Source organism: Phacochoerus africanus, chromosome 2, assembly GCF_016906955.1.
Source record: "Phacochoerus africanus isolate WHEZ1 chromosome 2, ROS_Pafr_v1, whole genome shotgun sequence".
In the NCBI taxonomy this organism is placed as follows: domain Eukaryota; kingdom Metazoa; phylum Chordata; class Mammalia; order Artiodactyla; family Suidae; genus Phacochoerus; species Phacochoerus africanus.
The window spans coordinates 165,912,917-166,149,434 of NC_062545.1; the positions used below are offsets into that span (position 1 = coordinate 165,912,917).

Below are 236,518 nucleotides of genomic sequence, written 5' to 3' on the forward strand. Positions count from 1 at the left end.
AAAGGCCTCTAGAAGCCTTATGCCTTTACCTGAATTTCTTTTGGTTAGTGGGTTGAGGTGAGGTACGGGGCCAGTTAAGCAGGGAGGATGCTTTGAATCATGAAACTGAGGCTGTCTGACTTTTCACAGCTTGTTCTGTGGGAGAGCTTGGGCTCCAGTTCCTTGTAGTTCTTTCCTGTCACATCCTTGTATCAGGTGGCAGAGGAAGGCACATCAGTCCCTGGGAATGTCCCTGCAAGCATCAGAGCCCAGGGCCTGGCAGACTGCCCTGTTTGCTTCAGAACTTCTCAACTTGGAATTCTCGTCGTGGTGCAACGGAAACGAATCCGACTAGGAACCTTGAGGTTGTGGGTTCGATCCCTGGCCTTGCTCAGTGGGTTAAGGATCTGGGCTGCCATGAGCTGTGGTGTAGGTCGCAGTCCTGGCTCGGATCCCACATAGCTGCTGTGGGCGGCTGTGGTGTAGGCTGGTGGCTACAGCTCTGAGGACCCCTAGCCTGGGAACCTGTATATGCCATGGGTGCGACCCTGGAAAGACAAAAGATACAAGAAGAAAAAAAAAAAACTTCTCAACTTGGCTGGTCTCACCATCTCAAGACCTTGTTATGCATGAGCAGGCAAAGGGATCTAGGTAGGTAAAGCTGCAGCCTAATTACTTAGTTCTAATTTTTAATTCTCTCCCTCATGGAGGGATGCGGCCATGAATGTGTGGGGAAAGGAGTTGTTGAGCTACCCCTAATGTGATGACTCAGCCCTGTGGTCACCCTTCTCCTGGTAGTTCCAGCTTAGTTCCATTAAGATTCATCACCTTACCCGGTTCTACAGATTAAGTTTATTAGTTTGCTGATGGCTGATTAGGTCTTGGTTACCTAGTTCTTCTGATTACAGACCAGGAAAGTGAAGGGAATTTGTGCAGATTGACCATAAAATGTGTAAATATCAAGAGGACCATAACACTTAGGGCAGCTGGTAAGTCCTTTCATTTTTGTTTTTTAATTCTTAGTAGGATCCCATTAAAAATCAAAGGTTGTTAAGTGAATACAAAATCAGTGAATATTAGCACAAAGAGAATATCTTAAAGGAGATGTCTTTCAAGCCATAGCTGATGAATGAGTTTCTTTTTCCCACTTGGGAGACCTAGGATTTTTGTGTTTCTATACATACATTAAAGGAAATCAATAAACAGATTTCTTTGCATCATCTATCATCCTCTTTATTTTGTCCTGCTTTGAAGCAGTGAACCGCTGTCAGAGATGCTTTGAAAGGCAGGGTGATTTGGTCTCCAGACTGAGAGTAAAGGTTAATGACAGAAATAGCAAGCCTCTCACAGAAGCCAGGTACTGGGGTTCAAGGGAGATTCATCTGCCCATCTAATTCTCCTATAGAACGTGTTGAAAATATAGATTACAAGGCCATGCCAACTCAATTAGAGATTCATGGGTTGGTGCCTGGAATCTTTTATAGAGACAAAGGGCAAGGAGTGAGTGAGTGAGGAAATGGGGAAGGGAGAGAGCAGGGGGAAAGCAGTGAATTCTTTCCTCTCTTTCTCTCTGTTGCTGTCCTTTGCTGCTGTCCTTACCTTCTCCTGTATGGACCTTGTGCACTTGCAAATCATACTTCCAAGCTCCAGGCTATCTGCTTTCCTTCATCACCCAACTCCATACTGCTATTTTCACCAAAGTGAAAGTCCAAAGAAATTGTAGACATGACCCTTTTGAAAATTTTCAAACATATTTCCCCTATTTCAAAGAAAGGGGAAATGGCATAATAAATCCCCATGTATCATTCACACTATTTCTATCAATTCTTTTTTTTTTTTTTTGCCTTTTTAGGGCTGCTCCTGTGGCATATGGAGATTCCCAGGCTAGGGGTTGAATTGGAGCTGCAGCTGCCCATCTACACCACAGCCACAGCAAAGCAGGATCCGAGCCTTGTCTGCGACCTACACCACAGCTCACAGCAACATCGATCCTTAACCCACTGACTGAAGTCAGGGATCACATATGCATCCTCGTGGATTCTAGTCATGCTCCTTACCTCTAAGTCACGACGGGAACTCCTCAACTCAATTCTTAATCTTGTTTCATTTACACCCTTTCCCACTTCTCTCCAATGTACTATTATTATTATTATTAATTTTCTGTTTTTCTCCAACATATTATTTTGATGCAGATCACAGATAGCATAACATCTGTCCATAAATATTTCAGTATGTTATCTCTAAAAGAGAAGGACTTTTTTTAATTAATAAATTTTGTTTCAGAGCACTTTTAGGTTCAGAGCAAAACGGAGTATAAAGTACAGAGTTCCAATATATTCTGTCCACAGACACACAGCCTCCCTCACTATCAACATCGTAGCACCAGAATGATACATTTGCTATAATCTGTGTACCTCCATTGACATACCATTATCACCTAAAGTCCATAGTTTATTTAAGGTTCACTCTAAGTGTTGTACATTCTGTGGGTTTTGATGGATGTATAATAACATGCATATACCCTTGTAGAATCATACTGAATAGTTTCGCTACCCTAAAATGACTTTGTGCTCTGCCTTTTTATCTCTCACTCTCACATGACTCCCTGGAACCACTGATGCTCTTACTGTATCCATGGTTTCGCCTTTCTCAGAATATCATAAGTTAGAATCATATATAGTAAGTAGTCTTTTCAGATTGGCTTCTTTTGCATTTAAGTTTCCTTCTTGTCTGTTTATGGCTTGGTAGCTCATTTCTTTTTAATACCATGTAATAGTCCAATGCCTGGATGCAACATAGTTTACTGAAGAATATCTTGGTTGCTTCCAAATTTTGGCAGTTATCCAAAAGGCTGCCGTAAACATCCTTGTGCAAGTTTTCTGTGGGTATAGGTTTTCGGTTCAGTTTAATAAATACCTTGGAGAGAAATTGATGGCTCATATGGTTAGAGTATGTTTAGTTTTGTAAAAAACTGTCAAACTGTCTTTTAAAGTGGCTGTACCATTACGTATTCCCATCAGCAATGAATGAGAGTTCCTGATTCTCTAAATCCTCAGCAGCATTTGATGTTGTCAGTGTTCTGGATTTTGACTGTTGTAATACTTGTATAGTGGTATCTCATTGTTTTAATTTGCAGTTCCCTCCTGACATGATTTTGAACATCTTTTAATATGCTCACTTGCCATCTATATTTCTTCTTTGGTAAAGTGGCAGTTCAGATCTTTTGCCCATTTTTTAATCAGGTTGTTAATTTTCTTGTTGTTGAATTTTAAGTGTTGTTTGTTTATTTTGGATAACAGTCCTTATCAGATATGTGCCTTGCAAATATGTTCTCCCAGTGTGGCTTGTCTTCTCAGTCTCTTGACAGAGAGGGACTTAAAAACCAAAACAAACAAAAAACAAAAACCTGCAACAAGTATAATACCATTATCACATTAGAATAATTAATAACAAATCCCTAATGTCATCAACTACCCAGTCAGCTTTCACATATCCGGTTTCCTCATAAATAGCATAATTTTTTTTTTTTTGGTCTTTTTAGGTCTGCACCATGGCATATGGAAGTTTCCAGCCTAGGGGTCCAATTGAAGCTGTAGCTGCTGGCTTATACCACAACCACAGCAACATCAGCTCCAAGCTGCATCACCAACCTACACCACATGGCAATGTGGGATCCTTAACTCACTGAGCGAGGCCAGGGATCAAACCCACATTGGAATCCATGAGGGCACGTGTTCGATCCCTGGCCTTGGTCAATGGGTTAAGGATCCAGTGGTGCTGAGAGCTGAGCCATGACGGGAACTCCAGATTTTATTTTTTTTTTTACACTTTGGTTGTGTAAGATCTAACATCAGTCTCTTGGTATATCTCTAAATTCTCTTTTAATCTATAGGTTTCTTCCTCACATCTTTTGACCTCCTTCTTTGCTCTCAATCCTCCTTTAGTCTTTTCCACAGCATTTGAGAAAACTGCAAAGCTTCTCCATTCTGAAATAATGGAAGAGGAGTTCCCGTCATGGCTCAGTGGTTAACGAATCCGACTAGGAACCATGAGGTTGCGGGTTCGGTCCCTGCCCTTGCTCAGTGGGTTGACGATCCAGCGTTGGTTGCCATTAGCTGTGGTGTGGGTCGCAGACATGGCTTGGATCCCACGTTGCTGTGGCTCTGGCGTAGGCTGGCGGCTGCAGCTCCAATTGGACCCCTGGCCTGGGAACCTCCATATGCCGCGGGAGCAGCCCAAGAAATAGCAAAAAGACATAATAATAATAATAATAATAATAATAATAATAGAAGAGTTCCTGCTGTGGTACAACAGGATTGGTGGAGTCTCTGCAGTGTCAGAACGAAGGTTGGATCCCTGGCTCCGCACAGTGGGTTAAAAGTTTGGGCATTGCTGCAGCTTTGGTAGCATCTGCAGCTGGGATCTGATCCCTGGCCAGGGAATTCCATATGCCACAGGGCAGCCAAAAAGTAAAAAATAAAGATAAAGGAAACACTTACTGAACAAAGCAACAATTGGGTACAATTCCACTTGGTTGTGGTGTATGATCTTTTTATATGTTTTGGATTTGGCTGGCTAAAATTTGTTGAGAATTTTTACATCTATGCCCATCAACGATATTGGCCTATAATTTTCTTTTTTTGGTAGTATCTTTGTCTGGTTTTGGTATTAGGGTGATGGTGACTTCACGGAATGTCTTTCAGATTATTCCTTCTTCTTCAACCTTTTGGAGAAGTTTAAGAAGGATGGGTATAATTTCTTTTTTGTATGTTTGATAAGATTCATCTGTGAAGCCATCTGGTCCTGGACTTTTGTTTGTAGGGAGTGTTTTTAATATGTATTCAATTTTATTTCTAGTGATTGGTGTGTTCAGTTGACCTATTTCTTCTTGATTCAGGTTTTCTGGGCTGTAAGTCTCTAGAAAGTTGTCCATTTATTCAAGGTTGTCAAATTTGTTAGCATATAATTGTTCATAGTATTTTCTTACTTTTTTGTGTGTATGTATTTCTGCAGTATCCATTGAAATTTCTCCTTTTCATGTCTTATTTTCTTTATTTGGGTTTTTTTCTCTCCTCTTCTTGGTGATTCTGGCCAGAGGTTTTTCAATTTTGGTTTACTTTTCAAAGAACCAACTCTTGGTTTTATTGATTTTTTTCTATTGTTTTTTGAATCTCTATTTTATTGATTTCCTCTCTAATCTTGGAGGTTTCCTGCTCACATGGTAGGAAGAAAGAGTGAGACAGCAAGTTCTCTGCATCTCTTAATAGAAGGGCACTTATCCCATCATGAGGGCCCCACAATCAAAACCTCACCTAGGAAACGGGATTAAAACGGCAGAATAAAAGGATGGGAGCTCAACTTTTCTCCTAAAAACAACAAAATTCACAACTAAAGGCTGAGCAATCCTCAACAATGGACCGGAAACCTTAAAAAAGATAACCTACTCCAGAAGACAAAGAGGAGGATACATCAAGAGGTAGGAGGGGCGATTATGTGATATAAGCAACCCCATACCTCCTGGGTGGGAAGCCCCACAGACTGGAAAAGTAGCTGGTTCACAGAGACTCACCTATAGGAGTGAGAGTTCTGAGCCCCTCATCAAACTCTCACGTGTGGGGATCTGGCACTGGGAGAAAATGCCCCTGGAGCATCTAGCATTTAAGGCCAGTGGGGCTTGTGTGCAGGAGCTCCATGGGACTGGGGGAAGCGGAGACCCCATTCTTAAAAGGTGCACACAGACTTTCACGTGCGCTGGGTCCCAGGGCAAAGCAGTCTCCATAGGAATCTGGGTCAAACCTGACAGCAGTTCTTGGAGGACATCTTGGGAAAACAGTAGTGAATGTGGCTTGTTGTGAGGGAAGGACATTGGAAGCAAAGCTCTTGGGAATATTCATCAGCATGCCTTTCTCTGGAGGTGACCATTTTGGGAAAATCTGGCCCCCCCCATCAGTGCTGAGAAGCCCCAGGGCAAACAACAATCCAGGTGGGGTCACAGCACCACCCCTCAGTAAACAGTCTGCCTAAAGACCCCAGCAGGAACACAGCCACCTCTAATCCCATCCAGAGACAAAGCCCCACCCACCAGAGGGATAGGGAATCAGCTCCACCTACCAGCAGGGAAGGCATCAGTCCCTCCCATCAGAAAGTCTACAGCAAGCCCCTGTACCAACTTCAGCCACAAGGGGGGCAGCCACCAGAAGTAAGAGGCTACAACCCTATTATCTGTAAAAAGATCACCACACCAAAAACCTGTAAAAGTGAAAAGACAGAGAACTCTAACTCAGATGAGGGAGAAAGGAAAAACCCCAGAAAATCAGCTAAGTGATCAGGAGATTCTCAGCTTCCAGGAAAAAAACTTTAGACTATTGATGCTGAAGATGATGCAGGACATTGGAAATAAACTGGAGGCAAAGATGGATACCTTACAGGAAACACTGAGCAAAGAGATACAAGATATAAAATTTAAACAAGAAGAGGTGCAAAATACAATGACTGAAATAAAAAATTCACTAGAAGCAGTTAACAGCAGAATACAGGAGGCAGAAGAATGAATAAGCGAAGTGGAGGATAGATTAGTAGAAATTATGGATGTGGAACGGAAAAGAGAAAAAAGATTGAAAACAAGTGAAGAGAGTCTCAGAGAACTCTGGGACAATGTTAAACACACCAACATCTGTATTATAGGGGTTCCAGAAGGAGAAGAGAAAGAGAAGGGGACAGAAAAAACATTCCAAGAGATGATAGCCAAAAACTCCCATAACATAAGAAAGGAACCACTCACTCAAATCCAGGAAGCACAATGAGTACCATATAAAATAAACCCAAGGAGGAACACCCAAAGATGCATATTAATCAAACTGACCAAAATTAAAGACAAAGAGAAAATCTTGAACACAGCTAGGGAAAAGGAACAACACACAAGGGAACCTCAATAAGGTTATCAGCAGGTTTTTCAGCTGAAACTCTGCAGGCCAGAAGGGAGTGGCATGATATACTTAACGTGATGAAAGGAAAAAACCTCCAACCAAGATTACTTTACCCAGCAAGGCTCTCATTCAGATTTGAAGGAGAAATCAAAACCTTCACAGATAAGCAAAAGCTAAGAGAATTCAGCAACACTAAACCAGCCTTACAACAAATACTAAAGGAGCTTTCCATAGTCAGAAAAGAAAAGACAGCAACAGGAAGCAAAAATGCCACAAATGACAAGGCTCACCAGTAAAGGTATATATACAGTAAAGATACAAAGTCATCCATGCACAATTATGCCACCAAAATCAGAAATCATGAAAAGAGGTGGGTACAAATGCAAGACACCAGAGATGAACTTGCAATTAAGAGACCAACAACTTAAAACATTCTTATATATATATATATATATATATAACATTCTTATATATATATATAGGGAGAGAGAGAGAGAGAGGCTCTTACATCAAAACTTCAGAATAACTGCAAACCAAAAATCTACAATTGATGCACAAATAAGAAAAATCAACTCAGGAGTTCCCGTCGTGGTGCAGTGGTTAACGAATCTGACTAGGAACTATGAGGTTGTGGGTTCGGTCCCTGCCCTTGCTCAGTGGGTTAACGATCCGGCGTTGCCGTGAGCTGTGGTGTAGATTGCAGACGCGGCTCGGATCCGGTGTTGCTGTGGCTCTGGCGTGGGCCAGTGGCTACATCTCCGATTTGACCCCTAGCCTGGGAACCTCCATATGCCGTGGGAGCAGCCCAAAGAAATAGCAAAAAAAAAAAAAAAAAAGGAAGAAAAATCAACTCAAATACAATGCTAAATGTAGTCATCAAACCAGAAGAGGACAGAACAAGAGAAGAAGGGAAGAAAAAAGAGCAACAAAAACAAATCCAAAGCAATTAATAAAATGACAATAAGAACATACCTACCAATAAGTACCTTAAACGTTAATAAACTAAACGCCCCAACCAAAAGACATAGACTGGCTGAATGGATACAAAAACAAGATTCATACATATGCTGTCTTCAAGTGACCCACTTCACTTCTAGGGACACATAAAAATTGAAAGTGAGAGGATGGAAGAAAATATTTCATGCAAACGGGAATCAAAAGAAAGCTGGAGCAGTAATACTCATATCAGACAAAATGACTTTAAAATGAAAAATATTTTATGGGACACTACATAATGATCAAAGGATCAATTCAAGAAGAAGATATAAATATTTTAAATATCTACACACCCAACATAGGTTCACCACAATATATAAGGCAACTGCTAACAACCTTAAAAGGACAAATTGACAAATTATTTTCCTTCCCCACATTTTATGATTTTGATGTCCTTTTTTAACATCTCCGTATTTATCCTTTTGCTATTTCTTGTGTTTATCATCACTTTTCAAATAGATTTTTTTTTAAATTTGTATACTGGCTTATTTGTGATTACTTTCCAATTATGATTTCCTCCATCCTATTTCTTCTTACTCCTTTTTTATTTAGAGGAGCCCTTTCAGTATTTCTTTTAGAATGGGTTTAGTGTTGCTGTACTCTTTTAGATTTTGTTTGTTGCAGAAATTCTTTATTTTTCCTTCTGTTGTAAGTGATATTCTTTCTGGGTAGAATATTTAGGCTGCAAATTTTTCCCTGTTAGAAATTTGAATATATCTTGACACTCTTTTCTGGCCTGTAGTATTTCTGTAGAGAAATCAGCTGATAGCCTTATGAGGGTTCTTTATAATTAGCTCTTTGTTTTTCTCTTGCAGCCTTTAGAATCCTCTCTTCATCTTTAACTTTTGCCATTTTTATTATAATATGTTTTGGGTTCAACTTATTTGGGGGCCCTCTATGCTTCCAGTATCTTGATGTCTGTTTTCTTTAGATTTGGAAAGTTTTAGCTGTAATTTCTTCAAATATATATACATTTTTTTCCTTTTTTTTTAGGGTGACACCCATAGCATATGTAAGTTCCCAGACTAGGGGTCAAATTGGAGCTGTAGCTGCTGGCTTACACCATGGCCACAGCAACACAGACTCCAAGCCACATCTGCAACCTACACCATAGCTCACAGCAATGCTGGACCCTTAACCCCCTAAGCAAAGCCAAGAATCAAACCTGCATCCTCATGGATACTAGTTGGGTTCATTACCATGATGGGATCCCCTAAAGTGAACTTTTAAAATTTTCTTTTAATTTAAGGTTGAAGTATAATTGATTTACAGTGTTGTGTTAGTTTCAGATGTAAGCAAAGTGATTTGTTACACATGTACATACATTCTTTTTCAGGTCTTTTTTAATATTTACTTTTTATAGAAGTATGGTTAATTTACAATGTTGGCTAATTCTGCTGTACCACAAAGTGACACAGTTTTTTATATATATGAAATATATATATATATATATATATATTTCCTTTCTTCTATTATCTTCCATCTTGGCTTATCCCAAGAGACTGGATATAGTTCCCTATGCTATACAGTAGGACCTCATTGCTTATCCATTCTAAATGTAATAGTTTGCCTCTACTAATTCCAAACTCCAGTCCATCCCACTCTCTCCCCTCTCCACCTTGGTGAGCACAAGTCTCTTCTTTTTGCCCATGAGTTTGTTTCTCTTCTGTAGATAGGTTCATTTGCTTTGTATTTTTATTTATTCATTCATTCATTCATTCATTCCTCTGTACAGCATGGGGACCAAGTTACACATACATGTATACATACTTTTTCCTCCCATTTGCTTCACATTTTAGATTCCACAAAGAAGTGATGTCATATGATGTTTGTCTTTCTTTTTTTTGTTTTTGTTTTTTGTTTTTGTATTTTCTAGAGCCTCACCCATGGCATATAGAGGTTCCCAGGCTAGGGGTCTAATCGGAGCTGTAGCCACTGGCCTACACCAGAGCCACAGCAACACTGGATCCCTAACCCACTGAGCGAGGCCAGGGATCAAACCCGCAGCCTCATGGTTCCTAGTCGGATTCGTTAACGATTGAGCCATGACGGGAACTCCTGTCTTTCTCTTTCTGATTTACTTAATTTACTATGATAATCTCTAGTGTCCTACATGTTGCTGCAAATGGCATTATTTCATTCTTTTTTATGACTGAGTAGTATTCCATTGCATGTATGTACCACCTTTTCTTAATCCATTCATCTGTTGATGGACATTTGGTTTGTTTCCATGTCTTACCTATTGTCTGCTGTGCTGCAGTGAACATAGGGGTGCATATATCTTTTTCAGTGAAAGTTTTGTTGGGATATGTGCCCAGGATTGGGACTGCTTGATCATATGGTCGTTCCATATTGAGTTTTCTGAGGGGTCTCCATACTGTTTTCCATAGTGGCTGTAGCAATTTATATTCCCATCAACAGTGCAGTTCCCTTTTCTCCACACCCTCTCTTGCATTTGTTCTTTGTCATCTGGCCATTCTGACCAGTATGAGGTGGTACCTCATTGTAGTTTTGATTTGTATTTCTCTAATAATTGGTGATGTTGAACATTATTTTATGCACCTCCAGGCCCTCCTTTTTTCTTCTTTGGAGAAGTGTCTATTTAGATCTGCCCATTTGTTGATTGGGTTGTTTGTTTTTTTGGTAGAGAGCCACATAAGGTGTTTGTATATTTTGGAGCTTAATCCCTTGTCCATCACATTGTTTGCAATTTTTTTTTTCCATTCTGTGACTTGTCTTTTCGTTTTGATTATGGTTTCCTTTGCTGTGCAAAATAATTTAAGTTTAATTAGGTCCCATTTGTTTATTTTTGTTTTTATTTTCAGCATAAATAAAAGGTGGATCAATAAATATATTCCTGAGATTTATGTCAGAGTGTTCTGCCTATGTTTTCCTTTAAGAGTTTTACAGTATTTGGCTTTACATTTAGGTCTTTAATCCATTTTGAGTTTATTTTTGTGTTGAGTGTTAGAGAATGCACCAATTTCATTCTTTTACATATAGTTGTTCAATTTTCCTGTTCTATTGATCTATTTTTCTGGATTTTTTTTGTGTGTGCCAGCACTGTACAGTTTTGATTACTGTAGTTATATAGTTTAGCCTGAAGACAAGGAGCCTGACTCCTCCAGTTACATTTTCACCCCCCCTCAGGGTTGATTTGGCTATTCAGGGTCTTTTGTGTTTCCATACAAATTAAAAAATTTTTGGATCTATTTCTGTGAAAAATGCCATTGGTATTTTGTTAAGGATTGCACTGAATCTGTAGCTTGCTTTGGAAAATACTGTCAATTTTGACAATATTGATTCTTCCAATCTAAGATTATAGTATATTTTTCCATCTGTTTGTGTCATCTTCAGTTTCCTTCATTAGCATCTTATAGTTTTCAGAGTACAGATCTTTTGCCTCCTTAGATAGGTTTATTCCTAGGTATTTTATTTTCTTTGATGCAATGGTAAGTAGGATCATCCTTAATTTCTGTTTCTGAGCTTTCATTATTAGTGTGTAGGAATGCAAGAGATTTCTCTGTATTAATTTTGTATCCTGCAACTTTACCAAATTCGTTGATGAGCTCTATCAGTTTTCTCATAGCATTTTTAGGATTTTCTATGTATAGTATAATGTCACATGCAACAGTGGTGGTTTTCCTTTTTCTTTTCCAATTTGGATTCCTTTTATTTCTTTTTCTTCTCTGATTGCCTTGGCTGGGACTTCCAAAACTATGTTTGAATTGAAGTGGTGAGGGTGGACATCCTTGTCTTCTTCCCAATGGTAAAGGAAATGCTTTTAGCTTTTCACTGTTGAGAATGATGTTAGCTGTGGGTTTGACATATTTGGCCTTTATTATGTTGAGGTAGGCTCCTTCTAAGTCTACTTTCAGAAATGGGCATTGCTTTTTGTCAAAAGCTTTTCTGGAATCTATTGAAATGATCATATAGCTTTTATTCTTTTTGTTGTTGTTGTTGTTTTTCTTTTTAGAGCTGCACCTGTGGCATATGGAGTGTATCAGAGCTATGCTGCCAGCTTACACTACAGCCACAGCAATGCCAGATCCAAGCCACATCTGTGACCTACACCACAGCCCAAGGCTACGCAGGATCTGTAACCCACTGAGTGAGGCCAGGGATCGAACCCACATCCCCATGGATCCCAGTCAGGTTCTTAACCCACTGAGCCACAACAGGAACTCCCAGTTTTTATTCTTCATTTTGTTAGTGTATATCACACTGATTGATTTGTGGATATTGAAGTATAAATCCCTGATATAAATCCAACTTGATCATAGTATATGCTCCTTTTAATGTATTGTTGGTTTCAGTTTGCTAGTATTTTGTTGAGAATTTTTTTTCATTTATTTTCATCAATGATAGTTTTCTTTTTTTGTGGTATTTTTGTCTGGTTTTGGTATCAGGGTGATGGTGGTCTCATAGAATGAGTTCAGGAGTGTTCCTTCCTTTGCAGTTTTTTGGAATAGTTTCAGAAGGGTGGGTGTTAACTCTTCTCTGCATGTTTGATAGAATTCACTTGTGAAGCCATCAGGTCCTGGACTTTTGTTTGTTGGAATTTTTTTAAATCAGAGTTTCAATTTTAATACTTGTGATTGGTCTGCTCTTCTTTTCTATTTCTTCCCGTTTCACTCTTGGAAGATTGTACCTTTGTAAGAATCTGTCCATTTCTTCTAGGTTGTCCATTTTATTGGCATATAATTGCTTGTGGTAGTCTCTTATGATTTTTTGTATTTCTGTGATGTCCATTGCAAATTCTCTTTTTCCATTTATAATTTTATTGATTTGCCATCTCTTTTTTTTTTGAGGAGTCTGGCTAAAAGCTTATTAATTTTGTTGATTTTTTTTTTTAAGAACCAACTTTTGGTTCCATTGATCTTCCCTATTTTCTACATCTCTATTTCATTTATTTCTGCTCTGATCTTTATGGTTTCTTTCCTTTTAATAATTTTGGGCTTTGTCACTTCTTCTCTAATTGCTTTAGGCTAGGTTGGTAAAGTTAGGTTGTTTATTTGCTATTTTTCTTGTTTCTTGAGATAAGGTTGTATTGCTATAAACTTCCCTCTTAGAACTGCTTTTGCTGGGTCCCCTAGGTTTTGGGTTGTCATATCTTCATTGTCACTTATCTCTAAGTATCTTTTGATTTCTACTTTGATTTCTTCAGTGGTTCATTGATTGTTTAGTAACATAATTGTCTAGTCTCACATGTTCGTGTTTTTTATAGTTTTTTTTTTCATGTAAGTGATTTCTAATCTTGTACTGTTGTGCTTGGAAAAGATGCTTGATATGATTTCAGTTTTCTTAAATTTATCAAGGCTTGCTTTGTGGCTCAGGAAATGATCTATCCTGGATAATATTCCATGTGTACTTGAGAAGAAAGTGTATTCTTATGCTTTCAGATGGAATATCATATAAATGTCATTTAAATCCATCTGGTCTAATGTGTTATTTAAAGCCTGTGTTTCCTTATTGATACTCTGTCTGGGTGATCTGTCCATTGATATAAGTGTGGTGTTAAAGTCCCTTACTATTGCTTTGTTATCATCAGTTTCTCCTTTTATTGCTATTAGCTTTGGCTTTGTATGTTGAGGTGTTCCTATATTAGGTGCATATATATTTACAACTCTTAGATCTTCCTCTGGGATTGATCTCTTAATCATTATGTGCTGTCCTTCTTTGTCTCTTATAACAATCTTTAAAGTCTATTTTTTCTGATATGAAAATTGCTTTTCCAGTTTTCTTTTGATTTCCATTTGCACAGAATACTTTTTCCATCTCCTCACTTGTAGTCTGTATGTGTTCTGAGATCTGACGTTGGTCTCTTATAGACAGTATATATACAGGTCTTATTTTTGTATCCATTAAGCCAGTATATGTCATTTGATTGTAGTGTTTAATCTATTTACATTTAATGTAATTATTTTTATGCATGTTCTCATTGCTCTTTTGTTAATTAGTTTTTGTAGGTCTTTTTTTCTTCCCTTCCTCTCTTGTTCTCTTGTGATTTGATGATTATATTTAGTGTTGTGTTGAACTGCTTTTTCTTTGTGTGTGTGTGTGTGTGTGTGTGTCTATTGTAAGATTTTTGGTTTGCAGTTCCCATGAGGTTTTGATATAGCAGTTTATATATGTACAAGATTGTTTTAAATTGCTGGTCCTTTAATTTCAAATGTGTTTCCTATATCCTGCATTTGTATTTATTTTTATACTTATATTTATTTTTAAAATTTGTATTGTCTTCTTAGGGCTGCACCTGTGGCATAGGGAAGCTCCCAGGCTAGGGCTCGAATCAGAGCTTAGCTGTCGGCCTCTGCCTCAGCAACACTGGGTCTGAGCCGCATCTGTGACCTACACCACAGCTCATGACAAACCCGGATCTTTAACCCACTGAGTGAGGCCAGGGCTTGAGCCTGCATTCTCATGGATACTAGCTGGGTTCTTTACCACTGAGCCACAATGGGAACTCCCTTTTTTTTTTTTTTTTTTTAATGGTAGTACCCATGGCTTATGGAAGTTCCCAGGCCAGGGGTTGAATCCGAGGTGCATCTACGACCTACATCACAGCTGCGGCAATGCCAGATCCTTTAACTCACTGCACCAAACCCAGCACTGAACCTGCACTTACACAGCAATTCAAGCTGCTGCAGTCAGATTCTTAATACATTGTGCTACAGTGGGAACTCCCAGTTGCTGGTTTTGACATCATATTTGTGTGTGGATGATTTCTTACCTTACTGGAGGTATGGCTTTACCAGTGAGCTTTCTCATTTGTAATTTTTTCCCTCAATTTTTAAAGTTTTAGTGGAGTATAGTTAATTTACAATGTTGTAATGAATTCTGCTGCACAACAAAGTAATTCAGTTATACATATACACTCATCAATTCTTTTCCCATGTAGACTATCACAGAATATTGAGTAGAGTTCCCTGTGCTGTATAGCAGGTCCCTGTTGGCCAGTCATTCCTTATACCACAGTGTACATATGCTACTCTCAAACCCCAGTCCATCCCTCCCCCCAACCATGTCCCCTTTGGTATCCTTAAATTTGTTTTCAAATTCTTTGAGTCTGTTCTTTAGATAAGTTAATTTGTATCCTTTTTTAGATTCCACATGTAAGTGATATCATATATTTGTCTTTCATTATCTGAGTAACATTGCTTGATATGATCATTTCTAGGTTCATCCATGTTTCTGCAAGTGGCATTATTTCATTTTTTTGTGGCTGAGTATACATGTACCACATCTTTACCCATTCGTCTGTCAATGGACATTTAGGTTGCTTCCATGTCTTGGCTATTGTAAATAGTGTTGCAGTGAACATTGGAGTGCATGCATCTTTTTTGTTTGTTTGTTTTTGGCTGCTCTGCCCTGCAGCATATGGAGCTCCCAGGCCAGGGATCAGGCCCATGCTGCAGTTGCGGCCTAAGCCATAACTACGGCAACCCCAGATCTTTAACCCACTATGCTGAGCCAGGGAATGAATCCACGTCCCAGTGCTCCCAAGATGCTGCTGATCCTATTGTGCCACAGTGAAAGCTACACATATATCTTTTTGAATGATGGTTTTCTCTGGCTAAATCCCCAGGAGTGGGAATGCTGTATCATATAGTAGTTCTGTGGAAAGCCCATACTCTTTTTCATAGCGATTGTACCAGTTCTCATCCCACCAACAGTGTAAGAGAGTTCCCTTTTCTCTGCACCCTCTCCAGCATTTATTGTTTGTAGATTTATTATGATGGCCATTGTTGCTTGTATAAGGTGATACCTCATAGCAGTTTTGATTTGCATTCTTCTAAAAATTAGTGATGTTGAGCACCTTTTCATGTGTTTTTTGGCCATCTGTCTTTTTAGAGTAATGTCTTTTTAGATCTTCTGCCTATTTTTTTGATTGGATTGTTAGTTTTTTTGATATTGAGCTGAATAAGTTGTATATTTTGGAAATTAATCCCTTGTCAGTCACATTGTTTGCAAATATTTTCTCCCATTCCATGGGTTATAATTTTATTGTTTGTGGTTTACTATAGTATGCAAAACCTTTTAAGTTTAATTAGGTCCCATTTGTTTATTTTTGTTTTTATTTTTATTACTCTGGATCTGAAAAGATACTGCTGCAGTTTATGTCAGAGAGTGTTCTGCCTATGTTTTCCCTCTAAGAGTTTTTTTGTTTTATAGTATCCAGTCTTATATTTAGGTCTTTAATCCATTTTGAGTTTATTTTTGTGTTTGGTGTTAGAGAATGTTGCAGTTTCATTCTTGCACATGTAGCCATCTAGTTTTCCCAGCACCACTTGTTGAAGAGACTTTCTTTTCTTCATTGTATATTCTCACCTCCTTTGTTGTAGATTAGTTAGCCATAGGTGCTTGGGTTTATTTCTGGTCCTTGTATCCTGTTCCATTGATCTATATTTCTGTTGTTATGCTAGAACCATACTGCCTTCATAACTATAGCTTTGTAGTATAGTCTGAAGTCAAGGAGCCTGATTGCTCTAGCTTCATTTTTCTTTCTCAGGAGAGCTTTGGATGTTTGAGGTCTTTTGTGTTTCTATACAAATTAAAAATTTTTTCTTCTAGTTCTGTGAAAAATGTGATTGGTAATTTGATAGGGATTGCAGTGAATCTGTAAATTGCCTTGAGCAGTATAGTAATTTTGACAATATTTATTCTTCCAGTCCAAAAAATGGTATACCTTTCTGCCTGTTTGTGCATCTTATAGTTTTCAGAGTAGAAGTCTTTTGGCTCCTTGGATAGGTATAAACTTAGATGTTTTATTCTTTTTTATGTGATGGAGAATAAGATTGTTTCTTTCGTTTCTCTTTCTGATCTTTCATTGTTAGTGTGTAGAAATGTGAAAGATTTCTGTGTGTTGATTTTGTGTCCTGCAACTTTACCAGATTCATTGATGAGCTCTAGTAATTTTCAGTAACATTTTTAGGATTTTCTGTGTACAGTATTATCATTTGTAAATGGCAATATTCTTACTTCTTCATTTCCATTTTGGATTCCCTTTATTTCTTTTTCTCTGATTGCTGTGGCCAGGACTTCCAAAACTGTGTTGAATTAAAGTGGCAAGTGTGGACATTCTTGTCTTGTTCCTGATCTTAGTGGAAATTCTTTCAGCTTTTCACCATTGAGAATGATATTAGCAGTGGGTTTATCATATGTGGGCATTTTGGGGAATGGGTGCACACTCATGGCACATAGAAGTTCCCAGGCTTGGGTTTGAATGGGAGATGCAGCTGCTGGCCTATGCCACAACTACAGCAACACCAGATCCAAGCCGCATCTGCAGCCTACACTGCAGCTCATGGCAACACTGGATTCTTAACCCACTGAGCAAGGCCAGGGATCAAACCCGCTTCTTCATAGAGATATTATTGGGTCCTTAATCCGCTGAGCCACAAAAGAAATCCCATATATGGCCATTATTAATTGCAAATGCATTTCCAGTATCCTGCACTTGTATTCTCCCCTTCTCACAATTGCTGGTTTTGATAGCATATTTGTGTGTAGATGATTTTGTATAGATGATTTCTTACCTTTACTATATGTTTGCCTTTACTGGTAAACCTTCTCATTTGTAATTTTCTTGTTTCTCATTGTGGTTTTTTCTTGTCTTACTTTTTGCTTGTCTTAGTTTGATTTCTCTATCGAATCTGACTGAGAGCCTTGCTGGGTAGAGTATTCTTGGTTGCAGGTTTTCCCTTTTTGTCACTTTAAATATGTGATGCATCAGTCCCTTCTGGCCTGCAGAGTTTCTGCTGAGAAATCAGGAGCTAATAACCTTATGAGGATTCCCTTGTATATTATTTATTGTTTTTCTCTTGTCACTTTAAGTATTTTTTTGTGTGTCTTTAATTCTTGTCATTTTGATTAGTATGTATTCATGTTCCTCCTAGAGTTTATCTTGTATGGGATTCTTGGAATTCCTCTTGTGGCTTAGGGGATTAAGACTCCAACTAATATCCATGAGGATGTGAGTTCGATCCCTGGCCTTGCTCAGTGGGTTAAGGATCTGGCATTGCTGCAAGCTGTGGTTGCAGATGTGGCTTGGATCTGGCGTTGCTGTGGCTGTGGTGTAGGCCAGCAACTGCAGCTCCATTTTGACCCCTAGCTTGGGAACTTCCATACGCCACAGGTGCAGCATTAAAAAGAAAAAAAAAGTTCCTTATGGGATTCTCTGTGCTTCCTTGACTTGAGTGTTTGCTTTGCCGTGTTAGGGAAGTTTTTGGTTATGAGCTCTTTACATATTTTCTCTGGCCCTTGCTCTCTTTCCTTGTTCTGGGCATCCTCTAATGCAAATGTTGGTGTTTTTATTGTTGTCCCAGCAGTCTCTGAGACTATCCACATTTTTTTTTTTTTTGGCCACACCCACAGCATATGGGAGTTCCTGGCTCAGGGATCGAATCTAAGCCACAGATACAACCTGTGCCACAGCTGTGGCAATTTTGGGTCCTTAACCCATTATACCAGGCTGGGGATTGGACCTGCACCTTAGTAGCGACCTGAGCTGCTGTAGTCAGATCCTTAACCCACTGTGCCACAGCAGGAACTCCTCGCCTCATTTTTTTTCATTCTTTTTTTCTTCATTCTCTTCCACTGCAGTTATTGCTACCACTCTGTCTTCTTGCCCACTTATTTGTTCTTCCTTATTTATTCTTCTATTGATTCCCTGTAGTGTATTTTTCATTTCAGTTGTTGTATTGCTCATTTCTATTTGTTCTTTAAATCTTCTAGCTCTTTGTTAAACATTTTTAAATGTCTTCTTTATCTGTGCCTCCATTCTTTTTCAGAGATCTTGGATCATCTTTACTGTCATTACTCTGTAGAGTAGAGGTATATAGTCTATCTCTACTTTACCTTGTTGTACTTCTGGGTTTTTATCTTGTTTCCCTCATCTGGAACATATTTCTCTGCAGTCTCATCTTCTTTAACTTTTTATGTTTCTGGTGTCCTTTCTTCAGGCTGCAGTATCATAGTGTTTTTCTTCTTCTTCTTCTTTTGCTTCTGGTGTCTGTCCCCCCATGGGTGAGGCTGATCCAGCAGCTTGTGCAAGCTTCCTGGTTGGAGTGCCTTCCCTCTGGTGGGTGGAGCTGGGTCTCCCTTTGGTGGGCGGTGTCGAGTCAAGGTATATGTTTAGAGGTGGTTGTGAGCTTAGTACCACTTTAGACAGTCTGTTTGCTCATGAATGGGTCTGTGTTCCTACATTCTGGTTGTTTGGCCTGAAGTGTCCTAGAACCACAGTCTGTAGGTTCTTGTGTTGGGCCAGGTCTTGATTCCAAAATGGCAACCTCTGGGAGTGCTTCACCAACCAATATTCCCTGGGGCCTCCACTACCAGTGTCCTTACCTCCACAGTGAGCTACAGCTGACCCCACCTCCTCAGAAGACCCTCCAGGATCCACAAGTAGGTCCAGCCCAGTCTTCTGTCGATTCACTGCTTTGTGCTGGGTCCTAGTGTACATGAAACCTTGTGTGCACCATCCAAGAGTAGGGTCTCTTTCCTCCAATCCTGTGGAGCTCCTGAACTCAAGTGCCACTGACCTTAAAAGCCAAATGCTTGGGTGGCTTCTTCTGATGCCAGTCTGGAGAGCCTGGTATGGGTCTTAGAACTCTCACTCCTGTGGAGAACCTCTGCGATTTATCCACCCAGCAGGTATGGGATTTGTTTATATTACACAGGCACCTCTCCTACGATCTTCTTGTGGCTGCTTCTTTGCCTCTGGAGGTAAAGTATCTTTTTTTGGTAGGTTCCAGTCTTTTTTGTTAATGCTTGTTTAGCTGGCAGTTGTGATTTTGGTAGGGACAGAATTTGGTGCCTGCTTGTGGGTCCATAGTGGCAGCAGTGGCCCAAGCCCACCTCCGGAGTCCATGATGGTGGCGATGGTTTATGCCAACTCCCAGAACTCCAGCAGGCAGTAGAATCCTGTTGCCTGAGAGTGTTCAGAGGGAAAGAAGCTCTTTTGACAGTCCTACCTCCTCATCTCCCATGCTGCCTTGCAGTGACACTTTGCTTCTCTGGTGTGCCTATGCGTCTTCTAAGTACACCTTCAGTTCCCATAGTCCAGCCTCTTTAGTGTATCTCCACACAGCGAATCCTGGTCGTCTCCCTAGGTCTGATCAGCCCCCAGCCCCTATTTGCATCACTGAATGAGTGTCTCAGACTGGGGAGTGCAGGTTTTTGGTGCCAGTCTTCTATGCAGGTCACACTTTGTTTTGCCTTCCAGAAAACAGTTACTGTGCTCTCCTTCTAGGCTCCGAAGCTCCCCCTCCATACAGGCTGATCTCTCCTCTTGTGAGGGGACTTGCCAGGGTACAGGAAATTTTCCTCCTTTCTAGCTCCCAGACCCATCCTGAATGCTTTATCTCTCTCTCTCTCTTTTTTTCCCCCTTTTCCCGCTATACAGTTATGTGGAGGTTTTCTTGCCCTTTTGGAAGTCTGAGGTCCTCTGCCTGCATTTAGAGATGTTCATTTTGGATCGTCCCATTGGCAGGTATATTTTTAATGTATTGTGGGAGGAGGTGAGCTCCATGTCCTACTCCTCTTCCATCTTCATTGCTCCCCTCAGGTGCAGTCTTTAGGTATAATTGTGCTTTGGGTTGATCTGTCTAAAATAGTTTCTCCAGGTTTTCGGTAACTTAAAATGTTAGAGTTTTTGTAAATTAAGTTGAATGATGGGAATTAATTGAATATCCAGGTCATTTCAAATAAGATTAAATACTGGAACATTAATTGCTAAACAGGTCTAAGTATAGCTACTTCTATCTTTTTATTATAAGAAAACTAAAGATATTTGGAATTTATTAGACATATGTCTTGTACTACTTTGAGAAAAGAAATAATGCTGTGAGAAGATGTTTGTTTCTAGAAGTTACATAATATTCCTATATATGCCAACCAGGAAATGATAAACAGTTCACAATTACTTGCTGTTTGTTTTTGCCAGAGATCAAAGTTTTTAAGGTTTAAAAATTATAATATGTAATTAAAGTTTCTTGAAATAATAAAGGATATACCTCAATATGCAAGGAAAATAGAATGTGTGTTTTCAGCAAAAGAAGGTATGAGCAATGGAAATGCATTTTGTGAAGGGGAAAAAGTGATTTTTGTCCTAAAGCTAGTCATTTCTAAATGGAAAAAAAATAAGAGATAAAATAACATAGATACAAAGTTATGAAAGGTTTGTGGGAAAAAAACGGGAGATAAAATAATATAGATACAAAGTTATGGAAGGTCCTGAGAAGAAAGTTTTGCAACATAGTAGACTGGGATTGGATTACATTTAATTAGGTAAATGAATTTTTTTATTGAGGGAGGGATAGTGCAGGACTGGAGTTTTAGAGTTCTTTCTCTGTTAAGAAAATAAAGTTTCTCAGAATATTGAGCTACTTTTGGTAGTAGACTATGAGTTTCTTTGCCTTCTGATCTGAATTTGCCTTTAAAACCTTTTATTGTTACTTTGGTTGAATACATAAGTATTGTTTCACAGTGACCTATGGTCCTATTTGACCAAGTGTTTTAAAACTTTTTAGGAGTTCCTGTTGTGGCGCAGTGGTTAACGAATCCAACTAGGAACCATGAGGTTGCAGGTTCGGTCCCTGCCCTTGCTCAGTGGGTTAAGGATCCGGCATTGCCGTGAACTGTGGTGTAGGTTGCAGACGTGGCTCGGATCCCGAGTTGCTGTGGCTCTGGCGTAGGCCAGTGGCTACAGCTCCTATTCGACCCCTAGCCTGGGAACCTCCATATGCTACGGGAGTGGCCCAAGAAATGGCAAACACACACACACACACAAAAGCTTTTTAATATCTTTGCCACAGTTCCCCTAGTCAAATTCTAAATAAAATTTCCTTTGACCTCCAGCTAACTTTGGGATGCTTCAAAGGTCCTCTGAAATATCTCAAAGAAGAAATATTAAACTAATTAGGCTTATTTGGTATGTTTAATTACTTGAGAATCATTGTCAAGTGATTAGAGATAAACCTCTTTGGTTATATTGTATGGGTAAATTTCATTAATATAGATATTTCAAAATTTACATGGAATTCCTAAAAGTCTGACATGTCTTGGTATAATGTTATCAGTCATAATTCTAGTTACTACCTTAAAATGTTGTATGTCAGAAATATCCAAATTGTTCGTCAGTTCCATTGTAATTAGATCTTTAACCATGTCATTACAAGTCTTTTGTCACTTTTTAGATAACCATTGTTTTACCTCTGATGCTTTTAGAAAATGAGGATTCATAAAATGGACTTTCTGGCAAATAGAAGTTTCTGATGACTTTTGGATTATACAGCTGAACTAATGTAGTATGAAATTAACAAAACTCTAATGGAAAACCTGATGACTTCATCCAGATAAATAGAAGTTAATTACATGGGACTGAATGAGCCTATAAATATGATTTATAATTTTATATGTTTTTTTCTGAAACTTATGGTGGCTTTTAATCATCCGTTTTCCAGAGACTTTTATATACTAACTGACCTACATGTTGATAAATTATACCTTTGTGAACCAAATCTTTACCTGATCCCCAGAATTTGGCTTCTCCAGCTGGCTCCCCTGTGGACTTGATAGCTTTTTGTGACCAGATTACAACTAGTTATACTGATCATTGTTTTAATATGTTCACTCTTGTTGTTTTCAAATTATTTATGCCTCATGCCTCTCTCTGCTATACTATGACTTTATTAACATTACTAGCTATAGTACTTATATCCTTTCTCTTGCATTACCCCATATGTAACCTAGAACTACAACAAAATTATGATGACTACATGTCTTGAGGCACTTGATCATATATGTAACTCTACATAGAATAATTATAGTACAAGTAAGTCTACATATGGGAAGAAGCAACAAGGGAAAACATTTCCTGGATCACAGTAGACCAGTAAGACAGGCAGTTCAGACTATTTTAGAGTATTAACAGGGTCTGATCCAAAAATTAGCACATTGAACGGCCTATCAACAGAATCTTTGCCTGATCTAGGAACGAGCCTTCCTAGTGCCACGGGACAAAATTGGTTATGAATGCCTCTTAAATGTTGATTAAATTTATGACCAAGAGGGGGTGCTGTGGACAAAGAATATCACTTGCCTTATCAGTAAACACAGAACGTTTAGACCATCAGCCCCTGCAGATGGTCCTCCTTCCATGGTACACCCTGAGGGGAACTCAGAATGGAGATAAGCAGGCTATTGGCTCTAGATAGTTAAGATGAACATTAAAGGAATAATTTCATAAGTCCAAACTCTTGTATATTCACATACATAGAAAAGCACTAAACTTGTTAACTTGAGATGTCTGGTTTTTCCTTAACCAGCAGTAATCTTTTGATGTTCGACTCCCTGGTTATCTTTTGCAAAAGCTTGTGTATATCCTGGTTCTCCCCTTACCTCTTTGTTTTTTTTTTTTTTTGTCTTTTGTCTTTTGTCTTTGTTGTTGTTGTTGTTGTTGTTGCTATTTCTTGGGCCGCTCCCGCGGCATATGGAGGTTCCCAGGCTAGGGGTTGAATCGGAGCTGTAGCCACCGGCCTACGCCAGAGCCACAGCAACGCGGGATCCGAGCCGCGTCTGCAACCTACACCACAGCTCACGGCAATGCCGGATCCTTAACCCACTGAGCAAGGGCAGGGACTGAACCCTCAACCTCATGGTTCCTAGTCGGATTCGTTAACCACTGCGCCACGACGGGAACTCCCCCTTACCTCTTTGGATCAGTCCTTCAGAGGTATCTGAGAGACTGTATCTTGGGCTTAAGTCCTCAGTAATACCCCAAGTAAAACCTAATTCTTAACTTTGAGGTTGTGAGGTTTTGTTTTTTCTAGTCAACAGGATGTCCCAGCCTGTGCCCTATCCCCCAGGGATTTCCCTTAGGCCTAAAATATTTTTCATGTGTGAAATGCTTTAAAGTTTGTAAAGTGTTTCCCCCATATTTTTTCATTTTAAAAAACAGACTTTATTTCTTAGAAGCAGTTTTAGATTCACAGCAAATTTGAGTAAATATTCTCTCATTTTTTAACTTTGGTTCTCACATCCACCCTACAAATAGGTAGGACAGTTGTTATTATCTCCACATTTACATTTAAATTACTTTTAGAATCACACAGTAGCAAATAGAGCCTAGTGCTAACTGAGGTTTTCTGATCTTTTGAGCCCCAGGCACTTTCTCTTGGTTCCCACAGAGTGCCTCTGAATCTTTCCAAATCTTTCCTTCCCCAAGCATGGGAACTGCGGACCTCCTGTCCTTCTCAGGGCTTAGAAATAAGTTTGGAACGTTCCTCTAGCTTCCTCTTTGAATACAGGGGCCCATGGAGATCCTATCTGTGTCCTTAGTGAAAGGCCCACTGTCTCAGGCTCTGGCAGAGGCAGTGGGACCCAGAACTTGTACAATGCCCTGATAAGCTTCTTAGAGGTGGGTATTAGCAGGGATTGGATATCTTTCCCCTGATATGCCCTTCACACCTGACCCTGCCTTTAATTAGGATTCCATAGGGGAGCTGAGGGTGGGAGAATGGGGTGTTCCTTGCTATCCAGCTTCAGACCTACTCTCTGAGACCCTGGATTCTGATGACTTTTCAGAACTGAGAGGACACCCAGATGTCCAGATTTTAAGGTAAATTATGTGGTTAGGTAGGAGGGATCAGCTGGGGTGGTGGCATAGCTCTATTACATAACACAGGCACACTAGAACTCTGTGAAGTTTCTTTAGGAAATTCAAAGTGATGAGTTTATGGCAAGGGACAGGGTGGACAGAGAGATGGTGAAAACATAATTATAGGAATCAAGGACAAAGAAAGAAGTTAACTTATCCATACTTCTTTTGCTTGTCCCTCTTTTGCTTTTTAAGACAATTGTATTTGCATTGCTAATTAATGTGGTATGCTAGAAAGATTGGGGCATTAGAAACTTACATGCAGTGATACTCACTTGCTATGTGACATTGAGCAAGTTACATCTCCTTTCTGGAATTCAATTTCTTCTTGTCTCAAGTGGGAAGTTGCACTAAACATAGTTCCTCCTGCTTTTAACAACCTAAGATTCTATGGGATATTCATTTTGTTTATAATGTACTTCTTCATATGCAAAACTGATCATTTCTAGTTACTATCTTGTAATACTCTGTGGACATTGATTAGAGATTTAATAAATATTTATTTGGGCTGGGCTTCTATGGCCTTCCTTATAAATTGAGGATTCTTTTTTTTTTTTTTTTTGTCTTTTTGCCTTTTCTAAGGGCCGCTTCCCACGGCATATGGAGGTTTCCATGCTAGGGGTCTAATCGGAGCTATAGCTACCGGCCTATGCCAGAGCCACAGCAATGTGGGATCTAAGCTGCGTCTGTGACCTACACCACAGCTCACGGCAACGCCAGAACCTTAGCCCACTGAGCAAGGCCAGGGATCGAACTGCAACCTCACGGTTCCCAGTTGGATTTGGTAACCACTGTGCCAGGACGGGAACTCTGAGGATTCTTTAAGGGCCTTAAATATTTTTTCCTCTTGAGTCCATATGTAAAATTAACCCCTATGGGGAATTGATTCTGTACAATGCTTTTTGCAGACCTTATATGTTTTAACAATAGGTATTGTTATTACTATTTACATAGTAAGGTGCTGTTATAACATGTGCATGATGAAAAGGTTAAACAGTTAAACTGAACAATAGGATATACTGAAAATAAGTCTTCCTCTGATCCCTGACTCTTAGTTCCCCTTTTCCAGGTGTCTTTTCAGAGATAATCTTTGCATGATCAATGCATATATTATTATTATGCCCATTTCACAGATGAGGCACTGAGGTTCAGACTCTCCAGGGTAGACATATTTAGTAAGTAACGCAGCTGGCAACCCAGCCTTTGACTCTATTCCCCAGGTTCCTCCCATGAGGAAGCTTTAAGTTTGTCCTCCATGGATGATGGTGGTGTCATTTTAAGTCAGTCCAGTAAAAACATAGAGCCTTGATGTCACTGGCACTGCCTTCCACTGTTGCCTCTTTTTTTTTTTTTTTTGGTCTTGTAGGGATGCACCTGTGGCATATGGAGGTTCCCAGGCTAGGGGTCAAATTGGAGCTATAGTTGCTGGCCTACGCCACAGCCACAGCAACACCATGATCCTGAACCCACTGAGCGAGGCCAGGGATCAAATCCGACACCTCATGGTTCCTAGTTGGTTGATTTAGTTTCTGCTGCGCCACGATAGGAACTCCCACTGCTGCCTCTTTTTTGCCTAAAGCTTAAAATCATGTCTCCTTACTTTTTGCCTTTGTTAAGGTGAGATTTGTGGCCTGGGGCATCAGCTACAGATGATTGAGCTCCCAGAAACTCAGGTTGAACCCCAGGAGTGCTGGCAGACTTGTTGCAAGGATCTCAGGGAGGACTGAGTGGACCCAGCTCAGGAACTTGGGCTGCTGGCTTACCTACACAGCAGAGGACCCCAAGATGCTTTTTTCCCATGAGCAAGCGTTGACTCCTGGAACAAGGGGCAGTGGTTGTCTTCTGAGTAAAGGTTTGGTGGATCCTAGCTTTCCTATTAGGAGCAAATAACCTCTTTTTTTTTTCCTATTCTTTTTTCTTTCTAGGTTTGTGGTTATCCCCAGCTGGGGTTCATGGAGAAATCTCTGATTACTAATTTGAATCCCAGAGAAGGCCCCATCTTTCAGTGGACAAAATGAGAGGCTTTGTGTAACCAGGCATAACAGCCCATCATGAGGAAATTGATCAGGATTGGGGTGCAGGAGAGGCGGTTACTCTGGCCAAAGCGGCTTCATTGGAGTCGCCTCCTCTTCCTATTGGGAATATTGATCATCGGCTCCACCTACCAGCACCTAAGGAGCCCCCGGGACCTCCCCTCACTGTGGGCAGCAGTCTCTTCACAGCACCCTACTGTAAAACTAGCCAACCGAGACCTCCCCAACAATGCGATGATGATGGTGAGCAGTGACACTCCAAAATCTAGCTCTGAAATGGAGAGTGAGACACTGGCACCCCAAGTCACAGTGGGCAGAGATGAAACAACACCTGGCATAACGGAGAACACCCCTGGTACACCCAGAAGAGTAGCCAGAATCATTCCAACAATACCCAAGAGTGACTATAGCCAGACAGCAGCAGGCATGGAAAAAGTGAAGGAACACACCCCAGTCACACCCAGTGGAGCACTGAATCACTACACTCCAACTTTGAGCAGACCAGCAGTAAAGAATTACACCCCAACAATACCCGGAGCAGAAGTGAAGAGCTACCGCCCAAGTCTAGCCAGGGGAAAGGTGAAGAAATACACCCCAACACCACTTGGTAGAATGGTAAACAGTTATGCCCCATTCACAGTCATGACAAGGACAGGGAGCCATGAGATCACCCCCAGAACAACAGTGAAAGAGAGTGAAATAATGGCAACCAACAAAATATTGGAAACCAACCCCTCCAAGAGACTAGTGGAGGAAACCACTCCACCTCCTTTCAAGGGAATGACTGCTAACACCCCAACTTTACTGACAAATGACTTTGAAGCAGACATCATGACTTCTCCAAGGAATGTGGTGGAAAAGAACACCCTAACTACCCCCAGAAGAGTGGACAATGACAGCTCAACCAGCCGCTGGGGGTTAGTGGAAAAAAACAAGATGACAACACCCCAAGAAATGGTCCTGGAGCATACCACAGCCATCTCTGAAGGGCAAATGACAATAACCACCACAATAGGCAGCAGCCCAGCAGAAACAAAAGGCTCTACTGCTGCTTGGAAAGCTAGGCATCCCTTATACAGAACCAGTACACCCATCTTCAGAATATCCTCAGCCACTTTCTGGGGGCTGGCGAAAAACCCGTCCACAGCTGCCAGCACCCCAGTAACTCCCAGGGTCAGGGTAAATCCGACCACTCAGGTCCGTCACTGTGTGGTTGTAGAGCCAGTTGCAGCCGTGCCCACTGCCTCCTCCCCGAGTCTGACAACAGCCATTATCCCAGAGGCACCCAGTCTCAGTCCCTCACTGCTGCCTACCAGCCAGCCAGACCTCCACCCCAAGGCAGAATATCCCCAAGACCTGTTCAGTGTAGAGGAGCGAAGGCAGGGCTGGGTGGTCCTGCACATTTTTGGCATGATGTATGTGTTTGTAGCCCTGGCCATCGTGTGTGACGAGTACTTTGTCCCAGCCCTAGGTGTCATCACAGACAAGCTGCAGATCTCTGAGGATGTGGCAGGGGCCACATTCATGGCTGCTGGAGGCTCTGCCCCCGAGCTCTTTACCTCCCTCATCGGCGTCTTCATCTCCCACAGCAATGTGGGCATCGGCACCATAGTGGGCTCTGCAGTGTTCAACATCCTGTTTGTCATTGGCACTTGTGCCCTTTTCTCCCGGGAGATCCTCAACCTCACTTGGTGGCCCTTGTTCCGTGACATCTCTTTCTACATCCTTGACCTAATGATGCTGATCTTCTTCTTCCTGGATAGCCTCATTGCCTGGTGGGAGAGCCTGCTGCTGCTGCTGGCCTATGCTCTCTATGTGTTCACCATGAAGTGGAACAAACAGCTTGGGCTCTGGGTGAAGGAGCAACTCAACAAGAGGCCAGTGGCCAAGGTCATGGCCCTAGGGGACCTCAGCAAGGTAAGGACAGACTGGCTTAGGCTTCTCTAACCCCTTTTGGGCAAAAAGGTGGGGAAGGCCAGGGACCGAAGAAAGGAAAGTGCTGGGTCAGACCTCAAGAGATGAGTGTTCTGGTTCCCCTTGCTGTTCACTCAGTATTTATAGAATCCTGTACTTTGCCAGGCACTGTGCTCAAGCTTTTGAAGAGTGACCTTGGCTCAACCCCCAATCACCCTATAAAATGGTTATTACTATGATCCTCCCATTGGCAGAGGAAGAAACTGAGGCCAAATGAAGTCAAACGATTTGCTCAAGGTCACACAGCATACAGATGGTGGAGCCAGGATAAACTGGGGGTGGTCTGATTGGGTCTTTGGAAGTGACATTTGAGCTGGACTTTGAAGAATGTCCAAGGAAATATCAGGCTGGGGGCGGGGCGGGGGAATGATAATCTCTTCCATGTGCATGGTGTTTAGGGTTTTTCTAGCATGCTCATTTTCATTTAATCCTGTTTGTTCACATTCCAGACCTAGAGGGGCTGGTGGCCTGGGTGGGGTCTGAGAAGGGGAGGCTCTTTGAGTTTTGTTTTGTTTCTAAAATATTGGAGAAGATGGGAACTCCATCCGCTGAAGAGCCAGCCCTGGGAACTGAGCCCCTCTCTCTGTGCTGACTATACACCAGATACTGAGAGCTGCAACTCTGGGGCTTTCTTCTGGCTCCAAAGTTCCTTTCTAAGAATTTCTCTGCCCCTGTGAGGAACCTTCCTGCTAAATTCATTGAACAATTCAATAATCTGGGCAATGAAATAAATTGGGGAAGTGATCTCTAAAACTTCATCTCAAAAGTGTCTTGTTCCTTCAGACTCCAAAGTGAGGATACCCTAGGGAACACAGACCCCATTTCTCTACTTCTTCTTAAGGGTGAGTTTGTGCAAAGTTGGCTCATAGCCTGCCCTTTCAGATCTCAGAAAAGCCACTAATGTGAGTAGAATTTTGCGTGCAAAGAGTGGAAGGACTTAGCTGCTTAATCCAGAGCAGTTTTGATGAGTGAGCAGGATAGAGACCAAACTCAACAACGTGTCTCAGAGATACATGATACAAAGGAAATGAAATGTACTTCCTTTAGGATTTTTGTGATATGTGTGGTGTTCAGAGCAGGGAATTGAGAGTCAGGAAACCTGGTTGTAATCTGATTCTGCCTCTACCTGTGTGACCTTGGACAGATCCTTTTCCATCTCTAGGAGAATGCAGAGCCCAACTAATCACCAAATGTTCTGTCTAGCTCTAACATTCATCGATAAAGTCTTGTGTCTAGTGAGTTCAGTTCTGGCAGGCCCAGCACGGTGGTTATTTGTCTGATATGGTCAGTCAAGCTCCAATTAGTATGTATTTGCAGATGGCCCACAGAGGAGAAATATCCTGTCCCATGTTGGAAAGCCAGAAGGTATCTGAACAGGAATGGGAACCCAGTATCCTGACTCCCCATTCAGTGCTATTTGCCTCCAGATCATTGCTCTAAAAACCTAAAGGCTTAAAAAAGAAAGGGAAGCTCAGAGCATTACATCATTTAATATGAGAAAACAGGGCCTTCTTCCTAATGAAATTCTCAGGACAGGCTTTGCTGAGGTGGCCATGAAGCCTGGTACTCTTCTGTGAGAAAGCATCTTATGCCTTGATATACAAGGGCCAGCAGTTTTCAAATCCCTCCTCACCCTCCTCCTGCTCCTCCTCCTCCTTTGTTTTGGCTGTACCCACAGCACATGAAAGTTCTCTGGGCCAGGGATTGAACCAGCATCACGGCAGCGACCCAAGCCGCTGCAGTGACAACACCAGATCCTTCACCTGCGATGCTGCAGGGGAACTTCCACAAACTTTTATTTTTAAGCACTTAAAGGCGATGTGGGAAATAGAAAAGACTGTGCCCCCTCTAGTAGAAGGTACAGGCATAGACAAGAGTAACCATGATAAAGGGAACATTGCAAAGTGCTATAAAGTCACTTTGTTTTTCATCCAGGTCTCAGATTGCTCATCTGTAAAGTGAATAGGATGAATAAGTGCGGAGGTTGGCAGACTTTTACTGTAAAGGGCCAGGCAGTAAATATTATAGGTTTTGCAGGCCATCTGGTCTCTATTACGACTGCTCAAACTTGTTATTGTAGCGTGACAGCAGCCACGGATAATAAGGAAATGAGTAGGGATGTCCATGTAGTGTTTCACTAAGAAAACATGCTCACAGGTGTTGTCCTTCCTGAACAATCTGGAAACCTAAAATCAGCAGAGAATGATTCGCTTCTTCACCCAGCTACTACCTGTGGAGTTTCTTAGCTAGGGACCTTTTACTTTACTTTTTATTCTGCTCTGATAAGTTAGAAGCAAGATAAAGTCTTGGGGGAAATGATTCTAATCATAATTTACTTAAGAGTATTTCCAGGAAAAATAAATGATGTAGCATCGAACACAGACATACAGGAACTATTTTAGTCTTTCTTTTGACACTGGCTGCAAAAGAAAAAAAAATTAAAGCTAAAAATATTTCAGACAACATTATCAAGGTGACATGTATTTCTTTGAGGATGCCTTTTATGAACTCAATGGAGAAATGATAAATGTTTGTGTAGTTATCAACACAGTCTGACTTAGCTTGTTCTGAGACTTTATACCAGGTTTTGAAGCTCTCAGTGTATTTGTTTGGGCCATATATGTTAAATATCTGACTTGCCTTGACCTCATATAGCAGCAGGAGGCCAAAGTTAAGGCTCTAGACTGATTGAAAAGCCTTGTTTGTATTTGAAGGATGACAGGCCCTTCTTTTTAGAGAGAACACAAGCTTAGCTAGAAAGGATGAGCCATCCGCATGAGATTCTGTTGGACAAGATAGCTCTGTGGGACACACCAGTGGTGAATAGATATGCAAGGTGGGAATAAGCCTGGTCCCTGCTCCTTACAAAACGGCAGACCCACATTCTGCCCCCAGGAATACTTCAGGGCGTGAAACTCCAGGAAAAATCTGCCACTCTTTCTTAAGTGCATTGCAGGCTATTTTCTTCCTGGCATTTTTTTTTTTTTTTAATTAAACCAACCAGCAGGAAACTCAACTAGACAAACCTGGTGCCTCCTTTGGAGCCAGTTCAACCCTTTCTTGTGCCAGGGTTAACATTTGCCCCAAGGGTTCCCGTCAGTGGGCTGTACTGCCAGCTGTCTGCTCTGGAGACAGAGTGCTGGGCCTCTTTGGGCCTGCCTCTGCTTGCTTGTAAGCAATCCACTGTGCTCCCAAAGAACCCATCCTAGCTAGGCTGAGGGGTTCCTTCCTTTCACTCCTTCAGTAACAGCTTCCCCCCCAAGTTATCAGGAAAATATGGTAAGAATCACATTCTCAATTTTAAGGCTTCTTTTCCTCATAAAATTTTCTTAAGCTTTCAGCATGCATCTGCTGATGGGTGCCAGCAGATGACAAAATAAATACATAAGAAACAAACAAATATTAACTCAATATTGAATAACTCAACAACCGACCATGCCTGGTAAGATAGCTTGTTTCCATGGATGTGTGCATGCTTGTAGAAGATTTTACATGTATTAATGCAACAGAGTAATCTCTTCTTCTGGTGTATGTTACAGGATTAAATATGAAATTAGATATTCATGGTGTTCTACATGGAATGGCATGATATCTGGGTGCTCTGTCACCTGAATAAATTGGAAATATAAAACTAACAGAAAATGTTCTAGTGTGGAGGAGTGGCCATATGGATGATAAATAAGTTAACAAGATTTTTCTGAGTATGGGAAGTGCTGTGAAGTAAATAAGCAGTGATGGAGAGTGACTGGAGGTGGTGGGCCCCCGTTAGCGAGGGAGAGCAGGAGCGTGAAGGAGGCGAAGTCCACACAGACATCTGTACATGAGAAGGGAAGCCAGGCCATAGGGAAGAATTCCAGAAGAGGAAACAGCATTGGCAAAAGCTCAGAGCAGGGCAAGAGCTTGATGCATTAGAAGAAAGAATTGGAGGCCAGTATGGTTAGTGAGTCAGGGGAGAGTGGTACAGAATAACGCTAGAGGGGGAGTGGGAGCTGCTTCATGCAAGGTCTTGTGGATCAGATTCAGAGTCTGGGTTTTATCTGAAGTTCAGTGGGACTGATGTAATGAGTCATGCTGAACCCCAAACCTCGTGGTTCCTAGACGGATTCGTTTCCTCTGCGCCACAACAGGAACTCCTAATGAGTCGTATTTAGAAGGTTACTCTAACAGCTGTGCACAAAATGAATTGTAGATGTATAAGAGTGGAAGCAGGGAGTCCAGTTAGAAGGCTGTTGTGAACATCCATCGTGTGTGTGTGTATCTTTGAGAGATGACTTGAAGACAAAATAATCTGGACTCAGTGATGATGTGGATGTCAAGGGTGAGTGAGCCCAAGTCAAGGTTTTGGCTTGAGCAGCAGAGTGGATGGTGGCGCCATCTAGTGAGAAACGGCAGACTACAGGAAGAACAGATTCCAAAAGCTCCCACTTGGAATGGTGAGTTTGAGTGTTTATATCACCTCCAAGTGGGTATGTATAAGAGGCAGGTGCACAAATGGCCTTAAAGCTTATATACAAGGTCAGGGCTAGAAATATAAATTTGTGAATCACCAACAAATGTATGATTATTACAATCAAGGACCAACTGATGCTGCTCTGAAAGAGAGAGTGGCGGGGGTGGGGTGGGGGCTATGGGAAGAGGGAGAGAAAGGGAGAGAGAAAGAGATAGTTTAGAATTAAACCCTAAAGAGCTCTGATGTTCATTCATTTGACAGACATTTATGGAATATCTTCATATGAGGCCTGTTTAGGGTCTGGGGATACAGTGAGAAAGAAGGCACAGTCCCAGCCCTCAAGGAGGTCAACCTAGCTGACTAGCTAGGAGTTGATTCAGGTTTTGTGGGGCCTGACACTTTTTAAAAAAAGGAATATAAAACATTGCTGCTAAATTAAATACAAGGCCTTGGAAAGGTTTTGTGTAGGGTAGAGATGGGCCCTGAAGTTTAATATTCATCAGCTCTGCAATAAATCCTCCTTTATGGGGATGACAGAAAAGCAAAACTAATATTTACCATATCATGTGTATGATATGGTAAGTACTGAGGGATTTAGCACTGGGAGTGGACATCTCAACAGACCAGAAAGTCAGGGAAGACTTCCTAGGGGAGGTGATGCTTAGCTGAATCTTGAAGGACAAGCAGGAGTTGGCTGACTGAAAAAGGGGTAGGTGTCTGCCAGGCATGTGTAAAAGCCAGGGGAGTGAGAAAGCATGAAGAGACTATAGATGCACACCAATATAACAGCCGCTAGCTACATGCACCTACTGAGCTCTTGAAATGGAGCTAGTCTGAACTGATATGTGCTATAAGTATGAAATAGACATTGGGTTTCAAAAGATTAATATTAAAAAAGTAAAATAGCTCATTAATATTTTTATATTAATTACATGTTAAATCATATTTTTGATATATTGGGTTAAGTACATTATTATTTTCACATTTCTTTTACTTTTTAAAAATGTGGCTACTAACAAATTAAAAATTAGGTATATGGCTTGTCTTCTATTGGTATTAGACAACACTGGACTAGAGGTAAGCAAGAGATTAGTGTGTGCTCAGCTAAGGAGTGTGGACTCCTTCTTGAGAACGCTGAGCCCACAGAACATGGGGGAGGAACATGACATGCTTGGCTCAGAAAATCACTCTGGCTGAGGGGTGAACAGTGAACCAGGAGAGGAACAGATCAGGAGTCAGAAGGCTGTTGCAGGGTCGTAGGCAGGAGAATGGAGAGACGAGGCCAAATTTGAGGACTTTTAGGAACTAGGTCTGATAGCTAATTGAACATGAACTATGAAGGAATAGGGAGGGATTTGGGTAGACTTGGGTTTCTAACCAAGACAGATGAGTGGATCAGGGTGCAAGATTACTCGGGTGGGTTAAGGTAGGACTCATATCAGGGATTCATTAAATCTTTGTTAAATGTATGTTTAAAAAAAAAAAAAATCACAGGAGTTCCTGTCATGGCACAACAGAAACATCCATTTAGTAACAATGAGGTTGCGGGTTCGATCCCTGGCCTCGCTCAGTGGGTTAAGGATCTGGTGTTGCCATGAGCAACACCAGTGGTGTAGGTCACAGATGTCGCTGGGATCTGGCGTTGCTGCGGCTGCGGTGTAGACCGGCAGCTGTAGCTCTGATTAGACCCCTAGCCTGGGAACCTCCATATGCCCCGAGTGTGGCCCTGAAAAAACAAAAAAAAATCACAGACTTGGGAGTTCCCTGGTGGTCTACTAGTTAGGACCTGGCATGTTTACCTCTGCAGTCTGGATTCAATCCCTAATCTGGGAACTGAGATCCCACATCAAGCTGCTGAATGCCATAGCCAAAAACAAACAAACAAAAACACAGACTGAAATATGTGGTGCAGGAAATGAATCATGGATGGTCTAGAAGAGGAGAGGTCAGTGATTAGCTGCTACCTCAGTGGGAGACAGGTGTTGGAGGTCAGGGGAACAAGCCCCAGAGAGGCTGCCACGTTTGCCACCCCAGGTCTCCATGAATGGCTGTAAGAGATCCTGTTGTTTATTTTCATTAAGTTGTGTCACAGGTGTTGGGGGCTTGGCTGGCACATCTTCTTTTTCCTTAGCTCCTTGGCTAATTTTAATGAGGAGAAGGAGAAGGTGGGATGGTGGGGCTAAAGAAAGAGGAGGATGATTGGTTTGATGTAAGAGGTGGATATGCGAATGTGTTTACAATAAGGGCATATTCTGAAAGCACCTACTTGCCGGTACAGCTACCCATAAATGGATCTTTCAGTCACACTCAAATGCGGACAAACATTTGCATCCATTTATTTGAAATGTCATTAATTTGAAACAGAGCCATTAGGAAATGTAAACCTGACTTCCTTATTTATGCTTGGGAAAAGAAATGTGATTTAGTAAAAACCACAAAACAAACCTCTGAATAGAGTTTAGGAGATCGGGGTTCTGTCTCTATCATGCTGTCACTGTCATCAAGTCAGAATCTTTCTGTATATCAGTGTTGTCATCTGCCAGAATAGCTATAATAGTACTTATTCTTGTCTATTTCACAGAGTTAGTTGTATTGAATGAGAAAACGTGAAGGGCTTCAGAAAATTAGAAGCGCATACTAAGGTTAGGAGATATTCATATGTGCAGTGAACAGTGAACAGGAAAAGTATTTTGATTTAAATAAATCTGAATGGTAGAGAAATCATTAGACATGTGCTTTATGGGGCACAGGTCTCTCCTGCCCCTTTGTGGACAGAACCAGCCATTGCAAAGAGTAGCCTGGCCTCATGTAGTTCCTTGCCTCCAACAACTCATTGGGTGAGAGGTGGGCATGATAAATAGTGAGGTGGCTGGGCAGTGGGGTTTGGTGCTATAGCCTCCAGGATCCCAGCAAACTTAGAGGTGCATCATGAGGGAGTCAGGGGATCTGTTCAGAATATCCACAGTGCCTGCCCCCCATATTCAGATTGGTTATTTCTGCTTTAATTCATTTGTATGTTTGTTTGTTCGTTAGTTCATTCATTCAACAGTGTGTATCCAAGCATTCAGACCTCTCCCATCCTTCAAAGATGACCCAAATCTTACCTACTTTCAGAAGGCTTCCCTGTCCATCCCAGAACAGAAGCTTCATCTGTGCCTCTCATCTCTTCAGGCATATTCTGCTTTGTCATGTATTGGCATTATCATTGGTCTCACTTCCTTTCTGTAATTAGAATCCATGTCCTAAACATCTCTGTATCCCTACAGCACTAGTACAGTGCCAGGTAAACAACAGGTGCTTGGGAAATAACTGAATGAATGAAGAAATTGGATGGATTAGTAGGTGGGTGGCCCTGGATCAGGCAGTATTTTCTATATTTTCTGATTAGGCAGAGAAGGGAGTGTAGCAAGTCCAGTTCTGGCTGTCGAGGTTGGTGGAGTGGGAGAGGCAATGGGAAGGTAAAGACAATTATGAGGGGCAGCCATTAGTGACCCTGCTGCCTGAAGATGGCGCTGGAGGTCACTTGGGCGTATCTTCTCATTCAGCTCTCCTTTACTGAGCTTGTACTCTGTGCTAGACACTATGCCACAGCTCAGGGGAACAGAGGTGACTATATCATAGTTCAAAAAAACATGGAGTCTAACTGGGTAGTCAATATATATGAACAGTTGTTTATTTTTATTTTTTTTTAAAGTTTGAATGGTATTACAAGACAGTAAATGTGAAGTGGCAAACTCATGGTCCATTTAGAAAGTACTGTGGACTTAATGATTCTTTATCTTGGATTTTCTAGGGCTTGCTCCTTCCCCAGCTAGCTGCCCTACAGCTTCCCCAGAACACTAGCACTTATTTAATTATGGAGCTACATTTTGGTACCACAAAATGTGTCACTGTCATTATACAACTTTGAGGAGAGAAGTATTGTACAGAACTGGAGTGAGGGTTGGGGTAGTGGCGACAGGGACCATTCTGGAGGGCTTTATTAAGAATTCACCCTGAATTTTCTGAAAAATTGGTAGGCATAGGGGAATGAAGAAGGCATTTAGGCAGAGGGGAAAAGCATGAACAAGGGACCAGGAGTTGCAATCAATCAGGTATATATAGGAGACCATTCATTCATTCATTCAACCAATGTTTATTGAACCCTTGCTAAGTGCTGGGCAGTGTTCTCATGCTTGACATACAAGCCTGTGTCATGAATGAAATGAACAGTCTGCCTTCAAGAATTTAGTGGGGAAGTCAATTTATTTGTGTTTGTCAACCTAAAAATAATGTACTAATAAATTGGGGAAAGTGCTATGAAGGAAAAGAACAGGAGTCCAAAAAAGAGAATTAGATGGATGGGTGCCTTAGCTTCCCAGAGGAAGGTGACATGTAAATAGAGCCCTGGAACATGGGGAGTGGAGAAAAGAGGGTTCAAAACAGAGGAGGAGGGACCATGTGATGAGGGTTTTAAGGTGGGTAAAGAGGATGGCACATTTGAGGGACTGAAAGACAACTGTAGTTGGTGTTACTGGACCTTAGTGAGTGGACATATTTGGGAATACTGCATGCAGGCTGAAGCCAGATTGCATAAGGCCAGGTTGGGGGTTTAGACATGTGAAGACATTTCCTGAGACCAGGTTATCTCTGGGTGTGTTTCTGTGTTCCAACATAAGGGCTCCCTGGAAAGAGAGGGAAGTGAGGCGGAAGGGTGAGGGTCTCTCTAAACATCTTGTGATTCCTGTCCATGTTGCAGCTGGGCGATGGGGCAGTTGTGGTGGATGAGCAGCAGAATAACAAGAAGCTAAAGGTGGGTGTCATGTGGAGTTGACCCAGTGGGGGCATTGGAGGATCTCAGAGGATGACCACAGACCTGGGGTACTGTGGCCCTGATGCTGGGAATCCTGGGCTGGGCTCAGGCCTAGGAAGCTCCTGGAAGTGCTGCTAGAGTGAGCCAGGGAAGGCACCAGCTCTTTTGTCAGAGGGACTGTCACCTCCAGGTGGCCTTGGAGGAGATGCTAGTTTGGGAGCTAAGTAAGTCCAGAATGTCACTGCTCACTCTGTCACGGGCTTGCTGTGTGAGCTTGGGCCTCAGATTCTGCGTAAGTAAAATGACTGATCAAGTCTCACTTCATAGCCCCAGCATTCTGTGATTGATCTAAAAGCCCAATTACCTGTGGCTTTGGAATGCCCTCAGAACTAAGAGAAACAGATGAGGGGTGTTGTGGGAGTGGGGCATCTGAGGTTTCTGAAAAATGTGTTAGCTGCTTTGGACCTATGGGAGGCATTTGGGAAGAAGTATGCAGACCTTAGAAGAAGCTGGGGCCTGAATGAAACCCCACTCCAATGAAAATCCCTGCCTGTTGTGAACTGTTATATCACCATAGCCACTAGATGGCAGAAGAGTTCAGATCCAGAGGGTTGTTGGGGAAGGAGGGAGGAGGGACCCAGCCAGCAGTTTGTCTATCTTTGGACGTTCCCTTGTAAATCAGATGCTGTTTCTATGTGTGTTACTATTGTTTAAAAAAAAAATTAGGGTAAATTTAAAGATAAAATTGGCTTTATTCAATGATTCGTGAGTTGGGCAGCATCCCATTTGGCAAATAGAAAAGAGCTCCAGATTGTGTCAGGCAAGGTCACCTTCCTTTAGTGGCCAGCAGGGGTGTAATTGGGTAGATTACTCACTGGTGTGTTTACGTGTAATCACTGGAGAGGCTGAAACTGCAGTTAGGTCAGGTATTTTACATCTCAGTTTGGTGATGTGGGCAGAGCACAAGTGACTCTACTTGGGGGCCTCTTGTCTCTTTTTGTAATACTGTGAATGAGTGTGTGTCACATCTGTGTGTCTGCCCATATAGATGCGTGTATGTATGTGCCTTTGAAGGTCTCTTGAGCACGTGGGAAGAAAAGAAAGGGCTGTAATCAGAAGACCTCGGTGCTGGTCTTGACTCATTCATTTATGCCTTACATGACCTTTGATAAGCCACCCAGCCTTGTAGGGTTGTCATTGCTTTTTCTATAGATGGGAATTATAGCCTTGCTTCTCTCTGGGGGTGGGACAGTGATAAAGCACCATGACGATTTTTGTGGACTGTGAGGGGCCGTGTCCACTCACAGCGGGTCTTTTTTTGAGGTGTGTGGCGAGGTGTGGGCTTTGAGGGTGTACTCACAGGGGAGGACAGACCTTGGTACTGTGGTGATCTTGGTGCACCTTGTCTGTTCCCTATTAAGAGCTCGTGAGATTACTTGGTATGTAGAATTAGCCAGTCATGGCAGAGTTGAGGGAAGGCTGAGAAAGAAAGCACTGTTGAGGTGAAAGGAGAGGGGGCCAGGCTAAGACTAAGGCCTGATCTCTACGGGATGAGGCAGGGTTAGTGAGGCCCTTGTGTGGCTCCTCCCCTGGCTGGGGCAGGGCCCCACTGAGGCCTGCGTGGCTCTCTCCTGCTCAGCTTCCATCTGTGCTGACCCGAGGGAGCAGCTCGGCCTCTCTGCACAACAGCACCATCCGAAGCACCATCTACCAGCTTATGCTCCACAGCCTGGACCCTCTGGGGGAAGGTAAGCAAGGCTTCCCCAGACCTGGGTGGTCTCCCTGTCCATGCCTTCCCTCCTGCAGCTGGACAGAAACTGGGGCCTGCAGAACTGAGAGGCTGTGGGTGAACTGAGGGTGAGAGTGGGAAGAGGATTAGAAGAGGAGAGTGGTTGGTAACGGTATAGACAATCTGGGAATACTCACGGGAGAAGGCCCTGAGGAGCCAAGGTCCTGAGGCATCCATGTCTCTCTATCTCCCTGTCTCTGTGCCCCTCCTGTAAAACGAAAGAGTTTGTCGGCAGTGAGTGAGGCCGAGAGTGCCCCGTGCCCTGCACTGGTCTCTGTTGGGGCTGCCTAAAGTGACTTCCTGATAAAGCCCATTCCCATGAGTCAGTCCCAGCGTCTCACAGAATCTCCAGCCAGATGCTGTGGCTCAGGCTGACTGGTCAGGCCCACACCTGGGGGACCTTCCATAAGGCCCTGTAGTTGGAAGCTCTGAGTGGTACTTCCCTTTGCTCTGTGTTCAGCTCTGGATTCCTAGGAAGCCTGCTGACCCCTCCCTGAGCCAGGAATCCCAAAGGACACCCTGGGGAGCTGCCAGGACCACTTCTGGGAGCAGTGAGGGTCCAAAGTGCAATGGGAGCTGATGTCCAACTTGACAAATGGATGGAGGTAGCTGAGATTCTCACCATCCACCTTACCAAGTCCTGCCTTCTACCCTGCTTCCCCAGAGAGCTGCCCCCAACTTGCTTTGCAGGCTCTTAAAGAGCATCCTCAGGTACGCTTCTGTTCTCCTTGGGCACCTCTGTCTCTGGGACTGTGATGCGGAACTGGGAACCCAGGCAGGAGGCCCATCAAAGAAAGGTTGGCCTTTGGGCGGAAGCCAAGGAGTTAGAGTGCAGTTGGGCGGGAGGCTGAGAATTGAGCCAAATGTGACACAGAGACTGACCATGAGTCCCAGGGACAAATTTTAGGGGCCTCAGAATTTCAGGCCCTGAAGTGTCTCCTTCACATACAGTAGTGAGTTGTTGGTTGTTTAAAACAGGCATATTGTACTACGAAAAGCAGAGTCAAAGACAAGGTGATCAAACTCTCCCTAGAAAATCCTTAAGAGGCCACCCCCAAGTGTCAGCTCCAAAAAAATAGTACCCTGGGTTAGAGTCTACAGCACTGGGCAGCCTGTGGGTGATCAGTGCTGGGGACATGTTTGGCTTGGGCACAGGAAGCTGTATCCCAGGGTTAGGCGTGGCCCTCCTTGTGGAATCACCGACTCTAGCACAGTCCTAAAGATAAAGACCCTCTCTGGAATGGCACGGCAGGGCCCCCTGCCTGGACCACGAATATGACCAGCAGCCGTCTGTTGGCCTACTTGTTGTAACAGGATTATGTGATGGCCAGGCCAGGCTGAGGTCAGAGGAGATTGATACCAAGGAGATGATCCGGCTGCCCTGAGAGTTGAGAGGCCACGTGAGGAAACAAGTGCTGGGGGAGCCAGTGACATTCATCCCTAGGAAAACAAGTGTGCTTGGCACCTTGCATGGGTGTGTGGTGGGCATGAAAGGGCGCTCCTGAGGAATGACTGCTGGTGTACCTGGGATGCAGACCTGCTCAGAGAAGGCAGCTCTGATTCTGCATTCCAAGATTCCACCCAGTAGGGGCTGGGACCACACACAGCTTGGATGAAGGCCTTTGTTCCCAGCACTTTCCAGATACATGTTTGTGTTTCCATATGCTGTTTCCAGATGGCTGTCCAGATGTTTCCACGCTTTCCAGGTGTTCCAACTCTTTTCACAGAGCTGATCTGTGGTCTGAACTCTTCATTTGGCAAGGGGCTTTGCCCCTCTAGAATTCCATGTGATTTCACTCAAGACGTGTGTGTGTGTGTGTGTGTGTGTGTGTGTGTGTGACAGAGACAAAGATAGAAACAGAGAGAGGCCCTGCAGCTGACCTGCTTTCCTCTGTGGCATGGGAAATGAAAGTTCGGGGCATGTGATGAGGGAGGAGAAAGAAAGGGGGGGGTGATTTTCTTGCCAGCTCCTCTAGCCAACAGTCAGCAGATATTTTCAGCACCAGGACCGGAACCAGGGAGCCCTCCTTTGGTAAGTTATGTGTTGTTCAACAGAAGTCCGCAGTGCCTGGTCAGTGCCAAGGGGGCACTGGAGCTGTCTGGATGAGGGAGGCAGTGGTGTGCCTGCCTCCTGACACATTGGTTCTGACAAGGACTTGCTGAGCAGGCCCACTGGGATGCTTCGAGCGACCACACATGCCAGAGTGATGGCTCTGCAGAATGGAACCTTTTGCCAGAGGTGGCTGCAGCTGAACCAAGCTGATTGTTTAGGAGACAGGTTGACAGGAGGAAATTCCAGACCTGCTAATGTGTCCTGCCCAGCCTGGACCCAGGCAGAGTTTGGTCTGCTTAGCTTCCCAGATTAGCAGACCTTTGCAGTTTGCCTGTGTTATGGACTAGAGGCTCTTGAGGGTCCTTTCTAACTCACAGTCTCTGGAACGCTGGGCCTCAGCAGTGCAGAGTTGCTTCCTGGGTGGGACAGCTGCTATCAGCTACTATTGTTGTCAGCTCATCATTGTTGTCATAGTAAAACTTACGTAGTGCTTTCTAGGTATCAGGCACTGGTTTAATTAGGCATGTTCATATGTAAATTCATGTACTCCTTCAGGAATTCTGTAAGATACTGCCGGTGAAGAGTTTGACGTACCACAGATCACCCAGCCAGGCCCACAGCTAGCGAGTGGCATGACTGGGAGTCAGACCCAGGCTGGCTGGCTCCAGAATCCAAGCTAACATAACAATACAGCAGTTAAAGTGTTTTTACTTATTTCGTCTCATGGACCCCCATATCAGTGCTTTGAGTATATCGTTGCCTTTTTAGAGAGGGGACACTGAGGCTTAGAGAGGCCACACAGGCTTCCCAAGGTCACCCAGCACTCACAGGGCAGAGCCAGCCTGGAATTCGGAATAGACCCCACAGTGCTACTTTGTTCTATCCCTCGTGCCGTTGTCCTCACCTTCACGGAGTACACAGGTATGACGAGGACCCTCGTGAGCCCCTGCACCTCAGTCTCTGTGCCTCTCACCTTGAAATTATGCATGTAAAGCTTTTGGCATGTTGTCTAGAACTTAGTCATGTTGAAAGAGAATTGCTTTTCCCACTTTTCTTGTCTGAAAATCAGGGCAGCATTACTCTGTGCATGATGCCCTGTGGACCGCCAGGCACAGAGGCACAGAGTGTGCACAGGGACCAGAAGGAGGTGTTGCTTGGGTCCCAGGTGTCCGGGGTCAGATGGAGTGTGGCAGAGAGCTTGGTGATCAGCTATTTCCCCTTTCCCACTGGAGAGGAAGGGCTCATGAACATGACCACCAGTAGTGCTTGGAACCACAGCAGTGCTTCTAGTAAATTCATACAAAGTAAGCTACAAGGGACCTTACAGACAGTCTAGTCCAAGGACAGCAAAAATATCTCCCTGCCATTATTTCTCCATTCCCCGCCCATTGTAGACATCACCAATGAATCATGGTACTCTCCTACCAAGCAGAGATCTGAATTCTCAATTCAGATGCCGTTACCTGTGTTCATAAAGGAAATAAATCCTATTTGTTGCCCCCAAGTCCAACCATGTCATTTTATCAGGAAAGAAATAGGCCTAGAGAGGGGAGGTGACTAGCCTGAGGTTGCAGCCAGTTAGTGACAGTGTAGGGAGTTTAAGGCAGGAATTGGGCACCATGAACAAACCTCATAGACTTGCAGCTTCCAGGCCAGTCTTTTCCATCCACTTCAGTGGCTCTGGCCATCAGCTGACCAGCCTGACCTGAAGGGTATAGCAGGTTACTGTAGTCTTGGATAAGATGTGTTTCCTTTTTCATTCACAGCCCAGCTCTCCAAGGACAAGGAGGTGGAGAGCTTGAATCAGGAGGCCAAAGCCAAGTTTCAGGCCAAAGCAGAGCGCAGACCAGAAGGTGAGGGGATGCTGAGACCAGTGGATTGTTCTCCTGCCGCCTTCCTCCCTCCTGTCAGCCAGGGGCTGACACACCTCTTGGCCTCTCTGAGCCAGTCAGCTGGCGTGATGAGCTGATGCTGCCCTGCACTCCATTGTACTCCAGCCGCCTCCTTCCAGGGTGCTCCCTTCCTGACATGGCTACGGCCCAAGGGTGGCCCTGGACAGCTCCCTCTGCATTCTCCTCACATGGGGGAGGCAAGGCCTAGATGGGAATTGTTGAACTTCCACTTCTTTTTTGCTAAGTCTTGTCCCAAATGAGATTCTACTGGACTCTGTTTCTTCTTCCTGTCACTTATACATAAAGGATAGTGCAGCTAGGGAATTGGTCTGAGACCATCCCCAGTGAGGGAAGGCCATCAGGAGTCTGGTGACACAGATGTCCAGCATCCATGTGGCAACTGGGATGGGAGAGTGAGAAAGCTGCAGCCCTGGGGGCTCTGCACAGCACACCAGGCCTGCCTCATGCACCCAGCAACTGTTGCGGGGAGGGAGGTAGAGTAGCTTTCATTGTTCCCATTCTATGGACAAGGAAACTGAGGCTCGGCGAGGTCAAGTGACTTGTCCAAAGTAATATAGCCAATGGAGTTCCTGTCGTGGTGCAGTGGTTAATGAATCCGACTAGGAACCATGAGGTTGGGGGTTCGATCCCTGGCCTTGCTCAGTGGGTTAAGGATCCGGTGTTGCCGTGAGCTGTGGTGTGGGTCACAGACACGGCTCGGATCCCACGTTGCTGTGGTGTAGGCCGGCGGTAACAGCTCCAATTAGACCCCTAGGCTTGGAACCTCCTTATGCCACAGGAGTGGCCCTAGAAAAGGCAAAAAGACAAAAAACCCCACAACAACACAAAGTAATATAGCCAAGAAGTAAGAAAGCCTGTACCTAAACCTAGATCTCCAGACTTTCCAAGTCTCCCTTCCCCACAGTCCTATTCCAAGGCTCCCTTGCTGCCGCCTTTGAAATCATTGGGTTCCTCTCCATGCAATTGGTGGAGGTCAGGTCCTGAGGCCTGGGGCTTGTCCTTTTTCTCAAGCTGTTCACAGCATCCTTTGCTACGTTGCCAGGATGGAAATGTCTGTGAATCCAGGGGAAGCAAGGAGAGCCACTTCTCAGCTATCCTCTCATCTGCAGAGATCTCTGTGGACTGTGCAGTCACAATTCCCAGCACATCCTTTCACTTTTCTTATTAACAAACTCCCCAGACAAACCTTCTGAGACCATGAAGTGGACAAGTGCAGTAGCCCTGTCGCCATTCACACCAGTCTCTCTGCCAGCTGTGCTCAGAACCTGGCCCACTCTTCTGACCTATCCCCTGTTTTTCCTTTAAAGAGGAGGAGCCAGCCAAGCTCCCTGCGGTCCGGGTCACACCAGCCCCTGCTCCAGACGTCAAGGGAGATCAGGAGGAGGATCCTGGCAGTCAGGTAGGCACAAACCTCTTCTTAGGATGTGGAATTGAAGAGGCCCAGGGAAGGACTTGCTGACCAAAAATCAGTCCTTCCTGAAAGTTGGAAATGCTTTTTGAGGTTCATTCCTCTGGGGTGAGCACTGCCCTTTCTCTGAAAATCAGATACCTCATGGGGCCAGTTAACTCACTGTAGCATCTTAGTGCGAGTGAGATAATACATATGAGAATGGGCTGCCAGCTATTGCTTGCCATAAAAGTATAAGGATAACTGTTAGGGGGCTGTCAGCAGCTAGGGGCAAGTGAGACTGGGCTGCTCAAAACATGGGGAGGATTGCTGGGCAAAGGCCTTGGGACCTTCCAAGGCACCTCAGCCTTGTTCACAGGGCTTCCTCAGTCCTGACATTGCTGCCTTTATAGCCTCACAGCCTCTCCTTCCACCTTGCTCCAGCCATACTGGATTTTCTGCCTCTGTGCTTTTCTATTTCCAGGCCTTGGCTCACATGGCCTCCTCCCTCTAGAATGCCTTTTTCCATTCTGTCTTTGTATATCCTAATCTCACCCACCCTCCAAGCTAGTGTAAATATCTCTTTGGCCATGGAGCTTCCCTGACCACCCTTCCCCCAGTATGCCCATGGAGGGTACTTTGTCCCTCTCCTAGGGCTCTAATCACTGCCTCCCTTGTACTCTTATTTATGAGTCTGTTTTTGTTCCCCTGCTAGATGGTGAGCTTTCTGAAGGCAGACCCCATGCCTGAGTCATCTGTCTCCCCGCTAGATGCACTATGCCCTGCATGTGGTTATGCTCAGTAAGGGTTGAGTGACTGACAGTAAATAAGCATTTAATTTGCTAGTTCCATCCTTGCTTGTTTTCTCTTCGACACCCAGAAGCACTCAGTTATATCTTGGCTTTAAGTCAGCAACTTTGGTTTCAGTGTCTAAGACATGTTCATTGGTAGCATGAGTGTCCTGAGTAGGCCACTGACAGCCAGCTTAAGTAAAAGGGATTAAGAGGATACAGAGGTATTATCTCTTGGAATCCCAGGGCAGAAAGTGAAACTTGGTCCCACAAGGAGTTGGACCTAGGCCTGAGAAGGCATCTGTGACCCTGGTGGCCTCTCACTCTATGTCCTGCCCTCCCTCATGTCCCCTTCTCCATGTTCAGGCTCTATCTCAGTCTCTTCTGGCAGCTGGGCTCTTTTGCTTCCTTATTAGCACACATTGACCTAAACCACTACCCCAGTCCTCTAGTCCACAGGGGGATCAACCAGTGACTGGCTCCCTGTCTCAGAAGAGAGGGAATCTGTTCAAACCAGGTCATGGGTCAAGGATACAACCTATGTCCAATGAGCTGTGGCAAGGAGATATGGGGTGTTTTGATTCCAACATGGGAGAAGGGAGCCACCCATTCAGGGGCTATAGGAGGTGACATTTGTCAGAGAAGAGGGTGCAGACTGGGCAAACACTCCCATACCTATTGATTTAAACAACTTTTCATTTCCTCCAGGAAGCCTTCTCTCCTGATGGGTGTGGGGGAGGGAGGGAGGGCAGGAATTACTTCAGACTTTATCTCACTCTTCATTCCCAACTGAAAGCACAGGCCTCATTGATATTGATGTTTGACTTCTTCATTGGGTGCTCTGAACCCTGGTTGCCTATTAGAATAATTTGGGGAAGCTTTAAAAACTGCCCAGACCTTACTTTCAACCAGTTAAGTCAGGATATCTAGGGTGGATCCTTGGGCATGAATGTTCCTAAACCCTCTAGGTGACTTTAATATATAGCAGAGTTGAGAATTACTGAGCATCCCATGAAGGCTGGCAGTGTCATGAAATTTGTTATGGACGATATAGTCCATGAGCATACAGCCCAGGTCATTTGCTCAAGGGATTGGACCAGCACATTGTTATAGGTGATTTTCTTTGTTTCTGTTTTTGGCCATGCCTATGGCATTCAGAAGTTCCTGGGCCATATATCGAACCTGCACCACAGCAGTGACAATGCCGGATCCCCAACCTACTGAGCCCCCTGGGAACTCCTGTTATAGGTTATTTAAGAGCCTAATCTGAGGACCCTTAGAATCAATGGCTTTTAGAATACATGGAGTCAGTCCAGGGTTCCCAAACACTGGCCTACAGATGCATTTATTAGAAACACTTGTGAGCATATTAAAATAGATGCCTGGCTTCCAATCCTAGAGATTCTACTTCATTTGGTCCAGATGGGGCAAAGAAATCTATATTTCTAATAAGCTTCTAGGTTACCAGGTTTGGGAACCAAAGATTTTATTCGGCCCTGATATTTGCAGAGTAGTTTGGTGGTTCACAGGGCAAGAGTTGGACTGTCCATATTCACTTCCCAGTTTCATCATCTACAAACAGTGTGGACATAGGCAAGTTATTTAACTACTCTGTATCCTGGTGTCTTCATTTGTCAGATGGGTTTAGTTCTGTCTGTCTCATACATGAATTGACTCATGAAACAAAGTAAGTGCTAGGGGTTGTTGTTATTACACCATTTAGCATGCTGCCTGGCACATAAAACCCCTCAATAAATAGGTATCATGATCGTTTTACACATGTAAGATAACAGAGCAGTTTAATAGTTTTAGTGGACTCAGCAGTGTGATGTAACAACCAGAAGATACTGAGCTGTACCAGGCAACAAGGAGGGTAATGATCCTGTTCGACTCTGTGAGATGTTCTGTTTTATTTTAGAAGCCTCCTCATGGGGCGTAAGCTAACTCGAATGAGTTCACCAAGAAGAGGAGGAGGCTCTAGGCCATAGTATGGGGGAACGATAGAAGGAGTGGGAATCTTTCACCCAGAGAAGAGAGCTGTTTCATGGAAGAGGATTAGCCTTGTTCTGTGTGGCTCCAAAGAGCAAACCTGTGAATAGGGGGTAGAACCTTGATATGAATATGTACTTCAAACCAGAGTTTTTGAGACGACTGAAACTGCTTTAGTTGGTGATAATCCATCCTCAGAAAGGATCAAATAAAGACCAGACCACCACTGGATGGGAGTGTTGTGAAGGGAATTTTGCTGAATGATTGTGCCAGCTCTTTCCTCATACTCAAGATTTTAGATTCATTCTGAGAACAACAACAACAACAACAAAAAAGGATGGGGAGAAGTTGGAACAGAAACAGAGCAGTTATTACACATCAACCTGTTGGCTTTGGATTGCAGGGAGATGTGGCTGGAGCTGAGAGCACAGGTGAAAGGACAGGTGATGAGGGTGACACTCCTGCCAAAGGAGAGCCAAATGGAGGTGAAGCTCAACTAAAAGGTGAAAGTGAAGAAAAAGAAGAGAATGAAAGTGAAGGTGACATCCAGGTAGAAAGGAAAGATGATGAAATCGGAGGTGAAGTCCAAGCAGAAGAAGACCGTGAAATAAAAGATGAAGAAGGTGAAATTGGAGAGCAGGAATCCAATGCTGAAAATCAAGGTGAAGCCAAAGATGATGAGAAAGGTATGGATGGTGAAGGGGGAGGTGATGGAGATGACAGTGAAGATGAGGAAGAGGAAGAAGAGGAGGAGGAGGAAGAGGAGGAGGAAGGGGAGGAGGAGGAAGAGGAGGAAAATGAGGAGCCTTTGTCCCTGGAATGGCCTGAGACCAGGCGGAAGCAGGCCATTTACCTCTTTCTCCTGCCCATCGTGTTCCCGCTGTGGCTGACGGTACCTGATGTCCGGAGGCTGGTGAGTTTGCCCAGCTGTCCCAGGCTGTCTCTCCCCAGGGAGGCTGTGGGGTTGCTGGCACTAGTGCTCAAGAGGAAGCAAGGGACAGGGAAAACCGGCGTGGCAGGGCTCAACCACCGAGAGGCTCTGGGATGGAATCTGCAGCTCTCAAGGGGACAGTGCACATAAGTGGACCACTGATGGGCTTGGGAGGCCCTCGAATGTGCTTATTTCCATCACTAAAGCAATGTGAACTAGTGCCTCCTAGAGTCCTACCTGTTTCTTGATTTTAATATGGGAATGGTGCCACTGCACACCCTCTGTATTTCACAGGGATATTGTGCAAACCCACGATGATAAGTGCTATTTCTATCTAGCATTCCTATTTATAGGGAAAGGTCTGACTAACATATTCCACCATATTTCTGTCTCTGGATCTAGAGAGGGTCGGGTGGGGAGAGGTCATGGAAGCCAAACCAAATACCTATATTGGTCTGGTTCTAGGGCAAGTAAATAGCTCTCTTCAGTTTGGCAGTCCTACTGTCTGGACTTCCCTATGGGCCACCAACCCCATCCTCTTCCAGACATCTCAGGATCCTCACCGGAGACCGAGGTCTCGCCTCAAACATTCCCACATCCTTTCCATTGCTCCTCCAGCAGATCACGTCACTGATTCTGTGGTTCCCTCAGAAGAGCCAACCACCATTCGCCTCTGCAACTTATTTCTCTTCCTTTTCAAACAGGAGGCTAGGAAGTTTTTTGTTATCACCTTCCTGGGATCCATCGTGTGGATAGCCATGTTCTCATACCTCATGGTGTGGTGGGCTCACCAGGTAAGTGTGCAGCAGGAACTAAAGCCTCATCAGCGGGGTCACAAGGATTCTTTTCCATCAGGAAAAGAATTGCCAGTGCCCAGGGAATGGTGAGGACCAAGGGAATTTGTGGTTAATACATTGTTTGTAAAGGCTTAAGGGTAGACTTTATATTCCGGGCAGTGTAGTCACAATGTCACGTGACTCTTCTCTCTTGTAAAGTATGTGTATCACTGTCATTGTAACGTGACAGAAGGCCCTTCACAACCTGATCCAGCGGACCGTTCCTTATTAGCCTTACTCCCTATTTTCTCTGTTATGCAACCCCCCCGGCCCCCATTTTTATCCACCTGGTAAAATCATACACACTTATGAGAGCAAGCTCAGTTTTGCCTTCCCTCTGGCACTTAACGTCTTCCTCTGAGGGCCCATGGCTTTTTCTTCTACCTGGAATAGTGCACTTAGCACAGAGCTATATTGTTGTTTACATGCTTTTCTCTTTCAAGCTAAGAGTCGAGTCAGGGTAGTCCTGCTCAAACTTCTACTTCTAAGCTTCTAAAAAGTTCCTGGCACATAGCAAGTGTCTGTGGTTCTGGAAATGGAAACGTGACCTGACAGGTGTTTGGAGGGGCAGTTCTTTTGGGAAGGTAGAGGTGTTGTAGTTGGAATGACATTAAGTGGCATCACAGATGGACTTTTAATCCAATTTAGAAAAGAAACAGCATCATTCCCTGATGCCTTGAGCAGAGGCCCCATTCTTTCTCTCCTTGGCCCATCTCCCCATTGCCCTACCACACAAGGGAATGTGGCCAAGGGAATGTGAACTCTGTGGAAGGTGTTGGTCTTGCACAAAATAGTATATGGCTGGTGCTTTGAAGAGCCTCAGATTTTTCAGCTGCTGTTGCCATGGTTTCTCATTAATGTTACTATTTACCAGGTTGGTGAAACAATAGGGATTTCTGAAGAGATTATGGGTTTGACAATCCTAGCAGCAGGCACGTCAATTCCTGACCTTATCACCAGTGTGATTGTCGCTCGGAAAGGCCTGGGAGACATGGCCGTGTCAAGCTCTGTGGGCAGTAACATATTTGATATCACTGTGGGGTGAGTGGCAAAGTTGCTTTTTAAGGTATATTGAGTATTACTAGAAAACACTGTATTGGCTTTCTGCTGGTTTCCTGCTCCATGCCTTAGATACGGAATAAAAGGGCATTTGTTAGTCGTTTCCGCAAGGCAACAAGGTATCCTCCCTTCATTCATCACAGCCAGATAGGCTAATACAACTAAACTGCTGCCTGAAGTATAACTGACTGGAATTTATAAATGAACTAAAAAATGAAGTCCCTTAAACTCTATTACCAAATACAGTCAAATGCTCTGCTTACTGACCTCCAAGGTGGTGGAGGTGGGCTTGGAGGGAGCAATGACTTGGTCTAACTTCCGGGTATTCCCGCTCCTTTGCATTTGCACTCCTGCAGCTCAGAGGCTCTAAAAGCCTTTTGTATAAATAAGCAAATGCCACATATTCCTGTACGGGTTCCCTTACCCCCTCCTCCCAACTGTGTCAGAGCACAGCACCTGCACTATTTTAATTTCCCCATCATGTCCTGGATTTGGGTGGGGGCTTTGGTTTCTTTAATTTGAATGTGTATATGTGTGTGTTTGCAGGGTGGAGCAGGTGAAAGGGAATAGGAGAGCCCTGCTCACTAAAGGATACAAAGAAGTGTTATCCTGAGCTAGGCCTTGATGATTTAGATATTGGAGTCACATATCTACTGACCTGGGTTAGTTACAGAAGTCACGAAGGATGAAGAAAACAAACTCAGACCCAGAAAATCCATTTTAATCTAGGCTCTGCCATGTATTAGCTGTGAGTCCTGAGGCATATAAATTTAGTTTCCGTGAACCTTAGTTTCTTCATCTGCGAAATGGAGCTAACATTTTCTGCCCTATTTCATAGGCTTGTGTGTATGTGTAAACGTAAGTGCTGAGTTGTAAAATCCTTTTAAGTGTATGGGATTATTATAAACATTAAGACTATCACATTGTTCCTTCTATTTGCAGGCTGCCCCTTCCCTGGATGCTTTTCTCTCTTATCAATGGATTACAGCCTGTTCCTGTCAGTAGCAACGGCTTGTTCTGTGCAATTGTCTTGCTTTTTCTCATGCTGCTGTTTGTGATCTCTTCCATTGCATTATGCAAATGGAGAATGAACAAGATCCTGGGCTTCACCATGTTCCTCCTGTACTTTATATTCCTGATAATCAGTGTGCTGTTAGAAGATCGAATCATATCCTGTCCTGTATCTGTCTGAGTCAGAGTCAGAGTTGCTGAAAATGGACATGGATCAGAAAACCATGCCAGAAGTTTTTGTACCTCTTGTTAAATTAAAGAAAGAATGAACATGATCCAGGAGAGTGAGCTGAGTGGCCCAGAGCGATGTGGATGTGCTCTGGGACTGAAATTTACAAGCCATCCCGTGGAGGCCAGTGCAAGGACCCGAGACAGAGGATTTTCTAAATGAGACAGTTCGGGGTGAGGGATGGGGCAGGTACTAGAGCAGTAAGACAAGCACTCATGTTCATAGTTCCCTGATTATTTCTAAAGGGCTGCTGAGCAAAAAAATGCAGGTGTGGTCTACATCTCACCCTCCTGGCCCCTGCCCCCAGCACATGCTGCAATTTGCTGTCTCCTCTTTTTCTGTTCAGAACATGTGGTTTGATCAGGTTTGTATTCACTATAGGTTCACTTATTGGTGAGTTTAAAGGAGCAAAGGCTACATGAAGAAAAAGTGTAGCAGGAATCCATCGTCAGTATAATGGTGGTTCAGTAAAATGTGTACCAGTAGTTTATAGCTTCAGAGGAGGGCTACATGTGCGCTCACTGTTGCATTTCTGAAGAGTAAAATAAAATAAGCAGCCCCAGAAATTAAAATTTATAATCTTCCCTTGAATTGGAAGATGTGGGTAATAGGGAATGAAAACTACTCTGAGGGCTATTTAAAAATATGTATTATTAGGAAATCCAAGTTAGTGGTGTTTCTATCAGTTGGTCACCTTGAGGGATTAGACATTCTAACAAAGCTGTCCTGGCTCTGTGCCCTTGTCCCTCATATCCTCACCCAACAGTGAGAGCTGCTACCAGTGAGGGAAAAGGAGTTTAAAAAAGAGAGTCTAAAGTCACTAGAGCCCAATCTGGTTTATAAAGTAGGAGATCCAGTGGGGCAATGCTATTTTTGTATGTCATCCCAGATGGGATTATAAAGCAAGAAGATTGATTTCCTGTGTGGCTTACAAGTGGATATTAGGCAATTAATTACAAAGGAGAAATTCCAAAAATGCTCAACACAATGACAAGGTGGTGAAGAAGAGTATCACTACTTACAGGGTAGCTGGTGTGTAAAGGTTACCAGTGTTTTTAAAAATTGTGTGGTTCAACATTTCGTGTGGAAGTTGAAGTGCTTATATATGAAATACTACTGCATGCTGCTTTTACTGGCATCAAGTTAAGAGGCACATTAAAAATGAAACAGTCCTATATCACTGGTTATGGAACAAAAGGAACTCAGGTGAATGTGGTTTACGACGGCAAATGTGGCTTTAATTATGAACATGAGAGAGGATGCACTGAAGACCAGAAGATGGCAGGACAGGTGTGGTGTGGAAAAAACCGAATATTTTGATGTTGGAAGGGCTGTATGTCAGTCCATAATCCATCTTTTAAAGCGGGCTGGTTAATTCAATTCATGGCCTCACCACTCCAGGAGTCATTATTTGGAAATCACTTTTACTAAATTTCAATAAATCATGAGTCCCAATGGTATTTTCTTTTACAAAAATGGACATGCATTCATCCCTATCTTTAGGTCACTTGGTCAGAATGCTCGGGAGAAGACCGATAAAGAGTATGGGATCATGTTCTAATTACATATTCTTAAATTAGTTATCCTCATTCCTGATGCTGCCTCACTGCCTGGTTACCACATGCTGTGGCCTAAGGACAGAGGAGAAAGCAGTGCCTGTGGAAGGGAGATCCCAACACCAACACTCTGGGCGCCAGCCTGGAATCTGCCACCCATCTCAGCTGGCCTTGAGGACGTCATCTCCTCACCGATTGCTTGGAAGCTCTTCTGCAGAACAACTGTGTGAGGAATGATGGACGGCGAAGCGTTCTGTAATGATAGAGTGCTGGACCGCCACTTAATGATTAAAATCAACTCTAATGATCGAACATCCTTTTTCTCATCAGTTTGGTGAATTTCTGGCATTTCTCTTTGCCTAGAAAAGCAGTTCCAACTTCACAATGTGACAGAAAAGGGGCAAATACATACGATGTTGAAAGCTGGATTTTGATGGATGAGCAGCTCGTGGGGAGAAAGGAGATTTCAAGGAGATGGAAAACTTATGTAACTTCTAAAAGATCAACTTGTTATGCTTGGAAATTAAAACGTTGTCATACATTATAAATTATAATTTATTAAAATTGTGCTGTTTTAAAGGTAAAGTACCATGTTAACATGTCAAGATAATGGTTAGACGGTCCGCTTATTTGATGATCAAAATGATTTGTGTGGTTAGTTACATGGGACAAATTCTTGGTCATTCATTCAGCCTAAAAAGTCTGGCTGTCTTACGTGAGTATCTAAGTTGGAAGAAAGCAGCTGCAAGGATAACTTCTCTTTGATCCTTCTTGAGGCTGCATTTCCTTGATGGCCCTGGTAAGAAATTTGGTTTGGGCCAAATTATAAAAACGTAAAACTCTGCCTAACTTAATGGGTTAAGATTCTATATAGTACCAAAATAAAAGGATATATTCCAAAAATTTAAAAACTAGTGTATGTTTAGGAGTTCCCATTGTGGCTCAGTGGTAATGAACCCGACCAGTATCCATGAGGATGTGGGTTTGATCCCTGGCCTCACTTAGTGGGTTAAGGATCTGGCGTTGCCATGAGCTGTGGTGTAGGTTGCAGATGCGGCTCGGATCCCATGTTGCTGGGCTATGGCATAGGCCAGCAGCTGCAGTTCCCATTTGACCCCTAGCCTAGGAATTTCCATATGCCACACCTGTGGCCCTAAAAGGCAAAAACAAACAACAAAAAACACTAGTGTATGTTTAAATGATTACCATACATTTTGACCATTATACTATAGTCTCATCAACAGATCTGAAAATGTTTTCATCAAGTTATAGGCTTGGCCTTTTATGATACTATAAGTATCCTAATTATCATGTAAAGATTGAGCACCAAAAAGGGCCAAGAATTTGAATTTAATATTTAAGACACAGCCTGGCAGATAAATCTGAAAAACTGGTTGCCTTTATGTGTCACAGAATACCTTTGGTTCTGGCCCCTCTGAGTGGGAGGGTCCCCTTGCAGGTGCAGCTTGCCATGTATTTTTGGACTGGTTGCTACAAAAGGTACAAAGAGAGAGTTGATGATCAGGGCTGTCTATCCTGGGGTGCAGGCTCGGGGGAAAGTGTCACTAAGGCCATGCAGGAAATCCTGGCCTAAGGCTGTCCACACAACCAAAGCCCACTTCTGGTCCTCAGGCCCTTCACTGTGATGAGCTGGCAAATCCGGAGAATTTACAGAAAATTCCATCAGTTGCTTCAATGGTTTTATCACAGTACTATGTTTAAAAAGAAAATCTTTAAATACAAAAGGAGGGAGCCATGCAAATAAACAGCAACTGTGGAAAGACTGCAGTAACTTTATCAGAAGAGTCTGTTACCATCTCACGCATGCACAGAGACTTTTTGAATCAGAGTCAGAAATTCCTATATTGTGTAATACTAATTTTGTGAACAAAAATAATTAAGCCAGCAAATGAACTTACTCTGGAGTCAGAGGAAGAAGACAGCATGAAGGGATAATAAGATACAAGATACTGAGGATACTAGGATAAGCTGGTACGCAGCTACCATATAATTCAGTTCTGAAATAAAACCCAGTCTTATATCCAAACAGGAAGGACAGCGCATGCTAAGGCTAACACAAAGGCTAGTCCAAGGGCCCTCTCAAGGAGGCAGCCTACTCTTTTCCTTCCTGCTCTGAGTTAAAGTGCCTAATAGCAGCTTTCAAGTTCTAGCGGGAGAGATAAAAATAAAGCGAGGCTACTGCACATTACCATACAAATAGGTATTTTCTTACCATATGCTTACAAACTATGTAGAAGTACAACAACATCTATACACAGCAGACTAACACTTGTGAGTCGCACTAAAGTATCGTAGTAATTACTAGCATAAAATAAATACCACCTAAAATGCTGAACCAACATTTTCAGGGGCTGTTTCTTTACATACAAAAATTGAAAGACATTTTAGAAAACCGTAAAATAAGCTGGTAACTTTAGGGTTTTAAGGCAAAAAACCTCTCCCAAAATCAGAAAAATAAAGACAAAAATCAGAAATATGAACAGGCTGCATAACTCCTTGACAGGAAGATAAAAATTAAATATTGAAATATAAAATACAAATTATGACATTCAAAACACAATGGAAGGAAGGAGTAAACAAGTTCTATTAGGACATGGCATGGTTTATTTTCAACTAGTAAACATAAATAAAACCAAGAGTAAGAAAATAAAAGATAATGTAGCAAAAGGGTATTTCTGTCCAACATGATTGGCCATGATTCTCTAAAATGAATGGTCAGCAGAGATAAAACTGAAGAAAAGTTTGTATGGAGTTATTTTAAAGGATGATCTACATTTTACTTTTTTTTTGATCAGGGTTTGCCACTTCCTATCCGTGTTCTAGGTTTTATTTTTAAAGAGTGAATCTGTGCAAATAATATTCTCTGTGGATTAAAAATAGAGGAAATAAAACTCAAACCAAAAGAAGAAACAAAAATTGGTGTCAGAGAGAGGAGATAAAAATTATATTCGCTTTTCCAGATAAGTCTGAACCATAAAGAATGGACTTTACCTACCCTTTTTTGGGGTCAGATACTTGAAGTCAATGAACTAGCATTATCGTGAAAGCTGTTTTCCTAAGGGGAAAAAAAACCAAACAGTAACAAAAAGCCAGAAGAGACCCCCCCAGAATTCACTTTGGAGGGATGTTTATCCCTAACGCAAAATCAAACATTTCTTTCATTTGACAGCTTTCAAATGATTATGATTTAGAGAATGTAAAGCTGAATTAGAATGTGAAGCTTGCATCTCAACAGTCAAGAAAGGATAAGACAGGAGTGGTATTTACAGATTCACGGGCATAGCACCAGATTTTTCAAGTTGAGTTCAGCCCCCAACTAACTGAAGTGAAATTTTACATTTAAAAATTTTCCCCAGTATTTCCCAGAGGTGAAAGCTGTGAAATGTTTCAGCTGTTCACTGACAGTATGAACTCAACAGTGCTTCTTCTCCAGCGGAATTGCTTCTAAGTTTCAGGACTTTAAGATATATCTTCAGTGCAAGCGTCCTGAACTCTACAGGCTTTTACACACCTAATTTAGGACCATTCTTTTTTTTTCCTTTCTTTCTTTGAAGTTGGCTAGAGAATTCCTTCATGACAATGTGTGCAAACGCACATCACACAAACACCCTGAAAATCTAAATAATTCTAACAGCCAAAGGAAATTTTTTTTAATCAGAAATTACCCAAAGAAAGTGATATTAAAAATAATGGGACTACAAATATTTTTTAAGACTCTATTTAATACCCATAGTACTTAAACATTCACTTTAATTGTCTGAGTTCTGGATATTTCTGGATGTTAGATTCCATAAAGCAGATTCTGAAGGCTTGTTGAAAAAGCCAAGTTCCTCAATATGGGAAATTCTACCTGGCTGTACTTTTAAGAGTTAATATTCTACTTTTGAAAAAATATTTTGAATATTTATATATAATATATATATAATATTAACAGAATACTCCAGTAGGTCATATTCCAGATAAATAGAGTACAATTTGAATCATACCCAATATTTTAGATATTAAAATAAAAGTAAAATTTGGGATAAACTCTGACATATTTCCCAACATGTTCACATAGAATATTAAAATTTAAACTGATATTTGGCTTTGTAAGTTAATTTCCCTGTGTACTGTTTGTATCTACTAGCAATAGAGAATGGTGTATTGAGCCTGATTTTGGAGAAGCAGACTCGGAACCCCTGTGGCTCTCCTTCCACAAGGCTCGATGAGTCAGTCTGGGCAGTGCATACCCCTGCCATGACTGACACACTGCAGTCAGGCTTAGGAGTACCAACTTGTGATCCAAGGACAACACTGACATGAGCACTGACATTTCTGAATCATTCTCCCAAGTAGTAAAAAAACAAAACAAAACAGATATACATACAGAGATCTGCAGCTGTACTAATGACTTCAAATAGCAGCAGACAAGGGAAATAAGCACTTAACTGCCTGGATTCATAAGTTTAAGTTCATTGTTTGCTATATTGTTTAAAAATTAAAAAAATATCAACTTACTATAAACAATTTAAAATATGTATACTCTAACTTCATGGTCAGAACATTTGAATAGTCTATGGAAACAGGAGATACTTTGATCTTACATTTGTTTACGTTCCATATATGATTTTTCAATCTGTTTCTTCCAAGAGAAACCATAAAACAGTTGTCTTTGTTTTATAGGAACTGATTTTGTTCAGGGATTTCTTCATCACAAAAATACTTAATTATCTGTTAGTACAGAAGAAAAAAAGAAAGAAATGGGAAACAGTGGCTTTCTCCCACTTGTCACTATTTTCTTAAGACATTCTGTACATAAACTGGACTTTGAGCCATTTACAAATGCATTTTCAAAAATCGAAGAAAAAAGTTTAGCGTCTAAAAGTGTTATTTTATATACACTGACTATACAACACATAGTGAAAGTATAGACACACATCTTAAAGATAAGGTTCTCCAAAGGTTTTTCGACATTCCATCACCCCTGTACTTGGTGGTCTATCACAGTTGTGGGTACTCTTGACTTGATTGGGTGTGAGACGATCGTATGCCATCTTGTATTCTTTATCAAATGCATCTGCAAAAATTCATAGAGAAATAAAGACATAAAGCAATGTATATTTGATATCTCAGAAATCAAGTTTTTGTAATACTACAGAACCACAAAATAAAAGCCAAGAAGGAACCTCTAGGCCATTTCTATTAACTGAAGGACCACAGAATTTCAGAGCTGGAGTGGGGACCTTAGAGTCCCATAGCACTTTTGAGCTAGATCACACTGAGCAATGAAATGTGAAGTTCTAGGACATCGACTGTTTTCTTCTTTCCCAAATTAGAAAAATTTTATAAAATACATCTAAAATTTACTGTCTTAATCATTTTAAAGTGCACAGTACAATGGTGTTGCATACATTCATACTGTCATGCAATCATCACCACTGTCCATTTCTATACTCTTTTCATCTTATGAAACTGAAACTCTATACCCATTAACTAATAACACTCCTTCTCTCCTCTCCCCACTGCACCTCTTTTCAACTATCATTCTTCTTCTGTGCCTATGATTTTGACTACTTAAGTGGAATAGTACAGTATCTGTCTTTTTGTGACTGGTGTATTTCACTTAATATAATGATTTCAAGGTTCACCTGTGTTGTGGCATGTGTCAAAATTTCCTTCCTTTTTAAGGCTGAATAATATTCCATTGTATGTATATATCACATTTTGCTTATTCACTCATCTCTCAATAGACACTTGGGTTGCTCCCACATTTCAGCTATTATGAATAATACTGCTATAAACATGCATGTACTAATATCTCTTTGCGACTCTGCTTTCGATTCTTCAGGGTATGTACCCAGAAGGGCAATTGTTGGATAATGTAGAAATTTTCATTTTCAGTTTTTTTTTTGTCTTTTTGCCATTTCTTGGGCCGCTCCCCAGGCTAGGGGTCTAATCAGAGCTGTAGCTGCCGGCCTACGCCACAGCCACAGCAATGTGGGATCTGAGCCACGTCTGTGACCTACACCAGAGCTCACGGCAGCACTAGATCCTTAACCCACTGAGTGAGGCGAGGGATCGCACCTGGTCGGATTCGTTTCCGCTGCGCCACAATGGACACTCCCTGCAATGGCTTTTTTCATTGTTGCTGAATTTTAGGAATTCTTCATATATTCTGGATATTAATCGCTTATCAGATATTTGATTTATAAATATTTTCTCCCATTCCGTGGGATGCCTTTTCACACTGTTGATATCACCTTTGGATGTACAATTTTTTTTTTTTGGCTGCTCCATGGCATATGGAGCTCCTGGGTCAGGGATCAGATCCGAGCCACAGCCGTGAAATAAGCTGCAGCAACGGCTGGATCCGCTGTGCCAGGCCAGGGAATGAAGCTGTGTCCCATCACTCCCAAGCTGCTGCCAATCCTGTTGCGCTAGAGTGGGAGCTCCCCCAATTTTTAATTTTCATGATACTCAATTTGTCTATTTTTTTCTTCTATTGCCTGTTCCTTCAATGTCATATCTAAGAAATCACTGACAAATTCAATGTCATGAAGCTTTTCTCTCATGTTTTCTTCTCATAGTTTTATAGTTTTAGGGCTTACATTTAGGTATTCAATCAATTTTGAGTTAATTTTTGTATAAAGGTCCAACTTCATTCTTTTGCAAGTGAATATCTCATTTTCCCAGCACAATTTCTTAAAAAGACAGTCTTTCCCTCACAGAATAGTCTTGGCACCCTTGTCCAAGATAATTTTACCACAAATGCGACCTTTTATGTCTGGGCTGTCTATTCCATTGGTCTCTATGTCTGTCTGTAGGCCAGTACCATGCTGTTTTGCTTATTGTAGCTTTGCTGTAAAATTTGAAACCAGTTAGTATGAGTCCTATAAATTTATTCTTTTTTGTGATTGTTCTGGCTACTTGGGGTCCCTTGAGATTCCATAAATTTTAGCATGATCCTTTCTATTTCTGCAAAAAATGTCATTGGGATTTTGATAGCAATTGCACTGAATCTGTAGATTGCTTTGAGTAGTACTGATATTTAAGAATATTGGTCCTGTATGAGCATGGGGTTTATTTCCTTTCATTTATGTGATCTTTAATTTCTTTGAGCAATGTAATTTTTTTTTTGCTTTTTTTTTAGGGCTGCACCCATGGCATATGGAGGTTCCCAGGTTAGGGGTTGAATTGGAGCTACAGCTTCTGGCCTACACCACAGCCACAGCAACGTGGGATCCAAGCTGCATCTGTGCCTTACACCACAGCTCACAGCAACGCTGGATCCTTAACCCCCTGAGCGAGGCCAGGCATCAAACTCTCATCATCATGGATCCTAGTTGGGTTTGTTAACTGCTGAGCCATGAAGGGAACTCCTGTTTATAATTTTTATTGTACAAATCTTTCACTTCCTTGGTAAAACAAATTCCTAAGTATTCTATTCTTTTTGATGCTATTGTAAATGGTATTGCTTTCTTAATTTCATTTTTGGATTATTCATTGCTAGTTACACAAATGTAACTGATTTTTGTTATCTTGATCTTATGGCCTATAATCTTTCTTAATTCATTTATTAACTAATATTTTGGGTTTTTTTGTTTTGTTCTGTTTTGTTTTGATGTGGACTCTCTAAGGTTTTTTGTTATAAGATCATGTTGTCTATAAATATAGGGGCCCAAACAGGCAGTCCATAACAAGCGGTGTTAGTCCTTCTTTAAACATTAACTTCTTCCTTTCCAATCTGGATGCCTTTTATTTCTTTTTCTTGCCTACTTGCTCTGGCTAGAACCATACTGTACTGTGTTGGTACAATGCTGAATAGAAGTGGTGAAAGCAGGCATCATTTCCTTGTTCTAGATCTTAAAGGGAAGACCTTCTGTTTTTCACCATTGAGTATGGTGTTAACTGTGGGTTTTTCAAAAATGCCTTTATAGCATTCAGGATGTTCCCTTCCATTCCTGGTTTGTTGAATTTTGTCAAATGCTTTTTCTGTGTCTACCGAGCTATCATGGGGTTCTTTTATTCTATTAATATGGTATATTACATTAATGGAGTTTTTAAAATGTTGATCCAACACTGCATCCCTGGGATAGATGCCGCTTCGTCATGGCACATAATCCTTTCTGTATGTTGCTGGATTTGGTTTATTAGTATTTTGTTGAAGATTTCTACATCTACATTAATAAGGGATACTGCTCCTTAGTTTCCTGTGATGTCTTTTTCTGGGCTTGGTCAGGGTAATAATATTGGCCAACACACAGGATGGGTTAGGAAGCACTCCTTCTTCTTCTTTTTTGTTTTTTTTTGGTCAGAGTTTGTGAAGGATTAGTGTCTTAGTTCAGGCTGCTATACCAGAACACCGTAGCCTGCGTGGCTTAAATGATGACATTTTTCCCCCCACACTCTGGCGGCTGGGAAGTCCAACATCTAGGTGCTAGCAGATCTGGTGTCTGGTAAGAGAAGTTCCTGGTTTGCAGACAGCTATCTTCTCTTTGTATCCTCAAGCGGCTGAGAGAGAGAGGGACACCTCTCTTCTTTTTCTTATAAGAAATCCCCTCCTAGGGGCTCCAACTTCATGATGTAATTACTTTCCAAAGGCCCTACTTCTAAATACCATCACATTAGGGCTTCAATATATGTATGAATTTGGGGTGAGGGGCCCAAACAGGCACTCCATAACAAGCAGTGTTAGTCCTTCTTTAAACATTTGGTAGAATTTACCATTTGGTCCCAGGCTTTTCTTTATGGGAAGATTTTTGATTACTAACTCAATCTCCTTACTAGTTATAGGTCTATTAAGATTTTCTGTTTTTTGTTTGTTTGTTTGTTTGTTTGTTTGGTTTTTTTTTTTTTTTTTGTCTTTTGCCTTTATAGGGCCCATGGCATATGGAGGTTCCCAGGCTAGGGGTCTCATCGGAGCTGCAGCTGCCAGCCTACACCAGAACCACAGCAACGCAGGATCCGAGCCGAGTCTGCAACCTACACCTCAGCTCATGGCAATGCCGGATTCTTAACCCACTGAGCAAGGCCAGGGATTGAACCTCATGGTTCCTAGTCGGATGTGCTAACCACTGAGCCACGACAGGAATTCCCGATTCTGTTCTTGAATCAGTTTTAGAGTTTATGTTTTTCTAGAAATTTGCCTCTCTTTTAAGTTAATCTAATTTGTTGACATATAATCATTTATTGTGTCCCCTCAAAATTCTTTTTATTTCTGTAAGGTCTGTAGGAATATCCCTTTTTTTGGTTCGTGATTTTAGTAATTTGAATCTTCTCTCTTTATCTCTCAGTCTAGCTTACAGGTCTATGAATTTTGTTGATCTTTTCAAAGAACAAACTCTTTTTCAATGAGTTTCTCTATTTTAAAAACATTTCCCCCTTTCTTCTCTGTTTTACTTATTTCTGTGCTAGTACTTACTATTTCCTTCCTCTGCTTGCTTTGGGCTTAGTTTGCTCTTCTTTTTCTAGTTTCTTAAGATAGGGACTGCTTTTCCTGCATCTCAAAGTTTTTTATTTTCATTTATCACAAAGTAATGTTATGAGTTTTTGACACATTTGCTATTTAGGAGTGTGATACTTACTGTCTATATACTTGCGAATTTCTTATTTTCCTTCTATTATTGATTTCTCATATAATTCTACTATAGTTAAAAAACATACTTTGTATGATTTCAAAACTTTCAAATTTATTGAGACATGCTGTATAGCTTTACATTGGTTTATCCTGGGCAATATTCCATATACAGTGAAGAAGAATATGTGTTTTGTTGTTGGATGGAGTGATGCTCTGCAGATGCTTCTAGGTCTAGTTGGTTTACAGTGCTGCTCAAGTCTTTTATTTCCTTGCTGCTATCTAGTTGTTCTATCTATTACTGAAATATCCAACTACTATGGTTGACTGTCTATTTCTCCCTCCAATTCTGTTAGATTTTTCTTGGTGGGTTTTTTCGGCTCTGTTGTTAGTTGCATAGATGTTACAATTGTCATACCCAATAATTCTTGGATTGATTATTTCATCATTATAAATGTGCTTCTTTGCCTCCAAAGTCTGTTTTGTCTGATATGAAGATAATCTAGTCTTCTTTTTAGTACTACTTCCCAAAATATATGTTTAGTTAGCTTACATCTTTTCTAAAACAAGCTTAATGTCATTAGTGATATGACATAATAGTTAAAAGCATGGGATTGGAAATTAAGACTACTTGGTTCAAATATGGCTCTGTTATTACTGTGAAACCCAAGTTTAAGTTACTTAACCTCTTGGAGCCTCAGCTGCCTCAATAATATGGAAATGATAATAGTACCTATCTCATAGGGCTTTTGATAATTATATGAAATAAAACATAGAAAGTACTTGCTACAATGTAAGGCATCTAGTAAGCCCTCAAAAATACTAGCTTTCAGGAGTTCCTGTTGTGGTGTGGTGGGAATGAATATGACTAGGAACCATGGCTTGCAGGTTCGATCCCTGGCCTTGCTCAGTGGGTTAAGGATCCGGCATTGCCATGAGCTGTGGTGTAGTTCACAGACGTGGCTCAGATCTGGCGTGGCTGTGGCTGTGGCGTAGGCCAGTGGCTACAGCTCCTACTGGACCCCTGACCCGGGAACCTCCATATGCTGCGGGTACAGCCCTAAAAAAAAAATTAGCTTTCAAAAAAAAAAAAAAAAGAGTTAGCTTTCATTATGTATATTATCACCACCATGACCAAAATATCAAAGTATCTTTTACACTATATCAAAACAAAACAACACTAAACAAGAGTTCCTGTGGTGGCTCAGTGGTAACAAACCCAACTAGTAACCATGAGGATGCAGGTCCAATCCCTGGCCTCGATCAGTGGGTTAAGGACCCAGCGTTGCCGTGAGCTGTGGTGTGGGTCGCAGACACGGCTTGGATCTGGCATTGCTGTGGCAGCTGCAGCTCCAATTTGACCCCTAGCCTGGGAACTTCCATATGCCATGGGTATGGCCCTGAAAACAAAAAACAAAAAAACCTCACAAAGAAACAATTCTAATATATTAATTTCACATTAAATTAATTAAGACCACTACTATAAAACACTCTGAAAACTATCCCATGATATATCAATATTACATGTTATATATTATGCTGAATTACCTATATCAATGTTTTCTCTTCCCAGTGCCACAAGTGAGAGAAACAGTATTTCTCTATACAGACTCCTAGGAGGAGAAAGGAGTGGAGAAGGTATTACTATCCACATAGTTTACATATATCTACAAAAGTTTTTATGTTAATATAAGCATGCGATATTCTAACAAATTACTAAGCAAACAATGTGGATCTGCTTAGAGAAACTATATATTCATTTAAGAGAATGACTTACCTCTGTCTTTTAAAATGAGGACATTTATTCAGTGTTTCTAAAATCTGACTCATTGGTCCATAGACATCATTCATTTTAATGCTTTTTACCATATTTTTCAATAGTTCCTGGTTAAATGAATTATCACCTTTTTGCAATAAATGGACCATAGGATACTTTTGGGCTGTAAAAGAACAGAAGATCAGATGAAGAAAAATGTTTTGTGTAGAAAGGAGAATCTAATTAAGCAACAACTGACAGCTCTTAAAAAAACCGCAAAGCATAAAAATCAATAGAGGGCAATAGATAAAAGAATTGAAATCTAAGAATGAAGAAAGGAAAAAAAGGAAGAGATGAGACAAATAATGATTAAAAATAAGCTTAAAGGCCTTTTGTGGCCTCAAATGCACAATAACTAAAAATACTATTTTCTTAAAAACAGCCCCTGGAAGAAATTCTAAATCGGCAGCCTGGGATGGAGACAAATGAAAATATAAGTAAAAAAAGAAATAAGTACAAGCAATGTGCTAAAATGGAACTCTGCAAAACATAACCCCTCTGGCACATACAAGGCACAACTCAAAAAAATTAAAAACCAAAAAAAACCCCCCACTCCCCAAAACCCCTCCAATCCCTGACTTCCAAAGAAGATAGCACTAAAAAAACATCAAACTTAACACTCACTCTCAAATAAAAGAGTACGATTTTGACCTGTAAGACAAAAAGTAGTATAGTAAAATACAAGTCAGTTACACATTAGTTTAGGCTACTTAAAGCAAGTAATTACTCTCCTCTCATAAGAAGGAAGTCTGCATTCTATGACAGAACTTACTGTGGGCATTCCAGAGGATGTACAAGGGCTGTCCTGGATCCTGATGTAATTTCATATTGTCCCACAACATTTGTATTAAAACGTATTTACTATCTTCAGACATACAGTGGCGAGGAATCTGTGTTGAAGAATAAATAAACATTCATTAATGATCCTTATATGACAATGTTTTTGTTAATATTTTATAAAGACCCTTATCTTTATGTGTGCAAGAAAGAAAGAGAATAGAAAAGGGCTGATTTGTATGCATTTTATAACCTACTGAAGGAAGATAGCCTGAGTTGAGAAGCCAATGATCCCTAAAGTAACAGACTTAAAAAATACTGAGATCAGTGAGAAAGGGTATAGGAAGGGCTAATCTTGACTAGTTTATGACTGAAGCTCCAAAGAAAGATGAAGCCAAGAGCCCCATTCTACATCAGCTCAAGACCCCAAGCCCAGATAACTGAATGAGTTAACTTCTTAGTCTTGCACTCATCATGTACTGAAAATCCAAGCACACTCACCATCACAGACATGAAGTACAAGAAGGGAGAAGAGGAGTTCCCGTTGTGGCTCAGTGGTTAACAAATCCGACTAGGAACCATGAGGTTGCGGGTTCGATCCATGGCCTTGCTCAGTGGGTTAAGGGTCTGACGTTGCCATGAGCTGTGGTATAGGTCATAGACGCGGATCGGATCCCATGTTGCTGTGGCTCTGGTGTAAGCGGCTATAGCTCCGAATAGACCCCTAGCCAGGGAACTTCCGTATGCCACAGAAGCGGCTCTAGAAATGGCAAAAAGACAAAAAAAAAAAAAAAAAAGGGAGAAGACAAGATGCCATTTAGTGACAGAGATGACATGTGAAAAAGAAAAAAATGCTTTTTTTTTTTTTTTTTTTGCTTTTCGGGCTCCACCCATGGCCTATGGAGGTTCTCAGGCTAGGGGTCAAATTGGAGCTGCTGGCCTATGCCCCAGCCACAGCAATGCTGGATCCAAGCCGGATATTGGACCTACACCACAGCTCAGGGTAACACCAGATTCTTAACCCACTGAGCAAGGCCAGGGATGGAACCCAAAAACTCATGAATCCTAGTCGGGTTCGTTAACCACTGAGCCATGACGGGAACTCCAGGGTTGTTTTTGCAGGAGCTATGACACATGAGTGGGCCAACTCACAAACTCTTCTCCTAAGAGTCATTTACAGTTTATTCTTGAGGCTGTAACAAAAATTCAAGCCTGCTTTGTGTGACTTTTACAAGAAGTCTAAAAAATATGACTGTCTTAGTGCTGCTAGAATGCAGGAAGAAAAATTATTTGCAGTTAAAACAATTTTATTGATTCAGCTGATTATTAAAAATAGCATAAAAATAACTTTTTTGTTATCAGGAGTACGGAAACATTACAATGGTGAGAGTAGCACTAGCTTTTAGTTAATTTTTATTCTCATACCTTTGAATACTTGTTACAATGCTCCGAAGAAAGGATCAATCCAGGTAAATTACTGGGTAAGTCAAGACGTCTAAAATACCACACCAGGTTCCAAAAAACAATTGGATGATGGTCCACAAAGTCTGCCACTGTTATTGCATGATCACCTTCATTTTCCAATAAGCTTTCAAGTTCCTTCCATACCACCAAAGGACTAAGATATGGAACAGTGATAGGATCGGGACTCGGGAGGTGCCATTCTAATCCTAAAGCATCCTGTTGAATAAATACAAAACCATAAATGGCAATTACAAGATTTTATGATACTAAATCACTTAAAAAATTTCCTGTCAGTGATTTCCATGTGAGTAGAAAAGTAAGCGTATCATGCAACAAGAGACTCTTCTGAGCAATAATAAAATTGAAGCTTTAATAGATGCAGACTATTGCCTTTGGAATGGATAAGCAATGAGATCCTGCTGTGTAGCACTGGGAACTACGTCTGGTCACTTATGCTGGAGCATGATAATGTGAGAAAAAAGAATCTATACATGTATGTGGAACTGGGTCACCATGCTGTACAGTAGAAAATTGACAGAACACTGTAAACCAGCTATAAGGAAAGAAATAAAAATCATTATATAAAAAATAAGTAAATATAAATGTCATAGAAAATAAAATCGAAGCTAATAAAGCAGTTTAGCACATGGGAAACATAATTATACCTAAATTGTAAAAAAAAAAAAACAAAAAAAAACCCAAAATACATACTGTAGCTCCTTGTAAAGTAGCTGGCAGGCTGCCTGTAGGAATAAGCTTCTGCCCTCCAGTGTCTTCCTTATCCAAGGGGCCATAAGTACCGACACTCCTGGCCATTGGAAATATTGGACATTTTGACATAGATGTTTTTGATTTATCAGTAGGAATCTGAATACTTCGGGCACATGTATTTTCCAGTTTAGATTTGCTTGGGCATTGAAAAAAGAAAAAAACCCCATATCATTGTCTAGATTTACTTTATTTCCCCTAGAATGACCATGTTCTCTTTAGAATCAGAACTGGACACAGCAAAGTAAAATAATGGAAAAATATTATTTAGGCTTTGGCTGGGAAACAGGATAGATCCAGTTTAAAGTAGCCTTGTCATGTTAAATTTCCTTTTTATCCAGGGACCTTTAAAACTCTAAGAGTCATTCACTTATTCAAAACATTTAATGGACAGCTTGTTTTTTAAAAATTTTTATGGCTACACCTACAGCATATGGAAGTTCCTGGACCAGCAGTCAAATCAACATAGCTGCAGCCTAGACCACAGCCATGGCAACACCAGATCCAAGCCCTGCCTGTGACCTACACGGCAGCTTGTGCCATTGCTGGATCCTTAACCCACTGAGTGAGGCCGGGGATCAAACCTGCATCCTTACAGAGACAATGTTGGTTCCTTAACCTGCTGAGCCCCAACAGGAACTCCAAGTAGACTACTTTTAAATTAAACTTTTTAAATTGTATCCAGTAGGGCAGAGGATACAAAACAGAAAAAATAGACACCTGTTCCTTGAGGAATCAGAACTAGTAGGAGAAAAGGGCTACAAGAGACCTATGATGAAAGAAGGTGCACACACAGATTTGCAGTTTTGCAGTCTAAGCATTCAGCATCAAACAGGTCACGTTAGCCTGCTAGAAGTATGCAGGCATTTTCTTTTCTCATGCAGTTACCAATATAACTTCACCTGCCCAAATTATATACCGTGTATTTGGCATGTCTCCAAAATGCAATCAATTTTTGAACTTGTTTTAAGCATAGATTTACTTATAATAGGCTTAGTGTTTAAGTCTTATTAGTTTAATTTTACAGTTCCTCAACTAGCTGCAAATGTTTCTTAGATGATTAAATATTCCTAAGTAGAAAATGAAGTAGGGAGTTCCCATTGTGGCACAGCGGAAATGAATCCAGCTAGTATCCATGAGGATGCAGGTTCGATCCCTGGCCTTGCCCAGTGGGTCAGGGATCTAGAATTGTGGTGAGCTGTGGTGTAGTTCATAGATGCAGCTCGGATCCTGCATTGCTGTGGCTGTGGCAGAGTCTAACAACTATAGCTCTGATTAGACCCCTAGCCTGAGAACTTCCATATACTGCGAGTATGGTCCCAAAAAGCAAAAAAAGAAAGAAAACTATTAACTCTTTAAATATTTAGGTTATTAGAGATTTTTAATATTCTTTTAATTAGGAACAAGAATTTAAGATTATGAATGTACTACACATACGAATTTAAGCCTTAAAATGGTCAGCTAATTTTTCTGTCATTACTGGAAACACATGTAATAAATATCATTGAAATACAGTTCCACATAATTATAATTACCTATTTAGATCAAAATTCCCTTGAACAGAGATCACAGATGTGTCAAGACCAGAGGCTGATGTTGAGATACAAGACTGCCTTGTCTGACTTGAAAAGGAAGATGGAAAATGCATATTTTCTGTAGATGGGCTTGACTTCAAAAAGTATCTGTAATGTGAATCCAGGGAGATTTTTTTCTGAGAAAACACATTCTAGGAAACATGATCCTTAAACATGAAGAAAAAAAAAGCATAAATCATTACCTTCCAGGTCGTCTTAAATCTCTTATTTCTATATTCAAAAAGGGCAAGAAAAGATTGCCACAAAATGGGCATGTAGTATTGAGATTTGAATCATCTGCTGTCCAGCCAGCCATGATTTCCTCATCATGGACAAGACAATCACAGGTTCTACACCGAGAGCAGCTGGAGATGAGAACCTATGGGAGAAAATAGCACTTTATAAGGTAAGCCAGTTAGTACACATTGTGAACTAAAAGGCTTTTTTTTTTTTTTGATCTTTTTGTCTTTTTTTTTAGGGCCACACTCACAGCACATGGAGGTTCCCAGGCTAGGGGTCTAATCGGAGCTGTAGCCACCAGTCTACGCTAGAGCCATGGCAATGTGGTGGGCTCCGAGCCACGTCTGCGACCTACACCACAGCTCACAGCAACGCCAGATCCTTAACCCACTGAGCGAGGCCAGGGATCGAACCCGCAACCTCATGGTTCCTAGTCGGATTCATTAACCACTGAGCCACCATGGGAACTCCTAAGAGCCATTTTAATTCATAAATCTATTGTAAAATTAAAACGCAGGCTTTAGAAGTTGTAAACAAAAAATGGACTATATTCAGTACATGATGTAATATACTCATCTTTGATTATTTCAGCCAAGTCTACTGTAACATTTTTGCCAGAAAGGTCAACTGGCATTTAGGTGAACATTTTTTTTTAACCATTATAATTACCATAAAATCTGCCATGATTTTATGGAAAAGTAAACCAGAGCATTCATTTATTAATACACAAATTACCAAAGGTGTTGGCAATTGCATGTTACAGATCCGTGCTACTCAAGGTGTGGTCACCAGACAGGAGCTGGTCCACAGACTCTTCCTGGGTTGTGATGAGCAAAGTAAAGCAACTTCGAAGAGTATTTAGAGAGAGACCTTTAAAGTAATTTGTCCTTGCTGTGACAGGTAAGTTGGTGATCAATACATTTTACAAGAGTACCAGCCATGACATGTTGGAAATTAAAAACAATAACAACAATAAAACCCTGGTCTGTCACTACAGACAGTTAAGCATTGCTGGGCATAAATGTAAAGGTTGTCATTACATTAATACAGAAATTTCTGAGACCCTCAGAAACTTTGTAAATGGCAACAACAGAGCTCATCATTTCTTTTTCAGCTGCATGCAAATTTATTTTCCAAATTCATGCAAATTTGTGTGATATAGCAATATTCACAGATGTATTTGGAAGCAATTTTTTTTTTGTCTTTTTGCTATTTCTTTGGGCCGCTCCCGCGGCATATGGAGGTTCCCAGGCTAGAGGTCGAATTGGAGCTGTAGCTGCCAAGCCTACACCAGAGCCACAGCAACGCTGGATCTGAGCCGGGTCTGCAACCTACACCACAGCTCACGGCAATGCCGGATCATTAACCCACTGAGCAAGGGCAGGGACCAAACCCGCAACCTCATGGTTCCTAGTCGGATTCGTTAACCACTGCGCCACGACGGGAACTCCTGGAAGCAATTTTTACACCAAAATTAGGGAAAATTTTAAAGAGTAAAAGTATAACGTTTTCATTGTAACAAACTGGGACGCGGCAGCACACCCAGCCCATATATATCAAACTGATATAAGGAATGAAAAACAAGCTTGAAAAACATTAAACAAATGCCAAAACTGCTCCCTGTATCCTCATCCAAAAAGCGTGCCTGCATAGCAAAATTGTTTATAGGGGTTAAGAGGACATATATAAAACAAGGGGCAAATATAAATGCCAACAATGAAAAAAATGTTTTTGTATGTTGACAAATAGCAAAAGGAGCATAAGACTTTCCTAAACAGAAAAAGTAGTATGACTTCAATAATCTGAAATACTGTTTAGTTTAAGTTTATTCAGGTGCAATATACATTCTGAACTTTTCATATGTCGTATATTTAACTTTTTATCTCTCTACTAGAGACCATTGATACTTAAGAAATGTAAATTTTAAGTGGTACATGAAGATGTTCTTTTGATTAAAACTGTACCTCCATTGCATAGTTCTGGAAGATATTTGCATTACTTGTGTTGCAGGAAGATGCCACTTCTGATTTCCCAGGTATGGCAAACTTGGACAAGGATCCTGTTCATTAATATAAAACAGAGAAAAACTATTAAAATTAATGAAAAAGGATATGAGAGTCTTTCATCTTCACACATTCTCTGATTAAAAAAAAAAGGTAGAGAGTTCTTGCTGTTGACACGGTGGGTTAAGAATCTGACTGCAGTGGCTCTGGTCAGTGCAGAGGCCCGAGTTCGATCCCTAGTCTGGAATAGTATGTTAAAGGATCTTGCCACAGCTGCGGCTCAGATTCAATCCCTGGCCTGGAAACTTCCATATGCTGCAGGTGCGGCCACTAAAAAATAGTAACAAAAATTTTTAAAAAGGTAATTTAAGAAAAAACAAATAATGAAAAATGCTTACAACACACGCATTTATTTTGAGTATACCCTTTACTTCAAGAAATGTGCTTTAATTTATTACTCACTGATTAATCACTTCATGTGTACAGGCTAGAAGGCATTCCAGTTGTTTGTAATGACCATTTTGCCATTTCTATTTGGACATGTTTAAGACACCAGAAAGTATTTAGTTCTAAAGTCTACAAAGTATAAAATAGTTGATCTTATTTCAGATCATGAAAAGAATTATTAACAATTCTCTGCCTTTTAAGGATCTTTTAAAATCTGGAACAGAGAGTTTCCTGGTGGCTCTGAGGGTTAAGAACATGATATTACTGCAGTGGCAGAAGAATTTCTACCTGCCCTAGGCAGAGGCAAAAAATTAAAAAAAAAAAATTAAAAAAACTCCGGGACAGTAATCTTGTTCTTAAACACCAGGGAAGAGTGCCATGTATATTCTTAAGAGGAATGGGCTATTAGTAGGTAATAAAATGACAACAACAAAAAGTAAGGGCAGTTCTGTGGTCAAATCAATTGCTGACACTAGCTACAGCTGGTTAGGAAAACTGGAGGTAATTCTACCTTTCCTACACTCTCCCCCCGACCCCAGTAGTTACTGCATTTTATGAACACCTTCATAAATATAAAGGTTAAAAAAAGTAATGGTATAAACTATGAGTTCCAAGAAATAGAGGGGATAAGAGAACATGTTAAACACCGCCATGGGGATGCAATCAGCATAATCCAGATGAATGACCTGATTGCTTCAGTAAATAAATGACAAGGGGAAAAAAGCGGATAGCTCTAGAGCTTCTGCTGGAGCTAGGCCCTCCCGCAGAGAGATGGAGAGAGAGAGAGAGAGAGCAGAAACCTCACATCACCCTTCTTTTTATTTTATTTTTTATACCATCCTTTAAGATGCTTAGAACTGGTGGCCCCCAATCATCTTCTGTAATTCCTCTATGCTGAAGTTAGTTCCAAATTGCTATCTAGGAGTTCCTGCTATGGCACAATGGGATCAGTAGCATCTTAGGAGCTCTGGGACACAGGTTTGATCCCTGACCCAACACAGTGGGTTAAAGATCCAGAATTGCCACAGCTGAGGCTTAGGGCACGATTGAGGCTTGTATCTTATCCCTGGCCCGGGAACTCTGTATGCCGTGGGGCAGCAAAAAACCCCAAACAAATAAACCAAATTTGCTATCTGTTAGCCTTGACTAACTCAATCATTTATGTGGGCAGCCTGCCTTTTGCATCTAATCAATGTACAACACAGAATAAATATTATTTTTAGCAAATATAAATCAGGTTGTGAGGTAAGTCTTATTAGGCTCAATAAACAGTTCTTGAATGTTAAAAAAATTAAGGGAGGGCGGGAAGCTAATCACCTGATTTCTTCCTGAATATGAGACGAGGGGGAAAAGAAGAGGAACAAAGATGAGACGAAGTTAATAGACACAGGAAACAAATGCAACAAGTACACCTTGTCTGGGTCCCAATATGAACAAACCACCTATAAAAAGTTTTATGAGATAGCTGTGAACATTTAAACTAAGTAAATATTTTATATAAGCTATTATATTATATATACTGTCACATTTAAAAAATGATTATGGCAGTTCCCATCGTGGCTCGGCAGTTAACGAATCCGACTGGCATCCACGAGGATGCAGGTTCGATACCTGGCCTTGAGCAGTGGGTTAGGGATCTGGCATTGCCATGAGCTGTGGTGTAGGTCACAGAAGTGGCTCAGATTCTGTGTTGCTGTGGCTGTGGTATAGGTCAGCAGCTGTAGCTCTGATGAGACCCCTAGCCTGGGAACCTCCATATGCTACAGGTGTGGCCCTGAAAAGCAAAAAGTAAATAAATAAAAAATGATAACGATATTACAATTTTGTTTTTAGAAAAATGAATGCTTCACAAAAGACACATACTGTATTGAGTCCATAAAATAGTCAAAAATGGCCAGGCTGACACAGCATTAGAAGATAATGTCCATCTGTGAAAGGAGTGGTGACTAGATGTCAGCATGAAAGAGGATTCTGGGTGCTGTTAATGTTCTGTTTCTTGATCTGATACTGGTTTTTTGTTGGCCTCAGTTTGCGAAATATACAGTATTTATATACATGACAATATACACATTATACATATAAAATAAATAATATACTAAGTAACATTAATAAAAAGTTTAAAATATAACATTAAAATATGTATGTTTTAGAAATACATTTTAAAATATTTATGAATGAAATTATATATTGTCTGGGATTTAATTTTATTTTGAATTTTTAGGGCCACACGCATGGCATATGGAGGTTCCCAGGCCAGGGGTCACATCAGAGCTGTAGCTGCTGGCCTATGCCACGGCCCCAGCAACGCAGGATCCAAGCCATGTCTGTGACCTACACCACAGCTCACGGCAATGCCAGATCCTTAACCCACTGAGCGGGGCCAGGAATGGAACCTGCGTCCTCATGGATACTAGTTGGGTTCATGACTGCTGAGCCACAACAGGAACTCCTGGGATTTACTTTAAAATAATCCAGTGGGGAAGGAAAGAATGTTGGCAGCAGAAGAGAGAGAGGGGAAAAGATAAAACAAGATTGGCCTTTGTTGATAATTGAAGTTGCATGAAGGTACATGGGGACACATTGTGCTGTTCCTTATATATATTTTTTTGTCTTTTTGCTATTTCTTGGGCCGCTCCCTTGGCATATGGAGGGTCCCAGGCTAGGGGTCAGATCGGAGCCACAGCAACTCAGGATCCGAGCTGTGTCTGCGACCTACACCACAGCTCACGGCAACGCCGGATCGTCAACCCACTGAGCAAGGAAAGGGACAGAACCCACAACCTCATGGTTCCTGGTCAGACTCATTAACCACTGCGCCACGACAGGAACTCCTATTCCTTATATTTTTGTGACTGCTTGAATATTTCCATAATAACAGCCTCTTAAGCAAAGATGCAAATTTTAAAAATGTTATAATGCATTCATTCCTCATATCACATACCAGGATAAATTTCTAATGATTAAATATCTAAATCGGGGTCAAATCTACTTCTGTATGATCACGAGCTAAGAATGATTTTTATATTTAAAGCAGTTAAAAAAGTTAAGGAGTTCCCTTCATGGTGCAGTAGTTTACGAATCCGATTAGGAACCATGAGGTTGCGGGTTCAATCCCTAGCTTTGCTCAGTGGTTTAAGGATCCGGCGTTGCCGTGAGCTACGGTGTAGGTCACAGGCGCGCCTCGGATCTGGCATTACTGTGGCTGTGGTGTGGTATAGGCCGGTGGCTACAGCTCCTATTAGACCCCTAGCCTGGGAACCTCCATATGCTGCAGGAAGTGGCCCTAGAAAAGGAAAAAAGACAAAATGATAACAATAATAGTAGTAATAATAATAATGATAAAGAAAAAGGTAAAAAAAGTGACAGATGTATATGGCCCACAAAACCTAAAATATTTACAATATAGCCCTTTACAGAAAAAGTCTACTGACTCCAGAAAATGTTGAAAAGGAAATCAGAGCAATACCAGAAGAAAATAGTGATGAACCTAAGGAAGGAGAAATCTTTCCTAATGACACAAAATCCAGAAGCAAGATAAATTTGATGATATAAAATTAAAATTTTTATGTTGGGGAAAAAAATGAACTTGACATATTTGCAAAAAGTATCTGCCACTTATATAAGAGACAACAGGTTAATTCCCTAATACAAAAAAGAGCTATTAAAAATTTAGGAGTTCCCAGAGTTCCTGTGGTGGCACAGAGCAAACGAATCTGACTAGGAACCATGGGGTTCTGGGTTCGATCCCTGGTCTCGCTCAGTGGGTTAGGGATCCGGTGTTGCCATAAGCTGTGGTGTAGGTCAAAGACGCGGGTAGGATCTGGTGTTACTGTGGCTCTGGCCTAGGCTGGCAGCTGTAGCTCTGATTAGACCCCTAGCTTGGGAACCTCCATATGCTGCAGGTGCGGCCCTAAAAAGGCAAAAGACAAAAAAACAAAACAAAACAAAACAACAACAACAACAAAAACCTTAGGACTTCCCATTGTGGCTCAGCAGTAACAAAACTACTAGTATCCATGAGGACATGGGTTCTATCCCTAGCCCCACTTAGTGGAGTAAGTATCTAGTGTTGCCGTGAGCTGTGGTATAGCTCGCAGACGTGGCTTGAATTCCATGTTGCTGTGGCTGTGGCGCAGGCAGCAGCTGTGGGTCGGCTTCGACCCCTAAGCTTGGGAACTTCCATATGCCATGGGTACAGCCCAAAAAAGTGAAGAAGGAAAAAAAAAAAAAGAGCTATTAAAATTTTTAAAAAAGGGACCAACAAGTGAAAGTGAAATGTAGGCAAAGAAAAAGAAATACAAATAGTCCTTAAATATATAAACATAGTTTATAAGATAAATACAAATGAAAACTAAAATAAAATGAAATACATTCTTCACCTATCAGATGGCAAAAATCCCAACTTTACTAATATATTTTCTTCACAAGGCTGTGGGGAAATAGATACTCTCATATATTACCTGCAGGAATACAAACAGTATACCCCTGAGGAAGGAACTTGGCAATATCGCTTCAAGGAAGAAGTTGGAAGTATATGCCAAAGATACCCTGGCAAAAATATAATATGATGTACATGCATTATAGCATTATTTATAACAGTTAAAGATTGGGAACTTAAAGTCCATCAACAGGAAAATAGTCAACATAAACTGTGATACATCCACACATGAGGAATTATGCAACTGTAAAAATGAATGAGTTTATGTGATGATATAGAATGTTCTTCGGGATATAGTGCTAAGTGAAAAAAGCAAGAAGCAAGTTAAGGACAGTAGGTTACCTTTTGAGTAGGAAGACTAGGAAGTATTAACACATACCACACACACAATAGACAACATATATATGCATGCATTTTTAAAAAAGCTACAATGAAGGATAAATCAAAATGAATACAGTAACTGGTACAAAAATGGACATATGATTCAATGGAACAGAATAGAGAGCCCAGAAATAAGCCTAGACACCTATGGTCACTTGATCTTCGACAAAGGAGGCAAGACTATATAACGGGGAAAAGACAGTCTGAAGAGGAAGTGGTGCTGGGAAAACTGGATAGCTACATGTCAATCAATGAAACTAGAACACGCCCTCATACCACACACAAAAATAAACTCGAATTGGCTCAAAGACTTAAACATAAGACACGATACCATAGGGAGTTCCCGTCGTGGCACAGCAGAAATGAATCCGACTAGTATCCATGAGGATATGGGTTCAATCCCTGGCTTTGCTAAGTGGATAGGCGATCTGGCATTGTTATAAGCTGTGGTATAGGCTGCAGATGTGGCTTGGATCCCACGTTGCTGAGGCTGTGGTGTAGGCAGGCAGCTGCAGCTGATTTGACCCCTAGCCTGGGAACTTCCATATGCCACAGGGGCAGCCCTAAAGAGAAAAAAAAAAAAGAAGAAAAAAAAAAGAAAAAAAAAAGACATGACACCATAAAACTCCTAGATGAGAACATAGGCAAAACATGCTCTGACATATACCATACAAATGTTTTCTTAGGTCAGTCTCCCAAGGCAATAGAAATAAAAACAAAAAATAAACAAATGGGACCTAATCAAACTTAAAAGATTTTGCACAGCAAAGGAAACCATAAAAAAAACAACAAAAAGGGAGTTCCTGTTGTGGCTTAACAGTAATGAACCCGACTTCTATCCATGAGGATGTGGCTTCCATCCCTGGCCTTGCTCAGTGGGTTAAGGATCCAGCACTGTCATGAGCTATGGTATAGGTCGCAGATGCAGCTCAGATCTCGTGTTGCCCTGGCTGTGGTGTGTACTGGCAGCTACAGCTCTGATTGGACCCTAGCCTGGGAACTTCCATATGCCACAGGTGTAGCCCTAAAGAGACAAACAACAACAACAACAATAAAAACAAACTGAAAAGAATAAGCAACGAGGTCCTGTTGTATAGCATAGGGAGATATAGCCAATCACTTGTGATAGAACATGATAGATAATATGAGAAAAAGACTGTGTCTATACATATGTATGACTGGGTCAATTTGCTGCAGAGCAGAAATTGATAGAACACTGTAAATCAACTATAACTTAAAAAAAAGAAAAGACAATCTATGGACTGAAAAGGGCCTAATCCTCAAAATATACAAACAACTCACACAACTCAACAACCCAAAAACCAAACAACACAATTGAAAAATAGGCAGAAGATCTAAATAGACATTTCTCCAAAGAAGACATACAGATGGCCAGTAGGCACATGAAACAATGATAAACATCATTAATTATTACAGAAATACAAGTCAAAATAATATAATTCAAAAAGATACATGCACCCCTATATTCATAGCAGCACTAATAATAGCCAAGACATGGAAACTTAAATGTCTATCAGCAGATGAATGGATTAAGATGTGATACATATATATACAGTGAAATACTACTCAGCTATAAAAAAGAACAAACTAATGCCATTTGCAGCAACACAGCTGCAACTAGAGATCCTCATAATGAGTGAAATAAGTCAGAAAAGGACAAATATCATATGATATCTTATATGTGGAATCTAAAATATGGCACAAGTGAACCTATCTACAAAACAGAAACAGACTTTCAGACATGGAGAACAGACGTGTAGTTGCCAAAGGGGTGGAGGTTGGGCTTGCGATGAACTGGGAGTTTGGGGTTAGTAGATGCAAACTATTACATTTAGAATGGATAGTCAATAAGGTCCTACTGTATAGCAAAGGAACTATACCCAATCTCCTGGGATAGACCATGATGGAAAAGAATATAGAAAAAGAATGTATATATACATATGACTGAGTCACTTTGCTATACAGCAAAAATTGGCACAACATTGTAAATCAACTGTACTTTAGTAAAAAATAAAATTAAAAAAACAAAAATAAAAAAACAAGAGTAGGAAAGAGAAAAAATAATGAATCCAAATGGTTACCTCTAAGAACAGGAGAAAACAAGATGTAGGGGTGAGGATGGAAGCTAGATATCTCTGAAAAGTGCCTTGGTTCACTAATGTTTTGACTTTGGAGCCATGCAAATCTTTTACAAAATTAAAACATAAAGAAAAAAGTAAAGGTACCACATATCAAATGGAGTATGACAGAACTGTTTTGAGCAAACCTTCTAAGGAGGCAGAACTCTCCAGGCTTGTTCTGCTGAAATCAACTCCCTTGGTCCCTGAAGTGGCACTGCTCTCTTGAGAAGTGGCTCCTTCCACCTCGTGGCAGACATCTTCATCTGTTAAAGAAGTAGATTCAGAATCCTGGGCTCCCACTGAAGAAAGACTGGTACGATCAGAACTTTGATCCTAAGGACATAATTATAACCTTAATTTCTTTCATATTTAAAGTTAGTTATTTAAAAAGTCACTTCTAAGGTAAGGGAAATGCCTAATTACTCAGATGATCAGTTAATCAACATTACAACTTCTAGAGGAAAAAAACAACCAATTTTACAAGGGCATACTAATTTAGATAAACATAAGCTGGAGATCTGTTTCTAAAACTGCATTTTTTAGTTGGAGTAAAGCAGATACCTGTTAATTAGATAACTACTGACTTTATAAACTTTCTTTACTGTTAATTTTCTTCCCTGAAATCCCAGCCCAGGATGATATATTTTATATCTATATATTTTATCTATAATGTAGAATAATACATTATTCGCTTTTAATTTGTTTACATCATTTTATTCTTTTCCACAATACAAGTTTCAAAGACATAGTTCTAGTTTTATTTCTCTCTTTTTTTTTTTGGCTGTACCCATGGCATGCAGAAGTTCCCAGGCCAGGGACTGAACCCTTGCCACAGCAGCAACCCAGCTACTGTTGTGACAATGCTGGATACTTAACCTGCTGAACCACAAGAAAACTCCTCTAGTTTTCATTTTTGAGAACACCAAAGTATAAGTATTTTTTCTGATTATATCTAAAAAGATTTTTGTATGAATAAAAAGTTTTTAAAAATAGCTGTAATTCCACTGCCCAGATAAAATATTTTTTTTTTTCTAGCCGTGCGCATGTTACTTAGTTTTAAGATGGCTTTTTACTGGCTTTTTGGCCATGTCTCATTGCATTTTTTAAGTGGGTGCTCTAGAGATTACAATACATATACCTAATCATTTATACTGACTTAAAATTAGCATTATACCACTTCATATATAATGACTATAATGAATGTCAGTGAGTCCCTTAATCACTATAAAACATCTAATATATTGAAAAATCCCATGAGATAATGTTCTAAACTTTGTTTTGGACAATTATAAGTATTTTAAGGTATTTAAGAGGTAAAAAAACCCCAATGGTCTTTTTATTAACCACCTATTTACCATCTATTTTTCACTTTCTTCATTTTTGAACACCCAGGTTACTTTGTGATATCATTTATCTTTAGCCTGAAGAACTTACTTTTGCATACTTGATATGGCAGGTCTGCTGGACATGAATTCTTTTCCTTTATCTGAAAATATTTTTATTTCACTTTCACCCCTAAAGATTATTTTCACTGGATATAGAATTCTGGGTTGACAGGCCTTTTCTTCAGTGGGTTAAAGGTATTGTTCCACTGCATTCTTCCTTCCACAGATTATGATGGAAACACATGGTCATTCAAATCCTTATTCCTCTATAGGTAATGTGTCATTTTTTTCAATAACATTAAAGATAATTTTTATTCTTATTTTTTCCAGCATTCATTTTCTTATGAACAAATGGATGTCTTGGGTTTTTATGTATGTTAGGTGTGGTTTTCTTTTTTATCCTGTCTATAGTTTACTGAGTATCTGTAAATCTAAATCTTTTACCAAATTTGGGAAACATCATCCATTATTTCTTCAAATATCTTTTCTACCATAATCTTTCTCCAATTCTTCTGGAATTCTAATTATATGTTATACCTTTGGATACTGTCCCACAACTTTCTGAGGCTCTGTTCATTTTCATAAAGTCTCTGTTTTTCAGACTGAGTAATTTCTATTACTCAATCTTCAAGTTCACAGACTTTCCTCTATCAGCTTCATTCTGCTACTGAACCCATCCAATGAGTTTATTTCAGAGTGTATTTTTATTACAAAACTAAAGAGGTTATTTCTATTTCTGGCTAAGAATTCCTTTCTTTTATTTCAAATGCGTCTTTCTTTTCTTTACTTCTGGGAGTCTAGTTATAACAGCTGCTTTAAAATTTCTGCCTGATAATTCTAATATCTGGGTTACCTTAGGGTTGCCTTTCCCTTGAGAACTGGGCACATTTTCCTGGTTCAAGTAATTCTGGCTTTTATTTTGAACACCATGAATGCTACACTATTTTATTAGGCAGTCAACTGAGTTACATTCAGATTGTAATTTGTGTTTTGATTTTTGCAGGTGGTGATTTAATTCTCAGCTTAATTCTCTAAGATTTGTCCATGCTGGTCTGCATCTATTCCATATGTATATAGCTCAAGGATGAGGCTGAGACTTGTGTGGGCCATACACAGAATTCAGAATCCTTCTTTCAGATTCCCCTCAGACTCTCTGGCCTGCAGAAGCCCTCTTCCCTGTTTCCAGGAAATAAGGCTTTCTCTTTAAGTTTTAGCTGCCAGGAATGTCATGCCACACTGTGACTGCGACTTGCTCTTGGAGTAGAGATGCATGAGAAAGAAAATAGGAAATTCACCTCTGGGTGGGTCCCTCTGGTGGGTCCCTCTCCACAATCTGCTTTTATTTTTCAGAATTCTTGTACGGTTGTTTTTTGCATTTTGTCTAGAGTTTTTAGTTGCAATTAGTGGGAGGGATAGGCTTTAGTGGCCTGATGTTACCACAGTGGAACTAGAACTAAAAGCAGACATCTTTGCAAGTAAGGGACTTTTGGTGGTAGAAGAGGATAAACGGAAAAGTAGAAAATACTAGTAAAACTTACCTTAGATGATGTGGTATACATGGTGAATCTTGAATACCATTTGCTTGCTTTCTCTGCAACTCCTTTTCCAGCAGTGAACATGCTGTTTCTTAGAACATCTAGTTTAGGTACTAGTAGTGTATCTAAATTAAATGAAGGTGATGAATGGGTCAATGCAGCTTGAGATTCTTCCCTAAATGGACAAGTAGGTGAGAAAGCTGGAGAAGACCAGAGTCTATCCCTTGGTCTGTCCTCGTTTTTTGAATAACTTTTAGATTTCGTAAGTCTCACTGGCCTAGGAGAATTAGGAGGCAGGCTAGATCTTCTGCACGCCTTGACCAATGTTGGGCTTTTCTTAGTGGTTGCTTTATCATCACATGCCCGCTGTAAATCAATGCTTGGTGTACGACTTGTCAAAGGACTGCTCATGTTGTTCATATACATCACAATTTCTTCAGCTAAATCCCGCCTAGCAGATGGTGTTGAAACGCTTTTACTATCATCTTCCTCCTCCTCCTCCTCCTCTTTTTGCTGCTGTTCAGTCTCAGCAACCAATAGAGAGAGGGGATCAAATCCTGTTGCAACATCAGTTTTTTCAAAAGGTTTTACTGAAAAGCTGCTGTTCAAGCACTGACTCCTCTTGGGATTCTGTGGAGCAACATCAGCCACTTTTGAGCCATCTGTTTCACCGTCTAAGTCTTCTAAGTCAAAAATGACAGGAGAATCCACTTTATCCACCAAACAGTTAGAACCATCGAAAGGGGTATCATCATCACTAGATTCCTTTTCAAGACTGTCTCTTTTTGATCTTAAAGACGGCTTTCCAATATCAAGACTATTTGGTCTTGTGCTTTTTGAGATAACACTTGAAAGAATTTTTGCATCAGCTCCTAATTTTTCGACCATATCTCCCGGGTTTGCTTCCTGGTTAACTCTGTTGAGCATAAGTCCCATCAGTACTCCTCCACTAAGATTGCGGTTTCTATTTCCCCAGGACATTTGCTGTTGTAAATTAGGCTCATTGTCACTTTTATGTCTTTTCCTAAAGCATCGACTTTGAATGTTTCCTGTATCATTTGTATCCTCAAAAGATGATATTAAGGGTGGCTCAGATGTGCTTTCTGAAAAACAAGGAAAGTGTTTTTAGCCATGAAACATGTAATGTGCAAATATAAATTGTCTTAAATACTTAAGATACTGGTAATGAAAATGATAATAGCAAGCACTCATCAAGTGCTTGCTATTTATTTCATAGACGCTGTACTAGGCACTTTACTTACATCATCTACCATAACCTCTCCAACATCCTTATGGGTGGAGATACTCAGGGAGATTAACTATCTAGCTCAAAGTTACCCAGTCCTTAATTCAAATCCAGATCTGACTAGCTATAAGGGGAATGCTCCTAGATATAAGAATGTACTGCTTTCCAAATGGATAAATTAAAATTAGTGTTTATTCTTGGCATATTTAATAATAATAATAAATTTGTCAATTCCACTGAATTGATTACATAACCATGGTTATACAATTGTGGCTGTGCTAGATGACCTTAAGATTCTGAGTCTCCTCCTATAAAAATGGAAAACAAAACCAAAAACACTAAACCAAACCAAATTAAAGACAGCTGTGTTAGCTTTACTCATAAATAAAAATTATTTTAAAAACTCCAAATCATTATGACTACAGATGTGACTAAATAATTTTACCCTTGCTTTACGTAGTGATTCAAGTTTGTAACAGTCAAATGTGAAGGGCCACTTTGTATTCAGAAACGCTGTTCACTGCTTTTTACCAAATTACTTAGGTACCTATACTGAAAGCAGAAATCTAGATTTCTGATCACTATAATCGTCCTTATTATGTGGGAGTCTTCTAAAGCATTAGTCTAGGTATGGTATTATCAACTATTCTCTTTATATCTTTTGTCAACAGAATTAGCTCTCTAAAATCAGACAGTTACTAAAAACATGCTTTTTTTCCTGCCACATGATGCAGTCAGGTAACACGCTAGGACTATTAGCGACCATAAAAGCCTACAAACTAATATTGTTTAATAAGCATATAGCATTAACAAGGAAAATAGTAGAGAGGTGAAATATATTCTTTTTTCAGTACCAGCTTATGATTAGGTATATACGAAACCAAGAATACACTTTCTTCTGATATTCTGAGACACTTTCTGCTTGACAATGTAAATACTATCAAAGACCCAAAGGAACCTTGAAACCCAAAGATAAACTCTGGGACTGTATTTAAATAGATGTGCAATGGTTCCTTTGCAAAGTCAGAACTATGCGACAGCCCCAAACAAAAACTGATTATCAAACTATACCAGGGGTTGGCAACCTACACCTCTGAGCCAAAACTGGCCTGTGGACTGTCTCCAAAGGTTTTAACATTTTTAAAGAGTTGTAAAAATCACACATACAAAGAACAGGTGATACAGACTGTATGTAGCCTGCAAGGCCTAAAATATTTACTATCTGGCCATTTACAGAGAAATGTCTGATTCGAAGTTTATATACATGCTAAATTCCACCAGAAAAGGCTGAATGCTGAGTGCCTCTAACACAGAGGTTGCAAGTTATTTAACTTCCTGGGGCCAGGTGGATCTGTGACGATTCTAGGTAATGATGTTGAAGTGACAGTTTTTGAGGATTTCTGGGAAAACTTTTGCTTTTCTGGTACATGAGATAGCTGTGGCTGGTACTTGCCCATTCTTTCCGCCTTGCACAGGCAGGTGGTGCCTGAAGTCACCAGTGATTATATTATCCTCATGGTTAGGTCCAGAGTTCTGACGGCAAAGCCCCTGACCAACATTGAGCAATTGTTTACTTTGGAATTTATTGAGAAAAGAAACCCTCAACTTGTTAAAGCCACTGTTAAATCTTATTTTCTGAACCTTAAAGCTAAAGAATTGCTAGCTGATATACTAGTCCTTTTTCAGATCGTTGAATATGCTCTGATCACCTTCCTACCATACGGCCTTTTACATACTGCGTCCCACTGCTTAGAATGCTCCCTTTCAATTCCTCCTTCAGAACCCCTATCCTCTTTTGTTTTCTACTCACCCTTCAGATCTAAGCTCAAAAACCATATGCTCAAGGAAACCTTTCCTGAACAAGGTCCCCCCAAACCCAGGATAGTCTACTATATGTTCTCCTAGCAACTCACAGCCCTTCTTGACAGTATAAATATCAGTAAATGTATTTTTACACTTACTTAATTGATTAATGTAAAAAGTATTTACATTTACTGACAGTATTTAATATCAGTAACTGTATTTTTACATTTACTGAATTGACTAACATTTTCCCAACCCGCCTACCTATTTCTCCATGAAGACAGGGACAAGGTTTATTTTTTTGTTCCTTACTATACCCCAGTAGCACCTGGCATATGGTAGCATATAGTAGGAGCTCAAATAACAATTACTGGAATTCCCATTGTGGCTCAGTGAGTTAACAAGCCGACTAGTATCCATGAGGATGTGGGTTCAACTTCTGGCCTTGCTCAGTGGGGTAAGAATCCAGCGTTGCCATGAGCTACGGTGTGGCTCTGATCTGGTGTTGCTGTAGCTGTGGTGTAGGCAGCTGCAGCTCCAATTTGACCCCTAGCCTGGGAACTTCCATATGCTATAGGTGTGGCCCTAAAAAAAGACAAAAAAAAAATAATTATAATTCACTGAATGAATATTGCCTGTTGGCCAACAGACCAACCCAGAATATAACATAATAACATATTATGACATGTTATAGCTAAATGTGATAGCTAAAGATAAAAAGTTGAAACACAGAATGAGGCTTAAAAATTTTTAGAGCATGTTTTCCTACTTCACAGTATGTTTCATTTCAGAGTAAATTTTCTTGTGATTGAATGCTGAGCAATTCAATATACATTTATCAAAATCTTAAAATTCCCAGGATAATCATGAAGTAACTATAGGGTGATGATTTTATTTCAATATCGAACCAAACATTAAAATATATCTTTGGTAACATCTACTTAAGTTTTCCTTAGTACCACTCCTTCAAACAAAGTAATTTGGTACCCCCCCCAAAAGATCTCTTTGGTCACTCCAGTCTTTGGTTTATTCCACTAAAGGAGAGCTTGGTTAGAAGCTCTCATTTATATAAGATACAAATACAATATACATATACTGTACTACAAAACATAAAGAAACCTGCAAAGTTCTTTGAATCCTAACATGTACTAACATATATGAAAAAAGTTATAGAAAAGTAAGTATGCCTATAAATCCCATATAGAATAAACCCATAGTACTTAACAGATGGGAAAGTTTTCAAGCCAAAAAATCTTCAGGATAAACAATTCTAGTTCACACCTAGGAAACCTCTTATTAGGCTTTTAAAAAACTTACTTGTTAAGCACAGAGGGCAATCAAAAGCCAGGTGCTGAATCATAAGCTGATTACTCTGACGAAATGGCAGAATCAAAGGATGGTTTACAATTATATTAAAATAGAAAGTTCATAAAAGCAGGTCTTATGAGAATGGCAACCATGAATAGACAGTAATGAAAGAAGAAGAAAGCCAAGACTACCAAAGGCAGGTTACTAGGGGTTATTATTAAACAATGATTAGGAAGGACTGAATGGCTGTGAGGCAATTCCATGATAACAACGAAAAACATTTTAAGGTTTTAAGTTATAACAATTATCTAACAAAGAAATGCAGAGTAAGATAGTTCATTTAACCTTTTTTTCTGATAGCTAGAGCAGGGGTATGCAAACTTTTTCTCTCAAGGGCCAGATAGTAAACATTTTAGGTTTTGCAGGCCACCAGTTTCTGCAGCAACTCCTCAGCTCTGCCGACGTAGTGCCAAAGCAGGCATGGACAACACATAAGACAATGAGCTGGTTGTGTGTCAATCAATCTTTGTTTATGAACAGTAAACTTTGATTCATTCAGTTTTCATGTGTCCCAAAATATTCTTCTTTTGACTTTTTACCATTTGAAAAATGTAAAAACCACTCTGTACAAAAAACAGGCTGCAGTCCCCGTTTGACCCATGGGCCATAGATTGCCTACTCCTAAACTAGAAGCATATCTAACTATGCTGCAGAAAAACAAACATCACTGCAGCAGGGCCATTTACAGAGATACTTCTGCCTTTACAGCACAAGTCCTTCAATATTTTTTTGGATTATAACATGATGCAGGAGTGAATACAAAATAAAATATTGTAATTATTTAATACTAGAAACTCTAAATCCCATGTCCCTTTAGTTCCCCCCTGCCCAGAATGGTCTTATGAAAAATTTGTGAGACCAAGTATTATCCTGGATCCTAAACTGACTTTTCCATTATCTAGCTGATAGCTTAGGTGATCTGCCAACAGTCCCAATATGCCTGAGTTTTCTCATCTTTAAAACAGTGTTAATATTCCCTCTTACTAATACAAACACTGCTGTAATAATAAATACAAAGTAATACATAAAAGGTGCTTTGAAAAGAAAAAATATTAGGTATTGCTATCTAAACTATGGGAAGGACTATCCTTTTGCTCTGAAAAAAACAGGAACAATATGAAGACTAAGGAACTCTATGCTTCATTTAAAAAGTGGCAAGGTATATGGTTCCCTCAGACAGATCACCTCACTTGCTCCCCCTTCCCTATTCCAAAAAGTCCCCACAGTTCAAATTCAAAAGATAGTTTGTACGTTGTAGGTTTGTTCCTTTACTTTGTTACAATAAAAACCTCAACAAAGTATTTATAAAATAAAAAATTTAAGCTACTAAGCTATACCAAGAGATGCTGTAAAAATGTTAAAAAAAATAATGCTGGAGAATTAAAACTTAAAAAAAAAAAAAAGTCACTAAGGAGTTCCCGTCGTGGCACAGAGGAAATGAATCCCACTAGTATCCATGAGGATACGGGTTCAATCCCTGGCTTCACTCAGTAGGTTGGGATCCAGCGTTGCCATGAGCTGTGGTGTAGGTCGCAGACATGGCTCAGATTCCACGTTGCTGTGGCTGGCAACTGTAGCTCCGATTCGACCCCTAGCCTGGGAACTTCCATATACTGTGGGTGCGGCCCTAAAAAACAAACAAACAAAACACTAGAAATCAGATACAAGTTATTTTGCATACCAAGAGGTACACTATTCAACTTACCTGTGCTTTCTCCTGATATTTTATCAGCATTGTTATTTGTACCATTGAGGCGAACTATACTGGAAGAACTTTGATAATCGAGCTTAGGAAGACAATCAGCACTTCCTTTTGCACTCTCGCTTTCTGACACTGTAGAGATTAAAATGCAATTGTTAAGATGAAATCTATATACATCAGAAGAGCCATAAAGAGAAGTAGCTTTTAGTTCTAAATATTTCTACCTGAAAATAGGTGATAAGAAAATACTGAATACCTCTTTATCTATTTGTCAATTACAAATACGTGGTTCCATTTATTCGAGTCCCCAAGGTGTGTATCAAACAACTAAGTACTTGTCATGCATGAGGTCCATGCATACATTTTATATTTCTTCTTTGGTTGTGAAAGACTGCTTTTTATAGGTGGAGGTAAGTGGGAAAATATAAGTCACAGACCATTAAAAAAAACTAAATAAAAATATTGGTATGCCCCAGAAAAGAGCTGCTGTTTGAAGAAATACATATTTCCACTATAAGAATAGCATTTGATTGGAGAGTGTTCTGCCACTGAGCCTGCACACGTCACATGTGAAGGATTTGTACAGTGGAACATTAGGTGGTGGAGAGGGCTTATAATGGGAGAAAAGAGGAGTTACAAAAACAAAGTGAAAAATAAAATTAGTGCTTTGATGCTTAAAGTCACTTGTATTATTTATTTATTTATTTTGTCTTTTTAGGCCGCCCTGCAGCACATGGAAGTTTCTAGGCTGGGGGTCGAATCAGAGCTGTGGCTGCCAGCCTAAACCACAGCAACACAGAATCCGAGCCACATCTGTGACCTACACCACAGCTCAAGGCAATGCCAGATCCTTAATCCACTGAGTGAGGCCAGGGATTGAACCGGCATCCTCACTGACACTAGTTGGGTTCGTTACCGCTGAGCCACGACAGCAACACAAGTCACTTGTATTTTTTATTAATGTAAGTTCAAAATTTTATACAATATCATCTTAATACCTACAGGAACTAGAATCACTTCCTTTCTTATCTTTTTCTTCTTGAATGTCCTCAGTAGATGTATTCCCTCTTCTAACTTCATCCTTAGATAATGAGTTATATCCAAGATCAGACTGGCCACCTGGAAAAAGAAAAAGAAAAAAAAATCCTATGCTGTTTATCATAAACTTCTTTACTGAGAAGAACTGGAATTAGAAGCAACACATTGGTGTTTAGATTTACTCATAGAAAATTTTCTGGATAACTTCCAATTGAAAGCAGTATTTTGTTAGCTCCTCCCCATTTCTATTAACATAAGAAAGGGATAATCAGAAAATAATTTGTCAGTTCAACAATGCATTCAAAAGTAACTATGTATGTTCACTACATCTAGACTTCAAAAGACACAAACTAAGCATTTATATAAGTCCATGAATTTTCTAGATGAAGGTGTGAGATCCAACTAAGCAACAGAGAGGAAAAATCTGCAGGGAACTCAGAACACTCACACACAGATCACTGGAGCCAAATGTCTAAATGGTCTTACCAAAAAAATGGGCTTATATAAATCTATTGATAAGTAGTTAGTTTTTCTGAAAATTCAGCTGAATAATTACTGAAATTGCAAATGAATACAACATGGGAATGAGAAAAAAAATCTGGTGTTACTGAGAAAAGCAAACACTGCAAATGAATACAACATGGGAATGAGAAAAAAAATCTAGTGTTACTGAGAAAAGCAAACACTGCATCAAGAAAACTTCTAATACATTCTTCTGTTAAAAGAGGCTCTCTATAATTTTCAGCAAATTGTTTTCACTAGATTAGCATCAAAACATAAGTTTTTTTGGTTTGGGGGATTTTTTTGGCCATGCCTGTGGCACGAAGAAGTTCCTAGGCTCGAGCCACGACAGTGACAACGCTGAATCCTTAACCACTAGGTCACCGGGGAATGCCAAAACATAAGGTTTTGAATTCTAGGTCTCTATCTTAGGAGACATGATTTTAAGTAAACTGTTTAAACTTTTTGTCTGAATCTCAAGTTTCCAGATTTATAATATACAAGGTTGTTATGATTATATGAAAGACTACATATAAAATGGTTTTATGAATTTGCAAAGAACTATCTAAAGAAATTATAGTGAGTACCATTAGGTACTTATTTTATTATCTTTGTTATAATTTTGAGTGTGTATTTTTTCTAATCAAAGTTTCAGCTCTATTTCCAAAGAAACTACAAACTAAAAAATGTGAAGATAATACTGATAAAATTCTTTATTATATTAGGTTCTACATCACTTTAAAATAGCCTTTTTAAAGGCCATAGTTAAAAACAAAAAAAAAAAGATTTCTTCATCTTTAAGAGATAATGCCTACTACAACTGAGGATGACTACTACAACTCTGATTAAGTTTACAATTGCATGAACAAGAAATAAAACCAGCCAATGAAGAATTATGAAAATTACAGCACACATAGCTTATATTTATTACTCTTAAAAGTATGCATAAAAAGAGGAAGACCAAAATAATGTTAAAATTTATAGAGATAGAAGGCTTCATATTTTATTATTAATACTTGGATTTTAAAATTTAAAGTTTCTGTCCATTAATAGGTAGCTCTTATACTAACTATATTCAAAAGTCATGTCTAATTCTTATAATGTAATAATGAAAAGGACAGGATTATTCAAATAATTTATTTTCTAGTGTGTCAGTTTTGATAATAGTTACATAAAACTTAAGTACAAACATGCCACACCCATGGCATGTGGAAGTTCCTGGGCCAGGGATCAAACTGACACCACAGCAGTGACCCAAGCCACTGCAGTCACAACTCCAGATCCTTAAACTGCTTCACCAACAGAGAATTCCAAATCTTATATTTTAATGAAATTAATGCCATCTTCGGTGCCAGAAAGTAATGTTTTATATATATTTAAATTTTTTTTCATTATAACTTTTTAATTTTATATAGTTGAAGACTCACAAAAAGTTGCAAAGAGAAAACAGTACAGAGAGTTCCTGCGTCCTTTATCCAGCTTCCCCCAATATCTCACATGAAACATGGGACATCATTAAATCCTGAAAATTGGTGCTGATATGGTATTATTAACTCAGATCAGGGAATATAAGTTTCTTTAAAAAAAAAAAAGCCTCTAATAACATTCATAATACAAAGAACTTAGCCTAAGAAAATGAAGTGATAGAGACCTGTGTGCTATCCAACAGTAATGGGATTATCATGGACGAGATACTGAAATAAACTCTTTTACATTTTCATTTCTATTTAAGTAAAGAACGAATAAAATTGCATAGTTATCAAATACAATATCAAATCAAGTGCCTACCATATAAAATTAAAAACTGACACTTAACAAATATATCAATGAAAATTAAAATCCAAAAAAAGACAGTCTAGCAAACCTAGTTTTTAAAATGTATCGTAATAAATGTATACATAAGCACACACAAACCTGTGCTAGATCTATCATCAGAAGCATACACTTTGATTAAACCCGTATTAAAAGGTGCCTGCTCCACAGTGTGTGTCCCATGACCACTATCCATGCTGCCATGACTAACAGCATCCAGGTCACTGCCATCTGCTTAAGAACACAATTTGACAGCATTTTACTACTCAAGGAGACACCAAAAATACACATTAGTTTGTTGCTGAAGCTAATAATCTACTAATACTGAACATGAAAAGTGCCGTCTAATTAGCACAACACAACTGTAACAAAGAAACCAATTGTGCATTATTAACGAATACTAAAATAATGACTACCAAAGGTTGATAATTTGACAGTTACAAGAAAAAAAGCAAAATTTTATGTTTTTTACATGGGAAGAATACTCTAATGTTAGAATTTGCGTAATGGCAACAGAAACTAGAAAACATTCAATATTTCGAAGCTAATTAAAATTTCTAAAAAGTGCGAAGTATAACTATCAATTAATTTGAAAGAAAAATAAAACATATGCATCCCTTAAAAACCTTTAATTACCTGAGAGAGTTGTTTGTGATAAATGTGCATGTTTCTTTAAAGCTCTTTTGAACTGTGCTACTCCTAAGACAACATTTCTCACTTTTGTCCAAAGAAAATAGTCGCTACGACTCCTGGAAGGCCAGGTACTTTCCAAAACAGCCTATTCATTCAACAAAATGAAATAATTAGTAAAATATTTTTACATATGAACACACAGCAGCTTTAGAGTTAATCCAAAGAATATCTAAGTGGACTGTATAACACAAAATAGAACAGAAAAATCTTACTTGATTTACAAAATATATTTGAGATACTCTAAAACAAATGCCAAATAACCTGCACATCACTTACTTCTGCCATTAAATCAAGGTTGTAAAATCACAAAAATTATACTCTTTCTCCATTAAGTCAAAGTAATTACCTTATTATAGTAACCATAAGTAATGGCATTGGGGTCAATACCAGCTTTCTTCATTTCAAAAAGCACTCGAACTGCAAGCACTGGTTGATCATACTGTCCACAGAGCTGCATGAGAATCCGGTAGCACACCTGGAACACAGTAATTCCAAAAAGGTACAGAAAATATCTATATATATAGGTCTGGTTAAAATAATGCATTTTAAAGGATAACTGTTACCTCATCAGGTGGATCCATCTTCTTGGACTGCATTTTTTTAAGCACATCATATGCCGTTTTCAGAGCCCTGACTTTTGAATGACATACTTTCACATAAGCTGGGAGACAAATAAACCATAGTCCATAACAGTGACGTAGCAGACACCTAGACCACATCTGAGGAATTGAAGAATACCTCTTGGCAATTTTATGGGCTGATTTAATTTCCTAGAAAAAAAATGAAAGGATCTTAATAAATTTATACATTTAAACATTCTTCTTGGGAGTTCCCACAATGGTATGGTGGAAACGAATCCAACTAGGAACTATGAGGTTGTGGGTTTGATCCCTGGCCTCACTTAGTGGGTTAAGGATCTGGCGTTTCTGTGGCTGTGGCATAGGCCAGCAGCTACAGCTCCAATTCAACCCCTAGCCTGGGAACCTCCACATGCTGCAGATGTGGCCCTAAAAAGACAAAAGACCAAAAAAAAAAAAAAAAAAAAGCATCCTTCTTTAACTGAATAAGTACAACTCACAGGCTTTTATAATGTTTCCCTTACAAAATCTGTCTATAATTAATATATACTCAAGCCTATGCTTGAATTTATATTATACAATATGTAAAATAAAGTTCTAGGACAAGAGAACTAGTTAACTTTTGAAGTCAGAGTACTTCAGAATTATCTTAGAATGGTTCAGGGAACATAATAATCTACTAATTTGGGGTAGTAAAGTATATTAAGAGAAGATGAATATCATATTTATTTTTGTTCTAGTACATGATTACATGAAGACTACAAAATCATCAAGTACCTGTTTTGTTCTTCTGAACATGGGAGAAGGGCTACTAGGACTACTGGATTTTGAAGGCAAATTGCTCTTTCTTGTTTGCAGAAATCCTTCAGGTCTCTCAAACAAATTGTTCTTAAGAACTGGAAATCCATTATAGCTGTTTTTGAAAAGGAAAAAAATCTCAAGTACACATAGATGAACATACTGGTTACAAGCTAAAAAAAATATGGGCAGTAACTTCTTATTTTAACTATCTCCATCAGACTATGATATATAATCAATAAATATTCATGCTAATAAGCTTTTCTTACAATAGTAATTAAAAATAAAATAGCCAAGTATAGATTCAAGTATCTATTTTAGAGGAAAAAAGGTGAAATATACTTAAATCTTGCTGAATTTGACATCAAACTCCAAAGTAACTCAAGCAAACTCTGTAAGTTAGTTTTTATATAAATACATAGTGAACATATAAGATAATATGACCGTTGGTAAAAGCCCCTCCAAATCAATACTCTTTCAAACAGGACAGTTATTACTATCGTTGCTTTGGATGAACATATTACTGTAGAACCTTCCTCCTAAAAAGATGCGAATAATGTAAGTCAACCAGGACAAGCTCTCAAATTATCATAATGGGCTTATCAGGTTAGCTAAGCAGATTCAGGGACTCATTTATGAGAAATAAAACCAAAGAGGTTGGAGAAGAGAGAGAGAAAAATTACAATGGATGACTCTATGAGGAGGTGGGCCTAATTTGGGTGCTAAAGCAGGGTGTTTGGGGCATTTAAAAGGTAGCAGTAGCTTGGAAAAAGACATGCTAAAAAGAACAGAAGAAGCCCCTGAGCAGCAAACACACCTACATTATAATATCCTGAACGGTATGTAAATAGTTTTAATTAATGAAGGAGAAAACTATCTATAATAAAAGATAAACTATATTTGGAGTTCCCATTGGCTCAGAGGTTAATGAACCTGACTAGGATCCATGAGGATGTGGGTTTGATTCCTGGCCTTGCTCAATGAGTTAAGAATCCAGCGTTGCCATGAGCTGTGGTGTAGGTTGTAGACGCCACTAGGATCTGGCATTGCTGTGGCTGTGGAGTAGGCCAGCAGCTATACCTCCAATTGGACCCCTAGCCTGGGAACCTCCATATGCTGGGGGTTCAGCCAGTAGAAAAAGAAAATAGTAGAAATGATTAAATATTAAGTAGGAATAAGCCAGCAAAGAAGTTCAGGAAAACCATGTCCCTTAAAAAATTTACTCTATGTACATGGTATGATAATAAGACCATTCCGTGTATCTTATGGAAACTTACTGTCTTATCATTTTATACAAACAGTGTAAGCATATGAATCATCTCTTACTAAGAGGATCCACTGTGTTCATTAAAGATATTTAAGGTTTTTTCTAATGATGGGTATGATGACACCAAAATAATATCAGTAGCCTCAAAGGAAAAAAATGACTTAGATTATTTTAAAAATGGGAACTTTTTAAGCTAAGTAATTTTCTTATTAAAAGATTAAATCTAAAGGTAAATTTTAAATTAAAAAGTTAAACCAAAGCACAAAGCGAAAAACAAAACTGTATTAGTAAAATCTACCAAAAGAAGTCAGAAGTATAATGTAAAAAAGAGATAAAAGAAGTGGGATCTTGGAGTTCCTGTCGTGGTTCAGTGGTTAACGAATCTGACTAGGAACCATGAGGTTGTGGGTTTGATCCCTGGCCTTGCTCAGTGGGTTAAGGATCTGGCGTTGCCATGAGCTATGGTGTAGGTTGCAGATGTGGCTTGGATCCTGCGTTGCTGTGGCTCTGGCATAGGCCGATGGCTACAGCTCCAATTAGACCCCTAGCCTGGGAACCTCCATATGCTGCAGGTGTGGCCCTAGAAAAGGCAAAAAGACAAAAAAAAAAAAAGAAGTGGGATCTTGTTTCAAAAGAAAAACAAAAAAAGAGAAATTATGAGAAATATTTTAAGTCTCTTTGAGAAAAGTCACACTTGTAAAAATTGATGAGCAATGTCATCAATAGATTAAAACTAAGGGTAGGAGTCAAGTGGTTTATGATTCAATCAATACTTATAAACATCTGTTACACTGCTTTTCCATTTGTAAAAGGAAAAATTTAATCTTGAATTTATGTCCTGAAAAATCCCTTTTCAATGAAAATAACAAACTATGACCTAATGAATGATAGATGTGAAATGGTTTTAGAATCTTTAAATAAAGTAAGAAATTATTATTGGAGAATTTAAAAAAGCATTTAACATCTAAAAGGAAATGCCATTTTAATGGCATACTAGAAACTACCTTTAGTTATAACAAATGTTATATAAATAGATATCTGTATAATATATATCTAGATAGATATATAATAAATCTACCCCTCTCATAACCTATCACTGTGCTCAGGGCTTTTCTCTCTTTCTCACTAGACTTGAAAGCAGCAACAACGGATTATTCAAGTCTATATAACAGACACTTAGCACAGTGTCTGGCCAAATTTACTAAATTAACAATGACCAATTCCAAAAGTCCTGAATTTCCTTGACTTTAAAACTCTTGGAAAAATTAACAGCAGGAAAAATTTATATCATCCCAATCAAGGTCACAAATATCAGCTCTAAATTAGGTTTAATCCTTTTGTAAACCAAGGCTACATTACTCAGTATGTGTTGGTGAAGAGAATTCAAGTGAGGAAACCAGCCTTAGTGAGAAACAAAAGTCAAAAATGTCTAATAAATGTGCTACATTCTGATGGGGTAGGGTCCTAACTAAATTTAATCAACATTTATGAGAATATATACCTATGCAGATAGAGAGAGCTTCCCAAGTTTATATGATGCAGAATTATATACTTTTCTTCTTATACCTCATAACTTAATAATGGATGTGGGATAAGCTTGCTTACCACCTAAAAATTAGGGATCTGTAAAGTTTGGATTTTTGAAAATACCACAGTCCTTAGAAAGCTACGTCACAGATGATGGATTGCTTCTCTTTCAATCTCAAACATTCTGCCTCTTGAATACCTGTACTGTAAAGGGGGTTCTTCACCATTGGGAAGATGGGGGATCTCAGGTGGTGTTACAAAAACAGTATGTTCACTTTTGAAAGACTCATCCAATTCTATAAGTCGCGTTTCACCACTCTTGTCCATATCCACCTGAAGGAGTTTAAAAAACATACGTTAAAAAAAAAAATACATTGGTTAGCCAAGTGTTCATCTATAGGGGAATGGTTAAACAAACCATTTATACAACTGGACACTAAGGAGTTATTTTTAAAAAAGAAATAAAAAAAGAATGACTAAGCTCTCTAGGCACCACCACAGAAAGTTCTCCAAGACAACTAAGTGACAATAATAAGATGCAGGACACTGAAAATAGTATACTATCTTTTGAATAAGAAAGAAGGAAAAATAAGAGCATATACTCATTTTTTTGCTTATATTCACATAAAGATATACTGAAGAACACTAAAGAAAAAAGTACCTATATGGCTAAAGGGAGATAAAGGAAGTGGACAAGGATGGGACAGGACACAGATCTCCCAATATATAACTTTTAATGTTATTTTGCATTTTGAATAATGAAAATTTATTCAAGAAATAATATTTTTTAAAAAGCACATACATACGTATGTGTACGTGTGTGTACTGAGAATGCTGGGTTCTCTTATTTACACTAAATATAACAAATTTTCCTAAGTTGTTCCAGGACACATAGAAGCACATTTGAGTTAACTTCTAGTCACATCAATATTGAAAGCACTTTAGTAGTACTGTTTCCCCTTGATACTCTATGCTAAGGTAATAGTCATAAAAAATAAAAACTTCATGGAGTCTAAACCTCCCCAAAAGAGCTCAAAAAGAAAAGGGATAGCTTTGAAGTTTTTCTAACTTTTAAAGTTGAATACACTCAGAGTCTTCTTACATAAACTGTTGGTTATAATTTTGAAGTTTTACATGCTGTAATCTCCAAGATTAAAGAATGGTTGCAATGGTGTATCCATACAGTGAACTAGACAACAATTAAGATGTGTCAGAATTACAATTTTTTTCTCTCCAAAAAAGTTCATGACAATTTATTTTTCCACCAGCAACGTACAAGATATGTGTTTGTACACATCTTGGTCAGCAATAAATATTCTCTTTATTTTTTGCTAATCCAGTAGATTAAAAACTTACATCATGGTTTTTTAAATTTTCATTTTAAAATTACTTTTATGATTGGCATTTTTCATGTGTTCTATAACCACCTGAATTTCTAATTTAGTGTATTTCCTGTTATATACTTTTCTACCTTTCAGAGAAGTCAGCTTCTCACTGATTTCTTGGAGCTCTAAATACATAATGGACTTTTGTCCTGTATGTTGCAAATATTTTTCCTCAATTTGATCATTTTGCAATCTTCTTTATGGGTAGGTTTTCTTGAACAGAAATTTAAAATTTTATATTGTCAAATTTTATCTATCTTTGGTGGGTTTTGGTTTTACATCATGCTACAAAGACTTCTTATTCATGTATTAATAGGTCAGCCCAGAGTTTTGATTTCTAGGGATAGAATTATAATTAATGACAGGAGAAAATGTTCACAAAATAATGATAAATAAAAAATAAGATTACTAAATCATATATGTATGTATACAATATGATTCTATTTTTTTAAAAGAGCATGCCTGTATCTGTTACATAGATATATCTCTGTGTGTACATATTCTCTCTCACTCACAGACACACATGTACACAATTATCAAAATGTTACCTCTGGGTAATGGTATTACTGGAAATTAATTTTCTACTTTATATTGTTTTTTGTTTTTCAATTAAAATAATGAATTTTGGGTTTTTTTTTTTTTGTCTTTTTAGGGCTGCACTTGTGGCATATGGAAGTTTCTGGGCTAGGGGTCTAATCTGAGCTACAGCCGCCGGCCTACACCACAGCCCTAGCAAAGTGGGATCTAAGACCCGACTGCAACCTACACCACAACTCTGGGCAACGCTGGATCCTTAACCCACTGAGCAAGGCCAGGGTTCAAACTGCATCCTCACGTATACCAGTCAGGTTCATTACCACTGAGTCATGACAGGAACTCCCTGAATATGTACCTTTATGTACTTTTTAAAAATACAAAAGTAATAAATGCTCAAAATAATTAAAACAAAGGAGACTATATTGCTTTTTCTAATTTTATTTTATTTTTTGCTGTTTAGGGCCCCCTGAGCCATGTGGAAGTTTCAGGCTAGGGGTTGAATCAGAGCTGCAGCTGCAGACTTACATCACAGCCACAGCAACACGGGATCAGAGCTGCACCTATGACCTATACCACAGCTCACGGCCGCATCGGATCCTCAACCCACTGAGCGAGACTAGGGTTGGAACCTGCATCCTCATGGATCCTAGTTGGGTTCGTTAACCACAGAGCCACAAAGGGAACTCCTATACCACTTTTAGAATAAGCAGTTATTTGAATTTTGTTGAAGGATATTTAAAAATTAATCAGTATAAAAGAAGGTATCTTTCTTTTTAGCCTATCAAAAAGACTTTTAGGAGTTCCCGTCATGGCTCAGTGGAAAACAAATCTAAACTAGTATCCAAGAGGATGTGGGTCCCATCCCTGACCTCACTCAGTGGGTTAAGGATCCAGCGTTGCTGCAAGCTGTGGTGTAGGTCTCAGATGTGGCTTGGATCTGGCACTGCTGTGGCTGTGGCATAGGCCAGTGGCTACAGCTCTGATTCGACCCCTAGCCTGGGAACCTCCATATGCCGAGGGTGAACCCTAAAAAGACAGGAAAAAAAGCCTTTTATATGATAAAACTAGCAATAATACAGTAAATATTTATAAACCTGATAATCACAGACCCAACTAGTACTCAAAATTGGTAGTCTTTTCTTAGAAAATAAGATGTGTTTAAACATATCCACCTTATTCTTGTCCTGAGAAAATAACCTAATGTGAAAAAAAGCTATCAGTATGAAAAATGGTTTTTGTAGGATTATAGTAACAATAAATGAGACGTCATCTGCACGTCAAAAATAGGTAATTGAATAAAGCATGGTAAATAGATGAAATATGTAATCATTAAAAATGAACAGAGTAAAAATTTCTGGTTGAACAAGACAAATTAAACATCACGATTTACCTTTCCTCTCCTGAAATCTCACCAAAATGAGATTAAATAACAACAACAACAAAAACAAAATTAACTGGAGAGAGAACAACAGCAGAGCTAGGTTCAAAACATTTTAGAAGCTGCAAAGTAGCTTGATATGATCTATGAAAGCTGAAAGCCACATATCTGGCACTGGGGAGGGGTAGAGGAGAACAGCCAAAAAGCCAGCCATTTGGCTCTACAGAGCATCACCAAGATCAGGAATGAAAAAACACCATGCCCTTGAAGAAGGGTGGGCAAGTGGGGATGAATGGGAGAATCAGTTTAAAAGCCTCTATTCAAGAACTCTAGATCCAGATTCCCATCATGGCTCCGTGGTAACGAACTCAGCTAGCATCCATGAGGACATGGGTTCAATCCTTGGCCTTGTTCAGTGGGTTGAGAACTCGGTGTTGCTGTGAGCTGTGGTATAGGTCACAGATGTGGCTTGGATCCCACACTGCTGTGGCTGTGGTGAAGGCCGGCAGCTATGGGGCCAGTTAGACCCCTAGCCTGGGTACCAAAAAAAAAAAAAAAAAAAAAAAGAACTCTAGACCCTTTGCCCAATCCCGTATATTTAGACCATTACCCCTCTCTCCAATATAGCAGAATTGGGTCTTTCTGAGCAAAAGAGAGGGACTTTAGAATTGAAGACATTAGGCAGAGGTGGAGAAGGTGAAGGAGGCTAATAAAAACAATTGGAGTGTGTAAAAAAGCCTACATGTTTCAAGTGGAAAATCTCAGTTAGCTTCCCCACTCAGCTCTTGGAATATTTGCAGTCAGGCTTATGCACTCCAGGCTAATGACTGGAGTTACCTCTTGGGGAAACTATGCAGCCTAAATTGAAAAGAATTACAGATTCTAATCAAACAGGGACTCTAGTGAAATAACTGAGTTCCTTTATGGTCATCAATCTCTTACCTAAGGAAGCTCCAAGCCTCACGTTCCTAGAAAGAGCTCCAATGAGTTCTCCGTGCCTCATACTTGACAACGAATATCAAACCAAAGTCACACACACAAAAACAATTAATTTAAAAAAGAGTAAAATAAATATTATCAGGTACTCAGAAGAAACAGAGACAATGCAAGGGGGGGGGAACCTTCAAAATGAATAAATTAATAAGCCTACATCCATGAAAGAAGATGTTATAAAAAAGGAACATTCACAGAATGAAGAGGTGCTTATGGAAACTACAAATACGACAGTAGAAGTAAAAAATATACTATAAAGTTTGAAAGATAAAATTGAAGAAATCTCTCAAAAAGTGGAGAGGAATGAGACTGACAGAAAATGGGATGGAAAAAATTAAGTGGACCAGGCCCAGAGGGTCAATATATAAATAATAGGTGTTTCAGGAAAAGAGAACAGAGAAAATGGAGGGAAAAAATTAAAGAAAAAAATGGAAGAGAATTCCCCAGAATTTGAAGGATATAAGTCCTTAGATTAAAAGGACCTACACATATCCAACTCAGTGAAGAAAAAAAGGCTGACACCAGACATATCCTTGTGAAATTTCAGAACACCAGGAATCTGAAATACTTCCAGACATAAAGGGAGATCAGGCACAGAAGACCAGAAATCAAGATAGTTTTAGACTAGATGTTATTCTCAAGAATAACATTTGAAGCTAGAAGACAATGCAGTAATGCCTTCAGATTTTACATCTGACCAAATCAGCCATCAAGAATTAAGAAAGAATAATGAAATTTGCAAACAGGCAGGGCATCAGAAACCTACCTCCCATGTACTCTTTCTCACTAAATTACTGAAAGATGTGCTTCACCATAACAAAGAAATAAACCAAGAAAGAAGTTACTGAAGCCAGAAAAGAAGGGATCCAACTTTGGAGAGAGGTCAATATAACTGATGATGGTTAAGGAAAATCCCAGGGTGACAGACTAAAAAGCAATCAGTTCAGACTGGAACACAAAGTTGGAAGGCACCGGGAAGAATTAAAAAAAAAAAAAAAAAAAGTCAAAGGGATAGATTACCTGACATGTTAGAAAAATTGAGAGATTTTAGATTTTTCACCTTCATAGAAGTGTTTGGAGATGAATTAACAGTAGACACAAACACAAATCGTTGTAAAGAAACACAGCGACTATTAATGTCAGGGAAAACAAAACCATACATACAATTTATACACACACATATATATAACCTATCTATGATTATATACAAAGTGCTAATAATAACACTGAACAATCACTTGACCAACTACATTGGGAGAATTATGGTGATGGTAGATATGACATTAGCAGATAATACATAAAAGAATAAGCGGCAATAAAAACACATTATTTGGAAATCTTAAGGTAAATGACTGATAAGGACTGAAAGAGAAAGTAGTTGCCTTTGGAGAAATTAGGAATGGGAAAAAATGGGACCTAAGCCTTGTAAAATGATTTGGCTTTTTAAACTATGCTACATTTTACTGTGGTAAAAAAATGAAAATTTACTATTTAGAGACTTGGCAGCAATATTAAAAATGCTTCTACGATTTGGTTATGTAAAAAATTAGGACGTATATTAAAATTATGTAAAAAACATTGAAAGTCAATGCAAAATGGATATTAGGGCATTGGGCTTATAAAGTTTTCCCTCCCTTTTATTTTTCACATTTCATGTTAGTCACTTAATGAAAGTTAAAAAATTAAACTTTTGGAGTTTCTGCTGTGGCATAGAGGGTTAAGGATCCTGTGTTGTCTTTGTGGGAGCACAGGTTCAACCCCTGGCCTAGGGCAATGAGTTAAGGATATGGTGTTGCAGCACGTGTGGCAGAGGTTGCAGCTGCGGCTCAGATTCAACCCCTGGTCTGGGAGATTCCACATGTGGCCATTAAAAAAAAATTAAACTTTCAATAAAAACAGAGAACACCTAAGGCATTTAGCAAATGTAAAAACATTTTTTAAAAAAAATCATTAGGAATATGTCAGTAATAACTCAAAATCATGGGTGTCCCTAGTAGGATAGTGTTCACAGGCAATCTAAGAACAAATGACATCTATATGCAAACAATTTGCACGCCAATGAAATGGGGTTAATGTAATTATAAAGGCAGCAATGACAATGAAAGAGAAGAGATGGGAGTTCCCATTGTGGCTTAGTGGTAACAAACCTGACTAGTATCCATGAGGATGCAGGTTCAATCCCTGGCCCTGCTCAGTGGGTTATGGATCTGGCACTGCGTGAGCTGTGGTGTAGATCACAGACGTGGCACGGACCTGGCATTGCTGTGGCTGTGGTGTAGGCCAGCAGCTACAGCTCCGATTTGACCCCTAGCCTGGAAATTCCCATATGCTGCAAGTGCGGCCTTAGAAAGAAAAAAAAAAAAAAAAAAAAAAAAAAAAAAAGGAAAGAAAGAAATAGAAGAGATAGACCAGAATAAAGAGGTTAAAACAAGTAACCAAGCACCCAAGGTTCTTGGAAAGGAAGCTGGAGCCACTCCCATCTCCATAGTGAAACATAAGAGAACTGCTTGTCTGTGAACACCACCGGTTTAACATTTTTATTTAGCAGCTTTTCCCTGTCAGACCAGTGCCTTTGTTTGAACAGGTAAACACCTGTGGATGTGGACAACCGCTCTAATTCTCAGTATTATAAAATTTTGCTCTGTAAATTCAGTACCTTGGTAAAAGATATTTCCCTTAACTTATATACCAATAAAACCTCATTTAAATGTTACAAAAACAGCCATGTCATAAATCCTACACTTATCATTTGGGCATTTCTGTCTTTTGGAAAGCACAGTGACATCTGTCTCTATTGGGAGAAAAAAGTTCAACACCCACGGCTGGATAAAATTAAAATAATTTTCATATTCTCTTCATATTTTTTCACAAGACATTAATATGCTCAGAAACACTGCAGAGGGATACTTGGGAGACTAAGAAAAACCTTAACAGACTATTTGTTACACAAAACTGCTTTTAGCTAAGCCCCATCCTATAGGGACAGATTGTAAGGATTTAAAATATAATCATATGAAGAAAAAGAACACATGTTTCTTAAATTAGTCATAATGAAACTCAAATAACTCTCATACATTCTTTCTCTTATTCCTATTTAGCATTACTCACTCCAGCTTTTTAAAGTCAGTTAAATGTTTTCTGCTTGGATAGGCTATGATCAAAAGAGGAACATGTCTAGTTTCTGTTCAATCTCACAGATTAATTTAACCACTTAATGCCTATCTAATATTATTTAGTTTCCATAGATAAATTGCCAGGGGTAAGAGGATCTGACCACTTAAAAAATTAAGCTCAAAGTCACTCAACTAAGGAATAACCTCCCATGAATGACTATTTAAAGTACTGATAGTCAAAAGCCATTTCCAGATTAAAAGCAAGCGCTGACTTGCTGTGCTGAATGTACTTAAATTGTGGTATTAAAATAGGAAAAGTAGTAATAGCATTGTATAATTATTTACTGTTTCAGAGAGTTCTGCTTAAAAATGCTAGTAATACAATTAACCTCTATTCTAATGATTTATAAAGGTTTTTAAAATATATTTTGGATTTTGTGGTATTTTGTTATTTTCTCTAAAAAATATTTCCTTGAATTACAATAAAACAAATACAAGTGACTATGTTTTGGTGAGTTAACTTTGTTTTGGTTTTCTTAGTGACCATTAAAATCTTTATAACATTAATCCATTATATATGTGACATTTTGTTAGATCTAGACTTTGAGTAAGTAAATAGTATTTTAGGAAAACAGTCTGCCTAGAAACAATAATTATTTACTTAATTGGATTGTTTCTTTTTTTTTTAAAAAAAATTTTATTGGTAGCATAGATGATAGAGACAGGTTTTTGTTTCTTTGGCCATGCCCACAGCATGCAAAAGTTCCAGGTCCAGGGATCAGACCCATGCCGCAGCAATGACCTGAGTGACAATGCCAGATCTTTTACCACTGAGCCACCAGGGAACTCCAGATTATTCCTTTTTTGAGACTTCTCAGAATTTTTATCTTTGAGCAATTATTCTAATCATTCCCCACACTGACTCTTGTCAAGTAGCAGGAGGCCCATTTTCAGAAAAATCCTAGACAAAATATTAATTATCAGTAATAAAATATCCTCCTTAGAACATGACACCCTAGATACCTAGCAAAATTATGTCTTGTATGTCTTATAACATTAATGAGTATTTTTCAACCATTGATACTATGAGCTCTTAGCTGAAACACAAACTCGTGAACATAAAATGACCAAAAAGTAAAAGGGAACAATACAAGATTTCCCTCTTCTGCACTGTTAACTGGATTCCTCCAACTAATTCAGTGTTCCCATGTGGATTAATAAATTTATTGGCTAAAGCATGCTATTAGCAAAACACTGTCACTAATTTGGTCCCTCGTGATTCAGTTAATTAAGCTGGCAAAAGGAATAGCTCTTACACAAATGGAGGCCACTGTTGACAAGGGAAGCTCAACGAATACAGAGATGACCATTGGAAGCCCTGTACCACAAAGGAAAAACCTGCAAGATGCATGCTAGTCAAAAAGCACCATTTTTATTTACAAAACTAACATAATTATTCCTGCACAAAAACGATTTAGAGAAATTATTCTTTAACTCATACTCTTCTATTCACTGCACACCTTTTCTATTTAAAGCATACCTTTCCATTTATTTGTTTTTTTCTATTAATATTTAACTTTATAAACACCAAACAGGGCAAGCTTAAAAATCTGATTAAAATGCTGAAAACCACATTCTTAGTACAATGTTACAATGAAGACAAAACTATCAAGGCACTATGACATTACTTCTCAAAATAAACAAGATTTCAAAGCTCTATACAGCCAAAGCTCAACTTAGAAAAAGACAGGTGTCTAAAAGTCTGTTTATAAATAGGTTATTCAAAATTTACTCCCAAAACAATATCCCATCTGGGGTAACAGAAATGTTGTATGTTTTGGAGTCCTGGTTATATGGAAATCTATATTTGCCAAAACTTATCAACTGTACACTTCAAAGGTGCATTTATTTATTATATTTCAATAAATTTTGACTTCAAAATGTCCAAAAATGTGGTTAGAACGTCAATCTACCAAAAAGAAATTTAATACATTTCTAGCACAGCACTGTAACCATGCATCATCTGAACTAGAGCTAATCTCCACAGATATCAGTGTTTCTATGGGAAAATGAATTATGAGTTCTAAGCAAATAATGCATATATGCATCTTTTCCCTAAGGACTAGGGTGGTTATTTCTGGGCATCTTAGCTTGTTAATTCTCTATCAGCACTAAAAACAATATTTCTCTACATCAATCATCCCTCAAGTGTTCTAATCTGAAGGAAGGTGTAAATCCATACACAAGGCTCTAGACTTGTTTCTGCTCTCCACATGTGTAAGCCATTCCAAAGTTCAACATTTCTACATCATAAATGATACAGCCAAACTAATTATTAATCTATGAACTGGAATAAAAATCATCAGATTTTTTTCCTACTTGGTTGTTCAAACAATACTACTCTGAACACTGTGAAATATGAAGTGATAATGATCTCTACTCACAAAATTGTTTAAACATAGGTAAGCAAACAACACAGAAAGACTAAATGACTAAAGTTACAAGTAGAGGGATGGGATCAAAGCTGTGATTCCCAATGTAGTGTTTTTTTCTACTCCATCTTGCATGGTGAAAATAATTTGTATAAGACACATTTGGTACTAAAATTAGTTCTTTGATCAATCACCTTGTTATGTCACAATCTCCCATCTCCAACACCACTCCTCCTCTATGAACATGACTTCTTCACCCTTATTTGTTTTGAAAACTCGTTCCACACCAATCCCCTGCCTCCACCAAGCTGGAATCTCCCTCATCCACATCAAACTTTGACACGCCATTGCTGCCCCTACCCCTGGGACCCTCTCCTCACCTTGCTCAGACTCTGACATTCAGTGCCATCCTCACGTTTGCATGGCTGCTCTCTGCATCCTGTTTAGGTTCTGACCCCTCAAAACAGTCTGTCCCCCAGCATGGACACTCTTGTCCTCTGATCCTCCATGCAAGGTCATGCATGGATGCTCCCTTCACCTGGCTTGGGCTCCAACACTCCATGCTAGGCTGCTTCTCCTTCCTCACTCTATTAAGGTTTTGACACCTCCCTCTGGGCCACTGTCCCCCAAGCTCCTCTCTATCCAGCATGGATACCCATCTTGCTCTATCCTACTCAATGACAGCAGGATGGATGAGGAAGGGAAGGTCGCATCCAAGAATTCAAAATAGTAGAATTAATGCATTTAATTTATGCTACAAACTCACTCCCAAACAGTAGAATATTCAGGTGAAATGTTATGTTCTACACCTACTCTCAGTGTGTGACAATCCACCTTCGACCAAAAGGAGAGGTGAAGATTAAGCATGCTGAAATTAGAGGGCCAGAGGCCTGGACAAAACTCTCATAGTCTGTAAGTGGACAGGCAGGGTTATAGACCTGGTTGCTAAAACAAAACCCATGATTTAGTAAAATCCTATAAGGCACCCTTGAGAGGTTGTGAAGTATAGTACCTAGTAGGCCACCAACTACTTTCATAATAAAGGGTCAATGATAAAATAGAATTAATTTAGATTTTGTTAAAAGCTAGTAAATGATATAAATAGAAACTGTAACTCATAATATTTATAACAGTCACACAAAATAAGTTAAGGTACTTCTAGACATATTATTACTTACTTTATCTACACAATCATCAAAAAATGCCAGGCTTGCATCTTTATCGCTGACAAAAGAACATTCTTCAATGAAGCGAATAAACATTTGTGTTTTGGTCATCATGTTATAGAATTTCTGATGTGACCGGTCCCGACTTCTTAAAAAAGCTGTTCAACATAAATTTGTAATGTCAGAATATATAATATTATTTATAGATTCACAGAGTTTTGGAGCTAGAAGGCACTAGATCAACTCTCTTATCTATACCCCCCACCCTACCGTCTTGTAAAAAAAGAAATGAAGACCCCTGAAAGGGGAAGTGATCTGCCAAAGAGCAATAGGAAAGGAACTTGAACCCAGAACTTTCAAACCCTCATCCAGAACTGTCTCTGTTGTCCCCTCATTACCTTGAAGATTACACATGAATCAATAAACTTGAAAGCATTTTAGAAATTGCTATTTCTCCCCCAAATGTGTTGCATGCTATGTGCACCTAAGGTGCTCTCTTCCATAATATCATGTGTATATATGACTTTTTCAAAGCAGGAGTTATATCCCTTTTAGTATTCATTTACATTTGTGTTTTACTGAAATAAAGTTTATTTCCTAATTTCACCCTTCACCTTTCTCCCTAGGCTCAGTTACACTACACGTGGGCCTTTTTTTTGTACCCATGAACTCAAACTCTTAGCAGCCTCAGGAACACTGCAAAAACTGTTATCTATAATAAAACATCTTCTATTTCCCTTTGCCCGGCTATTTCTACTCATCTTTTAGATCATGGCTCATATGTCAATTTCTCAGAAGGGCCTTCTGTGATCTAAAGTTGTGAATCAAATGTTCATTCATATTATTTTCAAATGGCTTATCTTCTTGACTATAAGCTTCATGGAAGAAATAATCATGTCTCCTGTGTGTGTGTGTGTGTGTGTGAGAGAGAGAGAGAGAGAGAGAGAGACAGAGACTATGCATCTTTTGCATAACCATTACATACCCAATGCCCAGCATTTGGAGGCACTCAATACATGCTTATTAAATGACTTTATCTTTCAAATGTTAAATACTACAAAAGAAAGTAAATATTTATTATGAGGAGTTCCTGTTGTGGCTCGGCGAAAACGAACCTGACTAGTATCCATGAAGATATGGGTTCAATTCCTGGCCCCACTCAGTAGGATAATGATCTGGCATTACTGTGGCTGTGGTGTAGGCTGCCAGCTGCAGCTCTGATTCGACCCCCAGCCTAAGAACTTCCATATGCTGCACCTGTGGCCCTAAAAAGAAAAAAAATGTTTATTATGAAACAAACTGTACTCTAGGGCTTCCCAACCCTTCTTTTACTTTGTGGCAATGGCTGAAGTAAAGCAAGTGAGGCTGCTCCAGCCTGGAGGTACCCAAACCAGAGGCTCCTCTGATTGCCCAACACTGCCTGGCTGCTCTGAAAGCTAAAAGTGTCAATATCTTAACACACTCATGACACAGCAGAGTGTAGTGGTACATGGTTAGGAAGCTTTGTACATTTCAAAATAGTCTCTTCTGCATATTTTGCTAATGGGATTATATCTAATGTGCCCAAGAAATAACTAGTCCTATGGAAATGGATTACCGACTGAGTTGAGAGCCACATACTCCTGAATATATATTTTGATACATATGAGCTACTAACCCAGAAAGCAACTGAATCATCACAATGTTAAGTTCAATAATATGAAAACTGTAGTACTATACAATCACTCACCTTGTAGGGCAAAAAGCGAGGCTGCATCTGTGGCTGTCTCAGATGGGGCTTGTGTTATTGGTCTTAAATATGATCTATAACCTTTTAAAATAGAAGCCATGAAACACAAAAATGCCTCTTGGATTTCCAAATCTATCATGTGCAACCTCTTTCCATAATTAAAATCATAATCATTCATTGCTAAGTCCATTAGTCCATCATCTCTCGGTCTCTGCTGCACTGTGAAGAAATAGAGTGTTAGTGTTTTTCCCCCAGACTGTCAAAACTAATGTTCATAATGGCATCAATTATAAATCTATTTGTATATGTAAGTCAGGTCATTATGCTGTATTTCTTAAATTTGTACAGTCCTCTATATTAATTACACCTCAAATTAGAAAGAAAAAAACTTTGTTTTGTTTTCAAAAGGGCTCAAGCTACTTCAACTCTTTTAATCTTAGCTTCATCTTTATTAATTGCATGATCTCTAACAAGCTACCTCCCTCAACCTTATTATCTTCATACTTAAAAGACAAAAGAATGTATGTGAAAGTGCTCTGAAGCCGTAACGTGATATATAATCCTTAGCTATCAGTATTGCTTAAGTTGGTAGTTTTAAGCTTTAAGATTCTGCTCTTCAGGAGAGCTGGATGGGCTATTTCACTTATTTAAATAATATTTAAATATTGCTATAAAAGCTGCTGGACTTTTTAGCTGTTCAAAAGAAGCACATGCACTTTTAGAAAGCAATTAACTAGTTAGCTTAAATAAAATTCTGTACATAATTTGTTTTATAAGAAAAAATTTGGGGGAGTTCCTATGGTGGTTCAGAGGAAATGAATCTGACTAGGATCCATGAAAATGCAGGTTCAATCCCTGGCCCTACTCAACAGGTTAAGGATCCAGCATTGCTGTGAGCTGCGGTGTAGGTCGCAGATGCTTCTCGGATCTAGTGTTGCTGTGGTTGTAGCGTAGGCCAGCAGCTACAGCTCCAATTCAACCCCTAGCCTGGGAACCTATATATGCCAAGGATGAAGCCCTAAAAAGACAAAAAAGAAAAAAGAGAAGTTTCCATCATTGTTCAGTGGGTAACAAATCCTACTAGGAACCATGAGGTTGTGGGTTCGATCCCTGGCCTCGCTCAGTGGGTTAAGGATCCAGTGTTGCCGTGAGCTGTGGTGTAGGTCGCAGACGTAGCTAGGACCCCACACTGCTGTGGCTCTGGCGTAGGCTGGCGGCTTCAGCCTGGGAACCTCCATATGCCGCTGGTGGGGCCCTAGAAAATACAAAAAGACAAAAAATTAAAAAAATTAGAAAAAAAATTTTGTTCTATTTGATATCATTTTTTTCATACCCCAATACTTACAAGCCACTTCTGAATTAGCTACTTGTTGTAAGGTTTACTTTGTAAACACTGTCTTTTTCCGTATCTATTTCCAACTATTCTGTAGGTACCCTTGAGGATGTAGGCCACCTCTCTTGTTTACATTTTACCTAATACATAAATGAGAACTTCAAATATTGCTACACCATTACTGACCATTTTTAATACAATTAAGTATTAAATTATAGACCCTGAATGGACTATTGTAATAAAATACCAAGACGACTAGATAAGTGAAGTCTTAATTCCTCTTATCGGTAATTTTGGTTCACTATCCAGATACTCTTATATAAGCTTTGACCTGAAATCCTAATCAATTTTCACTTTAATTAATTTCCTAATGCTTTTAGCAAGCTTCCATTTTCAAATTATTTGAGGTAAGCACAGCATTAAGATCTCCTGAAGGTGAAAAGCATATGGCCACACTCTTATCCCACTGAAATCATCAGTATTTTCTCATCAGCATTTTCTAATGTAATTTAAACCACCTGTCTTAGATTTTCAAAACTAACTTTCTGTTCTATGTATGAAAAAAAAAATACCAGTGGAAACCACTGTTTTTTCCATGGTATCTGAAAATAATCACCTTAATCTCTTTTTGAATTTTGTTATGATGTAAAATATAAACTTAATAAATCTCCCGGAGTTCCCATCATGGCTCAGTGGTTAATGAATCCGACTAGGAACCATGAGGTTGTAGGTTCAATCCCTGGCCTCGCTTAGTGGGTTAGGGATCCGGCGTTGCCGTGAGCTGTGGTGTAGGTTGCAGACAGGGCTCGGATCCCACATTGCTGTGGCTGTGGTGTAGGCCAGCGGCAGCAGCTCCGATTAAACCCCTAGTCTGGGAACCTCCATATGCGTGGGTGCAGCCATAAAAAGACAAAAGACAAAAGACAAAAAAAAAAATCTCCCATTCAGCTTCTAAGAAGTTTTGCTTAACTACTCATTTGCCTTGAGAGATGGGATTAAGATGGTGGAACAGAAGGACTGGAGCTCACCTTCTCTCATAAAAACAACAAAATTACTTCAACCAAATGGACTGGAAACTTTCAAAAAGATACCCCACTCCAGATGACAAAGAGGAGGCCACATCAAGATGCACTCTATACAACAGCCAAGACATGGAAACGACCTAAATGCCCATCAACAGCGGAATGTATAAAGAAGATGTGGTACATATACACGATGGAATGTGAGCCATTAAAAGGAAATAATTAATGGCATTTGCAGCAACATGGATGGACCTAGAAATTATCATGCTAAGTGAAGTCGGTCAGATGACACCAACATCAAATGCTATCACTTACATGTGGAATCTAAATGAACTTCTTTACAGAACAGATATTGAGTCACAGACTTTGAAAAACTTGTGGTTTCCAAATGAGACAGTTTGGGAGGGCAGGGGGATGTGTTGGGGGTTTGGGATGGAAATGCTATAAAATTTGGTTGTGATGATCATTGTACAACTATAAATGAAACAAAAATCATTGAGTAATTAAATAAGAACAAATGACCACTCATATCCCCCTCTCCCCCCCCCCAAAAAATACTCATTTGCCTTTAAGATTGTAAAAATACTTTCCTATAGATAGACATCAACCTTGTACAAGTAAGGCAAAGTAATTGGAGTTCTTTCTTTGAATTTAATTACTTCCTTTAATTAAGTTAAACACTTACATTTTGCCAATTGCTGGTGCAAATTATTCAGTGTGTTCATCAGATTTTTACATGGTTTCTTTGGAAGTATTTTCCAGGCTACATTTTTCTTGTCACCAGTTCTGAGATTAAATGACAACAATAATATATTTATCAGATTAACTTCTTAGGGTGGGCATATACCTTTTATTTATATGAGAGGAAAAGAGAAATATCCTAGTTAACAGGAGAAAAATACTGCAGGGGTAAATTGGAGTGTTTAATATTTAAAAATTAATTTATGTGAGAGTGTAACCATGTATTAAATATAGCTCAAAAATTTATAATTATGTTTATACTGAGTCAATTCCACTTGAATTGGAATCATGCAAATCACTGTAAAACTTAATGTGGTGGTCATTACTCATAAACTAATTTAAGAGCCTTTAGAAACCTAAATATTGGGAAAATTCTATTAGGAGAGTTTTTCTTATAAATTCAAAAAAAGGCACTATAGAAACCTTTCAATGAACTTATGATCCATAAAGTTTATCAAAATACTTTAGTATATCAAATATTTAATTTTTTAGTTTCCTAAACATATAATTAAAATTGTTTTTTTCTTTCAGAAAAGAAATACTCTATTAGATTATTTGAATAAAGTATAACATTCCAAAATACCGTTATAACTACAAAAGAGGATATCTGCTTGAGAGTAATATTTTTGCTTCTATGATGAACTCCTATAATTTCCTTTATTACACTATTACAATACAGTTGCTCTTTATATCAGGAGTAGGAGAAGAAAAGAGCACGGTAATAAAACACATCAAAGCTTTTGGACTTAACTATAACCTTGTTGATTCCCATTCTCTATTATTTGGTAAATGCTTTTTCTATTTTAAAAGCAATAAACACTCATTTTAGGAAACTTGAAAAATGTATAGAAAAAGAAGAAAAGTAAATAACTCATGTTCTAACCACCAAAGACAACAACATAGCACAGGTGCACAAATGAACTTGTTGAACTTTTTTTAAAAATGTTCCCTAAACTTTCCACAGAACAAAAAGGGCAAATATCACTTTCAAAACTAAACAAAGAAAAAAAGAGTGGACGGGAAAGCTTAAGCTGACAAAGAATAACTGTCTTGGAATCCACCCTATCTTTCCACAAATGAGAATAAAAATACAGACAGGGCAGGGTCAAATTGCAGATATCCTGCTGTAAGGTTTTATTTCATTTATAATGTGATCAGGACTATGGAATCCTGTATTACAGTGGGAACACAATGTAGAAACACTTTCTAATTATTTTCTTGCTAAAACTTTCAAACTCAGTACTCCCCCCTGTGCCTTATCTCATTGTGTGCATGCCTACCTTGCTAGACTAGATTATTAGCAACTCAAGAGAAAGGAGTGAATTTGGTTTGCCTTTTTATCCCCAGTGCCTAGCCAAAAAAAAAAAAAAAAAAAAAGGAGAGGTGTGGGGCACTCAAGAGATGTCTACAGCATAAATGAGTAATACTTTGGTATCATTTTCTTACATAGAATTATTGTTATGTACTTATATAATTTCCTCCTCTTGCCCTTGGTATCATCATTCTAAAACTTGGCTGGGGAGAAGAGTTTTATCTAGTACCTGAGTTTAGATCTATGACAGCTGTCTGCATTGTTAGTCATGGTGAGCTCCATTAGTAGTTAGCCAATAATTCATGGCAAAAGTATTAGTTATGTTTTCAAAACCAGTTCTGGAAGTGTAAGTTATGTGCCTTTGGATAAATCGCTTAAAAATCTAAGTAATGGTTTCCTTATACATCAGAATAGTTAGTAAAAACTACCCTACAAAATACAGAGAATAGGAGTTTCCACTGCAGCACAGCAGAAACGAATCAGATTAGTAACCATGAGGTTGTGGGTTTGATCCCTGGCATCGCTCAGTGGGTTAAGGATCCGGTGTTGCTGTGAGCTGTGGTCTAAGTTGCAGACACGGCTTGGATCTGGCGTTGCTGTGGCTCTGGCGTAGGCCGACAGCTGTAGCTCCGATTCAACCTCTAGCCTGGGAACCTCCATATGCTGCAGGTACAGCCCTAAAACAAACAAACAAAGAAACAAACAAAAACCAGAGAATAATATGCAGTAACTTAGGCTATGCATACAGCTTTATGCATAGTACATATCAGATATTAACTTCCCTTTCTTCAGAAACTTCTCGACATTCATAATATATTCTTTACTCTATGTACTGATGAGTCAGAAAAGAGAAAAGGAAACCACAAATTTCATACTCAGAATTTTTCTTCCAAATTTCAGGTTGAGGGTCTAGAAATTCTGGGTGAAGGAAAGTAGAAAACTGTTAGTTCACTAGTTTAGTCCTCCCAATGGTTTGGAAGAGTGTTAAGACCAAGAAGGAAGACCACTGATTGGTGCAATCAACTTACTTTTGATTCTTTAACTCATTAGTGATCAAAACAGAAAGATAAAATAATATGAAAAAAATATTTTAAAAAATTGAGGAAAAGTATAAAAAGAGGAAAAATGTAATTTATTACTATAATAAGTAGTGTATACTCATTTACCACCCTAAATTTCAATTTTTAAAAAACATTATGTCATGTAACATCAATAACTGGCCAAAAAAAGAGAGATTTTTTTTCTTTTTCTTTTTCTGCTGCACCGAAGACACATGGAAGTTTCCAGGTCAGGGACTGAATCCAAGCCGTAGCTGCAACCTATGCCACAGCTGCAGCAACTATGGATCCTTAACCCACTGCACTGTGCCGGGGACTGAACTGGTGCCACCATAGAGACAAGCAGGATCACCAACCTAGTGAGTTACAGCAGGGATTCCAAATATTTGAAGAATTAAACATTTCTGGTAAAGAATGAAATGTTTATGGTAAGAATCTTGATGCTTTCCATCCCATATATAAAATGGTTTTAATACCAAAGTACACCCCATACTTTCTTGGTTAGGCTTTTGATAGCATTCATGCCTTATAAAAGATAATTATTTTTTGCTAAACTTTTCTGATGGTTTAGGCACTTCAGGTTTTGACATATAACAAGAGGAGAATTAATGTTAAGATTTCAGAATTAAATCAAAAGGTTCTAATAGGAAACATTTAAAATGGGGGAAAACCTATTTCACAAATACATATTTAAATTGTAAAAGGTATACTAGCTTTGGGGCTTTTGATAAGGTTAACTTGCAGTTATTTTAAGTATGTTCTGTAGATGCAATGTGGTATTACATCAATTTCCTATTCCCTAAAGAGTTTAAGTATGATTAAACTGAAAATAAGGGGTACAAGAAAGGCACCGAATTGTAAAAAAGCTGTAAGTATCTATTTCCAGTAGTTACAACTTAAATATTATTCCAATAAAGAGAGAGAAAATTATGAAATCCCTTCATTTCTTATATAAATTTCCAAATAAGCATAAAATTATAATGCTTATTAAATATTTACATATCTGAGAATGAAAACCATCTCTAATATCCTAAATCTATCCCATCAAAGTACAGTAAGAACTGATTCAAAGATGGTTTAAAAAAAACCCCAAATATTAAAACAGTATAAATCAAAATAATTCTAGTTAGTGGCATTCATAAAATATACAGTTACATACATACACTACGAAGTTGTAAATTGCTGGATGTAGAATCACTAAAACGTACTTACTGAGAAATGGTGTTGGTATCTAGGTCAACACAACTAACATCAGGTGGAGGGTCATAGAGATCAAAGTATCTTGAATCAATTCCTACTATGAATGGACATGGTGCACTCAAGACATCCGCTAAAGCCAGTGGGCAGAGAGGAACATAGGGGCATGGCCAGTGGAAAGGGAAAATCATCTTGGATAAATAAAAGAGAATATTTAGCTGTTTGACATTGAAGCATAATTCACTAGCACAAAAAACTGTCTTTTAAATATCTATACCTAAAGTAGACTAATGCTTGTTAAATAATTACAACTAGTATTAATGATTAGAAAATTAAAACTTACTACTTGCTGGCTTTTACTTAAGCATTAAAATAGCTTTAAATTATATTAAAGTATATTAATAATTAGGTTTAAAAGAAAACTAATTGCCAAGAAGAGACTGATACTCACAGACACTAATGCCTCTGTCACGCTAGTAAGTACCGAAGGCCGTAAGGAATGAATGAGAATCTTATGTTCGGTTACCGCAAACACCAATAGTGTCACAGCATTTTCAGGGCCTAAATTCTGAAGTAGTGTTGAAAACTTGCCACCGCTGTCGATTTGAATAAAAATGTATAGTTAAATACATAAAGATATGAATACCTCATTATGCAAAGTAATGAAAAAAGTTCCTATCAGGATAGGATTCATATTATATATTCAACTTAAACACGACTGTTGCGCTTATGTAGGGAAAACACTGCATCAGAAATACACTATGAAAACACTGAAGATTTATGAGGTTTTGAAATCATTCAACTCTTCTGCATTGTATTCAATATGGAAAATGAAAACTCATATGCTTCATTCTATATAAAATGATCCACCATGTAAATAGTGTTCAAATAAAGAAATCAGTTTATAAGAGGGATGCTTTGGTTGAAAGCAAATCATGTAATGGAAATTTTTTCCTAACATGGCTCATCTGTAATTAGCAGAAAAACTACGAGACTTACACCCCCAACTTCCTTAAGGTAAATATAAATCTTAAAATTTGGATTTATAAATAGCTAGATTATCTTTACTACCGCCATGATGATACTAATATCAAGAGCTACTGAGTGATTATATATACATACAAAGCAAATTAATAACCAAAACTTAGACATTCTGCATGGCAGAATGGATTAACGAAGTAAATGATTCATTAAGCCAACAGCGTTTCATCTTTATAATGCTAAATAACTGCCTTCATTAAATTAACTTTTAAATTTTTATTGTTTTTCTTTTTAGGGCTGCACCTGCAGCATATGGAAGTTTCCAGGATAGGAGTCCAATCGGAGCTATAGCTGTCGGCCCACACCACAGCCACAACAACGTAGGATCTGAGCTGCATCTGCAACCCACACCACAGCTCATGGCAACGCCATATCCTTAACCCCCTGAGTGAGGCCAGGGACAGAACCTTCATCCTTATGGATACTAGTTGGGTTCATAACCCGTTGAGCCGCAATGCGACTCCAAATTAACTTATTTATTTATTTATTTATTTGTCTTTTTAGGGCAACACTTGTGGCATATGGAGGTTTCCAGGCTAGGGGTCAAATCCGAGCTGTAGCCCCTGGCCCATGCTGCAGCCATAGCAACGTCAAATCCCAGCTGCATCTGTGACCTGCACCACAGCTCATGGCAAAGCTGGATCCTTAACTCACTGGGTGAGGCCAGGGATCAAACCTGCGTCCTCATGGATACTAGTCAGATTTGCTTCCACTGAGCCACAACAGGAACTCCTAAACTAACTTTTTAAAATAAAGCAAAACTAATAATCTTATGGAGAAATGAAAACATATGTCCACAAAAAAAACCTGTGCATATTCACGGCAGCATTATTCATAGTAGCTGAGAAGTAGAAACAACCCAAATTTCTGTTAACTGATAAATGGATAAGTAAAATATGGTACATCCATACACTAAAATACTTGTTGGAAATACAAGGAATGAAGAACTGCTACATGCTATAACATGGATGAGCATTGGAAACATTATGCTAAGTGAAATAAATCAAACACAAAAGGCCACACTTTATCTGAAACATCTGGAATAGTCAAACCTGTAGAGAAAGAAGTAGATTAGTGGTTAGTGCTTGCATACATAAGGAGAGGAAGAATAAGGAAGGGTAACTGTCAAAGGGTACCAGGTTTTTTTTTTTTGGATGAAAATGTTCTAAAATTGATTATAGTGATAGTTGTAGAACTTGGTGAATATAATCATTAAATTATAAAATTCAACTGAATATATTGCATGGTATGTGAATTATGTATTAATATAGCCATTACCGAAAAACAAAAGCTCCTTGGGTAATTTAGAATAATTTTTATATAGTCTCAGTCAGTACTTCTAGTTTATTTTCAACTCAAACAAAGGTTAAGAAAACATTGATCACTCTGGGCCAAGACCTGGTGACGAAATAATCTGCAATTCCTACAAAATGAATGTCAAAGATAGCAGCTGGTATCCCTTAGGAATGTGCTACAAAATAACTTAATTATATTGTAACTATTTCCCTGCTAGAAAAATTACACAGCTAATTAAATTTCAAGAAATGATACTTTAGAAAAAACATATTTCATAATCTCTGAACTTTCAAGGTGATGAAATACGTTGTTCCATTCCATGGTTTAGTACTTATAAGTATCTTTTTATCTGGGGATTAAATTTAAAATTAACTGCATTTGAATGTTCTTCAAAGGATATTTAAAGCTAAAACAACTGTTTTCATAATCTATATAATATATACCTATTTTTGTAACTGTACATACTTGATCATAATAAATGGATACACAAAATACCAAGCACTTTTGTAAAAGTTTTTCTGTTTTCTAGAGTTCCCATCGTGGCGCAGTGGTTAACGAATCCAACTAGGAACCATAAGGTTGCGGGTTTGATCCCTGGCCTTGCTCAGTGGGTTAAGGATCCGGCGTTGCCAGGAGCTGTGGTGTAGGTTGCAGACACAGCTCAGATCCCGAGTTGCTGTGGCTGTGGCGTAGGCCGGTGGCTACAGCTCTGATTTGACCCCTAGCCTGGGAACCTCCATATGCCGTGGGAGTGGCCCAAAGAAATAGCAAAAAGACAAAAAAAAAAAAAAAGTTTTTCTATTTTCTTTAAGAACTTCAGACTAAATGTTAAGTAAAGGAAATTTAGATAAGAAACAATTAAATAATAAGTATGCCCATCAACATCTGCAATTTTATCTAGGAAAAGAGAGAAAATACTTGAATGTTACTTTATCTCACACTACATTTAGAGAAACACAAAGTTTTACTTGCCTTAGTGGAAGAGGTGAAGAAACAGGCTGACTGAGAATCAGACTATCATGTGGTGATAACTGAAAGAAGATTCAAAATAAAGTACTTGAAATATAAAGGTCAACTTTAAACCACCACCTTCCATTAAAAAAAATACATAGATGATGCCCATAAAGTTTCAATATTCCTATTCACCACAGTATAGGAACTGTCTACATTACTTACTAAGACACTGAAAAATACTTCCTGATGACTGAACTCTTCTAACTCTTCCTACTCTGAATCCTATCTCTTAAGTTCCTCAACATTTCCCTGATGCCATTTTAATAAATATGTATTTAAAGACTAAATTATTCATTTAATACTATAAAACCAGGGTTAGCAAACCTATGGCCTCAGGGGCAAATCCAGAGGCCATTTGTCTTTATAAATAAAGTCTTATTAAAAACACAGTCATGCACTTTTGTTTATGAGTTATCTATAGCTGCTTTTGTGCAATGAAAGCAGAACTGAGTAGTTTCAAGCATGGCCTGTAAAGACTGTAATATTTACTGTTTGATTCTCAACAGAAAAAACTTGCCAACTTCTGCTATAAAACAAATCTTTTATGTGTATTTATACTGAGTGTGCTATATATATTCTGGCACTAAATACCTAGATGTTAAGAGAGGAATGAGATGTGCACATGCAGGATATTTATAAAACTTATCAAAAATATATTTTCTAGGCATTTTATCTGTATCAATGTAATAATATAATTATTTTAAACTACTTTTTAAATTCATGCATATTTACACAAATTTATAAATACCTATTTGCCAAATGATTTCTAATTTTGAATGATACTCAACGGCTGTGATAAATACAATAAGGTACATACAGTGATAATACATGAAATGTTTTCACTATATAAATCACTTCAAAAATGATGATTAGGGGTTCCCGTCATAGTTCAGCAGTTAATGAACCCAACAAACATCCATGAGGACACGGGTTCAATCCCTGGCCTTGCTCAGTGGGTTAAGGATCAGCATTGCCCTGAGCTGTGGTATAGGTCACAGATGTGGCTTGGATCCTGTGCTGCTGTGGCTGTAGTGTAGGCTGGTGGCTACAGCCTCCAATTAGACCCCTACCCTGGGAACCTCCATATGCCCATATGTCATGAGTGCAGCCCTAGAAAAAAGACCAAAAAAAAAAAAAAAAGTGCAAACAGAAAAGAAACATAAACAAGAGAGGAAAGAGAAAGTCAACTGGGAAAAGAGATGGCGACAATAATTTATGTTCACTTTAAACTTTCACCTATTTGAACCATATGAGCAATCCATCCTACAATACATGAAAACACACAACATTTTCTTTTATCTATTCTAATATATTTAACTTAGAGAGTAAGTGCCAAGGGACAGACTTTCAAATACCTAGAACAAATTTAGGGAAAGAAGTCTCTTTTTACGGGTTCAAAATGTCTACTGCTGTCTACCTCTTTCAGTCTGCAATGCTTGATTTAAGTTAAGGCAACCTTAGATGTCTGTCTGGGAAGCACTTAATAAAACCATAAGGGCCCAAACTCCAACATAAAATAGTATCTGGAGCTCTCTCTCTTTTTTTTTTTGTCTTTTTAGGGCTGCACCCGCGACATGTGGAGGTTCCCAGACTGGGGTCCAATTGGAGCTGAAGCCGCTGGCCTACACCACAGCCACAGCAACGCCAGATCCGAGCTGCGTCTTCGACCTACACCACAGCTCATGGCAAGGCCGGATCCTTAACCCACTAAGCAAGGTCAGGGATCAAACCTGTGTCTTCATGGATGCTAGTCAGATTTGTTTCCACTGCGCCACAACGGGAACTCCGTTCTGGCTCTCTTTGATTTCACTTAATTATTTCCCCATATAAAATTGTTATTCTCATGTTATGTTTTGACAGAGTCAATTACCATTGAACAGAGCACTTATATAAAGAAAATCTTGCAGTTCCCATCATGGCGCAGCAGAAATGAATCCGACTAGGAACTGTGAGGTTGTGGGTTCGATCCCTGGCCTTACTCAGTGGGTTAAGGATCCAGTATTGCCACGAGCTGTGGTATAAGTCACAGATATGGCTCGGATCCCGTGTTGCTGTGCCTGTGGTGTAGGCTGGCAGCTAAAGCTCTGATTTTCCCTAGCCTGGGAACTTCCATATGCCACAGGTGCGGCCCTCAAAAGACAAAAGACAAAAAAAAAAAAATCTTACCTGAACTAAAATCCGTGGTCTCTGAGGAGATGGAAAAGGAACTTTATGCATAAAATGAGAAATATGCCTTAAAAACAAACAAACAAAAATCCAATTGATTCCAAAGTGAATACTATATGCTATAAAGGTCAACATGTCACCACAAGTCCAAGTTGAGTTAAAAGCTCTGTGTACCTATAATTGCGAAATCCCTGCTACAACAAAAACAAGTGAACAAACAACCACCAAAAATCATTTGTCCCATTAAAGTTGCTTCTAAGCCCAATAACTTTTCATATTAATACTTTCTCACATTCAACAATGTTTGTGTTATTAATGTCTCAAAGGCCATTTTAACTTTTACCTCTCCCCAAGAAGATAACAATGTATCAGAGAGGTGAACACTACCAAAGAAACTAATCCTTGCATTGCCATATACTTTTTGGTCAATAGCTCGTATTTTAACAGTGAAACAACCATTGAGTACTTCAGAGAAATGAAAGAGTATAACTGTTTCTAAAACATGAACAATATACTTTGTATTAATAATAGGTTAAAAAATTCTATTACTGATTTTATGGCTTTTTTCCCAGAAGAAAACAGATAAAAAGCTAGATTTTTTTAAAAAAACACTATGGAAAAGGAAAAAAGCAACAATAGTGAAAAAAATCTTTTTTTTTTTAAAGGAATGAGTTATTTTATTTCTATATCACTTTTCAACTATTTCAAAAACACCTTAATTTCAGAATGGAGATAATTTCAACTGGATAGAAAACATCAGAAGAAAAAATTATTAATTTTACAAACATGTTTTGACTGTCTGCTATATATAAAACACTGACAGAAATGTAGGGAATAATTTTTAAAAAAGGCATACACTGCCAGTTTCCACCATTAAAATACTTGCAATATCAGGAGGAAAAAAAAGATAAGGGGAATAAGTTCCAGCGGACACACATCTGCTTGCATTATGTGAAGTAGTGAGACTAGCAGAAAACAAAGTGTGTTCCATGAATACCTAAAGATCCCCAAGACCCATTCAGGGAGGACCTGCAAGGTGAAAATTATTAATTAATTAGTTAATTAATTTTGCTTTTTAGGGCCGCACCTGCAGCACATGGAGGTTCTCAGGCTAGGGGTCTAATCGCAGCTAGAGCTGCTGGGCTACACCACAGCCACAGCAATGCCAGCTCTGAGCCGCATCTGCGACCTACACCACAACCCATGGCAATGCCGGATCCTTAACCTGCTGAGCGAGGCCAGGGATCAAACCCTCAGCCTCATGGTTCCTAGTTGGATTCGTTTCCACTGAGCCATGATGAGAACTCCAAAATTATTTTTTTTTAAAAGACATCTTTTACCTTTTTCACTGCGTTGATACTTGCAGTGATGCTGTAAAAACATTGTGGGTAAAACTGCTTCACCTTACTATGAATCAAGGCAGTGGCACTAAACTGTATTAATGGTTGCTGTCTTCAGTTTCATTTAAGAATGCCTTAGATGAAGCAGCAAATACTATTAATTTTATTACATTTTGACCCAGAAGTGTACACTTTTAAAAGTACTCTGTGTGATGAAAGGGGAAGAATGTATAAAGCACTTCTGCTACATACAGGAGTACAATGTTTGTCTTGCTGTGACTGAGTTGTGAGTGAATTCGCTTTTTTTTCCCCCCACAGAATGCCAATTTTCCTTGAAAGAACAACTGACAAGTTAAGGTTATCGAATGTTGGGTTTTCAGCATATATTTTCTATATTAAAATGAACAAAGTGAGCCTATTGCTATAAGAAAAATAACTTATAGAGCTTGAGAGAGACCAATAGATCTTAATGTAACAGAAAAAAAAAAGTTCATCACTAAAGTTTTAGATTTCATATTGCGAATAAACTATAAGTAAATTCCACTTGTCAAGTTCTGATGCAGTGTCAAAAAAGAAATCCACAATTTTCTAAAAAGGCTATTCAAATGCCCCCTCTTTTTCACTACACATTTGCATGAGGCTAGGTTTTTTCATTTACTTCAACCCAAACAACACATATTACAACAGACTGAATGCACAAGCATATATGAGGACCTAGCTATATACTTTCTTTTTGTTTTTTTTTCTTTTTTTTTTTTACCATATTCAATTAAGCCAAACATTAGAGATGTGCAAAAGACATAAAATAATATCACTCTTCTTGCTAATTTTTTGTTTGTTTACTTCGAGAAATGGTTATTTTTCCAAAATATATATATTTATGTTAACATGTAATGGGTTTATCCTTTTAAAAATAAATTAACCAACATTTTTTAAGTTCTCAGTTTTAATTTCTAATACAGTAAATATTGACAGATATAACACATAAAGAAAAGGTCTTTGGGGTTCTCATTTTTAAGAGTATGAAGTGGTCCTGAGACCAAAGAATTTGAGAACTGCTGAGTAAGAATACAGAAAAATGCAAGGAAAAACTAAAGGGTAATATAGTACACTGAATGTTCTTATGATAATTCTATCACTTTCAACTGTTATTAGAGTCAGAGAATTCTACCTAAGAACACAAACAAGCTTAAGTGATGGAAGGTATAAAATAAACAATAGTCAAATAGTGTTGATGTTTGGGTCTCATTTTCATTGGATTTTACTGCATTTAAGATTATTGTAGGAGTTCCCATCATGGCTCAGTGGTTAACGAATCCGACTGGGAAAGATGAGGTTTCGGGTTCGATGCCTGGTCTTGCTCAGTGGGTTAAGGATCTGGCGTTGCCATGAGCTGTGGTGTAGGTCGCAGATGTGGCTCAGATCTGGCATTGCTGTGGCTGTGATGTAGGCTGGCGGCTATGGCTCTGACTCGACCCCTAGCCTGGGAACCTACATATGTCGTGGGAGCAGCCCTAGAAAAGGCAAAAAGACCAAAAAAAAAAAATTATTGTTTTAGTGGTCTTAAAGTAAATCACTAAATTTTTAAAAAGAATGAAAAAATCTAATTTTTCCTTTAAACTCATGATCCTTACTATTTTTATAGTAAGGAAATATTTTTAAAGGTTCATAACAAACACATATTATAGGTAAAATAAGAATTATAAAACCTGCCCCAAAAACTTTAATAAGGATCTCCAAACTTCACAAGAGCATCAAAAAATGAAACATTTATTTCTTTTTGTTAGTTAAAATTATCTAAGATAACAAAGCTCTAAGTATAATAGAGAAATACATTGAATCAACCAAACTCTCTTTTTTCTCTTGAAAAATCTAGTATCCTAATAAAAGCTACTCAGTTATTAGCACAAATATACAACATATAATGGAAAGAGCTTCCAAATTTTGAACCAAGAAGGTTTCTAACTTACTTTTCAATTGGAAGGACATGAGGTCCAGAGATGGAATAACGATATAGAAAAGTCAGAAACTTCCTGAATGCATCAAAAAAAGGCCAGTGAGAAAGAAGACAGATGCATTTATTAGTGTGGATTGTTTTGGAACTATCAGACTTCTCATCTGATGATGATGCTAAACCCAAAAGAAACCTCTGTTTTTCTGTGAGATTCTCCTCAGAGTATGGTTCATAAAACTGAATAGCAGCACCATAGACCTGGAAAGCAAGTAATATATTTAATAAACATACTTTATATTATTTATTCCAATTACATCACTAGTTAAATATTTAATGGATGAACTATTATGAGCCAATATATGCCTAGGGGTCAAGTAGGGTTCCAGGTACCAAAAATCACAGTGGTGAAGAATTATCACTCTTGCTTTCTTGAAGTACACATGAAACAACAATAACAACAAAACTACAAATGCTACTTTCATGTCTCCTTATTATTGAAAAAGGAGGTGTTTTAATTAAATTTTATTCATTCTGTAAAGAGTAAAAGCAGTTGTATCAATATTTTCTACAAAAAATGATTGAAAATAATCAGTAGAGAGTGGGACAGAATTTTAGATAAGGAAATACAAATCTCAACCTCAGGCAATTCACTGAATTTCTCCAGAACTCAATTTCCCAATATATAAAATGAGGACATTAGACTAGATACTTTCCAAAGTCCATTCCAACTATAACAATTTATGATTCTAAATAGCACTGACTATTTAATAATGTCTTTTATTACTTTCAAAGCTTCTGTAACACAGAAAATAAAGCAATGAAGGGTCACCATTTGATGATGAAAAAAACTTTCACCATATTCACAAAAAAAGTATTTAGGTATATGGAACAGAATGAAAATCCTCTTTTCCTATGTCTCTGGATATAGTTATTTTAACAAAGTGGAAGAGATGTGTACAGAAGATTAAATTTAAACAGTTTTTTAAAAATTATTCCTTGTACTATATAGAACTTAAGACTTGAAAATGTACAAGAAATTTGCAGATCTCATTTATTAAACTTATAGTACCTTTTCAGCTGAAGCTCCAGTTAACACAAACGTAGAAAATACAGGGAGAGGATATTTGCTATTTGATGGCCAACATTCAATAGTTGCACCCATAGGTAAACAAAATAGGGGAACAGATTCTGGAAGTGAGAATGACTCATAATCTTCTTGAGGATATCTACAAATCAAACCTATAAAAACAATAATAACTATTAGCTCATCATCTCTCGAATTTAGGTGCCCATAATTTGAATGATGCTGAAATGCTTTATTATTTAACACATTTGGAAGACCAAAACATTACATATATGTTCCCCAAGTAACTCTGAATGCTTTAGTAGGATTCATATAGATTTTAATAATCAAACTATTCATAGTAACTGCTTAGTATTTATTAAGTTTCATCCACAAAGGTTAATAAGGCAAACAAGAAAAGATTATTCTGAAGAAATATACACAAATACACTCCTAAAAATTCATTTTGTGGTCACACTACCTTAATGCATATGACCATACATTTTTTTTTTGAAATTTTCAATACGGTTACTTGCATATATCCACTTTATCAATAACTTCCCCTCAGGATTTTTTTACACATTAAAATTAGATATTCTATAGGACTATATATGTAACTTCTAGCACAAACACAAGAAAAATACACATAAAAAAACAGAAGTCACATATTTACAATGTCTTCAAAATGGTATCAACTTAAGCCCAGCTTCTGATTAATCCCAGTTTATACAGAGATTCAAGTGGCCTATGATTTAAATGGACTAGTACAGAAAGTGGCCCAGGTATCTCCCACTGAACACACCCTAAGAGCAGACTCTTGTACTGGATTTTGTGGGACTAGAAACAGAAAACAGGGAGTTCCCATCATGGCTCAGTGGTTAATGAATCTGACTAGGAACCACGAGGTTGTGGGTTCAACCCCTGGCCTCACTCAGTGCATTAAGGATCTGGCGTTGCCATGAGTTGTGGTGCAGGTCGCAGATGCACCTCGGATCTGGCGTTTCTGTGGCTGTGGTGTAGGCCGGTGGCTACAGCTCTGATTAGACCCCTAGCCTGGGAACATCCATATGCTTCGAGTGTGGCCCTAAAAGAAGACAAAAGGACAAAAGAAAAGAAACACAAAACAAGTTTCCTGACCTGGAACCCTTAAAGTCAAGTGGAAATCATCACTAGACAGGGTGTTAAACACAAAATGATAAACTGGGAATATGACTGGTTGATCTGCCACTAGAATCTACTTGACTTTGGACAAATCATATACCCATGGAACTCTGGTTTTATCATCTATAAAGTGAGATGAACTAGATACACTAAGGCCCAAGGCAGTTTCAAAACTCTCTGATTATGTGCTGGCCAGCCAGTTGATTCCATGAGGAATCATTTTTTTCTCAAGTCATGAAGTAACAGTATAGCTTTTAAGAAATTACAGAAATAGCAATGAATTGTAGATCCTAGAAAATCAAAGGTAGAAGAAGGCAGGAGTCTCTGACACTAACTTTAAAAGAAATATTTTTTTAAAAGGCTGTATTTGCTCTCTTCTAAGTAACATCAGTACAGGGAATTCCTGTTGTGGCGCAGCAGTAATGAACCCACGAGTATCCATGAGGATGCTGGATTGATCCCTGGCCTTGCTCAGTGGGTCAGGGATCTGTGTTGCTGTGAGCTGTGGTGTAGGTCACAACTGTGTTGCTGTGGCTGTGGAGAAGGCTGGCAGCTGCAGCTCTGATTCGACCTCTAGCCTGGAAACTTCTATATGCCGCGGGTACAGCCAATAAAGTAAAAATAAAAGCAAAAAAATAAATAATAATATTAGTATGTTTGAAAATCTGAGGTTTCTGGCAATTGAAAATTCCAACTATGCATTATAAAAATACAAATTTGTTTACAATACTTTATTTTGAAATATAACTACATATGAACTACAGATTCTACTAAATTAATAGAAATATTAAGGAAACATAATTTTAAAGGACAATATTTTTCCACATTTTATACCAATTTAAAAACTTAAAATTAATATTCCATTAAGCATCCAATCAAGTATGGATAAAGATGAAACAATAAAAAATATAGGTTTTAGTCCTAGACCTGACATGAACACATCCTAAAACAGGACCTTTTTTCCTTTAATCTTATTGGTCCCGTAACACATTTACATATTAAGTATTTCATGAAAAATTATACTTACCAGCTTTGTAAGATATAGTGTTAGTCTTTGCCACCGATTTTTTATAACATAAGTACACTGCTGATCCCCACTGAATTAAAAAAAAAAGGAAATATAATTTAATTTTAAAAGGTATGATCCTTTGATCTCTCCAATATGTAGAATCTAAGATGTCATGCCAGATTTTTCTCTATTTTCAGTTTATTTTGTCAGCCTTTTATTGGAGTTATTGCCCATTTTTCTTTCAGAAGTTTAACTTATTTTCCCCTTGCAACAGCAATAACACGAGAAAAACTTGAGCCTTTAAAACAAAGCTTAGGCGCAACAATTTAAATTTTATTCTAAGTCCAAACTTTGGGCTGAAATGATAAACAAGAAATATTTACTCCTTTTACCTTCCTTTTGATTCCACACCTTTTATATATTGCCAGATTTCTTCTAGTTCTTTATACCAAACTCATGAGTTTGTAATTTGCCATATCTATTGCCTTATTTCCTATTCTGTCATAAGTCCATTCCAAACCAGGTTTTTAACTTCACCACTTTTTAAAAGAACACCTTAACAACTTTCATGATGCCAAATCTAACAGTTGATTCCTAGTCTTCATCTTACTCAAGTGCTCAGCAAATTTGGATACCTTAATGACTCCCTTCCTGAAACATTTTCCTTTCTTGATTTTTGAGGCATCACACTCTCTTGGTCCCTTGCCACCAAATCTCTGGCCACTTCTCAGTCTCCCTTGTAGTATCCTCTCTCTTTTCCTGATCATTAAATGTGGCGTTGTCTTGTCTTTACTTTCTCTACATGATCTTCTCTATTCAGTAACATGCTTTTAAATAACGGCTATTTCCCAAAGTTTCAAATTCCTAGTTCCAGCTAAAACTGAGATGGAGAAGACTGTGAGTAAAGCAGATTTGGGGGTAAAGAAAGGAGTTTTAGACAGGGTAAGTTTGAAACATCTATTGGACATCCAAGTGTAGAGTCAAATGGAGGTAAGGCAAGAAGTCTGAAATGGGTAAGTAACCTAAGGAACCTACCTCGACATGAGGTAGTGACAGATTTATTCACGAAGCACACTTCCGCATCTCCTTTCGGTTTCAACACAAATGTCACTTTATTAGACAGCCCTCTTTTCATCACCTTAGATGTATACCAAGCCTCTTTCTACAATGCCCAGTCCTCCCTATCACCCTTATCTTAATTTTTCTTCATGTGTTGCACTTACCACCATTTGGCACACTGTATATTGATTATCTGCTTTCTACCACTAGAATGTAAGTTCCATGATGGGAAAGGCTTTTTGTTGTTGTTCACTGCTGTATCTGTAGCACCCAAAACAGTGCCTACTATGTAGAAATGCTTCATAAATATTTGCTAAAGGAATAAATGTGAGGGGATGTGTTTGTGCCTATGACAGAGAGTGCCTGCATGGACCAGTACATGAGGACAGATATGTAGCACAGAAAACAAATACATAAATAAACTTAAGAAACTATTGTAACAAGCACCCATTTACTCACGACTTAGTTTTAACAGATATTAAAAATTTATCTTATTTGCTTCAGATGTTTCAATTTATAAAGAAACAAAAAATGACAGATTTAGCTAAAGCTTCATCTTCCATCCCTTTCTGTCCTCTGGAGCTAACTGCTAGCCTGAAGCTAGTACATTTTATTCATACGCATTTAAAACATTTCTATTACATAAATATACACATCTATATGTCATTGTTTTGCATGCTTTATAATTATATAAATGGTGATGTGCTGAATACATGCCTTTATGGCTTGCTTTCTCACTCATCAAAATGTTTTTGAGAATTAGCAAAGTTGACACAGATCTGCTTTCTTCATCAGAATGGCTGGAGAATATTCCATTAATGAAAGAAAAACAGTTTTTTAAAATCCATTTCCCTACTGAGGGACACTTAGGTTGTTTCCTCTTGGGGGAGGGAGGTGGCTATTATGAACAATGATGCAATAGTTGACTCCTCACGTAGAAATTTTCCACTTTCTTAAACATTTTTAATATGTCTCCACAGATTATTATGTTAAATCATGCTTAGAATATTAAATTATGACCATTGTTCTATTGGGATTTTGGTTCTTATAAATGTTTTATTATTTTTGCATCAAAGAATGGATGTATAAAATTCAAGTGGGGAAGTTCCTGCTGTGGCTCAGTAGGTTAAAAACTCGATTAGTATCCATGAGGATGTAGGTATGAACCCTGGCTTCACTCAGTGGGTTGAGGATCTGGTGTTACTGCAAGCTCCAGCATAGGCTTCAGATTCAGCTCGGATCTGGCACTGGCTGTGGCATAGTTGGCAGCTGTAGCTCCAATATGAGCTCTAGCCTGGGTACATCCATATGCTGCAGGTATGGCCTTAAAAAAAAAAAAAGAAAGAAAGAAAGAAGAAAAAAGGAAAAAAAAAAGAAATTCAAGTGGATACTACAAATATAAGCAAACTGGACTTTTAATTTATCTGGTGGGCAAAAAATTTATAAAGGGCCCTCTACTGCAACGTCCAAACTCCACTTCCCAATAAGTCAGATTTGTAAAGATAACAAAAACCTTCAATAACTTTCGTGATGAAAAAGGTTACCATGTGTATATGGTAGAAGCTGAAAGGAATATCCTAAAATAAAAAACAAGGACTTAGAGATAGAGTAAAAGTTATGAGGCTCTGGAAGAAAAGAGCCATGGTATCAAAACTGCAAGAGAATTTTCTAAATTCTTTCTTATACAAAGGTTTGGCAAAAGAGAAAGTAGAAAGAGCCACTGTTCTAAAAAATACTTTAGATGCTTAACCCATAAAATATCTATATTGTGGTTTACCATGGCCAAAAACACTCTCAGATTCCCTTTCTTCTGGATATATACATATATTTTTCTTTTTCACTTTTGGCTGCCTCATTGGCACATGGAGCTCCTGGGCCAGGGATCAAATCCAAGCTACACTGCAGCTGTGGCAATGCTAGACCCTTTAACTCACTGTGCCAGCCAGGGATTGAACCCAAGGAACTCTCAGGTATATGATTTAACTACTTAGTTTGTTAATAATTCCATTTTTCTAAATAAACTTGGCAAATCAAATACTGACACTCTTGAAAGGTTGTAAAACAAAACTCATCTGTATAGAGTATTTTAAAAAAATACTCTTGATGAATTAAAAACCCAGGAGACAGTCCCAAATTAGCCAAAAAGATTCACTGTGTGAATAAAAGCACCTGGACTAACTACACATTTTTCAGTTTTGAACCACATGACTACTCTTAAATACTCTTGCAGCTCTAAAATATTATTCTATTCTAAATGAATCAAAGTTCAAATCACTTGAGGCTTATGGTCCAAAATTTAAAAACTAGTAATTCCTGAAAGCTCTTTTCATAAGCTTCTAATGGGAGGTAGAGAAGTGGAAGAGTTTTTTGTTGTTTTTGTTTTGTTTTGTTTTGTTTTAAAGCCAAAGCTGTAAGCTTGGTACAAAAATCATGTAGGAACTTGAGGAAAGATTCAACAAACATGTCCTCATGGCCACTAGATTAGTTTCTCTGTGTTTTGTTTTTTTCCTCCTGATTTAGAAAACTAGTAGATGCTTTCATTTGGGCTACCTAATTGCCCCCAAACAAGAATAAACTATAGTAACTATACTGCTGGGAATTATCAACACATCAACAATTTAATCCTAACCACTTCCTGATTCTTTATATATACATTAGACAGATATGAAAAAAAGCTCCTGGCACTTTATGTCTATATTAGTTTTTCTGAAAGAAAAGTCAATTGCATATCTACTTCAAAGATCTAAATTTGCTTTTACTACTTTATAGTCAATGGAAACAAAGATCATTAATAGATATAAACCATAACCCATTGCTTAAAAAAAAAAAGTCTACCACAAAAATCAGGGAAGTTTCTCTATATTCAAGACTGATACTAAATTAAGAATAAGAAAATAAGTGTTTAAGAGGTTTCTATTCCTATAATATTTCTTTAAAGAATTTAAGAGGCGCTTAACCACTGGGCAGAAATAAAATAAAATTTAGGAGTCCCCATCGTGGGAAACAAATCTGACTAGGAACCGTGAGGTTGAGGGTTCGATCCCTGGCTCAGTGGGTTAAGAATCCAGCCTTGCCATGAGCTGGGGTGTAGATTGCAGATGCAGTTCTGATCTGGCATTGCTGCGTCTGTGGCTGTGGCACAGGCCTGAGGTTGTAGCTCCAATTAGACCCCTAGCCTGGGAGCCTCCATATGCCATGGGTGTGGCCCTAAAAAGCAAAAAAAAAAAAAAAAAAGGAAAAAAGAAATTTAAAGAGCTCTCCCTTGCTATATGTCAATTATATCTCAATAAAACTGAAAAAGAAAAACTCTTTCCCCATCATTAAATACACATAAAAGGGACTGATTAAGCAGAGTTAACTAAAGGAGTAATTAAAAATAGCTAACATTTACCTGTCACTTATTATGTGCCAGGCACTATCCTAAGTTCTTCACAAATATTAATTCATTTAATCTTCACAAAAAGCCTGTGAAATAAAATACTATTTTATCTTTGGTTCATGAATGAGAAAACTGAGACACAGAGACCAAGAACCTGTCCAAGACATGCATCTGGAATTCAAATCCAGCAGTTTAGTTGGAATTCTTTCTGTTCACACTGTTACACTGCCTCTTTATTCTTCCAGCAGAGAATTAAAGCTCTCACAACACTGGGACCAAAACGTCAGGGTAAGGAAAAATAGAAACTCATGGCTCTGGTTTTGGTTTCAATGTAACGAGTCTACTTTGGACACTTTGATTAATTAATAAAACTGAGAAATGGTTCTAACGACACCATTAATTCACTTTGAATCCAAAACCAACAAATCCCAGAAAACCAATGGAAAATTCACCAATGGGAAAACACCAAGTATCTGTGAGCCTGAAGAGTCTTGCTAAAATACCAAACCAAATCTGGTTAAGCTGGACATTATATTATGGAAGAGTTAAACTCTTCTCGCTGTCACCACCAGCAGCACACAAGGCCTATAAAACTTATCTGCTACCATGATCTTCTTCCTCCACCATGATCTCTCCATTGTCACACATCATCACCAAATCAAAATGCAAGGATGGCAGAAAAAAATAGTGCATTTTGTATAGAATGGCTGTTAACAAGAAATAGCCAGGAGGGGGTCACATAGCTACCAAAAAATGTTTAGGATACAAATGAAATACTGTTGATATCTTTTTTCTGAATCACTTATTAAACATTTTAAACAAATACTGCTACTACCTTAAACTGCAGATTTTTCTAAAAGAAAATTTGGAATTGAAAGATGCTTGTAGACAATAAACTAATACATACATAGCGCTTTCTATGTACGGGGACATGATTCTAAATTCATTTAATCATGACTATAACTTATAAGATGGATGCTATAATCACTCTCATTTTACAATTATGAAAATGAGGCACAGAGAGGTTACATTACTTGCCCAAGGTCACACAGTCGACAAGTGTCAGAAATGGGATTCATATCCATATACTCTGCCTCCAGAATCTGCACTCTGAACTGCTCAGCTATACTGATCTTAACTACTACACAATAAAAAAATCTATTTTACTATTTTTTGAGAGGGTTAAAAACATTTCCAGGCTCCCACGATTTGTTCTATATCCAGTCACATGGCAAAAAACTCAAGTTCTTTTTTCTTGTAGCTTTATCTAAAGCTTCAGTATTTCCTGTGTTATTAGCTTAAGAGAGGATAAATAATAGTTTTAAAAAACAACTTCCTATGAAAACTTAATAAGCGATAAGATGTGTGTAAATCTTTTAGATCTTAGCAAAGTGTTAATTACATAGTTATAACAGGACAATGTATCTGCCCTAGGATCACTAAAAAATTAAATTTGAAAATTTATGATTTGCTAATCCAATGGCTGACAAAATTTTATTTAAGAAAAATGAATGCTTTCATACTTTATTGGTAGGAATATAAATCGGTTAAAATTTTCTGGGATAAAATTCTTTAAACAGACACGTTGCAGGAGTTTCCATGGTGGCACAGTGGAAATGAATCCAACTAGGAACCATGAGGTAGAGGGTTCGATCCCTGGCCTTGCTCAGTGGGTTAAAGATCTGGCCCTGCCGTGAGCTGAGGTGTAGGTCACAGATGCGGCTCGGATCTGGTATTCCGGTAGCTCTGGCGTAGGCTGGTGGCTAAAGCTCCAATTAGACCCCTAGCCTGGGAACCTCCATGTGCCATGGGTGTGGCCCTAAAAATTAAAAAAAATAAAAATAAAAAAAAGAAACTCCAGTATATATTATAAGGAAATAATTAATCAATGAAGTAAGTGTTTAGGGGTTTTATTCTGGAGTTCTGTAGTCTGGGTTTGAATCTTGGTTCAATATTTATTGAAGTTATAACCTTGGACAAGTAACAACCACTTTAATTCTCAAATTTCCTTCTCTATAAAATGAAGAAAAATGATCACTCAGGGTAGTGGTGAGGATTAACTGATTTAATGGATGTGAAATACTTGGCTGCTGTCATAATTTTTTCAGAGTAATCTATCAACACTTCTCAAAATGTATACCATACCCATCAATTATACTTAAAATTATTTATTCTTCTACAAACACTGCAATAAATATACAAAAAAAGAAACACAAGATTGATCAAAGCAGCATTATCAGTAATGAGAAAAATGGATAACTTGAATTCATCATTCTTCATTTGTATTTTCTGGAATATTATACAATTGTTAAAAGAACTCACTAGAGTATTGTTTTAACTGATAAAAATGGATAGTGAAAAAAACTTATATCAGAATATTTTGAAATTTCAAATTTTTGAAAAATAAAGGATGAACTTATCCATGTTAAATATACTCCACAGGAGTTCCCGTAGTGGCTCAGCAGTTAATGAATCTGACTGGGAACCACGAGGTGGCAGGTTTGATCCCGGGCCTTGCTCAGTGGGTTAAGGATCCGACGTTGCCGTTAGCTGTGGTGTAGGTCACAGACGCAGCTCGGATCCTGAGTTGCTGTGGCTGTGGTGTAGGCTGGTGGCTACAGCTCTGATTTGACCCCTAGCCTGGGAACTTCCATATGCCGCGGGAGCAGCCCAAGAAAATGGCAAAAAGACAAAAAAACAAAACAAACAAACAATATATATATATATACTCTACATATAGGCACATAAAAGGGCCTGGAAGGACACAAGCCAAATTGTTAATTGTTAATTCTGACACAGAATCACAAAAGATGGAAGTAGGAATAAGAACTTTCACTCTTTACTTCACAGATCTACAATTTGCTCCCCTCTCAATTTTTTTTTTAGGGGGGTTACACATTTCTTTTTAAAATTTGAAACAGCAATAAAAGAAAAAAGGTAATTGTAATTACACATCATGCACAGCCTTAAGGCTTCTGGAAGGACTTTGCTAAGAGTGAGATGGGAAGCCATTAAGGCTTTTAAGCAGAGGAGTGATATGATCTAAATTGTGTTTTAAAAGTTATCTCTCTTGGGGAGTTCCTGCTGTGGCATAATGGGATCAGCAGCATCTCTGGAGTGCTGGGACGCATGTTCGATCCCCTGGCTGGCAAAGAGGGTTAAGGATTAAGGACCCAACACTGCCACAGCTGGGCTGTAAATTGTGGCTCAGATCTGATCCCTGGACCAATTCCATATGCCACAAGACAGCAAAAAAAAAAAAAAAAAAAAGGTATCCTTCTTGGAGTTCCCTTGTGGTACAACGCATTACAGATCTGGTGTTGTCATGGCAGTGGCTTAGGTGGCTGCTGTGGGACATGGGTTTGATCCCTGGCCTGGGAACTTCTGCATGCTGTGGGTACAGCCAAAAAAACAAACAAACAAAAAGTATCCCCCTTGCTGCTATGTGAAGAATAGATTTCAGGAAGCAGAGATCAATTAGACCAGGGATCTGGCAAACTATGGCCAGCATTTGAGCCAAGCCCTGTTTCATACAACTGAGTTTTGATTGGTTCTTACACTTTAAATTTTTTTTTTTTGTCTTTTTAGCTATTTCTTGGGCTACTCCCTCGGCATATGGAGGTTCCCAGGCTAGGGGTCTAATAGGAGCTGTAGCCGCTGGCCTACGCCAGAGCCACAGCAATGCGGGATCCAAGCCGCGTCTGCAACCTACACCACAGCTCACGGCAACACCAGATCGTTAACCCACTGAGCAAGGGCAGGGACTGAAACCGCAACCTCATGGTTCCTAGTTGGATTCATTAACCACTGCCCACGACAGGAACTCCTAAAATGTTTTTTTAAGACAGAAGGTGAATTTGCGACAGAGACTGTATATGACTTGCAAAAGCTAAGTGATTATTTAGTCCTTTATACAAAAGTTTGCCTAACGCCTGAATTAGGAGACCACTGCAATAATTCTGTTAAGAGATGATTATGGCTTGGATCAAGGTTGCAGCAAATGGAGAGAGATGTGCTCAAGTTCACAATACAGTATGAAATTAAAGTCAATAGAATTTACAAAAGAATTGAATGAGAGGTAGAAGGTAAATGTTAAGGGTTAGTCCGAGGATTTTTGGTCTGAGTAACTAGAAGAGTGGAATTTCCTTTTACTAGAAGAGGAAGACAAGGGAGATAAGTAGATTTGGAGAGGGACACCGGTTCAGTCTTGGACATGTTAAATTTGAGATGACCTATTTGATAAGATATCCAAGAAGAGGTAACAAATCAAAAAGGTCCAGGCTGGACACAGAAATCTACAAGTCATCCAAAAATAGCCTCTATTTAAATGATTAAATCATCAAGGAAGTGAGTTCTGATTATAAAGATAAGTGGTCTAAGGACTGAACCCTGGGGCACTCTGCGGTATAGAGGTTAGGGAATTGGGAATTAGCAAAGGCAAAAGGGAATGACTAGTGAGTTAGGAGGACAAAGCAAGAGAGTACAGAAGATAGAGACTACATCTTCTCTTCCTGCCACTGCTCAAGAAGGAAGAAGTGATCATCTATGTCGAAACATACTGAAAAATAAGATGAAGAGTTGATCATGGGATTCAATAAGAGCAGTCTTAGTGTAATGATGGAGATATAAGCCTAACTGGAGAAAGTCAAAGTGAGGAAGGAGACAGAATACAGTCAACTTCTTTGAGATGTTTTATTGGAAAGAACAATCAAAGGGGGAATAGTGAGGTGGGCTATAAAAGTTAAGAAGCTTTGTAAAGATAAGTATTATAACATCTTTTGAATGGGGGAGGAAATAATCCACTGGAGAGTGAAAATCTGATGATTCACAAAAAAAGTAGGGAGAATTTCTGATGCCATGTCCTCAAATTGGTGAGTAAATGGGATGTAGCACACAGTGGAGGGGTTCCCCTTGACGAGTACATTACTTTTGAGGTGGGAAAATTATTATTATTATTATCATTATTTGCTTTTTAGGGCCACACCCATGGTATAAGAAAGTTCCCAGGCTAGAGGTACAATTGGAGTTATAGCTGTCGGCCTACACCACAGCCACAGCAATGTGGGATCTGAGCCTGGTCTGCAACCTACACCACAGCTCATGGCAATGCTGGATTCTTTTTTTTTTTTTTTTGTCCTTTTACCTTTTCTAGGGCCGCTCCCGCGGCACATGGAGGTTCCCAGGCTAGGGGTTCAATTGGAGCTGTTGCCACCGGCCTATGCCAGAGCCACAGCAACGTGGGATCCGAGCCGCGTCTGCAACCTACACCACAGCTCACAGCAATGCTGGATCCTTAACCCACTGAGCAAGGCCAGGGACCAAACCTGCAACCTAATGGTTCCTAGTTGGATTCGTTAACCATTGCGCCACGATGGGAACTCTGGCAATGCCGGATTCTTAACCCACTGAGCCAGGCCAGGGGTTGAACATGCAACCTCATGGTTCCTAGTCAGATTCTTTTCCACTGTGCCATGATGAGAACTTCAGAAAATTACTTTTTAAAGTAAAAAAAAAAAAGAAGAAGAATAAAGCTTTTTGCACAGCTCTTTTTTGAAAGTACAACGAAATTACTTTAGATTTATTTTAAATTATGCTCTTTTCATCGGTGGCTAATTTTATCAGTGCAAAAGAGTCACTTACCATACTGTTATTGAGATTCTTGTCAACTTTGCAGAATGTGTGTGGTGGACTTTCTCCTTTACTGGGTATAATAATACATATGTCTGTAACAGCCAACGTATTCTGAGTCATGTTTTCAGAGGCTCTTCGGTAAGTGATATAAATTCTTTGTGATGACGTACTGCCGCTAATATTTGCAGGGCGTCCATAGGGAGTACTCTGAATAATTTCACACCCCTGTTTCAATCTTTCTTTCCAGTCATATAAAACCCTAAAAAATAAATAAATTAGTACACAATTACAAAGCTTCCTCAAATATGAAAGGTAATGTTGTTAGGAATCATAAGCTGATCCTTAAATGTAGCAGACATTCCAATGGTACAGGAAAATTATTATTATTATTACTTGCTTTTTAGGGCTGCACCCATGGTATATGAAAGGGAGTTTGAATTGCAATCCCATATAAGATTAAAGAATAACTGTTTTCCCTAAAAAAATTAATAAAGTAGGGAAAATTCAGATTAACCTCTCTCTTTACTGACATAAACCATAGCATGGCAATTCTGTGTAAAGGCACTTGTTTTAGCATTCCATTTAGATTGTCAGACTGACAGGTAAGTGTATGTATGTACATATGTCTAAAACCAAGCATTATCTTTAGAAAAAGCAACGTTGTATTTTGACCGGAGTTAAAATTTTTACAAAAAGTTCTTTGGCATACAGTATAAAACCTGCTTGCATACTTTTACCTCCAATACTTCCTTTAGGTTTAAGAGAGAGTTTTGGGCCTTCAAAAGAGAAAATGACCTCAATCTATCTTTAATCAAAAGAATAAGTGAACATTTCCCCTTCATCCTTTATGGTAAAATTATAGGTTTTTAATAAAGGGCAGGCCAGGCATTCATTCCTTAAGTTTTGTAGATACTATTACTTAAAATACTTGGGAACACAAAGAACATCACGCTTAAGTAATATTAGTTTATTCCCTCACAGAATTCACTAATTTTTACTTTAATGCTAAGTCCATGGCATTAGACAAAAAACTTCTTTTAAGCGCTACTGTTATGCACCAGGGTTCTTGGATTCCTTAATCAACAGAAATTGATAAGAGGCCAGAAAAGAAATTCAGGCAAGGCTTTACTGGCAGTCATGCTGCAACATGAGAGAGCAAAAACAAGTAACAGGTTCTCATTCTTGTTTCCAGCCAGAGGGTAAGCTGTTCCCTTAAATGGGGTGAGGGCTGGGCTGATGTGATGCGTTGGGCTGGAGGTGGTCAGCTCACCCTCTCGGTGGTGCTGTGTCAGAATCATACACAGTGCCCTGCTTTTTCTCCCCCAGACACCTCAGAAGTGGCAGTTGGTTTTTCGGTCTTTTTGTATCTTGCTGTTCCTAATTTGCCCCAACTGTACAAACGTACACATTTATTTTTAGTCCCTTATAGTTTCTTTATATTTTGTTGCTCAAGGAGACAAGGAGATGACTGTCCAGGTGCAAGCACTGCAGCAAAGGGTCCCAGGTTCCAGCCTGTCCCAATACTACATTAAATCTGTTTCTGCGGTTGCTAGAAAAAATATTATAACAGGCAAAAGGCAATGTTCCTGAGATCAATCTGTATTCCTTTTTATACAGTCCCATTACACAAATAAAATTTAGTGCCAGAAATCAGTCAAATTATTTCTTCCTAACATGATTTTTAATTTCCCTTTTGTCTTGGCTGTTAGCAAACTTAAAAATTTTTTTTCTTGCAACATTCTATTTTGAAAAATTAGAGCAAAGTTTGATGCTTAATCATAGCATCTAGTATATTCCAGTGTTAGCCTAATTACTGCTCTTTCTTTTGATCTTGCTTTTCTTTTATTTAAGGCCAAACCTGTGGCATATGGAAGTCTCAGGCTAGGAGTTGAATTGGAGCTCCAGCTGCTGGTTTACACCACTGCCAGAGCAATGCAGGATCCAAGCTGCAGCTTGAGGCAACCTGGATACTTAACCCACTGAGTTAGGCCAGGGATCAAACCCACATACTCATGGATACTAGTCAGGTTCTTAACCTGCTGAGCCACAATGGAAATTTCTGTCATTTTTTTTTTTCTTAATCTTAAAAAAAAAGGCATTGTAACAGAGAAGTTAGGCATATCTGAATTTAAATCCCTACCACTGTTACCATCTGTTACTATTGTAGTCAGTTACTTACTTCTCTCTTACACTACTTAGCTGTTGAATTTAAAAATCCAGGAGCTCTCTTGTGGTACAGCGGGTTAACGACCTAGTGCAGTCACTGCTGTGGCATGGGTTTGATCTATGGCCCAGAACTTTCACATGCTATAGGCACGGCCAAAAAAAAAAAAAAAAAAATCTAACTCACATGATCTTGGCAGAACTAGATGAGATTACAAGTAGCGTCTCCAAAATAATGCCTGGCACACAAATGATCCATTGAAAACAAGAAAACAAAAATACAGTACACAGAACAACAAACAACCATTTACTACCCCAAATTATTAAAAGATATAGATTATAAGTATATTTGATGTAATAAGCTACCTATTTTCTTTAATAAGGGATTATTATGCTGGTGTATACATTACTTGCATTACTATTTTTGATTTTTATATTACTGAGTAACTTTTCTTATCTATTTAAACTATACGCTTTTTAAAAGCAAGAATGATGTCATATTCTCCACAATGAGGATAGCCATAAGAGTGGTTAATTTAGTCATTCCAGTTCAAGTCCTTTCCTACTGGAGAATCTTCCCTGTGCTTAGAAAATTCCTCACCTCTAATCTAGGCAACTGTAACAAGCTAACAAGAATCTGCAACATTCCCTTCATTTTATCTGCAAGTTAGAATTCTGACAGTCATCAGTGATCATAAGGAGCAACTTAACCTAACCTTTTAAAAATAAGATCTAACAGCTGGCTTATTTTCCCAAGCCATTTACTAAATATGCAAACTTCATATAAAACAATACAGTAGCTGTTCCGAAACCCATTTAAAATTACTGCAATTAGTTCATGAATTATCACACAATAAAGACTGAGCTTAATATAACTTTTTGACATCAAAATTAGATAACAGAATTTTAAAAGTAGAAGAAAGTTCAAGAGCTCTTCCAATATCTCCTCTTAGGCATAAATAAACATGACTATCCATTTTCAGATTTAATATATTAGAAGATGGAACTTTTAGAGCCTTTCTTCTGATATTAGCAGCAACACTGATAACTTATTTACAAAATATTTTAAGTTAAGCCCATCCCCTTTTGCAACAGAGCCATGGAAACAAGAAGGCTAATCTGCATTCTCTATAAACCCTTCATCTATGATGAAGACATTATAAAAGCTACTCCTAGCCTTTCTTTGGCTTTTTAGGAAGAATCTCCTGTATAAATAAATATACATGTGTGTATATATTTGTTTTTTACATTTATGCATTCCTCTTTTATAGATTTTTTTTAGATCTTTGCAGAAATTGACAAGGTGATCCTAAAATTAAATGGAAATTCAAAGGACCCAAAATAACAAAAATAATTTTGAAAATGATCAACAAAGTTGGAAGACTCACACTTCCTACTTTCCCAGTGTTTTTCCCACTGTAAAAACTTACTACAAAGCTACAGTAACCAAAACTGTAGTACAGTTAGTTCTCTCTGTGTAGTACACAGAGAGAACTGAAATAGAATTACAGAAATAAACCTGAGTATCTATAGCTAATTAATTTTTGAGAATGGGGAAAGAATATTCTAATCAACAGATGGTTCTGGAACAACTGGATAGCCAGATGTAAAAGAGTTAGGCTGGACACTCTCCTCAACCATCTAAAAAAATTAACTTAAAGTGGATCAAAGACCTAAATGTAAAGGTTGAAACTATAAAACTCTTAGACAAAAACTTAGTGAATATCTTCATGACTCTGGATTAGTAAATGCCCTCTTAGATATGATACCAAAACACAAACAACAAAAGAAAAAAAATACATAAATAAGATTTCATAAAAAAAAAAAAATCTTAGCTCCAAAGGATACCATAAAGTGAAAAGAAAACTTACAGAATGGGAGAAAATATCTGTAAATCATATATCTGATAAGGAACTTGTAGGGAGAATTTGTAAAGAACCCTCAAAGCTCAATAATAAATAATAAGGAGCTCCCATCGTGGCGCAGTGGTTACCAAATCCGACTAGGAACCATGAGGTTGCGGGTTCGATCCCTGCCCTTGCTCAGTGGGTTAACGATCCGGCGTTGCTGTGAGCTGTGGTGTAGGTTGCAGACGCGGCTAGGATCCCGAGTTGCTGTGGCTCTGGCATAGGCTGGCAGCTACAGCTCCGATTCGACCCCTAGCCTGGGAACCTCCATATGCTGTGGGAGCGGCCCAAGAAATAGCAAAAAGACAAAAAATAAATAAATTAATAAATAATAAAAAGACAGCCCAATTAAAAAATGAGTAAAGGATTCTGAAAAGACATTTTCCCAAAGATATACAGATTGCTAATAAGCACATGAAAAGATGCTCAACCAAGAGGTGAATGCAAATCAAGACCACAGTAAGATACCACTCCACTCCTACTAGGGCAGCTGTAATCAAAATGATAATACAAGATGTTGGCTAGGATGGGGGGAAATTGGAACCTTCATACACTGTTGATGAGAGTGCAAAGTGGTATGGTTACTTTGGAAAGCAAATTGGCAGTACCTCAAAAGATTAAACACAGAATTACCATATGACCTAACAATTCCACTCCTAAGTATATATATACAAGAGAAATGAAAACATATGTCTGTACAAAACTTGTACACAAATATTTCCAGTAACATTATTCTTAATAGCCAAAAAGGGGAAACAACTCACATGTCCATCATCTGATGAATGGATAAATTGTGACAGACCCGTAAGATGGACTATCATTCAGCTCTACAAAAGAATAAAGTACAGGAGTTCCAGTTGTAGCTCAGAGGTTAAAAATCTGACTGGTATTCATGAGGATGAGGGTTCATTCCCTGGCCTCACTCAGTGGGTTGAGGATCTGGCGCTGCCGCAAGCTATGGGGTAGGTCACAGATATGGCTCAGACCTGGCATTGCTGTGGCTGTGGTGTGGACTGGAAGCTATAGCTCTGATTTGACTCTTATCCTGGGAAGCTCCACATGTCATGGAGGGTGTGGTCCTAAAAAAAATTTTTTTTTAAAGAGAGAAACAAAAAAGAATAAAGTACAGACATATGGACACATACTACAATATGGATAAACCTTGAAATCATTTTGCTAAGTGAAACAAGTCAGCCACAAGATAACCCTATATAGTATGATTATATTGACAGAAAATGTCCAGAATAGGTAAATCCACAGAGACAGAAAGTAGACTGGTAACTTCCTAAAGCTGAAGGGGTTAGAGACAATCAGACAGTAGAATTAGACAGTAACTAAAATGAATATAGGGTTGCTTATTTGGGGGGCACAATACAAATATTAAAAAGTTATCATGGTGACAGTTTCACAACTCTATAAATATACTAAAAACTACTAAATTGTACAACGTAAATAAGTTGATTGGATGGTATGAATTATAACTCACTAAAGCTGTTAAATAAAAAAGGAGTCCCAAGTTCAATACAGTATCCTAAGTAAAGCATTAATTTACCCAAGATCCTTGTTTGATGCATGCAGACTTAAGCACCCAACTATAATGATCATTATAACTGATCCTTAAAAGCCATCTTTTTCTTAAAGATAATTTAAAATTTTATGACCAGCATAATACATTAATTTCTGACACTTTTCTGGAAATATTTTTCAAATTATCTCCTCCATCTTTAATACAAAAAAACTCAGACAAAATAAAATGCTCAGAACGTATAGGGCAAAGAGACACTGAAAAGACAATAAGGAACACAGGAAAAGAATACAGAATTTTGGATATAAACATATCTGTTTTTCTAAAGCTGTTCCCGTCGTGGCTCAGTGGTTAACGAATCTGACTAGGAACCATGAGGTTGCGGGTTCGGTCCCTGCCCTTGCTCAGTGGGTTAAGGATCCAGCATTGCCGTGAGCTGTGGTGTAGGTCACAGATGCGGCTCGGATCCCGAGTTGCTGTGGCTCTGGCATAGGCTGGTGGCTACAGCTCCGATTCGACCCCTAACCTGGGAACCTCCATATGCCGTGGGAGCCGCCCACGAAATGGCAAAAAGACAAAAATAAATAAATAAATAAGTAAATTGAAGAGTTATCTTCAAAATCTACAAGGTTTATTACTCGGATCAAAAACAATAATTCTTGGGAGTTCCCGTCGTGGCGCAGTGGTTAACGAATCCGACTAGGAACCATGAGGTTGCGGGTTCCATCCCTGCCCTTGCTCAGTGGGTTAACGATCCGGCGTTGCCGTGAGCTGTGGTGTAGGTTGCAGACGAGGCTCGGATCCAGCGTTGCTGTGGCTCTGGCGTTGGCCGGTGGCTACAGCTCCAATTTGACCCCTAGCCTGGGAACCTCCATATGCTGTGGGAGTGGCCCAAGAAATAGCAAAAAGACAAAAAAAAAAAAAAAAATTCTTGGAGTTCCTGTCAGGGCTCAGCGTATAACGAACCCAATTAGTATCCGTGAGGACACGGGTTTGATCCCTGGCCTCGACCAGTGGGTTAAGGATCTGGTGTTGCCGGGAGCTGTGGTGTAGGTCACACATGTGGCTCAGATCTGAATTGCTGTGGCTCTGGTATAAGCCAGCAGCTACAGCTCAGATTCGACCCCTAGCCAGAAACCTTCACATGCCACAGGTGTGGCCCTAAAAACAAAAGACAAAAAAACAAAACAATAATTCTTTTTAAAAAATACTTACCCCAGATCTGTAAGTGGAGGCTTATCTCTTCCTCTTCTATAGCAAAGGAAAATCTGTGGCCCCACAAGACTTCCATTATTGAGATCAGCTGATAGTCCAGATGGGGTAACATCAATACACGTATAATCTCGTGGTACTTCCTCCCCAAGAGATTTAATAATAACTGAAATATCTGTGATAGGTTCTTTTGGTTTAGCTACTTTATGACAGGCATCATTGAAGTGAATTTCTTCTTCAAGGGGCTTTGAAGTATCAGTTAATCCTGCTACAACAAAGTAGTCAGCAACACGAGGCCCCTTATCTTCAATCATCTTCCATTACAGGAGGCTACATCTAAAAGGAAAGTAAAAGATTATTATTCTCCTATAATAAGCCAAATAAATGTAAGTGGTCTGTGTACAATTAAAAATGAAAAACTACAAAAAGCGCACTACTTCCCTGATAAGTACATTAGTATTAAACATTTCACTTTCATACATAAAAAGTATGCCTTTTAAGAAAAGGGTATATACTTAGCATTTTTTTTTATTATAAAAGTAATGCATGCATGAGTTTCCATTTTTGGTGACACGGAAGCCTAAATTACCTAAGGAGATAACAAAAAAACTCACATCCTTTTAAACGCATAGAGTGACTTGTAAAATTGTAAGGGAAATTCCCAGGACCCCACAATAGTGAAGAAACCAAAGGCCAGAATGCAGTGCATAAGCTGATACTGGGTGGGGGAAATTTGCTGATTTCCTCAATAATCAAGAGGCTTGTGTTTTAACAAGGTGCTACAGGGACAGGAGACAAGGCCTTGAACCACTAAGATAGGGAATTGGAACTGAGACATCAGTATTAAGCCAGGAGCCTCAAAAGACTATAACCCCAGTTAAAGAATGAATTATAAAAATCCATCCACTGGTACAGGGAGATAATAAAGTTTGCCTCAATTTGGCCTCAAATTTAGGGGGGTGGGGGTGGTAAAAAGTCTCTTCTGAGAATATATAAACAATAGGCCTACTCACACGTGTATGTGAAGTTTGACCTTAAAGCCATTTGCGTGGTCCCAGGAAGCTCAAAACTGAGATATTAACAATATCTGTGTTCCCAGGCTAGTGACACGCCCAGGGAAGCAAATGCAAAAAAGTTCTAGAGGGTATACCCTTAACACAGGTTTTCCACAGAAAAAGCCCCCCTGAAGATGACTTCCTACTCCAAAACTACAAAAAACATTCAAAGAAAAATTCACCATGAATGAGTTTCAGCAGATACAACAGAAGAACTTCAAATAATAAAAGTAGGATGGCGATTTTAACAGAAGTACATGTTTATCACAAATTCAAAGAAAAAATACACAAAGTAGAATTCATTGTATATTTGTAAATAAGAGAAAAATCTGGAGTTCCCGTCGTGGCGCAGTGCTTGGCGAACCCGACTAGGAACCATGAGGTTGAGGGTTCGGTCCCTGCCCTTGCTCAGTGGGTTAACGATCCGGCGTTGCCATGAGCTGTGGTGTAGGTTGCAGACTCGGCTCGGATCCCGAGTTGCTGTGGCTCTGGCGTAGGCCGGTGGCTACAGCTCCGATTTGACCCCTAGCCGCGGGAGCGGCCCAAGAAATAGCAACAACAATAACAACAACAACAACAACAAAAAAAGACAAAAGACAAAAAAAAAGATAGAGAAAAATCTCCTTCAGTTGTCTAGTATCACTTAACAAACCTTATTTGTCCTTGAACTAGGAAAACACAAACTCTTGCAGTACTGTCATTATTTATATAATAGCTACTGAAAAAAGTTTACCCTAAAAGAGAAATTTCCCAATAAGTGTCTCACATTAGATTTAGTTCCAGTAAATATAAAGGAAGGATTTTATGAACTAATAAATTAGGTATACATACCACATGCCTCTTTTGTACATTTATAATTTATATAAAAATATTAAAGCCTCAGAAGTCCTTTGATAAAGATACCTGATTAACTCTGCTTAACCCAGGATTTCCCAAATCTACTTGAACAAGAACACTATTTTCCCACTTAAAAACTAGGAAAAAACCCCTCAGAACATGCTTGAGAAAATGCTATTTAAAGTAAACAACCTGGCGTTTCTGTTGTGGCTAAGCGGTAATGCACCCAACTAGTATACATGAGGATGCGGGTTGGATCCCTGGCCTTGCTCAGTGGGTTAAGGATCTGGCACTGCCGCAAACTGCGGTATACATCACAGATGCAACTTGGGTCTGACGTTGCTGTGGCTGTGACATAGGCCAGGAGATATAGCTCCCATTGGACCCTTATCCTGGGAACTTAACACATGCCACAGGTGTGGCCCTAAAAATAAAAAATACTATTTGGCAGACTATAAAACACCCGAGGCCAAAGAAATTCTTATTAGTACACTTGTTTATAATGTAAGTATCACCATTTTCATCATAATCCCAAAACTCATTTAATTTTATAAATGGCTAATATCACAAGTTTTCAGAATTCATGCCACATTTCTTGGAATCTGTAACCATTTGGCAAATATACTCTGTAAACATCCTATTTGCTTAGAAAACAAGTTTGTAGAAGGATCAGAAGCTTATTTGTTTTATTTAGATATATACGGCTCCTATGTAGTAATTCCCTTACATATAAGATTTCTGCATAAAATAAAGGGCTCAAACTTTTCAGAAATGCCTCCTAACCTGTTATCCCAAGAAGACTTTGTAAAGATTGAATATTCACTCTCAGCTGACTTCATATTACAGGTGCTCTACAAAAAAACAGTTGACCATCTGTCTATCTATCTATCTTCCTATTTTTGTCTTTTGTCTTTTTAGGGCCATACCTGCAGCATGTAGAGGTTCTCTGGCTAAGGGTCGACTCAGAGCTGCAGGTGCCAGCCTACGCCACAGCCACAACAATGTGGGAACCAAGCCATGTCTGCGACCTACACCATAGCTCAAGACAACGCCAGATCCTTAACCCACTGAGCAAGGCCAGGGATCGAACCTGCATTCTCATGGATGCTAGCCAGATTAATTTCCACTGAGCCATGACAGGTGCCTATTCATTTTTTTTTTAAGTAGAAGAAAAAAGTACTTTTTAAAAGCACTTTTGTAATTACTTTTTTCCTCATAAGTGTTTGAAAACAATTTTTAATGGCTATATAGTATTATTTTATTTTAATGGACTAACATTATTGATTTAACTATTTCCTTATTGTTGATCATTTATTATAGCAACTTACTTCGCTAATGTTTTTTTAAATGCTAAGATGAATAACCTTAAAAATAAACCTCTGGCTAACAACTCTTCAGGATAAATTTACTGAAGTAAATTACTGGGTCAAAGTTACATACACTCACAGCTTCTATAAGTGTTTATATGCTTTTATGTGTGCAGAATTGTATTTATTTATTTATTTTGTCATTTTAGGGCCAACTCCATGGCATATCAAAGTTCCCAGGCTAGGAGTCAAATCGGAGCTGTAGCTGCCACAGCCACAGCCACAACAGATGCAAGCCCCATCTGGGACCTACACCACAGTTCACAACAACGCAGGATCTTTAACCCACTGAGTGAGGCTAGGGCTTGAACCTGCATCCTCATGGATGTTAGTCAGCTTCGTTTCTGCTTAGCCACAATAGAACTGCCCTATGTGAATGAATTTTAAATCATAAGCTCTTGACAGACATGAATGTCAAAAAATACTCTGGTAGAGTACTTTCTTTTCATCATAATGAAAAGATTTAAATATTCTCCTCTTTCACACACTCTGACTTCATGCTATTCAAACTAAAGCACAGTTAGTCACTATTACATATAATAATACATGTCTTGTTATGCAGAAAGAAGGGTAAGAAAATGGAAATAGTATTATGATGAAAACATGAATATTTAATAGGTTCTTCTGAAGGCTGCTACCTTACCCACTGGAAATAAACAGCTATTACATCAATAAGCATATATTTGGGGGGAAATTGTATGAAAATTTTGTTTTTGTTAGTACTTCCTGGTTCACAAATTTTAATAACTTGATCTGATTCACAACAGAATATAGTATATAGCTATTAAAAGGGGAAAAGTTACTGTTCTTCATCAATACTTATAAGAAAAGAACAATTAATTGTAAAGTAGTGATAAAATCCTCACATTAATTAACGGAAAAGTAAATCATTTATCACTCCAGTTCTCTTGCCTCATTATCATTATTATTGTTTTCCATTTATTCATTTGGGGGTGGAGAGTGGTAAGGAAGGTAGGCAAACTATTTTAAGGCACTGTTGACAAAGTACATGATGCCAAGAACACAGCTGGCAACATTCCAGGTGACCTTTAGATCCAAATGTTCTTTAATTCACTCAAGAAAAGTCTATATAATACTGAAGATGCCTTCTACTTTTTATTTTAAATCAATGATTTTTAAGGTAAGTTTGAAGTTTAGATGCTAAGAAGACACTGATACAAATTATAAGGCAAGGAAAATACTGAATCTTTAATACAGAAACAAATAATGAATGGTATTTCCTAACAATTTCAGTAAACCTAGAGACTTCTACTGGAGCATGAAATTTACAATTCTCTTGGAAAATACTAAACATATAAACTTATACTAACACTAAATGCCTTGTGTTGGTAAGTGTCACAGAAATTTAAGTGGGAGCCCCCGCTGTGGCATGATGGAATCCGTGGAGTCTTGGGAGCGCTGGGACGGGGGTTCAATCCCCAGCCCCACAGAGTGGATTAAGGATCCATCATTGCCACAGCTGTGGCTTGGGTTGTGACTGTGGCTCAGATCTGATCCCAGACTCGTGAGCTCCATATGCCATGGGGCAGCCAAAATTTGAAAAAAAATTTTTTTGTTTTTACATGGAAAGATCATTTAAGGAAAGCTTTTGTAGTCACATATAAAATTTGGACTTTTAGTATAGTACATCAGAGCAAAAACCCCTAAACAATTAGGAGCTAACTTTCTTTTCTTTTCTTTTTTTTTTTTGGAGGTAAATTTCTCTAAATTCATTTTGGAATTGGGGGGGGCACACACAAAAAGATTTGATCCAATAATTCTCTAAATAATCACAGTAACATAAACCCCTGAACTTTATTCAAGCTCAAGTAACAATACTATATTGTTAACCATTTTTTTAAAAAGTATTCTTTGTTCAACATGATATAGGTAACCTAAGGAGTTAGCTCATATGATGTTTACAGGTTTACAGGCATCTTCTTAAAATTTCAGATACCTGCTTGGCTAGTATTTCACTTCAAATTACATCTATTTTCTTTGGGACTAGAAAACAAGAAAGTATGCTCTCTATTCCTAAAAGGTTCATGAGAAATTAAATTGAGAAATCATTAAAAGAAAACTCTTACCCATTTAGCAACTAATGGAGACTGACCTGTTTTTCTCCCTTTCAATCCCTGACCAATCAATACAGATTCTTTTTTATTTCATCTATCACTCCATTAGGTCAAGTAGTAAAACATTTGCTACTTAGGCTAACTCTAAAGACAAGAAAAGGCAAGAGCAGAAATCAGAGGTAACATTTTAAAAATATATGAAAAAAGTGAAAAAAATCTGAACGTAAAAGTTTTGCAAAATAATAAACAATTACTAAAATGGTAAAAGGAGCAAAGTCTTTCAAATAGGGCCATAAATTCCAGATTATATACGAAAATGGTTGATAACACAATGGACTGCTTTAACTCTCCCTCATTCCAGTTCACTTAAATAAATAAGCTAGAAATTTTCTCTAAAAAAAAAAAAAAAAAAGAAGTTCCCATCGTGGCTCGTGGTTAACGAATCCAACTAGGAACCATGAGGTTGAGGGTGGATTTTTCAGGGTTCCTGTCATGGTTCACTGGAAACAAATCTGATTAACATCCGCAAGGATGAAGGTTCAATCCCTGGCCTTGCTCAGTGGGTTAACGATCCGGCGTTGCCGTGAGCTGCTGTGTAGGTCACAGACGTGGCTTAGATCTGGTGTTGCTGTGGCTCTGGTGTAGCCTGGCGGCTACAGCTCCGATTAGACCCCTAGCCTGGGAACCTCCATATGCCACAGGGGCGGCCCTAGAAAAGGCAAAAAGAAAAAAAAAAGTAATTCCACAGATAAATACCTAACCTTAGAGCACCCTTTTTTACATTATCATAACTAGAGAACTTCACTCTCATCTTTTCTTTTTTGTCTTTTTTGTTGTTGTTGTTGTTGTTGTTGCTATTTCTTGGGCCGCTCCCACAGCATATGGAGGTTCCCAGGCTAGGGGTCGAATCGGAGCTGTAGCCACCCGCCTATGCCAGAGCCACAGCAACGCGGGATCCGAGCCGCGTCTGCAACCTACACCACAGCTCATGGCAACGCCAGATCGTCAACCCACTGAGCAAGGGCAGGGACCGAACCCGCAACCTCATGGTTCCTAGTCGGATTCGTTAACCACTGCGCCACGACGGGAACTCCCACTCTCATCTTTTCTAAATTTACCTCTCATTTTTCTTCCAACCAAAGTAATCTCTCTATTCTTCAAATACTTTTCCTCTTTGATGATACACTATTACCCTGTCCTACTCAATGTATGTTTGTCAAAATTTTCAGAACAATTTAAATTATGTGGATTTTTCAGGGTTCCTGTCATGGTTCACTGGAAACAAATCTGATTAACATCCGCAAGGATGAAGGTTCAATCCCTGGCCTTGCTCAGTGGGTTAAGGATCTGGTGTTGCTGTGAGCTGTGGTGTAGGTCGAAGACATGGCTCGGATCCTGCGTTGCTGTGGCTGTGGTGTAGGCCAGCAGCTACAGCTCTCATTTGACCCCTAGCCTGGGAACCTCCATATGCTGCAGGTGCAGCCCTAAAGAGACAAAAATTAATTAATTAATTAATGAGGATTTTCATTTAATCTTTATGAATTGTAGAGAAGAGCAGAAAGAAAAATAAGGGAGTTCCCGTCGTGGTGCAGTGGTTAACGAATCCGACTAGGAACCATGAGGTTGAGGGTTCGGTCCCTGCCCTTGCTCAGTGGGTTAACGATCCGGCATTGCCGTGAGCTGTGGTGTAGGTTGCAGACTCGGCTCGGATTCTGCGTTGCTGTGGCTCTGGCGTAGGCCGGTGGCTACAGCTCCGATTCAATCCCTAGCCTGGGAACCTCCATATGCCGCGGGAGCGGCCCAAGAAATAGCAACAACAACAACAACAACAACAACAAAAAGACAAAAGACAAAAAAAAAGAAAGAAAAATAAATTCAACAATCCCATTCACAATAATAAATCTGGTTTATTTATTTATTTATTTTTTGTCTTTTTGCCTTTTCTAGGCCCACTCCCTCGGCATATGGAGGTTCCCAGGCTAGGGGTCTAATCGGAGCTGTAGCCACCGGCCTACGCCAGAACCACAGCAACGTGGAATCCGAGCTGCATCTGCAACCTACACCATAGCTCATGGCAACGCCGGATCCTCAACCCACTGAGCAAGGCCAGGGATCAAACCCGAAACCTCATCGTTCCTAGTCAGATTCGTGAACCATTGAGCCACGCGACGGGAACTCCTAAATTTGGTTTATATTTAATGACATTTTCTAGTTTTCTTTGAGAACAGAAAACATCCATCTAATCCAATATAAATATTTATATTTTATTTAATAAGCATTATTCTAAACTGTTATAATCTTTATAATTATACTAAATGCCTACATAATATTCCATCAAGTAGAAACACACACTGCAATCAGTACTCCATTCTTGCTTTCCCAGGTAGGTAGGTGCTTAAAAAAAACTGTTCAGTGAATGAGCAGCTCACTTTATAACCTTCCTCAAATATGTGATACTAAACGTAATGTCTTTTTCTATAATTTTGAATCAATTTTCTGAACCTCAATTACCTTAAACACTATAGTTGTTGAACGTAGGATAATCACAGATAAACTAGATGATTTGTATCTAACCATCAGGGCCTTGGACGAAATTAGAAATTTACTGAAAAAGTAATTGATTCATTCACTAAATGAATTTTTCATAAATGTTGTTTAAGATCTGACACTATTCTAACAGCCAACAACAATACTGATGAAAACCAGCATCTGCCTTCAAAGAGTTTCTTGTTTATTTTTCCACATCTCTTTCTATACTTTTTTCCACCTCTAGCCATCTTTTCTCCTACCACCCTTCCAGATCCCAAGTGCTTGCCTTCACCCTACCCAAAGTTTTTCTACCCATTTCTCCAAAAAGTCCCAAGTACAGAGTGACTCCTACTTTACAATCCCCTTCCCCCATATCTCCTTGAAAATTGGCATCCCTAGAGCATCAGCATTCTATGGAGATTTTGAAAGGAAACATACCTTATTTGTGTATTATATTCAATAGCAGGTTTATTTTATTTTAAAAAGGTTTAACCAGGAGTTACTGTTGTGGCTCAGAGGAAGTGAATCTGACTAGTATCCATGAGGATGCAGGTTCAATCCCTGGCCTCGCTCAGTGGCTTAAGGATCTGGTGTTGCTGTGAACTGTGGTGTAGGTCACAGATGCTTCTTGGATCTGGTGTTGCTGCAGCTGTGGTGCAGACCAGGGGCTACAGCTCCAATTTGACCTCTGGCCTGGGAACCTCCATATGCCACAGGTGCGGCCCTAAAAGACAAAAACAAAAAACCAAAAAAAAAAACCCTAAAATAAACACATTAATTAAAAGATCTAACCAGAGTTCCCACTGTGGCTCAGCAGCAATGTACCTGATTAGTATTGATAAGGATGCGGGTTCAATCCCTGGCCTCACTCAGTGGGTTAAGGATTCTGTGTTGCCATGGCTGTAGTGTAAGCTGGAGGCTACAGCTCTGATTCGACCCCTAGTCTGGAAACTTCCATATGCCACTGGTATGGCCCTAAAAAGACAATTTTTTTTAATTTAAAAAAAAATTAAAAGGTTTAACCCACCCAAGCCAAACTCCACTTTATAACGGTAAATTTTAGTAATCCAAACTGAGGACTGTGTGGGGGCAAATTTCTTAAGCAAGGGGGGGCTTATTTTTCTTCTAGTCCGCTTTGGAACCACCTCCCCTCTTAACACCTATCTCCAAGTAAAAAACAAAAAAATCAAAACACAACTGTGTAATTTGACAGCTTCGTGTTGAAAGATTACCAACCCCTGATTTATACCAAAGAGAGAAGAAAGTTAAGATAATAGACATTTAAAGGAGAAGAGATCTTTTCATGAGTGATAGTCTAATTCCTTATTTTATAGCCAAAGAAATTTAAGCACAGAAGGTGGCTTACTTAAGGACACCTAGCTAGTTAGTGGTAGAGCCTGGGCAAGAACTCAAGTTCCTTAATACAGTACTCTTTACATTTGGGGATGCTCTAATAAACAATGTGAATTAATACTGACCCAGGGCACACTTAAAACATTTTTTCAACAAGTTATTTTGCATTGCTGGTCACTCAAGATCATTATTTGGTGAATATATGCCAAATTCTTGTTAAGAGATTGGGTAGATTAACATTTCACTGTGTTCATACAGAAAATAGTTAATAAAAACAAAAACAAAAAGACTACTTACACATTACTGAAGTCTCTTTCTGAAAATGATGCCAGATCTCAATCTGTGAATTCTGCAAGCCTCAGAGTTTGAGAAATACTGTATTGAAAAGAGTAAGAATTGAGCTTAAATTAATTCCAATCAAATGTTTCCCCCTAAGATGCTTACGGATACTTTAAAGTTCTGTTAATAATGGTAATTTTCAAACAAAACGATCGCATATATTGTTTTCACATGGTTAAGAGTCAATAAATAATTTTCATATACCAGCTCTTCCAGAAAATACATTTCAGTCAAAAATAGATACACACCTTTAAAGAAAAGTAGGCAAGAGGGAAAAAGAGAGAAATCAAAATAATAAGAAAACAAAAGTGTACGTGTCTACAGAAGCAAGAACAAAGAAAAACATGCCTATTTCTGAGGCATTATGTATAAGTATCACCTTCCTAGAAGAAAAATAAAAGCACAAGCAGAAGAGGAAGAAATCACAGCATTAACCAATATGGAATATCTACTAATGACAGGGAAATGGCAGCAGCAGCAGACACCAGATTTACCTAACCCGGTTGCTCTTGCTGTATGTCTGTGGAAAAGAAGAGAAATGGGGAAAAGCCCAAAATTATTTTAATCAAGATTTGATCGGAGTTCCCTCTGTGGCGAAGTGGATTAAGAATCTGACTACAGTGGCTGAGGTCACTGTGGAGGTCCAGGTTCGATGCCTGGCTCAGAGCAGTGTGTTAAAGGATCCAGTATTGCCACAGCAACAGTGTAGGTCACATCAGCAGCTAGGATTCAATCCCTGGCCTGGGAACCTCCACTTACCATGGGTGGGGCCACAAAAATTTTTTTAAAGGAAATAAGTACAACATGGTTACATTTTGGATTGCTAAAAATGGTCGAGATAGATATATGTGCTCTAAAAATAGGACACCACTCCACCTAAGATTTGCTGAATATTTTGTCAGTAAATATGGTGTAGTATATATATATTTTTTCAAATATTTCTAAAATCTTATCATTGACAGGTAGCAAAGAACAAAGTTAATACTGACCCACTGAAACATTTTTTAAATTCAACATCAGATTATCACAAAAATTTTCTTGTTGAAATACTCTATGAATATAAAAATGCTTGTAAACCTTAAAAACTACAGCTCCCATTTTATTGGTAGAATATCAGGCTTGTTTTGATTCAATTATGAATGTAGTATAGAACAAATTCCAAATAAATTTTCTGCTATTTTGAGTTTCTTTCTTTCCTTTTTTTTGGGGGGGGGGCATCCTGAGTCACATGGAGTTCCTGGGTCATCAGGGATCAGATATGAGCCACAGTCATGACCTAAGCCACAGCTGCAGGCAATGTCAGATCCTTAACCCATTGTGCTGGGCTGGGGATCAAACCTGTGACCCATTGCTTCCAAGAGGCCGCCAATCTCGTTGTGTCACAGCGGGAACTCCTACTTTTGAGTTTTTCTTTCTTTTTTTTTTTTTTTGCTTTTTAGGGCAGCACTTGTGGCATATGGAAGTTCCCAGATTAGAGGTCAAATCGTACTGGTAGCCACCGGCCTACACCACAGCCATGTAACTCAGGATCTGAGCCGCATCTGTGACCTACACCACAGCTCACAGCAATGCCGGATCCTTAACCCACTGAGAAAGGTCAGGGATCAAACCCTCAAACTCATGGTTCCTAGCTGGATTCGTTTCTGCTGTGCCATGACGGGAACTTTGAGTTTCTTAATATAGTAAGAACACTGTTTTGACCATGACTCTATGCTCCACTTTTCTCTTTAAATTTTTATTAGAGTTGATTTATAATATTGTGCCAATTTCTGCTGTAATCAGTGACCCAGTCATAATATAGTCATATATATATATAAGCATTTTCTTCAATGCTGAAATTTTTAGACTTACAGCAGCATTCACATTATTAAATGTTTCATTTTTGACAGAATGAACTTCCAGAACCTTTACTTTGATTCCATGGATTGTATGCAAAAATTGACCTATTATTACCTTTGATTCCATGAATTGTATGCAAAAATTGACCTATGACTAGAATTAATTAATTTCCTATTACACAGAAGATGAGACTGATATAAAACTGGTATCACTTGAGTGTTTAGAAAATTCTTCTGCTAAAGAAGCTATCACTTCACCTTCCATACATGCAAAAGAAAACTTGCAATAAAAAATGTATAAAATCTATTTAGTAGAAAATGCTTTGATGTAAATGGGAAGTCATGCTCCCCAAAGTGATATTTCAATATCTTTCAACAAAGTGATTCAGAATGTACACACGACCATTCTCTTTCAGATTCTTTTCCCACATAGATTATCACAGAATATTGGTAGATTTCTCTGTGCTATTCAGAAGGTCCCCACTGGCCAAGCATTACATATACCTCAGTGGTCATATGCCAATCCCAAACCCCTAGTCCATAAATTTGGTAACCATAAGTTTTTCAAAGGCTGTGACTCTGTTACTGTTCTACAAATAAGTTTGTATCATTTTTTTAGATTCCACATATAAGTGATATCATATATCTGTCTTTCACTGTTTGACTAACTTCACTTAGAATGATCATCTCTGGGTCCATCCATGTTGTTGCAAATGGCATTATTTCATTCTTTTTTATGGCTGAGTAATGTTTTGTTGTATATATGTACCACATCCTATTTATCCATTCCTCTGTCAATGGACATTTAAATTATGTTTTGGTTACTGTAAATAGTGCTGCAATTAATATTGGGGTACATGTATCTTTTCTTTTTTTTCTTTTTACTGCTGCTCTTATGGCATATAGAAGTTCCCAGGCTAGGGGCTTGAATTGGAGCTTCAGCTGCAGCTCTATGCCACAGCAACATTGGATCCAAACTGCATCAGCAACCGATGCCAGAGCTTGCAACAATGCAAGGCCAGGGATCAAACTCCTGCAGCTTCATGGACACTATGTCAGGTTCTAAGACACCATGGGAACTCCACATGTATCTTTCTGAACTATGGTTTTCTCTGGATAGATGCCCAGGAATGGGATTGCTGGATCCTATGGTAGTTCTATTTTTCATTTTTTGAGGAAACTCCACACTGTCTTCCATGGTGGTTGTACCATAAATTTTTATTATTTTTTTCTTTCTTTTTTTTAAGGACCATACCTATGGCATATGGAAGTTCACAGGCTAAGGGCTGAATCAGAGTTGTAGCTGCTGGCCTACTCCACAGCCACAACAACGTGGGATCTGAACCATATCTGTGACCTATACCACAGCTCACGGAATACCGGATCCTTAACCCACTGAATGGGGCCAGAGATCAAACCCACATTCTCACGGACACTAGTTTGGTTCATTACCACTGAGCCACAATGGCAACTCCCAAATTGCTATTATTTTTAATTAAATTTTTATTTTGAAAAATTATAGACTCACATTCAGTTGGAAAAAATAATAGAGATCTAGTATGCTTTTTACTCAGTTTCTCCCAATGGTAACATCTTACAAAACTATAGTACAATCAGAGTTGGGATATTGGCATTGATGCAATTCCCTTATCTTATTCTGATTTACCCAGTTTCACTTGTATTCATTTGTGTGTGTGTGTGTATGTGTGTGTGCATGTGTATGTATGTAATTCTATACAATTTTATCATATGTACAGTTTCATGTACTTACCACCAAAGTCAAGATATAGATCAGGTCCATCACAAAGATCCTTAGTACTGACCTTATATAAGTAGGCCCACTTCCCTCCCACCCCCTCCCCGCACTGTCGCTAATCCCTGTGGAGTGGTATGTTTTCACCAGAGAGTACACACAGCCAATGAAAGAAAAAGACAATGTCTCTAAAAGCAATATCCCCTTACAAAACATGTGTAGAAACAAACCAAAGAAAAAAGCATATATGGGGAAAGACTTGTTGGTCACATTTACTCAACCATCTGGAATGTTATGTTTGAATTTTATTATACAAACATAAATGCACAGACACATGTATGCACACAAAAGATGTAGACACAGAGGTCAATCATCTCTAAGTCACAATGATGATCAATCTCTTTAGCTCTGAAAATTTATATTTTCCTATCAAGAGTAAATTCCAGACTGGAATCAAGTGGATGACATAAAACAATGCTACAGAACAATTACAATGGGGATTCTGAGATGTATAAGAAGATTAAAAAGGAGTCTTTCACTGTGTTCAAGGATAACCCCACCCCCCGCCCCAAATTAGGTTTGAACTAAAGTAGCTGGTAGTCCCTTGAGAATATGGATCTGGTCTGAAGAGAAGAGAAACAGATTGGAAATAACTGAGGGTTAATATGCAGATACCTCTTGTCTCTCCAGAAAGACTAAACAATTCAAAGGCAGGAACCCTGTCTTTTATTTCTTTTGATTCCCTCACATTAAATTATAGGAGTTACAAACATATGGTAGATGTATAAATATTTATTAAATGAATGAGGCCAGCATAATAGGAAAAAAATGTGAAAGTTAAGATACCACAGAATCACAGGATTTTACAGCTAGGAAGGTCCTCAGAGATTTAGTTTCAATCCTTTTTTGTTTGTTTGTTTGTTTTGCCATTTTTAGGGCTGCTCCTGTGGCATATGGAGGTTCCCAGGCTAGGGGTCTAATCGGAGCTGTAGCCACGGCCTATGCCAGAGCCACAGCAATGCGGGATCCTTAACCCGTTGAGCAAGGCCAGGGATCGAACCCACAACCTCATGGTTCCTAGTCAGATTCATTAACCACTGAGCCACGACGGGAACTCCAATCCTTTTTATAAATGAAGATATTGGGGCATAAACAGCTTGCCTTAAACCAAATATAATCAATTTATGACTCAACTCTCATGGCTCTTTTTTTGGTCTTTTTAGGGCTGCACCCATGGCAAATGGAGTCCCAGGCTAGGGGTTCAATCAGAGCTGTAGCTGCTGGCCTATACCACAGCCACAGCAACACCAGATCTGAGCCACATCTGGGACCTACACCACAGCTCAAGGGCGACACCGGATCCCTAACTCACTGAGCAAGGCCAGGGATTGCACTTGCATCCTCATGGATGCTAGTCAGATTCATTTGACTAGCCATGACAGGAACCCCTCAACTCTCATGGCTTTTAATTTGGAGTTCTTTTGTAGCATATTTCAATTCAACAATGAAAGAGAAGAAAGTAATTCCCTGGGGTGCCCTGTGTGTTAATTAGTGAACGTGTGCTTTGATGGACAAAAAAGAAAAAAGTTAATAGGTAAGTGGGAGAAGTTAAACTGGTTGAAGAGAGTGGGGCAAGTTGCAGGTAAGAAAAAGAACAGAGGACCAAAAATCAGAGAGAAGAGTAAAAGAGAAAATGAAAGAAGTTGAATAAAAGACATATGACAAGAAAAGTAATAAAAAAGATGAGTAAAGAAACAGTGCAGAAATGGGAAGGATAAAAGAAATGGTTAAGAGATGGGGAAACAGTATTTATAGAATTATAATGCTATTTACATTCTCTTTAAATAAAGAAACTATTAGATTTACCATTCCTACAGTGAAATCAGATTCCCTACAATTACCAGCCTAGTATAGAAAATTCATTCATATTTAATAGTGCATTTGAAATGCAAATATATGGTGCTTACCAGTCTAGAGTGAGAGGGAAGTCTGGTTTTAAGCTTTGTCTCTTAGACCATCTTTTTTTTTTTAAACTTAATTTCCCATATGAATACCACTCTAACATCACCAAGTTCTTACTTCCTTTTTGAATTATCATAAACATTTGTTAGCCTGTATGTAAAATGAATTATTGCCATCAAATTTTCATTCCCAAAATTTCTCTCAAACATACAATATCTGTTTTTTCTTTTTTTTCAGAGCTACCCAAAATAGTACTCATTGGGGTAATTAAAAATACATTTATAGGAGTTCCCTGGTGGCTCAGTGGGATAAGGACCCAGCATTGTCACTGTTGTGGCTTAGATCGCTATTGTGGCTTGGGTCGGACTCCTGACCCCAGAACTTTTGCATGCCATATAGTAAAAAATGAGATTCACTGATTTTAAATATCACCTTTCTTCAAAAGTAGATACACAAGATTTACAGTTCTATTATTTGATTCAAGTTGAACATTTCATTTTCTTAACTATTTCATTTCACTATTTAAATATACTACATAAAGCCTTTTAAAAAATCTCTTTCTGGAGTTCCTGTCGTGGCGCAGTGGTTCACGAATCCGACTAGGAACCACGAGGTTGCAGGTTCGATCCCTGGCCTCGCTCAGTAGGCGAAGGATCTGGCATGGCCGTGAGCTGTGGCATAGGTTGCAGACGCGGCTCGGATCCCGCGTTGCTGTGGCTCTGGCGTAGGCTGGTGGCTACAGCTCCAATGAGACCCCCAGCCTGGGTACCTCCATATGCTGTGGGAGCGGCTCTAGAAAAGGCAAAAAGACAAAAAAAAAAAAAAAAAACCTCTTTCTACTTTTCCCCACAAACTGTAATGAGTAACATATGTATTTGTTAGTGAGCACCTGAAAAGGACTTTGAAAATTAATTAATACTTGAAAACAACTTTAAGAAACCTGCTATTCTCCCAGTTAATAATGATTGATATAATTTTTTAATTTGTAGAACCAGATAATCAAAGACTATAAACAAATAGTTCATACACAAAAAAACCCAAATAGTTGGAAAAATTCATAGCCTTGCAAATATTTATAGCTATTAAACTTTGAGGTATTACATCATATCCAGTAAATTAACAAACATAAAAAAAACACATTAAACCTAATGCTATGGTGCTATAAAGAAATAAGCACGATTAAAACCTGTCAATGGCACTGTGAATTAGAATAATTTTTCTGAAAAGTAATCCATCAATACTTAAAACAAATTGTACTCTTATCAACTAATTCTATTTTGGTGAAATATCTCAAAAAATATATGTTATATATTTAAGTCAAACTACTAGTCTAGATTATCTGTCCCATACCTCCTTAATTTTTAGAGTAGAAAAGGACCTTTAAAATCTTTTGGTTCAATCGCATTATGTGGTTGAAAAGGAAATTAAAGTGTAGAAAGGTAAATCTGACTTTCCCCAAACAGCACAGTTCATCACTAGCAGATGGAGCCTAAAATTCCTTATCCTAGATCTCTTGCTACTACATACCATGTCGACTATTCCATAGAAGTCTGGGACAATGATCCAGAATTGACAAGGATAAGCAGATCAGTTTGGTGGGGCTAGAGGACATATTGCTCTTTCTAAACATTCTGATTGCCAGGACCAGCCCTAAAGTATACCTTTGATTCTTTAAACTCCCTTAACCAAACTCCAGGATCTTTTCTTATTCCCAAAAAAATTTTTAGTTCTACTAACTGCTGCTCACTTTCAAATTTATATCACCAACCCTGGCTCTCCATTGAGAGTCCAAAATGCCTACACCAAACTGATCTGCTTATCCTGTATATCTAACAGTCAAAACAGAACTAATTTTTTTGGCAAATCTCTACCTTTAGACTAAACCCACTTCTCTGTCCACACACACAGTTATTTTCTATAAATTCACCAGTAAAGACATAAATATGAACCTAGGGTTTTGCCTGTACACACTATCAGTCAAGGTAGTTGATATTCTCAAGTGAATATGGGCTCCATAAAAGGAAAAAAAAAATTTCAGGAATACAAGAGAGAAGTGGAAAAGGGGGTGAGGGGCAAGAACAGAACAACTTATCTGAGGGGAAAGAGAATTTTTAGTCCAGACCAAACATTTTTCTTAATACAGCAAAAATCCTTAGGAAACTAAAGTAGAATATTAGGAAAATATTAAGGAGGAATGAAGAACTACAGATATTGGGTATTAAAAATAAAATAACTGAAAGTTTAAAAACCAGATAGGTTAAATATAAAACAATACAAATGCAACTAGAGATTATCATACTAAGTAAAGTAAGTCAGAAAGAGAAAAGACAAATACTATATGACATCACTTATATGTGGAATCTAAAATATGGCACAAATGATCCTACGTACAAAACAGAAACAGGAGCTCCTGTCGTGACACAGAGGTTAACGAATCCGACTAGGAACCATGAGGTTGCAGGTTCAATCCCTGGCCTTGCTCAGTGGGTTGGGGATCCGGAGTTGCCATGAGCTGTGGCGTAGGCTGCAGACGAGGCTCGGATCCCGTGTTGCTGTGGCTGTGGTGTAGGCCAGTGGCTACAGCTCCGATTAGACCTCTAGCCTGGGAATCTCCATATGCTGCGGGGGTGGTCCTAGAAAAGGCAAAAAAGACAAAAAAAAAAGCAGAAATAGACTCACAGACATAGAGAACAGACTTGTGGTTGCCAAGGGGAGGCAGGAAGGAGTGAGATGGACTGGGAGTTTGTGGTTAGTAAATGCAAAGTATTACATTTAGAATGGATAAACATTGAGATCATACTGCATACTTTAATTTTTTAAAAGGGAGAAATAAAAAACTATGGAGGCTTAAAAGAATGAGATGACAACCCACAGACAAAGGAAATATTTGAAAATGATATCTGGTCTATATCTGCTATCCAAAATATATAAAGAACACTAGAAACTCAACAATAATAAAATGAACCACCTAATTAAAAAATGGGCAAAAGACCTGAACAGATTCCTCGCTAAAGAAGATATAGAGATGGCAAGTAAGCAAATGGAAAGATACTCTACGGCATATATTATTAGGGAAATGCAAGGTGAAATAACAATGATAAATCACCACATTCCTATTAGAATGGCCAAAATCCAGGACAAAGACAACACCCTAAGATGCCAAGAATGTGGGGCAGCGGGAACTCTTACTCATCTTGCTGGTGCAAATGCAAGATGAATCATACAGTCATTTTAGGAGATAGTTTGGCAGTTTCTTACAAAACTAGGCATACTCTTACCATATGATCCAGCAAACACACTTTTTAGTATTTACCCAAATGAACTGAAAACATGTCCACATAAAAACCTGCACATGGTGTTTATAGCAGTTTTATTCATAATCGCCACAATTTGAAAGGAACTAAAATGTCCTTCAGTAGGTAAGTGGATAAACTGTGGTACATCCGGACAATGGAATATTATTCAGTTCTAAAATGAAATGAGCGTTCAAGACATGAAAAGACATGGAAGAACTTTACATGCATATTATTAAGTGAAAGAAGCCAATATGAAAAGGCTATCTATGTACTGTAAATTTCAACTATATGACATCCTGGAAAAGGCAAAACAATGGCGACAACGAAAAGATCAGTGGTTGCCAGCAAGTTAGGGAGATGGATAAACAGTTTGAGCAAAGAGGATTTTTAAGATGGTAAAACTATTCTGTGTGACACTATAATGGTAGATACATATGTCATTATACATTTGTCAAAACCCACAGAAAGTAGAAGACAACGAATGAACCCTAATTTAAACTATGGAATTTGGTGATAATGATGTGTCAGTGTAGGTTCATGGATTATACAAATGTATCACTTAGGTTTATCAGTGAGGGAGAATGTGTTTGTGTGGGAACAGGAGTACACAGAAACTCTCTAATTTCTGCTCAATTTTGCTATGAATCTAAAACTGCTCTAAAAAAGGGTATTTAAGAGGAAAAACTCAAAGAATTAGTTTTGAACACAAATGGATGCTAGAAAAAATTGAATCAATATCTAAATAACGAGAATTTCAGGAGTTCCTGCTGTGGTTCAGCAGGTTAAGAACCCAACACAGTATCCATGAGGATGTGGGTTCGATCCCTGGCTTCACTCAATGGGTTAAGGATCCAGCATTGCCTCACACCGTGGCATAGATCACAGATGCAGCCTAGATCTGGCATTGCTGTGGCTGTGGTGTAGGCTGGCCGCTGCAGCTCCAATTTGAATTCTGGCCCAAGAACTTCCATATGCCACAGGTGTAGCCATAAAAAGAAAAAAATGTAATAATAGGGCTTTCAGAAGGTGAGAAAAAAAAAAAAAAACAGAGATGAGGAAATACCTGAGAAATAATGAACAATAATTTCCAAGAATTAAAGATACTGCACTGGGCCAGGGATTGAACCAGCAATACCACAGAGACACGCCAAATCATTAACCCACTGTGCCACAGCAGGAATCCCTGGAGTGGTATTTTTAAATGTTGTAAGAAATGAAATTGAATACATAGCTAAATTACCATTTAAAGATATTCCTAGGAATATAAGTACTCAAGATGGTTTACCAAGCGAAGAACTAAACAAACAAAAAATCAAACTATTGGTCTAAACATTACAAATCTAGGAGATGCAATAAGATATGCCAAGAAAGGATGAGTAAATAACTTAAAAGTTCACTATTTCTAAGTAAACAATGGAAACTGGGGGAGGGAAGGAAGGAGAAAGAAGAAAAAGGGCAGAGGGAAGGGAAGAACTGAGAGCCTATTAAGAGAGAGGACTGTGAGAGCCTACCAAGATATGTGTCTTATTCAGAGGGAAGATACATATAATCAATAAGCTTAAAAACTGACAAAGATAGATATAGATAAGAATCTAAATAAAGGGTAACCACCAGAAGAATAAAACATAGAACATATAATTCTCAAGCTGGCATCAAAATTTATTTATCCTGGAGTTCCCGTCATGGCGCAGTGGTTAATGAATCCGACTAGGAACCATGAGGTTGTGGGTTCGGTCCCTGCCCTTGCTCAGTGGTTTAACGATCTGGCGTTGCCGTGAGCTGTGGTGTAGGTTGCAGACTCGGCTCGGATTCTGCGTTGCTGTGGCTCTGGCGTAGACTGGTGGCTACGGCTCCAATTAGACCCCTAGCCTGGGAACCTCCATATGCCGCTGAAGCGGCCCAAGAAATAGCAAATAAAAAATAAAAAATAAAAAAAATAAAGACTTTGGTTTAAAAAAAATTTATTTATCCTCAGAAATTGGAAAAGAAAAAAGAAGAAAGGAAAAGAAAGTAGGGTACAGAGAAAACACAAAATAAGATAGCAGGGGTTAAGTCCTAAGATAACAGAAGAGGTGAAGTTTAGCATACTAAAAAGACTCTTAGAAAGTACTCTTTCAGTAACATGCCAGTCTTCTTCGTGATCCTTGAACCACTAAGCATGTTCCAGCCTCAGAGCCTTTTTATTTATTTATTTTGTCTTTCTGTCTTTTCTAGGGTCGCACCCTCGGCATATGTAGGTTCCCAAGCTAGGGGTCCAATCAGAGCTGTAGCCGCCTGCCTACACCACAGCCACAGCAACGCGGGATCCGAGCCGTGTCTGTGACCTACACCACAGCTCTCAGCAATGCGAGATTCGTAACCCACTGAGCAAGGCCAGGGATCGAACCCGAAACCTCAGGGATGCTATTCAGATCTGTTAACCACTGAACCATGACAGGAACTCCAGAGCCTTTTTATACTTGCTCTTCTCTTTGCCTGGAATAGACTTCCTGGATGCCAGCTGAGCCAGCTGCAACTTCAGGTCCTTTCCTTCTCAAGTCACCTTCTCTGTGAAGCTTTCCATTACCACCCTACGTAAAATCTCAACAATTTCCCACACCAACACTTCATATTTGTTCTTTCCTTATGGTAATTTTCCAAACGTATTACTTTTCACTAACATACTATGTATTATAGTTATTTTATTTATTATCTCTTTCTACAAACTCAACAAGGCAAGAAATTTTTCAGTTTTAGTCACTGCTATACAACCAGCACCTAAAAACAGTGCCTGGAGCATAGTATGTGGTCAATTTGTTGAATGAATGAACAAATTGAGGTGACTGTAAGTAAAGGAATCATTTTAAAATGTGGCAGAGGAGTTCTCTTCGTGGCTCAGTGGTTAACAGATCCAACTAGCATCCATGAGGATGCAGGTTCGATCCCCGGCCTTGCTCAGTGGGTTAAGAATCTGGCGTTGGCTGAGCTGTGGTGCAGGTCGCAGATGCAGCTCGGATCCCGAGTTGCTGTGGCTCTGGTGTAGGCCTGTGGCTGCAGCTCCGATTTGACCCCTAGCCGGGGAAACTGATATGCCGTGGGTACAGCCCTAAAAAGCCAAAAAAAAAAAAAAAACCCAATAAAATGTAGCAGATACTATGATTTTAAAAAATCACATAGCAGTGAAAAGCAATGATAACAGATATAAACACAGCAACATAGACAATTTTTAGTTTTAGTTTTTGCTTTTTAGGGTTGCACCCATGGCTTATGGAGGTTCCCAGGCTAGGGGTCGAATCAGAGCTGTAGCCGCTGGCCTACGCCACTGCCACAGCAACGTGGGATCCAAGCCGTTTCTGTGACCTATACCATAGCTCACAGCAACACCAGATCCTTAAACCAATGAGGGAGGCCAGGGATCAAACCTGCATCTTTACGGATATTAGTCGGGTTCGTTAACTGCTGTGCCATGAAGGGAACTCCCTAGACAATTTTTAGAATTTTAGTTTGTATGAAAATAGTAGAAAGTGGAAAGTAATCTATAGCAAAATATCATTTCTATAAATTAAAAATACATATCCAAAACAGCACTATAGGTTCGAAAACTATATTCAGGATGGTATGCTAAGTAAACATATTATTGCAGATACTTATGGGACAAAAGTAATGGGAATGAAGATGGAAGATAAAGCAAAATAAAATTAAAGCAGGACCTCACAAAGGCTAATGACGGAAGTGTACTATGAAATAAGAAATATGATTAAATCAATTCTCTATACCTGAGGTGCTCTTGCCCCACTTTCCTCCCAAAGGAAGATATTTAGCCACTGTTTTCAGCAAAACTCAAATCACTGTGACCTTGAGAAAACCCATTTTAGTAAAGCGTTAGTAAGAAATAAAGTCCAACTGGAACAAGGAGAGGAAAGAATGGGTGGGTGAAGAAGTATACATAACCCTTTGCAAGAATTTCACTGTAGAAGGAAGCAAGAAAATGGTGTGCTAACTTGAGACTGGATGGAATTAGTATAGGACTTTTTTTTTAATGAATGAAATTAAGGGGGGTATGCCAAGGGCAATCAATTTGGCAGAGACAGAAAATGAGGATGAAAGAGAAAAAGATAATTGTAAAAGTCTTGAGAAAGTATGAAGGAATGGGATCCAAAATAGAGAATTTGATCATAGAGATGAGGATATATCTCATTGCAAAGACTTCTGCAGTAATATGTTTAACAATGACTTTTCTGAATATGCAGGCTTTGGTGATGTAGGTTCTTAACTTTCGGGGGGTCATGAAACTCTCTGAGAATCTAATTAGTGTTATGGATTTTCTCTCAAAATACACATACAGATATTCAGATAGAACTTTACATACAACTGTAGGGGTGATCACTGAATCATGTTCCCCAAACTAATCCATACACAGGTCTGTCTTAGGTTGTTTTCTTTTTTTGCCTGTTTTAACTTTTTAATTAAAGTATAACATCATTATAAATAGTTCCTAGGCAAGAAACAGAACAGGTCCAGTAATTGGAAGTCTCCAATCCCCCTTCTACCTTCCCAAAAAGAGCCACTATCTTGAATTCTAACACTAAATTTGATTTGTCTGTCTCTGAACTTTACATAAATGGGACATTGAAGGATTCACACAGTATGTATTTTTATGCTCCAGCTTTTTTCACTCTGCTATGTTTTTGAGTTTTAGTCATACTCATGTATGTAGCAGTAGTTTGTTCATTTTCATTTCGAGAATATCATAATTTTTTTTTTTTAGGGCTGCACCTGACGCATATGGAAGTTCCCAGTCAGGGGCTGAATGGGAGCTGCAGCTGCCGACCTATGCCACAGCCACAGCAATGCCAGATCTGAGCTGCATCTGCAAGCTATGCTACAAATTGTGACAACACTGGATCCTTAACCCACTGAGCAAGGCCAGGGATTGAACTAGTGGGTACTAGTTGGGTTCTTAACCTGCTGAGCCACAAAAGGAATACAAAAGCAAATAAATAAGTGCTTAAGTTATTTCAAAAAAGGGCACTAGTCAGGTAACAAATTACAGAAGTAACACCATAATCACTTCTAGGTATAATCACTTCTAGGCACCTTTGTCTCTGCTCATCACTTCCTTCCTAAACAGTATCAAAAGCACATTTAAAGAATAAAAGTGATAAAAGGTAGATTGACGGATTTGCGGAAGAAGATGAGAAGCAGTTACAATTTGTGACCTGGGTGACAATGGTGGTATTCTTGAGCTTGCTATAGGAAGACAAACTTCATGCTTGAAACATACACACCCACCTCCATCACTCCTACCGCAGCCGTGACCACCACCACGAAGCTGGTCACAATTCTCTTCCTTTTCTTGCTTTCTCACCTATCTCAGTCATTTCTCAGAACAGTCAATATGGAGTTCTCGGTTTGGGGTTTTTTCTTCATTGGTTATTTGTGATGGGGGCGGTATAGGAATCATGAATGAGTGGATAAAGGAATTGAAAAGAGAAGTGAAGTTAGATTAATCAACTAATCAGAGGAGTGAAGCAAAAAGCATTCTGCCAACTGCTCACACCACTATTGCTTATAAGTAGGTAGGTACAACTCTATAGGAGAAAAAAAAAACTGATGTAAAATATTTTACAAAATAATTTGTGTCTGGGGGTTCCCGTTGTGGTGCAGTGGTTAATGAATCTGACTAGGAACCATGAGGGGTTTGATTCCTGGCCTCACTCAGTGGCTTAAGGATCTGGCGTTGCCATGAGCTGTGGGGTAAGTTGCAGATGCGGCCTGGATCCCACGTTGCTGTGGCTCTGGTGTAGGCCTGTGGCTGCAGCTCTGATTAGACCCCTAGCCTGGGAACCTCTATATGCTGCGGGAGCAACCCTAGAAAAGGCAAAAAGCCAAAAAAAAAAATTGTGTATGTTCTTTTTAAAATTAAAAAAATTTCAGTACTGACATAGATCATTTTTAGAGATTTATCTTTTTTTTTTTTTTGTCTTTTGTTGTTGCTATTGTTGTTGTTGTTGTTGTTGCTATTTCTTGGGCCGCTCCCTCGGCATTTTTTTTTTTTTTGTGAGATTTATCTTTTTAAAATTACATTAGACTTACGTATTGTTTTCACTATTTTCTTCTATGCAAATTGTGATCTTCATAAGTTTTATAAGCATTTGTATTTTTAGTAATCTGTATTTGAGTTCTATTTACGTATATACTCTGTACGGAGTTCTATTTGAACAAGAAAAAAAAATCACCATGAAAGTAAACTAAACAGTCAACCAGGGAGTTCCCGTCATGGCGCAGTGGTTAACGAATCCGACTAGGAACCATGAGGGTGCGGGTTTGGTCCCTGCCCTTGCTCAGTGGGTTAAGGATCCGGCGTTGCCGTGAGCTGTGGTGTAGGTTGCAGACGCGGCTCGGATCCCGCGTTGTTGTGGCTCTGGCTGCTGTGGCTCTGGCGTAGGCCGGAGGCTACAGCTCCGATTCAACCCCTAGCCTGGGAACCTCCATATGCCGAGGGAGCGGCCCAAGAAATAGCAAAAAGACAAAAAAAAAAAAGTTAACCATTATTAGAAAAATTTGATCAGGGAGGCTGAAAGCAAATGATCAGTGAAATCTCATTCTCAAAAGTGACATCAAAGTTATAAACAAAGTGATTTGTGTATTCTAAAATCTACAATCCTCCTTTGAAAAAAAAAGTAATCATTATCATGTGAAAAAATATGAAAAAATAAGTTTTCATTTCAGTTTCAATAAACTGAACAGGAGTTTCCATTGTGGCGCAGCAGAAACGAATCAGACTAGTATACACGAGGTTGCAGGTTTGATCCCTGGCCTTGCTCAGTGAGTCAGGGATCTGGTGTTGCCGTGAGCTGTGGTGTAGGTCACAGATGTGGCTCAGAGCCCATGTTTCTGTGGCTGTGGCACAGGCCAGCAGCTGCAGCTCCTATTCTACCCCTAGCCTAGGAACTTCCATATGCTGCAGGTGTGGCCCTAAGAAGACATAAATAAACAAATTAATTAATTAATTTAAAAATGGTGTAAAATTCGCTTCAGTCATACCAAACTCCATATCACCTTTGTAAATTTAGTTCTTTTTGCCAGACTGCCCCTGGTTCAAATGGCCAGCTCCTGGAGTTTCTTACTGCACAGCAGGCTAAGGATCTGGTGTTGTCACTGCAACAGTGCCCAAGTCACTGCTGTGGCATGGGTTCAATCCCTGGTGCAGGAACTTCCACATGCCGTATGTGCAGCCAAAAAAAAAAAGGGAGGGGGGGTTCTGAAATGTTCTCTGAAAGAAACCCTGGTTTCATTTGCCATAGCTGATTTAAGAGTCTTAGACATCCCCCTCAAAATGGATTTTTTCCCTCCAGGGTTTAGAATGGGATCACAGAACCGTGAGTAAATATACGAATTTAAGTTAGAGGACTTGCTCAGCCACGTGCAGTGGTAAAAGACAACATGCAAAGAGAGAAAAATGAAGTGGACAAGTAGGGAGAAGCAAAAGAGATCAGGCTGCCCCAGGTTGGTGAGAAAATAGCTCCCTGAGTTACTGATGAGTTTTCAGTTACTGGTTCCCCTCTCTCTTATGAAGCCTGGTTATACCACTATCTTCAAAGTACTATGAAACCCCCAGCATCCTTGCCATCAACAACCCCAAGCATCTGTGCTTTTTTTTTTTTTTTTTTTTTTTGAGTAAGGTAGTTTGAATTTGGTTTCTAATACTTACAAACAAAAGAAAATTTATTTTAAAAACCTCAAAAAAGAAAAGGTCAAGCAGGAATACCAAAATGTCAGTTAACCGGAGGGGGGGGGGGGACCCTTGTTAAAAAATGGCTGTTGCGGAGCTCCTGTCATGGCTCAACGGTTAACAAACCCAACTAGCATCCATGAGGATGCGGGTTCGATCCCCGGCCTCTGCTCAGTGAGTTAAGGATCTGGTGTTACTGTGAGCTATGGTGTAGGCTGCAGATGCAGCTCAGATCCTGCATTGCTGTGGCTGTGGTATAGGCCAGCGTCTTACAGCTCTGACTGGACCCCTAGCCTGGAACCTCTATATGCTGTGAGTGCGGCCCTAAAAAGACAAAAAAAAAAAAGGCTATTTGAGTTCTCACTGTAGCACACTGGGTTAAGAACCTGGCTGCAACAGCTGAGGTCCCTGCAGAGATGCAGGTTCACTTCCCAATCCAGTGCAGTAGGTTAAAGAATCCAGCATTGCCACAGCTGCTGCATAGTTTGCAGCTGCAGATTAGATTCAATCCCTAGACTGGGAACTTTTATGTGCTGTGGATGTGGCCACTAAAAAAAAAAAAAAAAAAAAATGGATGGCTGTTATTATCTGTTGTTATCTTCAGGTACTTCTCAGCATAAGAAAATGAAAAATATTCACCAACCATAACAGATTCAAACAACATTCTATAAATTCAACTTCAGCAGAGTTGTGAGTCAGTATGAATAAAATTCTATTTCAAAGTTCAGGGGAAATGAGAGATTAAAGAATAGGGAATGTTTTAGAGATTATTAGAATAAAAATTTTTTTAAAAAAGAAATAATAACACTTACTACAATTATGACCAAAAAGGGGGTGGGAATATGCCTTTTCTGGTGATAATAGCCAGTCCTATCTAACAAGCCTAAGGATCATTATATTGTTTTTGCCATTCATCCAATACCCACTTCTCTGAAGTTCCCTGATGATCTAGCATTAAGGACTGGGAGCTTTCACTGTTGTGACCTGGGTTCAACCCCTGGTCTGGGAACTGAAATCCCACATCAAGCTGCTGCTCTGCGACGCCAAAAAGAAAATAAAGAAAAAAAGACTGCATTTATATCCATTTCTTTAAAAAAAAGGCCACTTCAAAGTCCTAACTAAAATGCTCAATGGTAGAAGACAGGGACCTTTAAGAAAAGGGAGCATTTCCTAAAACAGCACAGTCATCATAAGGCATTAGCTTCTAAAACAAATTTGATATATTAGGTTTTCTATTTTTCTTTGCCATCAATTTATTAATAAGAAGTTTCCTCTGGCAACTTAGACTTTTTTAAAAAGGGGACTATTCTCAATACCTTGTAATAACCTATAATGGAAGAGCGTATAAAAAATAGAATATATATATATTTATATATATTATAACAATCACTTTACTGTACACCTGAAACTAACACAACATATAAATCAACTATATTTAAAGTAAAAATATAGATACATATATTTAAAAAACTAGTTTCTTTAGTAACAATTTCCAAAGGGATAGTGTGAAGAAGAATGAATACTGGTAACTTAGACTATTCAAATCAAGACAAACTTACATTTATGAGAAAAACTGACTAGTCTCACAATCAAAATTTATCAAGACTGGGAAAAATCTACAAACGTAACAACAAGGTCAGAGATAAAAACAAAGAAAACAAAACAAACAGTTCTTCCATCAAATTTGCCAAGATTATACAGGCAGTACTGGTATTCAGAAAAAAATGAGAGACATTAAATTTAGAGTAAAAGGAAAGGCTTATGAAAAATTGAACAGTGATTGCCATAAAAAAGATTTTAAGTAAACAAGTCTCAATAATGGAAGAGGGTAGAGGCATTAATCATTTTTACTGACTTATATTGCCTCTAGATTGTGTTTACTGAAATTATATTTGATGAGTGTCCACTATTCTGAGAATTTATTTTAAACCAAATAGTGAAGGGATATTGTACAGGTTTAACTCTGAAGTGGAAATTTTTCCAATTTCTCCATTCTGCCCCTTGTTTAATCTTTCTCTACAGAATACTTCGGTTTATTTCCCAAAATACTAAAAAGCATAATATTATCAAAGCCCAAACACCTTAATCCATAAGAGGAAAGACTGGTTAAATGATACAGGACAGGTTATATGAAGAATAAGAGTAAACAGGAGTTCCCTATTACTGGCGCAGTGGTTAACGAATCCGACTAGGAACCATGAGGTTGTGGGTTTGATCCCTGCTCTTGCTCAGTGGGTTAACGATCCGGCGTTGCCGTGAGCTGTGGTATAGGTCGCAGATGTGGCTCAGATCCCGAGTTGCTGTGCTGTGGTGTAGGCCGGTGGCTACAGCTCTGATTCGGCCCCTAGCCTGGGAACCTCCATATGCCGTGGGGGCGGCCCTAGAAAAGGCAAAAAGACAAAAAAAAAAAAGAATAAGAGTAAATAAAGGGCATTTCTGGAGTTTACACAGTGTTATTAATAAGAAAAGTGTGCTGAAATTTAAATAACTAATTAATCATAACAATTAAGAAATGTTAACCATCATTAATGCCAATTTCAAATTTGTGACAGAACAAACGCTGGAGCTACTAGAAAGACTAACGGTCAGCTCACCAAAACATTCTCCAAAGCTAGGAATTTATCTTTCATTTTAAAATTCAGAATCAGTTGATTTGTTCATTTATTTGATAATTATAAAATAGTGGGGGGGACACAAACACAAAAATTAAAACATGCTAAGAGGGGGTTCCCTTGTGGCACAGTGGGTTAAAAATCCCATGTCGCTGCAGCACCTCAGGCCACTATAGTGGTGCAGGTTCAATCCCTGGCTCAGGAACTTTCACATGTCCCAGGTGCGGGCAAAAAACAAAACAAACAAACAAACAAAAAAACTAAGGGAAACAATGGCCATAGAAGGCATAAATGTTTTACCACCATAAATAAATTTAAGCTTCACAACAATCTTATGAAGACATCATTATGCCCATTTTACAAGGGAAGAAACTGAAGTACAGAGAGATAACACATAGGCAAATAGCAAAGCCAGGTTTCAATCCCAGACATTTTGGGTCCAGAGCCAACTACTTTACACTGCCTTTCCAATACTACAATAATTCATTCAACAAATTCTGAGTGTCTTGTCTGTGCCAGATGCCATTCTTGCTGCTTGAGATAAAACACAGTTACTAACAGTATTTCAGAAGGGACTTGATAATACAGATAAGAGTATGGGTCTGAGAAGGCTTTCGGAAGGAGATTAATACCTTAGCTGATTCTTAAAAGTTGCAAAAAAGTTAGACTGGCAAAATGAAAAGGGAAGAAGAAAATGGAGCCATTTAAAACAAAAGAACTTCATAAGCAATGGTCAACAATTCAGAAATAGCATGTACATTTAAGGAATCTTCAAAAAGCAGTTTGTATGGCTAGAGTAAAAAATGGAAAGCAGAAATTATAAGATTTAAGATTAGAGAACCAGTCAGAGATTGAATCATGATGAAGCTTCATGACCTGTTAAGGAGTTCAGATTTTATTCAGTTGACAATGGGGAATTAAAAGAAGAATTTTCTGTGTGCGTGCGTGCGTGCGTGCGTGCGTGTGTGTGTGTGTGTGTGTGTGTGTGTGTGTTTGCTCTCAGGCAAGGGAATGAACCTGCGCCACAGCTGCGGCCAACACCAGAGTTGGGGCCACACCACATCCTTAACCCTCTGTGTCACAAGGGAACTTCCTTCTAACTGTGTTTTAAAGACACTAGCCTGGCAATTCTGGCGTGAATTTCAGAGAAATAAAAATGAAAAGAGGAAAAACAATGAGAAAGTAAGGAAGTAGTGCCCATTAAGGCAGTGGTTGAAACCGTGATGCTAGGGAAGTGACAGATACAAAAAATAGTTAGGAGGTAAAATCAGCAGAATGCATAGTAAATGAATGGATGTGAGGAGACAGAAAAAGAGTGAGGATTCATGAAAGACTCCTAAATTACTTGGATAATGAAATCGATAGTCCAGGATGTCTCTGAAAGACAGTAGATAAAAGAAGAACTTTAGATAGGTAAAGAAGTTCGGTTTGGATAAATGGAGTTTGAAGTGAAGATATGTAAGCAGTTACATAAGACAATCTGATGCTTTGGAAAGATGCTAACGCTGAAAAAACAACCTGGTAAGTAACTGGTAGATATACGGCAACTGACACCAAAGGAATAACTGTGACTTACTTACTATAAATGTGGAGAAGAGCAACTGGCTCACCTTGGGAACACCACTTCTTTTGGGACAGGCAGAAGGCAAGCTCTCAAAGGGAATGATCAATACACTGAGAAGCCCAAAGGAAAACAGAAGACAGCAGTGGAAGTCAAGGGGTTGAGTTTCTTGAGAAAGTGGCCCAAAGTGCTTTTGTCACTGATTACCTTAGCAAGAGCAAGTTTAGCAATATAAGTAGAAATCAGACAGCGTAAAGAGTAAATGGGAGAAAAAAGATGAAATTTCAACCAATGCAGATTATCTTACTGATTCTCTCATGTATAAAACTGAGGTAATAGGTTATTTTGAGTACTGAATGACTTACTACATGGAACCTCACATCTATTGTTAGTACTACAGGCTCTCACACTGCATGCAGCCACACTGTGTGCCTCTCTGTTCTCATCTCAAACTCCTTTATATTGTAAGGCTTTGCACTGGATGCTCTCCCTAAGGATCCCTCTTTCCTCAGCTTTTCACATAACTGGCTGTTTCTCACCTGTCAAATATCATCTCCTAAGATAGGACTTCCCTAAGAACTACCCTGAGGAGTAAGGACCTATATGAGGTCATTCTCTCACATCGTTGTGTTTTATTTCCTTTGCACTCTTACCACAATTGGAACTTTTCTTGTTTATTTAGAGGTAACAGAGCTAAGTGATTCAGAGTATAAGGCTCCATGACCAGACTGGCTGCATAAAAATTGCAGTTTGGCCATTTATTAGTACTGTGACTATGGACCATTTGCTTAATCTCTCAGTGTCTTAATTTCCTTATTTCTACTTTTATTTTTACTTATTTTAATTTAATGTATTTATTATTATTTTTTTTTGCTTTTTAGCGGCACATGGAGGTTCCCAGGCTAGGGGTCGAATTGGAGCTGCAGCTGCCAGCCTACACCACAGCCACAGCAACATCAGATTCGAGCCGCATCTGCTACCTACACCACAGCTCAAGGCAACACCGGATCCTTAACCCACTGAGTGAGGCCAGGGATGGAACCCACAACCTCATGGTTCCTAGTCAGATTTGTTTCCACTGTGCCACGACGGGAACTCCTCCTCATTTTTAAAAAGGGCAATATAATAAAGTCTTCATTCACAGACTTCCTGAAGGAATGAGCTAATCTACATAAAATTATCATAAAAATACAGGTAAATTCTGAGCACTCAAATATTATTTTATACTTGTTTAGTTGCCAGGATCTTTTTAAATTTTTTGTCTTTTGTCTTTTTAGGGCCACACCCACAGCATGTGGACATTCCCAGGCTAGTGGTCGAATCATAGATGTAGCCGCTGGCCTACAAGACAGCCACAACAATGCCAGATCCGAGCTGTGTCTGTGACCTATACCACAGCTCAATGCTGGATCCTTAACCCACTGAGCAAGGCCAGGGATCGAACCCACATCCTCAAGGATACTAGTTGGGTTTGTTAACTACTGAGCCACGACAGGAACTCCCTACTTGCAAGGATCTTAATGCTCCACTAAACTGCACTTCTCGACAGGTACTACTGAAACTATTCGAGGCTGCAATAACTTAGTCCAACCATAAATACATCAAAATAACCAAATGAAGGAGTACTGTTCTGACTAAACCTCAGGAAGTACTACTTTCAGAAAGGGGATTTTTTTTTGCCACAAAAGTCAGAGAGAAAAAAAAAGAAAAACATACAGAGCTAGGGCTCTGCAATTAAGTAAGGGAAATTTTTGATAAGTTATATATATAATTACTATGTAATTCAAACTAGCTTATAAAAATTAAAATATAGAGGGAGTTCTCTTATGGCTCAGCAGGATAAGGATGCAATGTTGTCTCTGTGAGGATACAGGTTCCATCCCTGGCCTCACTCAGTAGATTAAAGATCTGGTGTTTCTGTAAGCTGCAGCATAGACTGCAGATGTGGCTTGTTGCTGTAGCTGTGGCGATTCAACTCCTAAGCTGGGAACTTCCAAACACCATAGGTATGGTCGTAAAAAGAAAGAAAAAAAGTGGAGAACAGAGAAAAAAAGGTTCTGAAAGGTTCTGACCTAAGTAACTAGAAAACAGTATTTTGACTAGAAACTCTATAAACAAAAGGATTTGAGAGAGAGAGAGAAAACTTCTCTGGTTTGTAAAGTTGTTTCTCACTGGGATATGGGTTAGCAATTATGAAACTGTACATGTATAATGTGACTGAACAAACAAGTAAGGGAATGGTGGATGGTGAGAACGAGGTTTCTCATTTCTGGAGAGTAAGGCTACAGACAAGCAAAGGGGTAAGGCTGGAATGAACCATGTGGTACTGAAATAGAGTCAAAGGTATCAGTATGAACTCATGTTTAGCTTCATATACAAAAGATGCAGATGTACAAAAACAGTTATATGTTTATGTGGGTTAGTATGCATACATATATTTCCTAGGTCTATATACTAAGAATGCCTAAAAGCAATAATACCCTAACAGCAATGAGCACACCCAGTGCCCAAATCTTGGTTTCTAATACCCTTCTCTAATAAAAGTAATCTGGGACTCTTGAAGAAATGGTTGATTATAGGGCTGGGGTAGGGAATATAAAAAATGAGCCTGGAGCATCTTGTACTGCCAGAAAGTAGAGAAGTGCTCAAAAACAAAACAACGGTTTTTGTCTTGTTGGTCATAGAAGCCAACCTGAATGAGGTGCAATAATTTGAGCAACAAAAGAAAGTAATATAGGATTATAACCCAAATTTATAAAATGAATATCCACGAGTCCATAATGATATAGATAAATGACTGACTATATAAAAGGAAGAGAAAAGGATAATCTCTCTTAAAGAACCTCAAGGAGTTCCCTGGTGGCTTAGCAGGTTAAGGATCTGGCATTATCACTGCTATGGCTCTTGTTGCTGCTGTGGTGTGGGTTCAATCCCTGGCTTGGGAAATTCTGCATGCCATGGGCATGGCAAAAAAAAAAAAAAATCCAAATAATTTCATATATACTCACCACTTGAGGATTTGAAGCTTAACTTTCCAAAGGAGTATGATCTGCACTTAGTGATTTGTTTCCAAAAAGTAGAGTATGGGAAAACTTTATAGTAGAGAAACCTTGCAAATACTACCTCAGCCAGGTGATCAAGGTTAAAAATATCAGTGATAAACCATATTAATAGTATTTACCCTTGATATGATATAGTGGGAATGGCATTTTATCTCTGTAGTCATCTTCCCCCAAACCCATAACCCTAGTCTAACTATGAGATGAACATCAGATATACCCAAACTGAGGGAAATACTACAAAATATCTGACCTATACTGCTCAAAACTGTCAAGGTCATCAAAAGCAAGGAAGATCTAAGGAGCTGTCACAGCCCAGACGAGCCAAAGGAAACGTAACAACTAAATGCAGTGTGGTTTTCTGGATGGGATTCTGGAACTGAAAAAGCAAATTAGGTAAAACCTAATGAAATCTGTAGAAAGTACGGACTTTAATTAATAGTGCCACTTGTTCCTAAGTTATAACAAATGTCAGATATTAGTGATAGCAGATACTGACTACAGGGTATGTGGTAACTTCCTGAAACTTTTCAGTAAATATAAAACTACTCTACAGCTAAGTTTATGCACCCGTTGTGGTGCAGGGGAGAAAACGAATCCCATTAGGAGCCATGAGATTGCGGGTTTGATCCCTGGCCTTGCTCAGTGGGTTAAGAATCCGGCATTGCCGTGAGCTGTGGTATAAGCCGAAGATGCGGCTTGGATCTGGCATTGCTGTGGCTGTGGTGTAGGCTGGCAGCTATACCTCCAATTCGACCCCTCGCCTGGGAACCTCCATATGCTGCAGGTGCAGCCCTAAAAAGACAAAAAAAAAAAAAAGGTTATTTAAATAAATTAGGGAGTCCCCTAATGGTCTAGTGGTTAGTATTCGGTGCTTTCATTGTTGTGGCCTGGGTTCAATCCCTGGTCTGGGAACAGAGATCCCACATCAAGCCGCTGCATGCTGCAGCCAAAAAAAAAAAAAAAAAGTTTATTTAAATAAATTAGTAACAATAAGAAGAGGGAAGTTATTGCCTTAACCAGACGGCATTTGGTCCTTTAAGTTATGTATAAAGGGTTGGACAAAAACAGAAATTCAGTTAGTACTGTGTAAAACAATCTCAACAGTAATGAACAGTTTGTAATATTGTACATATAAGTGCCTAAAGTCATTTTATATGTGTATATCTTTATTCCTTAGCTGATAAACACTTTAGGAGCAGAAAACTCTCCTCTAAAGCAGGAAGCCACTCAATTTTTAGACTAAAGCAAAATTGTGGTACTAATTTTTTTTTTTCTTTTTAGGGCTGCACCTGCAGCATATGGAGGTTGCCAGGCTAGGGGTCGAATTGGAGCTATAGCTGCCAGCCTACACCACAGCTCACAGCAACGCCAGATCCTTAACCCACTGAGCAAGGTCAGCGATTGAACTTGCATCCTCATGGATGCTACTCAGTTCGTTTCCACTGAGCCACAATGGGAACTCCATGGTACTAATTATTACTATTATTATTATTATTATATGTCTTTTTGTCTTTCTAGGCCCACACCCGAGGCATATGGAGGTTCCCAGGCTAGGGGTCAAATCGGAGCTGTAGCCGACAGCCTATACCACAGCCACAAGGTCCGAGCCACATCTGCGACCTACACCACAGCTCAAGGCAACACTGGATCCTTAACCCACTGAGCGAGGCCAAGGATCAAACCTGTGTCCTCATGGATGCTAGTCAGGTTCATTAACTGCTGAGCCATGACGGGAACGCTGGTACTAACTATTATTAATAATAATTCTACCTGGCTTTTGAAGTTCACAAAGTTTAAATAGTTTCAGTTAAAATATAATCACAATACATTAATGAAACATTTCCTCATACATTCAGGAGAGACATATAACTATATATAGAACTATTTTAAGAAAACACATTGGGAAGTTCACTAATAACAATATACAATAATGTAAAATTCACAATAACTTGGGTCCATAATAGTTGCAGTTCAAAAGATTTAGAAACTCCAAAAATAAAAATAAAAACACACTTTATTAATGTTTGTAACTATCTTGAATGCATTTAAAAACAAACAAAACCTCTTACAAATTAAGAAGAAAAAGTCCAAAAGAAAATGTATAAAGGATAGGTACAGACAAATCACTGAAGAGATAACCAAAAACACCCACATAAAAGAAAAGATGGGGGTTTCTGTTCAAGGCTCAGCAGTAATAAACTCCACTAGTACCCATAAGGATGCAGGTTTGATCCCTGGCCTTGTCAGTGGGTTAAGCATCCAGTGTTGCCGTGAGCTGTAGTGTAGGCTGGCAGCTACAGCTCTCATTTGACCCCTAGCCTGGGAACTTCCATATGCTACCAGTACAGCCCTCACAAACAAACAAACAAACAAAAAAGAAAAGAAAAAAGATGAAGGGAAATAAAAATAGAACACAAGTGAAATGCCATTTCGTATCAATCAGATTGGAAAAAATCCAAGAGTGTGTCAACACCAACTGCTGGTAGGATATGGACAAACAGCAACTGTTTGTCCATATCCTATAAGTATCCTGTAAAGGAGAAAAAGCTTATACCCTAAAACCTAGCAATTTGATGATCAAGTATATGATCTGGAGAAACTCTGACAAGCTGCTTGAAGAGACAGAAGGATTTCATGAGGCACTATTTATAACAGATAAAAAAATGAAAATAATCTAAATGCCTGTCAATAGAAGAAATGACAAACTCCAGTATATTTATTCAATGAAACAATACAAACCAGTCAAAATGAATGAACTAGACCTATAGTGCCAACAAGAACTGAGGAAGGAAAAAAATAAAGCAAGTTTCAAAATGTGTATACAATGAGACAATCATATTAAGAGCTGGTTAATTTTACTAGCACAATTTTTTAAAAAAGTGTCCGGCACAGTTTTGAGCACCTTATATAAATAAATTCATTTACTTTTCACAACAACCTTATGAGGTAGAAAGTTATATCATCATATTCAACAAATGAGGACAGTGAAGCATGGAAATATTTAAAAACTTGCCTAAGATGGATAAATAAGGTCCTACTATATAGCTCTGGGAACTATATTCAATATCCTATTATAAAGCATAATAGAAAGAATATCAAAAAGAATATATATATGTTTAACTTAATTGCTTTGCTATACAGCAAAAATTAGCACTGTAAACCAACTAAACTTCAATAATTTTTTTTTTAATTGCCTAAGGTCACAAAACCATGAAATAGCAGAGTCAAGATTCAAACCTAGGGAATATGGCTCTGAAGTCCACACTCTTAAAAGCATCCAAAGCAATGTCATGTACTACTCATATATATATATATATATATATATATATATATATATATAGTTTATTAAAAGGTTAAACTGGAAGGATACACATCAAATTTATCACAACAGTTGCCTCTGGGAGGGGATATAAGGAGAGACGGAAAGAGGATGAAATTTGGAAGAACAGAAGAGACTTTAATTTGATCAGCAATGCGTAAAGCATAAAGTTCTATGTTGCTCTTTTATAACTAAGTGCAACACTGATGATATACATAGTTCTTTTATATTAAATATATATCCAAGCAAAAATTTCACAATGTCAACATTTTGTATGTTAGGTATGTATGTTGTTTACTACTTTTGTAATTTTCTATATTTTTAAACTTTTCAAAAATAAAATGTCTCCTTTTTAAAATATTACAACAAATATAAAAAGAAATTTAAGAAATTACCAATCTCCATATTCCAGCTTTTATTTGGAAAGCAAACAACTAAACTGTGAGTTTATGTAGGTATATATACTTTAACATACATATGGAAAATGCATTTTTACATGGCTCAAAAGATCTATACTAAAAGTATACCAGAAACGGTATCTCTTGTTTTACATTTTGATGCATCACTATTCTCAATGAAATACATATAGCACTAGCAGGAAAACTCCCTTGATACCTTTCTGCCTCTTTTTCCTGCTGCTTTTTACTTATTTGTGCTTTTAAAAATAAGGAAGTAAGAACAAAGTACCAGGAAACTGTCATACTTTAAAAAAGAACAATAACAGCCATATATGAGCATATATACAGCCCTTCTGACCATAAGACTGCCCAACATACAATCAAGTAATGTCCAAAAATTCAATTGTAAATAGATTATTTGGAACTCAGAACGTATTTCCCCATATGGAAATGTGACAACCAGGAAAAGGATACTGCCTGAGGTGCCAGGACATGAACTGTGAGACATGAAAAGTAGAGTATACAATATGCAGTGATGTCCCAAGAAGAAAAGAAATGGTTCTCTACTAGAGTTTGAAGTTAGAAACCATATTTCATTAATTCACCTTTGTGTCCTCAGTGACCAGCAAAGTAAGTACCTGGCACCTCATAAACATTCAAAAACTGCTGCCCACCAACTGATGAGGTAATGAGGAAAAGACTAAGTCACGCAGTCCATCAATAGATGGCACTGGCAACACAGAACAGTTTGGGTGTTAAGATACAAACAGAAAAGAGTTTAGAGAGTCACAATGTGCACTAATAGGAGCATCCATATATGTAAAACTACTCCCAGGCTGGTGCAGGTAACTAGGAGAATGCCTTCATCTAGAGCATTTCAGCTGTTTCCATTATTCCATTGCACAAGCACTGTGTTTTCTGCTAGCTTTGCCAATAATGAATTATAAGGTAGTTTCTCTGTTGGAGCAGTGGTTATGTGGGGATTTTCACCTATAGCTCTCTCTCTCTCTTTTTTTTTTTTTTTTTTTTTGCTTTTTAGGGCTGTACCGGCGGCATATAGTGGCTCCCAGGCTAGGTGTTAAATCAGAGCTGTAGCTGCAGCTGCCAGTCTACACCACAGCTCGTGGCAACGCCAGATCCTTAACCCACTAAGAAGGATAGGAATGGAACCTGCGTCCTCATAGATACTAGTCGGGTTCGTGACCACTGAGCCACAGCAGGAACTCCTCACCTATAACTCTTGAAAATATTTTAAGGTCATTTTTGTGATGGTGATGATGATGATGATGATTAGAGTAACACTATTCAGAAGACAGAACAAAGTAAAAACACTAAAAATAAAAATTACCTATAATCAGACAAAAAAAAACCCCCTATAATCTTATGATCCAGCGATATCTTTTAATATTTTATGTATTTCCTGTCAACAATTTTGCCTTTATATGCATATATTATAAATAACAGTATATAATTCCTTATATTGATTTTTCTCTCAGTACTATATTGTGCTTTCTCATGCAAGTAGTTTTTAAATTGACTAATAATTGCATTCACCACATAGATTAACTATCATTAATTTCACTAATCCTCAATATTATATGGCATTTTGACTATTACAAATTTTTACTATTACGGTAACACACTATAAAAATGAATCCTTTTTTATGTATAAAGTTCTACACCGCAGTTTTAGAATTTGAAGTGGCAGCTATGATACAGAGTAATGAAGCATGGAGTACTTGACTCTTCCCAACCTCCAAATGCTACTGAGCAATAATCAACAGGGCACTGAACAAACAAACAAGAAAAGATGAACTTGTTATTTCTTCAGTCATTCTCTTCTTTCACATCTGGAAGGAACAAGCAAAGTCCCAAAAGATGAGTCTGTGACATCAGAGAGGACAATAATAACCAGCCAATTTTCCTGCTACAGCCACTTCTGTTTTCCACTTAGAATAATAAACCATAATTTAAATAGGAATCAATAATATTTATAATATAACAAACATCTCTGTATTGGTGCTTAAATCTAGGTTTTCACAGTAAGTGGACAGCTAAAAAAAACTCTGCAAACAAAATATAGTACAGCACAGGGAACTATATATCCAATCTCTTGAGACAGAACATGATGGAAGATAGTATGAGAGAAAGAATGCATATACATATGACTGGGTCACTATGCTATACAGCAGAAGTTGACACAACAGTGTAAATCAACTATACTCTAATAAAAATAAAATTAAAAAATAAAAAATAAAGTGAAAAAAGATAACTAATGTCACTCAATGAGTAAATAATGTTTTCTTCTACAATTCGTCCATGCCTTTTATTATTTTTTAATGAATTAGAAAATATCATGTACTCTGTCTTCCTTTTTTTTATATAAATGGTTTTTATTTTTTCCATTATAGCTGGTTTACAGTGTTTATCTCTTCCTTCTTAGAGCCTCCCAATTATTCCAAATTTTATTCAAGTTGCCATAAATAGGCCAACAGCTCCAGGAGCTTAAGAATCAATAACTATTTAAGCCAGTGGTAATTCATGTGGAAAAGTTCAGAACAAATCAGCATCAGCTTCCTGGCTCTCTTGCACAAACAGAAAATTTATATCGCTTCACCAACTTTCAAAAGTGCAAATTTGTGTATATAAATTCAAAACTCAGGCCAAAATTCACTTATATTTATTCCCAATACTGGGCTGGTGTCAAGAGCAATCAACTTTACTAACAAGTATATTCTTATAAAATTTCACAACCAAGTTAAATCTATGTTTAATCAGTCAGAACAAGAAAATTTTGTAACAGAAAGCATGTATAATAGTGACGATGATGACAATATACACTTTTCTGGACTCCTACTGACAGCTGCAGTCCAAAGAGAAAATGTGAAAATAAAGTAAAAGTTACCCAAAATGTTTTAATTCTGGCCAAACAGTTCCCACAGAAGAGGCCAAAAACAGTCTTCTGTTTCATTATAAGTTCAAATAGCCCAGAAATTATGTATACTTTGGTTTTCAAAAGCTGAATCCCACTATCTAAACATAAACTGAATAACTTGCCCAAGAGTTCTTACTTATTACCCTATCTAAGGTCCCTGGGAGACTACTTTTTACAATAATCTCAAATGTACTACAATAGATTAGTGTAACCTGGGCTACGCTGTTTACAGGTGTCTCCACCTCCTTCCCCCAAGAGGAGAGAAAAGGTAGACTAGGGCAAACGGAAAATAAAGACTACATACACCAAACAACACCTTCTAATCTTGTAAAATTGCTTCTTTTAAACTTGGACTATTATTTTCATTAGCGGTAATATCTTAAAGAATAACATATTCACGGAGTAATACAATTTCTGCCTTCAAGGTCTCTAGCTAACTGACACGCGTTTTCTCCTCAAATAAATACATGCCTGTTGACAGATGCCTATCCTGCTGTTGCAAACAAGAAATAACTGTCCTATTAGACAAAAACCCTTCTCTAAGGCTCCAGGCGTAACCATACGTTTGAATTAAAAGCACACTGTAACAATAACAAAAATCTTCTAGCACATCTGTCATTTAAAAGCACGATAATGAAAAGCTGTCGCTGCGACCCAGTTTTAGGTCACAAGCTCCCCCCCCCCCCCGAAAGCGATAAACTTCAAAGGGAATGGTGGCGACCAGAAATTGTTTACCCCCCCCCCCAAAAAAAAAGACTGGAAAAAACACTCCAAACTAGCCAACCTGGACGCTGACCAGGCTCACGCTGGCCAGGGTGTAAACTAGACAGACCCCGGGGAGAAAAATCAGGCCTCTGGGGGCCCGCCAAGCTCCAGCTGCCGCCTGTTTAAAACATCAAGCAGGTGGGATTCCGGGAGGCCACCTCCGTCTTACGTAACGGGTTTGTCAAAATCCCAGCTCCAGGACCTCCCCTCTCACCGCCCCCGCCCCTACCCCCATCCCTCAACCAGAGCTCCAGACCAGCCCAGAATAGAAAATCCGTAATGAAAACATTGAAGCCCCCCAAGCATCCGACGCAGAGGCGCGGGTGCTACCCTGAGCACCGCCGCGCCACCCGGAGATGACCCAGCCGGCGGAGGACAGCCAGGATCCGAGAAGCCTCCGGGTGGAGGTCGCGGCCATCCACGCCACATCTCTGAGCCTGGCCGGCCCCGCTCCCGCGCCCACGTCTGTCACCGCTTCGGGCAGTGACAGCTCCACATGCCACAGCTGTCCACGCCGCGCCCCCGCACTCACCTCACCGCTGGCTCCCGCGCGAGCAGCGGATCAAGCTTGGGGAGCGGTCCCAAGTCCACTCACGAACCACGGCGGGACACGAGGGGCTGAATGCCGCGGCGCTCGGAACCCGCTTAGCTCATCCCAGCCCAGCGCTCCGCCCTGCGCGGCACCCCCGCCCGCCCAGGCCTGCCGTCTCAGTCAGACGGGACTCCCCCTCCCCTCGCGGCCGCGGCTGCCTCCGCCTCCTTCTCTGGCTCCAGCCGCCGCGGCCGCAGCCGCCGCAACCGGCGCCATCTTGCCAGTGACGGAGGGGGTGGAGGCGGGGATCGCGGCCAGCTAGGGCCAATGGCGGGTCAGGCTGGTGCCCGAGGGGGCGGGACAGGGCCGGGTTGGGGATCGTGGGGTCCTAGCGCCTGATACTGAGACGGGCGTAGGAGGTGGGCGGAGCGGAACTGCGTTCTCTCGTGACGCGCGGTAGAGTTGGGGAAACGATCTGTGGTTCCCCTTCGGGTTGGGAGATCCCGAGCCTGAGGCGAGCGTGGGCGGCCTTCCCTTCCACTTTCATCACCCCAGGGGTCAGGGATCCGTCAAGGGCCAACGGATCTGTTTCCTCCCTTCTCTGTAGCAGTCCCAGAGTCCTGACATTGCCTAGCCAGAGTTTCTCGCGTCTGCCAGTGTAGCCGCTCCTCTCTCTATCCAGGGCACTCAGATTCCCAAGGAAACCCCCCTGAGGAGTTAGCAACCACCTACTAGTAGGTTTCGGTCCCAGGATACTAAAGGTCAGGTAAAAATGGGGAAATGGGGGGAGGGTGTCTCTGAAAAGTACGTTGATAAAACACCTATTGTTGACTGAGTGTATATTACATTGGATTAATGGAATACGGCCTACTTAAACCTGGCTATGGTTCCACCATTAGTGGCTGTTGGCAAGTTGCCTCTGAAAAATGAGGGTAATAAAGGTTGATTACTGCTCAGGGTTGCTCTGAGGTTTAAATGCTATAATGCATGTGAAATGCTTAGTATAGTACCTGAAAGTACTCAGTGTTAGATATTATTACATGGACAAATGAAGTAAAAATATGACCCGAAAAGACTTCAGGTCAATTTTCCTGAATTGTGCAGAAATAGGCATTAATCGCTTTTACTAACCAGGTTTACAGCTCTATATCCTGTCTCCACTTCTTCCATTGTACTCAGTCAACAGATTCACTGAAACTCAAACTGAGGGGACACAGTGGTGAGGGAAACAAACTGTCTGGCTTCTTGGGGCTGACAGTCTAGTGGGAAAAAGAGGGACAAATATTTCATCACATACATTTTCAGGGAAGCATGCTATAAAGGTTATGAACAAAATTTTGGGAGAGCAGATACCAGGATAGCTTTGAAAAAACAGTGGTCAGGAAAGGCCCATCCGAGGGATAAGGAGCCAGTAATGAAAGAAATGCCCTGGGGAATTATTTAAGGTAGAGGAAATGGCTGTGCAAAGGACCTGTGGTAGGAAAGAACTTGGCTGTTGGAATTGAGGGGAGTCCATGGTGCAAGGAGGAGGCTGTCCTGAGATTGGAGAGGTGAGTAGGGGCCCATTACCGCAGGGCCTCAGAAGACATAGAAACAGGATCGGATTTTATTGTCATTGCAGCTGAAAGCCATTGAAGAGTAAGAGATGCCTGTTAGAGCAGAGAGGTAGGAGCAGGGATATTAGAGGTATGACATATCTAGGTGATATGTGGGCCAAAGAACTGGATTTAAAGTAAAACAAAAAACTTTGGGGTTGAGCCTCTTCTACACTATTATGTAGTGTCAAATTATATGTTCTGATCTTTAATTTCCTTGTTGATTAAAAGAAGTGTGAGCATCACATAAGACTGTATACAGAAAAATTTAGAAAAATTTAGTTTCACTGAAAATTGTTAAGTAATTTGTTCCTAATCGTTTTGTATGTTTTATGTAGTTGTCTAATCAGTGCTGTTTGATAAGTACACTTATTGGTTTAGGGGGTTTTTGTTGTCTTTTTTTTTATGACCATACCTGGGGCATATGGAAGTGCCTGGGCCAGGGATTCAATCCAGCCTCACCTGCAAACTCCACAGCAGCTGCAGTAATGCCAGATCCTTTAATCCACTGCACATGGCCAGGGATAGAACCATCCCTATGCAGCAACCTGAACTGCTGCAGCTGGATTCCTGACTCACTGTGCCACAGCAGGAACTCCTATTTTTGTTTTTTGGGCTTTTTTTTTTTTTTTTGGCTGCAACTTGCAGTGACTTGATGTGGGATCTCGGTTCTCAGACCAGGGATTGAACCAGTGAAAGCTCCAGATCCCAACCACTAGACTACCAGGGAACTCCCTATTGTTTTTATTATTATTATTACAAGTAGTAATCCAAATCAGTAATTCTTACATTCTTACTCATTTTTGCACAATGTTCTTTTTTTTTTTTTGTCTTTTTGCTATTTCTTGGGCCCTCCCTCGGCATATGGAGGTTCCCAGGCTAGAGGTCCAATCGGAGCTATAGCCACCGGCCTACACCAGAGCCACAGCAACACGGGATCCAAGCCGCGTCTGCAACCTACACCACAGCTCATGGCAACGCCGGATCGTTAACCCACTGAGCAAGGGCAGGGGCTGAACCTGCAACCTCATGGTTCCTAGTCGGATTCGTTAACCACTGCGCCACAACGGGAACGCCCAATGTTCATTTTGAAGTAAAAGAAAATGAACTGTTTGGTCCTGGTTCAATCCATGGTCTGGGAACCGCGGTCCCACATCAAGCTGCTGCATACTGCAACCAATAATAATAATAACAACAATATGAACTGTTATAAATGTGTAGTTTATTGATGCTGTATTTCCAAACGTGTTAAGTGCTTAACTCCGTACTGTCTCATGAAATTGACTATCAAGACATGAATTAAAAAATTTTTGGGGGGTGGGGAGTTCCCGTTGTGGCGCAGCAGATGCCAATCTGACTAGTATCTATGAGGATGTGGATTTGATCTCTACCCTTGCTCCGTGGGTTAAGGATCTGGCATTTCCGTGAGCTGTGGTGTAGGTCGCAGATGTGGCTCGGATCTCAGGTTGCTACAGCTTGGCATAGGCCGGCAACTGTAGCTCCTATTGGACCTCTATCCTGGGAATGTCCATATGCCACAGGTGCAGGCCTAAAAAGGAAAAAAAAAATTCTTATTATGGTAAAGTCATTTTAACTACTTTTATGTGTATAGTTCACTGGCATTAAGTACATTGTTGTGCAACCATCACCACTCTCCATTTCCAGAGCTTTTTCATCATCCCAAACTGAAACTCTGTAGCCAATAAAAAATAACTCCTACTTTCTAAGATGTGTGTTTTTTAAAGGTATCTGGTGAGTCTCCAGCCTCAGCTCAAGAAAATGGCGATGGCCTTGGTGATCAGTAGGATTGTTTGCTCCCATTGAAGAGCTTAATGGACCATACCATATAAGTTGAGAAACCACCACCCAAGAAATAAAGATGAGTGAAAGTTTTTAGCTCAGATGGCTAACACGTCATACTAATGAGGAGTACTAATATGTGATAAATTAAGTTTTAGCACTGAAATGCTTTGTTCCGTGACCGTAAAATGTGCTCTGTGGTCTTGTGAATGTTTGCTCCCAGATGGCCCAAACAGCTTGCCCGTCTATTTATGTGCAACTACTCTAAGTGTGTATCTTTTTAATGCCATTAATTTTCATTAAAAAATAAGTGATTCCAGCTCTGGGCAAATTTAACTTTAAAAGTTACTCTTCTGTGAAGAATGGATTAGAAAAGGGAAGGAGAGAAGGAAGCCTATTTTTGCCACATTTCAGCTAACCCAGCATTCCATAAAGTTATAACGTTCAAAAGTTCAAGATTTTGACCTGAAAATACTGAGTGGATGACTTTTTTCTTTTTTAAAAAAAAACACATTCTAATTGCATTTTTAACTCCATTAAACCAAAAGTGAGATCTCTTTTACAGTCTGGACCCTTCCTCCCTGCTGCCCATATTGTTCACAGTGTTTTTATCCCCAATGTGAGGGCATGGCTGTCAGTGATTGCATGGGAGGGATCATAGTATAAAGGGGCATGAAGGAACTTTTGGGGATGATAAGTATCTAGATCACTATCTAGATTGCAGTGATGATTTCACGGATATATGCATATGTTAAACTATGAAGTTGCATGCTCTATGTGTATATGTATGTTTTGATTGCATGGAGGCATGTGGAAGTTCCCAGGCCAGGGATTGAACCCACGGCACAATAGCCATGACAATGCCAAGTCCTTAACTGCTAGGCCACTGAAGAACTCATCAAGTTTCATGCTTTAAACATGTGTTGTCCACCATGTGTCAATTATATCTCAACGAAGTCCAATTGGAAACCTCCCATTCTTTCCCCATTGGACACAGGTTTAGCCTTTTGTTGGTTTTAATTTTGAGACCTGTCCAGTCAATTCCTCTTTGAGGAGTAGGTTGGTGTATTAAATATTTGACTAGCAGCAAAAACCACTCTTTTAACTGACAAATTCAAATATTTCCATCTATATTACAGAATAACAATTGAAGTATTATAGACATAATTGCAAGCTTAGTTTACAGAATGGAATTCTAAAGAGTTTAAGAAGTTGAAAGGTTTCAAAGTGTTTTTTAAATCAAAGAATATTTTCTGAAAGAACATACTGAAAAGCAGTAGAAAAACATTATGAAGTGTTTGTGCGCTCAGGAAGTGCCTTTAAGTATCTCAGGGCCTTTACCAGTCATATCATGAGCCCTCTCAGCATGTGTCACTACAGTCACTGTGAAACACACTTAAACCCTATATGTTATTTGGATAAGGAAGCCTAACAATGCAGACACAGCCAGAGAGAAAAGTGTGGCTTAGAAATTCGGGCCCCATGCCAGTTCTGAAATTATGTTATCTTTTACACCTGGAACTCTGGCTATTTCTTAGAAATTTTTTTTAAATACTGGGGTTTGAACAATGCATGAAGGAAAACTATGAAGCCAGTAACAGTTTAAAGCACTGGGAGCTCAAGCTGTTGTAGAACCTAATCCTCTCCACTTGTTAAATCTAATCAACTTAATTGAATTGCTAGACCAGCAGTTTTTCATGTCTTTAAAGTTACCCATGTCTTTGTCTTGGGAAGAATATTCTATAAAGCTGGATGGATGAGAAAGACTTCCACCAGGAATTTATAGTCTTTCAGAAAATCTTTGGATGTGTCCCCAAACAGAACACAAGGTCCCAAATTCTATTCATTGTGAAAGTGTTAAAGTGATGTTCCAGGAGTTTCCTGTTGGCCTTGCGATTAAGGATCTGGTGTTGTCACAGCTGTGGTATGGGTTTGATTCCTGGGCCCTGGAACCTCAGCATGCCATGGGTGCAGCCAAAAAAGAAAAAAAAATGACATTAATCCACAAACTGAAATTTATTGGCAGCGTTGTCAAATTATCCTCTTATTTCTTAAAAACACAAATCTGATGAAATACTTTTCAAAGATGAATTATCTGAATAACTTGTAAGAATAATAGTAAGAAAGGTCTTGTTGCAGATAAAAATTCTAAACCTGATACTTGAGTGTCCAGGGACAGGAGGGCTGAAGCACAGTCTAAGCCACTGCTGTCTTTACCTTCTTGGTGACTGAATAGTCATATCTTTGAGTCAACACTTATTTACAAATTTGAAAATTATCACCTCTCAACATCCTCCTCAAGTTAATACTTTTACCTCTCTCAATAATTCCTTCTAAATTCAACTTTTGGATTTTAAATGATATGCAAAAAGAAAGTTATTTTTCTATAGTGTATCATTGTCCATAGTCAAGTATTTTCAGAACTTTTAACAAGTTCACTTCAGCCAGCATTTGTACACAAGGCACTATGCAGGGCACAGAAGGAAACAAAGGTAGATAAGCACATATTAGAAACACAAAGTATGTTCTTGGGCATGTAACTTTAATAAAAATCAGAACTATGAGACATTCTGCACTAGCTGTTTAAACTTGTTGCTGTGGGAACCTAGGGGAGTTGAGTGATTAATTCTGAGTGTGGGGATTGAAGGTAATGAATAGATGACATTTGAACCAATCCTGAGGTCATTTAGACTATTAAAGGTGGGAGCATATTTGGGATGTGGGGGTGGAAGGGATACAAGATAGGAAAAACTTTTTTCTCTGGATCTTTATAACAGATGTATGAGAATCATTCTCAACAAATGGAAGAAATGCTCATAAATTGTTCCAGCACTTTGACTCTCTTTGGGAGTGGCCAAAGGCTCGAATAATTTGGAAGGATGGATGTCTGCGCTGACTTGCAGGAAATATGAGTCAGCTTTTCTCATGTACTCAGCACTGTTGCTACAGCTAGGATATTTGGGAAATATGAAGCTGAACAAATCAGACACCATAAGTCTTTTCTTGTTTATTGATTGACCCAGACAGGCATCCTGCAAGGGTAGACAACAAGGACGCCCTTTTTAATGTCAAGGCTTAAAGAACCCTGCCGCCAAGGGGAAACACCTGCAACCAAAAAAAATAAGCTTAAAAATAAAATACTTCTGTTTTCTATATAATCCCTCAGATTAGGAGACAAACACATCTTTAGTCCAAACATCTCTTCTATGCTTCAGGATTGTATAGTCAGTTGCCTTCAGACATGTCAGACCCAGGTGCACCTGCAACTCAACATTTTCAAAGGTGAACTCATTATCTTTACCCCAAAACTGTTTTCCCTATAGTCTCTAATTTCTTGAATAGTACTCACTATGCACTCATCACAAAAGTCAAAACCTTTGAGTAATCAGTATCTTTTCCCCTTCTTCCTTAACACTTAATTGTCAAAACCAATTGCTATCACATCCTTAACATCAAAAGTATCCTTCCTCACCTTCCCGTCTCCATTCCTACTGACCTAGTTCAAACCCACATCTGATTTTGTCTTTAACTTGAAATGCTGCAGCAGTCAACTAATTGATTCCCTGTCTCCCATCTTTCGCTCTTCATCCATCCTTCCCTTTGTTACCAGGCTGATCTTTTTAAAGAAGAAATACGATCAGTTGTTGCAGAGGTAGTTTGAGGTTGCTAGCTTCCTCTTTTCTTTTCTGTTCTTGGTGGAAAATTTCATCAATGTCCAGTCTTGAGGTTACCTAAGAGGAGCAGGGTTTTAGGGCCTATGCCTGGCTCCCCCACTCCGCTCTCCAGTATGGTGAAGATGGCCTCATTCAGAACCCTTTTCAGACTCCTGACAGGAGGCTCTTAATTCAAAGAAAGTTTAAGCGTCTGTTGTCCATAAGCACCCATGTGCATACGAAGAGATGGAGTGGTTAGTTATATCAAGGTAGTTCTATTAAGGGCAAAGTTAGCAGGGAAAACTCTAGCAACCAGTTTATTCAGGATTTGGAGAATAGTAAACTGTTAGTAATAAAGATTTAAATTAGAAACAATCTCCAGAACCACTCCTAATGCTATTTTAGGCCCTTTAATTTCAGTATCATGTTGCTATCTCCTAGAAACATATAGCCTTCCTTTATATTTTCTAAACAACCCCGCAAGTTTTCATATTTGATTGCAATTATCTTAACAGCATTTGCAATTTAATAAGCATCACCTTATTGAATCAATAGAATTTAGATGTTGTAATAGTAACTTCCAGAGTTTTAAATGATGCTAAAAGGGAAACAAGTTGAGATGAGGCTATCTTTTACTTGAATATATTTGAACTGAAGTGGAAGAAAGGCTTTCAGAGAAGGCATAATAGAGCAGTGCTGGCAAACTCCTGCCTACCTGTGCAATGCTGCCTGGAAGGTAGTGGATCATACAGTGAAGAGAGCAGAGCCATAGAATCCTTGATGTCAGGCTGAAGAGAGTATAATGATACCGCTCACCCTTAACCAGCTCTGTGCTAAAAAGGAATGGGGAATTTGTGGAGACATTTTCTTCCATTTCAAATTCTCCTGGTAATCACATCACATAAGGCTCCTTTTGCCACAAGGTTAAGAACCAAATACTGAAATACTAGAGGTGTTCCTGCTGTGGCACAGTGGGTTAAGAATGTGACTACAGCAGTTTGGGTTGCTGTGGAGGCATGGGTTCGATCTTCAGCCCACAGCACTGGGTTAAGGATCTAGCATAGCCACAGCTGTGGTGACGTAGGTTGCAACTGTGGCTCAGATTTCAATCCCTAGCCTAAGAACAGGAGTCTCCTTGTAGCACAGTGGGCTAAGGATCCTGTATTGTCATTGCAGTGGCCTGGAACACTGCTGTGGCATGGGTTCAATTCCTGGCCCAGGAATTTCCACGTGCTTCGGGCACGGCCCAAACAAAAACAAAAACAAAACTGGAAGTAATAAAAATGGTTGTCAAAGGAAAATCTCAGGGGTGGAGTTCAGGTAACACGTAGGGCAACTGGATAAGAGTAGGGCTGCATGGACGGGATTATAGAGTAATTGAGTTGAGGCAGGCGATTAGAAATGGATTTAAGATGTATCATCTGGAGTTCTCGTCATGGCTCAATAGTTCACGAATCTGACTAGGAACCATGAGGTTGCAGGTTCGATCCCTGGCCTTGCTCAGTGGGTTAAGGATCTGGTGTTGCTGTGAGCTGTGGTGTAGGCCAGCAGCTACAGCTCCGATTCAACCCCTAGCCTGGGAATCTCCATATGCCATGGGAGCGGCCCAAGAAATGGCAAAAAAAAAAAAAAAAAGTATCATCTGACCCAAGCCATATTTGCTTTATGACATTTTCATAAATTGACTTCATGTTTCTCTAACCCAGAATATAGGATTTTTGAGTAGGAACCTTAGAAATTATCTAGTGACCATTTCATTTTCCAAAAAGTGAATATTTGTCCTCTTATGATTTGTCCATGTCATATGCATCCAGTAGTGGGAGGAGAGCTAGGATAGAAGCCAAATCCCCAGATTCCAAGTTCTTTGCTTTCTCTATTACATAAATATGAGGTCAGTTCTGAGAACTCAGTATTCCAAACTCCCCATGAAGTAAGCTGGGTACATAGGAAAATTATCTTTTTGAAAATGGAGAAACTGAGGCTCAGAAAGGTGGAGTGAATTTACTAAAACCCATGGCAGGACTAGAACAAAGTCCTCACAATCCCTGGGCCAGTAGGCTTCTACCAAACCAAATCACTTCAAAGATTTTAAAAAAAGTGGAATCCTAAAAGCCACGTGCCTAGGCATAGAATTCACTCCTTCAACCTACAGGCATTTCACTTTGTACTGTTACAAGCCAGGCACTCTGCTAGGTGCCATAAAAAAAGATTACAAGACCAAAAGATTTATTTTGCAAGACTGGATTTCTATTTTGCAAGACTAAAAATTGAACGTTACCTAGTTATCAGGAGAATGCTCATGCCTTTTGGTAGTTGATAAGCTAGCAGGAAGTGTCTCAATATACTACAATATTGGAAATATTTTCTCTTTCACCAAAGTAGGGGTTTCTGAGTCTCTACTATATTTTTGTGTAAATAAAAAAAAAATCAGGAGTTCCCGTCGTGGCTCAGTGGTAAACAAATCCGACTAGGAACCATGAGGTTGTGAGTTCTATCCCCGGCCTTGCTCAGTGGGTTAAGGATCTGGCGTTGCCATGAGCTATGGTGTAGGTCACAGATGCGGCTGGGATCGCATGTTGCTGTGGCTCTGGTGAAGGCCGGCAGCTACAGCTCCAATTAGATAGACCCCTAGCCTGGGAACATCCATATGCCATGGGTGCAGCCCTAAAAAGCAAAAAACAAAAAAAACAAAAAAACAAAAAACAAACAAACAAACAAAAAAACCTGACAATACCAAGAGTTATTGAGGCTGTAGGAAAACTAGAACTCTCAAGCTTTACTTGTGGGAATGCCAAATGGCCCAACCCCTTTGGGAAGCAGTTTGACAATATTTAGTAAAATTAAAAATGCTTATACTCTATACATCAGCAATTCCATTTCTGAGTATATACACTGAAGCGTTTTTTTTTTTTTTTTAACTGTGACTCATGATCCCTTAGTGGATTGTGAAATCGATTTAAGGTTTGAAATAAACTTTTTTCTTCACAAATGAAATAGAACAGAAATCAGGGTAAGGATTGTTTTGTGTTTTTGTGTGCCATCTAGAGTCTACCTCTCCAGAATTAAAGCATTAATTCTCTCAGCTGTTAGGAGTGTTGGCAGCCAAGAGCTTTTAGATGGGTCCCTCTCCAGGACTCTCTCCAGGAAGAGAGCTTCTTGCCCAAGGTCACACCTTCTTTATGGGTGCAGCTGTATTTCATACTTACCAATACAGGTGCATACAGGCCTGACCCCTTGCCCTAATTCAAAATTACGCTGAATGATAACTGCAGCCAGTGCTGGATCAATGGGGCCTTTGTTACCACTTCATCAGAGCCCCAAATTACCTCTGCCCATATTTCTGCTTCCTTCACTCCCCAACAGGTGCTTATCTCTAGACACTCCTCCATAAACATCCTGCAAATAAACTTTTGTCTCAAATCTACTTCCCAAGCAACTCAGCCTGGGGTTATATTTGCATATATGTATGTACAGGATCTTAATGTAAAATTATTTTTTGCCACATACATTGACCATAAAAGCTTGCAAGCTCCTACACACCTAGGGAAACTCTTGAACATATGCACCAGGACACACTAGGAGGATGTTCTATGGGGTATTATTCATAGTAATGATGACTGGACAAAAACTAAATGTCCATAGTCATGCAATGAAATATTATACAATAATTAAAATTAACAAAGTCTGAAGTTCCCGTCGTGGTGCAGCAGAAACAAATCCGACTAGGAACCATGAGGTTGCAGGTTTGATCCCTGGCCTTGCTCAGTGGGTTAGGGATCCAGCGTTGCTGTGAGCTGTGGTGTAGGTCGCAGATGCAGCTCGGGTCTCATGTTGCTATGGCTGTGGCTGGCAGCTGTAGCTCTGATTTCCCCTAGCCTGGGAACCTCCACATGCTGCAGGTGCAGCCCTAAAAAGCAACAACAATGACAAAAAAAATTAATGAAATCTATTGACATCTATCAGTATGGACAAATCTGAAATAAAAGGATACATAAAAATTTCAGGATAGTGGCTACTTTGGAGAAGGACTGTGGGAAATGGGATGAAATTGGGGCTTCAGTTGTGGCACTGTATTGCTTTTTAAGGAAGCATCTAAACAATATGGCAAAATGATAGCATTTTTTTTTTTTTTTAGGTCTTTTTGCCATTTCTAGGGCCACTCCCATGGCATATGGAGCTTCTCAGGCTAGGGGTCTAATCAGTGGTTAACGAACCTGACTAGTATCCATGAGGACATGGGTTTGATTCCTGGCCTCACTCAGGGGGTTAAGGATCCGGTTTTGACGTGAGCTACAGTGTAGGTTTCAGACGAGGCTCAGATCCTGTGTCGCTGTGGCTGTGGTGTAGACCGGCAGCTACAGCTCCAAGGTTCCTAACTTGAGGACCTCCATATGCCGTGGGTGCCGCCCTAAAAAGATAAAAAGACTAAAAAAAAATCATTTTAACTTTACGTTATTATCAGGAAGTAGCAAAAGGACAGCTAACAAGGTCACTTCCTCTCACACAAGAAATTTGATCAAAATTTAATGACTCATGGAGTCCAGATATTCCAGTTATTACTGTTCAGCTGGTTTACTATACATTTTTAAACACTATTTTCATTCTACTAAGTTGCATGTAATAAGTATGGTACTGGTATCTCTTAGGAGTTCATCAATATGTCTGTTGCTCTGTGAAGCCAAAAAAGGGTATTTAAAAAAAACAAAACAATAGTTTCTGTTGTGGCTCAACAGGTTAAGAATCTGACTAGTATCCATGAGGATGCAGGTTTGATCCCTGGCCTCACTCAGTGGGTTAAAGGGTCTGACGTTGCGGTGACTGTGGTGTAGGCCAGCTGCTACAGCTCCCATTCAACTCCTATTCTGGGAACTTCCACATGCCACACATGTGGCCCTAAAGAGACAAAAATCAAAACGGGTATTTAGTTGACTCTCTAAGTAAGGTCATTGTAGTTTAATAGTAACTTCACATTGGCTTCACATTAGTGGTGATGTGTTTAAAGGATAGAGGTTGAGAAAGGACAGTAGAAATATTATTATCGTTACATTCCTGAGTCTTCATGACATCAACTTTTGTATCATATAGGGCACCCAGAGTTTAAATGAAACTGGCCAACTTGCATTAGAAGGAGGAACACAGCAGAGGTTAGTGTTATTACCCAAAAACGTATGTAACAGATCTAAGGAAGAAACTAAAAAAAGCAAGCAGAATATAAGTGTGGTCAGTAATGAAACTATAAATTAGGGTAAGAAATGGTTGTGGCTTTGGGAGAGTCTCTGTTAGATTGTTTACTTGACCCTTCATTTTACTTACTTAGGTTTGGTTTTCTTTTTCTACAGAACATGTGCAAAGTATAACACTCTGTCCATGTAGATTTAATATGATCTCCAAAATCTAATGTAGAAGCTTTATAATACTTCAACTAATGGATATATTTAAGGAAAAGAAAAATTTTAGAATATTAGTAAGTCCATATATAAAAGCAGTCCATGTAAAACAAATCTTCAGACCTAGATACGAGAACACTGTGAGTTTACTAATAAGGAACTACAGTAACGCAAGATAGACTCTAAATGATACGTAAGGGTTTCCAAAGCAACAAGGAAGTTGAAACAAGCACATTTAGGGGTTAGAGTCTCTTAGAAATAGTTGCAGATTCGAGTTTGGGGAAGAATTGTTAATGTCCACATCGGTCCTCAGAGCTAAGAATTTCAGAGAATTTGAATAACTGGACCAGAAGCTGATTTGGATAAATAAGAATATCACCTAGACTGGACACATTTATGCTGCTAACCAAAGTGGGTCAGAAAATATCTTCAAAAATAATTTGTTCTTGTCACTCTTACTGCTGTGAATTGTGAGAAAAAGATTTATGGCCTGAGTAAGTGCACTGTCTATGGAATGAGGTTTGTTTCAGATATTAAAGCAAGTGCAGAATGAGATCTATCCACTGGATCTGGAACTGGAAGAAGAAGGACACTTTTTGTTTTTATTTTATTTGTTCTTCTTGTTGTTTTGTTATTTAAGAAAGATACTTTTGATATATGTTTATTTTTGAAAAAAGCTGTTCCTTTGGATGATGATGATTAGCTTATTGTTCCAGGGAAACTTCAAATCCACGGCCTAAGAAACCTCACTTAGTGTTTTTCTTTTTTGGCCTAGTTAAATTTCTTGGAATAGAAATGCTAATTTTTCCAAGAACTGTGCAGAAATTTTTATAAGGTCCTTTGAAAACTAACTTTAGCATAATCTATAAAAACAACGCTACATTGTATACTTGAAACTAATATACTATTGTAAGTCACCTATATCTCCATACCAAAAAGTCTTAATAAAGAAATCTGTAGGAGTTTCCACTGTGGTGCACTGAGATGGATGGTGTCTCTGCAGCAGCAGGAAGGAGGGTTTGATCCCCCTCCCTGCACAGTAGGTTAAGGATCTGCATAGCTATGGCTGTGGCATCAGATTGCAACTCAGCAATTCCCAAGGGGATTCAGTCCCTGGCCTGGTAACTCCATATGCCCCAGGATGGCCAAAAAAGAAAAAAAAAAAAAAAGTCTGTAAATTGAGAGGAAACAGGGAAAGGAATTTTTGTGTAGGATGACTAGATTAGAAGGCTTAGACATGAGGCAGCTGTGAAAGGACTGTTTGGTCTTATTCACAACTGAGAATCGATTAAGATATTAACAAATCCTAGTCTAGATTTGGGGATACTGGGGGTGGAGGGAGGAATCCCTGACCTTTTCAGTTAACCAACTCTCATCCAGTCCAAGTACAGTCCAACTACATCTTAATAATTTTCACCTTTTGAGTATTTTCTGATCAAGACTAATTATTTGAAGGTTGTCTCTGATCTTTCATCATTCATTTTGTGAATATATGTTGTTCCAATTCCTAATTACAGGATTTATACTGACCTCATATTTGGGTACAATAATTGTTAATTATCATCATTAAGAACATTCAGATGTCTATATACCATTTACAAAAGAAATTCTACAGACATATTTTCTTTTTTTCCATCAAACGAAAATAACCACAACACAAGATGGTTATTTTATATGATAAATTTATGGTCTTCCCTTTTTATCCCTAAACCCCATCTCAAACCTTGAAACCTCAGAAGGAATCACATAGGACTACATACCTTATGATGATCAAATGTTATTTGCATTGGTCTTCCTAATTCTCATTATTTGGACCATTAGCTGTCTTTAATCTAGTTTTGTGCTAAACTTTAGAGTTTCTGCTGAATCACCTTAATCTTTAGTGAAAACGGGGCTCATCCATGCTAGAGACACAGAGAATTTAGAATTTTTTGTTTTAAAAATCAGTTACCTACTTTAAGACCTTCATGTGAAAAGTTATATGGTATATTCTTTCCTGTGATCTTCTTCTTTTTTTTTTTTTTCCTGTCCTCTTTAGTTTACAACAGACACAGCTATGTTACAATTGCACAGCAAAGTTTTGCAACATAGTGGCCTTGAAATAGAACACTGCCCAGTTGAAAACTTAGGCAATCATAATGGAATAAATGAAAACAGTAGCTGCTAGACTTCAAGTGTTGCTTCTTATAAGGAAAGCTATCATCTTTTTAGGAGCATGTTATTCTTTAAGTGACCCTGTACCTTGTCTATATCAGAGTTCTCAATTGCTGTAACATATAGTCATAGTGCTGCAACCAAGAAATAACGCTATATCTGCAAGTGCTGCTTTATTTAGCCAGTAAAATACAGCTTCTGAAAATAAATAATTGCTATTACTTGGTCACTACCAAAGTGTTTTTCGTTTCTCTTAAAAATAGTAAAAACACTGAGGGCACATAAACCCTTTAAAAATTTACTGTAAATGTCTACATACTTGAGCTTCATCAGGAGATGAATTACACAGCTGCAATACTACTCTGAAACCAATGCTTGTTTTTCAAAGATGTGTTAATCTCTGTTTTGAGGGGGTTTGTTTTGTTTGGTTTTTGTTTTCTTTCTTTTTTTTTTCTTTTTTCTTTTTTTTTGCAAGAGACCTCATTACTCTGGTCACAGATGGCTTGCTTTTCAGTTTTCATTTTTTTCAGTTTTGATTCTGATATGAAGTTGAAATGATATAAGCAGCGTATGGGACACTCTGATAGACTGAAAATTCTCCTTAGGCTGCACATGGCTCATGATAACTGTATAAAATGCTGTCTTTAGGACGGCTGATCTATCTCAAAACATTTTGTAAACATGGTGTTTCTACCCAAAGCCAGCCTAGTGGGAGTAAATCTTCCATATTTTTTTTCCATTTCTACTATATAGGATCCTTTTTAAGCAGAAGCTTCAAGAAAGTTAAAAAAAATTTTTTTTTCATTAGGTGTGGGTAAATTGCCAGTGTTCTCATAAATGTCATGAGCAGATGGGAAACTGTTGTCACATGATTTTCCTAAGCACGAAAAAGTATGTTTAGCCACTCAGTGGTCACATATTTACCTAATGGCTTTAATTGTGTGACTGGGAGCACACAATATATGATAATTAGGTGACACTAAAGTCTCAGAAAAAGCATGAGTCCAGTCCAGTTTCCTTTGGTTTCCCCCTCTTTTTTCTATAGAAGTTTCTTGGATTCTTAACTGGTTGGAATAATGTACTTTAGGTGACCTTGGAGTTGCTTGAATTATTCTATAAATTAAGATCTTTATTAAGTAGTTTAATGGAAACTCCTCCACTGGATAAGCTGAACTTCCTCATCCAGCACTTGAACCTGTGAGGCATTGCATGAAACTGTCTTCTCTTAATCTATTTTGTTTTCTTGTTGATTAGTGAAAAATCATTGCTCACCTGTGTAACAGAGTGAAAAGGATGACCTAATTGTGATCTGAAAAATGAAGAATTTCTTCCATTTGTGGCAGTGTCTACATGGCACAACAAAAAGTGGAGATTTGGTGTGCAAAATAACTGGAAGTGGAGTTCCCATTGTGATGAAGTGGAAATGAATCTGACTAGTATCCATGAGGATGTGGGTTCGATCCCTGGCCTCACTCAGTGGGTCAGGGATCCAGCATTGCCATGAGCTGTGGTGTAGGTCACTGGCATGGCTTGGATCCCGTGTTGCTGTGACTGTGGTATAGGCTGGCAGTTATAGCTCCGATTCAACTCTTAGCCTGGAAACTTCCATATGCCATGGGTGCAGCCCTAAAAAGAAAAAGAAAAAGAAAAAAACCCACAAAAAACTGGAAGTTATTTTGAGAACTGGGGAAAACTAGTTTGGATAATGGTCTAAATTATTTCATTTGGGTTAGACTCTTTGGGTTTGACTCCTTATATTTAAAAAAATATATATCACTGCTCAAAGATTGTGGCTTCATGTTCCATGTTGCTAATGATTCCTGTCAGAAAAATAAAGCAAAGGAAGTAGCTATTTTAGTCTTCAGCAAGAGTAAACAAGCATATTTCTCTTACATGCATTACAAAGCAAATGCAGGCATTTAATTTGCAGGGGAAAATAAATCATCACACACTATGCTTTCCATATTGCTTCTCATGGGTTGAGGGAAAACATTTGTAACTATCTTCATTTCAAAATCCGCTGATATAAAGGAGCTGGAGTTCAACTCTTGGAGAAGCTAACTATGATTCTTTAGCTACAAGTTTCTTGGCTCAGCCTTAGATGTATGGCTCAGATTATTCTTGGGTTGCTGGCTTGGTTCAGAAAACCAAGCACCCTGTACAACTCTGAATTAGAAGTTTCAAAAAAAAACCTACTTTCTTAATTACACTGTATTTTATAAGAAGATTACTCGTGCTAAAATTAGCCCTCTGATGATGGCAAAACAGCTGGATGAAAAGTGAAAAATTCAAGGACTCATCTTGCTGTTTTAGACATACAATTGCAACCTCCTCTTTGATTTTTAATCTCCACATGTTTTACCACTGTATAAAACACACAAAACTATGGTACATTAAAATTATTTGAGTCTGGTGTGTATTAGTTTTTATTTCCTGCTATATATTAGCAATGCAAAAATAGAAACTCTGGAGTTTTCATTGTGACTTAGTGGTAATGAACCTGACTCGTAATCATGAGGATGCAAGTTCGATCCCTAGCCTTGCTTAGCGAGGTTAAGGATCAGGCATTGTGGTGAGCTGTGGTGTAGGTTGGAGATGCAGCTCGGATCTGGTGTTGCTGTGGCTGTGGTGTAGGTTGGCAGCTATAGCTCTTGTTTCACCCCTAGCCTGGGAGCTTCCATATGTCGTGAGTGCGGCGCTAAAAAGACAAATTAAAAAAATAAAAATAGAAATTCTGCACTTTTTGGTGAGGTTTTGTACATAATCTCTAAGTTTTCAAAATGAGAACTGAACTTGATATTTTTCTTTTCCATTATATTTTATTACAGGGCACCGAATATAGCTCCCTGTGCTATATAATAGAACCTTATTGTTTAGCCATTCTATATATAATAGTTTGCATCTGCTAGTCCCAAACTCCCACCCCATCCCTCCCCCAGACCACTTCTCTTTTGGTTACCACATGTCTGTTCTCTATATCTGTTTTATAGATAAGTTTCTGTTTCTGTTTTGTAGATAAGTTCATTTGTGTTATTTTATATTCCACACATAAGTGATATCATATGGTCTTTTTCTGACATTTCTCTTAATATGACAGTCTCTAGGTCCATCCATGTAGATGCAGATGGCATTATTTCATTCTTTTTTATGTCTGAATAATATTCCATTGTATATACTGAACTTGATTTTTCTTTAAATTTTTTTATTAAAGTATAGTTGATTTATAACATTGTGCCAATTTCTGCTATACAGCAAAGTGACCCAGTCATACATATATACACATTCCTTTTTTTATATTATCATTCATCATGGTCTATCCCAAGAGACTGGATATATGAACTCGCTTTTTCTTGAGGAAAGTTTGCTCTTGGCCAATAGAGACTGTCAGACACCCTGTTATATTTTTACCCAGTCAGATAATCTCTTTAACAAACAAACAAACTAACAAACAAAAACAAAAACAGAGTGGAGTTCCCTACTGGTGGCTTGGAGGGTTGGGGATCTGGCATTGTTGCTACTGTGGCTAAGGCCACTACTGTGGCACAGGTTTGATCCCTGGCCCTGGAACTTCTATGTGTCACAGGTGTGACAAAAAAAAAAAAAAATTTTGGCAAATGCATGGATTGTTAAAACTATCACTACAGTTAAGATACTGAACACATCTCCTCAGAATTCCCTTGTGCTACTCCTGTTACTCTGGCAAATACCAGGGAGCGAGATTGATGCATTTGTGGATAGTTCTATGTTTAACTTTGTTAAATACTGCCAGATTGTTTCCTAGTGTACCTGAACCATTGTTCATTGACCATCAGCAATGTATGAGAATACATGAAAGAATTCACTTGTTCCTTGTTCTCACCAGCTCTTGGTATTGTCAGATTGTTTCATTTTAATTATTCTAACAGGTATTTCATTATGGTTTTAATTTGCATTTCTCTAATGACTATGTTGAACAGCTTTTCATTGCTTATTTGCCATCCATGCCTCTTCTTTGGTGAAGTAAATATTCAGATCTTTGGTCTATTATTTTATTGGGCTGTTTGTTTTCTTATTTTTTTTTTTTTTCCATTTCTTGGGCCGCTCCTGCGGCATAAGGAGATTCCCAGGCTAGGAGTCTAATCGGAGCTGTAGCCACCGGCCTACGCCAGAGCCACAGCAACGCAGGATCCAAGCTGCGTCTGCAACCTACACCACAGCTCACAGCAATGCTGGATCCTTAACCCACTGAGCAAGGCCAGGGACCAAACCCGCAACCTCATGGTTCCTAGTTGGATTCGTTAACCACTGTGCCACGACGGGAACTCCTCTTATTGTTAAGTATAGGGAGTTCTTTATATATTCTAGACACATGTCATCTGTCAGATAAGTGATTTGCAAATAATTTCTTCCTATATATAACTCATCTTCTCTTTCTCTCAGTTGCATCTTTTCATTCTCTTAACAAAAAATTTTCATTTTGATGAAGTCCAGATTATCAGTTTTTCTCCTATGGAACATATATTTGATGTCGTATCTAACTAACCCATGGTCACTGATAGTTTTCCTATTATTTTTATTTATTATTTTATTTTCTTCTAAAAGTTTCATTTAAGTATATATCGAGTTAATTTTTTGTATCAATCTTTATCTTTTAATTAGAACATTTAATCCCTTTATATACTGTAATAATTAATATACTTGAATTTGTACCTATCATGCTTGTTTTGTGCTTTTCACTTATTCCTCTGGTTCTATATTTATTTGGTTTTTTACTTTCTTTTGAATTATTTTTCCTCATTTCAATTTTTACCCTTCTACTAGTTTGGCTTTTATGTTCAGTTTTGTTATATTTTGTTTTGTTTTGTTTTGTTTTCATGGCTAGTCAGCATGCTATTTAAAGTGTGATCTTGAAGATCAGTATCAACCTAGCAGCTTGTTAGAAATGTAAATTCTTCGGTTCACCTCACTCCTGTATCTGACTTATGCATAGTTGTTTTGTTTGTTTGTTTGTTTGTGGTTTTTTTTTTTTTTTGTCATTTTAGGGCTGAACTGGTGGCATATGGAGGTTCCCTGGCTAGGAGTAAAATTGGAGCTGTAGCCACTGGCCTATGCCACAGCCACAGCAACGCAGGACCGGAGCCACATCTGCGACCTACATCACAGCTCATAGTAACCCCAGATCTTTAACCCACTGAGTGAGGCCAGAGATTGAACCTGTGTCCTAATGGATGCTAGTCAGATTCGTTTCTGCTGAGCCAGGATGGGAACTCCTAACTTGTGTTTTAAGTTCGCACACCTATCTCAGCAGGTTAAGAACCCAACATAGTGTCCATGAGAATGCAGTTCAATTCTTGGCCTCCATCGGTGGGTTAAGGATCCAGTGTTGCCGCAAACTGTGGTATAGGCCACTTGCAGCTCCAATTCAACCCCTAGCCCAGGAACTTCCATAGATAACAAGCATTTTACATATTTTAATTCCATATACTCCCCTACAAGTTTTATGTTACTGCTGTCTTGTATTTTAAATCTTTTTTTTTTAAACCCCGGAAGACAATATTCTTATTCTATACAATCAAGATTTGTTTAGCCTTACCCCCCCCCCCTTTTTTTTGTCTTTTTGCCTTTTCTAGGGCCGCTCCCTCGGCGTATGGAGGATCCCAGGCTAGGGGTCAAATCAGAGCTGTAGCCGCTGGCCTACAACAGAGCCGCAGCAACGCAGGATCTGAGCCACATCTGCAACCTACACCACAGCTCACGGCAATGCCAGATCCTTAACCCACTGAACAAGGCCAGGGATCGAACCTGCAACCTCATGGTTCCTAGTCAGATTCGTTAACCATTGCACCTCGACAGGAACTCCTAGCCTTACCCATTTTTACCACTTTCTTTGCTCTTCAATTCATTCTTTTCCCTGTCCTCCCTCCCCTTTTTTGATCACACCCACAGATTATGGAATATCCTGGGCCAGGGATCAAATCTGAGCTGCACCTGCAGCCTACACCATAGCTGTGGCAACACTGGATCCTTGACCCACTATGCTGGGCCAGGGATAGAACCGGCAACACCACAAAGACAAACTGTATCATTAATCCACTGCACTATAGTGGGAACTCTTTTTTTTTTTTTTTTGTCTTTTGTCTTTTTGTTGTTGTTGTTGTTCTTGTTGTTGCTATTTCTTGGGCCGCTCCCGCGGCATATGGAGGCTCCCAGGCCAGGGGTCGAATCGGAGCTGTAGCCACCGGTCTACGCCAGAGCCACAGCAACTCGGGATCCGAGCCGCGTCTGCAACCTAGACCACAGCCCACGGCAACGCTGGATCGTCAACCCACCGAGCAAGGGCAGGGACCGAACCCGCAACCTCATGGTTCCTAGTCGGATCCGTCAACCACTGCGCCACGACGGGAACTCCGGAACTCTCCATTTTTAAAACCTTTCATCTGAAATAACTTTCTTCTTATTTAAGCACATTCTTTAGAATTTCCTTTTATATTGCTATGAGGTACCACTTCACACCAGTCAGAATGGCCATCATTAGTAAGTCTACAAAAAAATCCTGGAGCGGGTGTGGAGAAAAGGGAAATGTTGGTGTGGAGGGAACTATTGGTGTGGAGAAAAGGGAACTGTTGGTGCAAATGTAAATTGATACAACCACTATGGAAAACAATATGGAGGTACCTTAGGAAACTATACATAGAACTACCATATGACCCAGAATCCCACTCTTGGGCGTATATCCAGACAAAACTTTCCTTGAAAAAGACACGTGCATCCACGTGTTCATTGCAGCACTATTCCCAATAGCCAAGACATGGAAACAACCTAAATGTCCATCGACAGATGATTGGATTAAGAAGAAGAGGTATATATACACAGTGGAATACTATTCAGCCATAAAAAAGAACAAAATAATGCCATTTGCAGCAACATGGATGGAACTAGAGATTCTCATATTGAGTGAAGTAAGTCAGGAAGAGAAAGACAAATACCATATGATATCACTTATATCTAGAATCTAATATAGGGCACAAATGAACCTTTCCACAGAAAGGACATGGAGAACAGACTTGTGGTTGCCAAGTGGCAGTGGGGGGCGGGGAGTAGGATGGACTAGGAACTTGGGGTTAATAGATACAAACTATTGCCTTTGGAATGGATAAGCAATGAGATCCTGCTGTATAGCACTGGGAACTGTATCTAGTCACTTATAATGAAATATGATAATGTGAGAAAAAAGAATGTGTACATGTGTGTGTGACTGGGTCACCTTGCTGTGCTGTAGAAAATTGACAGAACACTGTAAACCAGCTATAATGGAAAAAATAAAAATCATTATAAAAAAATAAAAATTTTTTAAAAGAATTTTCTTTTATAAACATTGTGGAAACAAACTCACTTAGCGTATCTAAAAAGGTCTTTTTTCACTTTTTTTTTTCTCTTTAGAGCCATAGGCGCACTCCTGAGGGATACTTTTTAATTTTAATTTAATTTTATGTTTTGGTCTTTTTTTTTTTCAGAGTCGCATGTGCAGCATATGGAAGTTCCCAGGCTGGGGTCAAATGGGAGCTGTGGACGCCAGCCTACACCACAGCCACATCAATGCAGGATCCAAGCCACATCTGCGACCTACACCACAGCTCATAGCAGGCAGTGCCCACTCCTTAACCCACTGAGGGAGGCCAGGGATCGAACCCACATCCTCATAGATTCTAGTCAGGTTTGTTACTGCTGAGCCACGACAGGAACCCCTCACCTTTTTTGAAAAATATTTTTTCTGGGTACAAAGTTCTAAGCTGGCAGTTATTTTTTTCTCCCGAGGAGACTTAGAAATCTAAGACGGTCTTTTGGTCTTTGGCATTCTACTGTTTTACTGTTGTGTTAAAGTGAAATTATTTTATTTTTTTTTAATTTTGCTTGGAATTTAGTTGGCTTCTTAAACCTGTGTTTTGAAATAGATCAGTCCTAGAAAATTCTTAGCTATTGTCTCTTTAAATAGTGTCTCTGCACCATTTTCTCTTTCCTTTCTTTCCAGAACTCCAGTTAAATGGATGTATGTCCGAATGTCTTATTTATCCTCCATATCTGCTAACTACTCTTTCAGGTTTCCTTTCTTCTGTTTCTCTCATATATGCTGGGTAGTTTCTGTTGTCATAGTCATATCATTCAGTTTTTTTTTTTTTTTCACTTGTATCTAATTTGCTGTTAAGCTTGTTCATTACGTTGATTTCAGTTACTGTGTTTTTCATTCATAGGAGTTCTATTATTTATTTATTTATTTATTTTTATTTTAAGGGCCTCACCTGTGGCATATGGAAGTTCCCAGGCTAGGGGTTGAATTGGAGCTGCAGCTACTGGCCTACACCACAGCCACAGCCTCTTGGGATCTGAGCTGTATCTATGACCATACTACAGCTCACGGCAACACTGGATCCTTAACCCACTGAGAAGGGCCAGGGAGCAAACGTGCAACCTCATGGATACCAGTGGGGTTCATTACTGCTGAGCCACAACATGAACTCCTGTATTTTTCAAATCTACTAGGCTGTACGCTATAGTTTCTTATTTTGAATAATTATCCACTTTGTATTTTATTTCTTCAAAAAAAATAGTTATTTTACCTTCTGTGTCTGATAATTTAAATATCTGAAGTCTTTGTGGGAGTTTTCTGTTGTTTTTCTTGGATATTGTTTCTGCTGGTCCTCACCCAATAGTAACTTAAGTCTTGGGGTGCCTAATGTTTATTACTATGAGCTGCTTTTTTTAGAGAATCATTTGTGTGGTATTGAGATACACCCCTTCAGAGAAGATTTGCATTTGTTTCTTCTAAACACCCAAGGCCTAATCAACTTACCATAATGGCTTTTCTTGGACCTCTAGGCTGTAGATTATCACAAGGTTAGTTTTTCAGGAAGAGGATTTTTTTGGTCCTTGGTTCTGTTTAGAACCACAGGAATTTTCCTTGCAGTCATCTGAGGATGATTGGGTATGTGCGTTTTTCATTTCCACCTAAAGGGTCCAAGCTCTATTGGGAAAGAGGTTTCATAGAGGATAATCCAAGTCCGTGGCTTTGCCTTTTGTCCCATCCCCCACCCCTGTTGAAGCCAAAGCTGAAGTTTACCAAGCCTGGGCAAAAGTGATCTCAGGACATAGGATTGAGCAACTCCAGGGACATCATTTCAGTGACTAGGATGTAAAGTGTGCCTCCTGGTGTTCTACACCTGGACAATGCTGTCCATTTATCTGTCTGGGTTCCTACTTCACTTCTGCTTGTATTGATAATTCTTAGCTTTCTAGGTCACGCTTCAGTGCTTTTCAGAGGTTTAGGATTAAAAAAAAAAAATCAACCTTTTAAACTGTTTCCAGTAGGAAAGGCAGTCTGGATGACTATCCTGCCATATGCCTGGAAATAGAACTTTCAAAACTCAACTTTATATACACGAAAATTTATAGAAGTATCTGATAACCTTATTTGTTCAAATAATATTTTTTTATTCTGACACCAAACCTTTAATTAGGAACAGTTCAATGGAGTTATAAAGAATCCGTAGTCCCTGGTACTTAACTATTGCCTCATGAATTTTACCAATACATATATTGGATTCACACTGAAATACCAAAGTAGTTCAAAGGCTTAATAGTGACCACAATTTCTTTTTTTTTTTTTTAACATTTCTCAGAAAATGAGTACATTAAACCAGAATCATGTGTCAGTTGCATAGAAAGTTGCGTCTCCATAGTTACGTTAAACATAACAAGTACAAAAGGGAAATGTCTTTCCGTGGTTGATAAGCTAAAAGGAAGTGAGTCTTGGTGTACTAGATTATATGGAATGTTTTCAAACTTTCGCTCAAGAATAGAAGGTTTCAGATCCTCCTGTATTAGCCTTTACTCAACATAATTACTTAAGTAGTTATGGAAAAAAATACATGTGTAGTCAATGCTAAGACTCGGTGTATTGATATCATGTGGAAAAACATGATGCAGAGATCCTTTTTTGTGGTTTATTTAATTCTCTCTGTTATTTATAGTATTTGCTCTGAAGCATAACTCAATAAAGTTCTAGCAGCTAAAGGGAAAGGAAATCTGTCTCAGCCCAATATTGTATTATCTCAACTCCTCATTTGGAAAAAATTATAACACACTAAATCAGCCTTGGAGACCACAGAGTCCATTTGTGTCTGGCATAAAGTAGCTATTCAATAAATGTTTGTTGAATCAATTAATTAATGGACAGGATATAATGGGCAGTTGTAAGGAAAGCATGCAGTGGCTAAAATGTTGATTTGATCAAATTATGGGAAGAACATTAAAGAAGGAAGATTCCTGGGATTCAGTCCCTGTTCTTAGGGCCCCATAGTACTATAGCCTTGGGTAATCCATAACCACCTTGGGCCCCAGTTTCTTCATCACTTGCCCTGCTCTTGGGTCAAACTGCATTGCAGCTCCCTGTACGTGCTGTATGATTTCCCAATTCAGTGTCCTTGTCCTTACATCATCCATCTAAAATGCCTTCCCCATCACTGCCTTACTAAACCTACCTAGCCATGTCATCCTACTTCTTCATAATCCACCTAAAACAAATACTCCCCTACCAAGCTTTCCTGACACCATCTCAGCTAGAAGTTACCTTTCCCTCTGATCTCACACAACATTTTTTCTCATTTAATTCAATGGTATCATTTAACACTTTATAACTTATATTGTGATCTTTTATGTAGGTATCTATACTACACCTCTTCTCTGGTAGGCTGGAAGTTCATGAGGGTAGGGCTCATGCCTGCTATATTTTGTAGTCCCTCCATAATACCAAGAAAAGTACGTCAAAGTTTATACATGATCAGTTAATATTTGCTAAATCTGAAAACAGGGAATGGTGATGTTTTTCTTGGTAATGAGTGAGGTCTGTGTCAGATGATAGCCAGAGGCTCTTTCCAACTTTTAGACCAATGATTGTGGAGTGCTGGTTATGAATAAGTAAAGAAGATTGTATAAGTTATTTACCCATTAGTGGGAGAAGAAAAGAGAATACTTGGATAGATCAGAGCCATTTAAAGTAAGAGGGAAATTGATGATGCAGAAGTAGAAAGTGACAGGAGCAATAGAGATTATTCTAGTCTAGTCATTTTTAAAAGTTCTCCACTGCATATAGGAGTTCCCGTCATTACGCAGTGGTTGGAGAATCCGACTAGGAACCATGAGGTTGTGGGTTTGATCCCTGGCCTTGCTCAGTGGGTTAAGGATCTGGCATTGCTGTGACCTGTGGTGTGGGTCGCACGTGCGGCTTGGATCTCTCATTGCTGTGGTCTGGCATAGGCCGGTGGTTACAGCTTGGATTAGACCCCTAGCCTGGGAACCTCCATATGCTGTGGGAGCGGCTCAAGAAAAGGCAAAAAGACCAAAAAAAAAAAGTTCTGCAATATATATATATACACCTGTGTACAGCTGGTATATTTTGTACCTAATTTTGAGAGATTCCCTGAGGAACTGAGCCAGAAAGTGAATTGCATTTTTAGATTATAGTTACCAATCTCATAGACATAATGTTGAGTAAGAGAAAGCACACACAAAGTAGTCAATATTGTAGGATTCCATGAACTTCAAACCCAGAATTTTTTGGAACTTCAAAACTAATTTCTGGTGATAGAATTTAAAACAGTGGTTGCTCTTGGAGGGTGGTAACTGGTACAGGGCACAAGGGGTGTTCAGAGGTGCTAGCAATTCTCTATATGTTGTATGTACATGTAAGAATGTTTTTAGCTTATATGTAAGATTCGTACAGTTTATTGTGTAAATTGATGTAAGTTATACATCAATTAAAAAAAAAGAATGCAGTTAACAAATCTGAGGATCCCATGAATCACTGATGAGCATGTTAAGGATAAATCTGAGCTATGCAGTATGTTTCCTGGAAAAACGAAGCACACTTTAAAAATTCTATAGTTTTCTTGGCAAACCTGTGACCAGATGGCCCTCATAAATAATGCATCAAAATATGGTTAGAAATAGAAGAATTTGTGATGTGTAATAAAATGGAAACAACCAGTGATCATATGGTTTATTCATTTTGACTTTCATTGTGATTTTTCCGGAAGAGCCAGGTTCATCAGTAAATTGTCCTGTATGAAGAACGAAATAATTATCGTGTGAGGAGACTTGCCGGCTGTGAAACCTTGAATAAGTCACAGGCTTTCTGAGCATTGGATGCTTCCTCTGTTAAATGGAAAAATATGTTATCTGTTTAAAGATAGAGGATAGGATCAAGTGATGTCTCAAGACACCTTTCGGCTTTTAAAATCTGAGGCTTAGGGAAGTTGGAACTATAAAGAACAATTTGGGTTAAATCTTTCACACTATTGGAAGTAGGATGGAAAAATAAGTCACTTTAAAAATCTGTAATAATAGGCAACAAAAAGTGTAAGTGGAATTAGAGTCATGCCAAGTAGTAAGAGATCCAGGCAGAAAATACCCTTTCAGACATAGCCAGCTACATGAAACCATTTGCTCTTTTTCCCTTGGGATTTCCCTAGCCTTCAGCAAGGGGTTTACCTAATAATGATGTCTTAAAAAAAAAAAAAAAAAAGAAAGAAAAAAGATAAGGGAATGTTTTTAGATTTCAATCAAAGGAAGCATTACATTTTTCCTTTGTGGATTCATATTTTCAAAGAATAAATCCATTGCAGCAAATGCTATTTCATAAAATGTATGAGCAAAAAAAAGAACCCTATGTTTGGCTTAAATAAAATCTCACAACTAGGCGAACTGCATGGCATCATCCCTTTTTTCAACACTGGTAACTGAGCATCAGGTCTGTTTTTGAATAGGACAGCTGAGGCCCCGTGAGGCTAAATGACTTGCTTAAGGTCCTGCAGCTGGGAGGAGCACAGAGTAGGAACAGAAAGCCAGTTCTCGCCCGTCCATCCTATTATATCTTCTGCTGCACCAGGCTGCCCCCTGTGGTTCCTTTTGGATGACGTGAATGTCACATAAGAGGCCAGAGGGACTTCAGCTCTACTTTGTTTTAAAAGCAATTGAGAAAGTGAGAAGCTAATGGAACTGGGAGTCAGAAGACCTGATCCCTTCCACTTACAACTGTGACTGTGGAAAATCATTTAATTTCTCTGAGCCTCCATTTCCTAATCTGAAACAGCACCTCATGCTGTCACTGAGGCAGAAATCAATAGGAGTAACCTATGAGAAAGCGAAAGCACTGTGTAAATTATAAGCCAAAATGTGGTTAAAGTGGAGAGATTCTTATCTACTTGATAAATTAAGTAATTAATAATTACAAAACAGTAATACCTGGTAAAAATGCTCTGGCTGAATACATGTTAACAGCAGGGCTGCCATTAGCATGTATAAAAATCAATGATCCTATAACAGAAAGTCCTTTTTTTTTGCCTTTTAGGGCTGCGCCCATGGCATGTGGAGGTTCTCAGGCTTGGGGTCAAATCAGGGCGACAGCTGCCAGCCTACACTACAGCCACAGCAACGTGGGATCTGAGTTGCATCTGTAACCTATGCCACAGCTCACAGCAACTCCAGATCCTTAACCCACTGAGTGAGGCCAGGGATAGAACCTGCAACCTCATGGTTTCTAGTGGGATTTGTTTCCACTGTGCCAAGATGGGAACTCCTGGAATGTCCTTTGTTTATTTATCACAATAGTCTAGCACAACTACTTTTAATAAATCTCCAAGGAACCTTCCCTAACATGTAAATGCTTATTGTAAAAAGAGCTTTATGTGAGGATGCTTGTCTCTATCCTCCTCCACACTTTGCATTATCAATCCTTTTATTTTGTTTATTTTATTTTTTATTTTTTGGCCCCATTCATAGTATGTGAGAGTTCCCAGGCCAAGGATCTAAGCTGTGACACAGCAACAACTGAAGCTGCTGCAGTGACACCAGATCCTTAACCCACTGCAACAAAAGAGAACTTCTATCAATCTTTTTAAATTCGTGAATCCAAAATGATAAAAATGGTGTCCTATCATTATTTTAATTTCCATTTTCCTGATTATTAGTGAGGTGTGACTTTTCTTACTGGAAGTGTAAACTGATAAACCTTTATGGAAGTCTGCTTGATAGTACCAAGTAAAAATTTCAAGCCAGAAATTCCATTTTTTATTATCTTCCTTAGAAAAATAATGCTCACATAAATACACATAGAGAGACATTCACGGTTTTTCACTACAGCATTGTCTGAAGTAGCAGGAAACTAAAAGCAACCCAAATAACCATCAACAGGGGTGGTCAGATAAACTGGAATATCCAAACCATGGAAAATTGTGTAGCAAGTGTTAAAGAATGAAGTGGAGCTTCAACATGAGAAAAAAAGTGAGTTGCAGAATAATATGTGCAACAGAACATCATTTACTTAGAAAATGAAAACAGAACTATTTGTATAGCCTATATATGCATGTAAATGATAATAAGCAAATGTCTTGAGAGTTACATGACAAACTAAATACAGGTTACCTAGGGGAAAGAGACCATGTGTGAGCTGGAGGCCAAGGGAGACTTTTTTGTAGTCTTTGTATTGTTTAGCTCTTTAAAACAAGAATGTATTTGTGTATTACATGATAATGATAAAATAGAGTTAAAATGATACTGAAGATTAAACTAAAAATTTTAAAAAGAGAACATAATTATTTCAACATGAGGAACAACTTTTAGGTTATAGAAATTTCTTGGATTTTCTAGAGTTTGCAAGGTAAGACTAAAGCTAAATTAATATGATTGTCCTTCAAGTGAAGAGGTAAAAATGCAGTCAAAAATCAAAGTCATCTAGGAGGTTCCCGTCGTGGCGCAGTGGTTAACGAATCCAACTAGGAACCATGAGGTTGCGGGTTCGGTCCCTGCCCTTGCTCAGTGGGTTAACGATCTGGCATTGCTGTGAGCTCTGGTGTAGGTTGCAGACGCGGCTCGGATCCTGCGTTGCTGTGGCTCTGGCGTAGGCTGGTGGCTACAGCTCCTATTCGACCCCTAGCCTAGGAACCTCCATATGCCTCGGGAACGGCCCAAGAAATAGCAAAAAGACAAAAAAAAAAAAAAATCAAAGTCATCTAGTATATCTGGATATTTGATATGTAGAAATTGACAATTTTTCTTTACTCTTGTCCAGATATCAAGTAGACACAGATTGAGGTTTACCCTTCATGTCCCTGGTTTTAATTTACTTAAACAATTGTTGTGGCTTTTAATATTTTAAATTAAGTAGAGCACATTTCAATGAGCTTGACCCTCTTTTTTTTTGTCTTTTTGCCATTTCTTGGGCCGCTTCTGCGGCATATGGAGATTCCCAGGCTAGGAGTCCAATCAGAGCTGTAGCCGCCGGCCTTCACCAGAGCCACAGCAACACGGGATCCAAGCTGCGTCTGCGACCTACACCACAGCTCAGAGCAATGCCAGATCGTTAACCCACTGAGCAAGGGCAGGGATCGAACCCGCAACCTCATGGTTCCTAGTCGGATTCGCCAACCACTGCGCCACGACGGGAACTCCTTGACCCTCTTTTTTGGCGCTGCCTTCTTTCTCTGATCACAAAAGGAATGGTAGTGCGTCCTTAACCATTCCTGTGCTTCCTGAATTCCATAAGATTGTTTCCTCCCTTTGTCCCTTTATCTTTAAGGATGTTGTTCTTCTTTGGGTGCTTCAACATCCCTTGTTTTCTCCCTTAGCCTGGTCTACCCATCTGTAATTAGTCCTTTCATTAAAACTCTTCATTTGAACCATCGTGGGTGAAACTCCTTTTCTTCTGGGAGCCTGACAGACACACACTTCTAAAATATATTCTTGATAGATACTGCCAAATTGCGTTGCAGAAAGATTCTGTCCATTTATATTTCCATTAGTAGCTTGCAAAAGCCTGATGAGATGAGCTTTTAAAGTTGCAGTAGATTTTCGAAGGCATTCAGTCTCCTGTTTATTATCTGGTAACTTCCTCTCCGATGTCCCTCACAGGCAAAGTTTTCTGCCATAGGTCATCTAAAGAAAAGTCATGCACAACAAAAGTGAAAGTATTGGGATAAGCAATTGCGTGTCATTTACAATCCTAAAATTCACAATGCAAGGGACCCAGATTGTATTGTGAGAACGATTCTTTTGACTGACACCTGTGAATAGGGAAGAACACATTCTGCCCGCACACACAGTAGGGCGAAGTTTGGGATATCAGCTCGTATGCAGACAACAGCTTTAACACTAACCCAGGAAGCTAGTGGGGATGCAGTGCTACTGCCTGTCAGGTCTTAGTATTCACTTGGTGGAGAGCAATTTGCAGGTACATGGATTTTGAGGAGAAAGAATCCACAGAGACATCCTCTTCCCTTCTCAAATGAGAGACAACTACACTTACAGGCCTTTTATACAATGGTTGCTAGAAAGTAGTTGACATTTTAGCCAAGTGATGTTTATACTACCGTTGACTCAAAACATAGGTGGAAACATTGTGCTTTTCTACTTTCTTGCAAAATATTGAGACACCTAGTGGGCACAACATGAAAACGTCTTTATGGAAAACAGTGAGTTCAATCAATACTCAGGTAAATGATATTCAATAAATGCCTCAATGCTTAATTCTACAAAGTATTCTTACTAGAGAAATACCCGGAGCCAGGATTCAGACCAACTATTGACTCATATTGGATTATCAAGCTACATTATTACCATATATTTTATAGCACTTGATCATTTTCAGAGTCCTTTAAACACAAAGTTTCTTCCCATAACAGTACAGTAGTCTCCCCCACCAGACTGTGGGCTCCCTGAGGGTATAAGCCACCCTAGTTTCCTCCCAGTGCTAGCTCGGTATCTAATATATCAAAATCAGAGGCTGAGCAAAAGTTTGATGAGCTCAGTTCAAGAGGTGGGATAATTTTTGCGTGTGTGTGTGTGTGTGTGTGTGTGTGTGTAAAACAAAAGCTCAGAGAGTAGAGATAGTTGCCCTCCAGCTAAATACGTAGACAAGCCAGCTGTGAACCACAGCCTGAACCCCTTGAACTTTTGCCCTTGCCCAAACTGACCATGTGGGAAAGCCCCCTTGCTCACAGTTTATGAAAGCCCATTGGCTTTCTCCTCTGACTTGCATTAGTAGCATCCATCTTTATTCTGTTGCTGCAGACATTTTTGGAAGCTCATAATGTTTAAGTCAGAGGTGGTCAATCCATGACCGATGTGAGGCCCCATTGGGAGACCTTCCCCAGAGGATTTTCCATGTTAGGTTAACTGGTATCAGAGTCCTTTTTCATCTTATAGTGGGGTTTGTGCATTTCCAACTTTATAGATCACATGTTTAATCAGCTAGCCTAGATGGAGTAATTTACTTATGTTACCAAGACTTAGCTAAGGGACTTGTAAATCCTAAGGTGTCCCTGGCTGGGCTTTGCCTTTCGAAAGCAACTTATTAAAAATATTTGAGAGTTTCTTGATGGCCTAGAGGGTTAAGGACCCAACATTGTCACTGCTGTGGTTAAGGTTCGATCCCTGGCCCAAGGACTTCTACATGCCACCAGTAAAGCCAAGAAAAAAAAAATCTTTATCACATAGTATATAAAAGTGTAAAAATTCCTGGGAGATTATCTGGGTCATTGTTTCTCAAACTGGGGTTTGTGGACCTTCGGGAGTTCTACTGATGAGTTCTTGGGGTCTAGAAGTTCTCTATGAATATTTAAAATTTTAGATATCTGTGCTTTGATCTTTTAAAGTTAATATAAATGCCTTCTAAATCACCTAGCCAGCCACTTCATAAGTGGATCTGAACGCAAGGATTTACTATCCCACACAGAATATTTATCTTGGTACGTGGTAATCAACTAAAATAATACTATGTAACTTTTTAAAAAATTGAGATATAATTCCCACAACCATAAAATCCATCCTTTTGGGAGTTCCTGTCGTGGTTCAGCAGAAACCAATCTGACTAGCACCCATGAGGATGCAGTTTCCATCCCTGGCCTCACTCACTGGATTAAGGATCCATCATTGCTGTGAGCTGTGGTGTAGGTTGGAGATGCGTCTTGGATCTGGCATTGTTGTTGCTGTGGCATAGGCCAGTGGCTACAGCATGGATTTGACCCCTAGCCTGGGAACTTTCATATGCCTTGAGTACAGCCCTAAAAAGAAAAAAAAAAAAAATTCCATCCTTTTAAAGTATACAATTCAGTAGTTTTTAGTAAATTCACAAGGTTGATGACTCACAATCATCACCACATGTTTTTGAGGTTCATCCATGTTGTAGCATGTATCAGCCCTTCATTTTTGTTTTATGGCTGAATATTTTCCTGTTGTATCCCATTGGTTTTTTTTGTTTGTTTTGTTTTTGTTTTTTGGGTTTTTTTTGTTTTTTTATGTTTTATTTATTTTTTTATTATTACTCAAAATGAATTTATCACATCTGTTATATCACATATAGTTGTATTCGTATCCCATTGTTTATTCATTCTTCACTTGATGGACATTTGGTTTACTTCCACTTTCTGACCATCGTGAGTAATGTTCCTATGAGACACTTTCAGTTCTGAGTTATAAAAATTCAGGTCTGAGAGTTCCCACTACAACACAGTGGGTTAAGGATCCAAGTTGTCTCTGTAGTGGTGTGGGTTCGATCCCCTGCCTGGCTCAGGTTAAGGATCTGTCATTGCTGCAGCTGTGGTGTAGGTAGCAGCTACGGTTTGGATTCAATCCCTAGCCCAGGAATTTCATATGCTGTGGGTGCAGCCATGAAAAAAGAAAAATTTCAGGTAACTCTTCAGATATGTTCTTGGGCCCATGACTTCTCAAATTTGAGAAATACTGCCCCAAGATGCCTCCATTGCTTAATAAATGAATTGATCAGGTCTCACAGAGTTAATGGAAGCTTCTGTGATTCGTAGCACAAGCCTAGTGTCTTATCTATCAGACATGGACCTTTTGATTTAGGGCCTTCCCAGGTTATCTGTTTGGTTTTTGAATGGTGAATACCACCATTAGCAGTATAGTTAACCCTTAACTAATAAGTCTGGTGTATGCCCATCCAGTGCAGATGCTTGGCAGCTTTTAATTCTCTAAACTCTTGGCCTGAATACCGGTAATATTTCCTCAGGCTAAAAGCCAGCAAAAAGAATCACCTGGCCAAATATCCCCATTCAGCCTGCTTTTCTCCGAGTGGCCTCCCAGGGGAGCTCTGTGGACAAACAAAGCTTGTTGACCTAGTTTGAAGGCCTGGAAAATTATCATGTGAGTCACTGGGACAACAGAGCTAAGTGCCAAGCCCTTGAGAAACTATACACACAGGTTTCCAGTGTCATTTGTGTCCCAGTAGGGTGGGACCTGGAATCCCAGGGAGGCTGGCCTCTTTTCACCCAGCTGCTCCTCCAAGTGGTTTCCAAGCTCCTTGGCTCTGTGCATGGTGCTACAGAGGCCCATTCCTGTTTTGCTCCCAGCGGGCTTTGACTCCAGCACTTCAGAGAGTGACAGCTCAGCTGTAGGAAAGCAAAACAAACCCAGATCTTAGAGGAAGACATGTAGTGTTGTTTGGAGCAAGGCCACAGGCTCTCTCTGGGAAGGAAGTGCTGAAACAGCTATAAAACTTTCAAATTAAAGACCAGGCATCCAGAGGCAGTATTTTAAAATAATACACGAGTGAGGCTGGGCCTTGCAAAAGAGCACCTCCAAATTACGTAAGGGGTGTTTTATAATGTTCTTAAGATGCTACTTCCCAAATTACACAAAGAGCTAGAGAAACATGGCCAGAAAAAGCAATGCAGGTAAAACTTGTTACATTTAGATAGGGTGGACAGTTTGCAGCTTAGATAGTTTGATGTCAGAAACAGTGCTGAAAGCTTTACTAGTCCTCAAATAGCTCTCCCATGGGTATAAAGAACTACTGGGGAAAGGTGAGTACCAAAATTGGGGCTTCTCAATATCCAGTACAGCCTGAGGACAAGAGGGTAGGTATTGACAGCAACAGGTGAGGAGAAAGGTCACCCCTGACCTTTATCTTTTCTTTCTTTCCTTCTTTCTTTTTAAAAGCAACATCTTATTCCAAGACTTATTCTAAGTGTTTTTTTTATTTTTATTTTTATTTTTTATTTTTGGTCTTTTTTTCTTTTCTAGGGCCATACCTGCGGCATATGGAGGTTCCCAGGCTAGGGGTCTAATCGGAGCTACAGCTGCCGGCCTATGCCACAGCCACAGCAACTTATTCTAGAGTCTTAATCATCAGGAGAATGCAGTTTTTAACACATAAGTTGATCCAGGATTGAATAATTGTATAAATTCATGTTTGGTGGGTGTTTTAAGAGAGTGACTGCTTGAAAAATTCCTCCCTCTGTAGGAATGGCACATGAAGTCTCTCTCCTTCATGGTTTTGGAGGATTAACTTTTGTGCCTGGAGTAACTGGAAGATCATTTGATTACCCAGTTTTTGGTCTCTTTAGCCTCACTGCTCTCTCTCCCTCACTTCTGACTTTCTCCCTTTATCCTTTGTGCTTCTGTCTACTTCTGACAGATCTGGCAAAAATACAGCAGATTTGCAGAAACAGGCTGTTCACTTCCCACCCTGGTGCTGTCACTGCAGATTGCTTCAGAGCTGCTGTCTCCTGGGCTTGGACAATGTGTCAGCATCCGTCTTTGTCATCACAATCCCGGTGTTGCCCTGGGTGCTGGGTGCCTTGCAGAGCTAGCAGGCCAGCCCCAGGCATGCCCTCTGGGTATTTTGGCAGAAGACTGAAGGGGAACTAGAGAGACTGTTCAGAATTAGACAATAAAGATAAAAGAGGGGCAGAATCAGGCAAAGGTAAGTATTTCATGTGTCAAACTGTATCTTCCTAATACACGACTGTAATGTGCTAGTAGCCCTCTCCATTAGAACTTTCTGTGATGATGGAAGTGTTCTACACCAGTGCTGTCCAATGTGGTAGCGACACATGGCAATTGAGCACTTGATATTGTTGAATTTAATTTTAATTGATTTAAATAGTCCCATATGGGGAATTCCGTTGTGGCTCAGCAGGAACAAACGTGACTTGTAGCCATGAGGACGCATGTTCGATCCCTGGTCTTGCTCAGTGGGTTAAGCATCTGGCGTTGCTGTGAACTGTAGCATAGCTTGCAGACGTGGCTCGGATCTAGCATGGCTGTGGCCTAGGCCGGCAGCTACAGAGCCAGTTGGACCCCTAGCCTGGGAACTTCCATATACCACCGGTGCAGCCCTAAAAAGACAATAAATAAATAAATAAATAAATAAAAATAGTCACATATGACCAATGACTAGTGACCTGGAGATACTAGTGTTTTAAATGATAGTAGAGAAAAAACAGGAGGCCAGACATTGGTGTTTGAGTCCTGGGTTCAAAACCTAGCTCTCTTTGGAGTTCCCTGGTGGCTGAGTGTGTTAGGAATCTGGTGTTGTTGCTGTAGCAGCTTGGGTAGCGGGTTCGATCCCTGGCCCAGGAACTTCCACATGCCACAAGTGTAGCCAAAAAATAACAAATAAACCAGCTCTCCTATGTTATTAGCTTGTAACCCAAGGAAAGACACCTAACCTCTCTGTACCTCTCTTTACATGGCTGTGAGATAGGGCTAATAATGTCTACCTTATGGTAGTACTGGGATATGTAAGGGGAATGGGGCCTTGGGTGGGAGGAAGGAGTCATTTACCAGTGTATGCAGTCAACAAAATTGGCAACATGCTGTCTGGGAGAGGCAGAAGGAGGCTGGGGATGTGTAATCTTTTCACAAACCAGGGTGTGGATTAACACCTGTGTTGCCAAATTGTTGCAGTTGTGTTAGGATCTCACATTCATAGCTCCTTTTCCTTTTTCAGTGTTTTCATTGGAATCTTCCACTTTTATGCTGAGAAGCAGGCAAGGCAAAAACTCTGGATTCAGTTTTGCAGGTGAGAAAACAGAGACCCAGAGAAAAGACACTAATTGCCGGAAAACATTCAGTGATCATGTGACATTTGTCCTGGTGTTGACCTATTCACAGAAGCAGGTAACAAAATTCTGTTCTCTAGAAAGCAACAATTGTAATCTCTGTCACCAGAGAATCCCATACAAGGCCCCGGCCCCGTGACTAAGAAGAAATGTTTTTGTCCTGCTTTCTCATCCTTTTTCCAGCTGAGTCTGTAAATACCTGCTACTCAGACACTTCGAATATTTCAGTGGCTCCAGATTTTAATCTGACCTTTGCACAGCCATTTGCCTATACTGTCATGCCTGTAATTATATAACTGCTTTATTTTAATGCCTGTAAATAGGAGCTCAGTCATCTAAGAAAAGTTCAGGAAAAGCAGAACCATAGAACTAAAACTCAGTAAAACCATTTCCCATCTTGTGCACAACCACGCCCCCTGTTGATTGAGGCATGCCAGTTTAAAACAAACAAAAAAATTCTCAGAGTTCCCATCGTGGCTCAGCTGAAAGGAATCTGACTAGCATCCATGAGGATTCAGGTTCGATCCCTGGTCTTGCTCAGTGGGTTGAGTATGTGGCCTTGCCATGAGCTGTGGTGTAGGTCGAAGATGCAGCTTGGTTCCTGAGTTGCTGTGGCTGTTGTGTAGGTCGGCAGCCACAGCTCCGATTTGACCCCTAGCCTGGGAACCTCCATATGCTGTGAGTGTGGCCCTAAAAAAAAATACAAAAAAAAAAAAATCTCAAGTTCTTGTTGTGACTTCCAGGGTTAAGACCTGATGTAGTGTCTGTGGGGATGTGAGTTTGATCTCTGGCTTTGCCAGTGGGCTAAGAATCCAGCGCTGTGGTGCAGGTCAGATCTGGCGTTGCCATGGCTGTGCATGATTCGACCCCCATGCTGGAAACTTCCATATGCCACAGGTCCATCCAGCTGTAAAAAGAAAAAGAAAAAAAAAATTTCTCTACAGCTTGATTGAGGTAAAATTGATGTATGATAAAGTGCACTATTTAAAGTGTATAGTTTGATGAGTTTTAATGTGTGTATATGCCTGTGAAACCACTACAGTCAAGATCAGAGATGGCTTTTCCATCTCAGGGTCTAAAAGGGTGTGTGCTCCCAGTTCAAAACTAACTGGTAACAAAGTGAGACCTGGAGTTCCCATCATGGCTCAGCAGAAATGAATCTGACTAGCATCCATGAGGCCACAGGTTCAATCCCTGGCCTCGTTCAATGGATTAAGGATCCGGTGTTGCCATGAGCTGTGGTGTAGCTTGCAGATGTGGCTTAGATCTGGTATTGCTGTGGCTGTGGCGTAGGCTGGCAGCTGTAGCTTCAATTTGACCCCTAGCCTGGGAACCTCCATATGGCACAGGTGTGGCCCTAAAAGACTTAAAAAAAAAGAAAGTGTGCCTTCCTCTTCTGAGTAACAATACTGGCCCCTGAAGGGCCATCTTTATTTCAATCTCTGTTATCATTGAAGAGGCAGCTCTCCATTTGACCTCTATGTGGCTTTTCCTTCTTGCCCACAGTTACAACATTCTCTTTTCAGTTTCAGGTCCCTTTCTCTGCTAAATCATCCACTTCTTATCTACAAGCCCCCTTTCAATCTTAAAAATGAACAAAAGCAAAACAAAAAAGTCAATACTTCTTCCTGCCTCCTCCTCATTCCTCCCTTCAGTCACTCATGGCTCCTTCTCCTGCCTTCTAGTTAGTTCATGGCCACACTTCCAGAAATAGTTCCCCATATTCACTCTCTCCACGTCCTCACTTCCTCCTCTCCCTCAAAGCCACCCCTCCCCCTTGCTGCACAGATACCTTTCTTGGCCAGGTCACTCACTAACCTCCCTGTTGTTGCTACATCCCGTGAACCCATCTCAGTCCTTATCATACTCTGACACCATTGACCACTGTGTCCTTTGGTTGGTTGTTTTTACAAAAGTAACGGATGCGCTTTTTTTTTTTTTTAAGAGTCAAATACTGAATAAAAACATTAAGACTCTCCCCCTGCCGCCCTACTGCAGACAGAGCCACTGTCACAAGAACCCTCAGCTACTAGACAGCCACCCCAGGTAGCTGCCCAAAGCATAGCATAGCCTCAGGAAGTCCCAGAAATTAGTCCCTGTAGACTTCTAACTTGGGAAAAATCTCTTACTTGCCCTATCATAAACACCAGAGAAGCTAAGAAATGTTTATAAACAAACACACAAAGAAAAAGAGAAGAAAGTGCATATAGTAACTCTCCAACTCTGGTTTCAATATGTCTTAAAGGTGACATGGTGGCAGGGTCTGCATGACTCATCCCTGTTGGTCTCTCCAAGCAGGAAGCCTTTCTGGCCCTGGTTTTCCTGATAGCAGCCCTTTGTTTTCCCCTTATCCTTGGGAGAATGATAGGAATGAAGAATATAGGGCCTCCGGGACCTTGTGAGGCTGACCTAGCAGCCATCAAGGTTTATAGTCTTGTAGACATATACACAAAAATGGGTTTTTTATGACCAGTGTTTTTTACTCAAGATAAAGTACAAAGCAGGACATAAGAATCACCCACCCAAATCTCACCAACCAGAATAGCACCATAACAGTTTTGGTGAGCATATTTATACGTGTCTCTATTCTGTGTATACACTTAGAGGTATATATACAGTTTCACATACATGGGATCATGATTTACAAGTTATTCTGTTATTTATACGTGTCTCTATTCTGTGTATACACTTAGAGGTATATATACAGTTTCACATACATGGGATCATGATTTACAAGTTATTCTGTAACTACTGTTTTCACTCGGAACATGCAATGGATAGCTTTCCAGGTCAATAACTATAGACTAACACTGTGATTGCTACTGCTCGCCTGCCATTCAGAATATTTATGAGCCATGATTTACTCACCCAGCCTCTTATTGTTGGGCAGTTAGGTGGTTTGCATTTTTTGATATCATATACTACACAGTGATAAACATTCTGTGTTCAGCTTTTAGCTTTTGTATAATTTTCTCCTCAGGCTAATTTGTAGAAGTGGACTAGCTCAATACAATGGTGTGTACATTTCACATTTTGATACAGTTAGGCTAACTTCCTTCCAGAAATGTTATGCCAATTTATTTTCCCACCAACACTGAATTTAAAAGCATCTTTTCCCCGCGTGCGGCGTGTCTCGCCGCGCGTCCGGACCGGAGTCCGGTGCGGAGAGCCTTTTGTCCTGAGAAACGGGGCACGGCGGGAAAGCAAGGCCGCCCCCTCGGCCGCCACGCACCGCACGTTCGTGGGGAACCTGGTGCTAAACCGTTCGCAGACAACCTGCTTCTGGGTCGGGGTTTCCTACATAGCAGAGCAGCTCCCTCGCTATGATCTATTGAAAGTCAGCTCTCGACACAAGGGTTTGTAAAACAAAACAAAACAAAACAAAAAAAAATAAAAATAAAAATAAAAATAAAAACATCTTTTCCCCACCATCACCAACACTGGGTTTTATCCATTTCTGGTTTTAGATATGGTTTTGTCGACTGAGTTTGATCAATTTGAGTATTTTTCCTTCAATAAGTTAACCTCATTCACACTTATTATTTTAATTATTATGCATAGTTTTAGTTCTATAATCTTATTTTTGGTTTCGATTTTTTTTTTTGTCTTTTCTAGGGCCGCACCTGCGGCATATGGAGATTCCCAGACTGGGGCTGTAGCCACCGGCCTACACCAGAGCCACAGCAACACGGGATCCGAGCCGCGTCTGCAGCCTACACCACAGCTCACGGCAATGCCGGATCCTTAAGCTACAGAGAGAGGCTAGGGATTGAACCTGCATCCTCATGGTTCCTAGTCGGATTTGTTAACCACTGAGCCATGACGGGAACTCCTGGTTTCGATTTTTATGCTTCTTTGGCATATCTTTATTTTTCTACTTTTCAACTTTTCTCTGTTTTCTTTCTGGTAGTTTTGAGGGTAATGTTGCTTGCTTTTAACTCTGTAAATGGACATTTGTGCCTGTCATTATATACCTAGAGACATCTTTCTCAAACAATATAATATTTACTTCTTTCTAAAAATACCTAACATTCATTGTATGTTTTCTGTGTCCTCATGACAACCCTATGAGGTAGGTAGTGATGTGTTTCCTTTTCTTCCTGCATCTTGCCCATATCTCCAGACCTGGGTCATCTAATCTGAGGGGTGTGTGTATACTTAAAATTCCTTTGGAAGTTAAAATCATACCCTGGTTGGATCTGAGCTCAATTAGCTCCTCCTGCCCAATGGGGCAGCTATGGTTATTTCTGTTTAGAACCATTAACTGTCCTTCCCTCCTTCCAGCCCAACAATCGACAGTATCCCAAGGGCATTATTTTTAAACCAGTCCAAGCTGTGCTGGTATACACTGCACTTCCACGTGGTTAATCTCATTGGGTCCTCACAGCAAGCCTCTAGAATAGCCTCTCATCTCCCCCAGGTTTAAAGAAAGCAGGTGTGGGAGTTCCCGTCGTGGCTCAGTGGAAACGAATCTGACTAGTATCCATGAGGACACAGATTCAATGCCTGGCCTCATTCAGTGGGTTAAGGATCCACTGTTGCCATGAGCTGTGGTGTAGTCGAAGATGCAGCTCAGATCCTGTGTTGCGGTGGTTGTGACTGTGGCGCAGCCTCAACCCCTAGCCTGGAAATCTCCGTATGTGGTGGATGTTGCCCTAAAAAGACAAAAGGATAAAAAGAAAAAAGAAATGAAAGCATGTGTGATTTGTCTTTGTGATTAGAATTCTGTGGATGCATTTGGCTAGTGTCCTTTGATAGCCACATTAAAAAAAAAAAAAAAGAGTGAAACTGTCCCAAGCGAGATAATCCAAAACACCAAATTAAAGTTATTTAGGCCCTTGCCAAAGAATATGACTTTAATTGGATGCTAGTTAGTTCTTATATCTCTGTTGAAAGAAGTTATATTTATGGAAAATTGCTTGAAGTATATAAAAAGTCCATCCATCTCTGTAAATTAGCATTTTCTAAAAGGGGTTGATTGGATGTTGTGTAGGATGTTAATTAGGTGTTACATGAAAAATGAATATGGTCAACTAATGATGGAAAACACTGAGTTTAAGTTGTTCATGGAAACTGCTTGGAGAGTTGCCTTTAATAGGCTAGTGTGAACCTTGAATCTCTAAGATGAAGAGATCATATGCAAACTGATTTGACCTCTATTAATGTCTAATAGGGTATGAATGTTCTGTGGAACACAATGTGAGAAACACTGATGGGTAGGAAATGGTCTCTGATCCCCAAACCCCTCTAAATATTAACAGAAGAAAATAAGTCCAGGTCTGCCAAGGATAAAGCAGTTTCTGGAGAGAAATTGAAAACATTTCATTTATTTGCTTTCAGAATTAAGAACAAAGATCTTAAGATCATAAAACTTGATTTGATTTGCATGAGAAGGGGAACCACTATTTCATGGATACTTATTCTCTGCTGGCTCTTTCACATACTTTATCTCAGGCAATCCTGACAACTCTGGGGTAGACCTCATTTTACTACTTCACAGTTAAGGAAAGTAAAGTTTAGAGGGAATAATAATAATTTGCTTAAGGAGTTCCCGTCATGGAGCAGCGGAAACAAATCCAACTAGGAACCATGAGATTGTGGGTTCAATCCCTGGCCTTGCTCAGTGGGTTAAGGATCCAGCCTTGCTGTGAGCTGTGGTGTAGGTCGCAGACGTGGCTCAGATCCTGAATTGCTGTGGCTGTGGTGTAGGCCAGCAGCTGTAGCTCCAGTTAGACCCTTAGCCTGGGAACCTCCATATACTGTGGGTATGGCCCCCCCAAAAGCAAAATAATAATAACAATAATAACAATAATAATTTGCTTAAGATCCACAGTCCTTGGAAGTGAACCCACAATCTCATGGTTCCTAGTTGGATTTGTTTCCGCTGCTCCATGACGGGAACTCCTGAAGCAAATTATTATTATTCCCTCTAAACTTTACTTTCCTTAACTGTGAAGTAGTAAAATGATTTGAATCCCTGTCTGTCTGACTTGAAGCCTGTGCTCTATCCTGTATATCATGTCTCAAATTATTTAAAAATATTTTTCAATATTGGAAAGCCATGGGTAAGAAACAGAGGGAAGGTAAGGGAAGAAAATGAGAGGAGAAAGAGACAGAAATGGATCAAGAAAGGGAAAGGCAGACAGAGGATCCAAGAGAGAAAGCCTGGCTTGTTGTAAGATAGAGGCATGGAGCTGTACAAAGAAAGAAAGGCACAGGGATAGATGTGTATTTTTAAAAATGCAAACACAATTCCTAGGATTTTACACACAGAGACAGATACACAGAAGTGGACTGATGTTTGCACAAAGATATCCCTCTTCTAAAAATGAAGGCCTTTGTGATAGTAATCCCAAAGGTAAACGTAGTTAAAATCATCAGTTAACATATTTTAATTTCTGTTTCAGGTTGGAAAGTGTAGATGTTTTTGAAACTATATCTTCTTAATTTTTGGTTAGAAAAAAATCTCTACTGTTCTTGGGAAATAGGGAATGCCACATTCCATAGGAGAAAATGGTCCCAGGAAAAGCATTCCTATCTTGATATCCTAAGAAGGATATCACTAATAAAGACTTTCAAAGCCAGATGCTATTATTGAGATTATGAGTCCGGACATCTGGTCTGATATTTGCTCTGTGTATTAGATGGAATTAAGATAAGAGCCAAATCTGTCGTGGGAGTGGAAAGGCATTCTTCTTCTTTTTCCTAAAATGTAGGGATTATAGCTAGATAATGTGCTTTATGCAACACCCAGAGTGATGTTTAAAGTTTAGGCTTTTGGAGGAGTTCTCCGGTGATCTAGTGATTAGGATTTGGCAATTTCACCACTGTAGCCTGGGTTCAATCCCTGATCTGGAAACAGATCCCACATCAAACCACTGTACACACAGAGAAAAAAAAATTAAGCTTTTGAAATGAGACTGTTGATTGCTTTTTTCCTTTACAACTAAAGGTCTTCGACGATAAAGATGGAGATAAGGAATCCCCAGTGATTTGGCTAAAGACATGCTAAAAACCAATTTTATAGAAAATAATTTTGTTCAAATGAGCAATTAATGAAACATATCTTCTCATTTGTCTATGTATTTATAAACTTTGGTACCATGGAGTGATTTAAAATTATTTATTTAGCTTTTTAGGGCTGCACCTGTGGCATATGGAAGTTCCCAGGCTAGGGGTCAAATCAGAGCTATTGCTGCCTGTCTACACCCCAGCCACAGCAACACCAGATCCGAGCTTCGTCTGCACCATGGAGTGATTTTATAACTGTGTGCATCTGTCTGAATATTTGCCTCTTTTCTTTTTATTTTAATTCCTACTGGGCTGTCAGCGAGCTATTTTCTCTAAGCTCTTTGCAGGTTTACTGTTATTTACCAGTCCCTTTTCTCACAATTGCTTTGGGCACCCTCTCCCTCCCTCATTCAGTTTCTTTCTTCTAGTTCAGTTTCTTTCTTCCTGAGTATAGTCTTTTAATAGTGTAAAAAGTGAATTTTCAGAATTGTACATCTGGAAATGTCCTGAGTGAGAGTGTAGAGAAGTCTGACATTCTAGGTCATTGTTCCTCAGCACTTTGGAAATGATATTCCCATCTTTGGACACCTATTTTTGCTCAGGAGAAGTCTGCTGTGAATCTAATACATAGCCATGAGTTGGAAGATAATAAGCTTTATCATCTCTCTGGCAGTTTTAAGATTTTTTTCCCACTGACTGTGATGTTCCACAGTTTCACTCCACTGTGCCTAGGCAAAGTATGTTATTTTTCCTGCTTGTCTGGTGGACCTCTCCAATTAAAAAAATAATAATAATTGGAGTTCCCATCATGGCGCAGCAGAAACAAACCTGACTAGGATCCATGAGGTTGCAGGTTCGATCCCTAGCCTCGCTCAGTGGGTTAAGGATCCAGCGTTGCCATGAGCTGTGGTGTAGGTCGAAGACGAAGCTCGGGTCCTGCATTGCTGTGGCTCTGGCGTAGGCCGGCGGCTACAGCTCTGATTGGACCCCTAGCCTGGGAACCTCCATAGGCCATGAGTGTGGCCCTAAAAAGAGAGACAAAAAGACCAAAAAAAAAAAATCCTTAAAACTTCACCCATATTTCTCCAAATACTATCGTCCCCTCCTCCAATTTTCTTTATTTATAACTTTTATTGAATGTGTGTGAGATCTTCTCATTTTATCCTCTATGCCTCTGATTTAAGTTTTTGATTTAAGTTTTTAAAAAAATTTTGCTACATTTTGTGTGATTTCTTTCCATCCAGCCTCCAATCCATTAATTTATCTTTAATGATGTCTAATATTCTGTGTAATCTGTCCATTATATATTTTTTATAATGATTATATTTTTATTTATGAAATTTATAATATGTTATTTTATCATATTGCTATTTTTATAGTGTCCTATTTTTCCATAAGAAAATTCCTTAGAAATTTGAAAGAAACATTTTAAAATCTCTCTAGATTGATTATCTTGAGTTTGAGGGGGACATTTTTTCCTATTTATTGTTTCTGCTTCTCTCTCTTTTAATTGTCCTCTTAGAGATTTATGTAATTTGTAATTTTTTGACTTTGAGTTTATCTGCAGCAGGATTTCCCATGGAGTTCTATGTGCCATGGATTTGAAGGTGTTTCAAACAAGCCAGCTTCTTCACAGTTTGCTGCTAAAACCCTGTAGCTTTCACAAATTGTGGAAGAGTTTTGTGGGTTTTTTTTTTTTTTTTTTTTTAGGGCCGCACCTGTGGCATATGGAGGTTCCCAGGCTAGGGGTCAAATCAGAGCTTTAGCTGCAACGTAGTATCTGAGCTGCATCTTTGACCTACACCACAGCTCATGGCAACACTGGATCCTTAACCCACTCAGTGAGGCCAGGGACCAAAGCTGCAACCTCATGGTGACTAGTTGGATTTGTTTGTGCTGCGCCACAACGGGAACTCTTGGAAGAGTTTTTATGTTGAATTTTTAGTTCAAGATTTCAGCATCAGATGCCAAATTGTGTGTGTGTGTATATGTTTATGTTGCCTGCCTAAGGGTATATAAATAAATTTGTCCTTTCTTTCTGGTACTTTGTAGGCATAGAATTAGTAGAATAGAGTAAAAGCTTTTAAAATCTATCTCATTTTCCTCAAAGCTGTTTTCAGTTGTATATTTCAATTTTGTTTCAAAGCAGTGAAAAGTGAGCTCTTCCTTCCATTCGTTTATGTTGTAAAAAGTAGAGTTTGCTGTTTTAAATTAAATCAGTAGTTCAATACGTGGGTGATTTTTTTCATGCCTTCTCTATTAGCTGTTACTGTTTTCTCCTCAGGGATGGAAGGCAGTGAGGCTTGAAGAATAGACTTCTTGTCTATAATTTACAGACTCGATTGGAATGCAGTGTGAATTATCCTTGCGAAAATTTAATGATTCACTGCTTGTTGGGGAATTGGAAACTATTGATTCATACTCTGCCCTGGGAGATGTTGCCTCTCTCTGCTAAGGGTGCATTATAGAGTTGGGTTTGAGTTTTCACTCTGCCAACAGTCGGACTGTTGCCTGCTTTTTAATCTAGGATGTCTGGAAGTCTTCCTCAGTTCTGGCAGGTAAAGTTTTGATACAGAGCCACATATATTTCCACATCTTTCCCACAAATGTTATCTAATTAATCTAAACTTTCCAGAGAAGTGAGAGACTTCTCTGTTATCAGAGAATATGTTTGAGACCTGCATTGTCCATTAAGGAAAATACTAGCCACATGTGGCCCCTGAACACTTGAAATATGGTCAGTTCAAGTTGAGATGTATTGTAAGTGCAAGATACAAAGTATGAGGAAGTAAAATATATCATTAATCATTGTTACACTGACTACATGTTGAAATGACAGTATTTTGGGTTGGGTTAGATGGATTGTATTATTCATTTTACCTGTTTCTTACCTTTTTTTTCTCTTTTTGCTTTTTTAAGGAGCTCCCACCTTGGCCCTATAGGTGAAGTGATTGCAGCAGCTTGACTCGCTGCAGAGGTGCAGGTTTAACTTTCTGCCTGACAAAGTGAGATTCAGTTGTAGGTCACAGCTGTGGTTCAGATTCAGTTCCTGGCCCAGGAACTTCCATATGCCATGGGTACAGCCATAAAATTAAAAAAAAAAAATTTAATGTGACTAAGTAGAAAATTTAATTACTTAGGGGGCTAGCATTTTATTTCTATCAGACAGAGCTGCATCCTGCTACAGAGTCTTAAACAGGGAAAGCCACAAGTACTCTAATAAGAATTTGTTTTAGTTAATTTTCAACCTGTACTTACATTCGCCTTAAAATTTTTTAAACAATTTTGCAGTATTGGAATTCCCATTGTGGCTCAGTGGGTTAAGGACCCAGTGTAGTCTCTGTGAGGATGTGGGTTCAATCCCTGGCCTCGTTTAGTGGGTTAAGGATCTGGAGTTTCTGTGGACATGGCATAGATCTCAGCTTCAGCTCCAATTTGACCCATAACCTGGGAACTTCCATATGCCACAGGTGCAGCTGTGAAAAGAAAAAAAAAATGTAATTTGTGGAATGAGTTAATACTGTACTAACACAATGCAGGCTAATATAGAACAGCCTGTATCTCACCTAGGTGAGTTTCTAAGGTCAGCATATAAGATTCAAATTGGATACAGTCAACATTACCCTTGAAAATCCCCTAGGAAGGTCTCAAGCTGTCTCTGACACCCCATCTTTTATTAAGTCCCACCCAGACAAATTTGTTTTTTTTTTTTTTTTGGTCTAGTATTAGGGTAGATCACTGTTTTTTTGTTTGTTTTGTTTTTATCTTTTTAGGGCCACACCCGAGGCACATGGAGGTTCCCAGGATAGGGGTCAGATCAGAGCTGTAGCTCCTGGTCCACGCCGAAGCCACAGCAATGCAGGATCCGAGCTGCAGCTCATGGCAGTGCTGGATCCTTAACCCACTGAGCAAGGCCAGAGATCAAACCTGTGTCCTCATGGATGCTAGTCAGATTCCTTTCTGCTGAGCCACGACGGGAACTCCTGTTTTTTGTTTTATTGAGACCAGTGGAAGTAGTAGGTTTGTGTTTGGTGTCATATTATAACAAAAGATGAGTCTTAAATCCAAATCCACATTCATCCTTAGCATGGAGAGATGCCTGCCTGGGAGAAGTGGGAGGGAACTGGAGTCCCTGTGGGAGCAGCAGATTGACAGCTCTTACTCACATGCGATAGAGGCAGACATGCCTGTTTTATTTATTTCTCTCTCTCACTGCCCATCAGTCCTGTCAATCTCTTTCTTTTTGTGTTTGCTATGTTCTGATAGATGAACTTGTGTACTTTTGTATGTAATGATCTTTCCCTTCTCCAGTTCTAGTATTCTATGGAGCCATGATTCTGAAGGTTCCTGAAAAGCTATAGTGAGGTTGCATAACACTGTGATTGTATTTAATTCCACAGAACAGAACACTTAAAGTGGTAAATTTTATGTTATGTATATTTTACAAAAATCCCCCCCAAAGTCATAATGAAGTGTAATTACATTTGAGGGGTAAGAATATAGAATTTTTTTTTTTTTGTCTTTTTAGGGCTGCACCCATGGCAGATGGAAATTCCCAGCCTAGGGGCCAAATCAGAGCTACAGCTGCTGGCCTACACCACAACTTCGACAACTCAGGATCCTTAACCCACTGAGCAAGGCCAGGGATTGAACCCGTGTCCTCATGGATACTAGTCAAGATTGTTAACTGCTGAGCCACAACGGGAACTCCCAAGACTATAAAACTTTAAAGTCAGACCCAATTGGTGTGTGGAAATGTCAAAGGTTAAGTTCTTCAGGAAGGAGACTCTGAGACTGAGTTTAGCATTCAAGATGTTTAATTTTTTAAAATTCTCTTGGAATCAATACCTACGAAAGGAAGAGGTGGGAAGCAGGAGTGAGTACAGGGAAAAGTTGGGCTGTGCTGCAGGCTCTGTAGCCGCCTCAGTCAGCTCTTCAGGGAGCTCTGGAGCAAAAACAACCCGTGGAGTTGTCCCAGTACTAAGTTGAGATGGCCAGGCCTTTATACCCCAACTTCAGTAAAGTGGGCTGTCCCTGGAAGGATGTGACGATGGAAGAAGCGGCTCTCTACAGCTGTGGCAGGTCATGTGAACTGTCTATAAGCGACACTCCTATAGCTGGGGCAACAAATCCTTCCTTGAAGGGAGATCTATACAGTGCACTCAAAATGTCACCACAGAACTTTTTTTTTTTTAACCACTCAGCATGCATTTCACCCTTCAAAACTCTACCCTGAATTCCTTTGAGGAGTTACTTCTTCTGCAGCATGGGCTTCTTCATGGGATAGTAAATTACATGTCTTGCCCTCCCTCTGAAGTTAAAAACAAATGGAAAGACACATGCACCCGCATGTTCATTGCAGCACAATTCACAATAGCCAAGACATGGAAACAACCCAAATGTCCATCAATAGATGATTGGATTAGGAAGATGTGGTATATATACACAATTTATACTACTCAGCCATAAAAAAGAACAAAATAATGTCATTTGCAGCAACATGGATGGAACTAGAGACTCTCATCCTGAGTGAAGTAAGTCAGGAAGAGAAAGACATACCATATGATATCACTTATATCTAGAATCTAATAAATGGCACAAATGAACCTTTCCACAGAAAGGAAAATCATGGACTTGGAGAATAGACTTGTGGTTGCCAATGGGGAGAGGGAGGGAGTGGGTTGGATGGGGTGCTTGGGGTTAATAGATGCAGACTATTGCCTTTGGAATAGATTAGCAATGAGATCCTGCTGTGTAGCACTGCAAACTATGTCTGGTCACTTATGATGGAGCATGATAACGTGAGAAAAAAGAACATATACATGTATGTGGAACTGGGTCACCATTCTGCACAGTAGAAAATTGACAGAACACTGTAAACTAGCTATAATGGGGAAAAAAAATCATTATATAGTTCCTGTTGTGGCTCAGTGGTTAATGAATCAGACTAGGAACCATGAGGCTTTGTGTTCTATTCCTGACCTCACTCAATGGGTTAAGGATCTGGCGTTGCCGTGAGCTGTGGTGTATGTCACAGACACGGCTTGGATCCTGTGTTGCTGTGGCTCTGGTGTAGGCCGGCGGCTACAGCTCTGATTCAACCACCTAGCCTGGGAACCTCCATATGCCATGGGTGTGGCCCCAGAAAAGACAGAAAAAATAATAATAAAATAAAAACAACAACAACAAATGGAGGTCTCTTTTTGTGAACTTTGAATCTTGTACAAGTGACAGAGGATGGAAAACAAAGGTTAATGTTCCTCCTTTCCAAACTAGAGGATGGGGTTACCCCTCTTTCCCTGGTTCCAGCCTGTCTCCTTCAGCTTCTCGTTCATTCTTTTAATTCCCATTAATTCATTCAGTATCCTTCTGTTATTTAAGTTTGGGATGATTTAGCCAATTTCTTTCTTCCTTTTATTATTTTTTTTCTTTTTAGGGCCATATTCACAGCATATGGATGTTCCCAGGCTAGGAGGTTGAATCAGAGCTGTAGCCGCCAGCCTACACCACAGCCACAGCAACACAGGATCCAAGCCGTCCGTGTCTGTGACATACACCACAGCTCACGGCAATGCCAGATCCTTAACCCACTGAGCAAGGTCAGGGATCGAACCCGCAACCTCATCGTTACTAGTAGGATGTGTTTCTGCTGTGCCACAACAGGAATTCCCAAATTAGCCAATTTCTGTTGCTTGTAACCAAATAATCCTAGCTGATGTGCTAGGGTTCAGATCCTGACTCCCCCACATGTAAGTGTTTGTTCTTGGGTAAGTCTTTCTGAGTCTTGATGTTCTCACCTGCAGTTTTGGTACAATAAAATCTACCCTGCATAGTAGAGGCAGGGTAAGAGATAGTGTATTGTCTCAGAATTGTAAGTAATAGTCTAAAGGGTTATAAAACTAATAAGGAGAGTCCCTTCAGTTTATACTGTGAATTACTCTGCTAGGATATCGAATGCCGTATATGGTGAATGTGGGAATAATGAGGATTTCTTGTTTGCCAAATTTCTTTTTGTGACTGAGCTTTAATGTCATGTCCTCTATACTGCTCTCCTCCAGAAGGCTGAGGGATTATACTATTCATGACACTGCAGAATCAATTAATGGAATAAGAGAAGAAGACAGTAACCTATCTTCCAAGAAATGTTGAACCAATGGATAATCAGATTGAAATC

The 236,518-nt window shown here is 39.2% G+C and overlaps 2 protein-coding genes across 10 annotated transcripts; one reads left to right on the forward strand and one right to left on the reverse strand.

Annotated features, from left to right (window-relative positions):
* Positions 1-24,222: 24,222 nt before the first annotated feature.
* On the forward strand, positions 24,223-53,939 carry SLC24A1 (solute carrier family 24 member 1). The gene is made up of 9 exons (XM_047767105.1): positions 24,223-24,522; positions 26,487-28,511; positions 39,450-39,558; positions 43,419-43,505; positions 44,873-44,964; positions 48,136-48,645; positions 49,368-49,457; positions 50,374-50,540; positions 51,501-53,939. Exons 2-9 carry the CDS (start codon positions 26,613-26,615, stop codon positions 51,748-51,750), a joined length of 3,204 nt encoding a protein of 1,067 aa, XP_047623061.1. The 5' UTR covers positions 24,223-24,522; positions 26,487-26,612; the 3' UTR covers positions 51,751-53,939.
* A 3,138-nt stretch (positions 53,940-57,077) lies between these two features.
* DENND4A (DENN domain containing 4A) lies at positions 57,078-186,028 on the reverse strand. 9 transcript variants are annotated; one of them, XM_047767107.1, is made up of 34 exons: positions 185,852-186,028; positions 154,063-154,140; positions 144,553-144,885; positions 137,752-138,001; positions 127,692-127,761; positions 125,510-125,679; positions 124,457-124,698; positions 121,147-121,213; positions 118,939-118,997; positions 116,081-116,225; positions 115,645-115,820; positions 112,007-112,107; positions 108,967-109,185; positions 107,250-107,395; positions 96,433-96,566; positions 93,419-93,554; positions 92,627-92,833; positions 92,410-92,538; positions 92,007-92,148; positions 91,473-91,601; positions 89,022-89,138; positions 88,023-88,151; positions 81,904-83,003; positions 79,127-79,313; positions 71,535-71,629; positions 69,534-69,709; positions 69,292-69,438; positions 67,700-67,895; positions 66,950-67,204; positions 65,520-65,637; positions 65,372-65,398; positions 64,709-64,871; positions 64,480-64,544; positions 57,078-58,434 (listed from the first exon to the last, which is right to left on the reverse strand). In XM_047767107.1, exons 3-34 carry the CDS (start codon positions 144,861-144,863, stop codon positions 58,298-58,300), a joined length of 5,745 nt encoding a protein of 1,914 aa, XP_047623063.1. In that variant the 5' UTR covers positions 144,864-144,885; positions 154,063-154,140; positions 185,852-186,028; the 3' UTR covers positions 57,078-58,297. The 9 variants fall into 9 exon arrangements, with proteins under 9 accessions (XP_047623063.1, XP_047623062.1, XP_047623066.1 ...); XM_047767106.1 differs by having other exon boundaries at positions 91,473-91,604; XM_047767110.1 differs by lacking the exon at positions 91,473-91,601 and having other exon boundaries at positions 185,852-186,027.
* Positions 186,029-236,518: the final 50,490 nt, after the last annotated feature.

Excerpts from the sequence above, each read along its gene's own strand:
- SLC24A1 (XM_047767105.1), top strand. The coding sequence starts at position 26,613 with ATGAGGAAATTGATCAGGATTGGGGTGCAGGAGAGGCGGTTACTCTGG. Across the intron at positions 39,559-43,418 it reads CCTGGACCCTCTGGGGGAAG|CCCAGCTCTCCAAGGACAAG; the intron begins GTAAGCAAGGCT and ends TTTCATTCACAG. Across the intron at positions 43,506-44,872 it reads AGCAGAGCGCAGACCAGAAG|AGGAGGAGCCAGCCAAGCTC; the intron begins GTGAGGGGATGC and ends TTTCCTTTAAAG.
- DENND4A (XM_047767106.1), bottom strand. The coding sequence starts at position 144,863 with ATGATTGAAGATAAGGGGCCTCGTGTTGCTGACTACTTTGTTGTAGCA. Across the intron at positions 67,205-67,699 it reads CTACTTTACAAGGAGCTACA|GATGCTTTAGGATTAGAATG; the intron begins GTATGTATTTTG and ends TTTATTCAACAG. Across the intron at positions 65,399-65,519 it reads CATCCTCTGGAATGCCCACA|GTCAAAATCGTACTCTTTTA; the intron begins GTAAGTTCTGTC and ends TTTGTCTTACAG.